We start from the raw sequence: 231,908 nt of genomic DNA, 5'->3' as shown, positions 1-231,908 counted from the left end.
TTAATTATCTGGCAAATAAGGATGTCCTTGAGTTGTTTGACTTCTGGAAGCACTGTCTCTCTACCTTGGTCTCCACTATCTCGGATCAGTGGCTACCCCCATGCAAATCCAGAATTAGCGGGAGGAGTGGGGGACTATCAACAGGCCACCAGAAATACTCTGGCTTGTTTCTGCACTTTCTAATGCAGGACTCCAGGCCTAGGACACTTACAGGAAAGAAAAAACAGACCCTGACATCCAGGAACGGGCCTGACCCAGCTAGGCCTTCATGTTCTCCCTTTAAGCACAGTTGCACAGACACCAGCATTGGACAAGGCCACTCAGTAATTTTGTCTAAGTGAGACAAAAACAGAGTCACTGGTGAGCCACAGAAACTCTGAACGTCACCCAGTCCTGGCTCATGTGAATGATGCTGCAATACTTGCTTACTGGTCACAGTTTTAGCCTCATGCAAGCCTTCCTGCCTCACAGATGAGATTTATTAAGAATGTTCCATCACCAAATTGCCCTTGCTTCCTGACAACATCCAATCCGGGGGTGGAGGGGGGAAGGGGGGGGTGTCCTGCTTTTTTAAACCTTAATCAAAATCAGCTAACTCAAACCCAAACCTGTAAGTTCCTTCCTAACATCCCATGACTGAGCTACCCGGTGGTCCCCAATGGTGTGCATTTTCTTTTACTACAATGAGGAATAAATCCAACTTGTTCAACTACCAGCATGTCCTTGGTGGTCTCTGGCTGGAGGATGTTGACCCTTGGAAATAACATGTACTGGGCCATATAAGGTTAATAGGGTGTGTTATCTCTGCATTCTATCCAACAAACACTGTCGAACATCTCCTTTGTGCCGGCCACTTTTCCAAATGCTCGAGATATAGCAGTGAACATGCCATAGAGGGAAAATCTAATGGGAACAGACAGATCAAAGTCAAACAAAAGATAATTCCAGATACTATACGCTCAATGGGGGAAAAAATAATGTAGGGCACTAGACGAGGCGACTAGGGGTAAAGGGAGAGATGCTATTCCAGGCAGAATAGTCGAGAAAGGCCTCTGGGAGAACAGGGTGGTTTAGCTGAGTTCTGACTGACGGGAGCGAATCAGATGGGAAGACCGAGGAAGGAGCATTTCGGGTAGAGGCCAATGGCAAGTGCAAGAGCCCTGAAGCAGAATGTGCTGGATATGTTTCATAAACAGAAAAAGGTCAGGATGGCGATGGAGGGGGATAGATGGACACGTAGGCCAGCTCACACTGGGTGTGATGGGCTTTGTCAGGAGTTAACACCTAATGAAAGGGCAACACAAAGTCATTTGATGAGGGAGCAGACGATAAGCTCCTGCTAGTCAGGCATATAATAAGCACTAGTCAGGCATATAATAAGCACCCCATAAATGGCAGTTTCTCCCCCTGATATGAAGTGAAAGAGTAATCCAGTGTTTCTTTTCTCCTTTTTAGGACTTTGTTTTACTTAACAGACAACAGTTGATTGCATTTGGGTGCTTGCAAAAAATAGTGATTCAAAAGAAAATTATGAATGCCTGCCTCATTTCCTGACTGGTCGATTTTAGCTTTTTTCTCTGTGCCCGTTGAATCAGATGCTAGCTGTTGTTTTTGTTCTTCAAAGGAAGGCTGATGTGGTATGAAGGCGAGAGGTGTGTGACTGAAATTGGTCTGATAAGAAAAAGAAAGCAAGAGGAAAGAGAACACGGACTTAAATAAGTCTCAATGTTCTTGATTTTTCTTCCATGAAAGTCTCCTGACAGAAGTTTACCAGCCTGAGTTTTATTTTTGTTTTTCTTTTATTCCCCGCTGACACACGACAAGGTGACTTCCTCAGCTCTGAGTAATGCATCCACAGATCCACACACAACAATCTCAGCAACAGAAAATGGCCTTCTGCCCTTCAGGTCCCTTTTAAAAGCCAGGACACTTCCTCTCCCATCTCATTGGCCAGAATTGGCTCATGCTCCTCCTCCTGATCCAACCACTGAGAAGGATAGGATGGTTGTAATTGGCTCTGGTAAGTTACGATTCACCCCTCAGTCAGGGTGGGGAGTAGAGGGTAGCCACATGAACAGAACTGGGGCTTTGCTGGCCCCCCTAAAAAAGGGCTGGGAATAATTAACATCTATTTCAGTCGTTTAATAGATATACAAATGTGCCCCAATGTCTAGTTGTGTTCTGGATTAGCCTTTTCACCCCTCTCGAAGATGAGCATGGACCAATGACTGGCTTTGGCCAATGAAATGTGAGTGAAAGTGAAATACAACTTAGAGGTTCTGTGAGTTCTGGTCTGTGGGGAGTCAGGAGTCAGGAATGCAGCAGATTTATTATGGGTGATGCCTGAAAGGCCACAGGGGAAAGCCATCAGAAGCAGGCTGGGAAAGCCTCCAGGCCACGTGGCAGATCTGACACCCATGGGGCAAGTAAGAAGAGAGTTACATAAGGAGGACTGGGTAGGAAGAAGTTCTGACTTTGGTGCAGCTCGGAGGAAGCCTGGGCCAAGGCCAAGGGGAACTTCAAATGCAGATTGCCTGTAAGGGTAAGGCTAGCTCCAGGTTGTGGGGAGACGGCCAGGCCCTAGGAACCACACTGGGCTGCCACTGCCCAGAGAGATCTTGACCTGGAGTAGAACACAGCAGCAGACCCTGAAAGTTCCAATAGCTGGGGGCTGTCTGACAACTTCACGGCTCATAGCAGGTTCTCTCTTAAATGGAGATCTGGGCAGCACGTCTCCAAGCCCTCTGCACACGGAGGAGCTCTTGATCTCAAAGCCAGATTATCCAGCTGCAAGGACCGTAGAAGCACAGGCGGAGGAGTTGCATCCTCCCTCAGCCTGGATTCCTAAGTCACTGCATCAGGCAGGTCCCCACCCACAGCCACACTGGTCCTGCAACAGGAGCAAGAGGGAACTTCTGTTGGGTTTAAGCCACTGCTGAGTTAAGATTGTGTTACCATAACATGCCATGTCGTATCAAATCGGAGCACAGCATTTCATACCCTGTCATAACACAAATACAGCAGCCATCTGTACCTGCTGCCGGGTACGGGTTCAAATGCACTGGCATAAAGCTGGCCACAGTGTTTTCTTGTGGGGATTTTAATCTCATATCTGTGGCTGTGTCCCCTTTTGCCCTCCCAGAGGGTTTATTTGCACTTTTCCCTTTATCTCTTGATTTGACTTGTGATAGATTTGTCCATTTTATCAGAGTTTGCCGAACCTGCTGTTATTTTTTTTACTATCTTTCTTGTTTTGTTTTTAATTCTTTTATTTCCAGTTCTCATCTTTATTGTTCTCTTCTTTCTAATTTCTTTGAGTTTGCTGTGTAATAACTTCTTGAGTAAATCACTAAACTCATTTACATCTTTCCTTCTTCTAGATATTGCTTGTGCTGCCTCCCAAAATTGTGATATTTTGTGTTTTCACTGTTATTCAGTTACAAGTACTTTATAACCTCCATTACCTATTAATCCGGGAGTCAGTGAGAACTTATTTGGTTCCAAATGCATTTCTTTTAAAAACGTATTAACATTTTTACAAGTGATTTTAATTTGTCTTGGAGAGAATTATCACTATAAAAGTGGTAATCTGAAATATACTGGGACTTCCCTTATAATTCTCCTTATTTAATATTTGGACACGGTCCAAAACATTTTCTTATGGATTATGCTACTTATTCAGCCCATACATGGCATTTTTAAACAGACAACATTGACCATATGTATTTCATATCTTTCTGATGGGACCGTCAGCAACTTGAGGACAGAGATGCAGTCCCATACTCTTTATTTCCTTACTGCACTGTGAGAGCAGATGAAATGCCTTTAAATGAGTGTAAATGGAGCAGGGTGAGGGGAAGAGAAAAAAAAATCTTTGTAAAAACACTTTTTGAGTCCAACAGCCATTATTAATCCCAGGGCTGGTTTTTCAGAACAACTTACATCATCTTTTTGAAAACAATAATAATACATAATAATAATAATAATAATAATAATAATAATAATACATGTTTGAGTTGTTCGCCAAACACGGGTCAGGCACATTGCTAAGTATGTTGCATAGATCATCTCACTTAACTCTCATGAAAAAGCTTAAAGGGAGGTTTTGTTGGTTGGTTCACAGACTTAATAGGAACCCAACCTGGAAAGTAGTTAAGAAGCAAGAGAGACTGGGCAATAGCGGCCGGAGCAGCCTCGGTGCACTGCGCCTGCGCACCAGTGGCACTGTACCCGCCCTGCCCTTACCCACCGCCTACGCCCAGCCCCACCCTCACTTGTCTACGTGGCACTCTGAATAGATTCGAACCTCGAGGAGGGAAGATCCAGGGTCTGATGCCGTGTAGGTTCGGAGAGAGAAAGAAGCGGTCCCCCCTTCAGTTGAGAAAGCGGTGGGAGTCCTCTTAAACAGGAGGTCATTTTCCCAAACTTGAGAGAGGGTTCCCTTTCTGAGTAACTTCAAAAGGCAGTTACCCACTATAACATAGAGTGTCTGATGGAAGAACATCAAATCCAAGGCTCTCACTTGAGAGTGCAGAAGAGAGCAAAGAAGGCTTGCTCACCGTTGCTTTATTAGTTAGCAGACCAAAAACTTGAACCCGTGGCTTCTCATTTCCTGTCCAGCTCTCTCGAGGATACCGTTCCGCCTCTTTCCTCCTGAAAGGCAGCCCAGAATGGTGGCATCTCCCCGACTTATCCCCCTGTGGATATTAGTCCTCCTTTGGGAGGACGACAACTGCCAACTTTAGGGCCTCAACCAATGATCAGAGTTAGAGGCAACTTTGGTTCTAAAAACCTAGAGTTTGCTGAGGCTCCAAGCGTGGCTGCCTGGGAGGCTGCGCTGGGAGGTACTTAGCAGGGAGCCTCATCGTGGGTAGGAGAGACGGAAAGCCAAGTTAGTTTTCCTGGCGCCGGGCCACAGGCGTAGTCCCTGGAGCGGAAGCTCGGCCTCAGTGGCTGCCACACACCCCCTTCGTCACCCTACAGCTTCCAGGGCATTCCAACCTCTCTGGTTCTTGGTTCCCTCCCTTTCCTGTTCAGATCAACCGAGAGCAGGCCTGAGCTTCTAAGAGGCACTTTACTAGGAAACCAGAAGAGAATAGTACCTACACAGTAACTTTTTAGTATAGACAAGGATACACTTACACAGCTTATTCTAACTATGAGATTACCAGGAATCCAAAATTAGATCTTCCCACGCCGAAGGCCATTTTCCTTTGTCCCCCCACCCCCACTCTGGTGTCCCTCTGCTTGGCAGGAGTAGCTGAAACAGGAATTCCTGTCCTCCACTGTCCTGATGCAACAGATGGGCATGCCCAGATGAAAAGTGCTTCCACACTCCCGTGTTGCCTATCAACCCCCTCACCCTTGGGTGAGATTTGGCAGAAGCAAAACAGGAAAACATTGGCTCATGGAACTGATATATACGGAAGCTGATATGTACAGAAGCTGGGACAACCTCCGCTGTGCTTTAACAAGATACTGAAAGTCATCAGCTCTCAGCCTCGTACCATCTCTCAGCTCAGCCCCATTCTTGGGTCCCACCTTGGGTCCCATGATATGGCATCAAACTCCATATCATGATGATGGGATGGCTGCAGTAGCTCCTCTTGTGTGCTCAAGTTCAAAGCCAAAGAGCAAGCTCATGCATCTTTTCTGGCAGTTCCCAACAGTCTTTCTGTCAGAGCCAGGGCAATTTGATTGGTCAGGCTTATCCCACCCCTATCACTCCATCCAGACAGCAGGGACTAAGAGAGGAAGGGGAAGAGGAGAGCTTGGTCAGGCATCAAGGCCCGTTCCCCTTCCCTTTCTGCTCCCCTTCCCTTTCCACTCCCAGCACTAAAGAGAGCCTTTTCAGGATGTAAATCTGATCGGATCACACACAACCCACCCGCTTTCTTCCTGAAGATCTTCAATAGCTTCCCATTACTCTTTTGATATAGACAAAAGTCCTAACCTTGGCTTGCTTGGTCTGACCTCCACCCACCTCCCCTTCTTTGGTGTCTTGTTTAAGTCATGTCCCTCCCACCACAACGCCTTTGCACTGACTGCCCTCTGCCTAGAGCACTCTTTTCTCTTCTCTGCCTGATTAATTCTTGCTTGACTTTCAAACTTTGCAAAGCATTACTTCTTCAGAGAAGCCTGGTCTCCCCTCCCTGACGAGGTTAAATTTCCCTGTTACACGGCTTCTCTGTCCTCAGAGCAGTGGTCACAGTTGCAGCTCTAGGTTTCTACGTGGTTCTTATCTTAACACCTGTCTCTCCCACTGGGCTATCCACTCATTAATGCAGAGATCAGGCCTGGTGTGGCTTCATCATCATTTCTCCAGCATCTGGCTTGGTGTGCGGGCCAAAGTAAGAGCCCAGGAATATGTGTGAGTGTCCGGGTGTGCCGCCATGTTGCTGACCCTCTAAAAAAGGACATAGACAAAAGGAAAAAGCCCCAAAACGACAGTGTGGGTAAGTGCAATGAAGATGTATAGTCAGCTGACATAACAGGCAGAGATGAAAACATAAGTGGAGAAGCTACTTAGATGGTGATGTGACATTTTAGGTGACACCTGAGGATAGGAAGATGCTGGGCTCCTAAGGCATCTGGGCTTTGTGTTTCAGATATGGCCACCGCAGGGCACCAAGATGAGGGCTTACAGCCAATGAACAGGAGGAGCCCCAACACTGAGGAGCCAAGTATGCCAAGCAAACTTCATAGAACTTCAGAGCAAGAAGGGGTCCCAGGAATTGGGGTCCAGTGTCCTACCATCAGGTATCTGGCGCAACCCCATTTTAGAGCTCACACAATACATCTACTTCATTTCCTCTAGGTTGATGCCTAATTCGTGTGCCATTTTTAAAGGGACGGGGTGGGCTGAAGCCAGATGTAGGCATGTGACTCCAGTCTCCTTGTGAAGCATCGTTTTCCTTCACCAGTCACTGCCAGTCCTCACAATTGGATGTTACTACATTTTTAAATCGACGTTAATGTTCACGTAACATAAACATACAATTTTAAACTGCACGACTTGGTGGCGGTTAGCATTTGCAATGTTGTGCAGTCATCCCCACCACCTGGTTTCTAACCCTCTCATTGCCCCAGGAAGGGGCTTTGCACCCATTTGAGCGGTCACTCCCCATCCCCCACCCTCATTCTCAGTCCCTGGCAACCGCCAATCTGCTTTCTGTCTCCATGGGTTTGCCTATTCTGAGTATTTCACATAAATGGAGATGTTATTGCATTCTTTTTCGTTTTTTTAATCCTTACCCGAGGACATTTTTTCACTGCTTTTAGAGAGAGAGGAGAGTAAAAAGGAAGGGAGAGAAAGAAATACTGATGTGAAAGAAAAACGTTGATTTGTTGTCTCTCACATGCACCTGGACTGGGGGTGGTATAGCACCCGAATCAGGGATTGAACCCACAACCTTTTGGTTATGAGAGGGTGCTCCAACTAGCTGAGCCACATCCACCAGGCAGATATTGTTGCATTTTAAATTGGGGTCTATTCTACCGTACTTTGACATAATCAAAGCTGGTACATTGCTTTGTGCTCCCAGGAAATTACAGACTGAATAGGTACAACTGAGATCTAGCATAAAAGGTTTTACTCAAGTCAATGGTTATTTACAATGATGAGGAGAACCTAGGAAGAGCTCTCCAGCAGGCAGGTGACAAACCCGTTGCCTGTTGCCTAACGAGTACCGTGGTGAATGTTTAATAGACATGTAAAATAAACAATGTTGTTCCTTTTCTCTGAAGCGGACTTTTAAGCAAATGTCCTCATTTCCTTCAGGGAATCACGAGCATCTTCCTTGCGTAGCTGAACATCCGGGACCTGAAAAACATCTGTTGTCCTGCGCAGAGTGGACAAGCTTGCCCCGATGAACCGAGAGATCAAGCTAGAATCCAAACCGTAACCTGGAAGTAATATGCCTGAAATTCTTTTTTGTTGATGTGGGTTTTTTTACATGGTTTTGGAAGATTTGAAACATGATTGAATCATCTTGACAGCTTCAGAAAAAAACAGGCAGAGAGACTCTCTCAGCGTTACATATTCGTTTACAAGTTTAACGTGAAATTTGTAAGTGCCCTTTTATTTAAATCGAATTTAAGATTACATGTTTTAAATTATAAAATGTGACCCTGGCCGGGTAGCTCGGTGGGTTAGACCATCATTCCCCATATGCTGAGGTTGTGGGTTTGATCCCTGGGCAGGGCACATACAACAAATCAACCAATGAATGCATAAATAAGTGGAACAACAAATTGATATTTTCCTCTCTCTCTCTCTCCTTTTCTCTCTACTCCTCTCCCCTCCCTCCCTCCCTTCTTTTTCTCTAAAATCAATAAGTAAAAATTTTTAAATTATAAAATACTACCGAATCTTCAGGAAACCCGGGAATGACAGTTTAGATGCATATATATGAAGTTTCCATTGTAACAGACTGTTATAAGTTTAATTTTTAAACATAGGGTGTTAACAGCTCCATACTTACTTCTCTAAAAAGGAAAATAAAAGGAAGCTTGATACTGAAATTCTGAAATCTACTTTTCTCTCAAAAAGTCCTTTTCCTCCAAAGGAACTCCTCTCCCGGCTAGATTATTGTTTCATAGACTGCTTTAAATGAAACCAAATGAGCTGCATTCTCACCCCTTGTAATTGCCTTGCAAATGTATTTGAAAGCCAAAGTGATATATTCCAATGTGCTACAGAAACTTTTTCTTCAGTTACAACACCATCACTTCCAAGTGCATTGGCTAGTCAAGGAGATTAGTCAAGCCTTTATGCTAGAATCTCAAAAATTTGGCTGACGCAGCTGGACTGTCAATATCACGTCTAAATTTAGTTGCTAATTGGCCTATCAGATGGCTTCGTTGCCATGACTAACTAAACAATATACATAAATGGTTACGATGAAATTGCTAGGAAAAAGAGGAGAAAACTGGAAGGTGAGAAGGGGACATTTAATCATTAGCTAAAGCACAAAGAATCTGGACTCCTGTGTCTGGACCCGAAGGGATCACTGAAGGACCCGACTTCCAAGTTCAAGCCCTTTTCATAGAGGAAGGTCTGTCAGGGTTCAGAGAGATAATGAGGGATGTCGTTTTCTGCTTTTAAATGCTTCAGTAGGTGCTGTGGCTCCTAGCTTGAAGATCTTGAAGTGTGATCTTGGGTACAGTGTCTCCATCTAGCAACTGTAGATTGCAGTCGCATTCTGAATCCCAATTTCTTACAGACTTTCAATCCACCCACCTCTCATTTCTCCCGTCTCCCCCATAACTGACTGCTTCCTACCCCACCAGGAATCAGAGGTATCTCTACTGTGCCCTGTTTGACTCTGCAGAGATTTCGTTTTCTAAATGTCTCCGTAATAACCCTGATGAGCACTCTCGTTATGTTTAAGACTGAACAGCAAAAGTTGAAGGCTTGGGACTTTGGAGCCAGGCAGATACGGTGTCAACTCCTGATTATTTATAACTGAAAACTCTACAGCCCCCTAACCTCTTAAAACCCAAGATATGGTCTTAATCTAAACTTCAGGCTGCACAGATTATAGACAGAGCCAGACAACCTGGGTGCCAATTCCGATTCACCACTGACTACCAAGCTGCTGAGTCACTCTCTCTCTCAGTTCCCTTGTTTGTAAAAAAGGAAAAATAATAGTACCTTAGCAGAAGATTGCCCTGAGAATTCAATGAGCTAATAATGTACATAAACTACTTCAGCGACAAGGGGACCCAGAGAAGACTTTGATCTCCAGGCCCTGCCTTGCTCCACACCCACCCTTTTCCCCCTTCCCCCACCACACCTAACTCATAGGCTTTGCAGTTATCTCTGGTGACCACTTTTTCCCTGGGCCAGGCCCTCTGTCAGGCTGCTAAAGGAGAGGTAATAAGCTCTTTCTGAGTCTTTTGGGGCCTTGACGGTCTTTAGCTCAAAACAGGGAGCTAAAGACGTGCCAAAGTGACACCTTCTGGGAAGGGTGGTGACACCTTCTGGGAAGAGCCCTTCACCTCCTCTGCAAGTCTCCTCTTTTCCGGGGAAGAAAGAATCCTTCCCCCCTGCCCCCCCCCCCGCCCCGCACACTTTAGGCATGTTCATGACCGTATTGTATCATCGTGTCTTGTTTACCTCTGTCTCCCCAACACACACCATCGTCACTAACATACAAATTCCACCACGTCAAGGTTTTGCATTCCCAGAGCTTAGCCAAATGCCTGGTAAGCGCTCAGTCAACTTGAGCTACCTTCCTCTGAGGGACGTTAAGCCAAGGTCCACTGAATCATAGAGTCAGTGTAGAGAGAACTTGAAGAAGGAGCCAGCCTACCGGATAAGAGAGTGCTCCCAGGATTTGGGGGAGGGAAGATCAGGCAGCATGGCCCGACTGTCTTGATCCTGAGTCTCCCGAGCACTTGCTTTTGAAATGTGTAGCCAAGCAAGAAAAAAAAAATCATTGGAAGAAATTACAGCTTTGGAGTCCCCAGTCCCTGTGAAGCACACAGGCCTGGTATTTGCGCTTCTTTTGCCATCCAGGGAGCTCTCGTTGGCCACGAGAGACCATGACCTAGATTTCCCTGCACAGTAAATTGAAAATAATTCCCACCTTTTGGCCCAGAATGAAATTCTTTTCCTCCACAGCTTGCCAGGGACATGTATGAAGCCCTTTCCAGTTCTACAGTTGGAAGTGGGAACTTGGCCCTCAGGTCGCCCCACGGAGTGGTGCTGGAAAGTGCTTCAGCAACACCAACGAGAACGAACCACACCTCACAGGAGGAGCAAAAGTCAAAGGAAGGCATCTAAAGTCAGCAAATCTCTCCACTTGCTACATCGCCAGAGTTGGGCCACTGGGGTATCCCATAATGTAGCCATGTTCATCAAAAACGGAGATGGGCATTGCAGCCCCACAGCACCTGTGAAAGTGCCCGTATGTACTTTTTCTGTACGTAGGCACATTCCACCTGCGCCTTAGACTCCAGCCTATGCCATCAGAAAAGACATCTCACTTTTGCCACGTTCCTCTCTCCCACACAGAGCATCAGTTTTCACCTCTTCTCTGGCTGTAAAACGATCAGCATCTCCCCCAGTAGTAGAAATAAATGCTACTATTTGGCTCTATTTCCACTGCTCTTTCTAGCTGTTCTCACTTCCCCCGTTTCTGGCCACCTCCTGTCTTTCCCCGATCTCCACGTCTATACTCATCATGAGTATTTTTGGAGTATCTTCTGGGTCCCCCAACCTCTGGACATCTTGTCAGGCAGTGAGACAAGCAAATCTCTACTGTTCACAATCCTGCTAGTCATTCCCACTTGCCCCTGAAGTCAGCTTAATGAATATACTAGGTGACAATAATGTATTTCTCTGGTTTTGGTTTGCCCACCGTTTCTTCCCCTCTTCTACTTATCAAAGAATCCGACTCTCATTTGGGTAACTCCTCATCTCCCATTCAATGTGGTCCTGATGGGACTAGAAGCCCTGATGTCTCGTCGAGGAGTGGTCGAGGAGTAAGCTGTTATCCAAGCTGGACCAGTCCAGCCCTTTCCCGGGAATCTGCAACTTAAGCAGCGTGACACGGGGCAGAAAGCAGCTGAAGCTGAGTCATCTCAGAGCAAAGCCCCAAACAGCCTCTTCATGCACTCTCCCCAGCATTTCTGGTTGCTTTCCTCTAAGGCCTGCTGTTAACTGAAATAGTTAAGGAAATTCACCAGGACCCAACTTCAAGGTGAAGATGATTTTGATAGAAGAGAATAATTTTAGCTTTAAAAAAAGCATATTTAATTTTAATGACTTTGGCCTTATTCATCTATGACAAATTTCTCCTTTGTATAAAACTGTGATTTCTTTTCAGTCTATCTTATTTTTTTCTTAAGTTAATCTGACTTCATTTTTAACTGTAACCAAAGAACTATAACTGATGTAGAGACTACTAGATACATTAATTAATGACTGTCTTCAGGAACCAAGTTAGAAGTACAAACTAAAATATGCCATTCTTCCAGTTTTCACAGTTGCAATATGTATTCTCACTCTGTTCTACTTTTTAAAAAATATTTTATTTATTTTTAGACAGAGGGGGCGGGAAGGAGAAAGAGAGGAAGAGAAACATCAACATGTGGTTGCCTCTCCTGTGTCCCCTACTGGGGACCTGGCCTGCAACCCAGGCACGTGCCCTGACTGGGAATCAAACCAGTGACCCTTTGCTTCACAGGCCCATGCTCAATCCACTGAGCTACACCAGCCAGGGCTGTTCAACTTTTCAGAGTGGCAGTTTCCAAAGGGAGATAGTCTCGTGGCTGAGAAAATCCCAAATGGAATCTCTGAGAATGTTCTTTGAGTGTTTCAGCTTCTATTCCAGTTGTTCGTGTGTGTGTGTGTGTGTGTAGTAAAAATATGCTTAAAAGATCTTTTGAGCTTTTATTGTTTTTCAGTTTGGAAGGTATACTGTGGTTAATAAACAAAGCCTGATCTTCATGCCTTGGAAGCTCATCATCTCTGTTACTGGTCACCAGCTGGGGAGATGTTCCGGTTGGAGGGGGCAGGTGCCTTCCTCTCAGCTAAGGAATTGACGGATCCAATACTTTCAAGTCCCCTCTCGACAGCATTTGTTATCTTCACTAAAGGAGAAAATAGACTCTAACATCTATTTCTTTCATTAGGGCTCTTGGCAAGTCTGAACTTGACCAGCCATGACTCACCCTGCAGAAAAGCAGAGAGACACTTTTCACTGCTGTTTGATGACAAGCTACCGATACTTCAGGGTGGGGGGTGGGGGGTGGGGGGTGGCAGAGAAGCTCCTCAGCAGGTTTATGGACTTTTCATTGTTTCCTAGAAGCCTGTTCAAGCCTCCACCCACGCAGCTTTGGATAGCATTTTCAACAATAAACTCTTCATCTCCTGACAGGGAAAAATAGTTAAGGCAATTCACCAGGACCCAAGTTCAAGGTAAAGATGGTTTTGGCAGGAGAGATAATTGTAGCTTTAAGAAGGGAAGGTGTTTCATTTTAACTACTTTGCCATTATCACCTGTTTATCTGCGAACATCGGATGTGCACTCTCTGCTCTGCACGCAGACCCGTGAGGGCCACGGTTAGACGGCTTCGCTGCTCTGAGACTTTCTTAGCAGAACCGTCGCCTTGTTTTTATGATAAATTCTACCTATTATCTTCCATACTTGCTACTAGTTGCCAAGGAAACTTTTCTTCCTTGTGTGTATAGCAGAATGTTATTGTCATTTAAAAAAATCTGTTTGGAGGCAGTTGTATATTCTATTTCTCCTTCTTGTCAAGCAACAGGAAGGAAAGCCTAGGGTCCAGTCCTAATGAGGAAAAGCTTCAGCCGAACATGGAAATGATACGTCTTAAAACAGGTTTTGCCACATGAGCTAAAACGGTGGTTTCTAACTGGTGGACTTGCTTACGTCAGACGTGTTGATAATAGAGGCGTTTCTTGAAAATCGTGACCTCTAGGCCCCACCTGATCCAGTGAATCTGAATCATTTTCATGGAACGCACACGCATTTGAGAGACTGAAGTGGAGCCATATATGCTCCATGAAAAGGTGTTGAGAACACAGCGGCCTGGAAGAGCAGGTCACAGAACGGCCAGTGGAGAACAATTACACTCGTGGCGGGGGGGGATGTAAATGAGCATATGGTTGTACTATGTACAAAAAGGTTTTGGAAGGCAATGCACAGTGGAGTTATTCTAGAAAGCACAAAGTACGAGAGAGGGCATTTGTGCTTTTTCCTTAGGTTTAATGGTTTGGGGTTTTTTTTTAGTTTTCAATTATAGTTTGCATTCAGTATTATTCTGTATTCATTTCATTATACAACACAGTGGTTAGAAAGTCATGCACTTTACAGAGTGAGTCCCCCAATGTTTCGAGTGCCCATCTGGCTCCGTATGTAGTTATTACAATATTATTGACTGTATTCCCTATGCTGTAATCTACCTCTCTGTGACTGACTATTCTGTAACCATTAGCAGTGATATTAGATCTTAGTTCTTCAGTTTAGCAAAGAAAGGATTCAGAGTCAAGAACTCTGACACAAGAGGAAGCTTATTTAGCACACGAAGCAAAAGCACCCTCCGAGGGAAGGTTCGAGCAGGCTACTCAGAGGGCTGCCTTGGCCATTTAGAAACAAAGACACAGCGGCGGAAGTGAGCCAGCTGAGCATCGGGGACTCAGGAAACCAGCTACAGAGGCAAAGGAATGGCCCCCAGAGACGTGTTCAGGGAGGCGGCCTGGGACGAGCTGCCGATGCCCGCTGCTCTCCTGGTTGCAAGTCTTGTGGGGACCCTTAGAGCTCAGGAAAAAGAAATCAAAGATACGCACCTACAGAAGGAAGGTGCAGGCGTGCTCCAGAGAGAAGGTTTTCACTGGGTTCTTTGTCTGAAAATTTTTTATACGTTTTCTAAAAGCAGGAATTTTCAGGGAGGTCTCAGGGGAGGATCTCAGTAGAATATTTGTCAGCTTTCCAGGGATGTTTTTAATATGCTGATTCATCAAGACACGCAGACAGGGTCAGCGTCGTGGTCTCTACTGATCGGCACTAAGGCAGGGGGGTCATTGGTCACTGCATCTGGTCCTGACGCCAGGCATGGTGTCGCTTCATCTGGTTTTGCTGCTTTTCTGGGCCTGGAGCTGAAACACACTTGAGGCCTAGATGTTATCTCTAGTTTGACCAAAACTCTGTCTTTGTAGTCATGCAGGCTTACTGTTTAAGGGAGGCATTTGTGTGACAGAGAGAGGGAAGCAGTGAGTTGGGGTGCTGAATGGGGCCAGTTGGAATCAGCCATTTGTCTCAGTTTCCATCTTCCACTTGCCAAGGAATTTTCCTGGCTTCTTACTATCCTGCCTCATGACCACCAATTTGTGCTTTTAATCCCTTCACCATTTTCACCCAGGCCCCCAGTCCCCCTTCCCTCTGACAACTGCCAATCCATCCTCTGTCTTTAGGAGTCTGTTTCTATTATGTTTGTTTATTTCGTTCTTTAGATTCCTCCTATATGGGTGGGCAAAAGTAGGTTTAGATTACCAGCCATCATTACCTAAAAGGTAAATCATAAGTAAGGATACAGAATAATAACAATAATAAGACAAGTAATGAATAAATAATACATAAATAATAATACAAGGATAAACTCTGTATCTCATGTACTCACAACTATAAACATATTTTGTCTACCCCTGTATAAGTGACATCATACGGCGTTTGCCTTTGTCTGACTTATTTCACTTAGCATAGAGAGGTCGCTTACTTTCAACTTTTCGTCCTTCTACACTTTTTGAATTATTTTAACCCCAAGCACATATTACTTTTGTCCCTGAAATTAATTAATCAACAGTGGAAAACATGTGGAAAACTTCCCAGGGCATTCCGATCATCAGCCAATTTCAGGGACCATTGCATCAGGCAAATGAGATAAAAAGTCTCTTAGTTTCATTTCTCAGTTAAAGGATTTGTATTTTCTCTCGGGATGCAGGTTCTTCTCATTATCCTGCGGGTACCAAGCCTCAAGGAAATGTTGACACCTGCAAACATTCATCTACACAGAGAGTAAAGGAGAAGAAATGGTGAGCAATAAGTAAACAGCTCACATTGAAACTTGGAGGTGGAAACATTATGGTCCATTATGGTTCATTAAGGAAAAAAAAAGTCTTACAAATACTTTTCCAGGGATGGAAACTGAGAAACTAAATGCCTACCCACCATCTTCTATGTTCCATACTTAAAATGCTTTGTCTCACTTCCTTTAATAAAAAGATCCATAAGCCAAGCTACATTTTTTACTGCTTTAGTTCCCTCCTGAAAAAGTTGGATTGTCAGTGGCCAACATACTGTTATTCATAAAAACTGTAGTTATTTATCAGTTTATCTCATCACATAGGCACTGAATTGTCTCACATCATCACAAGAAGTGTGAGTCCAAGAGAGTAGGATATTTTGAGAAAGATCACATTCACATAACTTATATTGTCATAATAAAATTGTTCTATTTTATCATTCATTGTTCTTGTTAATCTCCTAGTGTGCCTAATTTATAAATTAAACTTTATCTTGCATATGCATGTATAGGAAAAACAGTATATATAGGACTCATTGCTATCCATGGTTCCAGGCATCCATTGGGGATCTTGGAGCACATTCCTTGGGGATAAGGACGGACTACTGTGCACTGCTTTTTGCATCTCTTCCATCTAGCTTTACATCCTTTTACAATAAACCAGTGATCTAGTAAGTCAACAGTTTCTCTGAGTTCTGTGGGCCATGCTAGCGAATTAGTCAAACCCCAGGTGGGAGTTGTGGAACCTCTGACTTACTTCCGATCAGTGAAAAGTGAAGGTAACAACCTGGACTTACAGCCAGTGTCTGAAGCCCACAGAGGGGGTCTCTGGAAGCTCTAGTCCATAGCTGGTCGGTCAGAAGGGCAGGTGGTAACTGGCCCCTGAAGTTGGGGGTGGAGCACTGTTGTAGGACTGAATGATTAGCCTACAGGATCTAACGCTATTTCCAGGAAGGAAGGCAGCATCAGAACTGAGTTGAATGGTAGAATACTCAGCTGGCGCCTGAAGAATTACGTGGTACTGTGTGAGAATCCTCCCCCACCCCCCGGCACACACATACACATCAGAACCCTCTTTACCCTCATCTGAGTGTTGTGCCTAATGATCACCAGCTTCTCTAAAAAGCTTCCTTTTCTTTCTTTCCACCCTCGTTCCCAAAGGCTCTTCATGTGCTCACACTTTCAACTTGGGAGGCCATCTCTCTCTAGTCCCAGATGTGTCTCCTGACTTTTTCTGTCATCAATATTTTCAAAATACAAACATGCCTAAACACGAAACGCCCACATATAAATCGCTTTATTGTAAAACAAAGTATAACATAATACATTGAATAGAAGGCTTTCAGACAGCCTCAAAATCATCAAGCTTTGAGTAATCATTAACTCATGACTTTATGTATTCACTTAGCCAATGCTTGTTGCACACATATCATCTCCAGAGGGGTGTGCTCAGCCCTGAAGGTCATGCAAAGAGAGTGAAGTCCACCTTTGCCCGTGCGGTTAGGAGATGAGCTATACACAAGCCTGAAACAATTACGTAGTAATGCAAAGACAGCAAGTAACCGAGTGGTAAAAAAAAAAAGAAGTGTGGCCAAAAATTTATTATCACTTAGAGAGGTTGAAAATTACACTAGCTGGAACAATTTTCTAGACTATTTTTTTTTCTAAACAAAATGTTTGCTTCAGCGAATCAAGTTTTTCAGACAAACTTTTCAAGCGCAAAATGGTAAGTCTATTTTGGAACAAGGAGGGTTATTTATAACAAAAAGAGTCAGAAAGTATTTGCAGAAGAAAGCAAATGTTTCCATGGCCATCCCTTAGTTCTAAATGTCTTCTTATTTTTTTTATTTTTCCCAAGAGAGCTAGTAAGCCTTCAAGTAAATATGCAGCGTGGCCCCAAATCATGCCTGCAAACTAGAATTCAAAAGTGGTGATGTAGATGGTTTCTTTATCACACCCTCTCTGTGTGTGTACAAGGTCCCCTCGCCTATGGGACTGTGGTCACATTTACTGCAGATTGTCACTTCCTCCACCAAGTCCTCACAGGGTAAGCACTATGGAGACCTCCTCAAATCTGGAGCGGGAGAAAACCTTTTGAATTAAATCACCAAGAAATAATGCATGTGAAATCATAGTGAAGGCACAGGAATGAACATAGAAATAAAGCTGTGCGATTTGTCAGGCGCATATGAAAACAGAGCCTGAGAGAAAAGCGTCATGCCCATGGATTCCCTTCACTGTGTCATGCAAACTGGACCTAGAAGCTGTAGACTTAGAAACGACGTAAGGGGAACGTGAAATAGTCAAGTATCAAAGAACTCCACTGTGCCAAAGGCCGCTTTCCTTCAGTAGTTAAAGGCATATTGTCTTTTGTTCAAATAAACAAATGTATATATTTAAAAACCTGTTAGCTTTATCAAGTGCTCTGCATAGTTTAGTAGCCATAATCCTATAATAAAATAATTTGGCTTTCCCCAAAGAAATAAGCCAATTTTAGAGTTGAAATTGACAGCATCACAAATGTCTTCATTTCTTCCACAAATGCCAATAGTTAATAGCCTTGAGAGCAGGAAGGAAAGGATGGTATACAGATTTGTTCAGGGACCAGAGGGGAGAGGCCAGGGAATTTCGGGGGGAAAGGGGAAGGGTTTACAGGAACAAGTATAAAAGACACATGGACAAAAACTAGGGGGGTGGAAATGGGAGAGAGGTGGGGAGGGTTGGGGTCGTGAGCTGGGATGGAAGTAAAAGACAGAAAACTGTATTTGAACAACAATTAAAGTACATTTTTTAAAAAGGTACCTGGACTTCCCAGAACATCCTAACATCCAGTATTCTGTACCATGTCTCTGTTTATATCCTTGGACTGGTCAAATCAAACATTTTGTAATGGGCATTTACTGTGGTTTCTACTTACGTCTCCCGCTTTGCAAGAACTGCTTCTACCCCTACTCCAACCAGGTTGCTTTGCTGGTGGCTCCCAATTAGAATATCAGGGATAAGCATATGACCCTTAAAAACATCTAAGATTACTACTTCCTCTTGATTAACTGACTTCTTTATTATAACATGACCTTTAGCCTTCTTTATCCCTGATAATATAATCTTTGATCAGAAACCTATTGGTAGGGTATCCATAACAGTAAACTTATATGAAGTTTCGCACATCAGAACTTATCTGACTTAATTATTTCAAGATTTTGATGGAGAAAAATGTTAAGAAAGAAACTCCAGATACTCTCCTTCTATATCCTAAGACTGTGGTCAATATCAAAAGGCATTTTCATGAAAAACAACCATGGTTATTTCCACTGGCTCTCTCTCTTTCTTTCGCTGAGAAGCACAAGATTTAAAATTATCAGATGATCATTTCTCAGGGGCTTACCATATATGGTCATTAAGTATTTGGAAGGCCTCTTATCTGGACTTTGTGTTCATTCCAATGGGGTATTAAATTCCGCCTCTCAAAATGTTTTTTAAAAATGCCTTTGCAGTACCTTTTTTAAAAAGTGTGGTAAAGTACACATGACATAAAATTTACCACGCTAACCACTTTTAAGTGCCCCGTTCAGCAGAGTTAAGTGTACTCACATTGCTGCCCGACCAACCTCCAAAACTTTTGCATCTCGCAAAACTCTACCCATTGGACCACAGCTCACAGCTTCGCCCTCCTAGCCCCTGGCAACCACCCTCTACTTCCAGTCTCTATAAATTCACCTTCCTTTTGTTTTTTTAAACCGTGTTTTACCTCATCAATATCAAAGGATTAAATTTTTTTGCCAAAAAAATGTAGAGACTTTGGAGATATACAGAAGTAGAAAATTAAATTCTTCCAGTGCCAACTCTATACACAGCCCAGAGACGACAATGACGATGAACAGTTCTGGGTAGATGAAGCTTTTTCTCTACTCGCATTTGTTTAGGAAGGGATTGGCGGGGAGAGCTGCACCACTCCCCTCCGAGGGAATCCCCTAATCCCTGTGCCCCCAAATTTCATAGTCCTCTTCCGCCCGCATTGCCTTGGCCAAAACACAGTCACAAGGCCCCAAGCACCTAAAGAGGCACATGGGGAATTCAGTGGATCTATGTCCCAGGGAGGTGAAGGAAATGGGTTTTGCGGAGACCCAGCAGTCTCTGCCACAGCCTCCACCCCCTCCGTCTTAAGCACTCCACCCTTTCCCCCCACCCCATGACTGCTTCCTGTGTTTCCAATTCACTTCCCCAAGTACCAAGTACAGCAGCATTCTGTCTCCCCCCAGCCCCCCAATCCATTGACTCCACCCCCTCTTCACCATCTCTGGTTCCACCTCCCATGTCTCCATCCACCTTTTTACTTGGCTTGGATGTGAAGTTCCACTATAATAATCATCCCCTCTCGTAGAACTCTCTTCCTATCTCTCTCTCTCTCTCTCTCTCTCTCTCTCTCTCTCTTTCTCTTCCTGTCTCTCTCTGTCTCTCTCTTTCTCTGTCTTAGAATGTCTGCTGGGTGCTGAAAATCATCTCAGTGAAGCTTGAGCCCATGTAACTAGGGCTCTGCAACATACCAAGAGCAACTACTCAGAAACCTCTGCTACAAGATCTGGTTCAGGCCCTTGTACCCCGCTTGTTGGTACCATGGCCTGACCAATCCAACCCAGCTGCTTGGATACGTGACTTTTCCTTGCTGGTTCTCAGAGATGCTAACTCTCAACTCTATGAACATTTGGTTTGCTAATGCTCAGTGATATTTACTAAGTACAAAACAATCTCCAGAAGCCCAGAAAGGGATAATAAATTTAACTTTTTTTTTAAATTTTAAAGACTTTATTTATTTCATTTTAGAGATCAGTGAAGGGAGGGAAATAGGGAGAGAAAAACACCAATTGGTTACCTTTCACACGCGCCTCCACTGGGGGCCTGACCCGAAACCCGGGCATGTGTCCTGACTGGGAATTGAACCCACAACTTTTCAGTTCACAGGCTGGTGCTCAATCCACCGAGCCACACCAGCCAAGGCTAAATTACATTTAAAAAAAAAAACCACAAGCAACAAGTTAATGGGAAATGTTAGAAACTTTAGAGTGACAGCTAATTTCCCTAAATATAAACATTCCCTCCCGTCAATAAGCGCAGTCTCATGTCCAATAGAAGAACACGCAAGATACCACCAAACCAAAAATGCTAATGGCCCTTAAATCTATGGGCATCGGCTCGACTGCATTTGCAACAAGAAAAAATGTAAAATTATGTATCCCCACTGAGACACATTTTTCCCTCTCTCAGATTAGGAAACTATGTTAGCAAGGGTTTGAGGAAATGAGAATTTTCTCACACGAAACTGGGGAAAATATAAATTGATAACTCTTTCTGGAGGTTAATCTGGCAACACCAAAATGACAAATCCACATAGCCTTTGACCCCATCATCTCACTTCTAAGGATTCTTTCTACAGATATACTCAAACATGTAAAATAACTTATGTAGAGAATTATCCATGGTAGAATTGTTGGTAATTACCAAAGATTGAGAACCATCTGAAAGCCTAGCAATAAAAATCTGGTCAAACTGATTTCCCATGCAGGTACACTACAGCCTTAAAAAAAAGAAAAAGAACTCTATCAATATGAGACCATTTCTAAGTTATAGTGTTAAGTGTAAAAAACTAAGGTGCTGAACAGAAGTATAATGTGCTGTTATTCTAATATAATACACTACATTATGCTATCCTAATACGCTACTCTATGACAACAGGATGGCTGGAAATGAATGGGTGGAATACAGTCTGTATCTGAGTTGATAGTGTACCGATCACATTAATGTCATTTTCTTCGATTTTGAGTGTGTGCTGAGCTTGTGCTTTTGCTTCAGGGGAAGGTGTGTAAAGTGTAAAGAGAAACTCTCTGCAATGTTTTTATAGCTTCTTGTGTTTTATAAACTAGCTCAAAATATAAAGTTACTTCGGAAAGGAGTTGAGAAATGAACACACATGTATTTGTAATCGCGTGTGAATGTGTAAAATCTCTGCAGGGAGGGATACGACCGACACCAGCTGGAAGCGCTGAATCTGGAAAGGGGAATGAAGTGGCTGGGGATCCCGGGGAGGACTGTCCTCAGCATATCCTTTTGTTCTTTATGGACTTAAAAGCTTCTTTTTAAAAAATACAGCTTTTTAAACAAGGCTTTGAGCAGGGAAGGTACATGACAAAAATGAAGGAGGAGGAGTAGAAATCACAAATGCACATTGGGTCACATCCCTGGGATTCTCAGAAGAGGAACCCGAGTGGTGAGAAGAGTGTTTCCCTTGAGTCTTCAGAAAATACACGCCCCCCTTTTCTCTCGCGTTTGCTTTGCTCCTTCTTTACAGCCGACTTCCCGAAATGAGCGCTGCTGTGACACCTGAGTGAAAAGATGGGGCACCGAGAACCAGAGTGACAGAGAAACCTGCAGCCAATCACCAGCATGGTCTAATTCTTTTTCCTTCCCAGGGATGCCGATACTTTCCTAAAATCTTGTTTACGTATTATAACATTATTACAGGGAAAGTATGGGTGATTATTTTGAAATTGTTTTCTAGCATTTTAAACAAAATAAATTTGTATTCATCTCCTTGAAATCGTCAGACTAACCTAAAAAATTTCAGGGAAGGGTGTTCTTCATGGGTATTTTTCAAATTAAAAATTACCATAGAAGCTAATTTTTCTTTTCTCTGGCTGAACTTTAAAAATCAACTTTTATTTCATCACTTCACTATCTTTAAGAACTTATGTGAGTTGATAAGTAATCCTGGAATAATTCCCACAACTGAGTACATAGATTGAGGTTAATTAATCTGAATAATTGAAAGCAGCATGTGCTAATTGGTTTTTGTAAATAAAATTAAAAGAAAGCGTCTGGCAGTAGAGTATTTGTTAATAAATAAGAAATGGCTTCTCAAAAGCCACAGTGGTGCAGCATAGCAGATTTGAGAGCTAAAGTTTTGTTTTGTTTTTTAGATTTCAAAGATACATATCCAATTTAAAACCAACATGTAAACTATTGGGCATTTACTTGGGTTTCTCATGAAGTTAAATGTTGTTCATTAATGACCAAGGAAGTTAGCCCACCCACAAGGAAGGGCGCTTCAGTTCTTGCAAATTCCAGACGGCTCTGGGCAGACGTGGAGCGGAAAGCAGCATCCATGCTCCCCGACCCCGAGTCTCCCAGCATCCTGCACCAACCACGCCCCCCTCCCGTGACCGGCACCCCCACCCACCCAGTGGCAGGCCATGGTCGTGGGAGCCATTCCAGTATCTCTCTGCTCTCTACCCCCTATTCAGTCTAACACAAAGCCCTTCTCAATAAGCTTCCTCTACAGACCTGTCCATATCCGATATCCTCACATCCTCTTCTTCCTTAACCAGTTCAAGTCCGGCCGGGCTGTGCTGGCTACCACTAGCCAGGTCACCTTCGCTCCACAACTAGCCAAAGCCAGTGGTGCCTGCTGCGGTCCAGCTGCAGCTCATCTAAGGGTCCCTCAAGTGAGAGTAGGCGTCGGCACTGGGTAACAGGCAACTACACAGCTCAAAGGCAGGTGAAGCACTGTTCCGTTTATTGCAAGTATAAGCTGATTTTTTATATTTTCATTTTTGGCATAGATTAACATTGACAGGTGTACAGCATGATCAGTTAAGCAGAAAAAATCAATACAAAGGTAACCAGGAAAAGTACGAAAGTTTCCATAGTTTCAGTTATGTTAAACAAAAGTTATTTTGACCAGGAAAACCATTAATCAGACAATTTGAAATAGTTCTATGTATACAGTTTGAATGTCTTATTGTTTATTAAAGTTTTCAGAAATTGTCATGGGCAACAGGTACGCTTAAACCGAGCAGAGGTTAGGAAATTCATTATAAGCCTTTGTAATATCTAACTTAACTATCTATCTTGCTGTCTAAAATGTTTTTTGTATACTGAGGACTCTAACTCCTTGGTAGTTGTTTCTAAGTGCTTAGTTTGTAATAGCTAACCAGCTTCTTCTGTTGATATATATTCCTATTCAAGGTAAAGGAGGGGCTGTTACCCTAACAACTCTTTAACAATCAGGGGCTATTTTCTAAAGGGGTTTTTGCTATTCTATGAGGCAGTTCTGTGGGAATACATATTTTTCCCTGAACTGTACTTTCTCGGGTGGCTTTCGCAGGAACAAATAAGTAAAGTACGATGCCTTAATTCAGCCAGGGTGATATTGCTTAGGACTTGAGCCAACTGTTGTTTTTTCTCTGAGAGTGGTCATTAATTCTAGGAGATTCCAAATCATCAGAAGTGCAAAGGTTAGAATACTAAGAAATAGTAAGAATAAAAGCAACACCATATATCCACTAATGCCACGTCCATCCTGCTGGAAAACGCTTCTGTGAAGCCGTCATCTCCAAGTCGTGACTGTGTCAACCGACATGGTTAGAAAATGCTTCTGTGAAGCCTTTGTCCCCAAGCCGTGACTGTGTCAGCCGACCTGGTTAGCACTGGACGTGGCAGGTGCCTCTCCCACTTCCCCCTAACTCGGCCTCCTGGCAGCATTTACAACAGTCGGCCACTCCCTCACTCTCAGAAGTCTTCTCAGAGCTCCTCGGATGATCAGAGCCACCTGGATTTTCTCCTGGCTCAAGGGCCACTCTTTCTTGGTCTCTTTATTTGGCACCTGCCCTGGGCCAGTCCTCTGTGTTTTAGGTGGCCCAAGGCTCTGTTCTTGGCCCTCTCTCTTCTCTATGCTCCCTCTTGTCTCTAGACTACAAATACCATCCCTATGCTTATGATTTTCAATTCCCACCCTACCCCCAAAAGCCCCAGAGTCAGATAGCAACTCGGAAGTCCAACAGGAATCCTAAATTTCACAAAACCATTCCCTTTCTGTCACTTTCTTTCCCCCACTAGCCCCCACCTGCCTTCTCACTAAACCTTCTCCTTCTCAATAATTTGCACCATCACATCCTTTTCAATAATTTGCACCATCACATTCTCCTTTGCTCAGAACAAATGCCTAGGGGTCGATTATTCTGATTTTGCCTCTCTCTGAAAGCTTGCATTCGGGCCAGCAGGAGATATTGCTAGTTCGACCTCCAAGATGTCACCGCAGCTCTGCAACTCACCACGTCCCCTTGTACTGCCTAAGTTGAAGGCGCAATATCTGGCCTGATTTGTGCAACAGCCTCCCAACTAATTCTCCCACCGCCACCGTTACCCAGACACCACCCGTCTGGCACACACCTGGAGCAAACACCAGACTCCTTAACTTCTCTTCCTGGAAACTGCCGACGGTTGAACGCTGCACGCGGATCATGATGCAAAATCCTAACCAAGTCCTGCAGGGCCCTGCAAGATCGCCAACCGCAAGTCTGGCCTTCTCCGAGCTCATTACTGCATCCTCCTTCCCTCAAACACTCCCCACTCTTTTGCACCTTGGAACTGTGTGCTTGCTGCTCTCTCTGATCAGTCATTCACCTGGTCCACACGTGCTCCTTCTCCTCCATCCGGTCTTAGCTTGGTTGTCTTACAGAGGTCTCCCCAGTCCACTCTACTCCAAATCCATTCTTTCCACCCGCTCTTCATCATACTGTACTATTTTGTTCTCATTCCTGGAAAGCATCTTATCTTTCAGTCCCATGATTATTGCTTGTGTTTCTCAACTAGAAACTAAATTCCCGGAGGACAGAGAGTCTGTATTATTTTCCACTGTGCCCCCACGTTGAAGGTGGTCAAAGACAATGTACCCTGATTGACTCAAGGTCAGAATCAGCCCTCCTCGGGCCAGGGAGAGGAGTCTGCTGTGGTCTGTGGCCCTGCTGGGTGCCATGAGGATCACTGCTCTGGGAACAGAAGACTCTGTCCAGCAAAGCTTGTCACCATTGGCTCAGGGACAAGAAGAGGCTTAGCCTGGGAACGCCAGGACTTCGGTCCTCAACACCGGAAAGGGCAGGACATTTAGGAACAACTTACAAGGACTCTAATGACAGTATCAATAACAACACCAACATGGGTTGAATGGGATCTGCATGTTAAACATTATGCCTAGCACTTTATAGGAGTTACCTCATTTAATGCTCAGAACTTCCCTGAGGGATTGGTACTGTTTTTTCAATTGTGGTATAATATACATAACATATACCCTGGCTGGTATGGCTCAGTGGATTGAGTCTTGGCCTGTGAACCAAAGGGTCCCTGGTTTGATTCCCCATCAGGGCACGTACTCGGGTTGTGGGCCAGGTCCCTGGTAGGGGGCGCGCATAAGAGGGAAACACACATTGATGTTTCTCTCCCTGGCTTTCTCCCTCCCTTCCCCTCGCTCTAAAACTAAATAAATAAAATCTTAAAAACATATATACATAGCAAAGTCTACATTTTAACCATTTCAGGTGTACAGTTCAGTAGCATTAAGTACGTTCACATTGCTGAGCCGGCGTCACCACCACGCATTTCAGAACTTCACCTTCCCAAACTGAAACTCTGTACCCATTAAACAGTCACTCCCCATCTCTCCTCCCAGCCCCTGGGAGGCCCTGTTCTACTTTAGTCTATAAATCTGACTATTCTTAGTACCCTATATAAGTGGAATGACACCGTATTTGTCCTTTTTGTGTCTGGCTTATTTCACTCAGCAGGTTTTCAAGGTTCATCCACATTGTAAGATGTATCAGAATTTCCCCCTCCTTTACCGATGAGTAACATTGCCCTGTATGTATACAGCATGCTTCGTTTGTCCATCTGTCTGTCCATGGATGTGCAGGTTATTTCCACCTTTAGCTAAGTGTGAGTAACGCTGCTATGAACATCGGTGTAAAAATAGCTTTTTGAGCCCCTGTTTTCAATTCTTTGGGACACACACTCTACTCAGAAATGGAATTGCTGGCTCAGGTGGTCCCTGAGCTCACACGGTCATTCTGTTTAGTTCTTTGAGGAATTGCCACACCGACTTCCTTGGTGGCCGCACAATTTTCCTTTCCCATCCACGGTGCCCAGGCGTTAAAATTTCTCTACATCTTTGCCAACGCTGGTCATTTTCTTTCTTTTTAAAAAAATAATACTCATTCTAATGGATGTAAAGTGGTATCTAATTGTGGTTTTGGTTTTCATTTCCCTAATAATGGGTGACGTTGAGCATCTTTTCATGTCTTATTGGCCATCTGTATATCTTCTTTGGAAAAATGTTTATTCAAGCCTTAAAGTTCACTTAATTGGGTTGTTTGTTGTTGAGTTATAGCTATTATTTACATTTTCTGAATATTAATCTTTATCAAATATTTGATTTGCAAACAGTTTCTCCCATTTCATAGGTTGTCTTTTCACTCTGGTGATAATGTCCTTTGAGGGACAAGTTTTTAATTTTGATAAAACTCTCTTTTGAGGGAATTTTATCCATTTCTTCTTTTGTTCCCTGTGCTTTTGGTGGCGTATCTAAGAACTTGATGACAAATTGAGTTCAGTGTCATGAAGCTGTTCTCCTGTTTTTTTCTAGGGTCTGTTTTGTTTTAGCTCTTACGGTTAGGTCTTTGATTCATTCTGAGTTAACTTTTGTATACAGTGGAAGGCACAGTACACCCTCATCCTTTTGACTTTGGATATCCAGTCTTTTCTAGTACCATTTGATGAAAAGTCTATTTTCTTCTCTGTTAAATGGAATTGGCATCTTTGTCAAAAAAATCATTTGACCATATATGTGAGAGTTTTCTTTTTGGCTTGCTACTGTATCCCATGGGTCTCTATCTTTGTTTTATTTGAGTACTATACTGTTTTGATTACTGTAGCTTTGTAGTAAGCTTTTAAATTATAAAGTACCCAACTTCCAACTTCATTCTTTCTCAAGAGTGTTCCGGCTGTTGTAAATAAAATTGTTTTCTTAATGTCCCTTTCAGATTGTTCACTGTCAATGTAAAAACACAACTAATTTAGTCACAACTAATTAGTCACAAAAAGTCACAACTAATTTTTGTGACTTTGTATCCTGAAACTTTGCTGACTTTGTTTATTAATTCCAACAGTTTTTTGCATGGAATTTTTAGGGTTTTCTACATACACGACCATGTGATGGTCAGAGATCATTTTATTTCTTCCTTTCCAGTTGACACTATTTTTATCCTTGCTTTATAAGTTATAACTGAATATATCACATAGGAATGCATTCTGAAAGTAACAAAATCTACTGGGGCTTGACAAATGAATTGTTTGCTTTTCTCACTATTCTTACTCAAGGAGTCCAGAGTCCAGAGCTGTTGCACAGGCTGTGTAACACAATTAAACGGCCAGTCTCTCCCTTTCTGCGTTTAATCCTCCCTTCTTAGCATATTGACGCTGCTTTGAGAGCCACAGTATCGTTGCTTCGCTTCTAGCATCACGTCAGCACCCAGACCGGAAGAGCAAAGAATAGTTTTTTCTTCTCAAGGATGGATGCTGGCCTTACCTCTCCATCAGCTGACTTGCCCTGACGTCTCTCTGGCTGTAACTAGGTCGCAGCCCACCTTTAGATTAGCCCCTGGTCAAAAGGAAAGAGATTTCTGTGACTGTCTTGACCAACCATGCTCCATGCCCTGGGGCTGGGACAGTCCATGGAGCCACCACTGGAGCTGCCGCTGGAGGTCAGGAATGTCCAGGAATGTCCATGAATGTCATGAATGTCTGAATGTCTTTTCAGACATTCACATTCTGTGGGCAGACAGAAAGGAAGGGGTGGCTGTTGGCAGCAGATGGTAGCAGTGAAACTGAGAGAAGGTTAAGTGGCCGAGCCAAGATTCTAACCCACACGGTCTACCCCCGAAGCCTGTTCTCCTAACCAAATAAACAGAGGAATAGGAGGTCTGGTGCCCAATAAGTCAAACCAAGTCAGCGGTTGAGTTGGCCTTGTTATCTTAGGGCACGAATGGGAACACAGGGAGAGACGGCCACCCCAGAATGCCCAGAAGACCTTTTTCTGAGCCATGGATCTCCCCAGGCCTTCTGCTTTGACCTTCAGGTATTCCTATGGCCCTCGGCTAACTCCCACGGAATCAGTGTGTTTGTGAGACCGTGTGTTTGTCTCCGTCATCAACAGCTTTGTTGAATTAGGGGAAAGGTTAAGCACCACTGTGATAAGGAACATGCGAACTATGCATGCATTCAGTGTTATGCCTTTTAGTTGATTTTGAGAGATTTGCTTGTTTTTTCATGTTGGGTTCCATTAATATTTTTTTTTTAAATTCTGAAACCTTGTTGAATTGAGAATTTGTCTCAAATTTGACATTTGTCTCCATCTGAGGCTGATACTAAGGAAAAGACTTTAAAGAAGCAACAGTCAAACATTAACCACTTAAAGTCCTGTTTTGCAATGCATATATTAATCAAACTGTTTCCGCATTTAAGATTGTAAAGTTGATATTGAGCCCATGTAATTCAATTCAACAAATATTTACTAAGTGCCACATATGAGCTACTATACTGGACATAAAAATGAGCAGTTCTGAAAAACCAAAAACTTCAAAGCAATCTGCAGACCACTAAAATTCTTATAAGATTTCAGAATATTTACTTAAATAATATATATATATATATAATTTATAAATGGGTTTTAAAAATTAAAGTATAGCTGACATACAATTATTATTAGTTTTGGGTGTACAATATAATACCTTATGATATGATCACCAAGGCAAGTCCAGGAATCATCTGTCGTCATATAAAGTTATTACAATGTTATCGGTTATATTTCTTAGGCTTTACATTACACCCCCTGACTTATTTATTTTATAATCAGAAGTTTGTACCTTTTACTCCCCCTCACCTTTTCAGCCATTGCCTTGCCCCCTCCCGCTGGTAACCACCAGTCTGTTCTCTGTATCTACGCACCTGTTTCTATTTTGTTTGGCTGTTTGTTAGTGTAAGACTCCACATATGAGTGAAACCATGTGGTATTTGTCTTTCCCTGTGACTTATTTCACTTACTATGATACCGTATAGGTTCCTCACCTATGACGAAATTTCATTTTTTATTGATAAGTAACAGTCCGTTGTGTATACACACCATATCTTGTTTACCCATTCATCTAGTGGTGGATACCCAGCTTGCCTTTATATCTTGGCTGCTGTGTAAGAGGTCTTTGTAACTTCCGTCACGTTCTTGAGTGTATCAATGTGTGTCCATGATTTGCGAACTGTTGATTCCCTGATCAGAGAAGCCCATGCTCATAGGTGGCTGTGACCACAGTGGTCCTTAGGCAACCAGAGGGTGCATCCCAGGGTGAGTGATATTCTGTAAAGAAAACTAGCCGTGAAGAAAAACAAACCAAGGTGGGTGGACATCATTTTGTTTCCAGGAGGAACTTCGCCAGGGATGGAGGAAAATTCCAGCCAGTGGAGAGATGAAAACATGATTTGGTCCTTGGAAAGGAAAGGTTGGCAAGAGCCCTAGCCATACAAGCCATGCTTTAGCTCTGCCAGTCGGACCAGACAGACCACGGGGGTGAGAGAAGAAGGCTGGAGCTGACGGCTCCATTCGTCTCGGGTTCAATAAATACCCATCGTGGGGAGTGGCAGACATTCCAATCCTACCTGCTGTGTCGATGAGGCATTTTCACATGCTGCCAGGCTTGGTAAGCATTGACTTAGAAGCTAAACCTATTGCCCCGGCGGGTGTGGCTCAGTGGATTGAGCGCTAGCCTGCAAACGGGAGGGTCACCAATTTGGTCCCTGGGCAGGACACATGCCTAGGTTGTTGGCCAGGTCCCTAGTTGGGAGCCTGCAAGAGGCCGCCGACCACTGTTTCTCTCCTTCTCTTTCTCCCTCCTTTCCCCTCTCTCTAAAAGCAAATAAATAAAATCCATGTCTTTAAAAAAGGAGAAGTTGAACCTATGGGTTGAAAATGTTAGAACATACCCTTGGCATTCACAGACTTTTAGTACTACAGGGAAAGGCACAGAGAATCAAACAACTCGATTAAAAGTAGCAACAACTGCATCTCCCGATAAGAAAAGGGAGGAAACTAGGTGAAGTGCAGAGAAGTTTGGGGTGAAAGTGATAGGAGCCGATGAACGTAGTCTTGTAAGAAAAGACTCCCCTGCAGGAACTGATCCAAACAGGCTCATCAAATCATCCAGTAACCAGAGGCATCAGTGAGGAAGAGACGGCTGTCAGGAGAGCACAGTGGTTCGGGGAGCGTACCAAGGAGTGCAAGGACCGCCAACATGAACTCTGGAGCCAGGGGGCCTGGGTTCAAATCATGTCTCCACCATCTACGGCTGTGTGACCCTAGCCAAGTTATTTGATGTGCTCCTCAGTTTCCTTCTTTGCAAAATGGGGGTAAAATAGCGCTCAGCTCATAGGATTGTTGCCATGATTAAAGGGGTTAAATTTCGAAAAGGGCTGGGAACAGCGTCTGCCACACGGTGAAAGCTGAAAGTCGCCATGAAAGCAGGGGAGAGGACCGTCAGAAGGTCAAAGACGTGAGAGTGTTTCACGATCTGGTGAATTCATGGATGAGCCAAATAGCCCAAAGTAGAAAGGGAAGAAAATAAAATGAAGCCAGGAGGGAGAGATGGGCTTGGAGTGCAGGGAGAAGTCAAAAGGAAAAGGAGGAGTTTGATGAACACAGGATAATGGCAGAGGCAGACCAACATGGGAATTGCAGAATTTCAGTTTTTAGAGATGCCCCATTTGGAGATTTGGCAAGTCCCAAGATGCAAGGCGGCAAGCGCAGGTGGCTGAATGGATAGGAGATGAGTGTTACTGAGGCAGAAGAGCTGGGGGAGGAGTCGAGAATCTGGGGGGCAGGGACGTTATGTGGCTCATCTAAGGTCTCAGAGAGGGGAGGGGAGGGGAGACAGGAAGCCTCACGCCAGGACTCTGCAGTCTAGCTTGCCCTTCCCCCACACACGTATTCTCTGTCCTGTCTTCATTTCCAAGGCACCCGAGGATCACGCGTGAGACGCGTTAATAGTGTGTGAGCCTCGGAGTCGGCCTCGTGTCAGTCCTGACTCTGGCTGCTCGCTGCTGACATTAATTCCTTCCCATCTCTATTTCCTCACTTGTAAAATGGGACTCATAATAGCTGCCTAGTAGAATTGCAAGGGTTAAAGGAAATACTGTGTGCAAAGTACTTAATGCATATTTGGTGCTGAGAAAGCAGGAAGGCTCATGTTGTTCTCACACTGAACATGGATAATCTCACAGGACGCTGACACCAGACAAGGCCACTCTGAGCCCACGATAAAGTGAGACACAGCAAGGTCACGGTGCAGCCCACAAATTACCAAACACCCCCCTTTCTCTGATAGAACAAGCGACTGCTACCTCTTCACCTCGTACAGCTTTATCCCACACTTTAGTCCTTCCTCCTCGGTGCTAAGATTTATTGAGATGCTCAGTCCTGGGACTGTTCCTGCCTTCTGACAACACCCAGTCTGGAATGGGCCCTTGCTCCATCAGACCTTCCCCAAGATTACCCAACCAAAGCCCAAACCGTATAATAGGCTCCTTCCAACAGCCTCTCACTGGGACGCCCTTGGCTCCACACGGTGCGTGCTCTCCCTGGACCAGGACTGCGGACCCCAGACGGCTCGGCCACAGTGTGCTCCCGGGGGTCTGGGCCAGCTCCTTTGGCTGGAGGATGCCGACAGTGTTCCATTGGTGATAGTTACCAAGTGGAGAGGTAGTTTTTCCTTCTGTTCTGATGTGGGAACCTGTTCACAAAAAGTTAACATCATATTGCTCAGGGGTGTTCAATTGGAAAAATCTGAGCAAAGCCTAGCACTTCGGTTCTGAAAGTCTGTGATTCCCAATGTGACACTCTCAAACATGAACTGGGCCCATGAATTTACTCAATATTACTTCTGTTACAAGTACATAAAGAACAAACATCTCCCTGAGATGCCCATGGACAGCCACTGTTCGTGGATTTTGCTGCAGTAAAAATAGATTTCGGAAAAAATAGTCAAACTCATGTGTTCTACATTAAGCTGATGACCTTGTGGGATAGTTTCACACACACACACACAAATCCGGTGGTATTAATATCTTAAATCTCCTCTGGGACCACTGAGTGCTGACCAGAAAAAAAGAAAAGAAAAAAGAAACAACTCAAGGTATTACAGAATGCTTTTCTCTTTATCTAGAATTCCCTGTACAGCAAATGCCAGGCTATTATTTGGTTCATAATTACTCAGCCCTTGTCAGTTCAGTATGTCCCAGATTTGAAATGATACAAAGCTTTATTTAACCTCGTTTGTGCAAAGGTCCATTCTTGGTCCTCGTACAGCTCTGGGACTGTAGGGACATGTCGGTCCCTTAGAGCAGGGAGGGGGCCAATAACCTTGGAATTGTGAAAGGACATGCGAAATAGCTGTCCGTAAACTGCTGCCATCCCCCTGTGATTCTTCCTGTCGTCCTAACCCCTGGAAGATGGTGAAGGTTCCTTCCAGTTCTAATATTCCAGGAGCCTAACACTAGATTTTAAGACCCTTGTTCTAACTGGCTGATGTTCTGTTTTTGTTCACCCTACACTATGAAATAAATTCAGCAAACATTTTCTGAACACCTACTATAGGCAAGGCACAAAGTTAGGCAATATAGAGATTATAAAGATGAAGAAGACCGTCCTCGCTCTGAAAGAGCCGGAGGGTGGGCAGACGGAGGGAGGGTACAAGGGTAGAAAACAGTTCCGTACAGAGTGCAAAACATGAGTTTGTGGATTTCTTCCTGTAGGGAGATGACCGGTGAGGGGGAACTTGATACTGTTGATTGATTAGTGAATTGAAAAATTGAACAACAAAATAAAAGTTAAAAAAATAAAAAATAATAAATAATAAAATCACACAGCCTGTTCTACAGCCATGAAGAAAGAAAGAAAGAAAGAAAGAAAGAAAGAAAGAAAGAAAGAAAGAAAGAAAGAAAGAAAGAAAAGAAAAGAATTAACAAGGGCATAGTGTCATTAAAAAAATCACAAATACCTTATGGGTTATTTGAACTTGAAATACATAACTGAACACGCAATCACCATTCAGTTGATACACAGCCAAAGCCTTTTATTTGAATCTAGGTCTGTGATTCAAGCTCCACATCATGTTCTAGAATAAACACCCCTCATAAACCATTTTGGGGGCAGCATCCTTCTAGGGATTTACTGTTCTCCTCCATGATTACACTGGTCTGCTCACATCTACTTTTGTAACACTTCTTTTAAGCAATCACTTGTATCAAATCTCTCCAAAACATTCACAGGGCATTGGAAAGAAGATTTGCAGAAACAACTCTGTTCGGCACTTACATGACACTGGTCTAGTACTACTTAATTATGTAACTATGAGTATAATAAAAGGCACAGCTGGAATAAGCAGGTCAAGGGTGAGAAGTGTCCAGATATCCAACCTACCATTAACGTGTCATGGGTGTCTGTCTGTGTGTTTTAAGAAGTAATGGAGAGTGGTGTTCAATCAGATGGATGGGTTAAGCAGATGGTAGTTAGTAGAGCTTCTGTGAAATATAACAATTTTATTCTTACTAGATCCGAGTATCTGAGTGTTCCTTTAGCCACATTCCATTTAATCTTCTCAGTAGCCAATAAGGTGAATGCTATTGTTATCTTCATTCTAGAAATGAGAAAATTGAAGCTCAACAAGGCTAAGTCATTTGTTCAAGGACTGACTGAGTTAGTAAGTGGCCATAACAGAATTTTAACACAGAATGTCTCGTTCCAAACCTGGTGTTTTTGACTGCTTCTTTACAATATTCCATTGTGAGAAATTTGGTGGTAAATCAGAGGAGAAAAGGCAGGTAGCCTCAGGGGTGTAATATATACCTATTAATTATTTTATCTCTTGAGATAGAACCTTGGTTTTCATTTGGACTAACACCCCTTCTTTGAATGTCAAATAGGATTTACCTTCTTCCCACCTTAGCTCCAAGAGTGAATATGTGACCCAGAAATGTCCAATGACATTTGGCTGAGAAAAGGGCACATGACTCAAATCAGGCCAATGAGGGCCAAGCCTAGAATGGTTCCTAGCAATATTGGATGAGTACTTCCCCCGCCCCCTTACTCCCCTCCCCCTGTGTTCACTAGCTGAGGACTATGGAAGCAGCAGGCATCACTGCAGTTGGCGAAATCCTGTCCGGGCATGAAGTCAACACAGGAAAGCAGAGCCTAGACACGGAAAGAAGGAGACCAGTGAACTCATCTGTCTTTGAGCTTCTGGATCCAGCCATGCCTGAATTCTGCGACACCAGTTCTTAATGATGTTCAAAACCCAGTTTCTTTCTTCAACAAACTGGTTGTTGAACTCAGAGCTCATAAATATGTTCAACTTATATCAAACAAAAAATGTTTTAAATTATACTTCATTGCTCCAATGTGCTCTGTCTGTTTATCCGGTTTTATTTACCTCCCTTTTTCCTTAGACCTCTCATCATTCCTGCGTTACCTGTATGACTCACTACAAATAGCTGATTAGAATTGTTCTTGTCTGGGAATTCGGTATTTCTCGTCTAAGCCTACGTGAAGACATACATGTACAAAACCACAAGCACCGTTGCTGTGGAACCTCTTTCCAAATCAAGTCTCGTCTGGAACTCCAGGACATAAAATCATAGCTGTTCAGGTTGCAGGGGGTGCAGGGCACCTGCGATGTAGACTATGGTCTCTGGACAGACTAGTCTGACAAGCCCTTGGATTCGTAGTACGGTGCACGACGGTATGTCTTGACAAAGTACCAAATAGAATTCTGACAAACTTAACAACTTTTGACAGCACTTTGTCAAATCCTGTCATATGCTATGAGGATGCATCAAAATGACAATTTGCACACTCTGCCAGTGTCATTACTTCTTTAAAACAGGCAGAAAATGCATTATGCTAAATAGAAAAAGAAAATGTAGAAACATGTATCTAACATCATCTCTTTCTCTTTCTCTCTGTTTTAAAAATTACATGTCTTACAAAACAGAAGGTGGATATGGAACCAAAACTTAATTTAATTAGGGCAAAAGTTTCAAAAAGCCTGCATTAGAAAATAGAAAGGAGAATATCTTTGGAGAGCTCAAGTCTGTACTTTAAGCCCCTGCAGCTCTAGCCGCAGCAGCAGCAACTCAAAAGAAAAATGACTAGTTCTGATGTTTTAGGTCAGACAATTTAGCAGTAAGTTAACAAAATCATCACCAACATCATCCTCACCTTCACCACCACCACCACCATCACCATCACCATCACCATTAATACCACCATCACCATCTCTAATGTTTTGAGGAATGAGCGTGTGTTGGACACTGTGTTAAGTGTGTTCTGGACAACGTCTCATCTCATCCTCACCATGGCCTTCAGAGGGGAATACTGATGTAATCCCTGAGCGATTAAGTGACTTGCTCAAGGTTACATAGCTGATAAGTGGCAGAACGGGGCAGACTTCAAGTCAATGCGTCTCCCAAGTTCTTTAACGCAGCCAAAGCTTGTGAGTAAAATACTGGAATGTGAGGAACCCAAATATCCCAACGCAGGTGCCTCGGCCAACACATTCACAGTTGATGTACATTGGTCTCTCACCCTATTGCCCATGGAGAATGACAATGAATGTAAAATTACAGAAGTCTGAGGTTTGTGACACCTTATGCACACCATCGTTTAACTCAAATACCATCAGCAAAGATTCTCTGCTTCATTTACCCAGTAGTTCTCTGAGTTCAGGAGAGGTAGTTGTCAAACTCATGGAAATAAAATAGAATGGTGATTGCCCAGGGGTGGGGGGTGGGGGAAATCGGAAGACAGTGAAAAGGTACAGACTTTCAGTTATAAGATGGCATGGTGACTACAGTTAACAATGCTGTAGTAGATACGAACAAGTTGCAAAGGGAGTACACCTTAAGTGCTACCACCACTAAGAAAGTGGTACTTATGTGAGGTGATGGAGGTGTTGACAACCTTATGTATTCATCATTTCTCATTCTACACATGTATCAAATCAACACATGGGACACCTTAAACTGACACAATGTTATATGTCAATTATCTCTCAACAAAACTGGAGGGAAAAAGAGGCAGGTTTTATTATTACTTACACTTATTCTAAGGAAGAAAAAACAGAGACATAAGTGATGGTGAATCTTTCCAGGTCATACAATGAATTCTTACTTGTGCATATCTCTCTGCAATAAGCCACTGGGTGCATAAGAAAGGACTTTGCCCTAAGCTCTGATCTTTCTAGTTCCAGCTTGTATAGTCCAGGGTCTAAAGGGGACCTTGAGAATATGGTCATAATATTCTCTCTATGGTCATAGCTAATATTTGTTGAGCATTTACTATGTGCTTGGAATACATTATATCATCCATACTTCACAGCAACCCTCTCCAGTGGGTCCTCATTTCCCCCAGGTTAGAAAAGAAGAGACAGAGGGTCAGAGTGGTTAAGGAGCCTGCTCTGTGTGACACAGCTGGCTGGAAGCAGAGCCAGGACTTGAATTCCATCCATCTCACTTCCTTTTCAAGCTCTTAACCTGGTACAAATGAGCCATGTCCAATGTACAAAAGAATGGTGCTATTTTTGTTCATTTCGAATTGGAACGTGTTTTCTCATAGAAAAATTTATAAAGGGCAGGGCTCCCAGATCAACCCCACAGAGGCCTATTTGTGCCTTGTTGTTGTTTAAATTCTACTGGCAGGAAAAATTGCAGGAACAAGATGTTTCGATGATAATGAAAGTCAGTTTAAGGCAAATGCAATGTATAAAGAATGTTTTTTTTTAATCTTGTTGGAGAACTCCAAAATGGCTAGAAAAGGTAAAAAGGGAAAATAATTTTTTTTGTTAAGGTTGTGAAAATTGCCCTGGCTGGTGTAGCTCAGTGGATTGAGCACGGGCCTGTGAGGCAAAGGGTCACTGGTTCAATTCCCAGTCAGGCCACATGCTTGGATTGCAGGCCAGGTCCCCAGTGGGGGCCATGTGAGAGGCAACCACACATTGTTGATTCTCTCTGACTCTTTCTCCTCCCCTTTTCCTCTCTCTAAAAATAAAAATAAATACATAAAATATATTTTTTAAAAAGATTGTGAAAATGCCTCCCGACCAATTTCAAGTACTTTAGAGGCGATTCCTGCAGGCCGTTTGTCTGAATTTCTTATTTCGTGGCCGGGGTACATCCCTAGCCCCACTCATGCTCCTCAAAATCCTCCTCCTCCTCCTCATCATCAAAAAAGGTTTTTTTGGTTTTGCACCCAACTGGAGACATGTGTAATACAAAAGAAATTGCATGCCCTTTGCAACTTAATACATAAAGATTAAAAACCAGATTTCCACCAAGTGAAGTAGCAATTAAGCAACTTCAGTCCCACTTTGGCCGAGTGTGACTTTGTAAATGGAAAGCACTAATTTCTCTGAACAGAATAGGGTGTGAGAACTTGGGTATCATATGTAATAGATAGTTGAGTGATTGAATGACTAAGTAAAAAGACTGAAATTAAGAAATAATCATGAGACACAGAACATGAAATTTAAGCTAGGAGAAATGAGTAAGTTAAAAGAAAATCAACCCTCGCTCTAGGCTTGAAACAAAGTGAAAATCCTAATGGGGGCTGAAACATGAGCCACCAGGCGGAAATTTCCAAGGGGATCTTCTTTGCTGCCATACAAGCACAGGATAAGAAGAGACTGAAAACTGAACCCTAGTAGCTTCTGGGTCTGGCTCCCAATCCTCTTACATCACCCCGAAAAACAAATCTTGGCTCATGGCTTAAAAATACTCAGAAGACAGTGCCAATCCCTTCTCAAGAACAATTGCTAGAAGGCAACGACATTCTTTTGAAAACTCAATGATCACCCATGTTTACTGACCCATTTGCCTTCCGTTAGATCGCACTTTTGCAAAACGGGTCATGGATAATGTCAGTGGGGGGCACTGACTGGCTCTAAAACCCAAATCAGATCCTCACCTGAGATTCAAGAACCATCCAAAGGCACATATTCACAGCCTCTTATTTTAACAGAAAAAGAATTTTAAATGCAACAGGACTCTTGTCAATAAAATCTTCTTAGTGATCTTATTGACAAACAAATAATATCATTGACCAAAAAAATGAAGAAAAACCTGTAAAATGTCAGTATCTTTTGTATAAAGGGTACTTTTTAAAAAGATGTTTCTTTTTCCATTTGAAAGCAAGCACAAAGGTAAATCAACTGTTTGTATGATTCTTTTAGAGGTTTCGTGAAACAATGATTTTCTCTTTTGACAACTTCCTTCTTCCCTTAAAAGAACTGTGGTCCAGGGGCAGATTTTATTGTTCAGGAACGGAGTGACACAGGGCCACACACTGAGAAGAGAACCTGGAGGTCTTTCAGGAGCCTTGAGCTACGCAGTTGCCTTGGAAACCTGCAAACTCCTCCCCACACTCCCACCCCACCTCTCCCGGAGTCTGCTAAGGGGAGGGAGATCACACACCCAGTCGCTAAAGGCTTGAATTTGGACTTGCACGTGAGACTCACCCACAGGCCAAGGGTAGACAGGGTTCTGAAGCCACCTGCCAGGTTGCGAAAAGTTCTCTCCCGTTACGTTTTCAAAAGTTGCTTAAAACTCTGGGGTAACAGTCGAGATTCTGTGGGTGTCGAATACCCAACAGAGTGCTGATCTGACATACAAGTGGGTCTTTTCTCTCCCGATGTGGTTGGTAACGTAACACTCCCAGATCAAAGTAACGTTTGTTATGCATTCAATAAGAGCGCAGTTTGCCTGGTCTCACTACCCCAAGACTTTATAAATGCAGGGTGTAGCAAAAGTGGGTTTACATTTGTTCGTATGGAAAAATAATACAATAAATAATAATGCAATAATTAATTGTGTTTTACATATTCACAACTATAAACCTACTTCTGCCCGACCCTACGTGTGTGTGTGTGTATATATATATACACACATTATAATACTATACACACATTATAATATTATAATATATAATGTATATTACATATACATTAAGGACATTCTATGTGTGAGGGTTGTCTTGACATCTATCTTCTTAATTAAATCTCACAGCAGTCTAATAAGGCTGCTATTAACTCTTAGGCTTAAATACTGAGGTTTAGAAAGGTTAAAAATCTGCCCAGGGTCTCACAGCTAGCTGTAGTAGGGCTGGGACATGAACCAGATTAGCTCGCACTGGTGGCCTTGACTGCAATGGTTAACGCAGCAGCTGCTTCTGGTGTCCCGCCCACAGCCCTCACCCAGTCAGGGTGCTCCGGCTGCCAGAGCTCCCAGCGAGTGCAGCTCTTTACCTGGCACGTGCTGGCAGCAGGCTGGAGCACCAGAAAATTCACGCAGCCTCTGCCCACACCAACGCCCCCTGTCCACCCCAGGCCCCTGTCCCTCGGGTAGGATCGTTCTGAGACGTGTGTTTCACACCATTCCCCACAGTTTTCCTGTGGGGCTACATTTCAGTGTCCAGGGAGGGGGCACCCGTTTCACCAGCTTCCTCTCCTTCTCTGCAGCCCTCGCCCATTTCCCTAACCAGTGCTCCGTGCACTCGTCAGCGAAACAACTCGCATTCAAACCTGTGTCTCGGGTCTGGTACGGGGAGAACCCGTCATGCTACCCAGGTCAGACATACACCTAGTCTTCAGATCCATAACTAGTCTTTAGGTGTATTTCTTTTGGGGGATTTTACAAAGACCACAAAATGAAGAGTGTGATGGAACACAATATCAAACAAAACCATATACCTTTTACTTTTGTGTGAGACATAGTGGTCTCACAAACTACCTAATGGTGGGTTTTAACGATCACTTTCCTATTCCCTCCTCACAGAGGACGTGCAACCCAGAGAAGAGAACCTTAAGACAGAAATGGACGACAAAATTCTTTCTTCTGGTTTTTGGTCTGGAGTCATTTATTCTGCTGCTGTTCTATTTGCCCCATTCTGGCACGCTGGGATAGGACTACTTATGTTTTTTAACTGTGATAAAATACGCATAACAAAAAAACTCACCGTGTTGGCCATTTTTAAGTGTACACTTCCGCTACATTACATACATTCACGTTATTCGGAGACCATCACCACCATCCGTCCAAGACCACTTTTTACCCTGCAGAACTGAAATTCCACACCCATTAAACGCTGGCTCCCCCTTCTCCCCTTCCCCAGACCCTGGCAACTACCACGATCCTTTCTGTCTGTGTGGATCTGACTACTGAGGTCCCTCACGTCAGTGGATTCCTACACTACGTGACATTCTGTGACAGGCTAATCTGAGTTAGCATCGTGTCCTCCAGGTCCATTTGTGTGGCAGCATAGGTCAAAATTTCCTTCCTTTTCAAGTTGAACAATATTCCCTTATACTCGCTCACCACCTGTTGTGTATCGGGCCTCCACTGATGGACATTTGGGGACCCTCCAACCTTGCTGTTGTGAATCATGCTGCCATGGACCTGGCTGTACAAACATCTGTCCAAGCCCCTGCTGTCAGTTCTTCCTGGTGTGTCCCCAGAAGAGGACTTGCTGATCAGATGGAAATTCTGTGTTGACTTTTTCCCTAGGAACCACCATGCTGTTTTCCACAGGCAGCTGCGCATTTTACATTCCTGACTGCTATGCCCAAGGACTTTAATTTCTCCCCATCCTCGTCAACACTTGTTATTTTCTGATTTTGAGTTTGGGGTTTTTTTGTTTGTTTGTTTTGGTTTTGGTTTTCAATTTTTTAAATTACAGACATCCTAATAGTGTTTTAAAGCTTTGATTTACACATGGTTTTTAGTTAATTAGATTGCTAAGGAAGGTTGACTCTACAAAGTCAACCATTTATTATTTATTATGAAGGCTATGGTTTCTTCTGACTGCTTGAGGACACAGCTCTGGAGCTTCCCTTGTGAAGGGGAGGGACCCAGTTCATTCCTTTTGGTGGACAGTGAGTGGCCTCGTGGGATTCAGGGAAGACCCCGCTCCAGGCCCCGGTTTCAGGACACGTCTGGGTGATACCATCGCCCGTCACGGGAGCCCACAGGCGTCGGGCTCAGGGCCCTCCCCTGCACTGTGTTTTCAGTCCCATCTTTGCTCGGCACTCCATGGAGACCAGCGCTTCTCACTCTCATTTGACAGCCAACTTTTCTAATGGTCTACACCTTTGCTATTGAGTTTGAAAAAAAATCAAGGTTATTCTCTAAAAACTACACATTCACTTATTTTCCTAAGTGCTTTCTTCATTAAAAGAGAAAGGGGTGATGGAAAGAGGGGGAAGGGACTAAGACAAGGAACATGCGTGAATGACCCACAGACGTGGACAGCAGTGTGGGAACTGACTGTGGGATCGGGGGTGGGGTGGGCAGAGGAGGGCCAAGGGGGGAAGTGAGATGACTGTAATAGAATGACAATACAAGTGATTTTAAATTCTTTTACCGTTATGCATAAAAAATAAAAGCTCTCAAAGGGTTCAGAGCAAAAAAAGCAAGAGAGAGAAAGGAATGAATTTAAAGCTAAACCCAAGAGACCTAGAAATTTCCATAGCTCGTGCCATGGGGATAAGTGAGGATGCCCGGGGCAGGCTCCAGGCTTGCTAGGCACGCTCGCATTTAGGAATGACAATGAGGTGGGGGCCAGACGTGGGCGTGGCAGCAGAGGCTTGAAGTCCCATTAAACAAGTGCTCAATTATAATTTCTCATGGCCTATTGGTTTTCAGACTGGCCACTACAATGGGTAGGTGGCAGATTTAATAAGCAAGGGAACTGACCTATGAGGTTTGTCTTGAGTGGTCCCCAAATCTCCACACCACCCACCGGCATCTTAAAAATTTATACAACGGCCTTACCTGGAGTCAGTCACATATACCATCCAGATGGGCTCAGCAACACCTTGCTCCTTCAAAACTTCATTCTTGGAAACAACAACAGCTGTAGGAATAGTGTCCTAGTCCAAGGACAGGGTCGGAGGGAAGAGCCCTCAAACTGCCTGGTTCCAGCTGGAGGCTTCAACTAGAGATCACGTCTCCTTGCTGACCTCCGACATGGGCCAGCCTTTACTCCAATGTTTTGTATGTATTATCTCACTTAATTCTCAGAGCAAATGACAGGTACTCTTGCTATAACACTCATTTTGCAGAGAGTTTAGAGAATTTACTAGAAGTCACACAACAGCAGAACTTGGCAAGTCTGACTCCAGATTCTGCGGTCCTCAGTACACCATGTCACCCTGATGTTGAGATTAACCGCAGAGTGTCTCAGTATAGTCCCCTCATTCTTGGAACCACCCATGCTGTTAATAGTACAGAATGAGGATGGAAACGAAGGCCACTTTCTCTATTACTATCCTCACTTACTCATTTATTTACTCATGCATTTAGTTGACAACTTTCTACTGAGCACCAACTGCGTGCTAAGTACTGTACTCTGCTTGAACTTGGGAACACATCAGGGAACAAGACAGACACAATCCCTCCCACTGCGGTGGGACTTACATACAAATGGACAATAAACATAACAAACAAGAAAATTGGGACAGTGGTAAGTGCCAGGAATGTCATAAACCTAAAGAGCAGAGTGGGGAGCTATGTTCGACTCAGCGGGTGGGGAGTGGCATCTGGGCTGTGGCCTGAGTGACAGGAAGAGCCTCCAGGAGAAGACCAGGGGTAAGAAAAGGAACCAGCGAGCTGGGTTGGAAACAGACCAAAAGGCAGCATTCGGAGAGAGAAGTGAGTGCGGGGCAGGGGCGCAGGTGGGCAGGGGCCAGGAGAGGTAAGAAGAACCTTTAAGGCCATGGAAAAGATTTCACACGTTACAGTAAGTGTGATGGGAAAACACTGGAGAGTCTGAAAAGGAAAGTGAGATGACCTCTTTCATATTTTTAAAGGCTTTTCGTTCCCTGATTTCGCTGCTTGTCGTAGGAGTCCCCATACAGTTAATGGAGACCTTGTCGCCGGTGTTGGAGTTTTAGGGAAGGGATCCTCAAACAGGTAATGGCCACCATGGTTCCTTCCCGCTAGTTCCTTGACCTCCCGGCTGGGAGGGAATCTTTGCATTAGAACTCCCCAGTCTGAGACTTGCTCTCGGGGCCCCAGAGAGACTGTGAATAGTCCACGAAACTGTCTGCTGGCCCCTGAGGTCGTGCCCAAACCCCATCTGGCCTGTGCGTGCACCAGCATGTGCAGAGGCGGGCCAGCACCCACCAGCCTCCCAAAGAGACCCCGAGGCCACGGCCATGAAATTCCCGCTCCTCTGCATGAGAAGAGCATGGTGTGGGAGAACCGGAAACAACTCCACGTGGAAAAGTGACACCTGCGATAATACGAGGCACATAGAAAATGCTATGAAAAAAAACTAATACTGTGGATCCACTGTAACTGAAGAATAAAAAAATATTTAAAGTAAAACAAACAAACAAAACCACAGGGCTGCAGAAGTTGTACAAGATAATATGTATTGTCTGGGCAATGTGGGTTACATTTCTTTAACGATGACATGGTGAAATTATTCCAAAAGGAGCCTTTCAGTTTTATCAGTATCAAAAAGCCCTTGCTAACTGGGACAAAACAGCCTGAAGGAATCACTCCTTTATTTTATTTTGCCTTTTTTCTTTTTGCCGAGAGCAGCACCCACGGCCCATGAACTCGGTTTGCCACGCCAGCACCGTGGTGCCCTCAGCGTGCTGTAGGTGGCTGGCTACGCTTTCTCTTCTTCCTGAGGTTAAATTGGAGTTATTTTGTATTCTTTGATAAAGAAGCACCTGCAAATCATGTTGAATCCAGTGTTGACGTGGACGGCTTCTACCTTTATAATGGAGGTTTTGTGGCTTCACTATCGAGGCTGTTTAAATTGTTTCCGAGGTGCGTGATGGCAGCCTCGCCCAGACAGTTTCACAGACATTTCAAAGTCTTTTCAGGTTGTGAACTTATATTAGAATGAATAAATGGTAGGTGGAATTAGAAAACAAACTGTAATTTAAAACATTTATTGTCTGCAGTATAGAAAGTAGCTCTGGGTCCACATTCAAAATTGGCTTAGAGAGAAACAAACATTGCCAGGAATGAGAAGATATGAGTTCCTTTTACAGTAATGCCCATGATTTTGGAAAGCTGTTAACTTTAGCATTTCATTTCCCCATCTGTAATAATAAACTAGGTGAGAATGCTTTCATTGCCATTGGTAAAGGTTTTTCCTGGAGCTCTGATTACTCTCTCAATGAGATTATTTCCCATTATGTTTAAGCAGAAATTTTATATCATGCACATATCAGCTAACTTGCATACAAGAGTACTGTAAACATTTCCCTGATAGGGGTTTCTCTGTCTCATTCACATTATGCTACATTTGTTCTTCAGCATGAAAAGTAACCAATATTTCAGAGGTAAATAATTGGACTAAGCCAAATTATTTAAATCCAGCCAAGTTTCATCATTGAAAATAAGGGAAATTTATTACATTCGATCTTTTTCCTTCTGGTTCCTTAGGGTTTCCCTCCCCTGCTTCTCCCCAATTCTTTGCTTGAATTCACTTATTTGAACCAAGAATCTCTTGCGTTCGGCTGAGAATGCTCCCAGCGGTTGGTTTTGGCTCGTGTCTGCTCATCCCTAAGAAGGCTCTCTTTATCTGCCAAGGTCCTGAACAAGCTGTTCTCAGCAAGAACTCCTCAGACCGTGCCCTGTACCCTCTCCTCCACGAGGCTTAATCATTCCTTCTTCCATATCCAGTGAGTCTTTGTAACCACCACTGGTACAGCACATAAAACATTGTATTAATTTTATTTGGGAAGAAACCATTTCTCATTTATCTTTGTATCCCCAGTGCCTAGATCTTGGGCACGTGTATCAGTGCCAAGCATAATGCTGGGTCCTATTTATTGGGTTAAGAAAAAGAATACTGTGAAGTTTTAGGGGCCTCACTTGTGGTCTCTGAGTACAAGGAGTATCATGAGGAGAAGTGGGTGAGTATATGTGGCTGAGACTGTTTTCAGTGTTCATTTCCCCTTTTCTCAATTGTACTAGAACCCCTGATTTTTAGTTGGGCACGTGGCAATGCAGAATGCTGATGAAATTTCTCCACCTCCTTGGCACCTAGGCAAGGTTCTACAATTCAGCTTTGGCCGATGGGACTGTCATGTGGGAACTTCTAGGAATCCCCCTTAAGAGAGAGCTGGCACACATCATACTTCTTTTTTCTTTGCCACTTTCTATCTGACTGGAATGCAGATGTGAGGGCTGGAACTGAGCAGCCTTCTTGGACCATAAAGTGATCTAGGGAGGTTATGTATGGTGAAGCAACAAGACAGAGAGAGAAATAGCCTAAGTGTCCATCAGTGGGTGAATAGATAAAGAAACTGTGGTATGTATACAGATACCTACATATAGAATAAAATCCTGCCATTTGTAACAATGTGGATGAAACTAGAGGGAATTATGTTAAATGAAACAAGCCAGGCAGAGAAGATAAATACTGCATGACATCACTTATATGTGGAATCTTAAAAAAAAGAGTCAAATTCATAAAAAACAGGTAATAGTGGCTGCTGAGGGCTGGGGGGTGGGGGAAATGGGAACAGTCCATCAAAGGTACAAACTTGCTGCAATTATGAGTACATGTAAGTTTTGAGGATCTGATGCGCGGCATGGTGACTGCATATTACAGCTTGCTAAGCAAACAGACCTCAAGTGTTCTCACATGCAAAGAACTGGTGACTGGCAGGTGATAAATGTGTTACCTTGCCTGTGGCAGTCATTTCACACTGTATGTGTACATCAACTCACCAAGTTGTACCCTTTAAATACATACCATTTTATTGGTGGATTAGACTTCAATGAAATCGGGGTGGGGAGAGAGCCAAGATCCCTGTGGCCCTCATAGAGTGAAACCACCCTACCAGCTCTAGAATGCCAATGCTGGACCTTTACGTAAGAGAAGTTTAAACAACTTCTATGTTGTTTAAACCACGGTTTTTTGAAGTTGCTGTTACAGCCGAATCTAGTCCAGAAGCTCGATCGCATTTCCCTCTTCCTGGTTGGCATATTTAAAATTTCTAACATCAAAAATTAAAAAAGAATAACCCTCCCCTGGAAGCTTAGATGAGTCATATCTGGAATCTCTAGACAAGAAAATTAAATGTATTAATATCCTCAATTAGTAATGCACACAAACACATATATTTTGGGCATCAATTAGTAGCTTTTGTTATTGAGTTCTTCCTGTATGCCAGACACTATGCTACACTTTGTATGCATTATCTTATTGAATCCTCATAAAAACCTTATGATGTAGGGACTCTTATAGCTCTACCTTATCAGTGCCATAGCTGTAGATTAGAGAAGCTAAGTAAACAGCTCCTTGGTCACCAAGGCAGGGCGTCATAATCTAGGCCCACACATTAACCGCTCCTGGGCACTGCTGCGGGGTGGGCAGGTGGCCAGAGGCCCTCCCTCTGCCCACTGGAGAGCTTTGCTTCCAAATCCATTGAGCTCCATATGGCAAATGCCAAGTTAGCCAGGAATGGGTTCGGCCGCCAGCAAAGAGACCATTGGAAATACCCAGGAAGAGAACCAGACACAACTGAAGAGTCAGAAACTCCTGCACTGGCCTTTCAATAAAAAGCCAGAGGTTAGAAAGACGCACCTGTTCACGAGCGAGTTGGTGGTGGGTGTGGGAATCTGGGATCAGGTGGGGGTCTCACTGCACCGGCACAGCTGTGGAACTGAAGTGGGAAGTCAGACGTGATGATGCAGGCACATGGTAACCATCAAATCAGATTTATATGTAGAGACCAGAGGCTCAAATACTTGAAATTCATGTTTAACGAGAAAGACATTTGGGGAAAAGAGTCATATACATTTTGCTACTCAGCTTCACGATAACACAGAAACGTACTAAAACAGTAATTAATTCCCTTTTGCTGCCCAAGGCATAAACACTCATTGATTCATGAAACATGCACCGAGGAGCTGCTGTGTATGGGGGGCTGTGCTGCAGTGAGGTAGGGGCCTCCAGGGTGGCCCAGTCAGGTGGGGGCAGACCTTCCTATCAACAGATCTGTGCAGTGCAGGGGGCCACGTGCCCTCGCGGAAGGATGTGCAGGGCTGTGCGGGGCCTAAATGAGAAGCAGCCACCTTGGGGAAGGTCTTCGACAATGGAGCAGAGTTTTGAGAGGTGACGAAGACTCATCCAAGAGGGGTGACAAGGAGGGGAGAGCCGTTCCAAAGAAAGGGAGGAGCAAGTACAAGGCTCCAGGGAGCCTGTCACCTTCCAGGAGACGAGCTTCCTTCTAAGGCCTGAGCACAGGGGGAGGAAAGAAGAGGCAAAGAAGAGAGTGGCTCTGAAAGCGAGCAGCTTAGGGATCAGGTGTATCAAATTTATGGTTAGAGAGTCAACCAGCCCTCACTGTCCTTCTCCTTGTTTTTCATCGTAGTTGAAAGGACAGTGGTTTCGAACTCCGGTCCTCCAAAGAACAGCGCAAGGACCCATCGCCTGCCAGTAGTGCCCATCCCCCCTCCCCCTAACAAAACTCATGGCTCAGGTCTTCACACAGGCCTGCTCCTCCCTACGTGACTCTGGAGACGCTGGCTCATCTTCAGGTTCCGGGGTGGATCCTTGTTTGTCTAGGGCAGAGGTTCACCCACCGGCCTACTACCTGTTTTGTAAATAGTGTGTATTTGAAAACAGCCACACCCATCCTTTCCTGTGGTGGCTTTTCTGGTGCAACAGCAGAGTTGTGTGACAGACACTGTAAGGCTCACAAAACCTAAAATATCTGTTACCTGGTTCTTTACAGAAACAGGTTTGCCGACCCCTGGTCTAGGCCAATCAGAGCACTGCATTCCCCTGGCAGATTTTATCGGTCCAAAGACAGGCTTATTGCTTAAACTGGCCTCAGATTAAAGGCAAGAACTTATGTTTTATGCGTGGGCAAGGATTCCCTCACTTCCATCGATGTCGCCCCAGTTGCTGTCATGGCCGTTCTGCAGATGGCAGAACCAAGGGACGGAAAGGTCTGGGTCCCTGATCACACAGTCGAGCCGTTAAATCAAGCAACCCAGAAGCCTGTCCTGTCTCTGGACTTCGTGTCGTGTGAGATAATACATTTCCTAATTGTTTAAGCCGGTTTGGGGGAGGCTGTCTCTTACTTGGAAGCAAAAGCACCCATCATCGCTGTGTAAGTAATGCCATCTTATTCAAACAAAGCCAGACTCCCAGCAGGCTGAGGTACCTGAAACATAGTCCCAAACCCAGAATTAAACAGAGGAAATGGAGGTAAGAATAAGCACCACCATAGGCCCATGCACATTGCCTGCGGGGGAGGGGCTAGGAAAACCACAGACCTTTACCCACAATTGATTAATTTTTTTTTGAAAAATAAAGGTCCTAATTCAATAAACTCAAGACGATTTTTTAAAGAATAGTAGTTCAGATACAGCATAATGGAAACTGGGGGCGTGGGGAGGTACATCAGGAAAAGTGACAGCCTGCTGCCTCCAGGAGGAAAGGGAAAGATGGAAGAAACGGAAACCAAACAAAACACAAAGTAGGTCGCACCAGTTAGTACAGAGTCAAAAGCTCCCGTAAGTAGCTGGCAAGGGCCCCAGGAGCGACAGCGTTTATGTTAGACCATCATGATCCGTGCTTACAAAATACGGCCTCGGCATGCCAAGAGTAGAATTAGTTATGTCCAGTCTGCTCTGCTCAGTAAATCAGATAAGAAAGCAGGCTCTTTTGTTCAAAGATTTTCCGACTGTGCTCAAAAAAGTTTTGAATAACAAAGTGACAATTCGATGATACATGAAACACACCCTGTTCCTCAAAGGCTACATCAAAGGAGCCTTTGCAAAAAGCATCCGACTTCAGACACATGCTCACTGCTCCCTGGACCAGCAGGATTGTACTTTCCTAACATCAAACACTGACTCACTGACTCAATTACATAGAATCCCAGAAAGCAGGATCCAGGAATGGAATGACATTTTGGGCACAGAGGCCAGTGCCGTGCGGTGAACAAAGCACACGCATTGTAGTCAGCTAGCTCGGAATCCAACCCTCCGTTCCACATCCAAGCCATGGGGCCTCTGTTTCCCAACATGTAGGGCAGGAGTAATGATACGTGCCTCCCCTGATTTTTGTAAGATCATATATATATATATAAATATATATAAATATATATAAATGGAACTTACTGATGAGGCTTGTCTTGGGCAGTAGCAAGAGGAAGGGGTCTCCCCACTCACCTGCCAGAATCTTGAAGTTTACACAGGGGCCTTTGCTGTGATCAGTCACGTGTTTCATGATGGTCTTAACAACACCCCACTCCTTGAAACAGCTCCCACTGTGGAGACAGTGGGTGGGGCATATATTCCTAAAAGGTGGAGAGGGTGAGGAGCCTCTGATTGCCCAGGTCCAGCTCTCAGGTCGCCTTGTGGTCAGGGCCTCTGGATGGCCTCCCCCAGCGCCTCTGGGGAAGCAGAGTGAGCCAAATGCTGTGACTAAGAGCTGAGTCCTCCATAAACTGTACTGTATTCAGGAACAAGAATTCCATAAAAACCTATTCGTGGATCGGGAATGATTTCAAGCAGTCATTGGATCTAGCAACGCACTACTCCTTCCAGGTGTCAGAGGTCAGGTGGGGTCATCATGTAAATCGATGAAGTGCGATGAGTGGCCAAGTCAGTTGTTGTGTTCAGTGTACCCTCTAGCCTGCCCTGGACGCTCTCAAACTATTCAACGGCAGGATCCTCAGAGGACCAAACTATTCAACAGTGACTCGCACTTAGAAGAACCAGGTAGAAGTTAATTATGACCTCAGGAAGCTAGGAAGTCCAAGAGGTTGGCTGATTCAGTTCTGGGTGAGGGCCTTCTTCCTGCCTTGCAGACAGTTGCTTTCTCACTGTGTCCTTACTCGGTGGAGAGGAAATGATCTCCCTCCCTTCCTCTTCTTTATAAAGCCACTAATCCTATCATGAGGGGCCCATCCTCAGGACCTCATCGAATCCTAATTACCTCCCAAAGGGCCCATCTCCAAATATGGCCCTTGGAGATTTGGGCTTCAACACAGGAAGTGGGTGGGGGGGAGGGACGAGATTCAGCCCAGACAGAGCCTGACCCTTCAGCAACTTCTTCACCTGAAACCTAGTTCCATTCTCTAAGTCATAAACCGTTTCTGAAGTGAGTTTTCTCAGATTTTCCAAAATAGTGCTTCTTTCAGGCATGATTAAGCATAAAGAATTTCATCTCAGCTGGGAGAACAATGGAGAGAATCAGCTCTGTGTGAGTAAGGGCACTTGGATAAAAGAAGCGTTCATGACATTCTTTCCCACTGAAGAACACTCAGAAATTACATGAAGCGGAGGCAAGGCCGAGGATAAGGGAAGGGAGGGTGGAAAATAGGCCTATCTCAGCAGGAACTCCAGCCTCCAAACAACAGTTCCATTCTGTCTCTGGTTAGCTCGAGCTAGGCTCTGGAGCCCACTGCACCCCGGCTGAGACCCATGCAGTGCTGATCACCAGACATGGCCCATGTTACAAGGACGTAACCCTCAAATGTATGAGAGAAACAATGGGGTGAGCAGAAGAGATTGGAAACAGGAGTCAGCCTCCAGTGCCTTCCTTCAGACTCAGTGGAATGATCTCTGGAATAATTTAATGAGAAGGCCCAAGCGGGCACAGGGGCTGACGGGCTGGTTTCATGTTCATTCTGTGTTGACCTCTGCGGTGGTTGAAAAAAGACGAAACAAGTCTGAAAGGTCGAACATCCATCTCTCGGTACCTGAGAATGGAGCAGAGAAAGAGAATCCTGAGCAGAAGGTGGAAGCAGAGAAAGTCTTAAAATATGTATGACCGATTCGGTTACCTCTTGGGAGATACAGGGAAAGGAGGAGGAAGGCAAATGACATTTACTGAGAACCAACCAAAGTGGAAGGCCTTGGAAGGCCAGGCGGGCTGGTGGGTGGAGAGGCCGGGGGGTCCTGTCTATCTTGCTCCCAGTCCCTAACATCAGCCTGGACATGCAGGAGATACTCAGTAAGTACTTGTTGTGGGAAGGAAGGCATGGCACAGAGCCCGTTAGATAGTTGGCACTTAGTAGATATTTCTGAAAGAATTAATTAACTAATGAATGCCTCTTGTATGCCAGGCACAGTTTTATTATTTCATTCGGTTTACAAGGACGAAAAAAATCCTTCATTTGCCAGACATTCTGCTGGACACTGAGAACTCAAAACCGTAGAGAGGCCGTTTCTGCCCCCCAAGGAGCCTACGGCACTGGGGAGATAGACACACGAACAAGGGCAATGCAATGTGCAATGGTCACAGGCTGTCATGGCCTACGGTGAAGGGTAGATGGGATCGCAGGCTCCCGGGGAGAGCTCAGGCAGCGTTTATAGGGAAGCCAGTCTTTGAACTGAGACTTCAAGAGGAGCAGAGGATCGCAGACATTCCGGGCAGAGAGGACAGTGTGAGGGAAGATTGCAAGTTCATCCTTACAAGAGAAAACATTCAGTGGAACATAGACAGTGGAAGTGTGAATTGAGAAAGGAAAGAGATGAGGCTTAGGCCTCGTCATAAAAGGGATTTCATCTGGAGTAGTCTGACCTCACTCTCTAGAAGACAGGAAGCAGGACCAGCTCCGTGGACAGGTGACCCCGTGCGGTCCCACAGGACTCCATGCCCAGCCGGGCCCGGGGCTCGGTTTACTGCTCTGCCGTCAGCTCAAAGTTCTTACTAGTTTTGTCTTTGCACATGTGTTTCGTAAGTGAAGTCCAATGGGACAACGACGCTGGCCCATAGCAGAGAAGGATTCGCAACATGCATGTCTGCACTATCTTCCTGCTTCACTCACATGTGGGATTCATGAAGGCCCACGAGCATAGGATCCCAGTGGACCTACTGTGTGGGAGTTTCGTGACTCAGAACAAGTACAAGGTAAACATATTATGGAAGCTACCAGCTCCTACTGAGGTGTGATAACATGTGTGCATACTGAGAAGTGAGATCAAACGGTTGGGTCAGTTTTGTGCACTAGGCTGCAAAATACAAATTGTATCATTTCAGTGATTCCACATATGCGTTAAAGGCTCCCCTATTTGCACGCACAACTGGCATTGCACAATACAAAGATGAACAATAAAAAGTTTGTGCCAACCCTTCACAATTTGAATTTTTCTTTACATTAAATGGCAAGTAAAAACACCATGACAAGTTGAGAGAGGGAGGGAGAGAGAGAGAGAGACTACTAAAAACCAAGGGAAGGGGAAAGCTCCATCCTTTCATATTTCACTACATTCAATGGCATTCTCCCTTGCCTTTCAAACCTCGTGCCCCCGGTCCCAGAATTCATGTAGCTGACATTGATGGGGAGCCATCAGGAAATCTTGAGCAGGGAGACACGGGACAAGAAAATGGTTTTGGAAGAAAAACTCTCAGCAGACTGTGGGAGGACCAGGAGAGAGGTCCATGAGGCCGATGTGAGTGCAGGGGATGGGGGATGGGAGAAAGGGACAGATGTCCGAGGAGTTGGTGGCAAACTCCTAGGGCTGGTGATTCATTCCATATGGGAGGTAAGCGAGAGGGAGGAATCTAGCCTGACTCCCAGAGTCCTGGCTTCAGCCTTTGGCTATGCCACCCCCTGAGGTGTGGAGCAGGAGGAAGAGAGAGGGTGGGTGGGGTGGGCGAGGGAGGAGAGATGGGCTGAAGGTGAAGGCTGGTCCGGGACCTGGGGTAGACAAACTTCTCTGCTGGGTCTGTGCAGTGCTTCTCACTCAACTGTGTGGTGACAGACCCCACCTTCCTGGTCTCTGTGGGGTAGCTGGGACCTAGGCTGGGGATCATCCTGCTACCTGGCCCCGGCTAGTGGTCCAACGAGTGGACAGGTAGGTTTTCTCAGCCAGAATCATCAGAGCCCTTTCCTCTGATTTTTCAGATGAAAGCTGGGAAGTATCCTCTTCCCCTTTAGCACCAGAAGTGAGTCTGCAATTGCCCAAAAAGGCTGAGTGACCCTGAGACTTTGGTCTGAGAGTGAAGCCGACATAGAGAGGATGAGCAGTGAGCCTGTCCCCTGCCGTAGAGTTCCTGGACCCCTCAGCTCTGAGCTCCATCCCACCCTTCCTGGGAACAGGATCAAAGACATCCAGTCCCCCCTCACTCCCCTCCATCCTCTTCCAGCCTCATATACTTTTTTTAAGCTACCTGGAGTTAGGGTCCTGTCACTTTGGTCTGAAAGAGCCCGGATTAGTTCAGGACAGGTGGCTGGGTGCCCATGGAAACAGCTGGTGACAGATATTACTCCCGTATGTTGGAGAAGTGAACTGCGGCCCGGGAAGGCTAGAGAACTGCCCAGAGTCTCAAGGCTAGCAAGCCACCACTCCAAGGCTCCAATGCAGGCGTGTCTAACTCCAAAGTCAGTCATCCCTCTATGATGCCACACTTTCTTCTTAATACATTCCTTGTTCTCGGCATTCCTTTCTTGAAACTCAGGGCTTCAAGTTTAGGAACTTCTACTTCTCTTGCTTAATGACCAAAAGCAATGAGGGCCCAACAGCGGGTTCTCCGGAGCGTTTCCCAGGCTCGGGCCACTCCCAGTTTAAAAGTCACTGGTATCAGAAGGCCTTGTTGCTAATTTTGCAGAAGTCTAAAGTCACTGACCTGATCACTGAAACCTTGTTTTTCTAAACTTTGTCTTGTTTTATGAGTTCAAATGGAAAGTCACGTCTTATTTCCCAACAGAGTTGCAAGGAGGTGATAACAAACTGAGCCTTGGGCTTCAGATCTGGAGAAAAGTTCTCTGTGACCTCTCCTGGCGCCTGCCGTTCTGCTTACCGCTACATTCTCTCCTGTACAGAACCTTCTTTTCCTTCTTTCCCATCGACCCAATGTATTCAGAGGGGAATCACTGCTGACTCGTTCTAGGGAGCTGTGACAGAGACCATCGTCCCCAAATTGTTATTGACTCCTCTTCCCTTTCAAAAACAACCCCACATTTTAAAAACATTTCTTTTTGAGGTATAATTCACATATGGTAAAATTCATCATTTTAAGGTGTACAATTAAATGGGTTTTTTTAGTAGATTCACAAGGTCGAATAGCCATCATCACTGACTAATTCTAGACCATTACATTGCACCCCCCACACCCACACAAACCTCATACCCATTAGCAGTGGCTCCCTGTTCTCTCCTCCCTCCAGCCTCTCTGGCACCCGTTAACCAACTTTCTGTCTCTGTGGAGTTTCCTATTCCGGACATTTCACATAGGCTAAGCCACCTAATATGTGGCCTTTTGAGTCTGGCTTTTGTTATGTAGCATATTGTTTTCAAGGTTCCTCCACACTGTAGCACGGGTAAGCACTTCATTCCTTTTTATTGCCAAACAATAACGACACCCCATTGCATGGGTATACCATAGCACCATATTTTGTTAAACCATCTATAGTTGATGGACATTTGCATTTCCCCCCACTCTGTGGCTATTAGGAATAATGGCACTATGAACATTCACGGTTACGTTTGTGTGTGGACAGATGTTCTCAATTCTCTTGGGTACACACGAAGAATGACTTGCTGGGTCACGTGATAACTCTGCATTGAACATCTTGAGGAGCTGCCGATCTGCTGTCCACAGTGGCAGCGCCATTTCACATTCCCACGGTGTGCGAGAGGAAGCCTTGGTCTTTAGCAGAGCGCACTGAGCCTGAGAAAAGAGCAACTTTCCAGCTGCCCCAGAGCTGTTACATTCCTCTCTTCTAGCAAGGCTCACGGCACAGGATCTCATGTGGAAATCACTAATGAAGGATGCATTTTTCTTCCCAAACTTGGTATTTCTTGGAGTACTGCTCAAAAGATTTATAAAATATACTATACAGATAAACTTCCTAATATTGACATTTTTACTTGCAGGAATGACTTACCATTAGCAGCAGACAGAGCCACTAACGTAAAGACGTGGCAACAGCTACAAGCGAGACTGACTGAGTGATGGTGCCCACTTTTCTCATCCACGCTCCCGTCCTGATTTCCAGAAGTGTCCGCCTTGGCCTCCACCACATGCTCCCTGCAGCCGGGACACCCCTGATCAGAACGCTCATCTCTTTAATAACCAGAAGCTCCCTTGAAGGCAGGAAATCCACGGCTCTTTCATATCATTAAACTTTCAGTGCCTTGCTTGGGGTTTGGACAAAGTACATGCTTAATTAATACGCACTGAGCTGAATTTCACTGACCACAGACGTGCTGTTTGGCTGAGCTCCAGGAGATGAGTCTGTCAAGTGCCTTGGGAGGGAAAGGCGTTTAGGGCTGAGGGGAACAATCTCTTCGCGGACACAGGCACGCCCAACAGAATGTTTTCAGTGGTTCAATGACCTTCAGATGGCAGGTGTGCACAGGGTCATGGCAGGTGGTGAATCAGGGCCAGATTGTGTGGGGGCTTGTGTCCCTGCTAAAGAATACAGGTGGGACACTGCAGGCGACAGGGAGCCGCTGAACAAGACCTCTGAAGAGGCTGAGTAGGAATACCTTCCAAGGGCAGACTGCCTGCATTGCAATGCCACCTCTGAAATTAGGTAACTGTGAGCCGTTCTTTAACCTGCCTGGGCCTCACTTTCCTCATCTTTAAAATGGGGATCATAACATCAAACAGTCAAGGAGCTTTTGGATAAAATGCCCAGAGACAATGCAGGTGAAATGCAGGTATTGTTCCTGGCACATAAAATAGTTCAGTGAGTGCCTGTTCATTATTATTATTGTTTTTGCTCCTGTTATCAGCAAGGGGCTTTAAACAGCAAGGTATCATGATCAAATTTGTCTCTTGAGTGAAAATCACAGGCCAATCCCCACCGGGAGATGTATGCTCAGAACTGACCAAGCTCTTTCCTTCTCTTTCTCTTCTTTATTGTTTCCCATGGTGGTCTCTCAGACCTGAAGGACTACAGACCTCTATGAAGGTCTTCAGTTTTCTCTCTTAGCTTCCACAGATTAGCTGTAGGGAGGCAAAGCAGATGAAACGACAGTCAGTGAAGCAACAGCCTGATGCCACAGGAGTCTTAGGTGGAGAAAACAGGAACAGTCAACGACCACTTAAAAAACATGTCCTGGAGATCAAACACCATGTAGGCCCCAGGGAGGCAAGGGGTGAGAGGGTCCCTGGGTCTACTAGCCTTAGGCTCCCTACTGAGCTGACCTCTTTGTTCTCTCTGGGGTACAGCAGGCACAGTCCTGGCCTTTGGAACCTTGTCTCTGCCATGTCGTTTGTTTGAGCCTCAGTTTCAGCATCTGTGAAATGGGGATATTAATACTCATGACTCATCTTCTCATGCCACAAGATGAGTTTACCACACCCTTTCCTCTCTTCTCAAACTTCCAACACCCGCTCACCCTCATTGCTTTGAGCTGATGACCTCGTTTCTTATTTTACTGAGAAAATAAAAGCAATCAGAAAAAGAACTCCTTTGTCCTTCTCCATTTAATCTACCAACCTCCTGTTACATGCATCGGTCTGAATGCACTGTTCCTGCTTCTGCCCCCTTCGTATGTGATTCGAGTCCTACTCTTATCTGCTCAAGGACTGTGCTCCTGCCACTTGTCATTTCACTGTATCTTCAAGTCTGCCCGCTGCCACCACCACTCTACACAGTCATTCTCATCAGTGCGCAAGTAATCTAAGAAATACAGAATCTCCCTCAGTCTCTTCCAGATTTTTATGTTTTCTGTAAGGCGATTGCAGCTAGGTTTCTGTTGTTTGCAACCGGAAAAGTCCTGGTTAATACAAGACACACAGACATGTACCTATGGGAACAGCTCGTGTCCTTTTCCCTGTTGGTCTTCAGTGGGTGAAAGGTTACAGCTCCATAGGCTTCATCCTTTCTCTCCCTGGAGGATATGGCTGCTCTAAATTGCACACTTGTGCCCTGGCTGGGCTAGCTCAATGGATTGAGCGCTGGCCTGCGAACCAAAGGGTCGCCGTTCGATTCCCAGTCAGGGCACATGCCTGGGTTGCAGGCCAGTCCAAGGGGCAACTATACACTGATATTTATCACCCTCTCCTTCCCTTCCCCTCTAAAGATAAATAAATAAAATCTTTAAAAAAAATAAAAATAAATACATTGCCCAGCTGTGCACTTCCTGTCACTGCCCTCACGGGTGTCTAGCAATTTCGGATACAGTTGGGTGAATGTTTGAAATCCATTCACCCTCATAATAGTTCCATAGGGGCAGATATTTTTAAATAAAATTTTAAAACTCATGCTTATATAAAGTTCCTTTTACATAGTTTTTCACAGAGTGTGTGTTGAAGAGGAAGATAATTGGCTTCAGGATTGGAATGAGTCACGCTAAAGGCTGTAAAATAAGAGACACAATGCTTAACATTGAGCAGTTTATATTTATGAGTGAATGATTGGAAGAATGGATGAATGAAATTAATTAAATTAACCATTTGCAAACATGTTGTAGTCCCGGAACTGGTTTTTGTAACTTAGTTGTCTTGAATTTGGGATTCATTTGCCCATAGAAACAATGTTGTAAGTGATATTTAAATATCAAGAAATCTCACGAAGGCTGTTTAGCCCATAATGTAGCAACAAAATGTAAAAAAAAAAAAAAAGCAATGGCATTGTGTAAAAACACAATTAAACAGCCTTGAACGCTGCTAGTATTTGAGGAACAGTAACTTTAATTAGGAGATGAAAAGTGTGATTCCCAAGGGGACTTCTGAGACCTTTCCAGGGTTCCGGATTGTCCTTTTAATGTCTATTTTCAAGTTAAAATGTCTGCATTTCTTTCCCCTGATACAATCATACCATGTGTGTGTGTGCGTGTGAGACAATCATACTAGTCTCATCATCAGCAGTCTCACTATTGGTTGTTACCTGGTAACTGTTTTGTCTCTAACTGGATGGAAGGGTAGGAGCAAAGCAAGATGGGAGTTTTGGGGAAACTTCTCCTAAGTAGTCAGATGCGTTGGAATAGATGAGTGTGCCACAGACACAAATACCATGGTAGGTATTTGCTACCATGTGTCTCCCTATTCAGAATAAATGAATGTGACGTGCTGTGCTCCTCAGAGGCTATTTCCAGGAGTAAGACCTACACACAGACAAAGTGCTGCTGGGTAAGACCTGTTGGATGCCAATCAGGGTGATGATAGGCGAGGTTCAGAGGACAGCGTGATCTCTGGGGCCAGGGAGGGGGAAGGAAGAGTTTTGAGCTTGACCTTGTGGAAGAGGGTTTCAGTCCAGAGAGAGTCGGGAGAGTGCATGAGGTGAACTTACCTGAATGGTGCTTGTCAGAAAATACAGGAAGAGTAAGACACGTGATGTGAGCATTAATCTACACAAGAAAGAATTGGGGGTGGGGGAGGATGCTGGACGGTTTCCCCTTGGAGGCCACACAATGGCCAGGGAAAGGCTGGCTCTGGCTAGAGCTCGCTGGAAATCATGGCCTTGGAGTTTTCACGGGGCCGGGCAGCAAGTGATCGGACTTTCAGAGGTGTATGCAAATCAGATTGTACCGTACTATACCTGGGTATTTCTGTAGAATATAGAATTTGTACCATCTCATCATATTCTGCTTGTCGATTTTGGTGACACGTGTCCTATTGGACAAATCCTACTGATTTCTAAAGAAGCAGCTGTGAAACCCTTGCCTTTGGTATTAAAAACATCAAGTTCCGTTTGCCAGTCTTCTTTCCTCGTGGCTCCATCTCTCCCTTCCTTCTCTTCTTCCTCTAGCTCTCCTTAACTGTTTGGCCAAATCACTTCACTCTCTGGGCCCCCTTCTAAATTTTTTATTTATACACAAGAAGACTAAACTGGAATACCTAAACTTTCCAATTCTAAAAACTAGATTATCAACTTTTCCAGAATGACACAACGTAAACCACGCGGACGAGGCCTCATCTTATCGCTCAGATCAAATTGCTGTGGTTTCCGAAATGAGTACCGCAGATGACTTAATGATCCGGTTTTTCTTAAAACTAGATGACCTCTCTGTTCTCAGAGTTATCTCTGGAGCTCTGAGATTTGTCTAGAAAAAGTGGTGTAGAGTGTCGAGTTCTCCTTTAAAAAAAAAAAGTGGCAGGAGTCACGACAGCAACATCTGTTCGCGCCTAGCTCCTCCGATTCAAAAGTTTTCTGGGTAGCCACAGCTGCTAAAACCTCATGTTTCCGCCCTCAGAGTTCCCCTTCTTGGGCTTATATGCTTCGCCAGGCACGAGCACCGCCCCCCGCGGACGTTAACACCCCGAGCGTTCCCGTCGCAGCCTGGGTCCCGCAGGGTCTGCGGCAACCCACCAGGCGCGGGCGAGGCGGAAGCGACCGCCACACTTCCGGTGCCGGGCCGGGCGCTCGCCACACTTCCTGTTGATCGCGCTCGCGGTGGGCTGGGCTTGGGGGCGGGAGCAGGCCGGGGCGGCCGCTGGCCAGGCGTGGGCGCGCGCGGGGCGGTCGCGGGCACAGAGCGTCCTCCTGGTCTCCAGAGCCGGGAGGATCCTCGGCGGCCGCGCGTGCTACTCTCTGCCCGTGCATCCTGCCCTCAGCCCCGCCGCGCGGCACCATGCCCGCCGTGGACAAGCTGCTGCTGGAGGAGGCGTTGCAGGACAGCCCGCAGGTACCTCCCTCCGCTCCTATCCCCCTCGTCCGAGGGCTGAGGCCGAGGAGGCCCCTCCAGCCCGACGCGGGGTGGAGGCAGGGAGTGCTCGGGGTCCCCTCCGGGACGAGGAGGGGGCTGGCCCGGCCCACAGCCCAGGATGTCCCGGGAGGGGGCGTTCCCCTGGCAGAACTGGAGAACCCGGGCAAGTCCCCTGCGGCCGGAGCCTTTGTGTCCCGACCCCTTTCCACAGTACTTGAAACTGAGGCTGCCCGGCCTAAGCTCGGGCTCCACCACTTACTAGCTGCGTGCCGCTGGCAAAGAACTTACTTAACCTCTCTGTGCCTCAGTTTTGTCGTCTGTGAAATAGGGATAATAATCACACCTGCCTCTTTAGAGGTCTCAGAATGAAATATGCAAATGCCTGTAAAAAAGTTGTTACAGATAATGCCTGATACATTGTACGTGAGAGAGGAGTCACCTTTGTTATTATTACTACTGCTGTTACCGATGTCATGGGACCTGGTGGACTGAGGGCCAGAATGGGCGGCACAGCCTAGATCTCTCTCCTGGCGGTACCAGGCCTCCCGTTGGCACTGTTTTCTCATTTGCGAAGAGATTAACAATACCAGCCCCATTTGTAGCGCAGAGCTTCATTAGCGCCCTCAAGATGAAAGTCAAGTCCTTTGAGCTCTGCAGGTGAAAGCCGGTGTGTACCTGTAGTACATGAGTGCAGAATGACATTAGTTCATAATTCAGTGCTCCTTTCCCCAGGGAACCTTTGTTCTCCATTAACATTTCCCCAGCTTCATATCTACTTTCCTGGTTCTGCATCCATGGGACATTTAAATCAGTCTCTTTATTCTCTGGTGTCTCAACCCTTGGATAATAAGAATGAGATTAACCTCGTTTCCGTCCACAGTTTCTCTTGTCTTTTTCGTTCCTTTCCGTTTTCTTCTTAGTGGATTGCAGTCCTGGCATGATCCTTTGGGCTTAGCTACAGCCAAGCTGCATCTCTCCAGGTCCAAATAAGTAATCAGAAGGGCTGTGAGCTTAGTTGCCTTGTGACCATTTCTTTGTAATGAATTTTAAGTGAACAGTGATTTGGGTTTTGTTTTGCTTGTTTGTTTTTTCTAATCGGTATCTGCTGGTCTGATTGACTTTTAAAGTCCTCTTTGAAGTCTAGAGGTAGCCCTTGGTAGAAGTCATTTCATCCATTCTCCTGCATATTGTGTGGGATTGAAGATAGAATTTCTAACAATAACACTTTGAACAAGCTTGCTTTGAAGTTGTAGAAACTGAGGTTCGAAGTGCTTTGCTTTCCTAACTGAATGTGGTGGTGGTGGTGGTGGCGGTGGCGGTGGTGGAGCCAGGTTAGAGAGGTTGCACTGATTCTCCGTGGAGCCCTCACCAAGTCACCTGAATTTCTGGCTCTATTTCTGAGTGCTTTACTGGAGTTGCTTAGCTCTGAGGAACTAGAAAGAGCGATGGCAAACAAGTCAGGAGACCTGGGTCCTGATGCTGGGCTCTAACACTGACTTACCATGTGATTTGAACAAGTCACGTATTCCCATCCTGGCTCAGTATTCTCATCTGCAGAATGAGGGACATGGACCAGGTAAGGAGCTTCAGAAGCTTAAAATTTTGTCATCATCGGCATGGTTTGTAACTCTCAGCCTCCATGTGGAAAAGGAGTTTTAGATGCATTGTCATTCCTAAAGTGTCCCTCTTAATGTAAGGAGTTTGTCGTTGTTTTTGCAACTTGGGTGTCACCCTACTAGGTTTCTTGGTAAGGTTGTTGAATGGATGCTGACTTTCCAAGAGGTCTTTGATAATCATCAGAGCGTATTTATTTAACACTCTTGTGTGGGCATGTGCCCGGTGCCGCTTTACCGTTAAGGAGCCTCGCAGACTTGGAACTGGGAGGCATCTAATCCAGCTCCTTCATTTTATGAGTAAAGAATAAAAACGATAGCAAACACCTGCATCCCACATACATTTTATGGGCCCCACGCTGTTCTAAATGCTTTGCGTACATTAATTCGCTCAGTTCTCCCAACACTCTTGAGGTAGGTGCTCTGTTAAAATTACCTGGGAGCAGAGAAGTTAAATAACTGGCCCAAGATTATGTACGATCCAGTGGTGGAGTCAGGACTGGAACCCAGGCATTCTTCCTGTACTTGTCAAGTTAGCCCAGCTACCTGACACCTGGCTTTTCTAGCGCTGGTGACCAAACTGTTATTTCACTAAAAGGAAAAGATCCTAAGAAACACCTGTTGTTTGTTTCCTCTAGTTTTGTGTGGAGTAGTTACGAGGGTTGCTCCAGTAACCTGGTTGCATGGGTTTCATTAAACGAACACAAAAGCTTTTGTATTTGGACTTTGTGACGCAGGAAGGGCTGGAAGCAGTTGCCTGACTTCACACACATCTATCGTCTCCTCCTCTTTAGTGCTGCGCGATGTCTTATACAACTAGTCTGCGTGTGCACCCATATCATTACCTCCGGTCTGTGAGAGGTCGAGGTTTAGGGATTGACACGCTTGTCTCTGTTGCTGCTTGCGAGTGAGCCTGTGCTTCTCACCAGGCGCCGCTAGTGCTGGGAGGTAGTGACGGCTGAGATAAGCGTGCTTGCCCTCTGCTGGTTCCCAGTCTGTTCCCGAGACTGAGAGGAAAGCGCAGCGCCAGTACAGCGTGGGCACTGCTGTGGCCGGGATGCAGAGGCAGCTCGGAGCCGCTGCAGCTCGTACTTCTTCACCCGTGCTCTTTTGTGCAGGCAGTCTGCTTTGGGGATAAGCGGAAGACGGCAGTCTGCTTTGGGGATAAGCGGAAGACGGAAGCGCTTTTGCCGCTGTTTGGTTTCGATTTTTTGTTTGTTTCCTCTGCAGTTGGCATAATGAAGCACAGAGAGCCAGAAGGCTTAGTTCTGAGATTGTGCAGTGAGTAGTAGAGCTGGGAATAGCCCTCTCTGATAGACCAGACCGGTCTTTAGTCCAGCGAGCGGCCTCCAAACGCAGCCTGGTGGTCGCGTCTTTGTTGTGGGGAAGATTTTACCTGCTGTTCTCGTGGTTTGCGGTGCATTTTTTTCTTTCAGTAGCCTCGGCTCTGCAGAGACATTTCTTTGCCTCTGCCGCCAAATTATAGGTCTAAGGACTTTAATTGCTTTTACATTCTAAAATGCTTACGTGTAACTTCAATACACAAGTTTTACAATCAGAGCCATTAAAATTGTGCCATTATATGATTAGATGACTATTCTCGAGTGAAAAAATGTCTAGGACTATTTTGTTAGGTAACCAGTTTCTTTAAGATAGAGGCCACATCCGTAGGGCGTTTGGTTTTGTGTTTCTGGCCAGGCATCCTCCTGAGAGTGTAGGATAGTAGGTAAAGGATGGAATTCACATCCTGATTCTGCCACTGTTACCTTCAGTGAGTTGCTCAACCTCTCTTAGCTTGTGTTTTGACCCCTCTCGGGTCAGAATAAAGCTGGGCACTGAGTGGAATTCTTATGAAGAGTAGGTAGCGTATGTAAAGTGTCTTCCTGCCTCCATGAATGATGGCTGTTGCTGCCTTCGTAAGTGATGTGCACCAATGGCTTTCTGACTGCCGTAGAAATTTTGAACTGGTGTACCTTTGCCTTGTCATTGGTCTCATTCCTTCCTTATCTCTCAGAACATTCCTGTTGTTCCAAATGCACGTTTAAGCAGATGTGAAGCTGATCGGTGATATCGCTGGTGGCAATACTGGACCTTGGTTCTTGAGTTCAGCAAAGAAAATTCAGAGCCAAAAACTCGAGCGCAAAAAGTTTATTTAGCCTTTTAGGAAGAGAGTCACGGAGACAGAAGGGAGCCAGCTGGGCTGTGCTGACTCGGGAAACAAGTTACGGAGACAAAAGAAGGGCCCTTGGAGCTTAGGAGAGAGAAGCAAAGATATGTGCTCAAGGAAAGAAGTGGGGGGCGTGCAGGAGCGAGCAGGCACTAGGTCCTTTGCTTTAAGGGTTTTATAAAAGTGGGACTTTTAGGGGAGGTCTCAGGGGAGGATCTCAGTAGACTTCATCAGCTTTCCAGGTCTGTCCTTTCAGGATTGTGGTCTCTACTGATTGGTCAGCACTAGGCTGTGGGGGTCATTAGTCAGTGGAGCCAGTCTGACATCAGCCATAATGTTGCTTAGTCTGGTTTTGTCGCTCTTCTGGGCCTGGGGCTGAAACACCACTGAGGCCTAGATGTTATCTCCGGTTTGACCAAAACTCTCTGTGGTCAGCAGACCCAAGGCTTTGTTCCTAAGACTATTTGATGCTGATCAGAACCCCATTGTCCTGAGGGCTGAATGGTTAAGGTAGTGTTCGTGCAAGAGAGAAGGAGGCAGGTGAGTCAGGATGTTGGGTGGGGCCCGTTTGAGTCAGCCACCTGCCTCAGTTTCCCCATTCCACTTGCCAAGGAATTTTCCTGGCTTTTTACTATCCTGCCTCAAAATCAGAACCTTGTCTGAGATAGCGAGGGATATTTTTTTCCAGGGGAGAGCGTGACCTAGTTAAATTAAAAAGGGAGGATTGGCGTTTTCCTGTCCGTTTTAATGGGTGTCGTGGTCACTATGTCCAAAGTGTAAATAAGGGGGGAAAACAACCCCTGTGTTGCTGTTCTTTGGCAGCGATCGGAGGTGAGAGCATGACAGTAAACCGCCGCAGAGCAGCCAGCTCCAGGCGGCCTTTATCCTGCCTCCAGGCAGGACGGTGGGCCGCAAGCGCACGCCAGTTCCTTGGTAGAACTCGCCCTGCCGGGGGCAGATGCAGCTTCCTGCAGCGGGACGAGCCCGGCTGGTGTGGCCAGCAGACCGGGGTCACGTCCCACCCAGCTGCTTCCCAGCCGTGGGAGGCCCATCAAGTTTCCTGGCCTCAGTGAACTTCAGTTTCATTATCTATCAGATAGGGTTAATGTAACCCTGGTGTCTACCTCCTGCAGTTGTTGGAAGTATTAAATGAAGTAACAAACATTGAGTGCTCAGCACCGTGTCTGACACATACGTGCTTTAGCTTTCTTTCTGTTCTCTTTGTGGAGGACATTTGCACAAGTCCTCTCTTTTCATCTCATTTTCCATTCTGTTTTATTCCTAAGAGTATTAGAAACCACAAGTAGGACTCAACTAAATGGATATCAGTAGTAGCAAAAAAATAAATATCCTCAATCCAGTTGTATCACTCTTTTTCCTGCCCACTCTCCTAGACATGTTAGTTGTAGATAGAAAGGTAACAGAATCCTAGCCCTGGTGGGCTCCTCCAGCACTGGCACCAAGGGTAGGAGACGTCCTCTGCCGCCAGGTGACATTCGTGGACAGCTGCGTGGGTGGCAGTGTTGCTGTTAAAGTGAAATTATACCCCCTTCCTGTCCAGACTATATCAATGAAAGTTCATTACCTTCTGTAGAATCAACGTCATGTGCTGTCACTACGTGTCAGGCACTGGTGGGCACCTTATGTAATTCATTATCTCATTAACTCTGCAGACTGGGGTCCAGGGCCGACAGGGTCCCAAGGTGACCCCAGATTCTTTGTCGAGGGTGCCAACAGACTGTGAGCCTCTGGAGAGCACAGAGCTGGGTCTCATCACCTTGCGTCTCAGTCCCCGGCACAATGTTTAGTCGGATGTTGGGTGAAGGCAGAGATGCAATGTGTGCACGCATGCGTGGATGGAGAAGGATGGACCGCCCAGAGTAGGTTCTGAGAACGTCTTGTGACCATCTTTTTTTTTTCTGAATAAAAAGTATATTTTAAAGAGATGGAGTGAAGAATTCTAAACCAGTGTTTTTCATCTATTGATGGATTAACATCCATTAATGGATTAGTAGATCCAGTAGGTCACAGCTGTGATTTTTGTTTGCAAACGGAAAGAAAAGAACCGAATAGGGAAAGAAATCGTTGCATCCACATACTAATGGTATCGTTTGGTAAAATACGTTCTGTACTGCGGATCTTAATTGTAAAAGTTTGAAGAATTCCATACTGATGCACAAATTATGTGCTCTGTGCACCCCGTGATGTTTTGCTCTCACTGAGAGCTTTTTAAAAACCTCTTTTACATTTTCCTTATTCATGGTAGTTCTGGTCCTTCTGTAGATANCCGGGGTCATGTCCCACCCAGCTGCTTCCCAGCCGTGGGAGGCCCAGCAAGTTTCCTGGCCTCAGTGAACTTCAGTTTCATTATCTATCAGATAAGGTTAATGTAACCCTGGTGTCTACCTCCTGCAGTTGTTGGAAGTATTAAATGAAGTAACAAACATTGAGTGCTCAGCACCGTGTCTGACACATACGTGCAGAGGAAATGGTAGCTTTAGCTTTCTTTCTGTTCTCTTTGTGGAGGACATTTGCACGAGTCCTCTCTTTTCATCTCATTTTCCATTCTGTTTTATTCCTAAGAGTATTAGAAACCACAAGTAGGACTCAACTAAATGGATATCAGTAGTAGCAAAAAAATAAATATCCTCAATCCAGTTGTATCACTCTTTTTCCTGCCCACTCTCCTAGACATGTTAGTTGTAGATAGAAAGGTAACAGAATCCTAGCCCTGGTGGGCTCCTCCAGCACTGGCACCAAGGGTAGGAGACGTCCTCTGCCGCCAGGTGACATTCATGGACAGCTGCGTGGGTGGCAGTGTTGCTGTTAAAGTGAAATTATACCCCCTTCCTGTCCAGACTATATCAATGAAAGTTCATTACCTTCTGTAGAATCAACGTCATGTGCTGTCACTACGTGTCAGGCACTGGTGGGCACCTTATGTAATTCATTATCTCATTAACTCTGCAGACTGGGGTCCAGGGCCGACAGGGTCCCAAGGTGACCCCAGATTCTTTGTCGGGGGTGCCAACAGACTGTAAGCCTCTGGAGAGCACAGAGCTGGGTCTCATCACCTTGCGTCTCAGTCCCCGGCACAGTGTTTAGTCGGATGTTGGGTGAAGACAGAGATGCGATGTGTGCACGCATGCGTGGATGGAGAAGGATGAACCGCCCAGAGTAGGTTCTGAGAACGTCTTGTGACCGTCTTTTTTTTCCTGAATAAAAAGTATATTTTAAAGAGATGGAGTGAAGAATTCTAAACCAGTGTTTTTCATCTATTGATGGATTAACATCCATTAATGGATTAGTAGATCCAGTAGGTCACAGCTGTGATTTTTGTTTGCAAACGGAAAGAAAAGAACCGAATAGGGAAAGAAATCGTTGCATCCACATACTAATGGTATCGTTTGGTAAAATACGTTTTGTACTGCGGATCTTAATTGTAAAAGTTTGAAGAATTCCATACTGATGCACAAATTATGTGCTCTGTGCACCCCGTGATGTTTTGCTCTCACTGAGAGCTTTTTAAAAACCTCTTTTACATTTTCCTTATTCATGGTAGTTCTGGTCCTTCTGTAGATAAGGACTGGTATGGAACAGTACAGTGGTCTGAGAGCAGGTATTTTTTAGTCTTAAAGATGACCTGGGGCAAACTCAAGGTCAGCCTGCGCTGCTGTGAAGTGCCTGGAATTTGTGGAACAAAGCTGGGTGGAACGACTGATCCAAATGCCGAGGTTCCTGCCGCAGTTGAATGAGGTGCTGTGATGTCAGCTACTGCTCTCTTACCTGAGATAGGTTAGAAAAAGAAATAGTAAGCTTTAATGGATTGTTCTTGGTAAAGTGTCTTTATGTCACCTCATAAAGGCATTTCTGTAACTTATTTCTGCTTTAGACCTATTTCTGAAATACAGGTCTCATTATCATGACTTAGTATTTTAAGTTCCCGCTGTGCTGGGCACATTAACAAAAGTCCCCTGAGTGAGTGTGGTCCCTTCCATGATGCCGGGCCACTTCTTCAGACGCCCCCCAGCGTGTGAGTGTTTCCGTAGTGCTCACCGTGCGGCAGGTAGGAGACGCCTTCCACCCAGTGGCACCGCCACTGCTCTCGGAGCACCGAGGAGTTCGTCTTCTGGAAGAAACCAAACTGAATTCTGGCTAAGCTGCCCTTTGAGTTTTGTGCCCCAGATCTACCACTGGTGGACCCAGGGTATGCAAAATTCCCTGGCCGTGAGCTTGAAAATTGGTTGGATAATATAAGGTGAAAGACAAGGAAACTGACTGTAGTACTGTAAAGGAAAGAATGACACCCTCCTGCAAATGTCCATGATGGCAGACCCAGACAGGTGGTGAGCCACTGGGATGGGGTGGTGCTGGGTGCCGCGCCCAGACACACAGGCAGGGCTGGCGTGGGGTTCGGTTTATGGGCTCGAAGGGAGGGGCTGCCCTTTTAACTGTGTGTGTTATTGCGTGGACTTAACTGGTGCTTAGGTGGAGGCTGATGTCGAGACAGATAACAGCCCCAAGTCTTCATCTTTTCAAAACTAGCTTTCCTTTCTGGCCCCAGCACCAGAGTGCGTTGTTAGTCCCTGTACTGTAGTCTGGAGGGTCAGGAAAGGCCTCCTGACTTAAAGTTGTAGGAGTTAGTTCGTGCTCGTGCCAGTAAGAAGAGCGAAGCCAGAGAACAGGCGCCTTCTCCCCCATCTGTGTGTGTGTGTGTGTGTGTGTGTGTCCTGCCTCCTTTGGAACTTTTCCCTTAGAAACGAAATTGACCTCTTTTCTTCTTCCTGCGCAGACTCGCTCTCTACTGAGTGTGTTTGAAGAGGATGCTGGCACCCTCACGGACTACACCAACCAGCTGCTCCAGGCGATGCAGCGTGTCTACGGAGCCCAGGTACCCGCCTCTGCCCTCCTCCGGAACTTCTCTGAGAGGGTTGAGAAATCTAAATCAGAACAACACCATTTACAGTTTTGAAATAAAATCAGAATTGTTGTTCTCACTTTGGTTCACCTTCAGAAACGAGGACGATCTGTTTTCGTTGCTGAAGAACAGAGTTGTGTCCCCGTAACTAGAGGCACCAGTAGAGAGGGACCGCATCACTGCTTTTGATTCGTCCGGCAGTTCAGCCGCAGAGGGAAGCCCTCGAGCCTCTCTCCCTCGTGGTGGGCCGGTGGGCCCAGCGCTCCGACACATGCGCTTTGTTGCCCCCCTAAGCGGGCGCTCTCAGATGCCGGTGCGGGCGGCGGGGCTGTGCTTCGAGCACTTCCTCTGGAAGGACTGGAGTCGCAGTTCTGAAACCACTGGGTGGCTTCTTTGTTTTGAGGAACAGATATCTCTGGCTTGCAAAACCGTGGAAAATAAATTGCTGAGTAGCAAAAGCGAATCTTTGTAAGAGCAAGAAGTGCCCGTGTATGTTACTTTCCGAGAGAAGACGTGAGAGTGTCTTAAAAATAAAATTCTGTGTGTTACCCATCAGAATGTTGTGGCAGCTGATCCTTTTGGTTATTGATTTTTGGCTGACTTACACCTGTACACGTTACTGTTTTTGTCATTGGTGATCTCTAAAGAAACAGCACACCCTGTATTTAATAGCAGCGTGTATTAATGCTCACTGTGGTCCTTATTGCATAGCTCTTGATACTTATAATCACTTGTTCTCATTGTTTTAGTAGTCTCTTATTCATGTCATGAACGGGAAGAAGGCTCAGCTCTTGCCATTAGGGAGCTTACAGGTGGGTGGAGAGACAGACAGAACAGTCACCTGAGAGCGTCGGCTGTGCCAGGAGAGAGTGTCAGCTGACCCAGAAGAGCTGTGTCGGGCACCTAACAGGAGGACGGTTGTGATCATCGAGGTTTATTGAAACCGAGTAGCTTCCCGGCACGGTTTCGGGGGCTCTCACGTGGATCAGTTCATTTAAATTCCCCGACAGCTCTGTGGGGTGGGTTTTGTTAGTATCCTCATTTTATATAGGTCAGGAGACTTAAGGATTCCGATGATGAGGACATTGTCCAAGTTCACCCCATGAATACATGGCAGAGCGAGTCAGCCTGAAGGCAGAGCCCAGACTCGCCACTACTAGGCCTGGGGATGGTAGCTGCACCGTGCAGGCGGCAGTGGAGATGGAGAGAAGTGCGTGAGTTTAGGAGGTGGATGGGTGGCCAGCTGGATGTGACGGGATCTGGTTGGTAAAGGAAGACGCAGCCTGCGCATCAGCTGTGGACAGCTGGGAGAACACAGGAAGAGGAGAAGGGTGTGTGTGTGCTGGCCGGGATGTCAGCATAATTCTACCGAAGGGCTGATTTCGAGATGTCTGTGGGTCATCAAAGCTGGGGGAAGAGATCTTGTTGAAAGTTCATAGCCAGAGGTCAGGCCACAGATACAGAATTGCAGACTGTATTGTAAGTGTTGCTTATTAATTGGAACTAATTTTAATGACCAAGTGAATTGTGTTCATTTACAATTTTGCATATTTGTTGGTAAGACATTCAGAAACTGGGGACATACTTCATTGATTTTTTAAACCCTGTTTATTTATATTGTCTATGTTTCATATTTTCCCCTAAATATTCAAAATTTAAGAAAGTAAAATATTTCGACTGGGCTTATACCTGAACTTGCTTGCTATTCAGTAACTTAAATACGGTCATTAAGTGATTTGTTTTTCTGTTTCAACTATTGTGTCAGAGCACCAAGACTTAAGGGACTATGTCTTTGCTGCTCCCAAGAGTCTCTCCCTCTCCTTATCTGTCAGAATCATTTACTTGATGTTCAAGCACTTTCTCCTTGCGTTTTGTCTTTCGAGCCAGAAAACCGAGTTTTGCCAAAGTTAAGTGGGTCTTGCATTTCAAGAGGCTGTAACTGGCTTTTAATTCACACCAGATGATCGTCACATGGGCTCTCTTCCTGGCCAGAAAGCCTCCTCCTGCCTCGGCACTCCCTGCAGCAGAGGCTGGCAGGGACATCTGGCCAGTGCCACCAGACTCGGCGACAGCGTCAGACAGTGGCCAGTGGCACTCAGACCAGCTGGGTCAGGGCCGGTGGGTTTCTCAGGTTTATTTGAAGACTTCGGTGTTTTGTTTTGTTCTGAATTAAAAAAGAAAACTTTTCTGACTTCTCTTTGATCAGTATATATATATATTTCTGTCTCTCGGGGTTTTTAATTCTGCATTTTCTATTTTCTTAAATATAACTTAGAGAAACATCATTTCTTAATATATTTTCTACCTAGATCTATTGAATTAGATTCATATCATTTTATAATTTTGTTTTTGAAAACAGAGGTACTTAGCAAGATGCAGGTTTTCATTCTATTTTAAAAACTAGGTTTATGCTGCTTATAAATGATAAATGTTCATAAAAGACATTTTAATAAGACCTCATAGTAAATTTCTATATTCCAAGATAGCAAACTTTCAGTTTTAGAAAGAGGAAGGGCGAGAAGAACTAGAGGCAAGTTATGTGAGCAGCTTTGCTGATTGCGGGGAGGTTTTAAGTTCTGTTTGGCGCAAGTGCTAGGACGCAGCTGTAGTCCGTGAGCCCCCTTCAGCGTTGTAAAGCAGCCCGGAGTCACATCTGGTCCTTTCCCCGCTGTCAGACGTGCCTTTGTCCGGGGTGGGAATGGAGTGCTACGTTACAGGTCGTGCGGAAGACAGCAGCTGTGCACATTTCTCGGGCGTGAACCCAGCAGAGACAGGTTACTTAGATCTGCTGTGTTTCAGACTATTAGCTAAATGAGTTAAGAACCTACGGAGTGTCTGAACAGATGCAAGTGTGTATGTATTCTCCCCTGGGCTGTCGCAACATTGACCCAGTCTTCCTGTCTTTGGGAGGTGTCTTCCCCTTCAGTCCCTCCTCCACCCTACCGCTGAGTCAGTCACATCCTTCGCTGTCTTCAAATGCTTCGGTGACTCCCTGTACCCTCGGCAGAGGTTAAACTCAGTAAGGTGCTCAAAGATCTTCATGCACTTCAGCCTCGCCTTTGGCTGTTCTAGAACATGTTGGCCCCTCTACTCATCTCGAGACTTTGCTGTGCCGGTCCTGCTGGCAGGCAACCCCACCAACCCTTCCTGGCTTTTCAGACTAACCTGAAGTCCCGGATGTGTTTGACACCTTTGCTTTCTACCTCTTCTCCCTTCCTGGCCAGAACGCATCTGTATGCCGGGTGCCCTGTGCACTCGTTGGCCAGTGCGCTTAAGGTGCGGCGAGTGGGGTTTCCTTGTCCCTCTGTGGACTACGAGCTCCCAGAGGGCAGATTCTCTTCGTCTCCGATGCCCAGCACCAGGCCTGGCCCCACTGTACAGTTCAATGTCACTCCCAAATCTGTCCCCTCCTTGGTGCTTAGCTAGGGGCATTGTCCTCCATCCTTCCTTTCAATGTCACTCCCAAATCTGTCCCCTCCTTGGTGCTTAGCTAGGGGCATTGTCCTCCATCCTTCCTCCAGACTAGAGCCATTTTCTTAGGCTCCTCCCCTTCCTCCTTAGAACACGCTGTGGTTTATGACCCAGGAACATGCCACAGATCTCTGCCACCTTCTCCGCCTTGTGGCCCGGGCTCAGATCTGTGTCCAGCTCTCGCTTGACTTCCTTCGGTTGGTCTCCTGACCCTCGTGCCGTTCGTTGTCTCCTTTCAGTGTCTCTTTTCCACCAGAGCCACTCAGGACTGCTCTCAGTGCCCACCTGATCTTGCCCTTCATTTGCCCAAGTGCCCCAGGGCTTCCCTGGTGCCTCGGGAATCCCAGCTGCCCCCAAACTCAGCCCTCTGCCTCGGTTCCTGCTGCGCCCCCCACCCCAATGTGCCTCCCACCTCAGGGCTCCTGAACTAGAGCCACCCATGACCCAGCTCTGTGGTAAGCACTGGTAGACGGGACTGTCAGCCGCTTGGCTCCAGGAAGCATTTCTGGTCAAGTACTTGGTGTAGATCTAAGCAAATGCCCCCGCCGCGACTTTGACTCCAGTGGGTTTCCTCTGCCCTGCCCCCAGCCTCTCCATTCACGCACACTGTGGATGGTGCTGTCCGCGGGGGTTTCCGGTGACATTGGAGTTAGGAAGCGCTCTGGGCCACCTTAAGATAAACATTCCTCTGAAAAAAATCTCGGTTTCCCTTCCAGGTTTACTGACCACGGTCGGCCTTGGTGGCAGCCTCGGGAGGCTCTGACATGGGAGTGCCTGTCAGGCAGCCCCTTGTTGGGTCCTCTTTGTAAAGGGTTCTTGTGAGGCATCAAGTAGCGTAGACGGTAAGCAGAGAGTTCTTCCAGTGTCCGGAAGCAGTCACGGGAACCCGTGACGCATCTAAGCGGTGGGCCACCTCTTGTTGGACTGCAGCTAGAAAAGCGTGGATTTATGTCCCAATTGTCGGGGCTGCCTGCCGAGCACTGACTAGATAGATACACTTCGGGGTTTTGGGTTGGTGTGGTGGAGTGTTCAGAGCTCAAGCTTTAGCTTTCGGGTCCGCCAGGTCTGAATTGAGTCTTTGCCTAGCCACTTATAAGTCGGGTGATTTTAGGAAGTCATTATCCTTTCTGATGGCCCTGCCTCATAGGCGCGCTCTAAGGATTAAATGTGGCAGTACCTGAAAAACACTTAACAGCAGTGTCGAGCGCTAGGAGGGGCTGAATAAAGGTTAGCAGCTGTCTTCATTGTTGGGATTACTCACCTTTACTCTGCTCCAGCTCCAACTGGGCAGGTCTTGTTGCAGAGGTGATTGTGTGGACTCACCCCAGAGGGCGCGGACTAATTGGCTGGTGTGGGTCGAGCAGCTCATAAAACCTTGGCGGTGCAGGAGGTTGCGTCAGATGACCACTGGCCCAGTTCGGAGACTTTCCTTCCCGTGTGCTCCGTACAGGGAAGTCGCGTTCTTTCAGGTTGGGTGACGGGCCATTTCTGACTTCCAGCCTGTTCCCAGTGAAACCGTGCTGGTAGAACAGCAAGGTGCTGCCTGAAACCACACACACGTGAAAACACAGCTTTTCATCCGGCATTTCTAGGGGAGAGGAGGCAGGGTCCATTGCACACAGTGGTCGGGAGAGCAGCTGCAGTGTGCTGTGAGCCCTCCTTCCCTGCGCTCCGGGGGTCGTCTGAGTGACACCCACGTGTGGTCCCCGTACCTGGGTGCAGTGTGGTGCTGGCAGCTCCCTGGCCGGTTTTCCATGATCTGTGGGGCCGATTGCCAGTAAGCTCCCGAGAAGAGAAGACTTCAAGTAGCCTGGGGCCTTCTCTCGTTTTGAAGGCCAGGAGGGGGTTTATCCTGTCTATTGACCAGTCTCTAAAGGTTACAAATGTGGGGGAGTAAAGTTTTAGACTTAGCCAAAGTTACAAAGAAAAAAGTATGAATTAGAAGAGCAGAAAACATTTCCCAAATCTGAAGTTGTGTGGCAGAAATGTGCGCTTCTGAAACGTCCCCGTCTAAAGCAGGGTCGGCGACAACCTGCCCTTGGGCTGGCCTCTCGTTGTTGTAAATAAAGCTTTATTGGAATGACGTTGCACTCGATTCCTATAGGCTGTGCCTGCCACTTCCATGCGGTAGCAGCAGGGTTGAGCAGCTGTGACAGAGACCACTGACCTCACAAGGTGAGGACGATGACCGTCCGTTTACAGGAAGTTTGTCAGGTCAGTCCACAGCAGAGACCTTCACCTCTCAGCAGGACTTGGGCTCTTAGAGAGTGGTGTTTGACATTGTGGGTTTTAGTCGGATGGACTTGGGTTCACATCCCAGCCCAGCTGACTGGCTGTGTGACCTCGGGCAAGTGAGTAGCTTAACCTCGTTTTGCCTCAGTTTTTCCATCTGTGAAACTGAGTTAATAATTAGAGCCTGCCTTACGGGGATGTCAGAATCGAATGAGATAATGTCGGAATGCACCCAGGGTGGCGTCTCGCAGGGATTAGGTGCCCTGAGCTGTTCACCACTGTTGTTGGGGTGATTCTGTGGGTCAGTGGAGCATAGTGTGCGTGGTGCGGCCCCAGGCAAGTGCCCCGGTAGCTTGAACAGATCCGTCTTACACCCAGTACTAACAACTCTGAGGAGTAAGGGAGCTGCCAATGCAGCTGAGAATCGGCCCGGTGAGTGGGCTAGGACCCCAGTTCCCACACACTGTGGTCTTCAGAACAACACTGCTGAAGGTGGTGGTGGGCATGTTCTGCTGTTGCTTTGTCCCTGTCCACCTGTCACCCCTGGCCATTTGTGATGCTTCCTTGTGGGACTAGGCAGTATTTTCCTCCTCACGCCACAGTTGAGGGTATTGTTTTAAACTTGGAATCTAGATGAATCTTCTGACCTTGTTTGTTCACTCCTTCGTTCATCCAGCATTTGCAGGGTGCCCACTGTGTGCTGGGGACAGTGGTGCGTCCCTGTCTAGATGCCTGACGCAGTGCCGGTGGACTTGCCTTCCTCTCTGCAGCCAGCTCTGGCTGGTTTGGAAAGGGGTGGCACCCAGTAGGGTGCCAGAGCCAGGGATGTTTATTATATTTGCCTGGCTTTATTTCAGGAAAGAGGGAGAGAGCCTCGTTTCAGGGTCTGTTAAGCCTGTCCTTGGGGCAGATGAAGGAAACCAGGGAAAGAGCCAGCCAGCTGTCTGCAAAGAGGGTCCTAACAGGGTTGGATTAGGCCCCGCTGCGTCTTGCAAAGGAGGATCATGAAAAATGAAACAAGCCCCTGTGGAGCTCAGTCCTTGCACAGAGGAACAGCAAACCCAAGAGTATTAGGAAGTAAGTGGAGGCCAAGGCCAAGGCCAAGGCAGGCCAGCACCCTGGCCCTGTCTGCTCCAGGCCAGACCTGGTGGCACTTCTCTGCTCTTGGGAATAAGCCCTGGATCTGAAGAGAAGCTTTTGCTGAGCTTTAGAAACATAAGGCACGTTTTCTAGGCCGAGTCCATTTTGGGGGGGGGTTGGGGGGGGTAGTTGTAGAAAACTGTTTGCAGCCAGAGATTGGAGGGATAAGAAAGAGAAGGGGAAAGTGGACAGTGTTGGCCGGTGAAAACTGGCTCAGAGGGGCCTCCCCAAGCGCTGAAGCCGTGCCTCTGTGGTGCCACCCGTCATTCCCGAGCCAGGGCTCTCAGGGTGCCACCATCTGGTCGCGTCCTAGTGCTGCTTCGGTTCCCACCCCCGGGTCCTGCGTGCCCTCGCTCTGGTCCTGCGTGCCCTCGCTCTGCTTGCCCGCCCTCTGTCTGCCCTGGCAGCCCTGTCCCGCCCCCATGTGCTGCACCCCTCGTTCCCCCCTGCACTCCTTGCTGTAGCTCTTCCAACAGGCAGGCTGTGCGCTTTGCCCACGTGGGGGCCCCTCCTTGTGGGGAGCTGTCCCCTGGGCTAGCTCTTAATCTTTCTTCAGTGGGCTGCTTTAAACATCTCTTCCTTAGACACCCTGTGGCCCGTCCTCTCAGAACCCCCTAATGCCCCCAGTGTTTCCTTTGGGGTTCTCGTTACGCTCGTTATGCTCGTGACTGTTTTCTTGATATCTGTTTCCCTCGTAAGCCCTAGGAGGATGGGACCGTGCCTTTGTCGACCACGTTATACGTGTTCTCTACATCTGTTTACTGACTCGACAGCCAGAAGAAGCAGTCCTTTGTAAATGGGGGGGGGGGGGGCAAGCTTTAACCTTTGGTTCTGTCCTTCCAAATAATTTCTGAACAAACTAATTATTTTACACACACATATTTTTAAGGAATTCTCTGAGGTGCCAGTTTTCGGCGACTGTGTATGCATCGAACAAGTCTTACTTGCTTTTCTCTTCTCCGTGCAGAATGAAATGTGCCTGGCCACTCAGCAGCTTTCGAAGCAACTCCTGGCGTATGAAAAACAGGTAACGGGCCCATGATGCTGCGCTCAGGATTTCCTCGTTGGGAGCTCTTCGAAAGAAACTCCCCGGAGGCGTTCGTTCCTTAGAGACCTCCCGCCCTCCCTCCTGCCCACCCTCCCTCTCTTTTTTCCCATGGCCCATTTCCATTGTTTTCTTTTTTCTTGCCTTTTCCTTCCCCCTGATAAAGTCCAACTGGTGATTATCTCAGAGCCTGTGTGCTGTGTTCTCCGTAGCCTACGGAAGTCCTCAGCTAAGGGGGCTTATAGTCCCCGGGGGACTGCAGGTGAACTGACACCAGCAACTCCAGGGAGTAAAGGCAGAGTTACCGTGATGTCTGAATGGGAGGGCGATGGCCAGTGGAGGGCTAGTTTGGGGGGGGCCGTCGGGTGCGTGGTCGGAGCCGAAGAAGGGGAGAGCTCACATTCTGCCATTAGACGCTCAGACGTGCTGTGCTCATAGGAGAAGAAAGGAGGCGACGTGGAGTGTGTGCGTGGTGGGGTGACGCTGTGGTGCTGAATTCCCAAGCATTCAGTTAACACCCGGCTCCTCTGTTCTTTGGTCTTAGAATTTTGCTCTTGGCAAAGGTGATGAAGAAGTAATTTCTACCCTTCACTATTTTTCCAAAGTGGTGGATGAGGTAAGATGGCAATGTGGCAAAAAATTTTTTATTCTTTTTTGAACTTTTACTTTTTAGTTGGTCTACTTTCCATCTTTAGGTATTTGCTTTAATGTCCAAGACTTTATCTCAACTTGTTGCTGTTACAAGGTTTGTTTCATAAAAGAGGCTTTATATTATCATATTTGTTCCTGGTTCGAGGGCAAGGGCTTTGGCGTACATGAACCATAGACCAAAAGAAAGGTTTCCGAGAAGTTAGTTTCCTGAGGAGGGGGTATTAGTCCCTCCAGGCTGCTGTAATAAATTATGAGTAGGTGGCTTAAAACAGTAGAAGTTATTCTCTCACAGTTCTGGAAGCCAGAAGCGTGGCGTCAAGGTGTCCACAGGGCTGTCCTCCCTCCAGGAGCTGTGGAGGGGGTCCTTCCTGGTGTCCTTGGCTGGTGATTGCTTCACTCCAGTCTCCACCCCTGACCTCACGTGGCCTCTCCCCCCCTCCACCTCACCCCATGCTTTTCCCTTCGGTCTGTGTCCCCTCTTCCTACAAAGACACTTGGCATTGGTTTTCGACCTGCACAGCCCAGGATGGTCCCACTGTTACAGGATCTCCAACATTTCCATGTTCTGGATGGACATGTCTTTGGTGGGGGTGGGGGCCCTGGGGCATGATTCAGCCCACTCCCAAAGGTTTCATACACCTGCCTTTGTAGCCGTGTTATAGAATGCACTTGGAAGATGTGTGAAAAATAGCCATCGTTGTAGGAATGGAGTACATAAATCCTAACTGTAAAACGAGAGCTCAGACGCTACTAGTGCGGGGCAGAACCCTCTGCAGAATTCGGTAGGTATAAACTGTTCATCTCTCAGGGAGTTTGCAGACCTGTCATGGAAAATCACGTTAAAGAATAAGCAAAAGGGGAATATGCAGATGCCACCTAACTGTTGAATCATCAATATGATGCAGACACTGTCTGTAGTTTATAAAGTGAGAAACTAATATTCATATAAAATTACACAGATGGCATTGTCATTCATTCAGCAATTAGTCCAAAAGTTCACTGTGCGTTCAACAAACGTGATTGACCACCTGCTGTTCAGCAGCTGCTGTGCTGGGCGCCGGCGACGCAACGGGACAAGTTGGTTCTTGTGCAGCCTGTCCTCTGTCCCACTGCTGTGACGTCCTTCAAAATGGGTGACGAAGTGGAGGGGTGGTGTAATGAGAAAGGAGCAAAGAGTAATTTCTTTTGGAAAATGAAGGGAAGAATGTTTATTAATTAACCGCTCATAAATAACCGGGCGAGGAGCAAAGACAAGACCTACCGAAGGAAGCCATGTGTTTTCTGGACTAGAAGAAAGTCTCTAAGGAAATAGGGTTAGTTTGTCAAAACCCCGGAGCCAGGATTCCCAGCACAAGGTGTTTACTCACGACCTTATCTTTGTGGGCAGGAGTGATTGTTAGTTTAGTGGAGAGCAAATCATTTCCAGGACAGCAGCCTTGGAAGAGCGAGTGTGTGGGTACGGTCATGGCCTCCAGGAAGTTTTCTTCTTTGTAACACCCGTGAGTAGCAGCTGTTAGCTCATGCCGGAAGAGAAGACTGGTTTTTGAGGTGGTTTTCTCTTCTTGGGCCTAAACCGGTTTAAAAATTCCTGAGACAAGCAAGGTGACTGTGAAGTTGAAGAAAACAACTAGAACAGTACAGATTCGTGCGGTTTATATTTAATAGGCTGCCTTGGAGCCAGGTCTCCTAAGTAGTGGGCATGCAGAGACCGTTGTCCCTGGTGATTTCCCCAAAAGCAGGGTTTCTAGGTCACGTCCTTGGAGTGCACGTGATACAGAAAGTCGTTACCATTACCGATTCCATTTGCCAAGCGGGCGTCAGGCCCTCGGCTCTGCTCTGTGCTCTCTGTTCACGTTACTGCTCCATCTTCACAGTAGCCACGCACGGAAGATGGTGTTGTCCCCATTTTCCGTGTGATGCCGCTGAAGTGCCCAGAGGTGGTCAGTGCGTGCTGTCCACTCTGCTCAGTGAAGGCATTGTGTATAGAGATGGTGGGCCCCTACCTCTCAAAAGCCCCAAAGCAGAAAGCTGATGGCTCATGCCCTTTGAACCTTAAGAAGAAATTAGGAAGAAAATGGGTATCTAGGAAATCGCTGTTCCTGAAGCGAATAATCACTGGAAAGCCACTTAACATTCCTGAGTTTTAGTTTCTTCACCTGTGAATGGCAGTATCGGGAAAGCCTGCTTCATTAGAATATTATAACAGTTAAATGAAATAATGTATATCAGAGCATTGAGCACAGAGCCAGGCACATAGTAGGTACACTTGTTGACTTCAGTTAACTGTTAGTAAAAAACAGTGCACGTCTTATTAACGTTATTTACAAAAAATCATTAACTCATTCTATCCCGATGGCTAGTTCATTGGCATGACCTCTGCGGCATTCCCAGCTGAGTGAAGCCACCTGGCCTTGGCTCGATTGAAAGGCAGGGAGAACAGGACCAGCTTGACCGATAGCTCCTTGCCTGGCAAATGGCTGACCTTAGGCGAGCCTTCTAAGCAGCCTCCGCAGGCACACCGCTGAAGCGGGGAGGTCTCTGTGCAGAAGGGGACACGTGTTACTGCTGTCACTGCTGAAAGAAGCTTTGCCATATGTTCGCTGCACAAAATGCCTGCTGGGTGATTCCCCCCCTCACCCAGCGGGAGCCCTGGAGCATCCTCAGTAACCTCGGAAAGACTGCAGCGGCACAGGGGAAGATCCCCTTCCTCTGTGTTCCTGGTTGATGTCTGCGCGGCCAGACACTGGAAGGCTTGGCAGCTTTGAGAGCATGGAAGACCAACTGTGTGACTCAGACTGTGGAGGGGGAAGAGCATGGCTTTTGGATCCCAGTAGCCCAGGATTAAAACCCCAGTGGTGCCCGTGTGTGCTGTCTGGATGGGGAGCCTTCCCCACCTGCCTGTAACACGGGGGCGATGAGTGACACTCACTCACAGGTGGGAGCTAAATGGCATCCAGCACGCGAAGCTGCTGCGGAAAAAGTCATCCACACAGTAGTGCTGACGGGACCGTTCCCGTTTCCCTGTGACTGCTTACAACAACAGGCCTTAGGTGGAGGGGGAGAAGGAACGAGCTGCTAGAGTGATCTGAGTGGAGAACCACTTGTGGATTCAGTCGTCTTGTTGTTCTTCGAAAGATTCTTTTCTAAAGAGCAGAGGCTTGGAGTCTGGCTGAGTTGTGTCAGTGGGGAGCTAGCTCCCTCTCCAGAGAGTAATTTCCAGGCCCACAGCTGGCTGTGGTTTGAGGGTTAGCAGGTCCCGGCAGGCCTGTCTTTGAAGTGTGCCTCCAGCCCTCTGACTGTGAGAGGGCTCGCAGTGGCCTGGGGCGTGGCAGCTTGCACTGAGCTCTGAGTAAGCAGCTCGCACTGCCGGCATGGGAGAGCAAGGGCGTTCCCCGGGCAGTGTGGCTTAGACGGACAACACTGAACCCGAGTTTACCCGGTAAACAAGCAATAACTGGGCACAGAGACTCCTTTAGCAAACCTGCCTGCTCAGTTAGAACCCCACGTTGCTGCTGCTTTTTTCGCTCCTCATCCGAGGACATGCTCATTGATTTTAGGGGTGGGGGGAGGGGAGAAGAGACATGGATTGGCTGCCTCCGTACACGCCCCAGCCTGGGATCAAACCCCCAGTCCAGGCACGTGCCCCGACCCGGAATCGAACGCGCAGCCTTCATGCACGACCACCAGGGCTCGTGTTTAGTTTCTAATACCTCAAGGCCTCTGTCATTTTCTGCCCCGTGAGGGTGTTTATTTGCGGAGGAGATGTAACTGAGCTCTTTAACCACTCAGAAGTGTGCAGGGTGGCTCCTGGGTGACATAAGACAGTGAAAGTAATAGTGGATATAATTTTCTTCAATAGATTCCTCTTTCTTTCAGCTTAACGTTCTCCATACAGAGCTGGCTAAACAGTTGGCAGACACAATGGTTCTACCCATTGTGCAATTTCGAGAAAAGGATCTCACAGGTAAAGTAACTGAATTCAGTGCCAGTTACCTTCAAAGTACTAATCCATTGAATAATAATTTGTGTGCATTAACTTCCTTAAATGTGTGGATCACTGAGAAATGCCCTTTCTTTTGAGCAGTTCAATTTAACTCACTTTTAGTGAGTCCTCATTGTGTTCTTGGTTCACCCGAAGGAGGTCAGAGGCTAACAGCACCCTTTTTGGGTGACCCCAAGACAAATTTGACCTGTTGGTGCAGATTGTGCTGAGTCAGCGTTAGAGCCAACTCCGAGTGTGGCATCCCCCCTCCTGAGAGAGTAGAGTCTCATTTTGCTGCCATTTTCATTAAGAAAGCGACTTAAAACTGATGGGGAAAAAACGTCGCAACTCTGCTCCCAAAGGACGTAAAAAGTGAGAGAGAAGTAAGAAAAAATGCAAGAAGAGAAAGACAGGAAGCAGCATGATGTCAGAAAGGGTAAAAATAATATGAAGAGAAATTGAAAAGCTGGAGGCAGTGTGGAGGTAAATTGAAAAGCAACATAAAACATGTGAAAATGCTTTGCTTTGACAAATTAAAAATAGGGAGTTTTAAAGTTGTGGAAGATAACACTTTCTTTTAGTTATCTGTGTTTTTGAGTTTTCCACCTTGAACACTCCTTGCTCTCCGCGATCTGTTGGTCTTTTTGGCCTCGGCCTTTGTTCAGCCGTCCTTGTGTGCGACGGCTGCAGCGCCCCCATGGGGGCGGCCCGGGCAGCACACTAGGTTGCTTCACAGCGTTTTGTTAAAACAAGCACCATGTGTTCCTCGGTCGGATGTTAGAATGGCAGGGCCAGGAAACTTCTGGGGTTTGGGTGTAGTCAGGGCATTCGGAGGAAAGATGAGCTAAAACAGGTTGGGGCGGAAGAATCAGAGCTCGCGTTGTTGCCACCACGCACTCCAGCCCTGGCCTTGTCCCTAAGTGCCCACTCCGTCATCCACCCTCAAGGGCTCCCTGAGCGCAGAGTGCAGCTGCAGCCATGAGCTCCAGCAAGAGCAGAATCCCCAGCCGCCAGGCCGGGCTGGGAGGGCTGAGGACCCAGAGCCGCTGGCAGTGCGCCCCCCGCCCCTGTGGACACCTGTATTTTCGTGGGGAGGCATAAAGCTCTGGGTTGGCTTGTTTTGCTCTTCTGTGCTCCAAGACGTTTCTTTTCTTTTGTGCAGAAGTAAGCACTTTAAAGGATCTGTTTGGACTTGCCAGCAGCGGTGAGCATCCCCTGAGTCCGTGGCGTGTGGGGTTAGTGTGTCTGTGGCCAGGGACGCTGGGGGAGTGTTCGTGCCTTGCAGCCTGTCTGGTGCTAAAACGTCTCTCTGCTTTTAGAGCATGACCTCTCAATGGCAAAATATAGCAGGCTTCCCAAGAAAAAGGAGAATGAAAAGGTAAGAATACCTGCCTTACGTGTTGTTGTTCACCTATTGACTTAATCTCCTTTTGCCTCTTCCTGTTGTGAGTTTGTAGTCCCAAGGATGTCTTAGTTAATGCCTTGTATGTCTTCCTGTACATAGGTTTTTCACTTTTAAATTGTAAGTAGACTTCTTCTTCCCAATTCCAGCTTTAAACACTGATTTTCAAACACCAAGTTGGAGCCACTGTGAAGTTATAACCACACCACGGTTTTCACTGCACTTGGGTGTGCGGTGTGATTCTCTGACTCGCAGCCACGCAGGCACTGGAACTCCTTGCCCTGGGCGTTCACTCTGAGTTTTGAACCCACGCTTTCTAGCTTTTTTTACTACTGTAAAACATATCGAATGTTTTGGGCATATGACTTTTGTTTCTGTCACCTGGCTTCCTGGAATGCAGGCTCACAGGTGAGCCACCGTGTCTGTGGCACTCAGTGCTCGGGCCTGCTTTTCTCCTATTTTGGTGGAGTTTTTAAAAATTTATTTATTTTTAGAGAAGAGGAGAGGGAAGGAGAAAGAGAATGAGAGAAACATCAGTGTGTGGTTGCCTTTTGCGTGCCCCTAACTGGGGACCTGGCCTGCAGCCCAGGCATGGGCCCTGACTAGGAATTGAACCAGTGACCCTTTGATTCGTAGGTTGGCACTCAGTCCACTGAGCCACAGCAGCCAGGGCTATTTTGGTGTTTTAGTTTGGACTTATAAAAACATGAGGTGGAACCATGTCTATGTTTTATTCTCTTTGTCACGGAAGAGGGTCTGATGTATAAACAGACGTGTTTGGAAGTTGCATGTGCTTATAGAGTCGCCGTGTCTGTTAGACGACTTGAGGTTCCCCCCCCCAAACAGGTGAAGACTGAAGTGGTGAGAGAGGTGGCGGCCGCCCGGCGGAAGCAGCACCTTTCGTCCCTGCAGTACTACTGCGCCCTCAACGCGCTGCAGCACCGGAAGCGCGTGGCCATGATGGAGCCCATGCTGGGCTTTGCCCACGGACAGGTGAGACCCAGGCCATCCGTGGGGTGGGGGGGGGGAGGGCGTGGCGTCCTGCTGGGGGAGCAGAAGCTGGGATCTCGTCCTGTTTCCCATAGAAGCCAGGATCTCACCCCTTCCTCCCACTCATTCATCAGGTTTTTGAGGGAACATGTGGGCCCCATCCTGGGAGCTTAGGTGAAGGAGCTAAGACATGGACTTAGTATAAACTCAAGGTTGTTCAGGGAGGGGCAGGAGAGGAGGAGCCACCAGGATGCTGTGTCCCCAGAAATGCATAATGCCCACTTAACAGGTGTCGATGGTGGGCAGTGCAAGGGTTCACAGTGTTCATGGCTGTGTGACTCGAAGATTGTGGGGCCAGAACATCCCCCTGCGTGCACCGCCTTGCATTAGGATAATCCTGGTCGTCATCTGTTTTCATGCTATGAAAACTCAGGATGCAGTGTCCGTGCTTCCCAGGCCGCAGAACCGTTCTGATAGCACCTGCTGGTCTCCTCAGGGTGCGAGGTCAAGGTCTGTGCCCCCGACCCAGGGCAGGGCTGTTTCAGGTCAGACAGACGAGCTGGGTGACACGAGAGAACACCCACGTCCGAGCTGAATGTGGCCCCTCCTCCGTGACGTAGGTCTGCAGCTGTGACCTCTGCAGACAGGCATGTACAGGGGCGGGGCAGCTCATCCAGCATTCACCTAGCCACACAGAGAAACGGAAGCCCGAGCTCTTCGGGCGGGGTGGTTGCAGGTGTCAGTGAGGCACGGAGGTGGCTGGCCCCCGTCAGTCCTGCACCCCGTCCTCCAGGGTTTGTCGGGGGCCCGGCCGTTCTGGGAAGTGGACACCTGGGACCCACAGCAAGTAAGGGTTCCTTCGGTTGGTTCGCAGAAAGCCAGGGCTGCAGTTTCATTTCAGACCGTGTGGTCCTCAGGTCTGCTCGGCCGCTCTTCCCCGGCCGGGCCGAGCTCGCGTCTATCACAGAACGCGGGAGGCAGGAGGGGCCTGGCCTGCACTGAGCGCCCGTGCAGTGCCAGGGCCTGGCCGAGTCCTTTACGCGCATGGTCCCCTTTCAGTTGGTGTCGGGGCTGGAAGAGCCTTTTAAGGGTCTTCAGCCCAGTTTTCCCGCTGGAGTTTCGCAGCCATGTCACCACCGTCCAGCCTGTGGTCAGAGGTGCACGTGGCTCAGTGAACGGGTCGGTTGGGGGTGGCTCTCCCCTCTCAGAGGCCACCTCGTACTGATTGTTTGCTTCTTGTGGGGGCTGTGCATGTCACTTGTCACGCACCAGTTTAGCCCCTGAAGGTGCAGAGGTGAAAAGGACCTAATCCCTGCCCTCAGGAAACCCACTGAAATCCACCCAGGAAAAAGGCTGATGATAAATATGTAATTAATTATCTGTAGTAATTACTGACACACCTGGTATATGCCAAGCTTTTTAACTTAGGTAATTCCTGAGGCCTATAGCCTTATGGTAAGATAGCAGGTTTCAACATCCACTCTGCATGGGCACCCCAGGCTTTCGGGGTAACTGGGCCAGTGGGATGGGGGGCTCATAGGGATGCCGCTGGTGCTGTGGGCGAGGAGGGCCGGCCACGCAGTGTGCGTCGGCCCCCTTTCCTGGACTGGTTTCCGACTGCTGTCATTATGTCTTTCAGATTAACTTTTTTAAGAAAGGAGCGGAGATGTTTTCCCAGAGTATGGACAGCTTTTTGTCCTCCGTCGCGGACATGGTTCAGAGGTAAAGCCGCACTCTGTCTGGGTCTTTGCGCCTGTCTCTTTCCTGCTGGCTCCGCCTCTCTGGGCGCGGGGTGGGGGAGGTGCTGTCCACTCCGTGAACGCGGACGCAGCGCCCTCCTCCTAGCTGCCGGCGTTTGTGAGTATCGTGGTGAAAAAGTGATGATTTCCTCAGTTCCTACCTTGTGGGGAGCCCAGAGAGAGTCCTCCCCGCCACGTGGAAAGCCTGTATGTCAATAAAAGATTCAAGGGTCCACAGGGGTCCTTTCCCATTCAGTCCAAGTTCCCGTTCTTAGGGTCTTCCCGTGTTACTACTCGGGCTTCGCAGGCGGAAGCCTGTGCCCGGCGGACATGCTGGGCGGAGCAGAAGAGCATCTGCTTTTCTCCGGGCGGCCGGGTTAGCGGGCAGGAGCGCTGCGGCCTCTCGGGCGCCCGTATCGCCGCCCCGACCGGTGACAGGTGCACAGGCCCCTTTCTGAGCTGAACAAACTGCAGCGCAGTCTTGCAGCCGCTGCTTTTAAAAAATGCATCGTCTCTTCAGACCGCCCTGCAGGTATGGATGGGGCGGCTGCTCTGACCCCCACACCGCCCGTCATCGGCGTGGTGACAGCTGGGAGGAGGCTCCCAGGGACAGCCAGCAGCAGCAGCTTCCGTTAGGAAGGAAGACGTGTGGTTCCTTGAGGACCGTTCGTGGTTTCTGGGGTGCAGAGCTGTGTCTTTCTGTCTTTTTGGTACCAGCACCTGAGCCTTTTTCCAGGGGAAAAAATCCTTACCTTCCGTCAGGTCCTCAGACTTGCATCACCCACAGGAGCCTAAGAACCATCCTGAGCGGTTTTGTAAACCTCACGCTCGCTCCCTCCTCTCTCGTCTTGTAGTGCTGAACCGTTTCTCTCACATTCCATTCTGTTGGCCTTGGCAATGACAAGCAGGTGTAGTTAAGGAGGTTTGTTCTCCAGCTGGCCTGTCCTGAGGCCACCAGGCCTGGAGTCCCCAGTCATGTCATTCAAATGTCAAAACTGCCACCACTCCCTCAGACGACTGCTTGTGCATCGCAGGCGGTGGGCAGCGTGCGTCTCGGACAGGAGAACGTGGTGTGGGCAGGCCCTGCCGGGAGAACGGCCTCCAAAGGCACATGGTGAACACCGCATCTGTCATTGCACCTCACGTCCTTGAACGCAGTGGGGAAGCGGGACACGCCTCTGAAGCGTGCTTTCTCGGACGGATGGGCCATGGTAGCAGATGGTATTCAGGCCTTTGTGGCCAAGACTGCCACCACCGGGCAGGGCACTCATGTGGCTTTCTTCAAAGCATCACCGTGGCTTGGTTGGTGCACCTTCCCCACTCCTGGTCATTTCCCACCTCCACCGGCCATGCCTGGCTCCTGCCTACACCAAGGTGGGGGCAGGAGGGGCTGCTCTTTCTTCCTTTCCTTTCCAGCACTTGCACAGGCCGCCTGCCCATGCCGCCCCTGAAGAGGGGCTCATCAGAGGTCTTCTCCTAAAATTGGTATCGGCAGCCCTGAGCATGGACCCCACTCTGTCGGCAAAGACGCCGGTTCGCTGGGCCCAGGCGTGGCCCACTGGTGTTCTTTATGCTGTTTGAAACAGGGTCACGTAAACACCTCAAGTCACACAGCCTTGAGTCCCTGATCTCCAGCTTTCGGGGCCCACGCGAGAGGCGGAGAGCTGCGCTCCTTTGGCAGACAGGTCGCCGTCGGGGCTGTCTGCCGTCTGCCGCCCACCCTGCTGGGCCGGCCTGTGTGGAGTGGCTGACCCGACCCCCTCTGTCTGTCTGAAGCGTTCAGGTGGAACTGGAGGCTGAAGCCGAAAAGATGCGGGTGTCCCAGCAAGAGCTGCTCTCTGTCGACGAAGCTGCTTACACACCAGACGCCGACCTGGCCGCTCCGCAGATCAACAGGACACTCATCCAGAAGGCCGGTTACCTGAACCTTAGAAGGTGAGGGCGCCGGTGCCGCCCCTGGCGTGGCCGAAGCGTCTGCGCCAGGGCGGGAATGGGCGGGGATGGCGAGGAACTCCCACCACATCACCCCCTGGGTCCCAGGTCCCAGATGCCCGCAAGACGGGCTCGACACAGTCGTGGGAGTAAGGACTGAGCGCATGGACACCCAAGACCCCATAGGCCACCCTGACCACTGTGGCCATTTGTAGACAGACTTGCACTTAACTCTCATCATTCTGGAGCTCCCCCTCCCCCTCCCCTCCCACCAGGCCCCTGAGCGGGGAAGAGACCTCCCACTGAGGCAGAGGCTGAGGGCCCACCGCTTTCAGTCATCTCAGCTCACCTAGACTGAGTCACACTTAACACTCAGGTTGCTAAATGTCCATTTGGAATGGGAGGGACAATCGGGTTTCATTGCATCTAAGAGCAGAGACAGGCTGTTGGCAGGTGTGGGGAAGACAGACTTTGGTAACAGATTCCGTGGGTGGGTGGGGCCTCGACTGCTTCATCTGTAAAATAGAGCTGATAATTGCACCTGTTGCGTAAAGTTGCTACAAGTCGATGGTCAGTAAATACTGGGTCAGCCAGTGCATTCCATGTACCCCGGGCGGAGGGCCTGCAGAGAGGAACCACCGCTGCTCTCTTGGAGGAAGACTCTCAAAGGCCTGTGAGGTTCTTGAGCACAAGCCAGGTGTCTCCTTTAGTTCTGCACAGACAGAAAACTCCACAAGGTCCTGGTGCTCTTTGCCAGGAACTGGATTTCCTTCCTGTAAACAGCCCACAAAACAATAACATCTGGTTGGAACAAAACTAAATCTAGTAAAAGTCCCCACGATTCTGGGCGGGTATGCTGTGGGCCCAGGTGACCCTGGTGACTAAGAAGATACTGAGCAGTTCAGCTGCTTAGAGAAAGGACCTCCCAGGTTTCAGTTCCTAAGGATGATGGGCTAGTTCTGTTCCAGATATGGGGTGCGGCAGCCAGTCTGGCTGTAGGCACATCCCGCCCACTCGTGGGGTTGTCCCTGGGACTGGCATCCCCGTGTGAGCCGGGCCCACAACCACCCAGATCCTTCCAGCTCAGTCACAGCTTTTCTGCTGCTCTTCACACTTGAATTATCTTGAAGGCAGTTTTGCTTTCATTTAAAGGAAGACATTGTTTCTAAAATATCGCCCATACCCATCAGGAGGCGGCAGACGTGAAGGTGCTACTCACGCTTTAGTACTAATGGGCCTTAACCACAATCCTTGCAGTAAAACAGGGCTGGTCACCACCACCTGGGAGAGACTCTACTTCTTCACCCAAGGCGGGAATCTCATGTGTCAGCCCAGGGGAGCCGTGGCCGGAGGTTTGATCCAGGACCTGGACAACTGCTCTGTGATGGCGGTGGACTGCGAGGACCGACGCTACTGCTTCCAGATCACCACTCCCAATGGGAAATCGTATGTCACGTGGGTCTACGTGGGTGAACAAGAGCAGTGCCCCCACCCCCGCCAGGCCTCCCAACTCGTTCCCCCACGGGAATGGCTGGTTCTGGGAAGACGGTTTTATGTTTTCTTGAAGCAGGCACACATGGCCCGTGTGGGATCCAACTGCCTTTTGCAAGGGGGCCCAGTGCGGGTTTGCCTGTGGCTCAGGGAAGAGATGACCTGCCTGTAAGACAGCGGTGAGGGTGGCTGTGTGCTGGCACAGACTCAGGCAGGGGGCGCTGTGGCTGTGCTTCACCCATTTCCTGACGTTAGGTTTGTATCATGGTGGGGCAAGGACAAGGACAGTCAGGAAGGAGGAGCTGCCTCCTTCTTGAGGAGTCGGCTGTTCCAGCTGAAACGGGAGATGTGAACAGTACGTCCAGCAGCAGGAGGGTCATTCCTTAGCATGCTGTCCCACCCATCATGGCCCAGGAGTTCTGCCTTCAAAATGGCAGCCCGGTAGTCATTCCCAGCCGACTGCACCCCAGTGGGAGCCGCTGCCCCTTAGAGCAGGGAATCACACCTGTGCTCCAGCAGGTCACAGCCCCGGGCGGTGGAGGTGCAGCAGTTCACCTGCCTCGGGGGTGCGGTGGCCTGCCCTGCAGTCAGCTGCTCTGCTGGCCCTTGCTGTCTGCCGAGTTCCGGGTTGAGATTTGAACACCAGCTTGTTGGGGAGGGTGCAGCACTGCTGGTCCAGTGGCGACCGTCTCCTCCCCCAGACCGGCCGAGCTCCTTCCTTCCCGAGTGATGAGGAATGACCCGGGAATGAAGGTGCCCGCCTTCTAGCTGTGGTCTNATGGCTGGTTCTGGGAAGACGGTTTTATGTTTTCTTGAAGCAGGCACACATGGCCCGTGTGGGATCCAACTGCCTTTTGCAAGGGGGCCCAGTGCGGGTTTGCCTGTGGCTCAGGGAAGAGATGGCCTGCCTATAAGACAGTGGTGAGGGTGGCTGTGTGCTGGCACAGACTCAGGCAGAGGGCGCTGTGGCTGTGCCTCACCCATTCCCCGACGTTAGGTTTGTATCATGGTGGGGCAAGGACAAGGACAGTCAGGAAGGAGGAGCTGCCTCCTTCTTGAGGAGTCGGCTGTTCCAGCTGAAACGGGAGATGTGAACAGTACGTCCAGCAGCAGGAGGGTCATTCCTTAGCATGCTGTCCCACCCATCATGGCCCAGAAGGAGTTCTGCTTTCAGAATGGCAGCCCGACTGCACCCCAGTGGGAGCCGCTGCCCCTTAGAGCAGGGAATCGCACCTGTGCTCCGGCAGGTCACAGCCCCGGGCGGTGGAGGTGCAGCAGTTCACCTGCCTCGGGGGCGCGGTGGCCTGCCCTGCAGTCAGCTGCTCTGCTGGCCCTTGCTGTCTGCCGAGTTCCGGGTTGAGATTTGAACACCAGCTTGTTGGGGAGGGTGCGGCACTGCTGGTCCAGTGGCGACCGTCTCCTCCCCCAGACCGGCCGAGCTCCTTCCTTCCCGAGTGATGAGGAATGACCCGGGAATGAAGGTGCCCGCCTTCTAGCTGTGGTCCGAGGCGGGCACTGAACTCGTCTGGGCCCTGGTTTCCTCAGATGTGAAGTAGGGATACGATCCTTGTTCCCCGCCTCCCCCAAAGGGGTGTGGAAGGAGCTGGCAGATGTGCAGAACCTGTAGCGTGAGCCTTCACAAGGGCAGGTGGTACTGCCTGTCTGTTCCATAGGCAGATTCTCTCTGTTGAGGGAAGGCATGGAATGGCTGCAAACTCCTTCTCTGGGCGGGGGTGGGGGCAGTGGCTGGCCCAGAGCCCAAGTAGCCTGGGATCCTCTAAGTGGGTAGGAGGGGCCCAGGATGGTCAACAGTCTAGTAAGAACCTGGGCCAGTGGGTCTGAGCCCCGCCTGCTGTTTGTCCAGGGGACACTGAGTGAGCCGCAGGGCCAGAGCCAGGACCCCACTCTCTCCCCTCCCCCTCTGCTGCCTCCCTGGCCCTTTCCCTTTGGACCCAGCGGCATTGTTTCCCTAGCGCATCCTCAGTCACAGATCTGGGAATGCTCTTTATTGCAGGGGGATAATCCTCCAGGCAGAGAGCAGAAAGGAGAACGAAGAGGTAAAGATTTTGTGTATTTCGCTGCCTTCCCAGTGCGGCGGGGACCTGGGGACTCAGGGTGTCTTTTCCTGTCCCCGCAGTGGATATGTGCGGTGAACAACATCTCCAGGCAGATCTACCTGACTGACAACCCTGAGGTAACCAACGGCCGCCCTCCCTGAACCCCACCTGTTTCTCGGTCTCAAAGCTAAGCATCCGCCTCCTGGGACTGAGCCCGAGCCTGAGCCTGTCTTCCTGTGCATTTTTAGGCAGTTGCCATCAAGTTGAATGAGACGGCTCTCCAAGCAGTGACTCCCATTACAGGTTTTCGGAAAAAACAAGAAAGCCCGTGCCCCAGGTAACTAAAGGACAAAGGGAGCTAGCTTTTGCGGAGCCAAACTCGAGTTAGGAATTTGACACAAGTTGTCACTTCATCCCCAGAAGCACCTGGGTGGTGTGCACCCCGGTTCTGCAAAAGCAGTAACTGGCCAGGAATGGCCAGGAAAGGCTAAACTTGTGCCCGCATTCACAGCTCAGAGGAGGGGCAGCGCCGAGATGCAGACCTGGCAGAAAAGTACAGGCCTTCCCCTGCCCCAACCAGGCTCCTGCAGCTGGCATGGAACATATAGGACTTGTGATTGAGGGCCTTGCTAGTGGGGGGCTCCCCATCCCTTTTTCTAGCCCGACAAATTTATGGCACCAAAACACACTAGACCACCTTCTGTGTATCCATGTCATTGCCCAGGAACATACATTGATATCTTCATGTGTGCATTTATTTTGCGTCTTCACACATAAGTTTTTCGAATTTTTATATTTGTGTTGTCCCTTTTTAATACTACACACTATTTTATCACTTATTAGCCACCGAACGTTTACATTGCTGCCCCTTCCACTGTTTGCTGGTTTCATTTATACGGAGCATTTTCATGCATGCAACTGCAGTATTCTCATCCTGAATACTGCCTCAAGATTCGTCCCAGGAGTCCCACCTTCTTGTCTATGGGAGTTTCCATCTAGTTACATAATAGAGGGCCGTCTGATCTGTCACGGCGCCGAAGGGTAAATTAGAATTGACAGTATTGGTATCCACTTTCTAGTGGCCTGGTAGAAGAAACCCCCCCGTCTCACAGATACTATCGAACAACTCCATGAGAGGCAGGACAGTAACTCCCAGGGTCTCAGTGCTGTGCAGTATGGGGCCACTGTTCCCACTGCTCTGTGCACATGAGACAGAGGCAGAGGCAGGGCCAGAAAATAGGTGAGTCCGACTGTGACAGAATTAGGGGCCCTGCTTAAGGAGGCAGTGGAGCAGCGCTGAAGGCTTTGAGACCGGGTGGCGAAGTCGGAACCCGTGTAGCTCAGGAGGCACACAGAGGTACAAGACTGTCCCTGTGACTTAGAAGAACCACAGGGGTGCAGAGGAAGGAGAGGAACCTCCAGGCTTGAAAAGTCTAGTGGGTGAATAGGAATTTGAGCTGGTGTTTGAGGTGCGAGAGATGTGCTACGTGACTGGGATGGAGACGGAAAGGAGGAAGAGCACGCAGTGTGCTTGGGGCAGCCCTGGAGGAGGGCGTGGTGGTGGCGGCTCTCCGGCAAGGAGAGCCAGGTTGTGGTTGAATGCTAAACCAAGAAATACTCACTCAGCTAACTTTTTTGACTGCCTGATACGTACCAAGTAGTAAATATGATTTCATTATAGCTCTGTCCTCAAAAACCTGTCTCACAGGAAGACAGATATTGGGTTGGCCAAAAAGTCTGCCATGTTTTTTCCATGAATTAGAAGACACATTTTTTCATGTTCACCAATAACTTTATTGATTGAGATATTCTGAGTATGTTGGCTGTCCCCCCACTATTGGCTTCCAGTGGGTAGAGGCTGCCAGACATTGGCCAATGCACGAGACGGCCCCACAGCAAAGGACTGTTTGGCCAGAACGTCAACAGTTCCAAGAAACGTCACAAACCACTTGTGATGCATTCGATCAGTCACAGCACCTTCCCTATACACTGCACAAGTCTTTGCGTTTCAGTTGGTTTTTACCTTTCTTGAAATAATAAAGCATAATGATGCCAAAAATGTTGCATATTTTCTTCCATCTTCAATATTAAAATGGACAAAAATTCACCAACATTGATTTTTTTTTTAATGCACACTGATATGACAGCTGTCACAATACCTTCTAACACAATGTTAACAACTTCCAATGAAGTTGAAGACAACTAAGCACGACTAGAGCCATCGTACAGAAAAAATAGGGGACTTTTCGGCCAACACAATGCAAACAGAAGGTCAGTTGACAGTGGTGAGTAGTACAAGGGTGTGGCGTGCTCCGAGGCAGAGCTGCCGGGGGCAGAGGAGGATCTGGGTGTTTCAACCACGGAGTGATGGAGTGGCATTTTGCGAAGGGTTTATCTGTAGAGAAGGCCTGATGGAAATCTTCTCCCTGGCCTCCATCAGCACTCAGCATGTATCCATTGGGTTGTAAAGACATAAGATTAAAAGGGGTTTGTTTTTCCCCCTCCTATCTTGTACTGTAATCTAGCCAGAACCTGGAAAATTCAGAGCTGCAAAATGACGACGTTCCCAAAGCGACAGTCAGTGTCCCAGAAGCCGAAGAACTCATTGCACCTGGAACACCCATTCAGTTCGATATTGTACTTCCTGCTACAGAATTCCTCGATCAGAACCGAGGGAGCAGGTACAGACCATGGGAGGTCACCCCGGGAGCAATGAAAATAAGTTTGACATTTCTTGTGTCCCCACCCACCTCCAACGCATTGTGACGTGGAGGCCAAGTGCTAAGTGTCCTGTCAGCCGAAGCTGTCGTGATTGTTTGACTCTGGCCATTCCCTTAGGCGTATCAACCCTTTTGGCGAGACTGAGGACGACACATTCCCAGAAGCAGAAGGTAAGTGGTTTGCTTGGTGCACTGCGTTCCCCTGCACAAAGTGACAAGGGCCACTGAAACAGATGTGACATCATATTCTGGAGAGCAGTGACTTGAAATATGGATTGAATTTATGACCCTCCGGCGTGTTCTCTGAAAACATTAGGGTGCGTGCAGTTAGGTCACGGATGGAAACTGAGGGGAAGCTGACCGATTTCCGACAGCTGCCGCACCACCGGCCACATTCGCACCTGTCCGTGGCTCCTACTGAGAAAGCTGCAGGATCCCAATCAGGTGTCACGTTATTACAGGGCAAATTCAGGGGATAAAATCACAGTAAACGCAGCCTGGGCGAGTCATAAATGTGCTATTTCATTTTAGAAGACCAAAAGCACAAATAACTCATTCCTGAATTTGAAGGCCATGTGGATGTTATTTGAATTCGTGTTTTTGAGTTACACTCTTATGTACATCAGAACATACTCAGTGGAGCTGCCCGCAGCCCCCTGCTCCACAGCGCATGAGTGGAGCCGAGTTAGGAAGATATAACTGACATGTCATTTACATGGAGTCATTTCCCATTCAGAATGAAATGCTAGTTATTTACATGTGGACATAGGACTTGAGAAACAGCACTCCTTACATCAAGCTTCAGGCAAAAAAAAAAAANTGGGCGAGTCATAAATGTGCTATTTCATTTTAGAAGACCAAAAGCACAAATAACTCATTCCTGAATTTGAAGGCCATGTGGATGTTATTTGAATTCGTGTTTTTGAGTTACACTCTTATGTACATCAGAACATACTCAGTGGAGCTGCCCACAGCCCCCTGCTCCACAGCGCATGAGTGGAGCCGAGTTAGGAAGATATAAGTGACATGTCATTTACATGGAGTCATTTCCCATTCAGAATGAAATGCTAGTTATTTACATGTGGACATAGGACTTGGGAAACAGCACTCCTTACATCAAGCTTCAGGCAAAAAAAAAAAAAAGGTGCCTCAGATCTGACTCTCCACTTACATCTAGCTGACCTTTCACAGACGAGTTTGTAAACAGTCGACAAAAACTTTCAAACGCTTTTCAAACTTTTCAAACTTTCAAACTGTAAAAACGCTTCATGTGGGAAACATTTATGGCTTATCAATTATATTCAGCTTTTAAAACTTATTTTTAGGGGCTAGGATACTAATGGGGGGGGCAAATGAGCAAAAAGGCTTAGCTTGAAACAGTAGGTAAATGTGTTATTCTTACAGAAAAAGGTCCTTTAAGCGAGGACAGTCTCCAGTCCGGCTGCCGTAACTCGGTTCTGACAGGTTATACGCGTGCGTTTGTACAAGCAGAGTATTGAGACTCAGGCAGAAAGCCGATCACACCTGAGGTCCTAGTTCTCAGACCATCACGGAGGAGACGGGGTGCAGGGCAGCCGCAGGCAGGACCGGTCCTGAGCAGAAAACGCTGTCTTGCAGATTCCCTTTTGCAACAGATGTTCCTAGTTCGGTTTTTGGGATCGATGGCCGTTAAAACGGACCACACTACGGAAGTGATTTACGAAGCGATGAGACAAGTATTGGCGGCACGGGCTATTCATAACATCTTCCGTATGACAGAGTCCCATCTGATGGTCACCAGTCAAGCCCTGAGGTACATTCAGTTTCATTTTCAGACTTCCTTACAGCTTCATGTGGTTCCTATTTCAAGGCACATTTACCCGCCTAGGATGTTCATAACTAGGATAGTCAGTGGGATTAAGTGAAGTTGCTACATTTGTTTCTGCTCTGTTCCTTTCACTTCGATTTTGTAAAATGCATTGGATAGAAGATGCTCCCTTAGTGATAGCTTCAGGAATTTAGTGGCACGTGAATCCTGTTGTTCATGACGGTTGCCATCATTCAAGAGTTTAAAATGGAAGGTGGATTTTTCTGGGTCATTTCTCAGTATTATTTATAAAAATTAACAACAATGAATATAGGACATGAACCCACCTGAGATAACGAGACCACCACAAAGAAAATCTGATCAGTATTTGTAGGGTTTCAAATCAAGAAGCCAAGCCATGTAAAACGTGTTGGAGGTTCGGGCGGTAAGATCTGTGGTGAACGACTCTCAGGCCACAGTCTACACAGGCTTCACGAACAGCTGCCCATGCAGCCCCTCGGCTCCGCGCGGCACCGGAAGCACGACCAGCCTGAAGCGGGAGGTGCGGTGAACGTAAAATTCTAAGGTCTCGTCCTGCCCCCGACACGTGCAAAGTAGTTCAATCATTTTTATATTAATAACATGTCTTTTAGGTCTATTAAATTAAAAAATTTCATCTGCTCTTTAAAATGTAGCTGCTAGGAAATTTTATGTTGAGGCTTCCATTCTGTTTCTATAGGATAGCACTGCACTGCAGCCAGAGTGTCCAGGTTCATTCCTGACTCTGGCATTTGTTTGTTGTATGGCCTTCCTTGAGCAAGTTATTTAACCCCTGTGCCTTGGTTTCTTCAGCTATAAAATGAAAAGTAACTATCCACGCCCCCTAGTGTGGTCATGAGGAATAGATGAGTTAAACATGTAAAACATTTACACCCGTGACCGGCACATAGACAGTGTTCAAAAAAGTTAACCAGGTCTTTGGCAAAAACTAGAATATCATTTTTTCCATTCATGAATATCAGTGCTTTCCATTGGTTATACACTTTATACTAAGAATTGGGTTCATATGAATAGAACCTTGTATTTATTACAGCTTTCCTCCAAGTACATCCTGGATCTTTCATAGGCTTTGGCTCACTGTCCTCATAATCGGCACCAATAACAGTAAATGTATGTGAAAACCATAGTGCATCAGAGAATGCGATCAAAAAGAGAAGTGCAAAGACAACCCACAAACTCTTCTAAATTTACCCACCGTGTGTGATACAGTGTCTCTTCAAATTTCAGGTTAATAGACCCTCAGACTCAAGTATCCAGAGCCAACGTAAGTATACGCCGACTCTGGTGATTGCTCCTTCCCTCATCTCTGTAACCACCTTAAACACAGATTAAATGAGCATCACCAGTGCATGTACAGTTGCCACTCTTTTCCCTGGAGAAGGCCCTTGTCTGTGTTTAATCCCAGTGTGTTGTGTGACAGTCAGTCTCTTCCTGTTTCTTCCAGTTTGAGCTGAACAGTGTCACCCAGTTCGCTGCTCATCAAGAAAACAAGAGACTGGTCGGCTTCGTGGTCCGCCTGCCTGAACCCACGGGCCGAGAGTCTCTGAGCACTTACGTTTTTGAAAGCAACTCGGAAGGCGAAAAGGTCTTATTTTCTCCATCTTAAGATTCTTAGTTAAAAAGAAAAGATATTTAAAGGTTTTTTTGCACCCCCACCCCCGGTATAGTTGCCTATTGTGCAAGTCCCCTTTGGGGAATTTGGACAATATGCCTCCTAGGAAGGCCCCACTGAAATAAAACTGCCTAGAAGTAAAATTTCCCTGTGGGAAATTTTAACCAGAATTTACGTATTATAACCAGAGTAGACGGAATGATGAACCTTCATGGTGAGATATAACTGTTTCATAGAGCTATCAGTAAATGTTAAAAGCAGTTCTCCTCAAAGCAAAAGTTAAGCAGAGAAAGTCTAATCTCAGCCAACCGAGGAAGCAGACACCAAGTACATCTAAGGTGTTCTCCGGTTCAGTACGAACAACTGGCTGCACTCACCACTCAGAATCAACATTAACCAGCCCCTCTTTCAGCAAGTACCCCTTTGCCACTGCGTGTGGGGCCGTGCAGTGCTGGGCACCATCAGGAGAGAAAGGGAGCAAACATCCCACAGAGCACTCGCAAACGCTGCCCTCATTTCACTTGACACTTGCCAGGGTGTTCTGCACACACAGGGGCAACAGGAGACCAGGACAGACGGGCGCTCACGTTCAGAGCCCTGTGTGATGAGTCTCCTACAGCCAGTCCCCATGCTGACGTGAGCGGACAGTGACCTTGTGTTTCCATAATCACCTTTCTTCCTGAAATTCTTTATCCTTTTCTACCTTTACCAAACACCTCTTTTCTCATCTTTTACAGATATGTTATGCTATTAATTTGGGAAAAGAAATCATTGAGGTTCAAAAGGTAAGGTCCACTTTAATGCTCATTTAGCAGCTACGTAAAAGGTAACGACACACATTTAGTATTTTTCTCCAAAAGAAACGGCTCACTAGGCAGTGCGGCCGAGTGTGGGGTTTCCTAAGGAACTAACCACATTTCTGATCAGCTGGTTCCAGAGTCACAGGTAACACGTGTGTTTTTAAAAACGTCACTTGCTGCGGTCACCTGGGCTTCCTGTCTTTCTAATCAGGATGGCACAGACTCGAGCACCTGCCACGTGCCCCTAGACCTTGTTCCCCAGAGTGGTCACGGGCCTAGCACACGTCATCCAGACTCACTAGAAATGAAGATCCACACCTCCCTTTCAGCCGCTTACAGCCCTCCACTCGCCCAGCAGGTGTTTGAGAGCCAGGTTCGCTAAGAAAGACCCTGGAGTTAAGCAGTGGGCACGACAGATGCGGTTCCTGCCCTGGGGGGGGGGGGGGGGGANTTTCTCCAAAAGAAACGGCTCACTAGGCAGTGCGGCCGAGTGTGGGGTTTCCTAAGGAACTAACCACATTTCTGATCAGCTGGTTCCAGAGTCACAGGTAACACGTGTGTTCTTAAAAACGCCACTTGCTGCGGTCACCTGGGCTTCCTGTCTTTCTAATCAGGATGGCACAGACTCGAGCACCTGCCACGTGCCCCTAGACCTTGTTCCCCAGAGTGGTCTCGGGCCTAGCACACGTCACCCAGACTCACTAGAAATGAAGATCCACACCTCCCTTTCAGCCGCTTACAGCCCTCCACTCGCCCACCAGGTGTTTGAGAGCCAGGTTCGCTAAGAAAGACCCTGGAGTTAAGCAGTGGGCACGACAGATGCGGTTCCTGCCCTGGGGGGGGGGGGGGGGGGTGCAGCTACAGAGTTCGGCCTCGTCCAGGACTTTCTGCAGTAATGGAAAATGCAGAGATTGAATGCGGCTAGTGTGGCTGAGGAACTGGATTTTTCAATTTAACTTAAACTGAAATGCTAACATGTAGCTAGTGAGAACCGTATTAGTGTGGCTCTAATCCCCTAGTGTAGATGAGAACCAGCACTGACATACGTAAAGAAACAGCAGTGCAAGTTAGTATTTTCCAGTCGAGGTCAGGGGGTGGCAGACCTTTCCTGTAAAGCGCCAGACGGTACACCTTTTGGGCTCATCATTGCTGTCTGACTCAACTGTGCTGTAGTAACAAAAGAGCCGCAGATATAGTATGGAAACACACGGGCGTAGCTGTATTCCAATTCAACATTTACACAGACACAGTGGTGAGCCACACAGCCATGGTTTGCAAACCCTTACTAGAGATTGAGAGAGAGGAGTCCAAAGGTGTGCTGTGAGGGAAGGCCTCTGGACTTTCTGGGAGAATGATGGTGACCTGTGTATGTAGTGATATTCTGGCTGAGAGGAAAACCTACGCGTAGATTCTAGAAGTAACACAATTGAGTTTTTTTTCAGAGAAGCAAGAAGACTCCCCTGGAGGCACACATAGACAAGTAAGAAGGAATAAGGCTAGAGGACAGAACATAATGAAAGCCGAGCCAAAGGGGCTTTAGGTGCATTTTAAGCGTTTTCTTTTCTCCTTCTTAAACTCCCATAACCTCAGGACCCGGAAGCATTGGCTCAGTTAATGCTGTCCATACCACTAACCAATGACGGAAAGTATGTACTATTAACCGACCAACCAGATGACAGTGATGGAACTCCAAGTGAAAACAGAGGCGCAGAATCTGAAGCGTGACTCTTGTGCCTTTGGGGGAAGAGCACCAGGAAGGAGAGCTACCTCCTTAAGGGTCTCCAAGTTCTCCGACACACAGACACGCGGCTAGCTTCAGAATGCCGACAATCGCTCACGGAATCGCTCACTCTCGCGCCTTGGTACTGAGACTTGGGAGGGGAACAGTAAGAAACGGTTAACGGCATTCCTAGCCATCTACAAATGTTACCTTAGGTGCTTTGTGGTAGGTAAGTCCTTCTCTTAGACTGTTACTCAATGTGCAGAATGAAAGTTATGAGAAAATGCAATGTTCACTTTATTTGGATTTCATCTCTTCAGTTTCCAGTATCCCTTTTTCAAAATAGCAAAAGCCTAGATTTACAATTTGATAAACACTAAATATTTCCTATTAATATAATCTATTTTTGTATTTTACTTAATAAGCTTTAAGTGCCTGTCATTTTGAAAACCATGTAATTATAATCAAGCTTGTCTCATAATTGGACCTACCAGCATTAACTTGTGCAGTCAGGTGACAAGCCCTGCTTGGAGGCCCAAGCACTAGCAAAAATGCAAGTCTAGTTCTGATGACTATTCAGGCCTCACGCAGCAGAACGACTAGCAGATGTGCACCACGGAAGATGTTCGGCTTCACAGTGGGTCCTCAGTGAGCCGGCATTCCGAGGTGTACGGACCAGCAGGTAGTACTGTTGTCAGTAGACCTCCGTGGACAGGGTGCAGTTCTACCAGGTCCTCCTCCTCCTGAGCCAGACTCTCCTCAAAAGAAGGGACCAATTACTTTTAAAACTCACTTGAACAGTTGATGGTGGGGCTTGGTATAAAGTTCCTACTTCCGCTCCGGCACCCCAGCAGACTCCACTCTCCCCTCTGATACATGAAATAAGTACAATGACCTTGAATTGGTACAGTGTATTTAATTATAACCAAGTTCAACAGAATGTCGTTGTCTTTGTAATAAATTAACCTAGCAGTAAATGCTAGCAAATAAAACTTATCATTCTATTTCTTTCCTTTGCTTTTTTGTGGTTATTTTCTAGAATATCCCTGGAAGAAAACTAAAGTTGGGAATTTCCAAAAAAAACTAGAGCAGAATGAAATCACAGGAGAGGGGCTATCAAAAATACCTGTATTCAACATGAGTAAAATAATGAAGTCTCAATGCCAACTTTTTAAAAGCTCTTGATTTTAAAATGGTGAATGAATAAAATAATTTCTGGAATCCCAAATTAGGTTTATGTTATACAGGGTCCATCTGAGAAATCTTCTTGTATAATGTATACACCATCAGAGACACATTGAGCTGGTCTGAATATGAGATCGTATACCATAAAATTATTAGTTCAGTGTACTAATGTCTTACAAATTTGTATGTATCATAATTAGATCAGGAACTTCTCTGACAGACTGTAAGAGCCACAGTCCCCAGAATTTCTTTTTCTTTCTTAGAACTGTTGAGAACAGGAAGGGAAGAAACCTCAAGTCATGAACAATTTTTGGAAACTAAAATCGGTCTTTTTAAAAAATAATTTTAAAGAAGGTGTGGCTTAAGTCAACAACAAAGCATGCAAGTCATAAAAAAATAATGAAATTCAGTACATTAAAACTAATCACAAAAATACCAGAGAGAGAATGAGAACAAAATTAACAGAGCCTATTATTAGCAAGCACGACCAAGAAAAAATTACTGCCCAGAATATACAGTGGGGAAAGGACAGTAATGGTCTTGGGAAAACTGGACCACTACCTTATGCCACACACAAAAATGATCTCAGAGTGGATAAAGACTTGGAGGTAAGACCTGAAACCATGTAACTCCTAGAAGAAAACATCCAGTAAGCTCCCTGACAAAGGTCATGGTGATTTTTTAAAAACCTGATACCAGCCTTGACGGGTATGGCTCAGCTGGTTGGGCGTCATCCAACAAAGCAAAAGGTCACCAGTTCAATTCCCAGTCAGGGTACTTGCCTGGTTACAGGTTCCATCCTCAGTTGGGGCACATGCAAAAGGCAACCGATCTGTTTCTCTTCTTCCTTCTCCCTCCCTTCCCCTCTCTCTAAAAATGCATGAATGAAAGAAATCTTTTTAAAAAACCAGGAACTTTAAGAATATCTAAAAACCTGACACCAAAAGCAAAAGCAAAAAATAAACAAGAGGGACTCCATGAAACTAAAATGATTCTGCATCCATCAATAAAACGAAAAGGCAACCTACTGGATGGGAGAAAAGGTTGGCCATCCTATCTGATTTCGGGGCGAATACCCAAAGCACACATAACAAATTCACACAACTAAACAGCAAACTGACCTGACTGAGAGGCATTGCCCTGACTGCTCTAGCTCAGTGGACTGGGCATCATCCCACACACCAAAGGAAATGGGCTACAGGTACTCAGAAAGATGCTCTATATCAGCAATAATCAGGGAAAGGACAATAAAAACTATTTCACACCTGCAGGAATGGCTATCGTCCAAAACAAAGAAATAACATGTTGGTGAGAATGCATACAAAAGAACAGGGTTAGAAGGAATGTAATTTGGTGCGGCTGCTGTGGAAAACAGTACGGAGGGGCCTCAAAAAGCTGAAAACAGAACCACCGTATAGTCCAGCAATTCCACTTCTTTCCTGGTGTTTATCAGGAAAAAAACAAACAGTAACTCAGAAAGGCAGCTGCACACCCAAGATCACCGCAGCGCTGTTTATGACAGCCCAGATGTGGAACCAGCCTGAGTCCATCAGCACGTGAACACACAGGCTGGTGTGCCGGTACGATGGCACACCATAAAAACAGAAAAGGAAGTCATCTTGCCATTTCCAACAACACGAATGGCCCTTGAGGACATTATGCTAGGTGGAATAACTCAGAGAAAGACTAATACTATATAATCTAACACACGGAATGTTAAAAAATAAGCTCATAGAAACACACTGGTGGTTCCAGGGAGTGGGAAGAGAGTAACAGGTGAACTGTTTCTGGCTTCTTTTTTCATTTAAAGAAAATGAATTTTAAAAATCTGATCTAGACAGGTGCTTCAGGGTATAAAAGTATTAACTCCTTCTCCCTGACTTTAATGGGCATTGCTACGGAATGTTTCGCCATGCAGAAACCCTACAAGTGTTACAGAATGTATAGTCCTTGAAGATGATCCCAGAATTCTGACATCAGATCTACAGTGATCGGAAGGTAAACTTCACCTACTTTTACTGAGTGTGTTTCCACTAACGGGAACAACTGGAACTACCAAGTACACAAGGTGGTAAAGAACCAAACTATCAAAATAGAAGAAAATGTCCATAAACTTGCCTATATACACTTTCCATATATAACACAATACGTAAGGACTGTGCGTATAAACTCGACTCTAACCCTGCCTTCACCATCTCTGAGTTCACTGAATGGTCCAATGACTGCACTTAATCTCTACAGATTTCCACAATAGGACTCTTTTTTAACTGAAGTCTTTGACAACCTGTTATTCCTAATACCCTAAAACCTTTTTTTTTAACGTAGCATTAAAACTTAAGAAAAGAATGCCATCAGTCTGAAACTTCTGCAACTTTAGCTGGATAAAGAACTAAAATTACTAAAACTGGTTAAAGTCCACCTTTTAATGCTTAGCCAACCCAGCAGAAAAGAGAAGCATGACGAGATATGTGATGGTATCATCTCATCTTTCCCACAATCTTAAAAACGCTCCCCTTAGAAAAGGAGCATCTTCACCAAGAACGATTTCTGCGGCTACTCAAAAGGCCCGTGTCTCTGTCTCCGGTGTAATATTTGAAAGGCTCTCACTTCTTATTGTTTCAGCTCAACTCATGTTTGCAAATAGCACCACAGTTACTTCTAACGTTAAACACTGCAAACTAATGATCCCAGGATTACGATTTTAAATTAGTCATGTAGGTTCTTTTTATATGAAAATACCAAGCAACAGAAAGATCGAGAAGGTGAAAAGGAAAGAAAACAAAGATTCTTCATTTGGGATGTATGGGGAGGAGCCAAAGCCAACCCTACATTTGAAATTTCTTGCTAAGTGCAAGATTAAAGGGAACTCCATGAAGGTTAATGTTAAATACTGTCTTAAGATTCTCAATTTTGAACATAAACATGCAGGGGAAGTAAACATTTGAAGTTATATTTATTAATGTTTTATTATATATACTGTATTCTATTAGGACTGAGGAAGAGGAACGCCCCACTCAAGTAACAAACTTGCCATCTTTTACAAAATTTAATTAGTAACTGACAATATTATAGTTAGGACTTAATTCCTGAGAATTTGAACATTATTAAGTTTCCTGTGAATTTACAACAAATGCTCACACTAATTTTAAATTACAGTATGTCTGAAAAATGAAAATATTAACATTAATATGTTAGGAAGGAAAACCATCATCCAAATGCGTATGTTAACTTAGGTGTGAAACACTCAAGCCCTGTTTCTCAGCACTTTAATAACAGTTAAATATGCTTAATCTTTTCAGAGATTTCAAGTATGTGAACTTACTATAATTCATCCAGACTACAGTGAATTATTTTGAACTAAAGGCAAATACAACCTATCAGTTTCTTCTCATTATAGGGATCCACGTAGTCAGCACGTGGACCCCAGCTAATATCGACTGATAAAATAAACGACATGTGGGGGTAAGGAACACACATCTATCTGATTCCCTACTACTTATATTTTCTATCCCTCTTAAAGGAGATGATTGTAGGGAAGTTAGAGAAAACAGAAAAGCAGTACTTTGCTATGAAATGGTGACATTTGATATAACCCAATGCAAGATCATTAATATAAACACAAATAATGAAAACATAAATTATTAATAATGCAGCATGCTTTAGGGCCATTTCTACAGTTAGAATGAATTACAAATATTAAATGCCTTTAATTCATCATTTTCCATAATTTGGCAGGTCATGTTTACATAATTAAAAAAAAAAAACATTTCCTACCTATTCCATTTCTTCTGACTTTTAACAATGAAAGCATTTATGCTGGGCTGGGAAAATGACCCTGACTGTAACCAATAAACACAGTCAGGGCATTGTACACCTGTTTCAAAATGTGGAAATCAAACAGCATTGTTACAATTACTTTCAGGATCTACCCAAAGAAATGTTTAATAGTCAAGTGCAATGGAAAATTAAATATTTTCCAAAATACTGTTAGTATTACATGTAAGGTTTTAAACTTTGTTTTCACTGTAAAGGTATCATTGTGTTATATTAAAAGATTATAGGCCACAATTAACCATTTAACTATTAAGTAACATAAAGCTTTACAAAAATAAATCTAGTGCCTTGCTGGGAGCTAAATTTACTCAAAATCTTTCCATACTTTTTAAAGCAGTAAATTATTTTATTAAAACTTTATTGTCTCACAGTGGTAATTTTTTAAGAACCTGCACAGTGCTTAATCTGATGCCTTAGATTATACTTGGTTTAAAGAAAAAAGTTGCTCAAACCATCACCAAGATTTCAATTCAACTTAATGAAAAAGAAACCTGAGTTTGGATGTAAAAATCAGAATTCATTCCATTTTCTCTGACATCATACATAGTGTCTTCAACCAAAAGTGAAGCTTCAAGCAGGACTCTATGGCTTATCTGAATTTTATTCCATTTTGTGTATTAAGTAAATCTTAAATTTAAAGCCGATGTAGAGGTTCAATGTTCTCAAAGCAACGTAAACTGGTTATAAAACGTCTCACCAAAGACACCAGCAGCTCTTGAGAGTCAGATGAAGTCAAGGATGAATCAGCTTATACTGGGCGGAAAGAGTACGTAACACCTTTGTGCCTCATCTCTAGTATCAAAACATCCTCCTATATTCCTTTTATAAGAATATTGATGTGTATGATTCATGAATTTCAGGCTAAATTCCTTTTGTTTAAACATGTATTTACTGGCTATACACAGTATATGCACTGAATGTCCAGTGACTGGACAAATACGGGTCAAAGACCCATGCAAATAAAACTCTAAATATTCACGTAGATGACAAGAAATCTGAGGTGGCAGTTGAGGAGTTTGAATTGGCCCTTTTAGAACTTCCCTTCCTAGGCACAGGTTAGTCTCAAGTCCAGGCAAAAACCCAACTTTAAAATCTCATTCCCAACCTTCGGAAAAGTGGAGCCTTTGGAAGAGGAATGGACTCGTCTTTAGAGCACTGCCTTAGAGTTCCAGCAGTTAGATCCGCGCCAGGGAGGTGGCCCAGGAACCATCCCGAGTTCACCAACATCCACGTCGTCACCGCAGCAGCCAGGCCTCCTCCTGAGGGCTGCAGGCGGCACAGCGCCGTGGGGATCACTTGACAACGCGATCTGCAGACACGGTGCCGTTGGACAGGTCGCCATTGCTCATTTTAGTCTCTTCTGGAAGTGCAAGTGAAAATAACAATAGACAGATTTATGTTTCTTTTTAAAACCTGAAGTAAATTAAAATGGAGAAGAGCTGCATGGCTAAATTTCAAACTCAGATTTCAAACTAAATGCTGCAAATGCTACAGTTCCGACTGGCTCTCAGAGGGAAGAAGACTTGTGAGAGCTGAGAACAGCATCGTGGGAGGGGCAGCGGCCACCACGCGTGTCTGAAGGCAGGGTCCCTGCAGCCAGAGAAAGAGTCCCTACCGCGGGGTGGGACATTACTGAGAGACACATGGCTACAAATCCACACAGAAAATTGTCCAGAGTGAGTAACTTCTCATTTGAATCTATACTTTATATTTAAAAGCAACTATGATTGTGATAAAATGAATTCCTGACTTTTGTGCAAAATGTCACATGCATGTATTTCTTTGTAACAAAGAAAAGTATTTGACTAACATATTCAGCAAACTTTGCCTTCATTCCTGAGCAACCTTTAGCTAAAATAAAAGTCCTAAAACAGAAGGATAATCCAGGCATATGAGTGATGTACATCAACCAGAAAGAACCCTAGAGTTCCTTAAAAACAAGTCCAGCCCTGGCTAGTATGACTCAGTGGACAGAATGCCAGCCTGTGAACCCAGAGGTCGCTGGTTCGATTCCCAGTCAGGGAACATGCCTGGGCTGCAAGCCAGGTCCCCGGTTTGGGGCACACAAGAGGCAACCAACTGATTGTATCTCTCACACGTCGATGTTTCTCTCCCTCTCTTTCTCCTTTCCTTCCCCTCTCTCTAAAAATAACAATAAATAAAACCAGTCTAAATCAAATTGTTCCACTGAGAATTAAAGGTTTGTGTTGTGTTAATGCTTTAGGTAGGCCTTAAAATAAATTAAGGACTGGACACGAGGTTCTGGCATTATAAAAACGCCTGAACAGAACCTATGCAATAACTGAGTTATTTCATAATTTAGATTAAATGGACTAAATCTTTCCAAATGGCTTTGCCAAACATTAGCTTAGCTCTGAAAATGAACTGAAACATAATATCAACATATTTTTATTTAATAAATACTGAGTATCTTCTAGGTAACAACCTGAAATGATTTTTCAAACACACAATTACTATTTACTCAATCTAGACTCAAAAATGTTTGTATCTGCTCCTTACCAATAAGTAATACTCAATTTATGGGAGCAAGCTGTTGATATAAGGGGTCTACCCAATTAAATCACTTCTCCAATGTAAAAAATGTGACAAAATTAGTAAGTCATTTATGAAATATAAGTTTTATGATTTTTGAAATACACGATAAAAAAAAAAAGAGCAAGCACAAAAACTTTCAACTCAGTTACTATACCTACTTTTGTGCTTCCAAGCAAAGAGGAAAACCTAAGTTACATAATTTCCACAACAGAAAAAAAGAAACATCCATTTCTGAGGGAAGACAGCTGTCACTACATTTGAAATCTGAGAGGAATGTATCATGGCAGAATCTTTAAGTACGATACACTGAGCAATGTTCTTAAACATTAAAATACATGAATCCTTTCCCACCAGGCTCCACAGTAATACCATGGACAGAATCCTTTCCTTACTGACGCCAGTTCACTGACTGTATCACATACTACCTCTCCAAGGCCTGGCCGTGGAGGGGAGCAGGAGGCTGCTCCTGCGTCACTAAGGGGCTCCCACGATTTTACATCTTCTTAATCACCTGCCCATCTCATTCGGTCACTGTCTAGTCATCAGCAGCTCTGACTTAAGCAACATTTAGTGTTCTTCCTCTAAACTGTCCATTCTCATATGATACAGGGTGAGGGGTGAAAAAACCCACTAAGCTTGTTACTCTATTTAAATTTAAAAGAAGATGGATGAAACTGAATAATGAGTTACCCCAGAATGAATTATATATACTATGTCACTTTCTTTTCAGTTTCACAAATAATCCACATAGGCTTTATTTTGTTAAAAGACATTTCTAGTCTATTATTTTTCAAAAGGAAAAGGAGGCCGAAGTCTGACGAGATAGAATGGGCAATTAGTATCTACTATTAAGGAAGACTTACTGGTCTTCCCAAATTTAAGCCGTTCACTGACCTTCCTTCTCTTTCTTTTCTTGGTTTTCTTCAGCTGCAGTCTTGTCAGCTCTGAAGAAAATTCTTGCACTACTCAGTGAGAAATACAGCAATTCAAATTCCTAAGTAAATAAAGAATATTTTAAAAAGCTGAAAATACTTATATCAAAATACAATTATATTTAATGTCTTTTTTATTATTTCTGAAAAGCTCCAGTGGAAATCGTAAGTTCAGAAACTGAAGTAATCCATCCAGTTTGTTTTTTTGTTTTCGTTTTAAAGGTAAGATTTTCTTTTCTTAGAGAGAGGGTAAGGGAGAGAGAAAGAGGGAAAAACATCAATGTGTAGTTGACTCCCATGCGCCCCACACTGGGGACCCAGCCTGCAACCCAGGCATGTGCCCTGACTGGGAACTGAACTGGCGACCCTTTGCTTTAAAGGCCCGCACTCAACCCACTGAGCTACACCAGCCAGGGCCCTGTCCAGTTTTAAAGATCTGATCAAATGGTTTCCAAATACCATTCATTTTAAAATATACTCTCATCACCTCTACTCATCTTGTTAAAATGGGGGTTTTCATGAGATTTCAGATATCAAAAAGTTTATTAACGATATTAAGTATAAAAGGATATTAAGAAGTAATGGGTATCAAAATGTCAAAGCAGATTTAACTATTACTCTCTAACCTGTAGATAGACATCCAATCGCTTCTGGGTAAGATTCATGGTTTGCAGTAGTTTTTCATCTTGACTAGCTGACTGCACATTCTGTTGCTTAGCAACTGCTCTTATCTCCTTCAGGTACTTCTCTCTAACAGACTGGAACCAGTGAAGTGAGTCAAATTCCTGGTACTGATCCAAAAGCTTTAGAATGTAGGCCACACCTGCAGTCATTAGCAAAACCAAAGCAAAATGAAGTGAGTATGTAAGTTGTATTCTACTCCACCAATAACTCCTAGCTAATTTTTTGAATTAATTTTCTTTTAAATTACATCTTATAGCATAAATAAGTATAACAGTGTGACTTAATTTTGCCTTAAAAAAAACCAACGATGTGAAAGTAAAAAGAATGAAAAGCAAGTCAAGAAAGTAGAAGAAAGAAATGGCATGGCTGTGAACATCACCTGGAGATAACAGGGCTGTAAGGGCGGGACAAAGTGCCACTGTTGCCCAGAGAACAATGAAGGGAGCTACAGGGAAACCAGGAAAACTGAATACAAGATGCTAAAACTGGGAAACAAGGCCTGTTAGGACCAGCTACACTAAGTGATTAGCAATACTAAGGCGGCATGAATGACAGTTACAAATTATGAAAGACAACGATCACTCAGATAACCCAGCAAAAAAAAAAAAAAAAGTAAACACTGCTCATGAAAAACAAATCATCACAGAGAATACAGAGAACACTCTAAAATTCCATTATAAGGTGAACATAAAACTAATGGGAAAACAATTCCATTAGGCTTACCCATGGCAAAGCCATCATCAGTAAAAGCAGCTCCAATTTTATTTTTTTTATTCAATTTCTCCTTGCAACTAATGGAATGCTCTACAAAGTTGAGGGTCTAAAAAGATATAACAGTGTATTAGAGAAACCATGCTAACTGATCTTCAGAACTTAGTTCCTAGAACAGAAATTACAGTAATTATAACCAGGACCTCTTCTAGGCTCCTGTCCTTTGGATCTGAAACAGTTGCCTGTTTCAGATCCAACTACAGAATTAGAGCAGAACACGTGGTCCACTATAATGAGGAAGCACTGGAAATCTCGCCTAGTTGTAGTATTTCCCACTGAATGGAGAGGGAAAAAGTGTGGTGCCCTCTCACACAATCCTTTTAAAAGACGTGTTAGAAACAACTTCATAAAGTGATTAAAGTCAGTCCACATTAATCACTTAAAATGATACGTGGTGCACTTCAGCCCCCAAATGATACGTATATAACGGTGCACACTCAAGTAATTTAAATCACACTAGGTTTCTGTGCAGTTATTAACAAATAAGAACCTATCTTAACTACAAGTTTCATTCTGCATAGCTAATGAAGTGAGAAATTCTAGGCCAAAGTCACTGAGATCACATTCAATTTTATCTCCAACCAGAAAGACAGTAATACAGTCTGTGTGCATTCCCTATCACAGAGAAACTGGGTCTATTTACTAATACTTTTTAAAATTCATTTTGGACACTAAAACTACTCACCAGAGGGGGAACAATGATGTAGAAATTTCGGAGATGTATATTCTTTGGCCTTCGAAATTCTGGTGCAAAAACATCTACGAGCATCTTGAAATATTCTGTGCCTTCAGCAGAATTTCGTGTGTGATCACTGAGGACTGAATCCAAATGCCTACAATGCAAACACTTACTTACTTGGTATGCAAAAGTGTGAAACACTGTAAGATATTTCTGAGTAAATTTTCTTGGAGTTCAGAATGAATTAATTTTCTTACTGACAGAAGCTGAACAGTACTGTTTAATTAAACTTAGTCCTTAAATATAATATGTGGGTTATCTTGGCACTTAAAATAGTATTTTGAGATTTGTATTGCTTCTTCCCACAGGAGCCCTGCAGAATTCCATTTCATTTAAATAGATTCCTCCTCACCTTAAATCTTTTCACTAATGCTTCTCTGCACCCCCTTCCCTCAACTGAAACCTTGTTCTTTTTTGAGAACTTAACCCCGTTCAACCTCCAGAAACATTGGCTGCTTATTCTCCTGCATCCCTCAGGTACAGCTACCACTACTTTCTAAGTACTATTCCCCAACCACCAGAAGGTAGAGCTCTCTCCTCTGAGACTCGCATTAATCCAACTACACCCAACTACTTAACTACTTCCTCCTGCAGGCAGCCATCTACTAACCTTTCAACCACTGCCCGACATTAATTTACCTTGGACTGTGAACCTGCTCCAGTTCTTGTCCTTCTGAAGAGCTCTCTCTCCCTTCAGATCAATTCGTTACTATAACCCCACCAGCCCTTGACATCACGTGCGGTGTATTTTCCTGCACTTACTGCCAGTCAGCCATTCCATCCAGATCTGGAGAGCTTAAAAAGTAATACCCTACTCTCCGTTGAACTGCTTCAAAATATTTTTAAAAGGTCATTAATTTTTAAACAAATGATATCACGTAGTAAGAGGTAAAATGGTCTGATTTTCTTTTTTGATATGAAAGCCACAAATTTGTTCATTTTAGGGCATGTGACTTCAAATAGCTTATTAACTCTTCATGGCTCCTTTAATCTGGCAAAGAAGTAAGCCACACAACACAGTGTTTGTGCTGGGACTTCATTCTCATAAAAGTACACACATGCATTTTCTAGAATGTTTTCTTTTTGTATTTAAAAAAAATTTGAGCCTACCAAAAAGTTAAAATATAGTGTAATGAATACCTGCATACCTTTCAACTAGCTCACCATTTAACATTTGTCAACATTTATTTCCTTTTATTCCTAAAATAAAAGTTGCTCAGCCCATAAACAGTTTAGTGTGAATCTATTAAGAACTAAGACATCTGAGGGGGTGGGCTAGGGTGGGAGTAAAAAACAGAAAACTGTACTTGAACAACAATTAAAATTTTTTTAAAAAAGAAAACATTCTCTTACGAAGATATAATACATTTTTACACCTAAAAATAAAATACGGTAATACATACATGTTCAAATTTTCCCAATCATCCCTCAAATGTCCTTCCTATTGTCCTTGCTCTTTTTTTCCTCATCTAGGATGTGATCAGGGTCACCCACTATATTTGGTCATCAGGTCTCTGTAGTGTCCTGATGTTACATCACTTACAAAACTCAGTTTCCTAAAGTATTTCCCAATTCTGAAGCCTCTCTCAAGTTTTAAATTGTGTTCCAAAGTCGATACTGACTCAAGTCTATCCATCTGCAAAGTCCAGTAAGATGCCATTAGCTACGTAAATTTAAATGAAATAAAACTTAATACGCAGTTCCCTTGTATCATCAGCCCTGGTTCAGCGGCGACCATGGCAGTCCTGGACAGTGCTGCTCTGGGTCACCCGAAGTGAGGACTGGCGTTCCAGAGCAGTGTCCGCAAACAGAAATAGTACAAAGCGCAAAGAAGCAGGTGAACTGAACTTTACTAATAAGATACTGGCATTTACTTCCCACTAAAGCCTAAAACTAGTTATGTGCTTCACATTTTAGCATGTTTCAACTTGGACTAGCTACATTCCCGGAGTTTAACAGCCTCATGTTGCTACTGGCTATTACATTAAACAGCATGTTACAAAAAATCTCTTTTTAGTAAAGTTGGAAGTATCTCAGAATACTGTAGTCTTAAAAATACGTATTTCATAAACTGAGACCATAACTTATATAATAAAAACAGTGACATATAAGTTTATATATTACCCTCTAGTCAATCTTTTTTTTTTTTTAATTTTCAAATACTACTTTTTTACTGTTGTTCAAGTGCAGTTGTCTCCATTTTCCCTCCACCACTCCCCCGCCCCAGCCATCCCCACCTCCCTCCCCTGATTCTACCCCCGCTTCGGTTTTGTCCATGTGTCCTTTATAGTTGTTCCCCAAATCCCTTCCTTCTTTTCCCCCCATTATCCTCTCTCACTTCCCCTCTGGTTACTATCAGTTTGTTTTTTATTTCAATGTCTCTGGTTTTATATAAACATATATTTATAAATCTCCAAACTGAGATTATTCTAAAATTAAATTACCTTGCTGCTTTTAATGTTTCTTCTCCAAGACCTTCTTCTTTTACTAGTTCTTCGAAATTTATAATATCTTCAAGATCAGGCACAAACCTACATAAAAATTCCGGAAGAAATTTATTATGGCAAAATAAATATGTACAACTGAAAATAAATGTATATATGTACATAAAAGTGGTACTATGGGACTCTATATTTTTCAACTACATATTTGAAAAGAACAGTGCATTTTAGTTTTATTACTAATATCACCACTTCAGACCCAAAATTGAATTTTATATATGAATAATCAAATTTTAATCCTTAAAATCATATAATCTTTAGAACCATTTACAAACTGTACTGATAAATTAACTATAACTCTAAAAGAAATAAAAATTTTCAAGTCTGTCATATTTTCAGAAAAAAAATCTTAACTAGCAGAATTAATATTTTCTTCCATGTTTTATATCAAAATGCAATACATCAACAAGGGAAAAAAACTATGATCTTATAATACATTTACGTGACATCAAAATTTTAAATGGAGTAATAAGGTAAAATAAAGTTTGCGTCCATACCGAATGGCATTGCTGCTACAATGAAGGCCACCAGATCTTATCATTCGTACATAGCCCATAGCATTACCTTAAAAAACCACACACACAAAAAATCAGGTATTTATACAAATAACCCTGAACTCTAATAATCAGGAATATAGTTATATGGAGCAATTACAAGGTATCCACTCCTTAGAACCAGAAGATTCTGCTGTATTTTACTTCAGTTCTTGTTCCAAAAAAAGCTTATATATTTGTGCCCTTAAAATATAATTTATATACTTATATACCTATATTAAACCCTTTAAAATAACTAAATCTTTTGATAAGCCAAATTAAATACGAGCAATAAAATTTTTTTACTGTATCAGTAATTTCTTCACTCTCATATCGACAGTGTCTCTCTCTCTCTCTCTCTCACTCACACTCACACTCACACACACTCACACTCACAGCTGAAAGTACTACCAGAAAACCTTACTTGATGCTTCCCAAATTTATGTCTCCATCATCAACTACTCCTCTAAGGTTTTTAATCCAATGCCCATACCTCACATGGCTAAGAAGAATTTTTAATTTAACATGTTCAAGTCAAACTCAAGATCTTCACCCCCTAATTACATTTTGTTTCCTAGAAACTGACAATTCCATCCTTCCAGTTTCTCATACCAAATCCCCTTAAGTCATTCTTGATGCCTTTGTTTCTCTTACATTTTATACCTAATCAATGGGCAAATTATTCGGCTCTGCCTTCAAAATGTAGCTGGTACCCAACCACCTTCCACCACCTACACAGCTACCACCCCATCCCAAACCACCACCACCCCTGCCTAGACCACAGGGTGCAGTGGCCTTGTGACCTCCCTACTGTCACTGTCGGCAATGTCGCCCCCCACCCCACCAATCTTTTATTTACATACCAGTAAGTGGTTCTTTTAAAACTAAGTTGGAGCATGTTGCTTCTTTTCTGAAAACTCTACAATGGCTTCCTGTCTCACAATAAAATCCAAAGTGACATCCTAATACAGACTTCTATGACCCTGACCCTTGATGCCGTTCTGCTATCATGGTCCACCACTCACACCTTCACTAACTCCATTCCAGCTCCTATTTCCCAAAAATACTGAACAGACTCAGGGCTTTTGCACTTCCTGTCATCTGTCTGGTACTCTTTCCCTCAATATGCATATAGCTTATTCCTTTGAGTTATTAAGTCCCTGTTCAAATGTCACTTCCTTAGAGCCTTCCCTGAACATCGCCAAACAGCACCCCCCAGGACCCACCACATCTCATTACCCAGCACTTGTCACTGACATCTTTTTGTCTGTGCCTCCCCCAACCAGAATGCAAATCCATGACACAGCTTTTGTTTCCATTGTTCTAACCCTAGAGCCAACATGCCCTGGCACATAGTAGGAATTCAATATATAAAGCACAACTGAATTTAAGTTACTCAGGAGAAAGAACAGAAAAAGGTAAGAAGCAGTAAAAATTTCACAATCATTGTGATATGTGCTTTACACACAGTAACTCATCTGATGTTTCTAACAACCTTCAAAATACGTATCACTGAACCTACTTTAAGGCCTATTCCAATGCAACGACTCTAAATTGTTTCAATATGCATCTTAGAAAAATCAAATATCCAGTTTTTTGTTTTCCTCCAAATTGTCAGACAAATACCTAGCTGATCAAAATGTGCTAATGAGAGGCAAGTATCGAATAGCAGTTAAGAGCAAATCTCAGAAGCCATACTACTTGGGTTCAAATCAGGACTCTGCCACTTTTTAGATATAAGACCTCAGTCAAGTTATAAACCTTGTAAGGCAGGCTCCTCGTCCGTTAAATTAAGGGAGCAGAGACTTTATTGTTATATATATCACCAACACTTAGAAACATTTCTTGTCCTCAGTACATGTCTATGGAGTAAATTATCAGAAATAATACTTCACAGCACTGAGTTCTATATTAGAAACACATAAGCACTCAGAACAAACTGGCACAAAGGAAATGCTCAGTAAATGTTAGTGATGGCTGTTATTTCAACAGCCGGGTTATTAGATAAAAGACCTTCCCATTTTTCTCCCAGCTTTGAGATTCCTTACTCCTTTTCTCAAGATACTAAGAAGAATCAAAACATATTACAGTGCTTTAAACAGAGGCAAAGAATTTGTATTTTTTAAGAAAATAAAGAATGAAATGCTGGAATAAAATGAAAAGTATAATTCATATTCCCCAACCATGGGGTGCATCTGGGTGACAACTGAGGTGACATTGACATTTTTTGTTTATTAGGGCAAAAATGACTAGCATATTAACCTCGTGACTTAATTATTTCATAGGAGAAAAATTACATTTTTAAAAAATATATAAAAACATGAGAGTAAATAACAATACAGGCAATAATCACGTGGGAAAAACACTCTGGTATTGGTATGTGAATAACTGAAGTTTTCTGCAACAGTGATCTAGGAAAAAAGCCCGTAACCTGAGGCCCACGACTACCTTTAAATACCTGAGCTACAGCGTATTACATGTGAAACTATGTGCGCACATGGCATTGTTCTGGAGGATCAATCCAGAATTTTCACCAGACTCTCAAAAAGGGTTACAACTACTGTTCCGTAAGTTTACATAATATATGTGAAAAACTCAAATAAGTATAAAATTTTGTCAGTCCATGGTTACTTCTAAATGCAGTTCTTGTTTCCAAATATAATGTAACACATTTCAGAAGACAAGTCCTACATGTAAGGCAAAAAGACAACTCAAGAAATTATAAGTAAGTGTGAACTGGTGTGGCATAGAAGAATTACAACACTTAATACTTCATCTTTAAATTTATATGTACCTCCTATTTGTTAACTTTTCACATATTCTCTATCTTTGTATTTAGGCTGTAACTTCTTTTAGAAGCCTGAATGGTGCCTTACACAGAGTAAGCACACAATGAATGGTGATCAATTGACTACTGTCATGAGTGTGGTCTTTGAGATAAGTTAATTAATATAATATATACATATTTATTTTGTGTCCTCACCCACAGACGTGCTTATTCGTTTTAAATAGAGAAGGGAAGGAGAGAGAAAGAGGGAAAGAAACACTGACGTGAGAGAGAAACATCTGTTGGTTGGTTGCCTTTTGTACACGCCCCAACCAGAACCCAAACCCGCAAACAAGGTATTTACCTTGATCAGGAATGGAACCCACAACCTTTAGTCTATGGGATGACACTCCAACCAACTGAGCCACACTGCTAGAGCTAAATGTATTTTTAATTGAAAGATTTTATTTAACATATTAGTCCACAGTCTATCAATTATTTCTGCACCGAGAGTATAATTATACTTGAAAAATTTTTGGTAAGAAAAGTTCTCTAGTAGAATAAAGCTGAACTCAGACACTCAGATATTAAGTTTTTTGTATGAGATACTTAATATATGAGATAGATTCTTGAGATCTGTACTTTATTTCCCAACACTTTGATAATAACTTACCAATCTGGCTGATGAGTTGCCTAAACTGATCAAGGTAGCTTTGTCCTTCTGGGGTTATTCCAAGTTTTCTGATGCCTCGATTAAATTTTTCTGCTCTTTCAAAAGGATACTAGAGAGATAATTTAAACACTAACTTTATTTTTTTTAAAGACTAACTTTATTAATAGAGATCCCTAGCGTATAAAATGCCTACAAAATCAACCATACTAATACCACTTTCCTTTCAAATTTTGCATTTCAATTGTGCTTAAGGAAAAAAAAAACACTCAAATCTAATAATAAAAAATGCACAGCACAGAAAGTACCAATGCTTAATTTAAGGTCAGTATAAAATTAAATTTTTTGAGAATAACCATTAATGCCACCACACTTAAGTTCCCCACCACCATTATCAGTCTCCCAACACCTAACCCTCTATTGGACAGATAAAAGAAATCAATTCCTCCTGGAAACATTTGTTCAGAGACATGTGACCACATTTCTGTGGGCTGATCAGGTATTAGGCCGCTGGTTCTCTATCTAAGTGGCTATATGCCTCTACACTGTTACCAATTACCGTACACTTCTTCACCTCACTACGAGAAAACTCAGCCTGGAGGGTGAAGACAAAACAGCATTTCTATAAATTACAGGTTGGGATGTTAAGTGGTACATTATATATTTTTTAAGATTTTTATTTATTTATTATTTTTAAAGAGGGGAAGGCAGGGAGAAAAAGAGGGAAGAAACAACAATGTGTGGTTGCCTCTTAAGCATCTCCTGCTGGGGACCTGACCTGCAACCCAGGTGTGTGCCCTGATGGAGAATCAAACCTGTGACCCTTTGGTTTGCAGGTCGGCACTCAATCCACTGAGCCACCCCAGCCAGGGCTGGTACAGTACTTTAAAGTGCTTGGAAATACATTTCAGAATTTTAAATACTTATATTCTTTGCCCTAGAAATTTCTCTTCAAGGAACCTGTCTTTCAAAAATAGTCTCCAAATACACAGAGATAAATGTATAAGGATATTACTATAGCACTGGTTATAACACTGAAAAAATCAGAAAAAAAACCCTAATATTCATCAGGAGGAGAAAGTTACATAAGTTTCGGTATACATCTTTATATCAACTCTTAAGAAGAATAAGGTGGATTTCTATGTACTGACATGTAGTAAACACACTGCCAAACAGTAGGTATAGTGTTCCTCTACTTTTGTTTACCATTTGCTCTACACAAAAGTTGAACTGAACTACCTTAAAAATATTATGTAAAATACCTTATGATCATTTTGGTCCTTGATTTCCCTGAAAAACCGAATATCTTTAATCAATCTGGATTTGATATGTTCATCATACATAAACTGGCTAAATATATAGAACTTCTTTTTCAAGAACTGGTAGGTGAAATTAACCTATAAAATTGGAAAAAATATAAAAATTAATTTAAAGTCAATATTACTTAATAACAACATTATAAAGTCTAGTTTATACGAAACTTTATAAAATCTAGTATTTATAAAGTCTAATTTACATTGGACCTAAAATGTTCAAATAAATGAAATTTTTTTTATTGCCCAACTCTACATAACTTCCTATAAACCCCCTTAAATACTTTTACTATGAAAGGGAAAGAAAAACAGAAAATACTCTCACAGTAGGACTAAACCAGATTCAACACTCTAGTCAAAGTTACATACCACAGTCAGAAGTTTCTATATTTCTCCATCTGTAAGATTACTTATTCTAGTACTCACGCCCAGAATGAGACTAAAGTAAGAGATGTGGTGCTCTACTCACTCTCCTTAAGGAAGCTTAGTAAGCATCCCACTATTTATCGGTAAGTATTCTGAGGACCTGGTACATGCAAGGCAATGCGCCTGCTCTCATGCTGGACATGGCCCTTCTCATTGTGAAGTTTAGAGTCTAACAAGAGTAACATTTTAAACAAGTATGTTAAAGAAGTTAGTAAATCTCAACTGCAGTAATTTCTAAACTGAGATGTATGGGTGCTTTGAGAATGAATAACAAAAGGCCCCAATATTGAGTAAAAAACTGAAAAAGTACGATTTAAGCTAAGATTAAAGTCAAAATATTATGATTAAGTCTGACCTACAGATGGAAGCCCTGTACTAAATTCCATTCCCAGCATTCTCAAATACTACCAATTGTTTCAGCAAATGTAAGCCATTTTTAATGGTCTTCGTTTACCCAATCATAGAAAAACGGGTGCTTTTTCAGAACTTCTCTTGTGGCTAAAACACTGCCTTGTTCTTGGTCACATCAGTAGTAGCAGTCTTAGTAGAAGCAGTCTCTTCTTTATCCTTCGCACCCTTAGCAATGGTAACTGTGCGGGCCCCTGAGCTTACTCTTCTATGCTAACTCAAACATCATCAGACTTTACTTTCATTAATGCAGTTAAACACTGATTAACAACTGTATCTCCTGCCAGACTACGATTATGAGAGTAGGAAATGTATTTTTCTCACCCCAAACCCCAGCACACAGCCTTACATATAGAACAGGTGTAAGTAAGTAAGTAAGTAGTAAATAAATAAATAAATAAAACAGGTGCATATGCATACGTTACCTAAATATTTGCTAGATAAGACAAAGTTTATTCATCCTTGAACTTTCAGACATGACCTTTACATAGATGACAACTTAAATTTGAAACTCTTTTCTGTCTCATTTCCATGTTGGTAACCACTAACACGGAGCTCTAACTACATCACTTACCAACTCAAATACTTCAATGACTCCCCCACTGTGTACACGACAAAGGTTCCTGTTAACTGTGCAGTTATGTAATTTCTCCCTATTCCCTTACTCTCAAACATGCTTCAAAGCATTCTACCATGCAAGCACTCCCATTCTTTTTCCCTCAAGGAGAAATTAGGTATGCCCTGAAAACCAGGGAAATTCAAAGAGCTCTCTTCTTCCACTGAAGGAAAAATAGCATATAAGTTAAAGTGACTTCTTCAAGTGACTGATGCTGAAATCTAAGATTCAAAATACTTTTAGTACATTGCTATTTATATGGATATCAAATAATGATTAAGCCCCCCGAAAAGAGTATGAGTGGTGCTAAATAAACTGTTACCAATGATTCATTTTCAAAAGCAAATTTCAGAGACTACCAAGCAATCCACACAGATATATGTACGTATTTATGTTGATGCTCTCAAATATCTATGCTGCTTTATAATGATGGCCCTGAAACAGTAAGATATCCAAAAATGCCTTTTGCATCACAGAGCTTCCCTCACAACCAACACAATTTTTGTGCCAGACATTTAAATTATAACAACCAGAAAAATGAAAACTCCAATATAATATAAAGATACTGGCATTGATATTCACCAGAATACTGGCAAAGTATTGACCAATATAATATAAAGATACTGGCAAAGATATTGACCAGAATATTCTATGACAAAACTACTTTCCAAAATACCAAATTAAACAGGGGTCCATTATCCACCCAAACCCCTAACAAAGATTCTTACTGTTGTATTCATGATTCCTGTGCCGTGTGTTCGAATTGAATTAGCAATATGCCGAATATTAATAGTATTCAAATGTTTGTTATTGCTGGTTCGTTCGATAAAAATCTGCAACGAAACAAATTTATGCTTAAATAACAACACAATCTAACACAATTACTGGTCAGTTATCCAAAGAAAATTTTAGAATCTATTTCATTAATGATAATTAGAAAGTCATTTAAGAACACAATTAAAAAATAAGATATCTTTAAACAATTTTTTTATTTTACCAGTTTTAACTATTGAGATCAGTGCTTGCCCTGGCTGGTGTGGCTCAGTGGACTGGGCACCAGCCTGAGAACCAAAGTGTCGCCAGTTTGATTCCCAATGAGGTCACATTTCTGGGTTGTAGGCCAGGTCCCCAGTACGGGGCTCACAAGAGGCAACCACATATTAAAGGTTTCTCTCCCTCTCTTTCTCCCTCCCTTCCCCTCACTCTAAAAATAAGTAAACTTCTTTAAAAAAAAGAATCAGTTCTTTACCCCTCAGCCTCCCTACTATATAGCCACCCACATCATAAAAATAAAATTTCTAAAACCCACTCACCTGATTGTTCAGATTATAGAGGTATCGAGACACAAATATATGAATATTCCTCATGATTTCCAAAACATCCAGACCCTGCAAAACAATCCACATAGCTCTTTCACTTAAGGTAGTTAGACTTGTATCAGTATAGTGACTTACTGTTTACATTATGCTGCCTAATATTTTTTATTTTAAAAAACAGCTACACGAGAATCCTGACCAAATGTTAAAAGAGGCTTCTAACATGTACAATCATGAGCTGCTAGTTATCTCATTTGTAAACAAGCAAACAGGTAAGTTTAAATATTCAAAGGTCTATGACACAAAATCAGTTCTCCACCATTTCTGAGAACAGCTCTGTCTTCCCAGGGATTTTCTCTATATTTTTCATAAAGTAAACTAATGGCCAAATTCTGAAAGATAGGGTATGTGGTAATATTTATAAAATACACACTATCTTTCAGGCACTGTACAAGGTTCTCTATAAGTAATTCTCAAAAAGTAAGATATTATTCTAAATTCTACACCTGAAGAAAATGAAACAAAGGAGTTCTCCAGAAACTAGAAAGAGACAGAAGCCAGGGGTTAGAAGCCAGGTCAAACAGCTAGAAGAGGCAGAAGCCAGGGATTTTTTAAAGTCTAATTCCAAATCCTTATGTTTCTTTTAATTATACTAGACCATGTTTAATGAATCCTTCATTAAAATGATGAAGACTCTGCCCTGGCTGGTGTGGTTCATTGGACTGAGTGCCAGCCTGTGAACCAAAAGGTCACCAGTTCGATTAGCAGTCAGCACATGCCCAGGTTGTAGGCTACATCTCCAGTTGGAGGCAGAGAGAGGGAGGCAACTAATTAATGTAAGTGTCTCACACTCTTTCTCCCTCCCTCCCTCTCTCTAAAAATAAGTAAAATACTTAAAAAAAAAAGAATGATGAAGAATCTGTCAGTCTTCGGTTATTACTCTAATATCTAGTGATATCATATAAATCGTTCTATTGCCCATTTGATAAAATTTTCATTACAGTTTTTCTCATACTCCAAATTAACACTTGGTTTAATCGTTCTTTCCCATTAGTCTGTACATACACAAGCTGAGACTGTTTCTATTTATTTTTGTAATCCTAAACACAATTCAGTGCCTACCAGGTTTTCAGTAAATATTAAACATATAAATAAGTGAATGAAAAGATACACATGCTGATCCCAGAAATAGTTCCTATATATAGTGGGATGAGGGGAAAATTGTGATTTTTAAATTTTGGAACTGAATGTTCTGTTTTGTTTTGTTCGTAAATATTATCTGGATCATCTTAGAAAAAACTACAGGCAAATTGACTGAAAACTAACTTTTGCACTCACGAGATAGTACCACACTGTCAAACAGCTCACTGAATTAGCAAAATTAAATGCTTCTCTACACTTCTCATTCAGAACAAATACATTTATAAATATATAAATTTGAGCATTTTCCCTGAGATATTGAAGTTTATATGTTATATCCAGGTTTAAAATCCTTAACTGTGTGATCTTTATTAAACATGTTACAATTCCGCAGAAATCACCTGGCTACCCCAATGTTTCTGAAAAGCTGTATCAAAACCTACGTGTACAGGCACACCTTGTTTTACTGCACTTCACTTCATTGCACTTTGTCCATACTGTGTATTTTCCAAACTAAAGTTTGCAGCACCCTGTCTCAAACAAGTCTACCAGCGCCATTTTTCCAACAAGCTCAGATATGAGTTAGCATATATTAGTAATATTTTTAAATTAAGGTTATGTACGTTGCTTTTTCAACATGTTATTGCATACTTAGTAAATCACTGTACAGTGTGCACATAACTTTTTTTAAAATTTATTGATTTTAGAGGAGGCGGAGAGAGACATCAATTTGCTACTCCACTTAATGATGCATTCATTCATTGTTTGATTTTTGTTATGTCCTGACTGGGGATCAAATCTGCAACCTTGGCATATCAGGAGGACGCTCTGACCAACTAAGCTACCTGGCCAGGGCACAACTTTTATGTGCACTGGGAAACCAAAAAATCTGTGTGACTTGCTTTATTTCAATATTCACTTTTATTGCAATGGTCTGGAACCAAATCTGCTTTATCTCTGAGATTTACCTGTAATTCAAATATTCAACAAAAGATGAAGCGTAAAAACAGGAAGCCTGTGATAATTTCTTTCATAAAGCAAATTAGGGCTCTGGTCAGGTAGCTCAGCTGGTTACAGCATCATTTCAATACACCAAAATTGAAGGTTTGATCCCTGGTCAAGGCACATACAAGAATGAACCAATGAAAGCATAAGTAGAACAAATCAGTTTCCTCTTTCCCTCTCTCTCCCTCTCTTGCTCTGGTTCCCTTATTCTCTCTCTAAAATCAATACACTAAAAAAATATTTTTAAAAGAAAGCAAATTCACACCATATAATTTTTTGTTCTTGTCAAGTATGAGATCTTAAAAAATAAACATGTAATAATGAAGTTTAAAAAGAGACTTCTTAAAGAAATACTGTTACCATGCTACAATTGGACTAAACTGGAAATGTTTCATACCATACCTGTTCCAAGGTCTGACTAGGAAGATGGGCCTCTGTCATAACCAATCCATAACGCTGAGTAGCTAGATTTCTCATTTCACTGTAAGTGGCCCAGTCATGAAGAGCTACTGTTGTAAGGTTGTAGAAAGTCTTGTCTAGGTAGTGAGTTACATAAGCTAAAAAAAAAGTAAATTAAAAATTGTCTGACTCAGGAAAAGATAGAAAAGAAAAATAAAACTACAAAGGCAGCAACTTTAAATATTACATTTTTTCCTAAATAAGGCACTAGGAAAATACAAATAAATAAACAACAACAAAAAAAGAATAATTGGACTGAAAAAGGGATTATGGCAGAAAGGCTCCTCCTTCCCACCTGACAGCAGCCAGCAGGTAAGCCAACACAGGTGCCTACAAGTACATCCTGGAGCTATGGAGAAAAAATCAGTTGGATGCGATGTGCTTCCTTCTCAGGGTGCGCTGCTGGGCAGCACCACCGGCTCTCCGCACTCCACAAGGCCCCCACCCCCACTGGCCTAAAAAGCACACAGGCCAGGATACAAGGCCAAGCAAGGTCATGTCATATATCAGATTCACGTGTGCTGTGGTGGCTGCAAATGCCCTGTCCCTAAAGGTGTGACCTACCACAAACCTGCCCATCATGGTATTAACAAGTTCAAGTTTGCCCAAAGCCTTCAGTTTGTTGTTGAGGAGCGAGCTAGATGCCACTGTGGGGCCACTGTGGTCAAAATTCCTCATACAAATTCCTTGAGGTTATCCTCATTGATCCATTCCATAAGGCTATCAGAAGGAATCCTGACACCCAACGCATCACCAAGCCAGTCCACAAGCACAGGGAGATGCGAGGACTAACAGCTGCAGGCAGCAAGAGCTGTGGCCTTGAAAAGGGCCACAGTCCCACCATACTGTTGGTGGCTCTCACCACACAGCTGGAGAAGGCACAACGTTCTCCAGCTCCACTGTTACTGCTAATGTAAGTAATGTTTGTAAAATTCTTCCATAATAAATACCTTAGGTCAATTTAAAAAAAAGAATAAATGGACTAAAAGTAAAAAAAGATAAGCTCGAAGTTTCATTTTTGTTATTTGTTCTTTTATAGTTAGCGCAAAAAGATATATGACTTTCAGGAGAAAAGCAGAACACTCACCTCGAATGTCAATGAAACGATTGAAAAACCGAATTGGATTCAGAGAGAAAAACAGGGCCAGGTCTTTCATGCCAACTTTGAAAGGGTTTCGGTCGTCCAGCTTCAAGTGAGTGTGCACAGAAAGTCGCAGATCCTTCTCTATTTCTTTGCACAACTTGTCCAGCAAATGCTATTCACAAAAAAATACCATGATTTTTCCAAATGATATTTCAATTGTACTGCTCCTCTAGGGTCTGTGCTTTAACCGTTAGTTTTATAATCCATGCAATGATGAAAACTTTATCAAGCTGGTTTAAGGGTCTACATACTCAGGTAAAATATTATTTTTATTGGGAACTGATTATTACTTTGCTCCCCATTTTAAACCAATTATTTTTCTGACCAGGAAGAGTTAGATATAACTCAAAGCTTTTTTCATTAATACTTGAACACCCTTGAGAGAAAATCAAAAGCTAATGCCTGATGGCTTTAATAGAAAGAATACAAATATATACTAAAAAGCACAAAATTTATGGGAACAAGCAACATGCAAGAGAGGAAATTTTTTAAAAGCTTCCTTGTAAAAATCACTGAAGTCACAAAATTCATTAGCTAAAGGTAATGAGGTTCTTCATCTTCCCTGGTCTACCATGGAGTTATAAACACTGGTAAGATGTGTATTTAATCTTCTAAATAAGAATATTTTATATAAAAATTATATTAAAATTTCCATAATTTTACCAAACTCAAATAAGGTTTATATTGAAGTTGACTCATTTTTAATTCCTCCCTCTAAATAAAAATATTATCATTAGATGGAAATTTAATCTTAAACATGTCAATGTTTATAATACTTTATTCAAATGGGGAGATGTACTATATAGTATCTGAATTATTGGTGCTACACAGGTAAATCTTTCAAAAATATAATTTCTTCCTCTTAGTCAGTAGCTCTCTAAATGAATTTAGTAAAATAATGGTAGTTGTCGAAACTGTATTATCATCAGTAGCATTTAATATTCCAACCAATTTTGCATTTGCATTCTTCTAAGAAACAAAAATTTAAATATAAATATACTGTTTACTACAGTAAAATAAAATTCCAAATTCCTAATCTGGATTTTTACATAAAAAATTAGGAACTAAAGACCAACTTAACACAATAGTGACACTATAACTTAAAATCATCTCTTTCTTCTAGACAGTGATTTATGAAAAATTTTAAATATGTAAAAACCTACTTCAATCAAAAGTTTTCCCGGCCCTGGCTGGGTGGCTCAGTTGGCTGGAGCATTGTACCATGCACCAAAAGGGTTGCAGGTTCAATTCCCAGTCAGGGCACATACCTAGGTTGCAAGAAAAATCCCCAGATTGATGTTTCTGTCTCACATTGGTATTTCTTTCTCTCTTAAACAAAAATCAATAAACATATCCTTGTGTGAGGATTAGAAAATAATAGCCCTGGCTGGTGTGGCTCAGTGGACTGAGTGTCAGCTTGTGAACCAAAGGGTCGCTGGTTTGATTCCCAGTCAGGGTACATGCCTAGGTTGTGGGCCAGGTCTCCAGTAGCAGGTGTGCAAGAGGCAACCACAAATTGAGGTTTTTCTCCCTTTATCCCTTCTTTCCCCTCTCTCTAAAAATAAAATCTTTAAAAAAATAAAGTTTTCCCAAATACTGCATTCCAAATACATGTTTTAAGTTTTTCAATCTCAAATGTGGTATTACCTCATTTAAAATTTCCATGATCTCCTTGTCGTAACAATCCAGAAGTATTTCGTAGGCCTCTAAATGTCTTGCATGCATCATAGCAGGTACACAGTCACGTAAAGCACTGAACATATACTAAGAAGAAAATCAGAATGTATATGAATTGATAAAAACCAGATCTCTAATGTAAATAATATCAGAGTTTAATTATCTGTCTTGAAAGACAAAACATCAATCTGAAGGCCATTTTTTTTACATATAACTGTCTTCCTTCCCTAAATAAGAGTAGTTGGGTTTTATAATGTACATATTTTAACACAAAAAAATCAAATTTACTTATTCTTTCCTATCCTGAGCATTCGATTGCATTCACTTCCATATAGAAAGATCCAAATAATATATCCCTTACTGACAAGTTAATGTCAGACAACTGTGACAGAAACTAAAATCTAGGAAATGAGAGTGATAAGGAATAAGAGGGAAAGAGTTAACTATATTAATATTTATTCAGTATTAGTCTATACTATATAAATACTATTGAGTATATATAGCATTATGTAAGCTGGCATTAGCAGTTAAATCAAATAATCTGTTTTAAAATTAGTTTGTACAATGATTAAAAAAGTGATGGGCTTATTCTTTACTTACATGTAATCTGGCTGCATCAACGGCATTTTCATATACATCATCTAAATAAATCGGGAAGACAGCTCGATGCCAGTATAAAAAACAGCAGTTACATTGTGCTTGAACTCTACAATGTAAAGGCGTAATTAGTGGTATCAAAATTGAAGTATCTCTCCCCCCACCCAAAAATAATCTCTTACTCATTTTTGCATTCCAGACATCACTTAACCCAAAATTAGTATGGAAAAGCCACAAAATAAATATTTCAAATTGAACAAAGGTAACAAAATATTCTAATACCTGATACTTTCAAAATTCTGCACATGTGCTTTTAGTTTTAAAGCACACATGAAAAACTAACTTTTAAACAGAGGAATTTAAAATAAATTTATTTCAATATCATCAGATATGTCTACACTTACAATACTTGTATCACATGCACACTTTTACCTGTCTTGAAATTGAAAAACAAAGTCTTTTAAAATATTGTGACAAAAAAGGGTACACTTAATCTACTATCTTTGCCAAGTGACTATTTCATACCTTACAGTGCAACAAAATGATCACTAAATATCTCATAAAGAAGACCATTTACTATTTCTTCCAAGGATAGAATGTTAAATGCCACTAACTACAAAATACCTCAGCTTCTCAGAAAACATTGTTGTAAACATGAACATTAAATAGAAACTGTACTGTAACCTTAATTTGGCTAGGAATTCAAATTCAGAAGATTCATTTTCCCATTAAGAAATGTGCTGCTTACTCTTTAACTAAAAAATAAATAGCCCTGGCTGGTGTGGCTCAGTGGATTGAGCACTGGCCTGTAAGCCAGAGGGTCATGGGTGTGATTCCCAGTGAGGGCAATGCTGGGGTTGCAAGCTAGGTCCCCAGTTGGGGCGCATGAGAGGCAGCCACAGATTGATGTTTCTCTCCCTCTCTTCCTCCCTTCCCTGCCCTCTAAATATAAATTAAAATCCTTTTAAAAATTAAAAAATAAATAAAGCCACAAGGAGCTACAAAAGGTATGCCTTCCAAAAACTACTTCATCTTAGTGCCTGGCTACCAACAACGGATGGCTAAGCCTCTCACAAATAGATGAAGCCTTATGAGAAAGCAAGTTTTAAACGTCAGCTGGAGACACCCATCACAACAATCACAAGGCACATGAGAGTCTGCCAGACACTCTCAGGGCTACATCCTATTGGCCCATGTGACTTCCAGAAGCTGGAAGCAAAGTTAAAGACATATGACCCCTAGTCACAGTCTCATTCTGGTCAGGCTAAGAGAATCACGGAGAGGAACTAGTGGTGTATTGGGATGACATTTCTTCTCGTTATGCTAAAAAGAAAACTGATGTTTCCATTAGCCCTGCCTTTTGAGTATCATTACACATCCCTACTTACCTTTCTCTAAGTTCGCTGATAAGATCCAGCTTTTTCATGACTACCTGAAGTGGAAAGAGTTCTTCATCTTTAAATGTTTTCTATCATGGAAGGAAAAAAGGGCAGAGAAGTTGCAGTCAAAGTGAGAAGAGACCTCTTGGGTCAATAAGAAGGGAACTATGGAATCTCGGATCTCATTTTTATTACCTAACTAGCAGCAATACACTTACCAACTGCGTGCCAACACTGAGCGCCAAAGAAACAATAAGGCGCCTCTGCTTCGTGCTTGGTCCATTTAGAGTGTTTTCAGCCAAAACTAGAGCAGAAAGCACATCAAGACGCTGTTCGCTATATTTTTTGTCAGAAATTACTCTTTTCTTAAAGATAAGAGAAAAACAGTACACATGAGTTGTATTTCTGAGGCAGTAACAAAAGACTCAGAAGAAAATCCTTTCACTACTCTTCTGCATGATTCATTTTGAGGGAGCGTCTTCTGATACTGCTGTGTGATTTACTCCTGCAACATTATCGTTTAGCATTGGTGGGGACAGCACATCTGTATAGGCATACATTAAAATCTCCATTATTAATTTAATAAGGAAATCATTCCTTTAAAAAAGACACTTATATTTTAAAACTGCATATAATGTCACTTTTAACACATTAATCTATTATTTGTTTTAGGTTCAGAGAAAGAGGGCTCTAAGTAAAAATCATAAAATACCAGGGAGATAAGTGACCAAGAATATTATGTTTGAGGAAATGGAGTAAACTGACTGAACTAAAAAATACATATAAAGCAAAATAACAAACTAAAAAGATAATTATGCTGAGTACATGATAAGTTTCATACCTTGGCCACAGAAATAGAATTCAGAGCCTGATGTTGAAGGTACTGTGTTATATGTGAAACCGAGTCAGCCACAACCATGCTTCTCCTGTAGAACATATGCTCTATTGCCTAAAAAAGGGTCAGAAGTAATTTTGTAAAAATCAACATAAAACTTTTAGGCAAATATTACAGAATATTTTTATTACCTTGAGCTAGGTACTTGTAAAAAGAACTTGTAAATGAGATGCAAGAAGTACTACCATAAAGGATAAGTATGGTAAATTCAAATGTAATAAAATTAAAAAGCCAATATAAAAAAAGGCAAGCCAATGTATGAAAAATAACTGCCACACACAAGGGATTAGTAGTTAGAATATGAAAAATCCCAAATGAAAGAAAGATTTTTAAAGGCAAATAATCCAACAGAAAACTGAAAAGATATGAGCAAATTTTTAACCAAAGAAACAGTTAAATGTTGAAAAGATGCTATCATTAATAATAAAAAAAATGAACGTTAAAAATCACAACCAAAACCATTTATACCAAAAAAAAAAAAAACATTTATACCCACTAATTTGCCTAATAATACCAATATTGGCCAGCAGGGGAACAATGGGAAGTCGATCATATTGTGAGGGGCACGCAAACGGATATGACTGCTTTGGAAAACAACTTGGCATCACCTTGGAAAGCTGAACACGGACATAACAGCAATCCACTCGAACACCTCAGAGGAACTCTGGCACTAGCACACCAAGAACCACATGCAAGCAAGGCAACACTGTTTATTACAGCAAAGACTGGGAACCCAAAAACTCATCACCAGGAAAGCTGCACAGCTACCAAAAGGAAGGAACTATGGCTATTCATCCCAACATAAATAAATTCAAACACAAAATTTTGAGTAAGTCAAAGAACACATGAAGTATTACTCCATTAGTATAAAGTTCAAAAACATATATAAACAATGAATGGTTTATAGACCCAAACTTATGTGATAAGCCAAAAAGAAAAACAAGAGAATGATAAGCACAAAATGCAGGATAATAGATTTCTGAGGGTGGCAGGAAAAGATGGGAGTGGGGGGATGAGACAAGGAGCTTTGAAAATACAGGTAATATTCTCCTATTTCTTAATTGAGATACTGGTTTCTTGAGTGTTTACTATCTTTTTAAATTATTCTGATACATTTGATATACATGTACCTATATAATGCATACACACATATATATGTACTTTTGTATTTATATTTCTTAAAAATATATATAGCTGGTAATACATGTTAAAGAAAAAAGACAAAAACTCTAAAAGCACAATCTCAAAGAAAATCTATTTCCTAAGCACATCTAAAAGCTATCAGCAGAAATTTGCTACCGAATCATAAATTTCAATTTTTTAAAGATTTTATTTATTTTTATTTAGAGAGAAGGGGAAGGGAGGGAAAGAAACATAGATCAGTTGCCTCCCACACACCCACAATGAGGAAGTAGTCTGCAACAGAGGCCTGTGCTCTGACCAGGAATTGAACCGGCGACCTTTTGGTTCAGTGCAGTGCTTAACCCACTGAGCCACACCAGCCAGGGCCTTAATTTCAATTTTTAAAAAAAGTTAAAAGGCTCTCCTGCTTAGAGGGGCTTTTTTGTTTATTTATATAGAATATGCTAAGAAATATTTTATCATATTTCCAGAAGTACTCTGGTTCTTAATTTATTTGTCCATTCCTGCAAGTAGCTCACTCATTCACATCACAAGATTACAGCACTTCCTCTAAGTTACAAAAAGAAAATATATATATATATATATGTATGTATGTATCTCCTCATGTTGACTATCCTCATATGTATTTGAAAACCACAAAACAATAGCCAACGGTACAGGGATATAATTTTTTTAACTCACACAATGTGTTTAAAACTTCCATGAGTAAATCTTTACTAATACTTAGGCTAAACTTTTCATTTTCCTTCTTTTATGTCTCATTACATGTTAACTTTTAATATAGTTTAAATATATTAGCCATTCATAGAATATTAACATAAATTTCTTTCAATGCCTAGTTCCTTTATCCTGCTGAAAGATAAGTACATTTTCTCATAATTTTTTATTCTCATATAATCAGAAAGTCAAACCTTAAAAGATCATCTTAATTTAAGCCTGGGTCACTTCTAAATTATAATGGCAAGGTAAAATAATCTAAAACCTACCTTGAGAAGTTCAACAAGCCTGCATAATGCCTTAACTGATGTTTTGGTCATTGGCTTTTGCATGGACATGTAGAGATTCATTGTGGTTTTAATAATGGTACTAATACTATACGCATATAAGAAGCCCTAGAAAAAGAAAATAAAATAATTAAAATTACAAGAAAATATTTCACTTCTTCACAATTTCAATCTCTGTGTAGTAATTACTCCACAAGTCACCAATAACTAGTGTTTCTAAAGTTCCTTTTAAAGTCATCTCTTACAATATTGAAATAGTCTCCCTCACACAATGTTACGTGCAATGTGGTTAGGTTTCCAAGCAGCCCTTAAAAGTTTTCTAACTTAGCACATTCTGGAAGTTTAGTACCACTGAAATACTGTTTATAATCACATTAAATAATCCTTACATTAAAAAAAAACACTTCAGAAAAAGTATGTGGGTGTCAGGAAGATACCTATCCATTTGTATCTTATCTGCCAAGCAAGAAGATAGGCAGAAGTTAAAGACTCCCATGTGTCCACAGCTTAACAGAAGAACTGAGGACTGTAAGGCACTAGGAACCCAAAAATGAGGATGGAGAGTGCTGCTCTCCAGCCAATACCTAAACACAAATGCATTCTCAGTTCCAAGCCAATCCCCCCTTCACTTTCACCTAGGCCAACACGCAATCCACCGGCTACCATGTTCCCTGCCCATGGCGGTGCTAATCACACTTTCTCTCCTTCCAGCCCAGTAAGAACAGATTCTCTCCTACCCTTCTATTCGTGAAGGAAGCACACAGGCTTTATGAGGTTAAAAAAACAGAGCATATTATAAACCCAGGGAAACATTAGGGGAATAAGAAAACAGGACAAATAATATTCCCTCTCAAATATTTTTTTGATTTAGAACCAAAGAAGGTACAAAAACACGAAGACAATGATGAAGGCTTGCTGAGTTTATAAAGGACCAAGATAGATACACTCACAGGTTATGAATGAAGCTAAACTACATTACTGGGGACATACCCAAGGAGCTGGGGCAGAAGCTACATGTGAGTTACCCCCAACCTCTGGCTCCTGCCCCACCATGTGTGAGAGATCCAGTGCTCTCCCATCAATACTACATCCCACCAGTAACAGCAGCTCACTAAAGGGGTGGCACTCAGTGAGGGGTGGGAATTTCTCTAAACCCGTAATAGCTCTGTGGTGAAGAGATGTGCTAAATGAATAAGAAACGAAAGGGCAGCAACGTCAGAAAGTGGACAGTAAGGCCAAAGCTTGCAGTATGCACGCAGGAAAGAGCCACAGTCGTACCCCGTCAGCTACAGGACTGGAACACCAGACTCCGCCCTAGTGCAGTGCAGCACTGGGGAAGGTCAAAAAGCAGAAACAGGGAATAGCAGAAGTGCCACTCAAAGGCAGGCAGAAAGCGGGGTTCTCTTTTGGGGGAAAAAAGATACAGAACTCATGGGCCGATATCACACCATTCCCAGATAGATGGTCAATGATTTATAATGGATATACATGAAGGATGTACAGCATTTTAAAGATCTAAATTGGGGGACGGGGCATCTGGGGTCTGTTTGTTAACAGCAGAATAAATAATTTGGACCAACCTTTCCACGGAAAACAACTAGAAAATCTGGGTAAAACATTTTTAAAAATCTCTTAGAAGGCATTAAAACTGATTTATATTCCTTATAGCCAAGCTCTGGGAAAAGAGACTGGGAGAAGTGAGCTTGACATGTGAGGCTGCTTTCCCTTCCACAAGAGGAGAATAAAGGCGGAAAACAAGCTTATCTTTCAGCCTCTCATTCTAAGGGAAAGGGAATAAAAGTAAGAGTTCACGGCCCAAAGGAGAAAATGGGAGTCCAGGTAAACACGAGGCTCTGGCTTGGAATCCTAAAAAACTACCCCCTAAAAAGTGGGGGTGAACCAGAAAGAAACAGCCAGCAGAGGATTTAGGTCCCACTTCAATCACCTCCATGTACAGCTGGGTTGAGATAACCCGTGTTACAAGGTGTCCAAGACTAGATGTGTACCAGAAGAAAGACAAAAACTCTCTGGAAGAATAAAAACAGTATCCAGATCCTCAAATTATATCTACAATTTTTCATATAGAATGTGTCACACTATAGAAAATAACCAGCCATATAAAGAGATGGCATATCCAAAAATGAGATAAAAAATAGCTAACAGAAATACCCAGATAATGAAATTATCAGACAAGAGCTTCAAATAATTATGCCAAATATGTTGAAGGAAATAAAACAAAACTACTTCAGAAGAGAACTGGAAACCACTAAAAGAAATAAGTAAAGAAAGAAATGTAAAATAATTAAAATTAACATGGAAAAAAAATTAGACAGACCAATCCTTGAAGAATTAACGGCTGAGAATTTTCCACAAGCTCTACAAATCATAAGCAGCACAAACACAAAGGAAATTTTACCTGGGTGCATCAAAGTAATAATGCTAAAAAACAAAAATTAATCTTGTAAGTCATTAAGGAAAGACAAATAGTGAAAAAGCAACAAAACTGACAGATGACTTCTCAACACAAACAAAGGAAGCCAGAAGGCAATAAAATGGTAGCTTTAAAAGCTGGGGGATGGTGGGGGTGGAATCCTACCAAACTGGATTCTGTAGATAGCAAAACAACCTTGGAAAATAAAATTAACATTATGCCAAGTGAAATACCTCTGTCAGAGGAAGACAAATACCATATGATTTCACTCATATGTGGTATCAAATGAACAAACTGAACAGGGAAAATGGGGAAAGACTCAGAGATGGAAAGCAAGATGACAGCTAGAGGGGAAGGGGCTATGGGGGGACTGGGCAGAAAGGAAAAAGGACTCATGGACATGGTGTGGCGACTGCTAGAGGGAGGCGGGTATAAGGGGAATGAATAGTAATAGAAAAATGCAATAAAGGTTAAAGCAAAAAAGAAATTAAAATAAAGACACATTCAGACAAAAAACTGTGATAACTCATCAATGACGTCATTTTAAATGAAATACTAACAGGTATTCCATAAAAAGAAGGATGAAGAGATGTAGGAAGGAAGAAAAGCAATAGTAAAAATGTGGGTAAATCTAAATGAACACTGACTATAAAAACAGCAGCAGCAACAATAATACCTTGTGGTGTTTAAAATGTATAAACAAAGTACACAGCAGCAGCACAGAGAGAGGGAGACAAAGAGAACTGAAGCGATTTAAGATCCTTACACCATCTGGAAAGTAGTAAAACTAATGTACATTGGAGTTGAATGAGTAAATCACACATCTTAAAACCTCTACAGTAACCACTAAAAAAAAAAAAACAGTATTCAAATTCAAATGACAGGGAAAAAAAGAGAATAAAAGTGACCAAGAACAAGTGAGACAACTAGTAAGGTGGTAGTTTTAAATCCAAATACATCAGTAATAACATATATAGAAAACAGTTTAATGAAAAGTTAAGAAATGGAATTAATTTAATTAAATTAATTAAATTAAATTAAATTAAGAAATGCTGCTTAAAAAAGATAAACATTAAATTTCAGGAGCCAAACAGGTTTTAAGTAAAAGGATCCAAAAAGACACACAATGTAAACCTTAACTAGAAAACTAAGACAGCTATGTTATAACCATACAAAACAGATCTACCACGAAAGAAAAAAGGGATATTTCATAATCCAATTCACTAGGCGGATAAAACAATTCTTAATGTTATGCACTTAGTACCAAAATACGTAAAATGAAAACTGACAGAGTACAAGGGTAAATGGACAAATCCACAACAGTGAGGGAATCTAACCCACTTCTCTCAGTAACCAGTGCGCTGTGCAGACAAAATCATTTAGAAACACAACCTATTTAACATCTACAGAATACTACAACCAACAAGTACAAATTACATTCTTTTCAAGTGTCCATGAAATGTTTACCAAAGCTGCCATTGGCTGAGCCATTATGCAAATCTCAACAAATACCAAAATACTGAAATTACTGCTATAATCAATAATAAAAAGATAACTAGAAAATCCTCATATTTAGAAAATAATAAATCTCTTTCCAAATAAGCCACAGATCAAAGAAATCACAATAAAAACTTTAAAATATTTCCAACTCAATAAAGTATAATGGAAATGCAACATATCCCAAATGTATGGCATACAGCAAAAACGATCATGCTTTGAGGAGAATGTAGGAATTTAAATGCATACATTAGAAGATCTAAGTTATTCACTTGCAAATAATAAATGTTACACAGATCCAAATGTAACCTAATCAATTTCCATTTTATAGACAAAAACATATCCTACCCTTTCCAGTTTTTTTGAAGTGTACCTTCTGTGCATCAGATTAACAAAGAAATGATACCCAAAATATTCTAAGAGGATGCAACTACCTGTATAAAAACACTGCATCTATTGGTGAGGTCTTCAGCAAATTTATCCATTCTCTGCTCCTTAGATAAAATAGATTCCATTTTCATCATCCACGAGCTCACAAAGACGTAGTAAGACTGCACATCTCTACCAAAGGAAAATACTGGGGTTACTAAGCACAGAAAAGAAAATGTACTTCCATTTCTTCGTATTGGTTAGGACAAAATATTTCCTTGCAGCAGCCACCTCTTCTTACTGGTATTGAAAATACAGATATCATATATACGTATATAATTTATTCATTCAACAAGTATTTACTGAATGCCTATATAAGGCAAGCACTGTTTCTCAGTACTGAGAACAAAAATCAGCAGTAAAGAAAACAGACAAAAATCTCCACCCCCATGAAGCTTACATTCTGGAAAGGGGAGCTATATAAGAAATCAATAAACTTTGTAAGCTATCAAATGATATGGGGTAAAAAAAAAATACAGCAGGGAAAAGGGATAGGGACTGGGATGGTTGGTACAATTTTAAATACAGTGATCAAAGTAGGCTCGTGTGAAAACGTGATTCTGAACAAGACTTAAAGATGAACAAGTAATCCATACAAATATGTAAGATAAGAAAATTCTAGTGAAGCAGCAAATGTAAAATATGTTAAAACAGAACATACATCTGGCAAGTTCAACTAATACCAAAGAAGTGAGTGGAGCCCAGACAGCAGGGGTAAAAGTAAGGAGAAGGATCAGGGAGGTGTACGGACGGGGGACTGGGCCAGAGGAAGAGTGGAGAGCGGGGAGAGCCTTGCAGAGGGGACGTCAGTGCAAACTCCCTAGTGGACGTGAGCGGAGCGACCCGAGCCAACACTGAAGGGGATCAGCACACTTTGGCTGATGTGTTGAAGTAAACTATAAAGAGAATAATGGTGAAAGGAAACCACTTAGGATGCTGCTGTGACAATGCAAAGAAAGGGGATGACAGCTTGAGCCAGAATGGGAAAGGGGAAGCGCTGAGAATCTGAAAAGCCAGTATTTGCCGAATGCCAACCATATGCCAGCCGCTGTGCTACGCACTTTACACAATCAACTAGTTCAACCCTCACATTAACTTTATGAGGCAGGTATTATGATCTCCATTTCAGCGTAGAGAAAACTGATGCACAGAAGTTACATGCTGAATTTCATATAACTAATAAGCAACTCAGCAAGCCAAGATTAAACCCCCAATCTAGGAAGCCTTCCCACCCTGGAAAGACTTACTATAATTACATGCATGTTGAATTCAAACACTAAAGCATTCTACCAATGCACCACAAATCACTCAAGACAGGAAGTTTTAGCCCACATGCTGTTTAAACTGTACTTTTTAAAAAACTCAAGTGAGCAAAAAATGGACAATTCTCCTTTGTGGGATCTGACTTTACCAACTCTTTTTAAAAACTATCTACAATTATGAGCAGGTAGAGAAATGACCCATTACCGCTGATGAGAAACAGCTAAAGCACAGTAAGTACAGCAGGGAAAGAGATTGAAGAGACCCATTAATTAAAAGTAAAATCCACCCTGGCTGGTGTAGCTCAGTGGATTGAGCGCGGGCCTAGGAACCACAGGATCACAGTTTGATTCCCAGTCAGGGCACATGTCTGGGTTGCAGGCCAGTTCCAGTTCCTGGCAGCAGATGCATGAGAGGCAACCATACATTGATATTTCCCCCCCTCTGTCCTTCCCTCTCCCTCTAAAGATAAATAAGTAAAACCTTAAAAAAAAAGAGTAAAATCCCACAGAGGTTGGTGGCCAGCCATACTGCCAAGCAATCTGATAATCTCAAGAACTCAGTCTAAAGAAGGATCACACCAAAATTGATAATAAATGTGTTTTAAGGAGGTGAAACCCTACCATCCGCTGAGAAAAATGGTTTCTGCTGAGCCAGAATTCCATCAGACAAGACACCAATACTGTACTTTTGGCTTCACCTCTAATGGTACTCAAGTGTATTATCTGATTGTGGATAATTCGATTTAAAAGTCTGGGACAAAGAGAAAAGCACTAGGGCAATGCCTCCACTTTTGAGGACACTGTGATCAGGACCCAGCAGGGATACAACACACAGGAGAGGACAGAAAGATTGTGAGTGAGGACAAAACGAAGAGGCCCAGACTGTGGGGCCTTCCCTAACAGCAATCATGTCGACAGCATTTTAAAGGCTAACACACAATCAACAGTATTCACTCAGTCTGGACCACAGCATGCGGGATAAGGCAGAGTCTGTCTGTCACTCCGACCATCACTCCTATACAGACACTGGATGATCTTGTCTCCTGTACATATATACAAATAAAACTGCTTCAAGTTTCAAAAAGCAAGTTAACTGACAAAAGGAGTAAAAAAATGGCCAATGCCAGACTGTCAGCTTCATTACAAAATACAAACAGGAAAAAAATAAATCTCCTGCCCCAACATAAACCACTAAACGGTGTCAACACCTGTACGCCAATTTGGGGTTTCAAACGAAGGTTCACACCTCTGTCCTCTAGCATCAGTTTCCCAGTATCACAATCATTGTGAATGAAAAACAAAATGCAGCCACCTACAAAGCCGGGACCCCAGTTAAAAGACGGCCGGTGCAGCTGGCCAGCTGAGGTCCATTGTACAGTGTGGGGCAGGGAATCTGTCCCCACTGCTGCTTCCTCACTTACACAATGAACTCTGAACTGGGAGAGCTCTGAGTCCACCCTCAACTTGTTCTAAAATGTCAGACACGAGATCACAACATCCCCTCTCTCCCGGGTTTCACTACAATGGAGTTTCTACAGCAGAAGTGCACGGACACTGGAAATCTGTGCAGCTCCACAGTGACTGCGTATCTTCAGAATCAAAATTTAGAAACATAAAATTTTACCATGTGGGATCTCTGAAAGCCAACTTATCAACCTTCTACCCAACAAGACTCACTTCGCACAGCACCCTGGACTGTTGGTCATCTACATCCTGCCCACGCAGGTCTGGTGAGAGCGCACAGTGCCTACCGCTCAGAGCAGTCTACACAAGGCTGCTGGAGGCCCAAGAGTAGAACTGGCATGAGTGTGCACGCCCTCTATGTACCCAGCTGTGTGACCCGGCAAGATCCATTTCTCTAAGCCTCATTTTTCTATCAAAAATGGGACAAAAACAGTGCTGTTGAGAAGCAGTTTCCAGGTTATGCTCTAGAGTTTGACTGCCAGGCTCTGCCATCAACTTGGTTAAATTTGGTAAGTTTAATCTTTCTGTACTTCAGTTTTCTCATCTATAAAATGGCAGTAACAACCATATCTACCTCATATCATTTTCTGATGACTAAAGAAGATAATATACATGAAATTCCTGGATTAGTTGCTGGCTTATCAGAAGTATTGAACAGATATTAGTGATAGTGTTTATTTCCCACATAAGATTGTTACAGGTTTTACATAAGGCACTGTGTCTAAAGCCTTTATTAGCATAATGCCTACTAAATAGTTAAGAGCTCGATCATGTTAGCAATTATAATGTCATTTTCATCTTTTAGTTCTAGCCTAACATTTTAAAGCTACAGAGATCGTATCTGTTCCCTCCTTAACCTGAATGCCCCTCAAATACTCAAAGACACCCTCGACACGTTCCCCAGACTTCTCTTTTAAAGGTCAAACTATACAGAGACTCTTCAATGAGCCTTTAAGGGACATGGTTCTCAGATCTTCACACATCCTGTTCGGCTTCACCTAGGGAGGCTCCAGTTTGGGATCCTCTTCCTGTCCAATAAAACATGGTGCCACCGAACACCAACCACGATCTGACCAATACGAATTCAATGAAACTACCAATTCCTGTGGTCCAGATATTGTAACTACTGGTTTCCATAAGCTGGATTTAGTTGTTGATGTAATCTAAGTATATACTGGCATTTTTAGCAACTGCATCATACTATTAAAGAATATTAAGCCTCTGATGATTAAAACATCCACATCTTTTTTAAATTACTGCTATTAACCCTGATCCCAATCTCCCCATCTTACTGAATTCATCTCTTTAACCTAAATCCAAACTTATGCCTTTATCTCCTCTCAACCCCCTAAAGTATTAGGGAGCTCTGAAATCCCTACTGTAAGTAGTCCTGCCTGAACCGAGCTGTCATCTTCCACTGACTTTAATCACAGACTGCGGGAGAATAATGCTTTAGGCAGGGGTGTCCAACATTTTGGCATCTCTGGGTCACACTGGAAGAAGAGTTGTCTTGGACCTCACATTAAATAAACAAATACTAATGAAAACTGATGAACAAAAAAAGCGTTTTAAGTAAATTCACGATTTTGTGTTGGGCCAAATTCATAGCCATCCCTGGCCACATGTGGCCCGTAACCCATCGGTTGGACATCTCTGCTCAGGGGAGATCCTATATTTGACAAAATTATTCCCACTGTGTAGCAGTGGCCCCACTTCCCCTCGATAGTCAAGATCAACAGAAGGTGGCTAGGCATGCCTCCTACCCTTCCAGTATGTCACAGAGAGAAATGTGTCCAGCACAGGGCCAAGGGCCAAGTCCTGTGTCACTTACCACCTTCACCCAGATCAACATGTGATTTTAGCCCTGCACTCGAGTAAAGATGTGCAGTAAACCTAACTGTCGATGCTGGGTGAGAACACCGGAGCTCTTTATCACATTTTCTCTATTTTGGGTACATTTGAAAATTTACACAGTAAGAGCTAAAAAATCAGAGGTCAATATCAGAAGAAACTAAAAGCACTCATTCAAGGAAGATTAAGGTACAGGTGGTAATTATTTTTCCCTTTAAACCTTTAGTTTTTAACTTTTTAAATATGTACCTACATTAGTTTCCTAAAAGTACAGAAAAGAAATGCATAAAACTAAAGTCAACTCCTCCAAAATCAACACTGAACCACGGACACAAAATGTTCTAATGACACCTACTGTAGACTCCACTTTTAACAAAAACTACTTAATGCACCTGATAAACATTATATGTGCATGTATGTGTGCATATATACATATATGTGTATATATGTACATAAATACACACACACATCTCCAAAAAGTATAATTTGCCTAAATCTTAAATGGAGTATAAGCTTAAAAACAAAACGAAAACTCCTAGAAAATAAATTTCCTAGAGAATGCTCGACCTTTTCCCTGATAATGAGTAAGTACGTTTGATTTTATAATTCAAATGTGTAAGCTTTGAAAATATAAAATATCTAAATATTTTCATTACAGGTACTTCTTAAACCTACTTGGTAAGTGATTGAGCTTTCTGCTGTAGGAAAGTATCTCTGTGTACTTTAATGGCTTGAAGACTTTTTCTGTCTAGAAGTTTGGCAGCTGCTGGTATTTTCTGGATCAAAAAATTATCAGGAAACCAAATAATATTAGCAATTAGAGTGATGGCTGGTACCTGAAACAGTAACCATAAGATGAAACAAATCATTAAATGAAGGCTAAACAGTAAGTTGTTTAATAGTTCTACAATACATAATGGAAGTTCTACAATACATAATTTTCTTTATTTCAAGAAAATTAATCACGAAAAATTACTTATTTATATATTATGAGACAAATTATCTTACTGTGGCATAATTAAGACATTCCTATGTTGGGTATACAGCATAACAATAATTTCATCCTTCCTAAGTATTAAATAATACAACACATGTACACACATGCACACACTCTCATGGATTTTAAGATGAATAAATATATGCAAAAGAAATCAAATGGAAATCCTCATGACCTTCACTTTCACTCTATATTAGCATTTAGAAAAAATTATAAACACCAAAAAAAGCTGGGTTCTCATGGTCACATATCACTTGATTCTTCATACAAACTAAATTTTTGAATTTTTAAAATCCTTATCCAAGGACATTTTTTTTAATTGCTTTTAGAGAGAAAGAAAGAGAGAGCGAAGGAACCATCAATGTGTGAGAGAAACATTGACTGGTTGCCTCCTGTACTTGCCCAGCCCTACAATCACACACACCTGGACCAGGAATAAGACCAGCAAGCCTAGGTATGTGCCCTGGCCAGGAACTGAACCCACAACCCTTCGGTGATGGGATGATGCTCCTACCAACTGAGCCACATTGGCCAGGACTAAATTTACAATTTTTAAATCAGGTGCCACATCATGGAAACAGGAAAAATGTACAAAATTTTTTAAAAATATTTTCTACTTCAATAATGAGAATGAGTGGCAACCAGAGGAAGAGAAGGAAGAGAGAAAAGTAGTAATAGAAAGTTAATGTATAGAAAAAAACTGGAAAACCACCACCAATACTTATTTATATTACGTAGAATTATAAGGTATTTTCATGTACTATATTACTTATTTCTAGAATGCTAGGGGCTTTTTTAATGACTATATTTTTATAATTATATAAAAATTATTTTTTAAGCAGAAATAGAATGCATTTTAACATATTCACTTTTATCCAAAATCTTTGTCATCTACTCAAATAGAAAAAAGTAAAAACTGCAAGTTCTTACCTTCTTACAAATGTCCAATAAAGACTTATAAAACTTTTTATCAATAGTTCGAAAAATTTGAAAGTGTAGTACAAAGAGACCACAAATCCCAACATACTTGTCTCTCTGGTCAATTTCAGAAGGCTCTCCTTAAAAAATGATAACATGAGAGAAAAACAGAATAAGTATATTTAAAATTCTACTTTCAAGAAAATGCAAACTTTATAAACAAAAGCCAAAAAACACACTATACATTACCAAGTCTGGCTTCTACGTTTGCAAAAATTGAGCGAATACTATGTGCAAATTCTTCTGCAAAAGTGCTATTTTTTGACACAGATATACCTCCATTAAGGGAATCAAACTGCTGCTCTATACAGGCCTAGAAAGGAAACATGTAAAGAGGACTCTCAATAACAACCTATTAAACAAATTTAAATATAGTGTGTGATGAACAGCTACATTCATCGTTTTAATTTTACTAGCACTGAAGTTCAGGTTTTTACCTTGATCTACTATTTAAATCCTTCTGAATGGAAAATTTACATATACTTATATATTTGAGTACCAGTTATGTGAAATAAAACTAAATCAAAAATTTGTAATTCAATATGAAGAGATATACTCAGTGATGTATAAAAGACCTGTCTGATGAAGCACTAGAAAACATGTTTTATTATTTCCTTTGTACTTTCAAAAGTAGAGTTATTTTTTCTGTTTACAATTACTTTCCTACCACTTTATCACAGCATGTGCGGAAATGTCTCCTGGAAAACAATCAATGACAAAAAAATTGCCTTCTAAATATAATGGATTAAATTGTTTTAAACAAGAGTTTGGATGAATCTGTTAAAACTGTGGTCAGGTAAAATACAAATTAAAGCAGGTGTTACATGGGATGCAACGCAACTTCTGGTGGGCACCACCCACAGCACTGCTGTCCACAGAATCACAGAATCACCAACACAACTGCTGAACAGAATCTTCTGTGAGGATGGAAATGCTCTACTTCTGCGTTATCCGATGTGATGGCTGACCACAAACAGTGTCTGGCTATTTTTCCTCCAAGCCTTACTGAGATGTTATTGACAAAAAACATGTAAGTTTAAGATGCACAGTGTGATGACTAAGTTACATGTGGCTATTAAGCACTTGAAATGCTGTCAGTGTGGCAGAGGAAGGAGACTTTTTATTTTAAGTAATTTACATTTAAATAGCCACACGTGATTAGAAGCTACCTGGACTCTGGACTGTGCAGATCCAAATCATATTCTCCGAGCCTCGGAAGAATTAAACAGACTTTTAAAAAGTAGTTTCACAAACCTAAATCTAGAGGTTAACAACAAACACAGTACTTAACACAACTGCTTAGATCTTATTCCTTGAAGAGCTTTACTTTTTTACACTAAAAAAAAAAATCCTCATCCCCAAATACAACTAGTACACTAATTTTGTTCGCCATTAGATACTGAAATATTACTTATTAGTAGACTAACAATGTTTTAAGACAAAGCACTTTTAAAGAAAAACATATTCAACGGTATGCTAGTATGCTATCAAAGTGCCCTACTACAATTCTGCACGTAAGCCCATTCATCATACACTGAATACAGCTCTCGTACCTGAAATATCATTCCATCAAGTAACTGCCCCTCTAGCTTCAACAAGAACTTTTCAAATGGCTTTAGTTTTTCTTCCTGAATTCCAAATTTTGAAGGATTGTGATGAACAGATTTCAGTAGCCTTGTGGAAGATTATAAGACCATAAATTTTTAAATTGAAATTTTTCCCAGAAATCAAAATTTCATATTTGTATTTCTTGTTAGGCTCTACACATTGAAAAATCGAAACAAAAAAGAAAAACCTAATACATTTAATTTTCTAATCATTCCTTTTTATATCATCTTAAATTCAGATACTTGATGTTCTCTAGTTACCAGACATTTTGTAAACTTCTACATTGAAATAAAATGTGCTGACTTAAAAAGTCCTGGACTATACAGTGAAATAAAATTAAACTCAGAAAAGACAAGTGTCCTTTGAATAGAACCCAAAGACAAAATAAAGCAATCTGAGTCCTAAGGCAGTCCAGAATTAGGATGCTTTATACAAGTGTATCATACTCTCAAACGAGCCCACCTGAAACTAAAGAATGGTTCTACCTACCGAGAAACATCTGAAACGAGATTCTTCTAAATACATATTTCCAAGTCTTGTAAAGGACTTGTAGTATTTATATTTGTTAACTTTTTACCAAAATAAAGAGAATATTTTAACTGGCTCACCTTTTATACATAGTCCAGTGGTCTTTTAATGTGATATGATTATCAATAATCTCATCCAGGGTTAGCAAAACTGTCAGCAGCTCTCCCAAGTGCTCATACATAGTCTGTCAAAAAACCTTTAATGATTACCATTTAATCACTAGTTACAAGTTAAGCTTCATGTGAATTTTTAAAGTTAAACACATTTTAGCTAATTACTGAATTAGTTAAGGAGTGGGTAAATCAGTTTATTAAGCTCCAAATGAAACTACTAATCCTCAGATGGAATAATTAGTTTCAAACAGAGAAACACTCTGCCCAATACTTCATCCCTGACTGTGACACTGCAGATTTGTTTCTCTCTCCAAAGAGATCACTCGGAGAATCTGCACTAGGCCACTACCAGGAAAAACTAAGTTACACTAGTGGGTCAGTAATGTCTCGTCAGCTTCACAAACGAAAGAGAACAAATACAAAAAACAATCCTTTAAAACTCTTGCTATAATCGTTGCACTCCCCAATCATACAAACTCCAAAGTAAAATCAAGTAAAAATTAGTTTTATAGATCAAGTTAAATTACTTTTACCTGAAAATGAACTCCAGTTGTCTCTATAATTTTGGGTGCACCTCTATAATAAAAAAAATACCCAAGTTAAAAAATGTATCCTTTTTTTGTCACAGTTCACTTTTATTTTAAGGAGAACACATAGCAGCAGGAGCTCTTGGGATTTTAATATGAATTTATCTTTATTTCAGCTTTAGTCTATAAAATGTAAGAGATCCCAGGAATTACTACCCTGTTCCGCTTTCCCAAGAAGGGAACTAACTTGCGCATACAGAGCCGGGACTGCCCTTGCCTCTACCCAACTCAGTGGCTAGGGATATGACAATATGTGGTCCATGTACAGCCTTAGCCATTTAATACTAAAGGATCTAGCTTGGGAGGGAGGGTAGAACGGCGAGGAATAACAAAACTGATAATCATTTCCTTCTAAACTATTAGGATTTCCCAATTCCCAACTAGAATCTTTGTTATCCTACCCAAACTATTTCTGAGTTGTCATTCCTACTAGAAACAGTGCATACAGCTAGGATTACACCAAAATCAAAAGCCCCAAAATAATTTAATTTTACCTCCTAGAGATTCAATTTATTCAACAGTAAATAATTTAAAAATAGTACTTATATAACAAAGCACATATATTCTACAAGGCAGAATATTTTAAAATTAAACACACAATCCAATAAATTTCGTCTTCCTGAGGCAGGGGTATGGCGGTAGGAATTTACACACTCAGGACTGAATCGCAGCCCAGGCACTGCCGAGGCTGGAGTAGCCGTGCTCCTTCCGAGAGGGTGTCAGTGAAAGGACAGAACATAAATACCCGACTGAGGGGCCAACGTGAGGATGAGAAACAGTTAACACTGTCTTCCAGTTTATAAAGGAGAGTTAGGATGTAGCATGGCATGTTAGAACAAAAATGAATGGGTTGGTGAAAACGGTACCTAAACAGCTATGGAATCCTGGCAAAGTAATTCCTCTGGGCCTCAGTCATCTCTTCCATAATTGAGAATCCCTAGTCATGGACCTAACAAAGTTATTGTCGAGTTTCATTAAAACAGCCACGCACCTCTTAACCACAGGGATATGGTCTGAGAAATGCAGTTAGGGGACTTCATCATGGTGCAAACATCACACAGTGCACTTACACAAACCTAGATGGTACAGCCTACAATACACCTAGGCTGTAAGTTACAGCCTATTTCTCAATAAGGGAGGGAAAATAAATTTCCCTCTACCCCCTGGGCTCTTGGCTGAGACATCCCTATAGTTAAAGAGATTTTATTTTAGTACAGGATGAGAGACACTCTTAAAATTGAAGATTTCCCTTACAAATATAAATGTCTTTTTACAAAGAATAACTTCTACTTGGTTTTCAGAGCTTCTCCCTTGTCTGTTGTTTTTTAAATAATCTTTATGCCTACCAGAGGTATTTTAGTGTAACAAATTCTGTTCCCCTACAGCTCCCAGGCTACAAACCTAGGATGTTACTATCCTGAATACTGTAGACAACTGTAACACAGTGGTAAATATTTCTGTAATGCACTGTGCTACAAGGTAACTACAGCTATGTCACTAGGTGATGGGAACTTTTCAGCTCCATTAAAATCTTATGGGACCATCATCATATATGTGGTCCATAAGTAACTGAAATGTCATTATTCGTCACATGACTGTAGTAAGAGGGGAAAGTTTTAAGTAAAGCTATTAATCATGCAAGATAATTATTTTGTGATAGTAAAAATGGTAAGAACTCTGAAAATTTGATCCTTTTTCTTGAATGCAGGGCAGTAGTCCCCAAACCTGAAAGATTATTAGAATTACTCACAAAAATTTGTATGTTAATTCCCTAACCCCACTCCTAAAGATTCTGCAGTTTAAGAAAAATGTCACGTGATTCCAATGAGCCAAGGAACCTTCACTGCAGAGGGAGGAAAGGAGTAAGAAGAGGGAACACAGTATGTTAGGCTTTCTCTATATAGTCAAATTCCCTTAGGATTATTCTGCCTACATTCTCATTCAGACAGATAATGGGTTTCTTCACCATGGTAGAAACTGTGACTCATTAACCTATCATTTCTTCATTAAACACATCAAACAGAGTTTGAAATAGCATGAGTGTTTGAGAATGCTGAATAGGTGAATGAAAGAATGAGTAAGTGAACAAACAAAAAACTATTTCAGGTAATTAGCTAGTTTTTGAAAAACATTTCCTGTATTTCTATTACAAAGGCAAAAATATTTCTAAAATCCATTACTTGTTACTGATATAGAGGGCAGCCAACTGATGGACTACATTCATCACCACTTCATAGCACCTCGTAACAAAACAAGACAGTTCCTGAAATGACAAGTTGGGTATATGTTACAAAGTTGCTTTTAAAATGTCACCATTTCTGACTGAATTTTAGGGTAATAAGTTTAAACAAAAACAAAACAGTTTTCCAGTAAGAACTCCAGTTAACCTGCAGCCAACCTCAAGCATCCCCCGAGGAATCAATTCTTAACTCATCTCCAGCACCCCAAGGTCACTTCTACCTCTGCCCCCACGTTTCGTTCATCCTTCTAGTTTAAGTCTTAGGTTTTACCCGTGTAACTCCTGAATGACAAAGACTGTCTCATTCCTTCTCTGAATACCACTGCCTGGCACAGCAGCGAACCCTCAACTGCTTCTCAAGAAATTTCTGTCCTATCAGATGAATAAACGGATGAACACCCGAATGAATGAAGAAGCACAAAAGCTTCCAGTTTTAATGACAATGAAGGGAAAGGGCTCTCCAGAAATCACTCTCACATAACGTTACATGTTCACCTTTAACCTTATTTATAAACAGAACTGGCACAAGGCAAGTGAAATATTAATTGTCTTAGAAATAACTAACTTGCATGTACCATGTCCCACCACCTCCTTTTAAACCTAAAGCAACAGTTTATGCCCTGACATACCTAAAACCTGATTAAACCTGCGCTGTTCTCAACTGTACACTATAGAGGCAGGTATTTCTGCTGGTTTTGTGCACGGCTGTATCCCCAGCACCAAGAATGATTTGTAACATGTCTATGCTCATAAAATACTTGTTGAATGTTTAAAAATGAAATTTTATGCAGCTCTCAGTGAAATCCAAAAACAATGTAATATTCTTAAATGAAAATAACGCATTTCAATTTTACTTAAATAGCTCCAGTTTTAGATTTCTTATTAAATTTCTAAAAGTTTAATAAAAAGCAGAGAAAAGAACAGAAAAACAGAGGACAAGCAGCATAAAGGAGGCTGAAACAACTCTGGATATGTAACAGGCTAAGACAGAAACAGAATAAATTAGCCAATTAAAAGACAAAGATTTTCAGATTGCATAAAAAATCAAAATCCAGATATGTGCAGTATTAAGAAACAAAGCACAGTGATACTGGCAGCTCGAAAAAATGAAGAGATAAATCAAGAAAATGTTAACTCAAACAGAGCTGGGGCACTGAAATTAGTATCAGACAAAACAAACTGTTGGCAACACTACAGCTAACTACTATATATAATTATATATTATATACATATCATCATAGCCTAAGAGGGTCACCATACCATGATAAAAGATTCAATTTATTAGAAATTACTAACAGTTCTAAACTTGTATACACCAAATAAAATATCTTCAAAATAAAAAATATAAAATTTAGTAAAACTAGGGGGAGAAACTGACACAACGCTGGGACCCTACAGATCACGTTTCTTAAGACTCCTGCCCAGCAGGCTTCCTGTCGGGCTCTGCCAAAGAAGGGGTGGCACTAAAAGGAGACTAGAGGGCAGGAAAAACATCCAATTTCTACCCCTTTTTATCAACGTAATGCGGCAGGAGCAGTTCCCACCAGCAAAGGCAGACTGCTCCGGCCCCCAGCTCCTTCCACCACCGCGGAGCCAGCCCCGCACTGCCCTCTCACAGGTACCTGCAGCAGCCAGGCAGCACCGCTCCCTCAGAGGTGTAAGTGCTAATTCCAGGCGCCTGCTCCTCCCAGCTCCCAGATCCTGGCTCTCAGCCTCTTCCCCTTTGCCCCCTAGGTGGAGAGGTGGTACCTGCTTCCTCCGGATCGCCTCTTTGTTCTATTCACTCAGTGCTCCAACTTTTATGTAACCAACTACCTATATCAAAACCTCCTCTTTTGAAGTGTCTTGTGTGAACTGTTTTCTACACTGGACCCTGACTGACCCATACCATAACAGAGGGCAATTTGAACAAAATGCTCTCAAATTAGGTCAGGTATACCAATAAAAAGTACTAACGAATGATATAAAAGATCTCAATGATATATGAGCATGCCTGATTCAATGAAATAATCAACAAGATTATTGACCCAACAAGCAGAAGGCAGGTAGAATTATGGGTATTTTTACCTCATCTCCAATGTTTGCTTTTGTCATATTGTATAAGCATTGCTTTTATAATGGATAGGTGAGAAAGAAAAGTTATTTCATTGTTTTGAAAAAATTAAACCATAAGACTTAGATAACTAAAACTTGGCAGTGAGCCCCGACCGGTGTGGCTCAGTTGGTTGGGCATCATCCCATAAAGTGAAAGGTCACCGGTTTGATTCCTGGTCATAGCACATGCCTGGGCTGCAGGCCTGGTCCCTGGTCAAAGCATGTGGCAGAGGCAACCAATCGATGTTTCTCTCCCTCTCTTTCTTCTTCCCTTCCCCTCTCTAAGAATAAATAAACAAAATCTTTTAAAAATAAATAAAACAGAACTTTGTAGTGATGAAAAGCGTATCTAAATCCAAACATTTGGTCAGAAGCATCAAGCTCATGTGTTTTCAACACCTCATCACTGCTCATATAGCAGCTTAATCACCCCTATCAGCGACTTTTTCCTGGAATAATTTATCTTTTCCTACATAGTATAAAGTTTAAATTACTTTAAAAGATACAGTGGTAAGTTGTCCATAAATGAAACTATACAAAGAAACTTATTTGGATCTTTACTTCCCTAAAAACTCTATGAAAATCTTTTAGGAATTACAATCCCCTTAATTATAATCCAATGCCAACCAAGTGTCTTACCCTCACAGTACAAATTTTTAGCATGTGAAGGTTTCAGAAATTTTTAATTATTTGTAATTCACCAAAACTTTTCAAAGAAAAACCTCAATAAAAAGTAAAAATCAATTACCTGTAAGAATGAAACAAATCTCCCCATTTGTATTTGGCAATCACCTTCCACCATGCTAGAATCTGTGGCTTTAAAAGGCAAAATGAAGATTTTTATTTCAATTATTTTTACATAAACTAGATCAATACCAAAAAATAAAAGTGATTTTTATTCATTAGTACATCTTCTAATCTGCATACTATTAACAGGATTTTTACACTGAAATAAAAAAGAAAATCTTTAATTACCCAATTGGAAGTAACCATCTGCTTTCCTATTTAATTCAAGGAAAATTCTCATCTAGCTACAATGCTTTATAATTTATAAAAATATCACAAATAGGCTTTACAGAAATTGCTGCTGCTTCATCACTCAGGTTTTTTTTCACCTGTCTACCAAACAAACCAACAAAGCAAAAAAGCAAAAAATCTGAATGCTTTTCTCACACTAATACATATGGTAATCGTAGAACTGTCTGTTAACTTTTTGTTCATTTCGACATCAAAAGACATCCCAACATTATAATGTGAAATTTTAGCTTACCTCCTTCTCCATAAAATAAGAGACCGTTATAAAATTTAGTTTCAGCCTGTTTTAAAAAAATTAAAATAACTTTACAAGGTGCTCTTTTGTTTTTAAGTTCCTAGGCTCTCTTAATCATTCATATTCAGTAATAAGCAGAGGACATCACTTATAAAGCAATTCACTTAAATTCAGAAGCTGCTTATAATTCAGATAAATCTATCTTTAGAGTACCAAAAATTTTTACTGACAGTCAATGTCATTTCTTGATTTCTCTAATCTTTCCTTTGTCTTCTCTGACCACTCTACTGTACACCCTCCCATTAGTTCATGGGAGACAGAAAGCAAACACATAGTACCAAAAACAGAGAGAAAAAATGAGTTACCAACTTCCGTCAGAGTTTTGATTGCTCCAGACAAGGAAACACAAAATATATTACAAACCCAAAGCTTTTAAAATATATCAGTTATATCTAGAAAGCAAGTATACATGACAGGTAATAGACTTTGAACGTATGCTGACCTCAACCCGAACTGTTACTACCAGTAAACTGCTGGGCAAGTGACAGCCTCTTTACACCCCACTCTCCTCATCTGTTCCTCACAAACCCCCTGGGCTGCTGTATTAACAGGGTGAACACGGTGTTTGGTACATAGTATCCGTCATTACTATTACAATTAAATAAATAATTCATTTAGCATTCAATAAATATTCATGTGCAATGTACACATACAAGCACATAGCTCCTTTTAAGCCATGTTTTTAACATCTTATGAATACGAATAATAAAAAAATAAAAATAATTACCTCATATTTTAATTTCTTAATTTCACAACAAAGTGCAGCATAAACTGTGATGACTTTGTTTAAGACCTAGTTTCATGAGTAAAAATATAAAAGAAAAATAAATTATAATAGGCAATTAAGGCATTTAAAAAATAGATTTTTAGGTTTAGGAATCTGTACCTTGTTTTCAGTCTTTATGAGTTCCAAAAGTGAAGACTGTTCATAAGGCAAAAGCTATATAAACAAGAAAAAGAGTATTTTTTTAATTTGAAAAGAACCACTGAAATCTTAAACACACAAATGGAGACTTGTTCTATTCTACTTAAACTTGCGTTAGACCTGATACTCAGCACCAGCACCATACCAGATAGGGAGTGAGTACTACTGGGTATGGGATTTCTTTTTGGGTTGGCAAAAAAGGTTCTAAAATTGGCTCTGGTGCTGGTTACACAACTCTGAATACACTACAAACCAAAGCATTGAATGATATATGAACTATCTCTCAAGAAAGCCTGTTATTTTTAAGACGGTACATGACTTAGTACGTAATAGATGCTCAATAAATGTCGTTAAGTGGTAACAGGCTATAGTTTTAAAGATAAAACAAGACAGAACTACCTCAAAATGAAATAGAGCAGGAGTGACCTATTTTATGCATTATAAAATTACTCCTGCCCTGGCTGGTGTGGCTCAGTTGGGTATCGTCCCGCAAACCAAAAGGTCTTGGGTTTGATTCCTGGTCAGAGTGCATGCCTGGGTTGTGGGTTCTGTCCCCAGCTGGGGCATGTGCGGGAGGCAAGCTATCCATGTTTCTCTCTCACATCAATCCCTCTCTTTCTCCCTCCTTCCCCCTCTCTAGAATAAAAAAACACATATAGTTCATTACTACCACATTTAGTTTCTCTAAATATCACAAAGGAGCTTTCAAAAATGACAAAAATATCCTGTATCTTGATTGGGATATGAGTCACATGGGTCTATGTGTTTGGCAAAACTCACTGAAAAGTGTATTTTAAATCTATGTACGTAAAATAATCTCACCTGAATATTCTATTCCAACTCTCATCATTTTCTTGACGGAAAAAAAAAAAGCTAGCTCAGAGTTGGAATCTGTCATTCTTGACACTTAAAAGGCTTTGAGATTGTATCACTCTTTAAAAACACAAAAATACCTGTATGGCTTAGAGAAAAGGAAATTAATAATTTTCCCCATGTTTCTTTTAGTTCTCTAGATACAAAATAACACGTTTCATTTTCAATAATTATGTTTTCAAGATATAGTGTGTCATAAAAATGTATGCATAAGTTAAAAAAATCAAACCTTTAATGCTATAGGATCAAGATTGAAATCCCAAACATCTCCAATGGAATCATCCAGTGCATCCTCAATTCTTCTCAACTGAGATGTATACTCCTCAAGAAACTTCCCGTAATTCTTAAGCTGAACTTCAGCATGAATTTCTAAAGGTAAATGTTAAAACAGTATGTGAGAAGTACAAAAATGACAGGGCATTTATTTCAAATAATCTCAAAAGCCACAGCAAAATAGATACTAAGCATTGTTAATGGTATCATTCTGGAATAGCTCAACTTCTTGGAAATACATTTTCAAAGTTTAACAATAATTCAGCTTTCAAAATTTTACAGATAGATAATTTTAAAAACAGATGCTGCCATATACAGATATATATATATCATCTCAAAACTAAAGTATTCTGAAAAAGTCACTATCCCACTGACCTATTATCTGGGGCTTTTAAATTTAAAATAATTCCTTAGACAACTCAATGTTCTAATTTTATATTTTAGTCATAAACAACAGTTATGAAAAAATCATGACCTGAATCAAGTGCAAAAATTGGTGTTGTCATACAAACAAAATTTAAAAGCATAATTCTTAATTCTAAGCACAGTAAGCTGTTTAAAAATACATCAATGTATTGTGTTTGAAATGCATTTAGACCTGTTTCATCATAATGAATATTATTCATGTAATGCCCCAAATTTATCAAGATATTTTGTTTTAGTCTACTACCATAATAAAGTTGGAAAGGTCAGTAAAGAACACTAAGTTTGGAATACTGGGCTTATATTTACAGAATTTACACACTAACAGATTCTAAAGAGTCACTGGAATAACTGAACAATAAAGGTATATACATCAATATTAATGAAAGTAAATATTCTACCCTATACATAAGAATTCATTGCTTATTACAAAGGCAGCAAATTTTCCCTGGCCAGGTAGCTCTGTTGGTTACAGCACCGTTCCAATACGCCAAGGTTGCAGGTTCAATGCCCATCAGGGCACATACAAGAATCAACCAATGAATGTATAATAAACAAAACAACAAAAATCTCTCTCCCTGTCCCTCAAATCAATAAATAAAAATGTTTTTTAAAAGGCAGCAAATTCAACTCCAACTCAGTTTTTTATTAATGTGAATAACCTCGTCCAACTTCTATCTTCTTACTAATACAGGTTTCTCTCCTCAGATGAGCAATGCAAAGCAAACTCTAAGTATCTTCTGATTCATAAAGACCTAGCTCCCCATTCTCCCTTATTTTACAACTAATGCACTGAATCAGGTGGACCAACTTAGTGCATTAGGGTCCTATCTCATTATAGCATTAACCTAGGCAATTTTGAAAAATAGTTAGTCTGTTAGTCTAGATATGATCCACAGCCCAAAAATTAATGAAAGTCAGGCACAGAGATGAGGTGTCTTTTCCCCAGAGCTTAAATTAAAAACTGCATACATTTCTCAAAATCCCAAGTACAAGTCTAATTGTTACATGGGAAATTACCACAGCTGTATTTAACCAGAAAATGAGTTAATGACAAAACTACAAAAACATGCCAATAAATTATTCACTTAGCTTGGGAACTCACAAAGTAGCAGGCAAAAGAAAACCTGTAACATCGTTAAAGTTCCTTGTTGGCAATATAAGGAATAGCTATAATACTAGTAAAAGTTAGAAAGATTTGAAAGGAGAATTACATGGTAATTCTTCAAGGGTGAAATTCCAAAAATCTACTTACACGGTCATCTCTTCCAACAGACTGCATTCTTTGTTATATCTTTGTATCCCTAATACCTAGCACAGCGCTTGGTACACAGAAAATGTCTGAGTAAATCTGATCATCCTACTCTAAGGTAAATGGTTTCCTAACCCAGTAACATACTGTTACTCCAATTTTTTTGAGGATGAAGGTAAAGATTCCACCTTAGACGTTACAGTTCATTACTTAAGGGAAGTGGGCGGAGGTAGATGAGGTTGTGGGGGGAGAAACGGTGATGGGAGGAGACTTGACTTGGGGTGGTCAGCGCAACACAATATATATACAAATGGTAAGTTATAGAAATGTACACCTGAAACCCATATAATTTTAGTAACCAATGGCACCCCAATAAATTCAAAAGAAAAAGGGTAGAAAAAGAAAAAATTCATTACTTATTCCAAAAGGGGAAACAGAGAAACTTTGTAACAGAAAATACAGAATCTTCTCGCCCCCAAATTAAAAGATTTTATTATCACCAAGATTGCTTTCTTTAATGCTGCATGAAAGCTAGTATCTTGTGGGATGTTTGGTGAAAAACTACAAACCATCCTGAGTTAAACTCAGGCTTCTTTGAGAGACTAATAAAATTTAATTCAATTTAAGTACACATGAATCTTTCATTAAAATTAAGCAAAATTTACACATAATTTTTTAAAATTACATTCACCTTTTGGAAAAACTGCATTAAAAAACAAATTCACAAGCACAATGTCCCAATACCTCTTATATCATTTATTCAGATTAATATCACCAAAGATAAGAAACAGACTGCAAACTCGTAATCTAGAGTTTCACTAAAATAATTTGGCTTCTAAATTTTGCTGCGTGTAATTGAATTTATTAGCTTTTCTTTTGGTTACACTTCTAAATTAAATCAGACAATCCGATTTTCTGAAGCAAACGTTAAAGCAGATTTGCTGTAATTTGTGAAACCTTTTTAGTTGCAATGGAAACAGCATGACATCCCTTTTAATAACGTAAATAAAAGGCATAGTAGGAGATAAATTAGCATTCACGTGTTTATTTTTACCACGGAAAGAGTTGTATTTCGCTCTAGTCTATGGTTATAGGCGTGTACAAGAAAAACCACTCGGACTTCCAAAAAAAGTTGGTTTGGGGAGAAAAACAGGAAACTGAAACAGGAACCCGGACCTCAGCCTCTTCTCAAAGTGAACGCTCGGAGGATCTGGCGAAAGCCCGGGGGACCCAGGGCCGGCCTCCGCTCCCCGGGTGCAGAGCCGCCCAGGACCCGCCCCGCCCGCGTCCCCACTGCAGAAGGTGGACGCCGCTCCCCCACGGCCACGAGGGCTCCCCGGGACAGTCACCGCCCCCACACCCAAGCCCGGACCCGCCTCTTCTGGGAACCCTAACCCCGAACAGGACGCTAGAGAGCGCTTCCCTCTCCCATCCCAAAGGGCAGAAGCTGCCCCTAACCGGAGGGCTGCGCAGCAACCGCGACGCAGAGCCCTCCCGCAGGAGCGCCGCCAGGGCTGAGGCCCGCGCCGGAACGTCCCCACGCAGCCCTCGTCCCGCAGCTCTCTTACTCTGCGAGCCGTCGTCAACGCGGTCAAACTCCCAGTCCGGGGACAGCGTCTCCACCGCCATCACCTTGGTGCCTCTCAGTCACAGCACCAAGCAGCCTGGATGACTGACAACACGGCCTCACCCCGGCGGCTGTCACAGCACGTGACTTCCGGCCCTAGCCCCGCCCCCGCGGGCAAGGGTCAGCTGAGTTTCAAGCCCCTGCGGGCGGGGCCGTGGGGGCCGCTGGGAAAGCGAGTCCTCTGCAGTGTCCGGGGAACGCGTCGTTGGCGGCGGCGGTCATCTGGGTGTCGTCCCCTTTTTATTTGGGCACTTCTCGTCTCATGCCACACCTATACCTTCAATTTCGCCTTGCAGTCTCTAGGACATATTTAACACCTATGGAGTTGCTCTCGGAAAGGCAAAATTGATGGGGTTGGGGCTTCACAGGAAGGCGTGGTCCTGGAAGGACGCTTCTTCCAGGCGCTCTCCAGGCGCTTCTTCCAAGAGGCGGGTATTCCCAACCCCCTCCCTGTCGCCACCATCAGGGAGCTTGTCTCTTGCCTCCTGCACGCCCTGTGCGATTGCTCTTGAGAAGAAATTGCTGTGCGAGAGGAAGAGAGTGGCGGAATTTTACTACTCCGCCTACATTGCATTCGCTGCTCTCCACTCCCTCCTCTCAAAAAGGTTGAGGGTGGTGGGGAGAGAAAATGCTTGTGCCTGCTACCTGGCTTTTCCGTGGAGAAGAATCTGTGTTACCCAGTAACTCTACTAGCTATATGACAATGTTCATTACTCCCTGGTTTTGAATAGATAGTAATGGGGAAAGATGGAAATGCCCATCAATAGGGAATAATTACAGAAATTTAATGATTCCTGCTATGAAATACTAGATAGCTGTTTTAAAAAATAGATATATAGAGTGAAATAGATAAAGTAGCGTGAAAAATTTGTTAGTTTCTACGCCCAGTGTTTATTCAGGGCCTTCTCTAGTTGCTAAAAACTTTTCAAAGACTTCGGTTGTCTAGTAAAGGAAACTATTAAGATACAGTCATACCTCGGTATTCCTCGGCTTCAGAACTTGCCAAACCTGTTTTCATGGCATTTTGATGAGAAAAAATGCACTCAGGGCTTGCTAGGTACTCATGGGTTTCAGCACTCATCACAAGGTCTGGAACGAATTAACCACGAGTACTAGGGTACCACTGTATTTTACCTGAGGAATCTATAAAGTACACTTGGCAGATCTACAACTTGCTTTTGTAAATAAAGGTTTATTGGAACACAGTCATGCCCATTTATTTGCATATTGTCTGTGGCTGCTTCACAATACAATGGCAGAATGGTGTAATTGCACCAGTGAGCCTGTGACCCACAAGCCTAAAATACTTACTATCTGGTCCTTTAAGAAAAAGTTTGCCAACCCTTCTTTCAACTTCAAAAGAGCAAAAGAAACCAAAAGAAAAAGTCTTTCTCTGTAAGTAATGGTCTACAAAGTGGGTTAAAATAACCTAATTATAAAAAGTTGTAACGACCTTAGAAAAATTTTACACTGATTATTAATATATCCAAGTAATTGACAAAGATACCTCGATATCCTTGTAAAGAGGCAATGGAGACGGGCTAATGTAGTCACAAGGACCCATTTGCAGTTAATAACTAGGAAAAGTACACAAAATATAATGAAAATAACTTTTTAAAGATCTGAAAAAATAAAAGCACACAGAAACCACAGGAAAATTTACTCAGCAATGGTAATAATTATGGGTTTGTGGCTTTTTGCCTGGCAGTGTCCCTCACCCCTTCAAATCCAGGACTAAAACACTGTAGTCTTATTGGCTTGAGGTGGTAGCAAACTATGTTCAGGGCTGTTGAAAGAGAAACTGGAAATTTGGGGGGAAGAACCCTGATGCAAGGGACCCACCAAAGGGATGGGATCTAAAATCTGAGTATAAATTCTACCGAAATTCCTAGCTGACCACTAAACTACACGCAGAAGGCCTGCTGAAAACAGCAATCAGGAGTCTTTGAAACACAACTGCACTAGCTGAGAGCCGTGTTTCCTGCTCTTTGATGTATACATTCCGCAACAGATGTGCATGCACCTCAGGGAGCAAAAGCTGAAGCCCTGTGGGTTTACTTAGCAGAGAACAAAGGCTGGGCTGGCAGAGAAGCTTGCCATTTAGAAGGAAAAACTGGTAAGGAAGCTACTGCAAAGGGGCTGAACCCCAAAATCGGAGTAAAAAGCACGGGCCAAGTCTTCCAAACTTTTGGCATCTCTGGACACAGTGGACGGAGAAGAGTTGTCTTGGGTCACATGTTAAGTATATTGTGACACACAATCACAAAAAAATCTCAATGTTTTAAGTAAATTTATGATTTTGTGTTGGGACACATTCAGAACCCTTCTGGGCTACAGGAGGCCTGTGGACCACAGGTTGGACACCCCTAGAAGCAGAAATATAAGCTACTTCACTCTACAAGGTTTAAGTCCAAGCAAATTTACCTCTTTCTAAATCAAAACCCAAATAATTTTCTTAAGAACATAGAATTCAGAGTGTCACTGAATTAGGATTTTTTTTGACAATGAGTGATAAAGTTTAATTAACCCAAATCTGATAGAATAAAAGAAGAAATACATAAAATTATAATTATAGTTGGAAATTTTAACACTCCTCTCTCAGTATTTAACAAGTAGCTAGAGCATAGACTTCAACGATACTCTCAACCAACTTAATCAGTGTTTATAAGACATTTTACCCCCAAACAGTAAATAGACACTTTTTTCAAGTATACAAGGAATACTCAGCAAGACAGACCATATGCTAGGCCGTACAAGTCTCAGTGAATGGAAATGTTATATCCTCAGACCACAATGGAATTATATTAGAAATCAGTAACAGAAGAATCTCAAAATTGCTGGGATTCCCTAAAAATTAACATGAATTTAAAAGCATGATGCTGAATGAAGAAAGTCGGTCTAAAAAGTTACACACAGTGTGATTCCATTTATTTAAAATTCTTGAAGAGATAAAACCGCACAGATGGAGCACATTTCAGAGGTTATCAGGGTTCAGGGGTGATTGGTGGACATGACTACAAAGGGATAGGGAAATGAATTTGGGAGGGGGAGTAGAGAGTGGAACTCTTCTGTGTCCCGACTGTGGTGTTCCTTACACAAATTTTTACATTTGTTAAAAGTCAGAACTCTATACCAAAAATAGTCAGTTTTACTGTTTGTAATTTTTAATACATTAAGTGGCAGCATTGGCCTTCACCTGCATTCAGTTTTAGGATTCAAGCAATGTCAAGTCTTGGATTTTCACTGTTTCTTTTCTGTCTCTTCACAGTTTTTGCTACATTCTTTAAGCCCAGGAGTGTCCAACATTTTGGCATCTCTGGGCCACACTGGAAGAAGAAGAGTTGTCTTGGGCCACACGTTAAATACGCAAACACTAATGAAAACTGATGAGCCAAAAAAAAGGTTTCGAATAAATTTATGATCTTGTGTTAGACCACATTGATAGCCATCCTGGGCCACAGGCAGCCCATGGACCACGGGCTGGACACCCCTGCTGAGTTTAGAGGTCCATATGGCAGCCCTTAGCAGCTTCAGGCTTATCACCATACCAAATCTAGCATGAGACAGACTAGGAGAAGCCTTAACTGATAGCTCAAACAGAAGTCCCAGAATTAAGTCTTGCTGGTCTTGATTAGCCTTCCTAGGACAATGCTCATACTAGTGGACCAATCTTTGTAACTGAGGGAGTAGGAGAAAGGCACCAGTTGGCTTATTCTAGGTCATGTGTTCCACCCCTGGATGCCAGGGTGAGGCACTGGGGGAGATGCAACTTTAGAGGAACCGCAGTATCTAAGGGGGGTGGTGGAAGAGGAGCAGATCCTTAGATGGAAACCAGAGCACAACTACCAAGCAGTGGCTGTTTTACAGCAGTTGCCCTACCCGCATATCGCACTCCTTCCCAGGGGGATGCTTGCTAAGAGCATCAGCTAAGAGCCTAGGGTGTTTATCGGACTCTCTTCTTGGCAGGTGTTGAACTCCAATCACATGGGTAAATTATTTATTTTTATTTAAATAAATTAAAATTTAACATATATAGTATATGAGTATAAAGACTGATGATGATCCCCAGAGTTGCTGAGAAAAACGAGCATTTTTGTAGCCCCCCCTTGTAGGGGCAATGTCGTGGGGTGCTTCGGGGTTTAAACTGCTATCTTTGCATCAGAACCAGACCCCTAGGTACATACTCACCTTAAAGACCTGACTGACTGAATCCTTCTTGAGGATGGAGATGGGGGTCATCTACTGAAGGTTGCTCAAGATGAGGCAGGGTAGTGAGAAGTTGGGAAAGTTCCTGGGCCAGTGCTGTAGGGTCACTGAGACAGGAAAACTAGACAAGACCAAACAGTTTGAGCAACTGACAGCCAGCTGGTGAGTCACAAGAATTTATGTCCCCCTAACCAAGAGCACTTAAGAGTGAATGGTTTATACCTCTCCTCCCTAACCAGAGAATACATAGTTTCACTTGCCCTGGTCTGAAAGATAGAGAACAGACCCAATTAATGTCATTTGTGCCAGCTAAGCCCAAGGACAGGTGAAGTCAGGAACAAATAACAAACACCACATCAAAAGCCAGACGGGCTACAGATAAAAGTAAAACAGTATAGTATACCAAAAAATATTCCCAAACCCCGTTATGCACTCATTTTGACACATCAGCATATTAAAAATTCATCTGGAAAGCTGGTGAATATTCTACTAAAACCCTCCCCTAATATTCTCATCCACAGAAAAAAGATAAAAAGCCCTCAGGACAAAGACCCCGTACAGGCTCATTCCAGACTGTGCCTGTGCCCCTTCTTGGACAGGAACCTATTTTTTCCTCCTAAACTCTAACATTCCCAAGGAGACTTGCATATAGGGGAGCATTGGGCGGCAGCAGTGTGACCCAGGCTTACCCCCTGATCCTTTCTCTAGGGACAGCCGCCCCTGCCCTGTTTTCTCTGACTTCCCGGTGAGCTAGCCGCAGCCCCACCCTGGCTCATTCCTTCGCTATAACTTCTCTAAGGTGCCAAAGCAGAGCACCACCTAGGCTCTCTGCTGTCACTTCTTCTACCCTAAGTCCTTCCTTTGTTTCTCTGTCCCCAGCCTTAATAAACATACTATCAAAATCACTTGGACTTATGTTGTGACATCTTTCCCATACAAAGTCAAACCAGCCTGAGCAGACCCACTCTGGGCCGGTGCCTGTCCAGTAACAAGGAGACTGGAAACAACCTAAGGATAGGTTAAGTAAGTGACATGCACGACTCTTCACAGAGTGTGGGGCAGGTGTTAAAAATGAGGACACAGAACTTCAAATTTAAAAAATTAATAATTTTTTTACTTAGTCTTTTTTGTATTCACTGCAATTTCCGGTATATTTAAGCTTAAATCTAACATTTTACTAATTTCCTTCTTTTTTCCCTCACTTAATCCATGTTCCTTTTTCTTTCCTTTCTTACCTCCTTTTGATTTTTTAAAATTATTCTATTATCTTGATAGTTTTACATTCTATTAACTTGGTAGTTATACATGGTATTGCTATTCTTTCAGTGGTTATACTAGAGATTATGATATGCATATGTGCATCCTTCATTTATTAAAGTCTAACCCCAGTGAGTAACTCCCTTATTTCTAAGACAATGCTGTGGCCTTAGAACACTTTAAATCCGCCTGCTCTCCCTAAAACTCAGATCTATTGTTGCCATGTATTTTAATTATATTGTATTTGAACTCTACAAAACATTATTAGAATTGTTTTAGACAATATTAACTTAAATTTGCCCTCATATTTACCCTTTCTGTTGTTCTTCTTTCCTTTATCACTGAAATTCCATCTGGGGTTACTTTCTTTCTACCTAGTGACCCTTCCATTCCTCCAAGCCCCAAATTTATCCAACAACTTTTTATTGTGGTTTGTATATTTTCCTATAGATATATGTGTACCCACACGATTTAATTATTATTATCAATATTAATATAGCTAGTGTTCACTCACATATTTGCCTCCCCTTCTCTCCTTTTTTTGTCTTTATTCCTTCCGGCTTCTGCAGCCTTTCATGTGGATAATTTTCCTCCTGCTTGAATGATGCTCTTGAATATTTCCTTTATTGTGTATCTGCCAATGACAAATTGTCTCAAGCTTTTGTTTCTATACATGACTTTATTTTATGTTCATTTTTCTTGATATATAAATCTACACTGGCAGGGATTTTTTTTATTTGTGAAATTCTCTAATTGCATCTGGTCTAACCTCCAGTGATCAAGAGAACTACACTTTTGGTTCTTACAGAAGAAAATCCTAGACATCACAGTCTATTATATGTGGGGGAATGTAAGCTCATTTTCTAAAGTTAGGAGTTGGAGGATAGAATTATGGAACCCCCCCCCCCACTCAGGAAAAACCACACTCCTTGCCCATGCCTCCCAGTTTACACAAATCAGAACAAATAAAATTAATGTCAATATTTGAAAGTTGTTAAAAAGCAACAAATCACCAAATACAGTCAGGGAAATGGGTTGAGTTGGGAAGGGGCAGTTCCCAAAGCAAAAACCTGGGTGTTTGTTGCAATTCTCCAAACTTTAAGGATCATTCTTTTTCTCTCCTTCTTACCTTCTTACCTAGTCACTCATTTATTCTCTTTTAACGAGTATTTTTTAAGCTCTGCTTAGTGATAGATACGGTAAATCCTTATAAATAAGCCTGCAAGGAGCTTCTGGTAGAGAAGATGACAGGTACATAAATACCAGTAACAGATTGAAACATCTTTAAAGATACATAGACAAAAGTCCTTCCCAGTTCAGAAGAGTAAAGGATTACTGTATTCTGTCATGTATAATGCACACCCATGTTTTGGGACCAAATTTCAGGTAAAAAAATTTTTTAAATTCAATTATTTATTTACACTTAGAAAAAAATGATGATCATATTCCAGGGTATTATTTTGCATATGGATATCATTATTGCTTTCTCAGGACACACTGTTGATGCTTAAGCATAAATAAAGAATTAAAAACACTTATATAGATATGAAATTAGTACTACCCATGTATAACATGCATCCTTATTCTTCCCTTAACATTTTGGGCAAAATAGTGCACATTATACATGTCAACATATGGTACTTTGCGGGGGATAAGGAGGTTAGGGAGAATAGAATCAAGAAAATGCCTCCAGCAGGAGGCAGTATTTGACTTAAACCTTTAAGAAGAGAAGTAATTTGGTCCTGCAGAGTTGACAAGTGACAGATGACAAGCTCTTCTAGGAAGTGGTATCCAGGAAGGAATTGGCAAGTGCTGTGGGTAGTGCAAAACAACAGTGAGAAATGCTAGGTTGCACGTGGACTTGCAAGCCAGTTTAAGTAACTGTTTGAGGAAAGTGCTCAGCTACAGCATGTCTAAACGTTTCTTCCAGAAGGTGAAGGAAAAAGATATCCATCACCTATCATCCATCTATCTGTCTGTCTGTCTATCTATCTATCTATCTATCTATCTATCTGTCTACGGATGCTGGGAACCAACTCTATGCCAGGCCCTTTGCCAAGTGCTTTGTACACATTTCTCTTATTAAATCCTACAATCAGCCTATGAGGCAATATCAGGATCCCTGGATAGTGACGGTGCCCCCTTAAATTTCGTAGCTCCAAGCACACTGGCATGCTTGTTGCCTTCTCAAGGTGTTATAAAACATGACTTGAACTGTCAGATTGACCACAAAGGCAGATCCCTATATACCTCAGATTTGTAACTGGTAGAAGGCCCCACAGGCAGTAAGTACCTGGAACACGACTTTACCCCCACCCCACCCCCACCCCACCCCCACCCCACCCCCATCCCACCCCCATCACACCCCCATCACCTCTAGGCACCAGTGCGGCAACTGGTCTGAGTCCCAGCAGCTCCCAGCAGCTGGCCAACGTCCCGCCCAATCGCACCAGATTGGCCACCGAGCCCTGCCAAGCTGGGGAGGGCGGGGCCCGAGGCAAGCCTGGACTGTCCACCACTAGCGCGACCACCCTGGGCTCGGAAGCTGCAAGGCCGCGACCGGGCTGAGCCGTTGGCCTGCCTTCCAAGCCTCCTCGCCGCCACGCCACCCTCCCGAGTGTTCCTTTCCAGAATGTTGCTGTGGGGCAGCCAGGCGCTCCGGCGTTTCTCCACCAGCCGGGTGAGTCCCGCTCTGGCTGGGGTCCCAGCTCTCACCCCGGGTAGTTACCAGACCGCTGGGCGGGAGCTCCGGGAGGCAAGGCTGGGAGTGAGCAGCGATAGATGCTTAGACAGCTAAAAGCCAAGACAACGTTTTTAAAACTGGGAGACCGCAGAAGATGGTCTGGGGAGGGTCCCAGATGGGGCTTGGCAAGCGTGCCATTGTCTTCTATGGGGAAGAAGCCAAGGATGCGTCTTTTGAACTTCTAAGGTCTGGCTGGGATTGGCAGATGGGATCGGTCACTTCGCAAGGGGATAGAGTGGGCTTCCTTTCTTTTTTGTTTCGGTCGTGAGACCCCTAGCTACGAGCTGGAGGCAATGCACAAGACTGAAGCCATCTGCTGCAGGAGAGTACTATCAACTCAGCCGGGTCCTCCCCAGTGCCTGAGAGGTGTGAGCGCTCCCCACTGAGGACCCATTCAGAGAGTGCCACTTAGAGCTAGTGACTGAAAGCTCATTATTCCTCAACTGCTGGAGGCAAGATTTCTAGGATTCTCAGAGGCTGCCAGAAGCAGCCACTCTGGAAGTTCTTAAACTGTAGAACAAGACTGGATCCTTGGCCCTGCCTAGGGCCTTGAAATTGCATCAGCTCCTCCAGAAACGGAGAGCAGACACGTTGCATGCGACGCTGCCTTCAGCATTTTGGGGGCCTTGGGGCAGATGCCTCCCTTTATCTAAGCAGACTACAAGAAGTTTAGGGAAGAAAAAAGCACCCACCCCATTTATAGTATCGCTTTATGGGAAGTCCATGTTTGCTGTGTTATGAAAGAATTTGCTTTATATTGGCCTTTTCTGCCAAAACCACAATGGCATGTGTACACATTAAAATGGAAAAAAAAAAAAAAAACCTTGGAGGCTAGAAGTCTTGAGTTGCACCAAGAACGGATCCAAAGCAGGGTAAGTGGAAAAGCTTTCACACCCCCAGAAAACTCCAAATAATGCGAGTTCACTTTACCCCATGTAGTCAGTTGTTATTTGGGGAGAATTTGTCTTTTTAAAGGTAAGGAAAACGAGACCTGCTCTGGTAGAGCTTTTGCTTGCTCTTCTAAGAGGAACACTGGACTCCTCCTTAGCTTTCTCCTGCCACGTGGCACATAGGAATCTGTGTTGGATGTAAAGAGAGCAAGGGACTTGCATCAGCTTGTTCTATGGGCCTCCTCTGTCAGCACCTGTCACTGAATTGTCTTTTTTTGTATAGCAGATGAGTCTTGAAGAGTGAAAAGATTACAACAGTGGGGTTTACATAAGATTTCACTAGTGAAAGGTGAACATCCCAGGTGGCAAATAGCATAAACAAAACCAGTATATAGGGAAGCACCAGGCATGGTGAAGGGTCATGGTCAAGGGTCATGGGATAGCCTGGATCTGACTATACCCAGCGATGCACATGGAAGAACTGTGACGCATGGCTGGGAAGAAGGCAGGGGTTTTTTTGTTTGTTTGGTTTTGGTTTTTTTTTAGAGAGAGAGGACGGGAAGGAGAAAGAGTGAGAGAGAACCACTGTGAGGTTAAAAGGCAGGTTCTTTAATGGCCAAAAGGAAGACATGGAGTAAGTGAGAAAATGTGGTGTTTTTTGCTCCATAGAAAATGAGGATCCATCCTTTGGACTGTGTTCTATAAGAATTGTTCAACAATCAAACATGGCTGGTGAGAATGTAAAATGTTACAACCATTTAAAAAAACTGGAATTTTTTTAAAAAAATAAATTTAAACCTATTTTATGACCCAGCAATGGCACTTTTAGGCATTTGCTCATGAAAACTTTATTTTTTAAATATATTTTATTGATTATGCCATTACAGTTGTCCCATTTTCCCCCTTTCATTCCCCTCCACCCTGCACAGCCCTCCGCCACCATTTCCCCCTTTAGTTTATGTCCATGTGTCACAAGTTCTTTAGATTCTATATTTCCCATAGTATTCTTGCCCTCCCCCCATCTGTTTTCTCCCCACCGCCTATGCTACTTATTCTTTGTACCTTCTCCCCCCTTCTCCTCCTCCCACTCCCCTGTTGCTAACCCTCCATGTGATCTCCATTTCTATGATTCTGCTCCGGATCTAGCTGTCTACTTAGTTTGCTTTTGTTTTAGGTGTGGTTGTTAATAACTGTGAGTTTCCTGTCCTTTCACTGTCCATGTTTTTTATCTTCTTATTCTTAGATAAATCCCTTTAACATTTCATATCATAAGGGCTTGGTGATGATGAAATCCTTGAACTTGACCTTATCAGAGAAGCACTTTATCTGCCCTTCCATTCTAAATGAAAGCTTTGCTGGATAGAGCAATCTTGGCTGTAGGTCCTTGCCTTTCATGACTTGGAATACTTCTTTCCAGCCCCTTCTTGCCTGTAGGTCTCTTGAGAATTCAGCTGACAGTCTGATGGGTACTCCTTTATAGGCGACTGTCCCCTTATCTCTTGCTGCTTCTAGGATTCTCTCCTTCATTTTAATCTTGGCTAATGTAATTATGATGTGCCTTGGTGTGTTTCTCCCTGAGTCCAACTTCTTTGGGACTCTCTGAGCTTCCTGGACTTTCTGGATGTCTATTTCCTTTGCCAGACTGGGGAAGTTCTCCTTTATTATTTGTTCAAATAAAGTTTCCATTTATTGCTGTTCCTCTTCCCCTTCAGGTACCCCTATAATTCAGATATTGGAGCATTTAAAGATGTCCTGGAGGTTCCTAAGCCTCTCATTTTTTTTGAATTGTTGTTTCTTCACTCTTTTCTGGTTGGATGTTTCTTTCTTTCTTCTGGTCCCCTCCATTGATTTGAGTCCCAGTTTCCTTCCCATCACTGTTGGTTCCCTGTGCATGTTGCTTCATTTCACTTAGTGTAGCCTTCATTTTTTCATCTAATTTGTGACCAAAATCAACCAGTTCTGTGAGTATCCTAATCACCAGTATTTTGAACTATGCATCTGATAGGTTGGCTATCTCTTGGTCACTTAAAAGTATTGGATCTGGGGCTTTGAGCTGTTCTTCTTCTTGAGCCACAATGTTCTGGTCTGTTCGTGCCTGTTACGTATGAGGTGCAGAGCCTTAGGTGTTCACCAGGGTGGGGTGACCCAGCTGCTGGGTTGTGATGCTGTATGTGGGGGCGGGGTCAGAGAGGGAGCAGTGGCGTTTGTTGGGCTCTCTCTTGGATTTTGGTCCCCTCTGCTGCTTCCTGCAAGCAATCCGGGCCCCTCTGGTGCTGGTTCCTGGGTGTGTGGGCTTGCGCACCCTCCAGGACCCTGTGGGTTTCTCCAATGAAATCTCTGTGAGCCTGGGAGCCTCTCCCAGCACCTCAACCCCTGAAAGTTTTTTCAGTTGGTGCTTTTAGGCTTTATTTTCCAGCACTGGGGCCCTGGGTGGCAGGGTCTGTCTCACTGCTCGCTCCTTTGCTTGATTTATCTGCACATGAATGTGTGACTGCAGTCAGCCAGCCGCCTTACACCCTCACTGGGTCTGTCTGTTGCCACTCGACACCTGGGATCTGCCAACCGCTGCCTGCACGCCTGGGTCGGTCTGGCCACTTTTTCCTGCGCAACCTCTCTCTGACAGCCGCTGACGCTGATGCTCTTACCGGTCTGTCTGAATAGTTCATTGTTGTCAAACTTCCATACAGTTCAATTTTCTGTCTGTTTTGGTTGCGTTTTGTTACTAAATCTTTGTTGTCTTTAAACTTGGTTGTGCAAGGAGGTACAGTGTTTCCACCTACGCCTCCGTCTTGACCAGAAGTCACCCATGAAAACCTTTTTATTCACACAAAAACCTATTTGTGAGTGTTTAAGAGGATTTGTCCCTAGTCAACCAAAACTTGAAACACCTTCAGTGTCCCTCTGGTGGTGACAAACCGTTTGTTTTGATAAACAAACCGTGGTGCTCCATCCACCGATGGAGCCCTACTGGGGAAACCAAGATGAAACTTGGACTATCAATGCATACAACAGGGAGGGAACTCAGATACATATGCTAAGTGAGAAGACAGACTCAAAGGGCTGCATATTGTATGATTCCACTTGTCTGACATTTTGGAACGAGTAAAACAGTGATAGGCCAAAGATCAGTGGTTGTCAGGGGCTGGAGATGGAGGGAAGATTTGAGGACAAAGGTGCATAAAGGGCCCTTGGGGGTGATGCAGCAGTTTTTTATCTTGATTGTGGTGGTAGTTACATAACAGTGTGTTTGTCTAAACTGATGAAACTGTACACTAAAAAGGGCATATACTGTATGTAAAGTATACTGTCTTCTTGAAAAAAAGAAAAATCACACAGTGCTTTTTTCTGGTATGAAAGCAGAATGAAAAAAAATCTCTCAGAATGGAGCAAAATCCAAGGGGAAAATTAATTTGTAACATTTCCTGATTAAACTGATTTCTCCATTCTGTTTTAAAGAAATGCACTTAGAAATAGTTAATGATTTCAGCTTAGTGATATGGCTGGATCTTTTAAACTAGTGTGACTATATTGAAATAAAATGCTTTGTCGGTTACTGTTATTCACTATCTTGCCTGGCTCACTGCTTCTTAATGTCTCCCCACAGTGGGGGTTATTTAACCCTCTATTTAATTGGCCGTCCGTTACGTTGCTTCCTCTGCCGTTGTCTGGGGTACGTTTGGCTGGTGGCTGTGGGTCAGCGCCTGGCTCCAGGGCTAGAGGTTACCCTATGAATCAGTTCAAGAGGTTGGACCTCCCTCCGCCTTTTGGGACTGGCTTCATACCCTAGTTCTAGCAACCACTTCCTTAACTTATTTCCTTATTGCCTGACCACTGCTTTGGTTTCTATTCTTTCTTTAACACCTCTAAATGTATCCTTGAACCATATCAAATGATGTTTTATATATTGAGCACTCTGTCTAATCTTGAAATAATAATAATAGCACTTAGTATATAGCAGGCATGTGTTATAAATGCTTTACATATATACTCATTTAACCTTTACAACACTTCAATGAGCTAGGTACTATTATTATGTCCACCTTACAGTTAAGGAAACTGAGGCACAGAGATACAACTTTTTCAGAGTCTCACAGCCAAAAAAGAATGAAACAAGGAGACTTTTGGCCAAGATGGAGGCATAGGTAGACACACGGTGCCTCCTTGCACAACCAAAAGAAGGACAACAACAATTTAAAAACAAAAAACAACCAGGACTCACAGAAAATTGAACTGTATGGAAGTCCGACAACCAAGGAGTTAAAGAAGAAACATCCATCCAGACCGGTAGGACGGGTCCAGTCGGCACCGGGCGGAGAGGGCTCACCACAAGGCAGAGGCTGGAGGACAAGGGCAGGCAAGGCGCTGGCTGGCTGGCAAGGCAGCAGTGGACAGACCCGAAGAGGTGGCGGATTGCAGACTGGGTGGTCCCACATTCTCGCAGACAAATGGGGAGAAACACCTAGGGAGCAAGACAGACCAAGCAACCCAGGGCCCCAGCGCAGGGAAATAAAGCCTCAAACCACTGATTGAAAACACCTGTGGGGGTTGAGGTGCAGGGAGAGACTCCCAGCCCCACAGGAGAGTTCGTTGGAGAGACCCACAGGGTTCTAGAATGTACACAAACCCACCCACCTGGAATCAGCACCAGAAGGCCCAATTTGGTTGAGGGAAGTGGGGGAAGGGACTGAAAGTTGGCAGAGAGGAGAACAAATGCCATTGTTCCCTCTTGAACCCTGCTCCCACATACAGCATCAGAACCCAGCGAAGTGGGTTACCCCGCCCTGGTAAACACCTAAGGCTCCGCCCCTCATTACGTAACAGGCGTGACAAGACCAAAAAAAATGGCCCAAACAGAAGAACAGATCAAAGCTCCAGAAAAAATACAAGTGAGCAATGAAGAGATAGCCAACCTATCAGATGCACAGTTCAAAGCACTGGTAATCAGGATGCTCACAGATTTGGTTGAATCTGGTGACAAATTAGATGCAAAAATGAAGGCTATGCTAAGTGAAATAAAGGAAAATGTACAGGGAACCAATAGTGATGGGAAGGAAACTGGGACTCAAATCAAGGGAGTGGACCAGAGGAAGAAAAAATGACCAAACGGAAAAGAAGGAAGAAACAAGAATTCAAAAAAATGAGGAGAGGCTTAGGAACCTCCAGGACATCTTTAAATGTTCCAACATCCGAATTATAGGGGTTCCAAAAGGAGAAGAGGAAGAGCAACAAATTGAAAACTTATTTGAACAAATAATGAAGGAGAACTTCCCCAATCTGGCAAAGGAAATAGACTTCCAGGAAATCCAGGAAGCTCAGAGAGTCCCAAAGAAGTTGGACCCGAGGAGGAACACACCAAGGCACATCATAATTACATTAGCCAAGATTAAAATGAAAGAGAGAATCCTAGAAGCATCAAGGGATAAGGGGACAGTCACCTACAAAGGAGTACCCATCAGACTGTCAGCAGATTTCTCAAAAGAGACCTTACAGGCAAGAAGGGGCTGGAAAGAAGTATTCCAAGTCATGAAAGGCAAGGACCTACAGCCAAGATTGCTCTATCCAGCAAAGCTTTCATTTAGAATGGAAGGGCAGATAAAGTGCTTCTTAGATAAGGTTAAGTTCAAGGAGTTGAATGTAAAATGACAGCAAACTCACAATCATTAACAACCACGCCTAAAACAAAAACAAAACAAACTAAGCAAACAACTAGAACAGGAACAGAAACACAGAAATGGAGATCACATGGAGGGTTAGCAACAGGGGAGTGGGAGGGGGAAAGAGGGGGCGAAGTTACAGAGAATAAGTAGCATAGATGGTAGGTAGAAAACAGAAAGAGGCAAGATAAGAATAGTATAGGAAATGTAGAAGCCAAATAACTTGTATGTATGACCCATGGACATGAACTAAAGGGGAGGAATGTGGGTGGGAGGGGTGTGCAGGGTGGAGAGGAGTGAAGGGGGGAAAATGAGACAACTGTAATAGCATAATCAATAAAATATATTTTAAAAAAGAAAAAGACAAATAGTCTTTGTTTTCTTGGAGTTCAGATTAGTGAGACAAATGGCTTAAATTTTGTATAGGTAAAAAATGATAACACAATACACCAGTAAGGCAATATAAATGGAAAACAAAATATGAAAAGACACAACCAATCTAGTAATCAGGGAAATGCAAATTAGAACAAAATATAATTTTTCACTCATCAGGTTGGCAGCAATCAGAGTTTGACAATATTGTGTGTTGACAGGGATGAGAAAACAGTTCTGCAAATACTCTAGAAGCCAATGAAATACTATCCATTAAAATATACATTTTAAAGTGAGGTGCAATTTCACTTATAGATCTCTAACTGAGAAAACTGTCCAACATAGGCACAGGAAGCATATACGAGTATATCCGTTGCCATGGTATCTGTAACAATAACATATTAAAAGCCAAAATGTCCCTCAATGGAGAAATGAGCAAATAAACTGAGACCTAGCTACCCGATGGAGTACTGTGCAGCAATATTAAAGAATGAATTATGTGTAGTGACAAGGAAAGTGAAGGGACATTGCACATAATATTATTTCATTTGTATTATTTTGAAAGACACAAAATAGTATTTTATGTGTATATTTCCACAGAGGTAAATGCTAAGAAAGGTCTGTAGGGTGCACACCGAATTGTACAATAGTAATTTCCTCTGTGACGGGGTGAGGGGACCTGAATTGGGAGTGGTGGTCGTGAGGGATTCCAGTCTTATCTGTGATCATGTCTTTGTATTAAAGAAAATTACATGTATGTGTTATATGTATCATTTAAACTTAATTTTCAAATTCTGTGCAATTAGAATACTATAGGTAATTGCTATGACTGAAGTCTGGCCTCTGCAGGAGGGACTAGAGTCCATGTCTGGACTGGAGTCTGTTTCTCTCTGCGCTCAGTCTTTGAAGTGGTCTCTGTCACTAGCCCCACCCACGTGCTCTTGCCGTTCTCCAGGTGTCAGCCATCCCTACCTGGTCTTGCTTGCTAATGGTCCCTGTGCTGTGATCCCTCTTAGAAAAATCTCTTACCCTTTTTAGGATGCAAAAACGAAAAAAAAGTCAGCCAGATAGCCAAGAAGATCCTCATTAATATGTTCCTTGCGTGATTATGCAATAAGAAAATCAAGTTGCACAAGTTTGGCATTTATGGTGGTGTCTTGAATCTTGTTCGAACCTTGCAGATTCACCTCTATGTAAAGTGTAATTTGTTGCTTCTGACTGTTAAAATAATAAGGTACCAAGGGCTTCTGCACTATTCCAAACTACATCCTGTGAAGGGGCATTATTAGATCGACTTTTATATTCTTTGTTTATCTGCTCAATTCTCAAACACAAGGTGGGGGTCCACTGGAGGCTAGTTCCTGCCTCCTGTGAGTGGACTGTTAACAGAGAAACAAGACTGTACCAGTCTCCTGCTTAAAGTAGTTCAATAGACAACATTGTCTTCACAATAAGGTCCAAGTGATTGGACATAGACAAAGCCCTTCATTATAGGTCTCTTGCCTCTCCCTAGAGTGTAAATTGTTGTCGTTCCCTAACTTCCAATACTGGATGGCTTTGTTCACTCGTTCCTTTGTAAATGCTCTTCCTTCTGCCTGGAGTTTCCCAAGCACCTCCCCAAATACCACCCTTCTCTTGGCCACCTCCCAAGATGAGTGATCTATGATTCAGTTAAGGAGTTCTCTTTGGGTGCCTTCTTGTTTGGGACCCAGAACTGTGATACCAATTTGTCCTTTACTTGTGTGTCTTCCCTATGAATTGGTGAACTTCTGGGGACAGGGATCACATCTTTTTTTTTGGGGGGGGGCACCTTTAGTGCAAGGATCCCAAAGCAAAATGCCAACAGAGGCCAAACAGGTAAGGCGAATGAAGGACTTGAGATGGATAGAGTGAAGACCATGCCCTGCCTGAGTAAAGGGCACCCACTGCTTAGATCCAGCTGGCTGTTGCTGTGTGGAATGTAGACCAGGGCTGACAATCCCCTTTTTAAGGAGGAATCAGAAATTCAGTCTGCTAATGTGAATCCTCCTTATTCTTTTACATATGCTCTGTGGGGCCAAAACAAAAACAAAAAAAACCACACTCACCTGAAATGCAACCTCCACCACGCACCGTGCCCCGAACACAGCAAATGCCCCAAACAAACATGCCTGTTGAACGCGTCTCATGCAGTGTCGGGCATGGCCAGGGGTCCCAGGTGCTCGATGTTCCATTAAGTGTTAGGTGTGTCTCTGTCTCAGGAAAACTTACTTTGTTTTATTTTTTTGTGGAAAGATCCTTCATGTGATACGCAGTTTTCACAATTCTTAACATGGATAGCTTTAGCCTCATTGTTTATATCCTCCTCAGATGGTTCTAGTAGGGTAGCATCTACTTCAGAGAAGGGTTTTAGACCCGGGCAAACTCTTAACATGGTGCCTTGAAGTTTTCAACAAAACACTATGGGTTTTTTAAATTCTTATTTTATTTTTTATCCTTGGAGCATAATCAGAGTCTCTATTAACTTGCTTCTTGAAGAATTCCGCCAGGGTGTGGATAACCTGGGAATAGAATGGCTTATTTACAAACAAAAACTCTGTTCCCTGCAAAAGGCTCTTATCTCCTGAGAACCCGGAGATACTAGCCTGTCACCTAATATTTCCACCCTTTATAACTCCCCAGGGCAGAACCTCGTCTTGTAGTGGGCAGACACACACCGTCCGTAAGGCAGAGATTGTCAGACCCTGGGTGCCTATGAGTCAATGGAGAGCTTGTTTAAATGCAGCTTCCTGGGCCTGAACATCTGACTCAGTAGATCAAGGTTGGGCCCAGGAATCCACATTTTTGAAAAATTATTTTTTCATCCGAACCCTAGGATATGCTTATTGATTTTAGAGAGAGGGCAAGGGATGGAGAAAGAGAAGAGAAACATCAATGTGAGAAAGAAACGTCGATTGGTTGCCTTCCGTATGTGCTCCGACCTGGGACCAAACCCACAACCTAGGCACGTGCCCTGTCCGGGAATCAAACCTGCAACCTTTTGGTTTGTAGGATGATGCCCAACCAATGGAGCCACACCAGCCAGGGCAGGAATCCGCATTTTTAACATGCATTGCCAGCAGATTCTCTGACATGGGCAGTCTTCAGAAAATACTTGGAGAAAAAAGACTAAGGTGAAATACCCCAGTCATGCTAACTCATCATTAACACACTTAAAATCTGAAAATTTATAATTAAGGTGGGGGACAGAAATGGGAGGGAGGTGGGGAGCACTGGCGGGGGGGCAGGGCTGGGAATATAAAACAGAAAACTGTACTCAAATAAGAATAAAATAAAAATAATAATAAATAAATAAAAATAAATGGCAATAAATATCATTTATTCTCTAAGCCTTGAGATAATTCTTAGAATTGACATACTTCTAAGATAATAAGAATAAATGTATTCAATTTCACATTAAACAAACATTTAACAAAACATATCATGCTAAAATAATATTGTATAACGTATTTTAATCAGAAATGTTTTATATAAATCTTTTTTGTATATAAATCTTTATATACAAAAAACCCTTTATGCTCACAAGCTTAAAGAATAAATTCTCCAATTTAAATCATTGTAAAAGAATAAAGTCTTTGAATTCACACTGTCAAAAAAAATCTGAAAATTTCTCCAGTTAGACACTCACCTTTGTTGCTTCAGTTTTAGCACCAAACTCAGAAAGGGTTTCCAAAGACACTGACACCGTTTCCTGAAATGCTGACTTCCTGGAGGGGCGCTGAATCCGCATTTGAGCTCCAACTAATTGGGTGACAAGCTGACATTTGAGTCAGCTCAGCCTCTTGGCTCCTGTGTTTTTTTAGCTGTCTCAAAATACCTGGCATTGGCATCGGTATGAGGTAAAGCCAAATTTTGTAAGATAGCCAATATGTAAATTCTATTGCAAGCCACAGCATTAATGATAGGATTTGAAGACTGAACGTTTACAGAACACTCATACTTTTTGATGAGAAGAAATGGAATACTCACGTGTTTTCTGCAGGTGAATTGTACTGTCGTTACAGAGTTCATTGGTTTGCTTGTGAGTATCTGTTATGTGTTGGGGCCCTCTAGGCTCTTTTGGGATAGAAACTCCGCTCGCTCTGGGAAAGGATTTTTAAAATAAAACCTTAATTGTATAATTATCAGCTCAATTACAAGGAAAGTGTGAACCATATGCTTTTAAGTTCATGCCTAAAAAGGGATGCTATCTAATGCCCTTAATAAAGTGGAAAATAAGAAAGTTACATTTCTTTGTAGTCAGATGTTCCCAGTGAGGGTTTACTAATTCAGAATCCCATTGTTGAGGAGGAAAACAGTCTGCATCCGAACCCTGTGGAAACACATTCTAACCCAGGGGAGCAAGAGGTGAAAAGAATTCTGGGAGCTGGGGTAGGTCTGTCGCCAACAGGGGAAGAGCCTGGGAAGTCATGACCCTCTGATTAGTGCCTCCTCTCCACTCACAATCCTGCTTCTTGCCTGCTCATCTGATGGCTTTTCACCGCCTGCCAGTAAGCTCTGTGGAAAGACCCCATTTGGGGAGAATTTACAGAAGGCATAATCGCTTAAAGACAGTCCTTAAAAACCTTAACCCCTTTAGTGCTACTCTGATCTCTGTGGTGTTGGTATTTCTCGATAATCACTGTAATTTTGTACATCAGCATTAGTCTTCTAAAAAGGAGACGGGAGAGGTGGGTGGTGAGAGCTCATTTTCATTATATTGAAGGATGTACATGAGCTTTGGAGTCAGACAGACCTGGACTCAAATCCCAGCTGTCCTCCTTTCTGCCAGCATGACCTTGGGGCTACACTTGACATTTCTAAGCCTTGGTTTCTCCAATAATAATATTGTATGAAAGGGGGGGATAATAACAGGATAGTTGTGTGGATCCAGTTAAATAAAATGATGTACAGGCCTAAATTTCTTTTCTGAAGTGCGTGGAGCCAAATGTGTTTTAGTTTTCAGAAATGTTCACATTTAGTTAATATGGTACATAGATAGTTCGTTGCCTATACTTCTCAGCAGAGGCTGGGACAGTATCTGTAACCAGATACATTGTTTTTTCTGCAGTGAACCATATGAATATTCATATAATTTTTATAAATATTATAAAGACTACACATAGCGGTATGTCAGCTCAAGTCATGTTTAAAGCCAAATTAGTTTGTGCAAACTTACAAGAGACTTACAAGGACTATAAAGAATGTTTCATTAGATCCATCTGTGTCTTGAGGTCAAATGAGTTGGTTCCACTTACCAAGGATTTTGGAACTCTGGGCTCAGTGTGGTCTGGGTTCAGTGTATGTTAGTAAAAATTTATTTTAGATCTTTGCACTTTTTGTCATCCTCAGGTCATCCTGAGGGGTTGATACAAGAATGCTTATTATCCACATGTCTTCTATTCATGCTAACATCTGTCACCATTAAATTATTTCACAGGTTTATTTCAAAAACAAGCTAAAGTTGGCCCTAATTGGTCAGAGCCTTTTTGGACAAGAAGTCTACAGCCGCCTCTGCAAAGAGGGCCATCGAGTGGTGGGGGTGTTCACAGTTCCAGACAAGGACGGAAAGGCTGACCCCCTGGGTGAGTGCGTCTTGGAAGGATTGGATCAAAGACTCTGAAATAGCCTTTCAACCCTTCAGCCTGGAGTCCAGCTCAGACCCCTTATTCCTCATTAGCATGTCTGTCCTTCCACTCACTTGCCACCGGCCCTGAAGACCCAGATTGCATGTCTCCCTTCTGGGCTCTGCTCCATCCACCGGACCTATTGAAGGCCTTGCCAGGCCAAGTCCATTGGCATGGTGGGTCATGAGAGTCAAAAATTCTCCTTCTCTGTGGGCTCCAAGACAAAGGGGCAGGTCCCTGTTGTATTAAGAGTTGCCCCACTCATCTCCGTGGTCCTCCTCAGGTCCATCAGAGGAATTTCCGGGCATGTGTTTTTCCTCAGTTACACTAGTGACTTTTCAAAGAGTAATATCTAATGCAGAGATGCCACTAGAAATAAAGGGGAGGCCACAGCCAATCATAGATATTGGTGTGAGGTCATTAAAGAATCATTTATGGCAGAACAAATTGTAGCCAGAGCTGCTTGGTGATTAAGGTGGGGAGAGAAGACAGCCATCCTTAGAGAAAACCTGCCCTGTGATTCTGATTCCCATGCTGTACAGTTATGTCAAGAAACGGTGCAAGACGCAGAGATAAAAACAGTCTACAAATAATACAGGTCGGGAATAGAATTAGTGTCCAAAAATCTTGGCTTACGACTTGGATCTCCATGAATTACTGGTATGATTCAACACGTTGGTTGGAAAATAGTGTAACCATAACCCTAAAATCTTACTTTTGGGGGAGGGAGAAACAGCTCTGGAGTTTATCCTAATTCTTGTTACTGCCTTTAAAAATATTATATTTTAATATTATTTTTCAAGAGTCAAGGTAAGAAAAAGTTGGGCCAAGAGCCCATATATATGCATGTGGAGTCAAGAAATAGTGATGATTGGATGAAAAGAAGGAAAGGGAACCAAAAAAAATGTAGGTAAAAAGCCTAAAATGCTTACTGATGGAAAATAAATATAGTCAATATTTTAGGGTATGGAGTTAGTAAAAATGGTATTTTATTACGGAAAAATGTGCTTGTGCTGTCTGCCCTTTGGAGGGCGATTTCATGTCCCACACAGGTGGGAGGGAATCATTCCATTTAGAAGGGACATTTTCCTCAGGAGGGAGCCTCAGATCTGCTCCCGGTTGGCCGGTCCCCTCTGACATGTGTTCTTCAGCCTTGGTCTCTCTCCTCCTGTAACTTACCTGATGGGTGAACTTGGGAAAAGGAAGTAGACAGGCTCAGCTCAGCTCCTTTCTCCCTTTATCCTCTGGATGGATCTGCTTGTTTGGCAGGGAGAGTGTGTTCTCGTTTACAGTTCGCCCTGTGGTTAGAGGAACTCCCCTCAAGAGATAGGAATGAGAAGAAACTTGAGGTTTTCCAACTGTGCCAGGGGCTGAATATGCTTAATCGGGTGGTGCTGTATTGGCACCTGGCTTCAAATCTAGAAAACATGAAAATATTCTCTAAGTGGCTGGATCAGTAATGGGGTACAAGTTTTGACCAATGGAAAAAAAAAGCTTCAATTAAAATCTCAAAATGTTATCTACCCACACATGTTTGAGGTCAAATGTTATACTTTAAATATATAGATAAAAATCATATTAGAAAAATGAATGGTTGATATGGACCCTGGCTTGTGGGGTCTGTGGTGTTATGGATGAGACGAGACAAATTCACATGGACTACTGCGTCCTGTGGAGGAAAAGGGACGGCAAGGCCACTCTCTCAAGGGGAGAGCGCCCCGACTCTTGTCTTGACAAGCTTTTATTGCTTTTCTGGGCACATGACCTGATGGTCCTCACTATGCCCAGGTTCACTTCAGGTGGTTACCTTTTACAGAAAACAAAGGAGAGGATGCCACTAATCACATCACAGAAGAGGGATATTTGCAAATGCAAAGGGAAAGTGGTTGAACTGGTTACACTGGTCCTTAGAAGGTTTAGCATAGATTTTAGGAAGTCACTTTAAAGATATGCAGTAAATGCCCTGGCTGTTGTAACTCAGTGGATAGAGCGCGGGCCTGCGAACCACACGATCTCCACACGATCTCGGTTTGATTCCCAGTCAGGGCACATGCCTGGGTTGAAGGCCAGTTCCCAGCTGGGGACTCATGAGAGGCAACCATACACTGATATTTCTCTCCTTCTCTCCTTCCCTTTCCCTCTAAAGATAAATGAATCAAGTCTTTAAAAAAAAGAAGAGAAAAAAATAAAGATATGCAGTAAATGTTTGCTGCCTCAATTCAGGGTGAGGGAGTTTTAGCAAAAAGCAAGTCTCAAAGCAGCTGAGGTACAATGCAGGCCTGATTCCCCATAGGAGAACCCATCTGTGGGCGTGGGTCCTGTGCATCGGACCTCACTTTCCCCTGGCCTTTCCAAGTGGGAGCTGGGCCCACGTCACGCAGAACGGTCTCCTATAAATGATTCCTGGTAAAATTGTAGCAGGTCAAATCCCGATCAGAATCTAACTTGTTCTTCATCATGCCTTATTTGTAAATGTTTCACAGAGCTACAAAATTATAATGTGTAAATCCATAGCAATATAAAATGGATGGCTACATTCTTTTGAATGAAAACAATCTTCTCTTTCACGCTCAGCTTTGGCTGCCGAGAAAAATGGGACTCCTGTGTTCAAGTTCCCTAGATGGAGAGTCAAGGGCAAGACCATCCAGGAGGTGGCAGAGGCCTACAGATCTGTGGGTGCTGAGCTAAACGTGCTCCCTTTCTGCACGCAGTTCATCCCCATGGACGTCATTGACAGCCCAAAGCACGGCTCCATCATCTATCACCCATCCATCCTCCCCAGGCACAGAGGGGCCTCTGCTATCAACTGGTGAGTTTTTTTTTAATAACAGAGAAGATGGGCCTATTTCTCTTGCCCATAATCTTTCTGTTTTGTGCCTAGGTGATCGAGAAGCTAGGTATGCTTGAGCAGTTGTGAGGTCCTGAATGATTGCTACTGCATGGCCTCCCCTGAGAGTTAGAAGTTCTGAATGAGACAAAATAGCATTTCCCAAGAATAGTCTGTAACTAGGTTACAAGAATTGATTGTAATTAGGCATTCAGCAAACGAAGGTTGTATGGTCAGACAACCTTGGTTTATGCTGGATTTCTTTCCTACAGGACTTGTCGGAGCTTTTAATATGTATTTTAATGTTTGCATCATAATCTCCAGGAGGAAATGAGTATAGTATCCCCAAACTTATTTGACCGTAGACCGTATTTTTGTTTTTGTTTTGTCACGGAACATCTCAAGTACATTTCAGGAAACACTGGATTACCTGAAATTACCTTCTTTGTTGTCTGTCTTCCCCCATTCAACTTTAAGCTTCTGTATTTCCCAGTATCAAGAATAACGCCCAGGACACTTGAGGTACCCAGTACCATAGGCATGCTGTATTGTGGGTTGGGGTGGGTCTCCCCCACCTTCTTTACCTTCTCTCCTTTATCTGCACAGCTCCCAGGTAGCGCCCAGTGTCAGGTTATTAAATAGGCAGAAAATCTACACTTAGTTTAAGGGTGAAGAACATTTCATTGAATTTAAAGTCTGATTACATAAATTGATTTCATTTTCTCTTTAAATAGTACTGTAGGGCGTATCTTTGTACTTAAACTTGCATTTCTTTCATTCTACATTGCTTCTACATGCAGAATCATTGGGTCAAAGTGTATGGATATTTTCAAGAATCTTGATAACAATGCCAGTGAATTTATGAAATGTGTAATTATTTGGTTGATTGATTTAGGTCTAACTGATTAATTGCTCAGAGAAGCAAAATGATTTCGATTGTGAGCAAAGCGGATCTACCACTTCATGCTTTGTGTATATCAACCTGCACTGTGACATGTTTTTATATGTATTTGTCCACATATTCAGCTTATTGTATGTATTATAAGCTCCCACAAGGCCAGCATTTTCTTTTAAGTTTTATAGAGCCCAAAATACAAACAGTTAAAATAATCATCCATCTTTTACTACAATTTATGCAACCAGTCTAGAGCTACTTCTAACTCTAAATGATGCTTACACCTGAATTATATACCTTAAATCAATAATCAGTTCTCCTCTTCACATTGCAGTGAGCACCCTCAGTTTTATCTCCCAATACCTTATTCTGTCTAGTAGACTGGTCAAGTACAATGTGAGGGTTTGGACACAGGTGGGTGAAATTTCTCAAAAGCCGATATCAGGCAGTCAGTGAGTGGCAGGGATGATGGACTCCAATACCTCTTTGGGTACAGGCTATACGTCATTAGTGTGTGTTAACAAGACCACAGATACACAGATGCATAGAATAGCAGCATCGTTGAACACAGCTTCTATGAGTGCTGACATCTCCTGGCTCTACTATTAATTTCTCACAGTAGCTTCATTCACCATCAACTCTCCATTGCAACTTCCTTGTACTTGATCACTAATGCATCATTCTATGATACAGTTAACCAACATTTTAAGGGGAAACTCTTTTTTTTCTTTACAGGACTCTAATTATGGGAGATAAGAAAGCTGGGTTTTCTGTATTCTGGGCGGATGATGGTTTAGACACTGGACCCATCCTTCTTCAGAGGTCATGTGATGTTGACCCCAATGACACAGTGGATACACTTTATAATCGATTTCTTTTTCCTGAGGGAATCAAGGCCATGGTCAGTATATTTATGCCATCAAGAAGGATTTACTAAACCTTTAAAGTTTTGAAGATATTTTTCTTTTGTTGAAAATTTGCTCGTCTGAGTTTTCACTAAAAATACAAATCTGACAAACAAAATTAGATTTTATATTTACCAGTAGGATGGTACACTGAGGGCAGAAGTCTGAATTTTAAAATGTCTAGTCTATGAAGCTGACTGGATCTTCGAGAGCAATGATCAAATGGTAAAACTAGCAATCAAACTGCTTCAATTCTTTTCCCAAACACTTGAATCTCCAACCCTGTTTATAGTGACTAATTGTAAAGACATGTAGAGGATCTTAAGAAATGTTGCTATGTACCAATAATTTGGACTTTCTCCAAAAGTGTTTGAAGTCAAAGTCGGTGTAACAAGGTGAATTCTGACATTGCAGTTTGTTCAGAGGTACGCTGGGTAGAAATCTCAGAGCGTGTACCAGTACAATCTCAGAGCCACAGAGTAAAACTATATTAGCCTGTAAAAGTATTGAAGGGCAATTTTACTGTCATGCAATGCTTTCCAGAGTTTGACATGGTAGGATCAGCAACACAGAGATGACAGGAGCAGCATGTAAAGCAGCAAGCAGCCTTTGGTTTCAGAGCGAGGAGAGCAATGTTTTGTTTGTCTCATTCAATGATTTAATGACACCAAAGTTCTCATTCTACCACTTTTTTAGTGTGTGACAATAGGCAAGTCACTTCAGCCGCTTTAGCCTTGGTTTCCTTACCTATAAAATGCAGATAATACCACCTGATGGACAGTTGTGAAGCTTAAATGGCATTTGTGTAAAGCACCTGGCACATAGTAGGTGCTCAAAAATGACAGTTATGATCAAAATACTATTGTGTGTGTTTATTGGCATTTGCTCAAACCTGGTTCCTGTACCCAAGCCCAGATAGTATTATAGCGAGAAGCGGGTAGGATGGATGAGCTGTAAGCTTGCCCTTGCTCCCAGGTGGCTCCGTCCACACGTTCTCGGGAAGGCTGGTCAGCAGCTGTGGTGCCCAGAGAGGAATCTGAGAAGTAGAGCTCGCACAGGCCTCCCAGGGAAGGACGGAGGTGCTCAACTCAAGGCAAACATCAACATGACACAGAAGAGAATGCAGCACACATCCCAGAGGCAATTAGACTCGTGGGTAGATACTAACTTGTTAAAATTTCACGTGTCCTGAGCTAGAAAGCAAGTTGAATCGCTTACATATAACAAGATGTCATTGACTACACTCATCATGGTGAGCAGAAATAACCCATAGTGACTTATTTTACAATCATATTCTTGAAATTCCCATGCACTCACCAAGGGGAGGTTAGAATTTGTTTAAACAAGGAAGAACACACAGGCTTGGTATCAGCAGTAGACAGACTTGGATGCAGGTCTTTCTTCTGACACCTCCAAGCTGTCTCTGTGACCTTGAGCTAGTTGCTCACCTTTTCTAATCCTCGATTTCCTCCCGTGTGAGACAGCAATAACAACACCCACTTTGCAGGGTTGGCATGATGTTCAAGGGGTATTTCACGTGAAGTAGCTACCGCACTGCCTGGCACATAGATGGCTCTGAAGAAATGGTGGTTAGTTATTATCACAGTCTGACTCTGGACAGAGTTATATGTAGTAATTCTGGAGAGTGGGAACTCCAGTTAAATGGATCCCGCCATTGCTGCCCATGGGGCTGTAACACAGGTAACATTCCTGGTTCCAGGTGGAAGCTGTTCAACTCATAGCCGATGGCAAAGCTCCTCGGATTCCCCAGCCAGAAGAGGGGGCAACATATGAAGGGATCCAGAAAAAAGAAAATGCTGAGGTATTTACACAAACTGAATAACACAGCTCAAAATTTGTGGCCCTTCACCTTTAAGTGGTTCCCAATATCCCATATTTTGGCCCAAAGGTAGACCTCCAAGCCAGCTGGCCCCACCCTACCCACCTGTACTGGTGGAGAGAAATGTTTCCATTGCCTTTGACGCTGTCAACATTAGGAGGTTTGGCGTGTGCTTTGTGCTTTCCTAGATTCCTTGGGATCGGTCTGCTGAAGTTTTACATAACTGGATCCGAGGCCACGATAAAGTCCCTGGAGCTTGGGCAAAGATCAATGGACAGGTGTGTTCTAAGGACCATTTTTTTTCATGTTACCACCATAAGAGGTATTACACATAAATCTAGGTTTTCTGTGGTCTTCCCTTGGTCATGAGGAGGGTCTGCGATTATTCTAGGTACATGTGACCTGCTACAAGGAAACATCCCCTTCTTTACTCAGCCGTAGAGAGCATTTGGTGGGGCCGAGTGTCCATCCTCTCTGTCCCAACGATGCCCTGCCTACCTCTGACGTAGCACTTCATCTCTTGTGTCTCTTTATCTATCTACCCCTCCTCCTCAACTAAACCATGAATCTTTTAGGGGTAAAGGCTTCAACGCGTTGTCCTGATGATCTCAGCACTTCAGCAGGGTTCTTAGTGCTGACATGCCAATGAGGTGCCCATATGAGGTGCCAGTAAGAATATGTGGGATCAGTGAGGACCAAGGGAGGGCATTTAGTGTAGTGGCGAAGCGTGTGGGGTCTGAAGCCAGACTGTTTCGGTTAAAATTCTGACTCTGCCACCATTTGCTGTGTGACCTGGGGCAGGGTGCTTAACCGTCGGGTGCCTTGTTTCCTCATTGTAAAATGGGACTAATAGTAGCACCTCCTTTACAGGTTATGGGTCATGTGACCATTTAATGAGTTAGCACATGTTCATTCACGTAAGCGCTTGGTCCCTGCCGTGAGCATGCAGTAAATGTTAACCATCACAGTGCTCGAGAACTGAGAGCTGACAGTCACAGAATTGTAAGAACAAATCAGCTGGCGTCGAGTTCTCCTGGTTACAGTCTAGATCCAGTCCTGTTTCCATGAACTGACCTGCAAAGCACCCTGAACTCCCCATCCATACTCCCACTGTATTGGAATAGTCTGTTTCCGACTCTGTACCCACCCTCACTGGCCACCCCCCTCAACGTCGCCACTCCCCTCAAAACCCCACCTTCAGCCTGCAGCATTTGTGAGAGCTTCTTATTCACCTTTGTATCCATGTGAATACATTAGAAACATACACTCACGTTGTCTGGATGTGGGGCATTTGGGGGGTGCTTCTGTCATATTGCTGCAGACCATCTCTTGCTGTGTGTCCTTTCTGCAGATGTTTGCTACAGTCTCTCACATTGGGGTGTCTCTATTTTATCGTAAATGATACTTCCAGCTCTCCTGGAGTGAGTACAGCCTGTACATCCTGTACATCCCCGTTCAGAGGTGTAACTTCCTCACTTCACACTTGGGTTTGATTTCTTTATCAGATGGTCACATTCTACGGCTCATCGCTACTGCATAGCTCCGTGCCTCCCGGCAAACCGCTGGAAATTAAAGGTGCCAAGAAGCCTGGTGTTGTTACCAAAAACGGACTTGTTCTTTTTGGTAACGATGGGAAAGCAGTGAGTATTCAATATGGCCACCTACAAAGTACCTTTTTGGGGTCTCCTTCATAACCCAAGCTATTAAGGGACTATCTTTCACAAGGTAATCTGGCTTTGCAGTGGGATGCAGGAGCTCAAGGTATCTGTGCCCCATTCTTCTCTGGGGTTGAGCTGGCTCCTTGTGCCTGGACGAGAACAAGGCTCCCTGGGACGGGCCCAAGGACCTGCACAGTCTGCTTTGCGATACAGTAGAAAGAGCTTGGGATTTAATCAGGAAACAGGTGTGAATCCCTGCTCTGCCATGTACTGGTCATGGGCAGGATGCTTCTCCCCTTTGGGTCTCGCTTTCCCTATTTATACAGCAGAGAGAGTAATCCCATCTGTCTGCTTCCCACTGCTGGAGTCCGGGAGGATCCAAAGAGATGGACGTGGTCCTTGTTAGATGCACCGTGCCTTTGCCTCTCCAGCAGGAGCCCACCCACGTCCCCTGAGCTTGGGTGTGAGGGCTCTGGTGGGCTTTGGCCTCAGTGGGCTCTTGGGCAGCTTCCCTGTGGAGAAAGCAAAAGGGAATTTGCCACATTACAGGCACTCTCTGCTAGCGTGCAGGACAGGTCAGTTATTAAGCTTGTAGGCTCCAGAGTCCAGCTAGTTCTGGGTTTGTAACCCCAGCTCTGTTACTTATTAGCTGTATGGCATTGGGCAAATTACTTAACCTCATTAACCTCATTTCCCCATCAGTACAATAGGTGTAATAGTGGCACTTGCCTCCATCAAGATTTATGGGATTAAATTAGTTGCTTAAGCATGTACATACTTAGCACTGTGCAAGCTAGCATAAGTGTTCAGAGAATGGCAAGAGCGGTAGTTACAGTAGGTTTTAGTCCGAATACCTACATCACATGTCAGTTCTTCAGGGGCTTATTATCTGTTTTGAGATGTATCTACACAGATCTACACAGACTTAACTGTCTGTCTTCTTTCTGCTGCCATTATTTTTTTTAAGTTTTTTTTAAAAGATTTTATTTATTTGCTTTTCAAGAGAGGGAAAGAGAGAAAGAGGGAGAGAAACATCAGTGGGTGAGAGAAGCATTGATCAGTTGCCTTTCACATTCCCCCAACTGGAGACCTGGCCCACAATCCAAGCACGTGACCTGACTGGGAATTGAACCGGCAACCTTTTGGTTCCCAGGCCAGAGCTCAATCCACTGAGCTACACCAGCCAGGGCTCTGCTACCATTATTAAAATACTGTCAGTCCTTTACACATAATGGTAAGTGCTCCTCATCCTTATGTTTGCATTTGCCAAATAATCTACTCCTTACATACCATGTATCCATGACTTCTCCCACCATCCTCACTTTTGAATTGTCTGAATCCTCAATTCTTCTCCTTATTTTGTTGCTATCTTGTAGTTGATGGTAAGAAATCTGCAGTTTGAGGATGGAAGAATGATCCCTGCCTCTCAGTACTTTTCAGCAGGGGAGACATCGGTGGTAGAACTTACAGCCGAAGAGGTGAAGGTGGCGGAGACCATCAAGGTGAGCATGTGATGTCCTTACTATTTCTCTTACCTTGAAAAGCTGAAGCATTTTGTACCTGGTACCATCAGTACTCAGAGTAGCAGAGACAGAACTTTATTTCCCTTTTCTTGTATTAGCTACAATAAGAAACCACCCCCAACATTTGTATGTAGATATATTTTTTGACTTTCATAAATAACCCAAGATGGTTCTAGGTCAGCGTGGGGACTTGGGGTAAAGCTGGAGCAAGAGGATTAGGGGTGGAGTCATTCAGGGACTCAGGCTCTGCTATCTTCAAGGTCACCCTGGGGGTCATCTCCATTCCAGAGAGCCAAGGAGGGCAAAAGAGCACAGAGAACTGTGTGAAGGAAGTTTTCCAAGGGCCAAGGCTGGAAAGCAGGTCACTTCTCTCATATTCATTAGCTAGGTAATGGGGTTGGGATTTTTTTTTTAATTTTTTGAATTTATTTATTTATTTTTAGAGAGAGGGGAGGGGAGAGAGAAAGAGAGGGAAAGAAACATCAAAAAGAGAAAGAAACATCAATCAGTTGTTTCTCATACACTTTCCAACCTGGAACTGAACCTGCAGGCCAGGCATGTGCTTTGACCAGGCATTGAACCACTACCTTTCACTTTGTGGGATGATGACCAACCAACCGATCCCCACAGGTCAAGGCTAGATAACAGTCTTACGACTGCATCTAACTGGAAGAGATACTGAGAAACGTAGTCAAGCCATACGTCCAAAATGAAGAAGAAATGGGTTCGGTGAGGAGCGAGCTAGTTTCTGCCAGGGTTCTACATGGAACGTCCCTCATGAAAGTTACCCGCTTTGTGCAGGTCGTCTGGGCTGGAATTTTAAGCAACGTCCCTGTTATTGAAGAGTCAACAGACTTCTTTAAATCCGGAGCGAGCTCCATGGATGTTGTCAGGTAGAACCACCACCATATTCACCTATGCCCCTCCACGAGGGATTCTGACTGTGACTCTGAAATTTATATCTAAATCCTTTATTCCGAATGTTACTACTTCATCCGACCTGTCTACTGTATTTCTCTTCACCTTTTTCGGTTTGTTTGTTTCCATGGTCAAACACATATATTTGTTCCCTCCTCTTGGTTGCTTACCAAGAGTTATTTTCATATCTCCTGTATACTCAGACAGAGAAGCAACCCTTCTAATTGTTTGTTTCCCTTAAAAATTTGTCTGCATATTTCTTAGATGATTTTCCTCCAATATGACATTGGAATTGAGCTGTTCCAATCAGGAATTTTCTACATAGTCTGAACCAGAAAGATATCTGACGTTGATTACACTTCCCACTAAAATCTTTTTTTGTTATTCCCCCAAAGTACCCCGTAAGGTATATCTAGAATGAGGAGTGTCAGGCTACTGGTAAGAATAAAAATCAGTCCTGCAGTCAGAACTTCTCTACAGAGGTTTACAGGAAACAGAAAGGACTACGGTCCTAGAAAGCCCCTCTATGGCGTGAAGAGTAAACCTGGATCTTAATCATGGACAGTGTTGTGCAGGTGATTTTTTTTCTTTGATACTCTGGCCATTCACTAAGTAAACAAAGTAAAGAATTTTACTCCTTTTGGCCCTGGCTGGTGTGGCTCAGCGGACTGAGTGCCAGCCTGCAAACCAAAGGGTCACCAGTTTGATTCCCAGTCAGGGCACATGCCTGGGTTGTGAGCCACATCCCCAGTAGGGGATGCCTGAGAGGCAACCACACATTGATGTTTCTCTTCTTCTCTTTCTTTATCCCTTCCCCTTTCTCTGAGAATGAATAAATAGAATATTTTTTAAAATTTTTAAAAAAGAATGTTACGCCTCTTGACAATCTTTAGTATGCCCAAAGTGAGTGCTCTTGACGAATATTCTATTTATTCTCTCATTTATTTAACAAAGTCTATTGAACACTTGCTGCGTATCAGGAACAGTGTTTTGCACTGGGGACACAGTTTTCAGCAGCAAGGTCCCTTCATTTGTGAAGCTTTTTTATTTCAAGAATCAAAAACAATCATCTCGAGAGCAAATAGCATGATCAAAAGTCAAGACTTTTGGCTCCTCTAAAAAAATAAGTAAAGTAAATTTTAAAAGAGTTTCGGTTCCTCAAATTACAGATTTCTCAGCTATGACTCACGACTGCCCAGAAACTTCTAACTTGCTCAACTAAATATTTCAATATTGTACTGTTAGTACTATTTGTTTGCCAGCAACATTTCTACTCATCCATTTCTACTCATGCAGGAATCATCCATTTCCCGTTGAGTGTCTGACTTAGCATAATCATCTTATTTTCACTACCAAGGTACCTAGTCTCTTTTAGGGAATAAGTGACCAAACAACTATGGCAGGCTTTCTATATTGCATGTCGTATACCGATACTATTCAAGAAACGTCAGATAACAGGTTTAATTTGAAAAAATTAAAAGGATTTAATTTTTAATCCAGGGGAAAAAATCAAAGGATTAGAAAAGACTTCAAAAATTATATTGACCTATGGTTCTAATTAGCATCTATATTAGCCACGTAATACAAACGAATGTTCGTGAGTCTTACACATAATATAGAGAAAATATTTTAAAATATGACTTGTATTTATCATAATCTTTACAGTTAGGAAATTTCCTCTTTTTCTTATTTGAACTGATTTTATTAGACCCTATTATCTTGCTTCTATTGCAAGTGATTTAAATGTGTTTGCCTTGATATCTTCTCTTGTTAGGCATGTAGAAAGTTAAAAAAAATGCCACTGTCCTTCAAGACAGCTTTTTAATCTTTTCTCCCAGTCTCATCCATTTCTCTGGTTGTCATAGAAGATCTCACAGGAAGTAAATAAGCAGGCGATGTAAATCTTACTTCTAAGCAACTTGGCAAATACTCCTTTAAGAAATGTAAGAAACACGAGCTGGTTCTCATTTTCAGGCTGGTTGAAGAGATCAGACAGAAATGCGGTGGGCTTCAGTTACAGAATGAAGATGTCTACATGGCCCCCAAGTTTGCGGACTTCATCCAAAAAGTTGTGAGGAAACTGAGAGGAGAAGATAAGGAAGCGGAGCTAGTGGTGGATTATGTGAGTCTATGGTGTTTAAAATCTACATCATTTAAATCGGGGAGGGGGGGTCCCCAACCCTCAGGCCACACCGCAGGAGGTGAGCAGGCCGAGCTCCAGCTGTGTTTACGGCTGCTCCCCGTCTCTGAGGGTGTCGCCTGAACTCCGCCTCCTGTCAGATTAGCGGTGGGACTAGATTCTCATGGGACCACAAACCCTACTGTGACCCGGCATGTGAAGGATCTGGGTGGCACGCTCCTTATGAGAACCTGATGCCTGATGACCGAGGCGGAGCCGAGACAGCGATGCTAGTGCCGGGGGGCAGCTGCAAATACAGACTGTCACCCCCAGGGGGACCATCGAGTTGCAGAAAAACAAGCTCCAGGCTCCCACTGATTCCGAATTATGATGAGTTNGGTGTTTAAAATCTACATCGTTTAAATCGGGGGGGGGGGGTCCCCAACCCTCAGGCCACACCGCAGGAGGTGAGCAGGCGGAGCTCCAGCTGTGTTTACGGCTGCTCCCCGTCTCTCAGGGTGTCGCCTGAACTCCACCTCCCGTCAGATTAGCGGTGGGACTAGATTCTCATGGGACCACAAACCCTACTGTGGCCCGGCATGTGAAGGATCTGGGTGGCACGCTCCTTATGAGAACCTGATGCCTGATGACCGAGGCGGAGCCGAGACAGCGATGCTAGTGCCGGGGGGCAGCTGCAAATACAGACTGTCACCCCCAGGGGGACCATCGAGTTGCAGAAAAACAAGCTCCGGGCTCCCACTGATTCCGAATTATGATGAGTTGCTTAACTAAAGTGTACAATAAATGCAATGCACTTGAGTCATCCTGAAATCATCCCTGCCTTCCCTCTTCCCCCCTGGTCTGTGGGAATGTTGTCTTCCATGAAACCAGTCCCTGGTGCCAAAAAAGGTTGGGGGCTACTGATTTAAATCCCTATACCATAAACAAGTACTGTCCTTTATCCACTTGTTTTTACACTTACAACTTTTAAAAAATAACAGTTGTATAGCCCTGGCTGATGTGACTCAGTGGATTGAGCACAGGCCTGTGAACCAAAGGGTCACCGGTTCGATTCCCAGTCAGGGCACAGGCCTGGGTTGCAGGAAAGGCCTCCAGTAGGGGGCACATGAGAGGCAATCACACATTGATGGGTTCCTCTTTCTTTCCCTTCCCTTCTCTCTAAAAATAAATAAATAAAGTCTTTTAAAAAAAAAACCAACAGTTGTGTTGAGGTATTTCAGATAGCATAAAATTCACCTTTATACAATGGAGAATTCAGTGGTTTTTAGTATATTCAGAGTTATGCAACCATCACCACTATCTGAGTATGGAAACTTTTCATCACCCCCAAACAAAATCCCGCATCTATTGGCAATTATTGTCTGCTCTCCTCCCCTGGCCTCTGGCCCCTGAAAACTAGTAATTTACTTCCTGCGTCTGTGTTTGCCTATCTAGATATTTCATATAAATGGAATTATATATATGTGGCCTTTTGCCTCTGGCTTCTTTCACTTAGCATAATGTGTTCACAGTTCATCTGTTGTCGTACAGCATACTGTCGCTTCATTCCTTTGTCTGGCCAAATAATATTCCACTGTGTGAATACACTGTATTTTGTTCACCTACTCCTCAGTTCATGTACATTTGGTTTTTTTCCTACCTTTTGGCTATTATAAATAATATGGCTATGAAAATTCACGTATAAGATTTTTCTGTGACCCTTATTCACCCAATTCTCATGGGTATGTATTTAGAAGTAGAATTAATGAGTCATATGGTAACTCTATGTTTGACTTTCTGAGGAACTACCAAACTGTTTTCCAAAGACACGACATCATTTTACAGACCCACTGGCAGTGTAGGAAGATTCGGTTCTCCAGGTCCTCACTGGTATTGGTTACTGTCTATCTTCTCTGTTATAGCTGCTGTTGTGGGTATTTCATTAAGTATTTTACTTCCATTGCCCTAATGACTCGTGATAAGTGTCTTTTTCATGTGCTTATTGGCCATTTGCATATTTTCTTTGAAGAAATGTCTTTTCAAATCTTTGGCCCATTTTAAATTGAGATATTTATCTTTTTAATTTTGAGTTGAAGAGGCCTTTGTATATTTTGGATACTAGACCCTTTCAGATATATGGCTTATAAATAATTTTTCCCATTCCATGGGCATTCTTTTTATGTTTTTGATAGTGCCCTTTGATACACAAAAGTTTTTAAATTTAATTAAGTCTAATTTATCTGTTTCTATCTGTTCCTCATGACTTTTTTTGCTTCTCTAATCTGCCCTTATTGATTTCTTTTGCGTTAAGTGGACGTTGTCTAGTACACCAGTTTAATCCTTTATTGTTACTTTTACGGTATATTTTTTTGGTTATTTTTTAGTGGTTGCCTTGAGGATTACAACGAACATTTCTACTGAAAACATTTTAATTCAGATTAATACCAATGTAATACCGATAGTATAGAAAAGCTTTGCTGTCATATAGCTCTGCTCCTACTCCTTCATCTCTGCTATTATTCCCATACAAATGACATCTTTATATATTATAAGCTCACCAGCATAGTTTTATAATTATTGCTTTATGCAGTTGTCTTTTACATGTATGCTGACTTTTATACATACCTTCATCAATGGTCATTTTTTCCTTGTGTAGATTTAAGTTACTGTCTAGTGTCCTATCACTTCAGCCTGAAGGACATCATTTAGTACTTTTTGAAGGGCAGTGTGCTGGCAGTAAATTCTGTCAGTTTTTGTTAATTGTGACTTAATTTCTTTGTTTTTGGAGGATATTTTTGCTATGAATTACATTTTTGGTTGACCATTTCTGTCTTTCAGCTCCTTGAATATGTCATCTAATTGCCTTCTGACCCCCACAGTTTCTGGAACTAAGTCATCTGTTAATTTTATTGAGGATTTCTTTTACATGACAAGTTCCTTCTCGCTTTCCATTTTCAAGATTCTTTCTTTATCTTTTGGCCATTTTATTATGATGCATCAAGAATAGATCTCTTTGAGTTTGTACTGTGTGGAGTTGTTGCATTTCTTAAATGTGCATATTATTGTTTTCCATGAAATCTGGGATATTTTCAGACATTATTTCTTCAAATATTCTTTCTGCCCCTTTTACCCTCTCCGCTCCTTCCGGGACTCCCGTTATGCATGTGTTGGGACGTTTTTATGGTCCCGTGGGCCTCTGAAGCTCTGTTCATTTTCCTTTCTGTTTCTTAGACTGGATATTTCTATTGACCTATTGTCTAGTTTTATTTTATTTTTTTGAAATTTTTATTTATTGATACGAGAGAGAGGGAGAGAGAAAGAGAGAGAGAGAGATCAGTTTGTAGTTCTGCTTATGCATGCATTCATTGGTTGCTTCTTCTGTGTGTCCTGACCAGGGATCGAACCCGCAGCCTTGGTGTGTTGGGACAGCGTTCTAACCAGCTCAGCTACCCAGCCAGGACCTATTATCTAATTTTCTAATTCTTTCTTCTATTGGCTTGACTCTACTGTTGAGCCCCTGTAGTGAATTTTTAAATTTCAGTTACTGCAATTTTCAACTCCAGAATTTCTATTTGGTTCTCTTAAAAAAAATTTTGGCTCTTTATTGATAGTCTTTATTTGGTAAGACATCATTCACTCACCTTCCTTCAATTTTTTAAAATAGTTTCCTTTAATACTTTGGACATATTTCTAGAAGCTTATTTAAAATTTTGTCTAATAAATGCAATATTTCATTTTCTACAAGGCTGGTTGCCACTGACTGCTCCCACTACCCACCTCTGCCCTGTATGGGCCTTTCTTCCCTGTTTCTACACATCTTACAATTTTTCATTCAAAAGTAGCCATTTTAAATAATAGAGTGGCCGCTCTGGAAATCAGCTCCCTCCCCCCCGAATCCTGACACACACACATTTTCACAGAGATTGTTGTCATTGCTGGCGGTGGTTGTTGCTTTTTCAGTGGTTTGTCATTTTCTTGGACTAATTCTGTAAAGCCTGTAGTCTGTTGCTTGTCACCACTGAAGTCTCTCCTCAGTGAACTTCATAATCAGCTAATGATTGGACATAGATTTCTTTAAATTTCCTTAACCAATAAGTCTTCAAGCCTCACCTGAGGGATCTGTGGATAGGAGTATAGCTTTAAAGATCCAGCAGGCTGTTCGAAACTCTGCCTTTGTCTTTACCTACTTCCTGCTTGCATAGGACATCAGGTCAGCTAGAGGTTAAAGATGAGGGCTTTCTCAGGTCTTTCCTGGCCACATACACTGGCCTTCCAGGAATGTGTCAGAGCATCTTAAAGCTTCCTATGCCTATCTCATGCCCATTTTTCCGTTTAAGTTTTTTGACCACCCCTCTGTTAGCTGCATTTGGTGTTGCTGCCTCAGGCAGCTGCCATGATTATTTTGGACAAATGCCCTGGGCACAAAGCTGTTCGTGCACAGTGAGCTCTAAGTCAAGTCAAATAAAGACAGGCCCTGAGAATGAAGCTTTTTAGGGAGCTTCCGGGCTAAATAGTAATAACTCTCTGAGGATGAAGCTTTTGGAGAGCTCCAGACCCCCTCCAGTGACCAATAGCCTGCTGATTTTCATGCTACCACAGTTGCAAGGATATTGGTTTTCAAGTCACTGAAGAGCTGTCAAGAAAGAGATGGGACTAGAGAAACCTAACATGCCACACAGATCACTGTTTTTAGAAAAATTCAGCTTTTTTTTTTTTTAGTAAATAGATTCTTACAAGCCTTTGATTTCTTTCCAGAGTTGAAAAAAATAAGTTTGACCATATTTTCTAATGTTCTCATTGCTTTTATAAAGGAGTGGATTTTCAGAGATCTTCAACTATGCCAAAAGTACTTCTTATGATTTTTTTAAAAATAAAAGTTAGGGTGCCTTGGCTGGTGTAGCTCAGTGGATTGAGTGTTGGCCTGTGAACCGAAGGGTCATCAATTCAATTCCCAGTCAGGGCACATGCCTGTGGGCCAGGTGCCCAGTTGGGGGCACACAAGAGGCAACTAACTGATCAGTGTTTCTCTCACACATCGTTGATTCTCTTCCTTTCTTTCTCTCTCCGTATCCCTCTCTCTAAAAATAAATAAATAAGTAAAGTCTTTAAAATAAATCCTCCCTATATGTTAAAAAATACATAAATGAAAGTTAGGTAAATTTGGAAAACAGTTCAGCATCATCTGGTTAAGGACATTGACTTTGGACTCAGACTAACGTGGGTTTAAATTCAAGTACTAGCTGGGTGACCTTCTCCTCTAAGCTTCAATTTCCTCAGATGTGAAATGGGACACTGATAAAACCCACGTGACGGGACTGTTGAGAGGATGCAATGTAAGTATAATGCATGTAAAACACTTAGCATAGTCCCTGAACGATCACTTTAGAAAATTGGACTACAGGCAAGGACTGAAGACATTGATTCAGATGACGTTCCCTGCAGGATATCCTACATAAACACAATGTAGGCAACACATACGAAGAGAGAGGAAGTGAAAATGGGGAGGAACATAAGGAAAGAAAACTCAAAATGGCAGCCGTGTAAAAGGAAACTTACTGATAAAGGCAATTTCTTGACTTTAAATGGAAGCAATGGCTGCACCCCACAGATGTTGCCACTAGATGGTGGTGTTTCCATTATCTGGAGGTCTTTTGACTTTGTTTCATCTGTGTCCAGAAGAAAATCACATCTTTGTAAAGGCTCAGCTTCCAGAGCTTCAGTCATCACAGATGCCGCCGACCTCCTGTCTCAGAAGCCAACTTGCGCATCATGAGGCCCAGATCTTATATCTGCTTTTGGACAGCAGGAATTTGAATCCCATTGACTTCACTTCTCTTTCTGCATTAGTGACAAGTTTCTTTTTGTTCCTCTTTTTTTCCTGTTGTTGTACAAGTAGAGTTGTCTCCATTTTCACCCCACCACACCCCTCATGCCCCACCCATCCCCACCTCCCACTCTTTAACCTACCCGCTTTGGCTTTGTCCATATGTCCTTTATACATGTTCCTTGATGGCCATATTATCCCCTATTATCCTTCTCCCCCCTTCTCTCTGGTTACTGTCATTTTGTTCTTTATTTCAATGTTTCTGGTTGTATTTTGTTTGCTTGTTTGTTTTGTTGATTGGGTCCCACTTATAGGTGAGATCATTATACTTACATTGCATTTGTCTTTCACTGCCTGGCTTATTTCACTTAGTGTAATCTCCAGTTCCATCCAAGCTGTTGTAAAGGGTAGGAGCTCCTTCTTTCTTTCTTCTGCTTAGTATCCCATTGTGTAAATGCACCAGCATTTTTTGATCCACTCATTTACTGATGGGCACTTATGGGCATAAGAACAGATACACGGACTGATGGAACAGAGTAGAGAGCCCAGAAATAAACCCACGTCCCCATGGTTAATTAATATTCAACAAAGGGAGAAGAAGCATAAAACGGAGTAAAAATAGCCTCTTCAACAAATGGTGTTGGGAGATCTGGACAGCTACATGCAAAAAAGTGAACCAGCTTCTTTATTGCTATTCAGTATCAAATGGCTAAGCACAGAAATCCACTGAATCCATTAACATAATTCTCTCTTTCAGGTTTCAAAGGAGGTCAACGAAATGACAGTAAAAATGCCCTATCAGTGTTTCATAAACGGAGAGTTCACAGATGCTGAGGATGGAAAGACTTACGACACTATCAACCCAACAGACGGCTCTGTGAGTAACGGCCCAGTGAGCACAGTGACCAGAGGTCATGGAGGTTTGGTTTATAGCACAGTGGTAAAACGGACAGTCTCAAGAATTACTTTTTTCTCTCACCCTGCCTCCAAGCACTTAATACAAATGTGCTTCCTGCATTCCTTTCAGCTCCTCAATTCTGGTACTGGCTGTCAACTATAGTAACCTATTTCAGAGCATGCGTGTGTATGACAAATTTAGACAGGTGTGTGTACACATCAGAGGCACGCCTACACATAACGCTGTATGTGGGGGGAAGTTTCAGACTTTGCAAGCCCATGAAAAGAAACTCAGCTTCCCTAGCCACTCGAGGAAATCATCCCAGTTTTCCTAAATGTGTCTTCCCATAATGCAGCGTGAGGTGAGAAGCACCAAATTTCAGGCTTGTAATTTTCATGTTGAAATGATTTATCTTTGTTCATTACCAGAGGGGTGGGTTTTCCATTCTCTGGATTTTATCATGTGATGTTACATCTAAGGAGCATATTCATGTATCTTGCTATAAAATCAACTTGAACCTATTTCGACTCACCTTTAAATAGATAATATGCAAAGTATCCTATGCGTCTCTGGTGGATGTTGATAAAGCGGTAGCGGCAGCCAAAGATGCCTTTGACAACGGGGAGTGGGGAAGAATGAACGCGCGAGAAAGAGGAAGGCTGATGTACAGGTCAGTTTCTTTAAAACGCAAGTCTGTGAACTTTGATATTGACTAACATTGCCGAGATTTAAAATACTTCTTCAAAACATTCTAATATTTACCTATTATAGAACACATCTTCTGTTACTTACATCATAGGAAATTTCATATAGATGAGTTCCTGACTTTTGTATCATTGCTTGTATCAGTCAAAGTCCCAGTACGAAATGGTTTTTTTAAAAGATTTTACTTATTTATTATTAGAGAGAGGGGAAGGCAGGGAGGAAGAGAGGGAGAGGAACATTAAGGTGCGAGAGATACATCGATCAGTCACCTCTCACACACCCTGAACTGGGAACCTGGCCTGCAACCCAGGCATGTGCCCTGACTGGGAATTGAACCAGTGACTTTTTGGTTTGTAGGCCCGCACTCAATCCACTGAGTCACACAAGCCAGAGTGGGAATGAAGTTCAATAAAGGACTATTTACCAAGATGTGGGCAAGGTCAAGAGGGATGATGAAGTTCCCAGGGTTAGCAACAGGGAGCAGCTACCACTACTCAAAGGTCCCAAGGGACAGAGGAAGGGGCTGTTATAACATCTGGCAACGTCTAAAGCTGTAGGAGACGACCATGCTATGGTGGCTTTTGGTTGGGGGACACAGCCGCTGCTCAACCCAGCCCATCTGTGAGGCAGCCAGGGGTTTCAGATCCCCAACCAATTTGCTTCTCGCTCACGAGTCTTCTGGGGACGCCACCCACCGGACTGTCAGTGGCCCAGCCCAGTGAAAGGGCAAGGAAGCCAGGGGACGCAGTCTAGGAAGGTCATTTTCCCAAGCGATAGAGCAGGATGGAGAGTGGAAAACAGCAACACATGGAGACTATCCAGCACCCTGTTGTTTTCAAAGGCAGATTCTAAATCTCCTTTATGTAGAGGAAACAGAAGCGAGGAAGGAGCACACTAAGGCCTGGAAAGGGTATTACACGTTGATAACTGAGGACGTCAAGAAAAATTCAGTTCTCCCATAAATTAAGTTTTCTCCTCACTGCAGCCAAATAGCTGACCTTGGGCAAAAGGTCTCTTAGAGCAGGATCCGGGGGAAACACTGGGGTGGGGGCAGTTCACGCCTGGCTTTGGAACGGTCCAAAGAGGGCAGCTCAGAGAACTACGAAAGGAGAACATGCAGCAAAGGTGAGAAAAAAGAAGAATTTTGACCCTTTCATAGTCATTAGATCGTCTTACACTTGTCTTCCCACAGAAACTGGACACCAGACAGAAATCTGTCGCGGTGTGTGTCGTTCATTCCGTCTGTTTCTATCACGTCCTCTTCAGCCAGGGATCGGTGCGGAGGTATTTCTGCACCGGCCCGAGATCCTCACACATTCGAAGATTCTCCCAGGCCCTGCTCCAGCACCTCCCCGTATATCCCCGAGCTATGCGCAGGCGCAGTGTTTCCTGACATTGATCTCCTCGGACTGCCTCCATCACTCCCCTACTTCTCACCCACTTAGGAGGTGAATCGTGCAGGCTTCCAACACCCTCTGCTTCTCTCGGAACTCTTGGAGCAAATTATTTACAACTTTATTAGTTTAATGTCTGTCTTCCCAGACTCTCCGTGAACACAGAGGCCCGGTCCCTTTGTGTTCATCTGGGAATTCTCTGCCCTCAGCACGGTGCCTTATATGACAGAGGGGCTCAGTTAATATTTGTTGGGCGGATTTCTCTCACTGACCATACAGACTTGCAGACCTACTGGAAGAGAACCAAGAAGAGCTGGCAACCATTGAAGCCCTCGATTCAGGCGCCGTCTACACCTTGGCTCTGAAGACTCACATTGGAATGTCTGTGCAAACATTCAGGTACTTTGCTGGCTGGTGCGACAAAATCCAGGTAGGTGCAAGTGAGGTTTGTCCCCATGCTGACCATTCCCAAAGGGAGAGGGACGAACATTGACTAGTTGTTGAGGACACTGTGTCAGAGCCACCCCTTACGTAGCAGGTTTTCTCACCTAATCCTCATAGTGGTCACCCGAGGTGGGTGCAGACCTAGCATCCCTCATACAGGTGAGGAAGGGGAGGCTTGAGGACAGTGAATGACTTCCAATGGGGTCATTCACTGAATGGTAATATAGTAAGTAAACCACAGGGCTGGGATTCGAATGTGAGGTTTTTCTGAATCGAAGTCCAGTGATGTTGTTTGTACTTCAACTGTAATTTCTCCTGAGGGCATCTAATCTGCTGGACGTACAGGGAGAAGCCGGGCACCATGGAGGGATCGCAAACTCAAATGCCTACAGAGGTCAGAGAGCAAACGTAGATGGGCTAAGCAGGCTGGGTATAAGAAAAAAAAGTTAAGACATGAGGACAATATATATTTCATTTTCCTCTTACTATAAAAAATAAGTGGCACATGTGTGATGACAAATGGCAACCATACTTGCCTTTGGCTCTGGGGCTACAAAAGGGAAAGGTCGAACTTACCTCAAACAACAGAATTCATGCCACTCATAGACTCATGATCATCACTGCAGTGCCAGCCATCACAGCCACACTCCCAGCATGAGTAAAAAGGAAATGCAGAAGGGGATAAACGTAAAAGTAATTTGAAAAGCATTACCACCCCTCCCTTCCAATGCCTTGGGAGGCTGCCCAGACCCTACTGGAGGTTACAGATAATACCATAGAAGGTATATGCCTTATATTATATTTCCAGTCCCAAGCACATCTGGCCCAAAGGGTTTCAGATAAGAGATTGCACACTTAATTGTTTCAGTAACAACAATAATATTTTATGTGGCAAACAACTATATAGCTTCATTAAGGATTATATCATGATTCAGTTGTGGTTGAGTTTGCCTACATATAAGAGAGAAGCCAACTTAAGAAGTTTGTTTTTATCTCAACTTCAAGAAGTCCGAAGGCAGGCCATCAGGTCTAGTATGTGAGACGAAGTTTCCCTCTCTTTCTCTGCCAGGCCAGCTTAGTACCCTGTGATCTCTACTCTTGAGGCTGTCTCGTGGTCTCATGATAATCACTGCAGTGCCAGCCATTTCAGCAACATTCTGAGCAGGGAGAAGGAAGAAGTGGGAGTGGGGGAAAGGGAAAAAGGCACTTGTTTGAGCTGAGTCATTCCCCTCCCAATGCCTTGTGCTTACATCTTCCACTAAGCTTTCCTATCTACTATGAAAACTGGGAAACAGTGTTTCTTATATAGGCATATTGCCATCCCCATCATTAAGGTAGGGTTTTTGTTATTAAGGACAGAGGAGAGAATGAATATTGAGCAGGCAATTAACATTCTCTGCCATGCTAAGAAATTGGAATGGAGGTGAATAAATCAAAAGTATGTTTATTCTCCAGTGATTCAGTTCTTTCAATAAAAAAGTAGTTCCTTTCTTGGTGTGGATCTATTCCTGATAAATTGAACACCACCGTTTCATATCAGGTAGGAAACACAAGCGTCAGGAAATTCTTTGAGATTAAGGAAAAAAATTTAAACTATTTATAATATCAAATCTCTAACCTATTTTGAACAGAAATTCACTCATTTCAAAGATGGGTCCTTTTCCTCTTATACACTCCTGTTGCCTATCATTGGCACCCCGACCGAGATCCAACCCTGCAGCCCAGGCATGTGCCCTGCCTGGGAATCAAACTGGCGACCTTGTGCTTTGTGGACCGATGCCCAGCCCACTGAGTCACACTGATCAGGGCCAACCTTTTTGTTATTTAGGGTTCTACAATTCCCATCAACCAGGCCCGTCCAAATCGCAACCTGACCTTCACCAAGAAGGAACCACTTGGGTAAGACAAGGAAAGCATCTCTGAGCAACTTGTGTTCGTCTGGGACAACTAAGGATGTCGTCTTTCTTCCTCGCAGTGTCTGTGCCATTATCATCCCCTGGAACTATCCGTTGATGATGCTGGCCTGGAAGAGCGCCGCCTGTTTGGCCGCAGGCAATACCCTAGTGCTCAAGCCCGCGCAGGTAAGACGCGAGGGAGGGGCCGGGTGCAACCTCTCCTCCTCTCCTATTTACTTAAAAACAGAGACATACATGCTTTGCACTATTTTGCCACTTTGCTGTAAGTCTGAAGTTATGTGAAAGAGAAGAGAAAAAATTAAATTAACTCTAGTGCAGCCACAGAGGGAAAGTTGGGTATTGGATCTAAAGGACGGGACGAAGTCTGAAGAAGGTCACTGCTGTCTGCTTCTGCTCAGGTCACGCCCTTGAGTGCTTTGAAGTTCGCAGAGCTGTCTGTGAAGGCAGGTTTTCCGAAGGGGGTAATCAACATCATCCCAGGCTCAGGTATGGACCCGCTTCGCCACGGCTGACGAATGGTACAGGGGGCGCTGAGGGGCTGTTTTCCAGACAGTCCCGAATTATAACTACGCATTAAAACTAAAGACAGTGTACCAAACAGTTAACTTAAGGATATGCTTCCTGTGCACTGAAGTCTTAAAATGGAAATGTTATGGTGCATCAGTAGGGCGGGAGGGCCAGAAATTGTACGGCACTGTAAAACTACCCTGCGGTGGCCCGTTTCCATTTTTAAAGCCTATTTTGGAAGATTTAAAAAAAAAAAACAAGCTTACCCATCTTGTGGGGAGGATAGGAGTTGCATAAAAGATATTATTTAGAATTGTGACAGTTTATAATTAACACAGAAAAGGTATAACCAGGATTTCAATGAGAGCTTAGCAATCTCCCTCAATGAATTCAAAGACACCCCGGCCATCAGAACTTGACCTGTGTTTGAAATTGTGTGTGATTCCCTGAATCTACAGGAGGCGTGGCCGGACAACGCCTTTCTGAACACCCTGATGTCCGCAAACTTGGCTTCACTGGTTCCACTCCTATAGGCAAACAGATCATGAAGAGGTATTTATCTGAATATGTCGATTTACTGTAGACCCTGTCAAATGAGGTTTTTGGTTTAGCTTTTGCTTCTTCGAATAGGGGCTTGTGGAGGGAGAAAAATCACATCAGATTTAGAAGAGAAAGCTTCTACTTATCACTACAGGGTATCGAAATGTTTGAATATAATAAAACCCTTTCCAAACTGTAAAGCCCACCGTCAATTCAAATAGAGCCGTGTTGAAATTCTACACCCCGCCGGTAGCTTTAACAGCCCAGCACAAAACATCCGCTGTGCCGGCTCTGTGACCAGGACTGTTTTGTGGAGCATAAGGAAGAACCCGAAAAGACATGTCAATGACAAATGTGGGTTTCAAATAAAATGAATTTCTAAAAAGCAGTAACATTCGTTTTTAGAAAGTTACAGACACTTTAAATAGCAGTCCAAAAGCAGGCAGTGGTTAAAGTCAACGTAATGGAGTACTGTGCGGTCGTGTCCACGGGGCATTTTACTAACACTGAAAAGTGTTGTTAACATGGTAAGTGGAAAAGAAAATAAGGTATAAAACTGTATATATTGGACGATTCCCAACTATGTTAAATAAGGCAAAGGCTGTGGTTGGACACGGACCAGAAATAACAACATCAAAATGATAAAAACAATGGTTAGTGAGCCATGGAATTGTGGTTTTTTTTCTCTTTGTGAATTTCTTTAAATTTTAAAAATGTTTTAAACGATGCTTTTGTCAAAAAGGGGGAAAGAAGCAATTACTTACAAAAATCTGTATTTCCCCCAGTGTTCCAGTAATCTGGTTTGAGGCTAAATTCTTTGCCAGGCTTTTATATAACCAAACTTCTTGTACCTAAAAAAATCTCAGTTTACCTATGAGGATCTCTTATCATTTACCACGGAATTCAAAACAAAACTTTATTACGGAAAATATCTAACAGACAAAGCACACAGAATAAATAGCCTAACAAATTTCCATGTGCCCCCCACCTAGTTTCAACAATTTTCACCATTCTACCACTCAAGCTTTGTTTTTGTACAACTTTCTGAGTATTTCTAAGGCTCAATTGTTTTCTTTTTCTTTAAATAAAAGATTTTCTTTCTTTCTTTATTTTAGAGAGAGGGGAAGGGAGAGAGAAAGAGAGGGAGAAACCTCAGTGTAGGTTTGCCTCTCGTGTGCCCCTCACTGGGGACCCGGCCTGCAACGCAGGCACGTGCCCTGACCCGGAATCAAACTGGCAACCCTTTGGTTTGCAGGCCGGCACTCAACCCACTGAGCCACACCAGCCAGGGCTCAATTATGTTTTCCACGTCAAGTGGTAATTATGGTAAGGAGAGAGACAGACAGACAGATAGAAAGGCAGAGGGAGAGACTAAATGTTCATTTCTCATTTATTTTTCTGTAGTTGTGCTGTGAGCAACTTGAAGAAAGTTTCCCTTGAACTTGGTGGCAAATCCCCACTTATAATATTCAATGACTGTGAACTTGACAAAGCCGTGCGAATGGTAAGAGTATGTCACATCCAACTAAGTAGGTGCCTACTTCTAAAACACATTTCAATAAAATAAAACAGGAAAAAAAAACAAACAAAAAAGACATTTTACCTCCTTGCTCATTAGAAATCTTTTTTAAAAATATTTTATTTATTTTTATTTATCTTTAGAGGGGAAGGAAAGGAGAGAGGGAGAGAAATATAAATGTATGGTTGCCTCTTGTGGGTCCCCTGCCGGGAACGGGGAACAGGCCTGCAACCCAGGCATGTGCCCTGACTGGGAATCGAACCGTGATCATGTGGTTCACAGGCCCGCGCTCAATCCACTGAGCTACACCAGCCAGGGCTAGAAATCTTAAAGTGAGATTCAGTCTTGTCTAGTCATATATAGAAATTATCTTCTTTGGGCTTAGATTTGAGAATACTCAGAACACTTAGTTTTTTAAAATAATGTCTTTATAATTTGTCTCATTAAGGTGTTTTTAAATCTTGGAAGTCGGGGAGTCTTTCGAACATTTATGATTCATACAAACTAATATGGAGTTCTCAAAAGCAAAATTTGATTTATAGAACAATCTAGGTTTTCTTGCGACACAAAATTTGTGTTTGGTGGCATGTCCTTCTTTTTTTACACACTTTTTTAAAGTGCTCATGGACCAAAACAGGCAAAGGAGAACCAAACCCCGTGAAAGCACACTAGGTCAAAACGGAGTAGTTCCGGCGGCTCTCATCGCTGAGCAGGCTCCGGATCTTGTGTTTCTGCCACCTCTTGTGCTGCCTGCTGCCTTCCGGTAGCATCCGAGTCTCAGCGCTTGCACTTTTCTGACAATCCCGACTTCCCAAGCAGCCGTAACAATGCCTTCTCCTCTGCTGCCCAAGGGCATGGGAGCTGTGTTTTTCAACAAAGGAGAGAACTGCATCGCGGCCGGGCGGCTGTTCGTGGAGGAATCCATCCACGACGACTTCGTGACCAGAGTGGTAAGGCTCCTGCGAACTGGCTCCGTCAGTCCGGCAGGAATTGCTGTGACTTGAAAAGCACTTCTGAGACTCGGTGAATTTTAGGTGTGATAATAGTCCTGTGGTTATATTTTCTAAAAAAACAACAACACGGTCCTTATCGTTGAGAGCTACTTTTTGATGTATTTATAGGTTCAATTATATTATGTCTAGACTTGGCTTCCCTCCTGGTCCCGGGGAGGGGAGGAACTGAGCAGGGGAATAAATTGGCCATGAATTGGGCATTGTTGAAGTTGGGTGATGGGTATACAGAGTTTTACTATATTATTTGTCTACTTTTATATGTGTTTATAATTTTTCATAGTAAAAAGTTATAGGTCTGTGTAAAAAAAAAAAAACCTTTAAGAGCTGTTGTGGTTATAGCTTGCTCTGCATTTACAGTATATTAAACCCTGACACTGAAGGTTTTTCTAAACCCCTACATTGGAATTGACTCTACACTGCTAGATCCTTACAAATCCTCAGTGTGTAGTTATCAGGACAGATGTCACTTCCTCCACTAAGATAGATGAGAGACAGACAGACAGACAGATACATACTATAGATTGACCATGATTCTATAAATAGGGGACTAAGAGCTATTTACAGAACTATTAAGATGAATTCCATGACTAAAATAAACTCTAAACTGCCGCCGCCCGCGGCAGCAAGGGTGGTCGCGAGGTGAGGCGAGGGACTTAAAGAATGGAGAGGACCATGAGCTCTGCTGGCAAATGGCAAATTTATTCAAGGAACTGCTGGCTTATATGCAGAACTGCAGTGGCCTGAGAACAATGCTGTTTTACAAAAGTTTGTACACTCCCGAAGGCTATCAAGAGGGCAAGATGTTCTCATATCCTGAGAACATGAGCCCAAAGATAGCAGTGTCCTCATTACTATCACTTCCTTGGAACATGACGCATATGCCAAGATCTTGTTCTTTCCTTCAAGGCTGAGAAGGAGAAGGTCCGGAAGATGTCAAGATACCCGCCGGCTCCAGGGACCAGAAACCAAGTCCCGCCACCATTTTCACAGTGGGGGCTCTGTCCTTGGTCCCCTGCGGCCTGGCGGGCTCCCACACTAAACTATGCTTAGAGTTTAGAGTTTATATCATTACGATGGTAATAGTGATTATGAGTTGTTTATATTTGAAAAACAAGCACCCAGCATTTTTCCAGAGGCAATTCCCTCCCCACCACCACCTCCCCGGCCCATCCCAAGAGGCAAATATTCTTTCTTTATGAGAGTAGAAAACAAGGAAGTCCGAGGGGGAGGCAGGTGGTGGGCAGTGGCCGCCTCCGGAATATCCGGGTAATTCAATTCTGTGCCTCAGGAAAACAGTTACAGGACCACGTGGCATGGGTTCTCACAACTCTAACCTGTTGCATTTCAAATGCTGAGCCCAACAATGTCGAGGATTTACTGTATCAGTTTGGTACTCATGAGACTTAGATTCATTCAGTTGTTCAACAGGTACTTTTTTGAGGGATTAGTGCCAGGCCTAAGTTCAAATTGATGGGCCTGTGGGGTCAGGGTTACTCCCATTCTTTCTTCTTACTAGACTGGGACTTTACATGTGAAAATGCAGAAACAGGTTAAGATACCTGAGGTGCACACAAGAAGTGATTACAAAGACATGTCGGTGACGAACATTGTTCAATAAAGATGGTTTTTCATCAGAACAATTTACCAATTTCTCTGGCATGGCTGTGCCATGAGAATTTCCCCAGGGCAGTCTACCACATTGGGGATAGGAAAAAAAAATAACAATGTGGCCACTGGAAATTCTTTTGTTGTGAAGAAGAAAAGTACGCTGTCTTAACAAAAATCCCGGAACATCGGATTTGCTATTTTAATGGATTAACATTCAGGATAATTTTCAAATAGCATATGTAGCTCATGTTCTGTTAGAATCAGTGGTTAAGAGTGGAGGTTTTCAAGTCAGGAAAACTACGATATTGGGGGGTTGTATGCCCTTGGTCGAGTCACCCCTCTAAGCCTCCGTGTCTTTGTCTGTCAGATGGAAATAATAAAGCCCATCTCTAGCGCTGCTTTGAAGACTAAATGACCCCATATTTTAACAGCTCAGTGTAACACCCACCATGTAGTAGAAGCTCAGTCGAGGGCGTCCATTATTCTTACTAACAGTCTGGTGTTTTGTGAACTGGGTAACATACAGGTGGAAGAGATTAAAAAGATGAAAATCGGTGATCCGCTTGATAGATCTACTGATCACGGGCCCCAAAACCATAAGGCCCATCTGGAGAAGCTTCTGCAGTACTGTGAAGCAGGGGTGAAGGAGGGCGCCACCCTGGTGTACGGGGGACGGCAAGTTCCAAGGCCAGGTAAGACCACCTCCAGGGGTACTGGGCTGGCTGAACAGTATTTTGCATAAAATACTGTGTGTGTTTTATGCAAAAAAAAAAAAACGGTATGTTTTTTTTGCATAAAATAAAAGACACGTGTTTTTTTTTTTTATTTTCACCAATAACTTTATCGATTCGGATATTTTGAGTATGTTGGCTGACTCCTGCTATTGGCTTCCAGTGGGTAAAGGCCAGGAGTNAAAAAAAAAACAGTATGTTTTTTTTGCATAAAATAAAAGACACGTGTTTTTTTTTTATTTTCACCAATAACTTTATCGATTCGGATATTTTGAGTATGTTGGCTGACTCCTGCTATTGGCTTCCAGTGGGTAAAGGCCAGGAGTGTTGCTAAACATCTCCCAGTGCATACGACAGCCCCACAGCAAAGAATTATTTGGCCAAATGTCAACAGAACCAAGAAACTTTGCAAACCACTTTCAGCATGTTCTATCAGTCACAAAACCTTCTCTGCAACTTCACTGCACAAATCTTTTTTGTATTTTTACCTTTCTTGAAATACTAAAGCATAATACACCAAAAATATTGTGCATTTTTTCCATCTTTAATATTAAAATGGCTGCACAGAAATTCACCAATTTTGATAAGTTTTTTTTAAATGCACACTAATACGACAGCCATCACAATCCAATCTAACAAAATTGTTTCAAATGAAAGTAAAGACAACCAAGCACCACTAAAGCCATCGTAGGGAAAAATGTGACGGACTTCCTGACCAACCCCGTGTAAGGGGTGTCTGGCTTCTGGCTTCTGGCTTCTTAAATTGTACTAGGTGGTAACAATCTTTATAGCAGTACCAGCTTGCCTCAAAAGTAGAAGAATCAATTTCTAGATCCTACTTGGCCACTAATAAGCTGTGGTACCTTGGACAACACAATTTCTCTGAGCCTCCCATGTAAAATGGGATAAAATGTGCATACACTGCTTTCCTAGGCTGTGAAAATCCAATCGCAGAATAGATAAGATGGGGCCCTTAGCGGCACTGTAAACAGGTGCGCCGGATAACTGTGTTACTCGGGTGCTGCTGGTGTTTCCGGCACTGTGAGATTTAATCTTAGTCAGCATAGCAGGGAAAGATTCATTCCTCTTATCTAAAGCAGTACCTATTACTGAGATAGTGAGTGGCTCGTTGTCATGATACCAAAAAGGAGAAAAAGACAGACAACTACAAAAACTCAGTTTTGGCTCCTGTAGGTAGATGGTGCACCAATACCCTACTCTGAAAATTGGTAATTAGAAGGGAAAAAAATCAACACTCTGTGTTTCTGTATGAACTGAATTTCTGGATAACTGAGTAGCTAATGAAGGAGACTTCTCCCCCCACCCCCAACAGAGGAGTCCCTGCTAATTAATCTAGGGAAGAAAATGATAGAACAGAAAAATCACCCGTTTGCAATCCCTACTTGAATGAAATAACTGATTCAGGCAGTGATCATCAGGGAGGCTAAATGAGGGGGAGAAAGTTGATGGGGGCCTGAGTATTCGTAAGGTGCCACAGTGTCACCCCCCAGATTGCCTGCCAGTCACAAGAAGAAAAGCGCGGCGTTACAATGGAGGGGTCAGGCCGCCACCACGCAGAACCCCTTCGAACCACTCAGCACCACATGGCATCAGCGAGAGCAGGACAGCTGGATGGGAGGTGTCTCCTGTGGGATGCAAAGGGTAACACACAGCCTCATCCTCAGTGTTCCTGCCAAAAGTGTTTAACCTGAACCTAATCATGCCTTTAGGTCAATTTTACGTGTGCAGGAAACACAGGGCATAGAAGAACAATGACAAAGAATCAATGACAGATCTAAAAATGCAAGATATGAGGTCTGTCCAGGAGGTATCCAGCCATGTACTACAAAAAATGGAGACATTGAAGAAGGTACAAGAAACATTGTACACTGGACAGTGACACCTCAGTCCTCTTCAAAGCAGGCACCTTGGGGCCTCACCTAGTGGCCATCAGCTGCCCCATCACATTTTCCTCAGTCTCACTGATGGTCTGAAATCTCTTCCCTTTCAAAGGTGATTTTAGTTTTTCGAAAAGCCCAAAGTCACAGGGCATCAAATCTGGGGTCAGTCACGTAGGTGATTTGATGTTTTGCCAAAAACCTCTGTACAAGACAGTGGGTGTGTTGTCGTGTTAAAGCTGCCAATCACCAGTTGCCCATAGCTGCAGCCTTCTGAATCATTTGAATAGTTTCTGCAGAGGAATGTTCAAGCGAAGTGCAAACTTTGATGCAGATTCGTTGCTCTACTCGGTCATTTTGAATGTGACAGCCACACAGTACATATGTTCACACAGTGGTGTCTACCATCCCCAATGACTAGTACAGTGAAGTCGTCATTGTTCACACATGCGCATTCCAGTCCACTCTCCTTGGCTGCCAGGTGACATCGATGTCCCGCATTCTCATTATCTTAACAAAGATTGGACTTTTTCTAGGCAGACCTCATACTGTACAGGACAAGTGACTCAGTCTGTTTAATACATTGATGGCATGAAAAATAAAGGGCAGAGACAAGGGGAAAATGTTCTAGATTAAAGGATATTTAAAGCTTGGGCTGGGTAGCTCAGTTAGTTAGAGCATTGTCCAGATACAACAAGGTTGTGGGTTCAATCTCTGGTCATAGCACATAAAAGAAGCAACCAATGAATACCTAAATGAGTGGAACAACGAATCGATGTTTCTCTCTAAAGAATAAATAAATAGGTATCAAAAAATAAGAATATAGTAATTAAGTGGATTGAGCGTGGGCCTGCGAACCACATGATCACAGTTTGATTCCCAGTCAGGGCACATGCCTGGGTTGCAGGCCAGTTCCCAGCAGGGGACACATGAGAGGCAACCATATTTTGGTATTTCTCTCCTTCTCTCCTTCCCTTCCCCTCTAAAGATAAATAAATAAAATCTTTTAAAAAAAGAATATAGTAATTAAGACAGTTTAGTATCTGTTTAGAGACAAGTAAATTAAATGGCAAAAATGGTGAACTTTGAAGCAGACTCATAAACATATGGAAGCTTAATTTACGACAGAACTGGCATTGAATACGAGTGAGGAAGGCGTGGGGAATTTAATAATGCTGCCAGGACAATTGACTTTGAGAAAAATGAAATGTTAAAAAATTGTATATTAAAAACGTGTAAATTTCAACCTCACATTGTTCACACACACAGATAATAGATAAATAAATAGATAGGTAACATTTAAGAGATTTAACAACCAAATGTAACGTGTAGAACTTAAGTCCTGAATCAAACAAATCAACTGTTAGAAGGTCTTTCTAGACAATCAGAAATTAAAGTATAATTAAGAATAAGGAATTACCATAAATTTGTTAGGTGTGATAATGTATTGTGGCGTGTATGAAAATGTCCTTATTTTTTTCCAGATTTGTGCAGAAATACTTTCAGAGGTCAAAGTTGTCATCTCTGGAATTTTCTTTAAAAATATTTCAGCACAGAAGAATGACTCAAATATAGCAAAACATGAATAAATGTTTATTTTACTATTCATGATACTATTTTCTCTACTTTTACATATATTGGAAAATTGTGTAACAAAGACATTTAAGAAAATAAAAACCTAGGAACCATGGGCAAATGAAAGTCTTCTTGGTCAGTCCTACTTCTAGATATATTCTCAGATTTTACAGACAGTTCGAGGCTCATTTGGTGAGTTCGAGGCTTACTGACCCAGAGAAAAAGTACAATGTCATTAAATGAGAACTACGTTGAAAATTACCCTATTGTTAATGTTCTCTTCCTTCATTTTTCAAATAGGCTTTTTTATGGAACCGACTGTCTTCACAGATGTGGAAGACCACATGTATCTTGCCAAAGAGGAATCCTTTGGGCCTATTATGGTCATTTCTAAATTCCAGAATGGGTATGTTCTTCGGGCACAATTTAACGAGTTATGACTGGATAGGTTTTTTTCCCTTCTGCCATTGAGCTATATAAAGAGCGTAAAGTCAGTGAATATGTCATTCTCTACCATAAGAATAGTTGACTTAAATAATTAGAAGAGAGAACTAATTAATGTAGATTGAAAAGTATTTTTGCTTCTTAGCTTAAAATAATGGTAACATAGATTGAAATGTATTTTTGCTTCTTAGCTTAAAGTAATGGTAACGTGAGATTTTAGGGGGCTAAATTTTAGTTTTTGCACAGTCAATATTTGAAATGTCTCTGGAACAAGATAACGGAGAATGGCAGAACTGGTTTTCACATTTATATTCCTAGGAAAGCGGCATGTGCGAAATGTGGTTATCTCTGAGAAAGAGTGTTTGCTGCCTTCCTGGGGGGATTATGCCCCTCAAAGCCTAATACTCAACTTTTTATAGAAATGTCCACAATCACTGTGCAATCAACTGTAAATGAGATACTGGTTTGTTACAGCACAGAAAACTTCCCAAAGTATTCATCGTATCACAGAAGGCCATGTGGTAACTAAGCTCATATACGGATACTTAATACAATAGACTCATGGTATACTACACAAAATTCTTCTGAATTCTAGCTTCAGTTTTTCTTCCACCAATGATAAGGCGGGGGGAAAAAACAGACTATAGGCCTTAGAAGATCTTCTTGGCCCTTAATAGACACACGGTAAGAGATTTGGGGGGACTTGAAGCTAAAGTGAGTGAACTTGGACAAACTGATTCAAGGAGGCCCGGTTACTCTCACTTCCTCATTCTAAATTCCCCCATAAGATAGGCAGGCTTTGTGTTAAACTCAGAGATATTAGGAGCCCTGTTTTGGAGATATAGACCTAGATAAGTCATTCCTGTCCTCAAGGAGCCTGCCCTCTAATGGGGGAGAAGACACGGATATGGGCAACTAATCACAGGAGGCCAAAGGCAGACTGTGCAGGGCGGAGCCCCTGCACTCTGAGCCCACACCTGACTTGCTCTGTCCCTCGGTTTCTTTGTTTGTAAAACTGAGTTACTAACACTATCTGCTTTTTTTGGATCGTTCTAAGGATTAAGTAAGTGTTTGCTATTGGTGTGTTGCCATTGTTATGCTTGTTATTATTCTAGAAGTAGGCAAGAGATACCATGAAACTGTCATTTCAATAGTCCTCAGGAGCAACGGCATGAAGCCTTAGTCCAGTCTATAAATATTTGTGTCCCTACCATGTGNCTTTATGTTAAACTCAGAGATATTAGGAGCCATGTTTTGGAGATATAGACCTAGATAAGTCATTGCTGTCCTCAAGGAGCCTGCCCTCTAATGGGGGAGAAGACACGGATATGGGCAACTAATCACAGGAGGCCAAAGGCAGACTGTGCAGGGAGGAGCCCCTGCACTCTGAGCCCACACCTGACTCGCTCTGTCCCTCGGTTTCTTTGTAAAACTGAGTTATTAACACTATCTACTTTTTTTGGATCGTTCTAAGGATTAAGTAAGTGTTTGCTATTGGTGTGTTGCCATTGTTATGCTTGTTATTATTCTAGAAGTAGGCAAGAGATACCATGAAACTGTCATTTCAATAGTCCTCAGGAGCAACGGCATGAAGCCTTAGTCCAGTCTATAAATATTTGTGTCCCTACCATGTGCAATACAGAAGAAGTGGGAGAGTTTTAGCAGAGCCTCAGTTCCCTCCAATTTAGGTTCCAAATCTCTTGTGCGAGTTGAAAGTTGTGTGTAATCAAGATTGCCTTTGAAAATACCTTTGAGAGGCTCCACAGTCAAGCCTGTGCCGTCTCTTAGAAAATTCTGCACAATTCATTTTTCTTCCAGTTTTGGGAAAGGTTCTGTCTCTTTGCCCGAGCACCACATGATACTGGGCTTGCATCTACTGGCCCTACTGTAGGAAACCCACGCATTCCTGAGCATTAGAAAGACACTCAGGAAAGTGAGATGCTCACACTGTGACAGGCACGTAGGCACTGGACACATACTGAGTCACAGGGCAGGGAAATCACCAGACTGAATTAAGGGATTGTTTTACTCTCCTATTGAATTATTGTATTGACTGAATTTCCTCTCCTTTGCTGATGAGCTCCAGGTGTAAAGAGGAACACGGTGTTATCTCCGCCTTCAGGGAGCTTCCAGTCTAGCTGGGAGGGGAACCATAAGTACTCGAAGAGTTAATCCAAATCCTGATTTGGAGGAACTCATGCTTCCTGATTATAGCTGACTTTTACTGAGCAATTACTGTGTACTGGGCACTATTAGCTCATTTAATCCTCACAACAATGAAGCAGGTGCTATGACTATCATTTGCATTTTCACAAGAATAAACGAAAGCATGGGGAGATGAAGTCAGTTGCCCAGGGTCATCTGGGCAGTCTGGCTGGGAGCCTTCCCATTTGCCGCTACCGTCCGCCGCCGCTGGGGCCCTGGCAGGAGCTGAGGGGGCTTCAGGATGAGGCACCAAATGAGCCTCGAACTGTCTGTAAAATCTGAGAATATATCTAGAAGTGGGACTCAAGGGAGAGGAGGAGGAAGGAGGAAGTCATAAAGGAGATCCAATAAAGAAAATTGAAAAGATGACTTCAGATCAGATTTTAAATGGTGTTGTATGATACACATGAAAAATGGGACATGGAGCTGGAACATTTCATCGGGAGTTTCTTTTGGTGTAAGTCCGGACAATCTCATTTATAAAGATGTAAGCAGGTTGCCAGTAATGTTTTCCTGTTTCTAACACCAAAGGGAAAAATACCAGATCATAAAATGAGAGTGTGGTGGGTTACATTTAATGAAGTTTTCTATCTTCCTAAAAACATCCTGTAGGGACATCGATGGAGTGTTGCAGCGAGCAAATAACACAGAGTATGGTTTGGCCTCGGGGGTCTTCACGAGAGACATAAATAAAGCTATGTACGTGAGCGAAAAACTGGAGGCGGGAACCGTGTTTGTTAACACGTACAACAAGACGGACGTGGCAGCCCCGTTTGGCGGTGTGAAACAGTCCGGCTTCGGAAAGGACTTAGGTACGCTCGGCTTTTCTCCTGCCTCTGCTTCCCCAGCGCAGGGAAGTCTGCGCTGTGTTTCATGCAGCCCTTTTGTACCCCACGGAAGGGCATTCGTTTCCTACAAAGCAGCTGGACTTGGGGTGACAGGGCACGACAGTTTTCGAAATGTTAACTGTTGTTTTGACCATGCAGAAAAGTACACACATTGTGTGGAAAAGTGCTTCTATTTAAAAGAAGATGAATGTTGGAAGGTAAAAGAACCTCTGATGGTATCTTTTAGCTGAAATAGGTTGGGTTTAACTTACCTGACATTCAGCATGAACTTGGTTTAGCACGCATGGGACTAAGTGGAACCAAGATGGGAAAACTGGATTCCAGGCAGGAACCAGCGAGCTCGGAGAATGAGTCCTGTCTCTGAGCTGCTTGGCAACCTTTCAGAGTGCGGACTGCAGCCGGCAGGGGTTGCTGGGGGTCTGGGAACTCGGATTTCCCGTCTGTAGAAAGTTCCCAATGGAATGCACTGCGGGCAGGGGCACCACCACACTCCAAGCCGGAGCTCACTTTGAACACTAACCCAGGCCCCATTCTCACCTGTGTGAGCACACGCACTCTCACAGTGGCCCTGCGAGACAGGTGCCGTTTATTATCTTTATTTAATGGATGAGGAAAAAGAGGATTCAGAGAGGCTGGGTAACTCGCTCCAAGTCACACAGCCGGCCACTGGCAAGGAGAATTCGAGCCCGGCAAGCTGGCTGTGGAGCCCATGTTCTTAATTCCCCACAGTCAGGTCTAGCCTGTCATTTAAAAAACTGAAATATCTGTGATTTACTGAAATTATAGTCCACGAATACAAGTTTGGTTAATTTGGGATATTTTTACATTTTCTCTTTCCTGATGACTTTGAGCAATGTATTTGCAGCAATAAAAGTAGCTCTCATTTTCAATTCCATTGACTTGAATGTAAAGTCAGGTGGGGTTTTTTTTTCATGTCTTTCATCTGGCTCTCATTCCTGCATCCAAAACACAGCGGGAGATCTTCTTAGAGAAATTACTGTTATAAAACGAGGCCACTGTGCTCCACTTGTCTTTTGATAGAGTATAATGCACCAGCTTCAGGTTTCTGTTTTATTATAAAACAGGAGAATGTGCCTAATAGTTTCTTCCTCTCCCAGTTTTAAACTCCCTTAGCCCAGTGGTTCCCAGTTGCACAAGGATTACAATCACTGGGGAGCTTCAAAAAATAAGAATACAAAGATGCTGACTTAATGGCTCTGGGGTGTGACCTGGATCCAGGGCTTTAATGGCTCCCCAGGGTGATTCCAATGTAAGGTTACAACCCTGGGTTTAGCTCGGCTGTCAGCATCGCATACTCATTAGCTTGGCCTGGGGCATCCATGCCCCGTAACTGTGACAGAAGTGGATGGTTGTACTAGCTCAGAGCAGAAACGGAAAGCAGGACCTGTTTTTCTCTTTGGCCTGGATATGGCTTTCTCTGTTTTTAAGATACTATGTAAATCAGGAAAACTGCATTTTCCTTATTTTTAAAATATAATTAGTACTGAAGGCTGTAGGCAATTGTAACACAGTGGTGTTTGTGTATCTGAACATCTAGAAACATAGAAAAGGGGCAGTAAAAATGTGGTTGTAGAAGATAAGAATGGTGCACCTGCACAGGGCACTTATTATGAATGGACCTTGCAGGACAGGAAGCTGCTCTGGGTGAGTCAGTGAGTGAGTGGGGAGTGAGTGGGAAGGGCCAGGACCGGACCGTGCACTACACTCTGGAAACACTGTGCTCTTAGGGCCACACTACATTTATAAACAACACGAGATCGAACAAGTACAAGACAAATTAATGAAATCAAGAGACACAGGATATGCGAAGTGAAACAAGCCAGTCAGAGAAAGACAACTACTATATGATTTCACGTATAAGTGAAATCTAAAGAATAATATAGATGAACAAACAAAACAGAAACAGACTCAGAGATGCAGGGATGCAGAGGGCTGCTGGGGAACTGGGGGAAACAGATGCTGGGACCGAGAAGCACAGATTGGTGGTTACAAACTAGCTACGGGGATGTAAATTACAGCATAGGGAATGGAGTCAATAATATGGAAATAACTATGGATGGTGCCAGGTGGGTCCTAGAAATATAAGAGGGAATACTGTAGAAAGTGTATCATTGTCTAACCACTAAGATGTCCACCTGAAACTAATACAAAATAATACTGAATATAAACTGTAAGTGAACACATTTTTAACTTTGAAAAAAAGAGAGAGGGACAGTCAACACAAGAGGGGCCTCTGCCGGACGTAATCGCGTCAGAAGCTGCAGCTTCACGGTATCCTCAGGGGAGCACTGGTCTCAGCCACATTCTCCTGGCTGAGAGACCTAGACACATACACCTGCATTGGAAAGCCTGGTGACATCATGTCCACCTACGAACATCATCCATCAACAGTCTTTCTCTTCCCCAGGTGAGGAAGCGCTAAACGAATACCTCAAAACCAAGACGGTGACGCTGGAATATTAGAGCAGTGCCAGGATCGGAGGGAAACCCTCAGCAGAGAGCGCACCGCCTCAATTCTCCACTCACATGAGAAGCCTGGGCGTGCTGAAGAAGGATGTCTCAGCCACGAGCCCCAAATGACACACGGGGACCGTGGGGACAGGCCACATGTCTAAGCACACACCCATGTGCCTGAGCCACGCACCTTCTGTACCTTAAAACAACCTCCTCTTGTCAGTGTTTGTCTATGTCATACATCACACATATTTCTACAGTGCCGGGCTGGTTCCCCCGATCCCCAAACTAATCTAATCACGGCTGTTCATCTTGAAAATGGCAACCTCATGCAGTTATAATCACAGAGTACACTTTTTAGAAACTTGTACAGGTTTTAACCTCTAAACCATACATTTGGGTTATTTAAAAGATTTTTCTAGAATTTTGCCTTCAAGAAATAGTATTTGCTACAAGGAATGTAAAAGAAGTTCCTTTTTCCCCATGTTTGGAAATAAGATATTATCTTTGTGCCTTTGATGTTCTATTTTTCAGCCCACTGTGAGGGTGACCAACCCACACGCGGTTCTTGAATACCTGCTAGGTATGAGGGGGCATGTGTTCTCCTGAGGAGTATATGAAATTTAACGACGTGATCTCTGGTCCCCAACAGTTTACATTCCAGTCAGCGCAACTGACTTCTAGTATTCCTCATTTTATTATTTTTTTAAAATTTTTTTCTTCCCTTCCCACAACCCCCCCAACCCCCTGCCCCCAGATTATTCCTCATTTTAAAGTAAAATGTCTGCAATGTCATTGGCCTTGAAGAAGCCTGGGAATAGCCGTCACTTTGTCAGCAGCTTACAATCGGGACTGTAGGAAATCAATAATCAATAAGCAATGACCACAAAATCACAGGCAGAAAATACTCAAAAGGAAGGATGCTCGGTGACCCTGGCGTGGTCGAATAGAACGCCCTTCGTCTGCAAGCATTTTTTGTTACCTCGCAGCTCATTTACCATCAGCGCAGTTCTCAGTTGGAATGAACGTGCTCTGGGTTCACGTATGAAAAAAGTGACAAAGGCCTTATTATGAAGGGACCACTTTTAAACCCAGCATTTGAACTGATTTCATGTGATTTAACATATCACTTAACCCAATATTTTAATGATAGACGAAATGGCAAAGGAAGGATGCCCCTTCTAGACTAATCTTACCTTCTAATGTTCATCTCAGTTGGAATGTTTTTCATCTTCAGGCCATGAACCTCTGAGAATCTGATAAAGACAGAACCCCTCTGTTCCACGTCTAACCCCCAAATTCATTGCACACACACCATCCTGCAAACGGCTTCAGGGGATTCACAGACCTCCTGAAACCCACATTTGGGCCTCGGATTAGAGGCTCCTTTTTCCACAGTGATTTCTAAAGTTCTTACCAGCTGGAGTTTTGAAGTCAGACTGGATCAGAATCAAAGGCTTCATGGAATTCATAAAATTACCATTGAATTTCATTTGTATCCACAGCCTGCTAGGTGATTTAATTAACACACTGAGTAATTTAATTATCACTGTTCCTTCACATCACAGACTGTTTTGCTGGAGGATAAAGCTGCGATCTGCTCCTCACTCAACTGGGGAGGTGTGGCCCCATCCGCAGTTTTACATTCCTTTTAATTCCGCCTCCCCTCCCCTCTGCTACAGCTTCCAGCTTTGGCTCAAACACCCTCCCTGACCTTTCTACCCCCAACGTGGGCCAAGTGTCTCCTCGGAGCTCCCACCTGTCTGGACCATAGTGTTCACCACTTGGCGCTAAAGTTATTTGCCTTCCTAACCCGATAGGAGTGCCAATCCTCACTCCGGGATCAGCATTCTGTCCGTAGTAACAACCGAGGTCGTTTGCTGGTGGTCGCCTGTGTGCTAGACCAGCGTTCTTAAATGTTATCTCATTTAATATGCACGACATCTGAAAAAATGAATAAACCGAGGTGCTCGTCTTACTACCTCCACTTCTACCAAGCCATTATTGTCTCTTATCTTATTGCTGGTCTCACATCTAGTCTTCCTGATTCCTCCCTGTGGTTCTGCTCAAAGCTCCAGTCAGGGGGTGACACGCTTTTGCTTTAAATCTTCCCATGGCCTGCATTTTGCTTAGAATGAAGGCCAGTGTACTTCCCGTGACCAGTGAGTGAAGTCTTACTGGTCTTGCTCCCAGCTACCTCTGACCTCGTCTCTTCTTCCACTTCCCTCTCACTGTCTAGCCACCCAGGTTGCCTCCATGTTCCTCAAACACACCAGGCACACTCCTACCTCAGGGCCTTTGCACTTACTGCTTCTGCTTCCCAGAACATTTAACAAGTAGCTCTCTAGGGGAAACATTCACAGTATTTGCTGATTTCCGTGTACAAGTGCTCTCATCAAGGCCGCTTTCAACTGACCAATTTGATCTCGCCGAACACAAAGCTGGGAGGAGGTTTGAACAATCAGAACGAGTCCAAGGTGGGCCAGCATGCCGCTGCCTCTTCCTGGAACTCTATTCCCGAACACCTCCTCCAGGCTGGCTGATTACTCTCCTCAAATAGCATGTTAGTAGGGATACATTCTCCGACTACTCTTTCTAGAACCTAAGTACCCACATTCACGCTCCATCTGCCTGTTGTTTATTCTCCTCATCCTGCATTATTTTCGGAGCATTTATCCCAACCCGGCATATGTGTATTTATCATCAATCTCTCCCTTCTAGAACGTAGGTTTCATGAACAGGTGCCTCTTTTGTTCCGTGTTCTACCCCCAGTGCCTCACATGTAGGTGGAGCTCAACAAATATTTGCTTTCAGGTGAGAGACGTTAAGTTACCCACCCACAGTACAGAGCTTTTAAGTGGCAGAACAGGCTTTCCAACAGTGGAGCTGGGGGTCTGAACCAAGCTGACACGGCTTTTAGTGCCGATGCCTAAATCGGGGCCTGGGGAGAGAAGGGTGGATGCACACACTAAACGTACGTCACACTAAAGAAGTAAGCAGCCTGGACGTTATCTGTGGAGGTGGGTAGAGGCAGGGTGAGGAACCAAGTCTGGTTCCCCCACACCGCCCCTCCGAGAAAACAGTAACTGTTAAGGGAAAGCTGGACTAGAAGGTTATCAGATACAAGACATGATGGAGAGGGTGCATTATTACTATTACTACTACTTTGCAAATAATACCCGTGAATTTTTAAATGATTAAATAACACCTAATAGTGTGAAAGCACATAAAGCAGGGAGGTAAGACTCAACCATAAATTCTCCGCACAGAAATAACCATAGATGTTATGTGAGAATGTCATAGACTTTTTCTATGGCCATGCTTTTTTATATAATCAGTGTGACTGTGTTACCTGCTTTTTCCATGAACAGTCTATAAGCATCTTCCTGTCAATAAACATTCCTCTGCACATGCTCAGTGGCTTTAATTCAACTCGCTCTCTCTAGTTGGATATTTGGGTTTGCTTTTTTACTACTTTAAACATTGCAATAAATCTTACAGAAATTTTATGAACAAAGCCATACTTACGTAATTGGGTAAATTCCTAGAAGTGGAATTCCTGAGTTAAAGGATGTAGGAATCTTACAGATTTTCCTGTTTTTTCCACCATTGTGTATTAGTCTTTGTGTATTATTCTTATAGCATCATAATACCTCACCTTTACTGAACGCTGTTCTCAGCACGTGATATGCCATTAACTCAATCTTACCAAACTCCACAAAGGAGCCCTGGCTGGTATGGCTCAGTGGATTGAGCACCGGCCTGCAAACTGAAAGGTTGTCTGTTCGATTCCCAGTCAGGGCACATGCCTGGGTTGCCAGCTGGTCCCTGGTTGGGGTTGTGCAAGAGGTAGCTGATTTTCTTTTGAAAAGTCAAAAGAACCTAGGACTTGGTTGTCACCAAGTATATACCAACACATTTATATATAAATGTATATACCAACACTTGCTTATTGCAAAGCCTTAGGAATCTGCTTAGTTATCTCCATGCTAATTTTCTCTGTGGAATGGGTGTATCTCATAAGGTGGTGGTCTTTTTTTCAATAATGAAATTTGTTGTAATGAGATAAGAAATTCAGCAACAGTTCAAGCTACAGTTACGCATGCAGTGACTCGATGATGCTCTTTCTTCTCTCTGTATCCTGTGCTGCCTCACCTCCAGGAGTTGGCTCCATTTATGGCCGCCAGATCGGAGCCCCAGGAATCATATTCGGTAATATGGTTATTTAGTCCCTTCTCCAAAAAGGAGCCATCTCTTTATGTGCCTCCTCTTGAAGAATGAGAAATACTTTCCCTTCCCAAGCCACTAATAAGACTTTGCTCGCATCTTATTGGGAAGGTTCATGTCCCACGCCTGTTCCCAAACCAATCACTGCCAAGGGTTTTCCATGAATGGATGGTGGTGAGTCAACCACATAGATTCCAACGTTAAACTTTTGGGAAAAGTTTACCAATCATATTTACTCCCCCCGCCTTTTTAAGACTGTAAACTACTGATGTTTAAAATGAACTACTTTATTGACACCAAAAGAAAAAACTAGTTTATTGACTATTTATTGTACATTTCAACCAAGGGAAAGGCACTGTGTAAATATACATACACCAGGCACTGAGGGAAGTACAAATGGAAGTAAGACAACCTTTTTCTTGTCTTTCCTACTACAACAGTGGGCACAGGCACAAGAACACAACTACAAACAACCCTGCAAGGCATTGCCGTGTGTGTGTGCGCATATCTGATGCGTAATTAAAGTACTACGAGAACAGATGGCAGATTCCTTCAGAATGAAATTTTGCTTCAATGACCATCACACCTAATTCTCTGATTTATGGCTATCACAGAGCCGTAGACGACATAATAACCCACAAGTCTGAAGAGAACAGCTCGTCAGCCTTAGCGGGAACAGAACCGTCCTCCGAACGGCTGCCACCCTCTCACCTAAGCATCAGGCCGACAAAGCACAGGGCTGGACCAACCGAAGCACCGTGGCGACTTACTTTCCAACAGACTGCAAGGCAAACTGCTTATAAACAAAGCGGCTGTTAAATTAAGGTATGACATACGTAAGTGCACAAACGTTCGGTGGACCACTCGGTGGATTTCTATGGGCGTGTGAATGGCGGTAACCCAGATGGAAAACACTCAGAGTGGCGCGGACACTCAGAAAGGCGCAGCAGTCCCATCTGCCAAGGTGACAGGTGAAAAACCACCGTATTCGTATTCTGCCGTGTGTAATGTGCACCCATGTTTTTGGACCTAAGTTTTAAGGAGAAACCTTTCGTTTTAATTTTTTAATTCAATTTTTAATTTGTTTATATTTAGAAACAAAACCAATTACTGTATTCCAGGGTATTATTTTGGACATGGATATATTCTTGCCTCCTAGAGGCAATACACTTTTAATGCCTAAGTGTAAGTTAAAGAATTAAAAACATTTATACACATATGGAATCAGTACTGCCCGTAATGCACATCCTTGTTTTTCCCTCAAAAAATATGGGCAAAGAAGTGTGCATCACACATGGCAAAATATGGTACAACCTTGGTTTCATTTGTATTTCTTTGATAAATGGAGCTGAACAATTTTTTTGTTACTTGTTCATGTCCTGTGGTATTTTCACTATTGAAATATTTCACTATTGAGGAGGACTAGGGAAAGTAGTTAAAATAAAGCCTTAGAACATTAGGGGCCAAAATTCCATCAGCAACCTACGCACACACAGTCCTTTAAACCCTCAGGTTCACACCCCGAGCCGAGCCAGCCCTATGGCAGATGAGACCTGAAACAGTTTAATAAGGTTGACAATGAGGTGGGAAGTCGACTCCAGCGTAGGACCATTTTTACCTTTTAATGGAAAAACTGCTATTACCTTTTCATGTTCTGTGCCCTATTTTTCCTCTGGTGTCCCTATTTCCTACATTTGACAGGTTTCAAACTGTGGGCAACTGTGTACAATAGTTCTAGTCACTGAGGAAAAAAAATTGCTTTATAAAAAAAGAAAACAAAAAAGCTTTCCAAACCAGTAAATTCTATATCCATTGAGTGGCTAGAGTTACCAAGAGTAATTAAAACCAAGGAGAACCAGTTTTCCAGCTCATACTGGAAAAGAATGTATTTTTTAAATGAAAGGACATATGCCTGAGGGTAGCTAAATCTAAATAATTCTTTCTATTGTAAAAGAGCTATCTTAAAAATTCTGCTCTCACTAAACCCACTTTGATGCTAACAAACAAATTTGAAGTTATAATAACAAAAAAAACCCACATAGGTTGTTTTATCTGAGATGGTAATTTAAAATAAAAATGAACAGGTGATTTGTATTTTTACTTTAAAATGAGTGTGAGTCCTGGCTGGTATAGTTCAGTTGGTTACAGCATCATCCAGTAAACCAAAAGGTTGCGGGTTCGATTCCCACTCAGGGCATATACACAGGTTGCAGGTTTGATCTCCACTCAGGGCACATACAGGAGGCAACCCATTGATGTTTCTCATGGGGATATTTCTTCCCCCTATCACCTCCCTGCTCTTCCTCCTTCTCTAAAAAGTAATGAAAAAAAATGCCCTGGGTAAAGATTAAAAAATCAGTCAGTCTGATATGTCTGAAGCCTATGCTGAAGAAAAAAGATGCCAACAAATTCACTCATCACCAAAAATGGAGTTGAGCTTTCTAAACCAAGTCTCTTCAGCATGAGATCAAGGACCATCTGCTCTCAGAAGATCCCCAAATGTACCTATTCCAACTCTTTATAAGTCAGCCTCTGTTTTCCCAAGAACCAAAGCACATCCGACATCACACGAGAGCACCAAACACCTGAAATGCAAAACCACCAGCGAGCCACATTCTTCTCCTCAGAATTAGAAGGCACAGATCACCTGTTTCTGACATCATTTACTTCACTCTTTCTTTCTCTTACTGGCAGGACTGTCCAAAACCTCTATCTTGCCTTTCCCATCTTCCGAGTGAGGAAGCTTCATGTTATCTATGGTGACTTCAGAGGAGGTGCTGGCATCTTCATCCTCAGATTCTGAGCTGTCCTCTGAACTGGCCTCTTTTTCTGAATCAGACTGATGCATCTCAAACAAGGCCACATCCTGCGAAACACACCAGGTGGGAAATTGACTTCAGAGCAGTTCCCTAAAAAGTCGCAACAAAACACTGGGAACGACCAACATTTAGCACAATATTGAGGCACAAAGGGCATGTTTTTAATACAATATGGCACTTTTATTCCTTTAGTTGTCAGAGTCCACCATAATAACTTATGTTTAAGTCTAAACAGACCCCCATCACCCAGCTGTGTATGTCCCGAATACATTCTCATTCAGCAACTATTAGCATGAGCCAGGTACCACACTAGGCACTAGAGACCCAACAACAGTAACAACAAAATCCCTGCCTTAGTGGAAGTTGTGTTTTTAAGCAGAGGTTGGAGGCCTACTGGCCAAACCCAGCCTGCTTACCTGTCTTGGTTTAGGTCATGAGCTAAGAATGATTTTTATATTTTTAAGTGGTAGGTAAAAAAATCAAAAGAACAACAATATTTCATGAAACATGAACACTACATGAAATTCCAATTTCAGTATCCATGAGGAAAGTTAATACGACCTGTCTATTCACGCTGCAAGGGCAGAGGTGGGCCGTGGGGACAGGACAGGACAGCACCGCCCATGAGGCTGGCAGGATTCACTAACCGGCCCCTTACAGAAATGTTTGCTGGCCTCCGTTCCAGTTGGGAAAGAAAGACAATACTAAACAACTGCATATTCGGCATGGCGTAGGCTAGAAAAATAAAGAAAAATAAAGCAGGATAAGGTAATAATAAGGTCGCTGGGGAAGGCCTCTGAAGTAGGTGACAATTGCTAAGAGACAAAGCCAGCCAAGTAGCAGAAATCGGGAAGGAGCATTCTATAAGGAAGGGAAAGGCCCGGAGTAAGGGGTCGAAACTGGAGTTCAGACAATGCGAGGACCGGACAAGGTCAGCTAGAGCTGGAGGCAGGACCACACAGGCCCCAGGAAGACTCTGACTTTATTAGCAACGGTCTGGGAAGCCCCCTGGCCCCGAAACTGTGGGTCACACACAGCGTGAAGAACAGACTCCAGGGAAGAAAGGGAGGAGGCGAGGAGGCCTGTTAGAAAATTACTGCAACAGTCCAAAAGGGAGACTGTAATTATCAGGACCAGGCTGGCAGGAGTGGAATCCACGCAAAGTGGTTAGATTTGGTAGATATTCTGCAGGCAGAGCTGACCAGACTTGCTGGTGAATTAGATGTTATTACTAACAATGGCGTCAGCTCTGTCCAGACACACTGTTATAAAGAGAATTCCAGTGTACAAATATCACATGCACCCAAATCGAGACCCTTTTCACATGTGGCTTATGTAATATATTCTGCTAAACACATTCATGTTTGCATTCTCAAAATATCAGACCATATTACCTCTCTGGGCCCTGGATGGGAAAAAAGCCAAAATCCAGTTAGGACATTTACTGAATTAATGCTTCAAGATAACAAATGCAACAACTGACTCAGAAAAGCCCGGCCTGTGACTCTGCATTACTCAACCCCTAAACTTCACCCAGGGAAGCTTACGGACCTATAAGATCCTTAACCGTAAAATGACCAAGTACCTAAGCAGGACTGGAAACATGAGCTGACTTTCCGGGAAGAAAAATAACTGTGGAATTAAAATGGGGAAGTTCTTTCTCTTTTTAGCTAATAAGGCACACTGGTAATTTACTACATGAAAGGACAATGAAGCATAGTTACCATTTGTATGACTTTTTCAGGCGTCTCATCAATATTTTCAATATTGAAATGACCAGGTGGTGCAGCTGCCATTTCTTTTCTTAGCTTGTCATTCGCCTGAGCCATCTGTGGGAGAAAGGTCTGTACTTGGTCCAACACTAAGGAGAGAAAATGTAGTTTATCCAGATTTACGTTAGTATTTGGCCAGTGTTCAGATTTTATTTTTTATTATATATATTTTTAAATTTTATGTATTGATTTGAGAGGAAGAAAGCAATATCAATTTGTTGTTCCACTTATTTATGCATTCACCGGCTGCTTCTTGTAAGTGCCCTGACGCTGACCAGAGATCAACCCCACAACCTTTGAGTGCATGGGATGACGTTCTAACCAACAGAGCCGCCCAGCCCAGGCCTCAGTTTCCTCTCATACTCCGTCACTCTTAGTCACTCCCAGGTGTGCCTCACCCTGGGTGTGCCTACGAGCTCCACGACCTTGGCCACCACGAGTTGTTTCAGTGGCATACACAGTGACACTGTGATCTATCTATCCAGACCAATAAGAGATCACCCTGAGACACGGTCTGATCTGTTGAGGAAGAAGATCTTTCTGAGAGAGTGAGTGGCTGAATCTAAGGCTGGAGCTGCTGACAAACCGGCCAGCTTGCCAGAGGGAGGGAAGAGCCTGCTCCAGACTAAGCCAATGGCTAGGAGAGAAGAGTTAAGAGATGCAGAGCAGCAGCCCGCTGACGGCAGCGAGCACCAGGGTGCAGGTGTACCAGAAATCACTGTTTTTTTTCCCCAACAAAATGACTCATAACACCCTGGCTGGTGTGGCTTAGTGGACTAGAGTGCAGACCTGCGAATCAGAGGGTCTCCAGTTCGATTCCCAGTCTAGTGGGCACGTGAGAGGCAACCACACATTGATGTTTCTCTCCCTCTCTTCCCCCTCTTCCCCTCTCTAAAAATATATCAAATCTTCTTTTAAAAAAATGACTCAATCTGTTGAGGTGTTGCTTCCCAGCAGTTATCAGTTTGGCTCAAATTAACTCATATTCTCAAAAAAAAAAGACTCATAACTAACACATTTCATTTAACCACTTGAAACCTCAGTTTATTCATCTGTAAAACAGGCTCATATCTGCCAGGCACGGTGCTATGAGCAGGGGAGTCAACAAATATGGGATAGTAGTTCATTTCTCTTTCAAAAGACATTTGGCACATAACCAGCTCTCAAAACATCAAGTCGCTGGTAGAGCCACACAACAGGTGACTAACTGTCCAGAGTATGAAAGACAGGAAAATGGTGATAAAGGTCAAGAAATGGCCTTCGACTGTAAAATGGGGCTGCTGGAAGAATCAAATGAGTCACATACGTACCAGGCACCACACCATGTCAGGTGCATACTAAATAGTGAATAATCGTGATCTCTCATGGCCCTTCAGATCACAGACAGAGTAATAAAAATACATTATGTCTCTGCATATTTCCATCTATTACCTCAGATCAAGAATGAGGCCACATTTGGTTCTGCTTTGATTTTTAACTAAGGGATCACATAGAGCAAAACAAGGACCTATATGTGGGGTATGACCCAAAATTCTGAGAAGCCAAATATTTATTTCTAGGGTACTCTAGTCCAGTACACGCTGAACCCTTGAAACTAATCCAGTTGTAGTTCTTCTAAACAGAATAAAACAAAATCCAGCACACAACACATCAAATCCAAAATATACAACATCCAATAAAAATTACCAAGCATGCAAACAAGCAGGAACATAACTATAAAGAGTAGGGGGAAAAAAAACAAGAGAAAGAGATCCAGAAATGACACATGACAGATTAAGCAATAAGAATGTTAAGACAGCTATTATAAACACTCCACATAGTCAAACAAGCACAGAAAAGCATGAACACAATATGGAAAGAAATGAAAGCTATAAATAAAAGACTCAAACTAGACTTCTAGAGATACGAACTACAACATCTGACAAATTGGATGGGATTTAACAGCAGATTAGACAATGGAGAGGAAAAGGTTAGTGAACTTGAGGACGCAGCAATAGAAACTACCCAAAAAGAAACACACAAAAATGAAACTAAAAGCCAAACCAAACCAAGTAGCAGTGAAATGTGGGACAACTTCAAAAAGTAAAATTATGTGTAACTAAGTCCCTGCAGAAAGGTGAGAGAAAAGGGGGGACAACAAAATATCTGAAGAAAAACAATAACCAAAAATTCCCCAAATTTGACGAAAACTATACATCCACAGATTCAAGAAGTTCATCAAACCCCAAGTGCAAGAATCACAAAGAAAGCTACAAGACACTCCACAATAAAACTGTGAAAACCAGCAATAAAGAAGAAATCTACAAACAGCCAGAGGGGGGAAAATTTTATACTCAACAAAAATAACAACAGCTCTCTCAACAGAAACGATACAAGTCAAAAGACAGAAGAGCAATACCTTTAAAATACTGAAAATTAAAAAAAAATTGAAAACCTGTCAACCTAAAATCCTACATACATTGAAAACATCTTTCAAAGCCAAAAGCGAAATAAGTATTTTCTAACGTACAAAAGCCAGTGAACTTATCACCAGCAGGCCTACACTACAAGAAATGGTGTTTATCAGTAACATAAACAACTTGGTTGTTAAAATGAACTAACATTTGAACCGAAATTTCACCAAAACCATGTAAGCGGTGAAAAAGCACATGAAAGGTTCTTCAACATCACCCGCCATTAGGGAAAAACAAATTGAAATCACAATGGATACCGCTGCATCCACACTGGAACAGCTGAAGACAGACCATGCCGCGTGTAAGCAGAGGATGTGGGACAACCAAGACAACTGAACTCACACGGGGCTGGCTGGAATGCAAAACGGTACACCCAGCTTCAGAAAATAGTTCGGCAACTTCCTCTCTATAAAAAAAACACACTTTCCAGAATGACCTAACAATTCCATTCCTAGGTATGTACCCGCCTCCACCCACCACCGGCAAAACACCTGAGCGCACACAGAAACTTGTATCTGAACGGAGAGCCACAGGGCAGTCACTTTAGCTGCTGCAGATTTAGTATACGCTACAGTGAAGTTTCCCTTACAGAACACTCATGATTTCTTAATTTATAGGCACGGTAACCTTATGCATTGTTTACAATATAATCGTGTCCAATTTAATAGAATGTGGTGGTGTTTTCGCTCATGGTTCCGAGTGATGGTTGTTCTGTATTTTAGTTGTAATTTTGATGTAGTTGTGCAAAGAGGCAAGGCATGTCTGCCTGCACCGCCACCTTGACCAGAGGTTTGGTGGTGTTTTCTCATACATGTATATTAAATTTGGGTTCAGTAACTCCTAAAAAATTTCCTATAATTTGGGGCAGTATCGCTCTAAAACAATTTCCTACAGAGATTAACAATAATTAATTTTGATTTCTAAAAATTCATCCCACAAGGAGTTTATCTGGGAAAAGTTAGTCTTAGAGCAGAATACATAAGGAACCCTATCCAGGTGCACAGACTTCACACTGTAAATCCCAGTAAGACTTTCTCTGCCAGACTGTGGTTTAATACCTGACCATGAAGGCAGAGACAGTCCCATCCAATAACTTCTTAATCAGGTAGAATTTAACATTTGGAGAGGGTTCTTGAGAGAGAGGAAGAGATGGGGGAAGGGTACTTACGGGGACTCCTCTCTATCCGAACTGTTTGAAGAGTGGAATTCTTTCTGGAATTAGGCTTGGAGTTGATGAGCAATCTGTCCCATATACCTGAACACACAGACACACACGACACTCAATTTACTACAGCAGAAACAGGAGCCCATCAGCAAGCGTTCTGTGACCACTCTCAAGTCTTGACCACCCCACATCACCCAATATGCTTTTAAAAAGCGGAGCACCCCAAGTTTATTATAACATTTTAGTTCTTTAGGTACATCTATCTCCCCTTTCTTAAGCCTGTCTCATACATCCCCCTGTGTCACTGATGCTGAATAAGTGCACCCTTAAACTGCACCTTTCTGGGTGGATCAGAAATCCATCCGTGACAAAAGCAGGTGCAATGACAGAATGCAGGAAGTGGTACAGGGTATAACAATGAGTAAGTATAATGGTTAAGTGAAGCCAGAATCAGTTACTAGCTCTGTTATACTGGACAAATTGCCTAACCTCTTTGAGTATTCGTTTCTTCATTTGTAAAACACGCCTGCTCGATTAGTTCCCCTTCATTTAAAATGCCCAACCTAAATAAAACGCCTTTTGGAGAAACTGTGTCTCCCCACTTCATCTATTTAGTGTCGTCATTCACCACTCCTCGAATCAGTCCAACTCAAGGTTCTGCACCCTGTTTCTAATACCTGCAAAATCTCTTCACTCTGATACAAAAATCCTGTTCATCCACAAAGCAGAACCCCACAATGACTACTTTAGGCCTAGCAATTGGATTAATGGAAAGAGCTTGGACTCTAGAGACAAACTGGCTGGACTCAAATTCCAGTTTTGTTCCTTTCCAGCCACATGATCTCTGGCAAATCACTTATCTGCATGTTACACCACAACTCCGTTTCTTCGTCTATAAAATGGAGATAACAGAACCTTCTGCACAGGATTGTTCTGAAGATTAAATTCTCGCACAAATATTCGTAAGTACTATTACTTCCTTTTTCCCAGTATGAAAACTGGGGCGTTGAAAACGTAAGAAACTCCCCTAAAGTCCCACAGCCAATTACTCGTGGCGCTGGGATTCGAACTCATGATATTTCTTTTTCTATGACGGTGTCTGAAATTCCCGGTGGACTCCCTGAACCCGAGTCTCCCTCTACAAGAGGGCGGTCCTAAGGGCTGATTCTTTGAGAATGGAGGAGGCCACGGCGGGGTAATAGCTAACAGTTATCTGCTACGGGACCAGCCAACTGTTCGGACCCAGACGCCGACCCCTAAGGTCCTCCCCTTAGGGGAGAAGTCTTGCTGCACCGCTGGGCAGCCAGGGCGCTCAATAGCACGTGGAACGTGAAAACCTACCCCGGCCCCGCCGCCCGGCGCAGGCCCTCCAACCGCTTTCTACGTGACGGAGAGTACCCCAGAGCCCCGTGGTCACACTGGGGGCTCCACTCCGGGATGCCGGGCCCGGGCAGAAGACCTGCGGTCCGCCCGGCTGCTCCAGCTGCGTGCCCACGCAGCACGTGCGCGCCCCATGCCGCTGCCACCCGCCCGTCACCTCCGTGGCCGCCGTTCCCCGCCGTCAGCAACTCCTTGGACACCGAGACCCCAGAGCCATCCTTGGAGGACGAGGAAGAGGTCGGGCCGGACTGGATTTTGCCGTGGACCTCCATGCCGCTAGGTAGGCTTCAGAGCCGGCCACCCAGGCCCGGATGCAGGAAAGAGGCTGGGGCAGGGGTGGGGCCAGAACCTGGATTGGAGGAGAATGGGCGGTGGGCGGGGAAAGAGGCGGAGCACGAGCCGCCGCAGCTAGGGCGACACCTGGCTAATCCTTGAGGCCGTTACTAGCATGGGAAAAGGCAGGTTGCAACCCTTGAGGCCCTGTGATTGGGAGGCTCCTTGATTTCCTTTTTTTTTTTTAAGCTAAATAAATTCGGGTGTAAAGAGCGCACCACGGGACTGCCCTCCTCTTCGTTCTTAAAAAGTTATTTGTAATTGTAAAAAAACAAATTTCACCATCTTAACCATTAAGTGTGCAGTTCAGGAGCATTAGCTATCAATATATTCAAAGTGCTATGTAACAGACCTTTTGAATATTTTCATCTTGAAAATCTGAGAGGGGAGAAGGGTTTAAGGGGGACAAATGGTAATGGAAAAATACAAAAAAATAAATTTGAGAAATAAAAAAAGAGAGGAAAAAAGAAAGAGAAAAACGAAACTCTGTGTTACTGAGAGATGCCCTCACTGCACCTTGCCTTCAGCCCTGGCAACAGCCATTAGATTTCTCCTTCTATGAGTTTAACTACTTCAGTTACTTCATATAAGTAGAATCCCTTTTTGTGACTGACGTATTTCACTTAGTATAATGTCCTCATAATGTATCTGTATAATTGCATGTGACAGGATTCCCTTCATTTTAAGGCTGATGAATATTCCATTCTACACACATACCGTACCTTCTTTATCCATTCATCCCTTGATGGACATTTGGGTTGCTTCCTCATCTGGGCTTTGTCGATAATGCTGCAATAACAGGAGTGTGCATATGTATCTTTGAGGTCTTGTTTTCGGTTCTTTTGGATTTATACCCATAGTGTGAATATACATATTCACTGAATATATAATAACATATAGTATATAGTAATTCTGTTTTATACATAGTCATTATGTATTTCGCATATATAGGAATTCTACGTTTAATTTGTTTTATTCTATGTTTAATTTGTCCTGGTTTCCATTGCAGTTGCAGTATCTTATATTCCCACAGCAGTGCATATGGGTTTCAGTTTCTCCACACCCTCACCAGCACTTGATATTTCCTGTTCTTTCTTCCCATTTGTTCATTGGCCATCTGTATATCTACTTTGGAGAAACATGTATTTGAATCTGTTGCCTATTTTTTAGTCAAGTTGCTTTGTTGGTGTTGAGTTGTAGGAGTTAGTAACTTATATATTCTGTATATTAACCCCTTATCAGATACAAAAGGGGGGACCCACCAGAAAAACAGAATTTATTTATTAAAAAATTGTGTATTTCTTCAGTCACCTTCAAAGTATCCTCCATTTGATGCAATATCAAGACTTTTTTCCACTGCTCAAAACAGTTTTTGAACTTGTCAATTTTGATGGCTTTTTAGTGCTTCTGCTGGTTTTTTTTTTTTGGTTCACCTCTTCCACATCTGCAAAATGTTTCCCTTTGAGGACTTTTTTTCATGCAGGGAAACAAAAAAGTCACTTGGGGCAAAATCAGGTGAGTAGGGAAGGTGGGGCACAGGGGTCACACCGTTTTTGGTCAAAAACTGCTGAACACTCACTGTGGTGTGGACAGGTGGGCTTGTAAATCACCTGTCATAAAATGGGCAAACAGTTGAAAGAGTCTTCCAAAAAAAATTCACTATAGCTGAATGCAGCCTCTCACAACAATGCCAGCTG

The 231,908-nt window shown here is 43.0% G+C and overlaps 4 protein-coding genes and 2 long non-coding RNA genes across 7 annotated transcripts; 2 read left to right on the top strand and 4 right to left on the bottom strand.

The window, feature by feature from the left end:
- Nucleotides 1-54,844: 54,844 nt before the first annotated feature.
- LOC119002510 (uncharacterized) lies at nucleotides 54,845-59,680 on the bottom strand. The gene is made up of 3 exons (XR_005069752.1): nucleotides 58,707-59,680; nucleotides 56,618-56,709; nucleotides 54,845-56,416 (listed from the first exon to the last, which is right to left on the bottom strand). It is a non-coding gene; the product is annotated as an uncharacterized LOC119002510 (long non-coding RNA).
- Nucleotides 59,681-59,854: 174 nt separating this feature from the next.
- Nucleotides 59,855-100,599, top strand: APPL2 (adaptor protein, phosphotyrosine interacting with PH domain and leucine zipper 2). Of its 2 annotated transcripts, none has more exons than XM_037067946.1 (21): nucleotides 59,855-60,042; nucleotides 68,636-68,734; nucleotides 76,572-76,631; nucleotides 77,194-77,265; nucleotides 81,177-81,264; nucleotides 82,445-82,486; nucleotides 82,602-82,660; nucleotides 83,531-83,677; nucleotides 85,314-85,396; nucleotides 87,190-87,348; nucleotides 88,603-88,791; nucleotides 90,851-90,893; nucleotides 90,974-91,030; nucleotides 91,142-91,230; nucleotides 93,419-93,574; nucleotides 93,732-93,784; nucleotides 95,231-95,405; nucleotides 96,687-96,723; nucleotides 96,904-97,044; nucleotides 97,809-97,856; nucleotides 99,314-99,455. In XM_037067946.1, the coding sequence occupies exons 1-21, from the start codon at nucleotides 59,989-59,991 to the stop codon at nucleotides 99,353-99,355; spliced, it is 1,893 nt and encodes a 630-aa protein (XP_036923841.1). In that variant the 5' UTR covers nucleotides 59,855-59,988; the 3' UTR covers nucleotides 99,356-99,455. The 2 variants fall into 2 exon arrangements, with proteins under 2 accessions (XP_036923841.1, XP_036923840.1); XM_037067945.1 differs by lacking the exon at nucleotides 99,314-99,455 and adding an exon at nucleotides 99,462-100,599 and having other exon boundaries at nucleotides 59,856-60,042.
- LOC119002206 (uncharacterized) lies at nucleotides 95,637-99,173 on the bottom strand. Its single transcript, XR_005069705.1, has 2 exons — nucleotides 98,339-99,173; nucleotides 95,637-97,941 (listed from the first exon to the last, which is right to left on the bottom strand). It is a non-coding gene; the product is annotated as an uncharacterized LOC119002206 (long non-coding RNA).
- A 3,111-nt stretch (nucleotides 100,600-103,710) lies between the features above and the next one.
- On the bottom strand, nucleotides 103,711-156,154 carry WASHC4 (WASH complex subunit 4). The gene is made up of 33 exons (XM_037067834.1): nucleotides 156,008-156,154; nucleotides 152,721-152,860; nucleotides 151,580-151,633; nucleotides 151,421-151,486; nucleotides 150,634-150,679; nucleotides 150,112-150,179; nucleotides 147,211-147,293; nucleotides 144,977-145,019; nucleotides 144,411-144,514; nucleotides 143,748-143,868; nucleotides 142,384-142,507; nucleotides 142,147-142,274; nucleotides 140,895-141,055; nucleotides 135,648-135,774; nucleotides 131,268-131,393; nucleotides 129,085-129,192; nucleotides 128,462-128,608; nucleotides 128,253-128,332; nucleotides 126,868-126,973; nucleotides 126,238-126,354; nucleotides 124,534-124,702; nucleotides 123,390-123,544; nucleotides 120,840-120,914; nucleotides 120,255-120,359; nucleotides 118,026-118,160; nucleotides 116,767-116,875; nucleotides 113,291-113,357; nucleotides 112,737-112,823; nucleotides 110,239-110,386; nucleotides 109,506-109,602; nucleotides 108,725-108,921; nucleotides 108,061-108,160; nucleotides 103,711-105,970 (listed from the first exon to the last, which is right to left on the bottom strand). The coding sequence occupies exons 1-33, from the start codon at nucleotides 156,066-156,068 to the stop codon at nucleotides 105,903-105,905; spliced, it is 3,522 nt and encodes a 1,173-aa protein (XP_036923729.1). The 5' UTR covers nucleotides 156,069-156,154; the 3' UTR covers nucleotides 103,711-105,902.
- Nucleotides 156,155-163,979: 7,825 nt separating this feature from the next.
- Nucleotides 163,980-217,439, top strand: ALDH1L2 (aldehyde dehydrogenase 1 family member L2). Its single transcript, XM_037067915.1, has 23 exons — nucleotides 163,980-164,209; nucleotides 176,647-176,791; nucleotides 179,408-179,642; nucleotides 181,291-181,456; nucleotides 183,181-183,282; nucleotides 183,489-183,578; nucleotides 184,806-184,940; nucleotides 186,335-186,460; nucleotides 187,283-187,374; nucleotides 189,374-189,521; nucleotides 196,100-196,219; nucleotides 196,783-196,910; nucleotides 198,619-198,769; nucleotides 200,612-200,682; nucleotides 200,759-200,864; nucleotides 201,098-201,185; nucleotides 201,665-201,758; nucleotides 203,151-203,250; nucleotides 204,117-204,215; nucleotides 206,413-206,578; nucleotides 210,391-210,496; nucleotides 213,352-213,551; nucleotides 216,016-217,439. The coding sequence occupies exons 1-23, from the start codon at nucleotides 164,162-164,164 to the stop codon at nucleotides 216,069-216,071; spliced, it is 2,772 nt and encodes a 923-aa protein (XP_036923810.1). The 5' UTR covers nucleotides 163,980-164,161; the 3' UTR covers nucleotides 216,072-217,439.
- A 5,247-nt stretch (nucleotides 217,440-222,686) lies between these two features.
- Nucleotides 222,687-230,207, bottom strand: NOPCHAP1 (NOP protein chaperone 1). The gene is made up of 4 exons (XM_037068218.1): nucleotides 230,036-230,207; nucleotides 228,502-228,588; nucleotides 224,833-224,969; nucleotides 222,687-223,155 (listed from the first exon to the last, which is right to left on the bottom strand). Exons 1-4 carry the CDS (start codon nucleotides 230,148-230,150, stop codon nucleotides 222,958-222,960), a joined length of 537 nt encoding a protein of 178 aa, XP_036924113.1. The 5' UTR covers nucleotides 230,151-230,207; the 3' UTR covers nucleotides 222,687-222,957.
- Between the last annotated feature and the right edge of the window lie 1,701 nt (nucleotides 230,208-231,908).

This window comes from Sturnira hondurensis, unplaced genomic scaffold (genome assembly GCF_014824575.4).
Source record: "Sturnira hondurensis isolate 20B ecotype Veracruz unplaced genomic scaffold, ASM1482457v3 Scaffold0017436, whole genome shotgun sequence".
NCBI classification, from domain to species: domain Eukaryota; kingdom Metazoa; phylum Chordata; class Mammalia; order Chiroptera; family Phyllostomidae; genus Sturnira; species Sturnira hondurensis.
The sequence above is the reverse complement of the archived record's forward strand: the minus strand, read 5'-3'. Positions and strand labels throughout refer to the sequence as shown.

Coding starts and splice junctions, on each gene's coding strand:
- APPL2 (XM_037067945.1), top strand. CDS start 59,989: ATGCCCGCCGTGGACAAGCTGCTGCTGGAGGAGGCGTTGCAGGACAGC. Junction 81,265..82,444: donor TCGAGAAAAGGATCTCACAG/GTAAAGTAACTG, acceptor TCTTTTGTGCAG/AAGTAAGCACTTTAAAGGAT. Junction 93,785..95,230: donor CACATTCCCAGAAGCAGAAG/GTAAGTGGTTTG, acceptor GCTGTCTTGCAG/ATTCCCTTTTGCAACAGATG.
- WASHC4 (XM_037067834.1), bottom strand. CDS start 156,068: ATGGCGGTGGAGACGCTGTCCCCGGACTGGGAGTTTGACCGCGTTGAC. Junction 144,515..144,976: donor CAACTGGAGTTCATTTTCAG/GTAAAAGTAATT, acceptor GTTTTTTGACAG/ACTATGTATGAGCACTTGGG. Junction 120,360..120,839: donor TCTATAATCTGAACAATCAG/GTGAGTGGGTTT, acceptor GTTTCGTTGCAG/ATTTTTATCGAACGAACCAG.
- ALDH1L2 (XM_037067915.1), top strand. CDS start 164,162: ATGTTGCTGTGGGGCAGCCAGGCGCTCCGGCGTTTCTCCACCAGCCGG. Junction 201,759..203,150: donor GGCAAACAGATCATGAAGAG/GTATTTATCTGA, acceptor ATTTTTCTGTAG/TTGTGCTGTGAGCAACTTGA. Junction 210,497..213,351: donor ATTTCTAAATTCCAGAATGG/GTATGTTCTTCG, acceptor AACATCCTGTAG/GGACATCGATGGAGTGTTGC.
- NOPCHAP1 (XM_037068218.1), bottom strand. CDS start 230,150: ATGGAGGTCCACGGCAAAATCCAGTCCGGCCCGACCTCTTCCTCGTCC. Junction 228,589..230,035: donor GGGGAACGGCGGCCACGGAG/GTGACGGGCGGG, acceptor CTGTGTGTTCAG/GTATATGGGACAGATTGCTC. Junction 223,156..224,832: donor CTGAAAAAGTCATACAAATG/GTAACTATGCTT, acceptor TGTGTTTCGCAG/GATGTGGCCTTGTTTGAGAT.